The sequence below is a fragment of the Hypanus sabinus genome, chromosome 13 (assembly GCF_030144855.1).
Source record: "Hypanus sabinus isolate sHypSab1 chromosome 13, sHypSab1.hap1, whole genome shotgun sequence".
NCBI lineage: Eukaryota > Metazoa > Chordata > Chondrichthyes > Myliobatiformes > Dasyatidae > Hypanus > Hypanus sabinus.
This window is the reverse complement of record NC_082718.1, coordinates 74,352,285-74,640,642: the sequence shown is the minus strand read 5'-3', so window position 1 is coordinate 74,640,642 and position 288,358 is coordinate 74,352,285. Positions and strand designations below refer to the sequence as shown.

Here is a 288,358-nt window from a genome sequence, read left to right as displayed (position 1 = left end):
CATTCCATCAGCGGTAATTCTGCAGTAAGACCATTCCATCAGCGGTGATTCCGCAGTAAGACCATTCCATCAGCGGTGATTCCGCAGAAAGACCATTCCATCAGCGGTGATTCCGCAGAAAGACCATTCCATCAGCGGTGATTCCGCAGAAAGACCATTCCATCAGCAGCGATTCTAGAGAAAGACCATTCCATTAGTAGTATTCTAGTGAAAGACCATTCCATTAGTAGTATTCTAGAAAGACCATTCCATTAGCAGCGATTCTAGAAAGACCATTCCATTAGCAGCGATTCCGCAGAAAGACCATTCCATGAGCAGCGATTCCGCAGAACGACCATTCCATCAGCGGTGATTCCGCAGAAAGACCATTCCATCAGCGGTGACTCCGCAGAAAGACCATTCCATTAGCAGTGATTCTAGAGAAAGACCATTCCATCAGCAGTGATTCTAGAGAAAGACCATTCCATCAGCAGTGATTCCGCAAAAAGACCATTCCATCAGCAGTGATTCCGCATTAAGACAATTCCATCAGCAGTGATTCCGCAGAAAGACCATTCCATCAGCAGTGACTCCGCAGAAAGACCATTCCATCAGCGGTGATTCCGCATTAAGACCATTCCATCAGCGGTGATTCCGCAGAAAGACCATTCCATCAGCGGTGATTCCGCAGAAAGACCATTCCATCAGCGGTGATTCCGCAGAAAGACCATTCCATCAGCAGTGATTATAGAGAAAGACCATTCCATCAGCGGTGATTCCGCAGAAGGACCATTCCATCAGCAGTGACTCCCCAGAAAGACCATTCCATCAGCAGTGACTCCCCAGAAAGACCATTCCATCAGCAGTGATTCCACAGAAACACCATTCCATCAGCGGTGATTCCGCAGTAAGACCATTCCATCAGCGGTGATTCCGCAGTAAGACCATTCCATCAGCGGTGATTCCGCAGAAAGACCATTCCATCAGCGGTGATTCCGTAGAAAGACCTTTCCATCAGCAGCGATTCTAGAGAAAGACCATTCCATTAGTAGTATTCTAGAAAGACCATTCCATTAGTAGTATTCTAGAAAGACCATTCCATTAGCAGCGATTCTAGAAAGACCACTCCATTAGCAGCGATTCTAGAAAGACCATTCCATTAGCAGTGATTCTAGAGAAAGACCATTCCATCAGCAATGATTCCGCAAAAAGACCATTCCATCAGCAGTGATTCCACATTAAGACCATTCCATCAGCAGTGACTCCGCAGAAAGACCATTCCATCAGCGGTGATTCCGCATTAAGACCATTCCATCAGCGGTGATTCCGCAGAAAGACCATTCCATCAGCGGTGATTCCGCAGAAAGACCATTCCATCAGAGGTGATTCTAGAGAAAGACCATTCCATCAGCGGTGATTCCGCAGAAAGACCATTCCATCAGCAGTGACTTCCCAGAAAGACCATTCCATCAGCAGTGACTCCCCAGAAAGACCATTCCAACAGCAGTGATTCCGCAGAAAGACCATTCCATCAGCAGTGATTCCGCAGAAACACCATTCCATCAGTGGTGATTCCGCAGTAAGACCATTCCATCAGCGGTGATTCCGCAGTAAGACCATTCCATCAGCGGTGATTCCGCAGAAAGACCATTCCATCAGCAGTGATTCTAAAGAAAGACCATTCCATCAGCGGTGATTCCGCAGTAAGACCATTCCATCAGCGGTGATTCCGCAGAAAGACCATTCCATCAGCGGTGACACGCCAGAAAGACCATTCCATCAGCAGTGACACCCCAGAACGACCATTCCATCAGCAGCGATTCTAGAGAAAGACCATACCATCAGCAGCGATTCTAGAGAAAGACCATTTCATCAGCAGCGATTCTAGAGAAAGACCATTCCATTAGTAATGATTCCGCAGAAAGATCATTCCATCAGCAGTGATTCCACAGAAAGACCATTCCATAAGCAGTGATTCCGCAGCAAGACCATTCCATCAGCAGCCATTCTAGAGAAAGACCATTCCATTAGTAGTATTCTAGAGAAAGACCATTCCATTAGTAGTATTCTAGAAAGACCATTCCATCAGCAGTGATTCTAGAGAAAGACCATTCCATCAGCAGTGATTCCGCAAAAAGACCATTCCATCAGCAGTGATTCCGCATTAAGACCATTCCATCAGCAGTGATTCCGCAGAAAGACCATTCCATCAGCAGTGACTCCGCAGAAAGACTATTCCATCAGCGGTGATTCCGCAGAAAGACCATTCCATCAGCGGTGATTCCGCAGAAAGACCATTCCATCAGCAGTGATTCTAGAGAAAGACCATTCCATCAGCAGTGATTCCGCAGAAAGACCAGTCCATCAGCAGTGATTCTAGAGAAAGACCATTCCATCAGCGGTGATTCCGCAGAAAGACCATTCCATCAGCAGTGACTCCCCAGAAAGACCATTCCATCAGCAGTGACTCCCCAGAAAGACCATTCCATCAGCAGTGATTCCGCAGAAACACCATTCCACCAGCGGTGATTCCGCAATAAGACCATTCCATCAGCGGTGATTCCGCAGAAAGACCATTCCATCAGCGGTGATTCCGCAGAAAGACCATTCCATCAGCGGCGATTCTAGAGAAAGACCATTCCATTAGTAGTATTCTAGAAAGACCATTCCATTAGTAGTATTCTAGAAAGACCATTCCATTAGCAGCGATTCTAGAAAGACCATTCCATTAGCAGCGATTCTAGAAAGACCATTCCATTAGCAGCGATTCCGCAGAAAGACCATTCCATGAGCAGCGATTCCGCAGAACGACCATTCCATCAGCGGTGATTCCGCAGAAAGACCATTCCATCAGCGGTGACTCCGCAGAAAGACCATTACATCAGCAGTGATTCTAGAGAAAGACCATTCCATCAGCAGTGATTCTAGAGAAAGACCATTCCATCAGCAGTGATTCCGCAAAAAGACCATTCCATCAGCAGTGATTCCGCATTAAGACCATTCCATCAGCAGTGACTCCGCAGAAAGACCATTCCATCAGCGGTGATTCCGCATTAAGACCATTCCATCAGTGGTGATTCAGCAGAAAGACCATTCCATCAGCGGTGATTCCGCAGAAAGACCATTCCATCAGCAGTGACTTCCCAGAAAGACCATTCCATCAGCAGTGACTCCCCAGAAAGACCATTCCATCAGCAGTGATTCCGCAGAAACACCATTACATCAGCGGTGATTCCGCAGAAACACCATTCCATCAGCGGTGATTCCGCAGTAAGACCATTCCATCAGCGGTGATTCCGCAGAAAGACCATTCCATCAGCTGTGATTCCGCAGAAAGACCATTCCATCAGCGGCGATTCCGCAGAAAGACCATTCCATCAGCGGCGATTCCGCAGAAAGACCATTCCATCAGCAGCGATTCTAGAGAAAGACCATTCCATCAGCAGCGATTCTAGAGAAAGACCATTCCATTAGTAGTATTCTAGAAAGACCATTCCATTAGTAGTATTCTAGAAAGTCAATTCCATTAGCAGCGATTCTAGAAAGACCATTGCATTAGCAGCGATTCCGCAGAACGACCATTCCATGAGCAGCGATTCTGCAGAACGACCATTCCATCAGTGGTGACTCCGCAGAAAGACCATTCCATCAGCGGTGACTCCCCAGAAAGACCATTCCATCAGCAGTGATTCTGGAGAAAGACCATTCCATCAGCAGTGATTCTAGAGAAAGACCATTCCATCAGCAGTGATTCCGCAAAAAGAACATTCCATCAGCAGTGATTCCGCATTAAGACCATTCCATCAGCAGTGACTCCGCAGAAAGACCATTCCATCAGCGGTGATTCCGCATTAAGACCATTCCATCAGCGGTGATTCCGCAGAAAGACCATTCCATCAGCGGTGATTTCGCAGAAAGACCATTCTATCAGCAGTGATTCTAGAGAAAGACCATTCCATCAGCGGTGATTCCGCAGAAAGACCATTCCATCAGCAGTGACTTCCCAGAAAGACCATTCCATCAGCAGTGACTCCCCAGAAAGACCATTCCAACAGCAGTGATTCCGCAGAAAGACCATTCCATCAGCAGTGATTCCGCAGAAACACCATTCCATCAGTGGTGATTCCGCAGTAAGACCATTCCATCAGCGGTGATTCCGCAGTAAGACCATTCCATCAGCGGTAATTCCGCAGAAAGACCATTCCATCAGCAGTGATTCTAAAGAAAGACCATTCCATCAGCGGTGATTCCGCAGTAAGACCATTCCATCAGCGGTGATTCCGCAGAAAGACCATTCCATCAGCGGTGATTCCGCAGAAAGACCATTCCATCAGCGGTGACACGCCAGAAAGACCATTCCATCAGCAGTGACACCCCAGAAAGACCATTCCATCAGCAGCGATTCTAGAGAAAGACCATACCATCAGCAGCGATTCTAGAGAAAGACCATTCCATCAGCAGCGATTCTAGAGAAAGACCATTCCATTAGTAATGATTCCGCAGAAAGATCATTCCATCAGCAGTGATTCCACAGAAAGACCATTCCATAAGCAGTGATTCCGCAGCAAGACCATTCCATCAGCGGCGATTCTAGAGAAAGACCATTCCATTAGTAGTATTCTAGAGAAAGACCATTCCATTAGTAGTATTCTAGAAAGACCATTCCATCAGCAGTGATTCTAGAGAAAGACCATTCCATCAGCAGTGATTCCGCAAAAAGACCATTCCATCAGCAGTGATTCCGCATTAAGACCATTCCATCAGCAGTGATTCCGCAGAAAGACCATTCCATCAGCAGTGACTCCGCAGAAAGACCATTCCATCAGCGGTGATTCCGCAGAAAGACCATTCCATCAGCGGTGATTCTGCAGAAAGACCATTCCATCAGCAGTGATTCTAGAGAAAGACCATTCCATCAGCGGTGATTCCGCAGAAAGACCATTCCATCAGCAGTGATTCTAGAGAAAGACCATTCCATCAGCGGTGATTCCGCAGAAAGACCATTCCATCAGCAGTGACTCCCCAGAAAGACCATTCCATCAGCAGTGACTCCCCAGAAAGACCATTCCATCAGCAGTGATTCCGCAGAAACACCATTCCATCAGCGGTGATTCCGCAATAAGACCATTCCATCAGCGGTGATTCCGCAGAAAGACCATTCCATCAGCGGTGATTCCGCAGAAAGACCATTCCATCAGCGGCGATTCTAGAGAAAGACCATTCCATTAGTAGTATTCTAGAAAGACCATTCCATTAGTAGTATTCTAGAAAGACCATTCCATTAGCAGCGATTCTAGAAAGACCATTCCATTAGCAGCGATTCTAGAAAGACCATTCCATTAGCAGCGATTCCGCAGAAAGACCATTCCATGAGCAGCGATTCCGCAGAACGACCATTCCATCAGCGGTGATTCCGCAGAAAGACCATTCCATCAGCGGTGAGTCCGCAGAAAGACCATTCCATCAGCAGTGATTCTAGAGAAAGACCATTCCATCAGCAGTGATTCTAGAGAAAGACCATTCCATCAGCAGTGATTCCGCAAATAGACCATTCCATCAGCAGTGATTCCGCATTAAGACCATTCCATCAGCAGTGACTCCGCAGAAAGACCATTCCATCAGCGGTGATTTCGCATTAAGACCATTCCATCAGTGGTGATTCAGCAGAAAGACCATTCCATCAGCGGTGATTCCGCAGAAAGACCATTCCATCAGCAGTGACTTCCCAGAAAGACCATTCCATCAGCAGTGACTCCCCAGAAAGACCATTCCATCAGCAGTGATTCCGCATAAACACCATTCCATCAGCGGTGATTCAGCAGAAACACCATTCCATCAGCGGTGATTCCGCAGTAAGACCATTCCATCAGCGGTGATTCCGCAGAAAGACCATTCCATCAGCGGTGATTCTGCAGAAAGACCATTCCATCAGCGGCGATTCCGCAGAAAGACCATTCCATCAGCGGCGATTCCGCAGAAAGACCATTCCATCAGCAGCGATTCTAGAGAAAGACCATTCCATCAGCAGCGATTCTAGAGAAAGACCATTCCATTAGTAGTATTCTAGAAAGACCATTCCATTAGTAGTATTCTAGAAAGTCAATTCCATTAGCAGCGATTCTAGAAAGACCATTCCATTAGCAGCGATTCCGCAGAACGACCATTCCATGAGCAGCGATTCTGCAGAACGACCATTCCATCAGCGGTGACTCCGCAGAAAGACCATTCCATCAGCGGTGACTCCGCAGAAAGACCATTCCATCAGCAGTGATTCTGGAGAAAGACCATTCCATCAGCAGTGATTCTAGAGAAAGACCATTCCATCAGCAGTGATTCCGCAAAAAGAACATTCCATCAGCAGTGATTCCGCATTAAGACCATTCCATCAGCAGTGACTCCGCAGAAAGACCATTCCATCAGCGGTGATTCCGCATTAAGACCATTCCATCAGCGGTGATTCCGCATTAAGACCATTCCATCAGCGGTGATTCCGCAGAAAGACCATTCCATCAGCGGTGATTTCGCAGAAAGACCATTCTATCAGCAGTGATTCTAGAGAAAGACCATTCCATCAGCGGTGATTCCGCAGAAAGTCCATTCCATCAGCAGTGACTTCCCAGAAAGACCATTCGATCAGCAGTGACTTCCCAGAAAGACCATTCCATCAGCGGTGATTCCGCAGTAAGACCATTCCATCAGCGGTGATTCCGCAGTAAAACCATTCCATCAGCGGTGATTCCGCAGAAAGACCATTCCATCAGCGGTGATTCCGCAGAAAGACCATTCCATCAGCGGTCATTCCGCAGAAAGACCATTCCATCAGCAGCGATTCTAGAGAAAGACAATTCCATTAGTAGTATTCTAGAAAGACCATTCCATTAGTAGTATTCTAGAAAGACCATTCCATTAGCAGCGATTCTAGAAAGACCATTCCATTAGCAGCGATTCTAGAAAGACCATTCCATTAGCAGCGATTCTAGAAAGACCATTCCATTAGCAGCGATTCCGCAGAAAGACCATTCCATGAGCAGCGATTCCGCAGAACGACCATTCCATCAGCGGTGATTCCGCAGAAAGACCATTCCATCAGCGGTGACTCCGCAGAAAGACCATTCCATCAGCAGTGATTCTAGAGAAAGACCATTCCATCAGCAGTGATTCCGCAAAAAGACCATTCCATCAGCAGTGATTCCGCATTAAGACCATTCCATCAGCAGTGACTCCGCAGAAAGACCATTCCATCAGCGGTGATTCCGCATTAAGACCATTCCATCAGCGGTGATTCCGCAGAAAGACCATTCCATCAGCGGTGATTCCGCAGAAAGACCATTCCATCAGCAGTGATTCTAGAGAAAGACCATTCCATCAGCAGTGACTTCCCAGAAAGACCATTCCATCAGCAGTGACTCCCCAGAAAGACCATTCCATCAGCAGTGATTCCGCAGAAACTCCATTCCATCAGCGGTGATTCCGCAGTAAGACCATTCCATCAGCGGTGATTCCGCAGTAAGACCATTCCATCAGCGGTGATTCTGCAGAAAGACCATTCCATCAGCGGTGACTCCCCAGAAAGACCATTCCATCAGCGGTGACTCCCCAGAAAGACCATTCCATCAGCAGTGATTCTAGAGAAAGACCATTCCATCAGCAGTGATTCTAGAAAAAGACCATTCCATCAGCAGTGATTCTAGAGAAACACCATTCCATCAGCAGTGATTCCGCAGAAACACCATTCCATCAGCGGTGATTCCGCAGAAAGACCATTCCATCAGCGGTGATTCCGCAGAAAGACCATTCCATCAGCGGTGATTTCGCAGTAAGACCATTCCATCAGCGGTGATTCCGCAGAAACACCATTCCATCAGCGGAGATTCCGCAGTAAGACCATTCCATCAGCGGAGATTCCGCAGAAAGACCATTCCATCAGCGGTGATTCCGCAGAAAGACCATTCCATCAGCGGTGATTCCGCAGAAAGACCATTCCATCAGCGGTGATTCTAGAGAAAGACCATTCCATCAGCAGTGATTCCGCAGAAAGACCATTCCATCAGCAGTGATTCCGCAGAAAGACCATTCCATCAGCGGTGATTCCTCTGTAAGACCATTCCATCAGCGGGGATTCCGCAGAAACACCATTCCATCAGCAGTGATTCCGCGGAAACACCATTCCATCAGCGGTGATTCCGCAGAAAGACCATTCCATCAGCGGTGATTCCGCAGAAAGACCATTCCATCAGCGGTGATTCCGCAGTAAGACCATTCCATCAGCGGTGATTCCGCAGAAAGACCATTCCATCAGCGGTGATTCAACAGAAAGACCATTCCATCAGCAGTGTTTCTAGAGAAAGACCATTCCATCAGCAGTGATTCCGCAGAAAGACCATTCCATCAGCAGTGATTCCGCAGAAAGACCATTCCATCAGCAGCGATTCTAGAGAAAGACCATTCCATTAGTAGTGATTCTAGAAAGACCATTCCATTAGTAATGATTCCGCAGAAAGACCATTCCATCAGCAGTGTTTCTAGAGAAAGACCATTCCATCAGCAGTGATTCCGCAGAAAGACCATTCATCAGCAGTGATTCCGCAGAAAGACCATTCCATCAGCAGCGATTCTAGAGAAAGACCATTCCATTAGTAGTGATTCTAGAAAGACTATTCCATTAGTAATGATTCCGCAGAAAGACCATTCCATCAGCGGTGATTCCGCAGAAAGACCATTCCATCAGCGGTGATTCCGCAGAAAGACCATTCCATCAGCGGTGATTCCGCAGTAAGACCATTCCATCAGCGGTGATTCCGCAGTAAGACCATTCCATCAGCGGTGATTCCGCAGAATGACCATTCCATCCGCGGTGTTTCTAGAGAAAGACCATTCCATCAGCAGTGATTCCGCAGAAAGACCATTCCATCAGCAGTGATTCCGCAGAAACACCATTCCATTAGCAGTGATTCCGCAGAAAGACCATTCTATCAGCAGCGATTCTAGAGAAAGACCATTCCATTAGTAGTGATTCTAGAAAGACCATTCCATTAGCAGCGATTCCGCAGAACGACCATTCCATTAGCAGTGATTCCGCAGAAAGACCATTCCATCAGCAGTGATTCTGCAGAAAGTCCATTCCATCAGTAGCGATTCTAGAGAAGGACCATTCCATTAGTAGTGATTCCAGAAAGACCATTCCATTGGTAGTGATTCCACAGAAAGACCATTCCATTAGTAATGATTCTGCAGAACGACCATTCCATAAGCAGTGATTCCGCATAAAGACCATTCCATCAGCAGCGATTCTAGAGAAAGACCATTCCATTAGTAATGATTCCGCAGAAAGACCATTCCATCAGCAGTGATTCTGCAGAAAGACCATTCCTTAAGCAGTGATTCCGCAGAAAGACCATTCCATCAGCAGCGATTCTAGAGAAAGACCATTCCATTAGTTGTATTCTAGAAAGACCATTCCATTAGTAGTGATTCTAGAAAGACCATTCCATTAGCAGCGATTCCGCAGAAAGACCATTCCATTAGCAGTGATTCTGCAGAAAGACCATCCCATCAGTGGTGATTCCGCAGAAAGACCATTCCATCAGCAGTGATTCTAGAGAAAGACCATTCCATCAGCAGTGATTCCGCAGAAAGACCATTCCATCAGCAGTGACTCCGCAGAAAGACCATTCCATCAGCAGTGACTCCCCAGAAAGACCATTCCATCAGCAGTGATTCTAGAGATAGACCATTCCATCAGCGGTGATTCCGCAGAAACACCATTCCATCAGCGGTGATTCCGCAGTAAGACCATTCCATCAGCGGTGATACCGCAGAAAGACCATTCCATCAGCGGTGATTCCGCAGAAAGAGCATTCCATCAGCGGTGATTCCGCAGAAAGACCATTCCATCAGCAGTGACACCCCAGAAAGACCATTCCATCAGCAGTGATTCTGGAGAAAGACCATTCCATCAGCAGCGATTCTAGAGAAAGACCATTCCATTAGAAATGATTCCGCAGAAAGACCATTCCATCAGCAGTGATTCCGCAGAAAGACCATTCCATAAGCAGTGATTCCGCAGAAAGACCATTCCATCAGCAGCGATTCTAGAGAAAGACCATTCCATTAGTAGTATTCTAGAAAGACCATTCCATTAGTAGTATTCTAGAAAGACCATTCCATTAGCAGCGATTCTAGAAAGACCATTCCATTAGCAGCGATTCTAGAAAGACCATTCAATTAGCAGCGATTCCGCAGAACGACCATTCCATGAGCAGCGATTCCGCAGAACGACCATTCCATTAGCGGCGATTCCGCAGAATGACCATTCCATCAGCGGTGATTCCGCAGAAAGACCATTCCATCAGCAGTGACTCCGCAGAAAGACCATTCCATCAGCAGTGATTCTAGAGAAAGACCATTCCATCAGCAGTGATTCCGCAAAAAGACCATTCCATCAGCAGTGATTCCGCATTAAGACCATTCCATCAGCAGTGATTCCGCAGAAAGACCATTCCATCAGCGGTGACTCCCCAGAAAGATCATTCCATCAGCGGTGATTCCGCATTAAGACCATTCCATCAGCGGTGATTCCGCAGAAAGACCATTCCATCAGCAGTGATTCCGCAGAAAGACCATTCCATCAGCAGTGATTCTAGAGAAAGACCATTCCATCAGCAGTGATTCCGCAGAAAGACCATTCCATCAGCAGTGACTCCGCAGAAAGACCATTCCATCAGCAGTGATTCCACAGAAAGACCATTCCATCAGCAGTGATTCTAGAGAAAGACCATTCCATCAGCGGTGATTCCGCAGAAACACCATTCCATCAGCGGTGATTCCGCAGTAAGACCATTCCATCAGCGTTGATTCCGCAGAAAGACCATTCCATCAGCGGTAATTCCGCAGAAAGACCATTCCATCAGCAGTGATTCTGCAGAAAGACCATTCCATCAGCAGTGACACCCCAGAAAGACCATTCCATCAGCAGTGATTCTAGAGAAAGACCATTCCATCAGCAGTGATTCTAGAGAAAGACCATTCCATCAGCAGCGATTCCAGAGAAAGACCATTCCATTAGTAATGATTCCGCAGAAAGACCATTCCAACAGCAGTGATTCCGCAGAAAGACCATTCCATAAGCAGTGATTCCGCAGAAAGACCATTTCATCAGCAGTGATTCCGCAGAAAGACCATTTCATCAGCAGCGATTCTAGAGAAAGACCATTCCATTAGTAGTATTCTAGAACGACCATTCCATTAGTAGTATTCTAGAAAGACCATTCCATCAGCAGTGATTCCGCAGAAAGACCATTCAATCAGCGGTGACTCCCCAGAAAGACCATTCCATCAGCGGTGATTCCGCATTAAGACCATTCCATCAGCGGTGATTCCGCAGAAAGACCATTCCATCAGCAGTGATTCCGCAGAAAGACCATTCCATCAGCAGTGATTCTAGAGAAAGACCATTCTATCAGCAGTGACTCCGCAGAAAGACCATTCCATCAGCAGTGACTCCGCAGAAAGACCATTCCATCAGCAGTGATTCCGCAGAAAGACCATTCCATCAGCAGTGATTCTAGAGAAAGACCATTCCATCAGCGGTGATTCCGCAGAAACACCATTCCATCAGCGGTGATTCCGCAGTAAGACCATTCCATCAGCGGTGATTCCGCAGAAAGACCATTCCATCAACGATAATTCCGCAGAAAGACCATTCCATCAGCAGTGATTCCGCAGAAAGACCATTCCATCAGCAGTGACACCCCAGAAAGACCATTCCATCAGCAGTGATTCTAGAGAAAGACCATTCCATCAGCAGTGATTCTAGAGAAAGACCATTCCATCAGCAGCGATTCTAGAGAAAGACCATTCCATTAGTAATGATTCCGCAGAAAGACCATTCCAACAGCAGTGATTCCGCAGAAAGACCATTCCATAAGCAGTGATTCCGCAGAAAGACCATTTCATCAGCAGTGATTCCGCAGAAAGACCATTTCATCAGCGGCGATTCTAGAGAAACACCATTCCATTAGTAGTATTCTAGAAAGACCATTCCATTAGTAGTATTCTAGAAAGACCATTCCATTAGCAGCGATTCTAGAAAGACCATTCCATTAGCAGCGATTCTAGAAAGACCATTCCATTAGCAGCGACTCCGCAGAACGACCATTCCATGAGCAGCGATTCCGCAGAACGACCATTCCATCAGCGGCGATTCCGCAGAACGACCATTCCATCAGCGGCGATTACGCAGAAAGACCATTCCATCAGCAGTGACTCCGCAGAAAGACCATTCCATCAGCGGTGATTCCGCATTAAGACCATTCCATCAGCGGTGATTCCGCAGAAAGACCATTCCATCAGCAGTGACTCCGCAGAAAGACCATTCCATCAGCGGTGATTCCGCAGAAAGACCATTCCATCAGCAGTGATTCTACAGAAAGACCATTCCATCAGCAGTGATTCTAGAGAAAGACCATTCCATCAGCAGTGATTCCGCAGAAAGACCATTCCATCAGCAGTGACTCCCCAGAAAGACCATTCCAACAGCAGTGATTCTAGAGAAAGACCATTCCATCAGCGGTGATTCCGCAGTAAGACCATTCCATCAGCGGTGATTCCGCAGAAAGACCATTCCATCAGCGGTGATTCCGCAGAAAGACCATTCCATCAGCAGCGATTCTAGAGAAAGACCATTCCATTAGTAGTATTCTAGAGAAAGACCATTCCATTAGTAGTATTCTAAAAAGACCATTCCATTAGCAGCGATTCTAGAAAGACCATTCCATTAGCAGCGATTCTAGAAAGACCATTCCATTAGCAGCGATTCCGCAGAAAGACCATTCCATGAGCAGCGATTCCGCAGAACGACCATTCCATCAGCGGTGATTCCGCAGAAAAACCATTCCATCAGCGGTGACTCCGCAGAAAGACCATTCCATCAGCAGTGATTCTAGAGAAAGACCATTCCATCAGCAGTGATTCTAGAGAAAGACCATTCCATCAGCAGTGATTCCGCAAAAAGACCATTCCATCAGCAGTGATTCCGCATTAAGACCATTCCATCAGCAGTGATTCCGCAGAAAGACCATTCCATCAGCAGTGACTCCGCAGAAAGACCATTCCATCAGCGGTGATTCCGCATTAAGACCATTCCATCAGCGGTGATTCCGCAGAAAGACCATTCCATCAGCGGTGATTCCGCAGAAAGACCATTCCATCAGCAGTGACACCCCAGAAAGACCATTCCATCAGCAGTGATTCTAGAGAAAGACCATTCCATCAGCAGTGATTCTAGAGAAAGACCATTCCATCAGCAGCGATTCTAGAGAAAGACCATTCCATTAGTAATGATTCCGCAGAAAGACCATTCCATAAGCAGTGATTCCGCAGAAAGACCATTCCATCAGCAGCGATTCTAGAGAAAGACCATTCCATTAGTAGTATTCTAGAAAGACCATTCCATTAGTAGTATTCTAGAAAGACCATTCCATTAGTAGCGATTCTAGAAAGACCATTCCATCAGCGGTGATTCCGCAGAAAGACCATTCCATCAGCGGTGATTCCGCAGAAAGACCATTCCATCAGCAGCGATTCTAGAGAAAGACCATTCCATTAGTTGTATTCTAGAAAGACCATTCCATTAGTAGTGATTCTAGAAAGACCATTCCATTAGCAGCGATTCCGCAGAAAGACCATTCCATTAGCAGTGATTCTGCAGAAAGACCATCCCATCAGTGGTGATTCCGCAGAAAGACCATTCCATCAGCAGTGATTCTAGAGAAAGACCATTCCATCAGCAGTGATTCCGCAGAAAGACCATTCCATCAGCAGTGACTCCGCAGAAAGACCATTCCATCAGCAGTGACTCCCCAGAAAGACCATTCCATCAGCAGTGATTCTAGAGATAGACCATTCCATCAGCGGTGATTCCGCAGAAACACCATTCCATCAGCGGTGATTCCGCAGTAAGACCATTCCATCAGCGGTGATACCGCAGAAAGACCATTCCATCAGCGGTGATTCCGCAGAAAGAGCATTCCATCAGCGGTGATTCCGCAGAAAGACCATTCCATCAGCAGTGACACCCCAGAAAGACCATTCCATCAGCAGTGATTCTGGAGAAAGACCATTCCATCAGCAGCGATTCTAGAGAAAGACCATTCCATTAGAAATGATTCCGCAGAAAGACCATTCCATCAGCAGTGATTCCGCAGAAAGACCATTCCATAAGCAGTGATTCCGCAGAAAGACCATTCCATCAGCAGCGATTCTAGAGAAAGACCATTCCATTAGTAGTATTCTAGAAAGACCATTCCATTAGTAGTATTCTAGAAAGACCATTCCATTAGCAGCGATTCTAGAAAGACCATTCCATTAGCAGCGATTCTAGAAAGACCATTCAATTAGCAGCGATTCCGCAGAACGACCATTCCATGAGCAGCGATTCCGCAGAACGACCATTCCATTAGCGGCGATTCCGCAGAATGACCATTCCATCAGCGGTGATTCCGCAGAAAGACCATTCCATCAGCAGTGACTCCGCAGAAAGACCATTCCATCAGCAGTGATTCTAGAGAAAGACCATTCCATCAGCAGTGATTCCGCAAAAAGACCATTCCATCAGCAGTGATTCCGCATTAAGACCATTCCATCAGCAGTGATTCCGCAGAAAGACCATTCCATCAGCGGTGACTCCCCAGAAAGATCATTCCATCAGCGGTGATTCCGCATTAAGACCATTCCATCAGCGGTGATTCCGCAGAAAGACCATTCCATCAGCAGTGATTCCGCAGAAAGACCATTCCATCAGCAGTGATTCTAGAGAAAGACCATTCCATCAGCAGTGATTCCGCAGAAAGACCATTCCATCAGCAGTGACTCCGCAGAAAGACCATTCCATCAGCAGTGATTCCACAGAAAGACCATTCCATCAGCAGTGATTCTAGAGAAAGACCATTCCATCAGCGGTGATTCCGCAGAAACACCATTCCATCAGCGGTGATTCCGCAGTAAGACCATTCCATCAGCGTTGATTCCGCAGAAAGACCATTCCATCAGCGGTAATTCCGCAGAAAGACCATTCCATCAGCAGTGATTCTGCAGAAAGACCATTCCATCAGCAGTGACACCCCAGAAAGACCATTCCATCAGCAGTGATTCTAGAGAAAGACCATTCCATCAGCAGTGATTCTAGAGAAAGACCATTCCATCAGCAGCGATTCCAGAGAAAGACCATTCCATTAGTAATGATTCCGCAGAAAGACCATTCCAACAGCAGTGATTCCGCAGAAAGACCATTCCATAAGCAGTGATTCCGCAGAAAGACCATTTCATCAGCAGTGATTCCGCAGAAAGACCATTTCATCAGCAGCGATTCTAGAGAAAGACCATTCCATTAGTAGTATTCTAGAACGACCATTCCATTAGTAGTATTCTAGAAAGACCATTCCATCAGCAGTGATTCCGCAGAAAGACCATTCAATCAGCGGTGACTCCCCAGAAAGACCATTCCATCAGCGGTGATTCCGCATTAAGACCATTCCATCAGCGGTGATTCCGCAGAAAGACCATTCCATCAGCAGTGATTCCGCAGAAAGACCATTCCATCAGCAGTGATTCTAGAGAAAGACCATTCTATCAGCAGTGACTCCGCAGAAAGACCATTCCATCAGCAGTGACTCCGCAGAAAGACCATTCCATCAGCAGTGATTCCGCAGAAAGACCATTCCATCAGCAGTGATTCTAGAGAAAGACCATTCCATCAGCGGTGATTCCGCAGAAACACCATTCCATCAGCGGTGATTCCGCAGTAAGACCATTCCATCAGCGGTGATTCCGCAGAAAGACCATTCCATCAACGATAATTCCGCAGAAAGACCATTCCATCAGCAGTGATTCCGCAGAAAGACCATTCCATCAGCAGTGACACCCCAGAAAGACCATTCCATCAGCAGTGATTCTAGAGAAAGACCATTCCATCAGCAGTGATTCTAGAGAAAGACCATTCCATCAGCAGCGATTCTAGAGAAAGACCATTCCATTAGTAATGATTCCGCAGAAAGACCATTCCAACAGCAGTGATTCCGCAGAAAGACCATTCCATAAGCAGTGATTCCGCAGAAAGACCATTTCATCAGCAGTGATTCCGCAGAAAGACCATTTCATCAGCGGCGATTCTAGAGAAACACCATTCCATTAGTAGTATTCTAGAAAGACCATTCCATTAGTAGTATTCTAGAAAGACCATTCCATTAGCAGCGATTCTAGAAAGACCATTCCATTAGCAGCGATTCTAGAAAGACCATTCCATTAGCAGCGACTCCGCAGAACGACCATTCCATGAGCAGCGATTCCGCAGAACGACCATTCCATCAGCGGCGATTCCGCAGAACGACCATTCCATCAGCGGCGATTACGCAGAAAGACCATTCCATCAGCAGTGACTCCGCAGAAAGACCATTCCATCAGCGGTGATTCCGCATTAAGACCATTCCATCAGCGGTGATTCCGCAGAAAGACCATTCCATCAGCAGTGACTCCGCAGAAAGACCATTCCATCAGCGGTGATTCCGCAGAAAGACCATTCCATCAGCAGTGATTCTACAGAAAGACCATTCCATCAGCAGTGATTCTAGAGAAAGACCATTCCATCAGCAGTGATTCCGCAGAAAGACCATTCCATCAGCAGTGACTCCCCAGAAAGACCATTCCAACAGCAGTGATTCTAGAGAAAGACCATTCCATCAGCGGTGATTCCGCAGTAAGACCATTCCATCAGCGGTGATTCCGCAGAAAGACCATTCCATCAGCGGTGATTCCGCAGAAAGACCATTCCATCAGCAGCGATTCTAGAGAAAGACCATTCCATTAGTAGTATTCTAGAGAAAGACCATTCCATTAGTAGTATTCTAAAAAGACCATTCCATTAGCAGCGATTCTAGAAAGACCATTCCATTAGCAGCGATTCTAGAAAGACCATTCCATTAGCAGCGATTCCGCAGAAAGACCATTCCATGAGCAGCGATTCCGCAGAACGACCATTCCATCAGCGGTGATTCCGCAGAAAAACCATTCCATCAGCGGTGACTCCGCAGAAAGACCATTCCATCAGCAGTGATTCTAGAGAAAGACCATTCCATCAGCAGTGATTCTAGAGAAAGACCATTCCATCAGCAGTGATTCCGCAAAAAGACCATTCCATCAGCAGTGATTCCGCATTAAGACCATTCCATCAGCAGTGATTCCGCAGAAAGACCATTCCATCAGCAGTGACTCCGCAGAAAGACCATTCCATCAGCGGTGATTCCGCATTAAGACCATTCCATCAGCGGTGATTCCGCAGAAAGACCATTCCATCAGCGGTGATTCCGCAGAAAGACCATTCCATCAGCAGTGACACCCCAGAAAGACCATTCCATCAGCAGTGATTCTAGAGAAAGACCATTCCATCAGCAGTGATTCTAGAGAAAGACCATTCCATCAGCAGCGATTCTAGAGAAAGACCATTCCATTAGTAATGATTCCGCAGAAAGACCATTCCATAAGCAGTGATTCCGCAGAAAGACCATTCCATCAGCAGCGATTCTAGAGAAAGACCATTCCATTAGTAGTATTCTAGAAAGACCATTCCATTAGTAGTATTCTAGAAAGACCATTCCATTAGTAGCGATTCTAGAAAGACCATTCCATTAGCAGCGATTCTAGAAAGACCATTCCATTAGCAGCGATTCTAGAACGACCATTCCATGAGCAGCGATTCCGCAGAACGACCATTCCATCAGCGGCGATTCCGCAGAACGACCATTCCATCAGCGGCGATTCCGCAGAAAGACCATTCCATCAGCAGTGACTCCGCAGAAAGACCATTCCATCAGCGGTGATTCCGCATTAAGACCATTCCATCAGCGGTGATTCCGCAGAAAGACCATTCCATCAGCAGTGACTCCGCAGAAAGACCATTCCATCAGCGGTGATTCCGCAGAAAGACCATTCCATCAGCAGTGATTCTACAGAAAGACCATTCCATCAGCAGTGATTCTACAGAAAGACCATTCCATCAGCAGTGATTCTAGAGAAAGACCATTCCATCAGCAGTGATTCCGCAGAAAGACCATTCCATCAGCAGTGACTCCCCAGAAAGACCATTCCATCAGCAGTGATTCTAGAGAAAGACCATTCCATCAGCGGTGATTCCGCAGTAAGACCATTCCATCAGCGGTGATTCCGCAGAAAGACCATTCCATCAGCGGTGATTCCGCAGAAAGACCATTCCATCAGCAGCGATTCTAGAGAAAGACCATTCCATTAGTAGTATTCTAGAGAAAGACCATTCCATTAGTAGTATTCTAGAAAGACCATTCCATTAGCAGCGATTCTAGAAAGACCATTCCATTAGCAGCGATTCTAGAAAGACCATTCCATTAGCAGCGATTCCGCAGAAAGACCATTCCATGAGCAGCGATTCCGCAGAACGACCATTCCATCAGCGGTGATTTCGCAGAAAGACCATTCCATCAGCGGTGACTCCGCAGAAAGACCATTCCATCAGCAGTGATTCTAGAGAAAGACCATTCCATCAGCAGTGATTCTAGAGAAAGACCATTCCATCAGCAGTGATTCCGCAAAAAGACCATTCCATCAGCAGTGATTCCGCATTAAGACCATTCCATCAGCAGTGATTCCGCAGAAAGACCATTCCATCAGCAGTGACTCCGCAGAAAGACCATTCCATCAGCGGTGATTCCGCATTAAGACCATTCCATCAGCGGTGATTCCGCAGAAAGACCATTCCATCAGCGGTGATTCCGCAGAAAGACCATTCCATCAGCGGTGATTCCGCAGAAAGTCCATTCCATCAGCGGTGATTCCGCAGAAAGACCATTCCATCAGCAGTGATTCTAGAGAAAGACCATTCCATCAGCGTTGATTCCGCAGAAAGACCATTCCATCAGCAGTGACTCCCCAGAAAGACCATTCCATCAGCAGTGATTCCGCATTAAGACCATTCCATCAGCAGTGATTCCGCAGAAAGACCATTCCATCAGCAGTGACTCCGCAGAAAGACCATTCCATCAGCGGTGATTCCGCATTAAGACCATTCCATCAGAGGTGATTCCGCAGAAAGACCATTCCATCAGCGGTGATTCCGCAGAAAGACCATTCCATCAGCGGTGATTCCGCAGAAAGTCCATTCCATCAGCGGTGATTCCGCAGAAAGACCATTCCATCAGCAGTGATTCTAGAGAAAGACCATTCCATCAGCGTTGATTCCGCAGAAAGACCATTCCATCAGCAGTGACTCCGCAGAAAGACCATTCCATCAGCAGTGACTCCGCAGAAAGACCATTCCATCAGCAGTGATTCCGCAGAAAGACCATTCCATCAGCAGTGATTCTAGAGAAAGACCATTCCATCAGCGGTGATTCCGCAGAAACACCATTCCATCAGCGGTGATTCCGCAGTAAGACCATTCCATCAGCGGTGATTCCGCAGAAAGACCATTCCATCAACGATAATTCCGCAGAAAGACCATTCCATCAGCAGTGATTCCGCAGAAAGACCATTCCATCAGCAGTGACACCCCAGAAAGACCATTCCATCAGCAGTGATTCTAGAGAAAGACCATTCCATCAGCAGTGATTCTAGAGAAAGACCATTCCATCAGCAGCGATTCTAGAGAAAGACCATTCCATTAGTAATGATTCCGCAGAAAGACCATTCCAACAGCAGTGATTCCGCAGAAAGACCATTCCATAAGCAGTGATTCCGCAGAAAGACCATTTCATCAGCAGTGATTCCGCAGAAAGACCATTTCATCAGCGGCGATTCTAGAGAAAGACCATTCCATTAGTAGTATTCTAGAAAGACCATTCCATTAGTAGTATTCTAGAAAGACCATTCCATTAGCAGCGATTCTAGAAAGACCATTCCATTAGCAGCGATTCTAGAAAGACCATTCCATTAGCAGTGATTCTAGAGAAAGACCATTCCATCAGCAATGATTCCGCAAAAAGACCATTCCATCAGCAGTGATTCCGCATTAAGACCATTCCATCAGCAGTGACTCTGCAGAAAGACCATTCCATCAGCGGTGATTCCGCATTAAGACCATTCCATCAGCGGTGATTCCGCAGAAAGACCATTCCATCAGCAGTGATTCTAGAGAAAGACCATTCCATCAGCAGTGATTCTAGAGAAAGACCATTCCATCAGCAGTGATTCCGCAAACAGACCATTCCATCAGCAGTGATTCCGCATTAAGACCATTCCATCAGCAGTGATTCCGCAGAAAGACCATTCCATCAGCAGTGACTCCGCAGAAAGACCATTCCATCAGCGGTGATTACGCATTAAGACCATTCCATCAGCGGTGATTCCGCAGAAAGACCATTCCATCAGCGGTGATTCCGCAGAAAGACCATTCCATCAGCGGTGATTCCGCAGAAAGACCATTCCATCAGTGGTGATTCCGCAGAAAGACCATTCCATCAGCAGTGATTCTAGAGAAAGACCATTCCATCAGCGGTGATTCCGCAGAAAGACCATTCCATCAGCAGTGACTCCCCAGAAAGACCATTCCATCAGCAGTGACTCCCCAGACAGACCATTCCATCAGCAGTGATTCCGCAGAAACACCATTCCATCAGCGGTAATTCCGCAGTAAGACCATTCCATCTGCGGTGATTCCGCAGTAAGACCATTCCATCAGCGGTGATTCCGCAGAAAGACCATTCCATCAGCGGTGATTCCGCAGAAAGACCATTCCATCAGCAGCGATTCTAGAGAAAGACCATTCCATTAGTAGTATTCTAGAGAAAGACCATTCCATTAGTAGTATTCTAGAAAGGCCATTCCATTAGCAGCGATTCTAGAAAGACCATTCCATTAGCAGCGATTCTAGAAAGACCATTCCATTAGCAGCGATTCCGCAGAAAGACCATTCCATGAGCAGCGATTCCGCAGAACGACCATTCCATCAGCGGTGATTCCGCAGAAAGACCATTCCATCAGCGGTGACTCCGCAGAAAGACCATTCCATCAGCAGTGATTCTAGAGAAAGACCATTCCATCAGCAGTGATTCTAGAGAAAGACCATTCCATCAGCAGTGATTCCGCAAAAAGACCATTCCATCAGCAGTGATTCTGCATTAAGACAATTCCATCAGCAGTGATTCCGCAGAAAGACCATTCCATCAGCAGTGACTCCGCAGAAAGACCATTCCATCAGTGGTGATTCCGCATTAAGACCATTCCATCAGCGGTGATTCCGCAGAAAGACCATTCCATCAGCGGTGATTCCGCAGAAAGACCATTCCATCAGCGGTGATTCCGCAGAAAGACCATTCCATCAGCAGTGATTCTAGAGAAAGACCATTCCATCAGCGGTGATTCCGCAGAAAGACCATTCCATCAGCAGTGACTCCCCAGAAAGACCATTCCATCAGCAGTGACTCCCCAGAAAGACCATTCCATCAGCAGTGATTCCGCAGAAACACCATTCCATCAGCGGTGATTCCGCAGTAAGACCATTCCATCAGCGGTGATTCCGCAGTAAGACCATTCCATCAGCGGTGATTCCGCAGAAAGACCATTCCATCAGCGGTGATTCCGCAGAAAGACCATTCCATCAGCGGTGATTCCGCAGAAAGACCTTTCCATCAGCAGCGATTCTAGAGAAAGACCATTCCATTAGTAGTATTCTAGAAAGACCATTCCATTAGTAGTATTCTAGAAAGACCATTCCATTAGCAGCGATTCTAGAAAGACCATTCCATTAGCAGCGATTCTAGAGAGACCATTCCATTAGCAGTGATTCCGCATTAAGACCATTCCATCAGCAATGATTCCGCAGAAAGACCATTCCATCAGCGGTGATTCCGCAATAAGACCATTCCATGAGCAGCGATTCCGCAGAACGACCATTCCATGAGCAGCGATTCCGCAGAACGACCATTCCATCAGCGGTGATTCAGCAGAAAGACCATTCCATCAGCGGTGATTCCGCAGAAAGACCATTCCATCAGCAGTGACTCCCCAGAAAGACCATTCCATCAGCAGTGATTCCGCAGAAACACCATTCCATCAGCGGTGACTCCGCAGAAACACCATTCCATCAGCGGTGATTCCGCAGAAAGACCATTCCATCAGCGGCGATTCCGCAGAAAGACCATTCCATCAGCGGCGATTCCGCAGGAAGACCATTCCATCAGCAGCGATTCTAGAGAAAGACCATTCCCTCAGCAGCGATTCTAGAGAAAGACCATTCCATTAGTAGTATTCTAGAAAGACCATTCCATTAGTAGTATTCTAGAAAGTCAATTCCATTAGCAGCGATTCTAGAAAGACCATTCCATTAGCAGCGATTCCGCAGAACGACCATTCCATGAGCAGCGATTCTGCAGAACGACCATTCCATCAGCGGTGACTCCGCAGAAAGACCATTCCATCAGCGGTGACTCCGCAGAAAGACCATTCCATCAGCAGTGATTCTAGAGAAAGACCATTCCATCTGCAGTGATTCTAGAGAAAGACCATTCCATCAGCAGTGATTCCGCAAAAAGAACATTCCATCAGCAGTGATTCCGCATTAAGGCCATTCCATCAGCAGTGACTCCGCAGAAAGACCATTCCATCAGCGGTGATTCCGCATTAAGACCATTCCATCAGCGGTGATTCCGCAGAAAGACCATTCCATCAGCGGTGATTCCGCAGAAAGACCATTCCATCAGCAGTGACACCCCAGAAAGACCATTCCATCAGCAGTGATTCTAGAGAAAGACCATTCCATCAGCAGTGATTCTAGAGAAAGACCATTCCATCAGCAGCAATTCTAGAGAAAGACTATTCCATTAGTAATGATTCCGCAGAAAGACCATTCCATCAGCAGTGATTCCGCAGAAAGACCATTCCATAAGCAGTGATTCCGCAGAAAGACCATTCCATCAGCAGCGATTCTAGAGAAAGACCATTCCATTAGTAGTATTCTAGAAAGACCATTCCATTAGTAGTATTCTAGAAAGACCATTCCATTAGTAGCGATTCTAGAAAGACCATTCCATTAGCAGCGATTCTAGAAAGACCATTCCATTAGCAGCGATTCTAGAAAGACCATTCCATTAGCAGCGATTCTAGAAAGACCATTCCATTAGCAGCGATTCTAGAAAGACCATTCCATTAGCAGCGATTCCGCAGAACGACCATTCCATGAGCAGCGATTCCGCAGAACGACCATTCCATCAGCGGCGATTCCGCAGAACGACCATTCCATCAGCGGCGATTCCGCAGAAAGACCATTCCATCAGCAGTGACTCCGCAGAAAGACCATTCCATCAGCGGTGATTCCGCATTAAGACCATTCCATCAGCGGTGATTCCGCAGAAAGACCATTCCATCAGCAGTGACTCCGCAGAAAGACCATTCCATCAGCGGTGATTCCGCAGAAAGACCATTCCATCAGCAGTGATTCTACAGAAAGACCATTCCATCAGCAGTGATTCTAGAGAAAGACCATTCCATCAGCAGTGATTCTAGAGAAAGACCATTCCATCAGCAGTGATTCCGCAGAAAGACCATTCCATCAGCAGTGACTCCCCAGAAAGACCATTCCATCAGCAGTGATTCTAGAGAAAGACCATTCCATCAGCGGTGATTCCGCAGTAAGACCATTCCATCAGCGGTGATTCCGCAGAAAGACCATTCCATCAGCGGTGATTCCGCAGAAAGACCATTCCATCAGCAGCGATTCTAGAGAAAGACCATTCCATTAGTAGTATTCTAGAGAAAGACCATTCCATTAGTAGTATTCTAGAAAGACCATTCCATTAGCAGCGATTCTAGAAAGACCATTCCATTAGCAGCGATTCTGGAAAGACCATTCCATTAGCAGCGATTCCGCAGAAAGACCATTCCATGAGCAGCGATTCCGCAGAACGACCATTCCATCAGCGGTGATTCCGCAGAAAGACCATTCCATCAGCGGTGACTCCGCAGAAAGACCATTCCATCAGCAGTGATTCTAGAGAAAGACCATTCCATCAGCAGTGATTCTAGAGAAAGACCATTCCATCAGCAGTGATTCCGCAAAAAGACCATTCCATCAGCAGTGATTCCGCATTAAGACCATTCCATCAGCAGTGATTCCGCAGAAAGACCATTCCATCAGCAGTGACTCCGCAGAAAGACCATTCCATCAGCGGTGATTCCGCATTAAGACCATTCCATCAGCGGTGATTCCGCAGAAAGACCATTCCATCAGCGGTGATTCCGCAGAAAGACCATTCCATCAGCGGTGATTCCGCAGAAAGACCATTCCATCAGCAGTGATTCTAGAGAAAGACCATTCCATCAGCGTTGATTCCGCAGAAAGACCATTCCATCAGCAGTGACTCCCCAGAAAGACCATTCCATCAGCAGTGACTCCCCAGAAAGACCATTCCATCAGCAGTGATTCCGCAGAAACACCATTCCATCAGCGGTGATTCCGCAGTAAGACCATTCCATCAGCGGTGATTATGCAGTAAGACCATTCCATCAGCGGTGATTCCGCAGAAAGACCATTCCATCAGCGGTGATTCCGCAGAAAGACCATTCCATCAGCAGCAATTCTAGAGAAAGACCATTCCATTAGTAGTATTCTAGAAAGACCATTCCATTAGTAGTATTCTAGAAAGACCATTCCATTAGCAGCGATTCTAGAAAGACCATTCCATTAGCAGCGATTCTAGAAAGACCATTCCATTAGCAGTGATTCTAGAGAAAGACAATTCCATCAGCAATGATTCCGCAAAAAGACCATTCCATCAGCAGTGAATCTGCATTAAGACCATTCCATCAGCAGTGACTCTGCAGAAAGACCATTCCATCAGCGGTGATTCCGCATTAATACCATTCCATCAGCGGTGATTCCGCAGAAAGACCATTCCATCAGCAGTGATTCTAGAGAAAGACCATTCCATCAGCAGTGATTCTAGAGAAAGACCATTCCATCAGCAGTGATTCCGCAAAAAGACCATTCCATCAGCAGTGATTCCGCATTAAGACCATTCCATCAGCAGTGATTCCGCAGAAAGACCATTCCATCAGCAGTGACTCCGCAGAAAGACCATTCCATCAGCGGTGATTCCGCATTAAGACCATTCCATCAGCGGTGATTCCGCAGAAAGACCATTCCATCAGCGGTGATTCCGCAGAAAGACCATTCCATCAGTGGTGATTCCGCAGAAAGACCATTCCATCAGCAGTGATTCTAGAGAAAGACCATTCCATCAGCGGTGATTCCGCAGAAAGACCATTCCATCAGCAGTGACTCCCCAGAAAGACCATTCCATCAGCAGTGACTCCCCAGAAAGACCATTCCATCAGCAGTGATTCCGCAGAAACACCATTCCATCAGCGGTAATTCCGCAGTAAGACCATTCCATCAGCGGTGATTCCGCAGTAAGACCATTCCATCAGCGGTGATTCCGCAGAAAGACCATTCCATCAGCGGTGATTCCGCAGAAAGACCATTCCATCAGCAGCGATTCTGGAGAAAGACCATTCCATTAGTAGTATTCTAGAGAAAGACCATTCCATTAGTAGTATTCTAGAAAGACTATTCCATTAGCAGCGATTCTAGAAAGACCATTCCATTAGCAGCGATTCTAGAAAGACCATTCCATTAGCAGCGATTCCGCAGAAAGACCATTCCATGAGCAGCGATTCCGCAGAACGACCATTCCATCAGCGGTGATTCCGCAGAAAGACCATTCCATCAGCGGTGACTCTGCAGAAAGACCATACCATCAGCAGTGATTCTAGAGAAAGACCATTCCATCAGCAGTGATTCTAGAGAAAGACCATTCCATCAGCGGTGATTCCGCAGTAAGACCATTCCATCAGCGGTGATTCCGCAGAAAGACCATTCCATCAGCGGTGATTCCGCAGAAAGACCATTCCATCAGCGGTGACACGCCAGAAAGACCATTCCATCAGCAGTGACACCCCAGAAAGACCATTCCATCAGCAGCGATTCTAGAGAAAGACCATACCATCAGCAGCGATTCTAGAGAAAGACCATTCCATCAGCAGCGATTCTAGAGAAAGATCATTCCATCAGCAGTGATTCCACAGAAAGACCATTCCATAAGCAATAATTCCGCAGCAAGACCATTCCATCAGCAGCGATTCTAGAGAAAGACCATTCCATTAGTAGTATTCTAGAGAAAGACCATTCCATTAGTAGTATTCTAGAAAGACCATTCCATTAGCAGCGATTCTAGAAAGACCATTCCATTAGCAGCGATTCCGCAGAAAGACCAGTCCATGAGCAGCGATTCCGGAGAACGACCATTCCATCAGCGGTGATTCCGCAGAAAGACCATTCCATCAGCGGTGACTCCGCAGTAAGACCATTCCATCAGCAGTGATTCTAGAGAAAGACCATTCCATCAGCAGTGATTCTAGAGAAAGACCATTCCATCAGCAGTGATTCCGCAAAAAGACCATTCCATCAGCAGTGATTCCGCATTAAGACCATTCCATCAGCAGTGATTCCGCAGAAAGACCATTCCATCAGCATTGACTCCGCAGAAAGACCATTCCATCAGCGGTGATTCCGCATTAAGACCATTCCATCAGCGGTGATTCCGCAGAAAGACCATTCCATCAGCGGTGATTCCGCAGAAAGACCATTCCATCAGCGGTGATTCCGCAGAAAGACCATTCCATCAGCAGTGATTCTAGAGAAAGACCATTCCATCAGCGGTGATTCCGCAGAAAGACCATTCCATCAGCAGTGACTCCCCAGAAAGACCATTCCATCAGCAGTGACTCCCCAGAAAGACCATTCCATCAGCAGTGATTCCGCAGAAACACCATTCCATCAGCGGTGATTCCGCAGTAAGACCATTCCATCAGCGGTGATTCCGCAGAAAGACCATTCCATCAGCGGTGATTCCGCAGAAAGACCATTCCATCAGCGGCGATTCTAGAGGAAGACCATTCCATTAGTAGTATTCTAGAAAGACCATTCCATTAGTAGTATTCTAGAAAGACCATTCCATTAGCAGCGATTCTAGAAAGACCATTCCATTAGCAGCGATTCTAGAAAGACCATTCCATTAGCAGCGATTCCGCAGAAAGACCATTCCATGAGCAGCGATTCCGCAGAACGACCATTCCATCAGCGGTGATTCCGCAGAAAGACCATTCCATCAGCGGTGACTCCGCAGAAAGACCATTCCATCAGCTGTGATTCTAGAGAAAGACCATTCCATCAGCAGTGATTCTAGAGAAAGACCATTCCATCAGCAGTGATTCCGCATTAAGACCATTCCATCAGCAGTGACTCCGCAGAAAGACCATTCCATTAGCGGTGATTCCGCATTAAGACCATTCCATCAGCGGTGATTCAGCAGAAAGACCATTCCATCAGCGGTGATTCCGCAGAAAGACCATTCCATCAGCAGTGACTTCCCAGAAAGACCATTCCATCAGCAGTGACTCCCCAGAAAGACCATTCCATCAGCAGTGATTCCGCAGAAACACCATTCCATCAGTGGTGATTCCGCAGAAACACCATTCCATCAGCGGTGATTCCGCAGAAAGACCATTCCATCAGCGGCGATTCCGCAGAAAGACCATTCCATCAGCGGCGATTCCGCAGGAAGACCATTCCATCAGCAGCGATTCTAGAGAAAGACCATTCCATCAGCAGCGATTCTAGAGAAAGACCATTCCATTAGTAGTATTCTAGAAAGACCATTCCATTAGTAGTATTCTAGAAAGTCAATTCCATTAGCAGCGATTCTAGAAAGACCATTCCATTAGCAGCGATTCCGCAGAACGACCATTCCATGAGCAGCGATTCTGCAGAACGACCATTCCATCAGCGGTGACTCCGCAGAAAGACCATTCCATCAGCGGTGACTCCGCAGAAAGACCATTCCATCAGCAGTGATTCTAGAGAAAGACCATTCCATCTGCAGTGATTCTAGAGAAAGACCATTCCATCAGCAGTGATTCCGCAAAAAGAACATTCCATCAGCAGTGATTCCGCATTAAGACCATTCCATCAGCAGTGACTCCGCAGAAAGACCATTCCATCAGCGGTGATTCCGCATTAAGACCATTCCATCAGCGGTGATTCCGCAGAAAGACCATTCCATCAGCGGTGATTCCGCAGAAAGACCATTCCATCAGCGGTGATTCCGCAGATAGACCATTCCATCAGCAGTGACACCCCAGAAAGACCATTCCATCAGCAGTGATTCTAGAGAAAGACCATTCCATCAGCAGCGATTCTAGAGAAAGACTATTCCATTAGTAATGATTCCGCAGAAAGGCCATTCCATCAGCAGTGATTCCGCAGAAAGACCATTCCATAAGCAGTGATTCCGCAGAAAGACCATTCCATCAGCAGCGATTCTAGAGAAAGACCATTCCATTAGTAGTATTCTAGAAAGACCATTCCATTAGTAGTATTCTAGAAAGACCATTCCATTAGTAGCGATTCTAGAAAGACCATTCCATTAGCAGCGATTCTAGAAAGACCATTCCATTAGCAGCGATTCTAGAAAGACCATTCCATTAGCAGCGATTCCGCAGAACGACCATTCCATGAGCAGCGATTCCGCAGAACGACCATTCCATCAGCGGCGATTCCGCAGAACGACCATTCCATCAGCGGCGATTCCGCAGAAAGACCATTCCATCAGCAGTGACTCCGCAGAAAGACCATTCCATCAGCGGTGATTCCGCATTAAGACCATTCCATCAGCGGTGATTCCGCAGAAAGACCATTCCATCAGCAGTGACTCCGCAGAAAGACCATTCCATCAGCGGTGATTCCGCAGAAAGACCATTCCATCAGCAGTGATTCTACAGAAAGACCATTCCATCAGCAGTGATTCTAGAGAAAGACCATTCCATCAGCAGTGATTCTAGAGAAAGACCATTCCATCAGCAGTGATTCCGCAGAAAGACCATTCCATCAGCAGTGACTCCCCAGAAAGACCATTCCATCAGCAGTGATTCCGCAGAAAGACCATTCCATCAGCAGTGACTCCGCAGAAAGACCATTCCATCAGCGGTGATTCCGCATTAAGACCATTCCATCAGCGGTGATTCCGCAGAAAGACCATTCCATCAGCGGTGATTCCGCAGAAAGACCATTCCATCAGCGGTGATTCCGCAGAAAGACCATTCCATCAGCAGTGATTCTAGAGAAAGACCATTCCATCAGCGGTGATTCCGCAGAAAGACCATTCCATCAGCAGTGACTTCCCAGATAGACCATTCCATCAGCAGTGACTCCCCAGAAAGACCATTCCATCAGCAGTGATTCTAGAGAAAGACCATTCCATCAGCGGTGATTCCGCAGAAACACCATTCCATCAGCGGTGATTCCGCAGTAAGACCATTCCATCAGCGGTGATTCCGCAGAAAGACCATTCCATCAGCAGTGATTCCGTAGAAAGACCATTCCATCAGCAGTGACACCCCAGAAAGACCATTCCATCAGCAGTGATTCTAGAGAAAGACCATTCCATCAGCAGTGATTCTAGAGAAAGACCATTCCATCAGCAGCGATTCTAGAGAAAGACCATTCCATTAGTAATGATTCCGCAGAAAGACCATTCCATCAGCAGTGATTCCGCAGAAAGACCATTCCATAAGCAGTGATTCCGCAGAAAGACCATTCCATCAGCAGCGATTCTAGAGAAAGACCATTCCATTAGTAGTATTCTAGAAAGACCATTCCATTAGTAGTATTCTAGAAAGACCATTCCATTAGCAGCGATCCTAGAAAGACCATTCCATTAGCAGCGATTCTAGAAAGACCATTCCATTAGCAGCGATTCCGCAGAACGACCATTCCATGAGCAGCGATTCCGCAGAACGACCATTCCATCAGCGGTGATTCCGCAGAAAGACCATTCCATCAGCAGTGACTCCGCAGAAAGACCATTCCATCAGCAGTGATTCTAGAGAAAGACCATTCCATCAGCGGTGATTCCGCAGTAAGACCATTCCATCAGCGGTGATTCCGCAGAAAGACCATTCCATCAGCGGTGATTCCGCAGAAAGACCATTCCATCAGCAGTGATTCCGTAGAAAGACCATTCCATCAGCAGTGACACCCCAGAAAGACCATTCCATCAGCAGTGATTCTAGAGAAAGACCATTCCATCAGCAGTGATTCTAGAGAAAGACCATTCCATCAGCAGCGATTCTAGAGAAAGACCATTCCATTAGTAATGATTCCGCAGAAAGACCATTCCATCAGCAGTGATTCCGCAGAAAGACCATTCCATAAGCAGTGATTCCGCAGAAAGACCATTCCATCAACAGCGATTCTAGAGAAAGACCATTCCATTAGTAGTATTCTAGAAAGACCATTCCATTAGTAGTATTCTAGAAAGACCATTCCATTAGCAGCGATCCTAGAAAGACCATTCCATTAGCAGCGAATCTAGAAAGACCATTCCATTAGCAGCGATTCCGCAGAACGACCATTCCATGAGCAGCGATTCCGCAGAACGACCATTCCATCAGCGGTGATTCCGCAGAAAGACCATTCCATCAGCAGTGACTCCGCAGAAAGACCATTCCATCAGCAGTGATTCTAGAGAAAGACCATTCCATCAGCGGTGATTCCGCAGTAAGACCATTCCATCAGCGGTGATTCCGCAGAAAGACCATTCCATCAGCGGTGATTCCGCAGAAAGACCATTCCATCAGCAGTGATTCCGTAGAAAGACCATTCCATCAGCAGTGACACCCCAGAAAGACCATTCCATCAGCAGTGATTCTAGAGAAAGACCATTCCATCAGCAGTGATTCTAGAGAAAGACCATTCCATCAGCAGCGATTCTAGAGAAAGACCATTCCATTAGTAATGATTCCGCAGAAAGACCATTCCATCAGCAGTGATTCCGCAGAAAGACCATTCCATAAGCAGTGATTCCGCAGAAAGACCATTCCATCAGCAGCGATTCTAGAGAAAGACCATTCCATTAGTAGTATTCTAGAAAGACCATTCCATTAGTAGTATTCTAGAAAGACCATTCCATTAGCAGCGATCCTAGAAAGACCATTCCATTAGCAGCGATTCTAGAAAGACCATTCCATTAGCAGCGATTCCGCAGAACGACCATTCCATGAGCAGCGATTCCGCAGAACGACCATTCCATCAGCGGTGATTCCGCAGAAAGACCATTCCATCAGCAGTGACTCCGCAGAAAGACCATTCCATCAGCAGTGATTCTAGAGAAAGACCATTCCATCAGCAGTGATTCCGCAAAAAGACCATTCCATCAGCAGTGATTCCGCATTAAGACCATTCCATCAGCAGTGATTCCGCAGAAAGACCATTCCATCAGCAGTGACTCCGCAGAAAGACCATTCCATCAGCAGTGATTCCGCATTAAGACCATTCCATCAGCGGTGATTCCGCAGAAAGACCATTCCGTCAGCAGTGACTCCGCAGAAAGACCATTCCATCAGCGGTGATTCCGCAGAAAGACCATTCCATCAGCAGTGATTCCGCAGAAAGACCATTCCATCAGCAGTGATTCTAGAGAAAGACCATTCCAGCAGCAGTGATTCCGCAGAAAGACCATTCCATCAGCAGTGACTCCGCAGAATGACCATTCCATCAGCAGTGACTCCCCAGAAAGACCATTCCATCAGCAGTGATTCTAGAGAAAGACCATTCCATCAGCGGTGATTCCGCAGAAACACCATTCCATCAGCGGTGATTCCGCAGTAAGACCATTCCATCAGCGGTGATTCCGCAGAAAGACCATTCCATCAGCAGTGATTCCACAGAAAGACCATTCCATCAGCAGTGACACCCCAGAAAGACCATTCCATCAGCAGTGATTCTAGAGAAAGACCATTCCATCAGCAGTGATTCTAGAGAAAGACCATTCCATCAGCAGCGATTCTAGAGATAGACCATTCTATTAGTAATGATTCCGCAGAAAGACAATTCCATCAGCAGTGATTCCGCAGAAAGACCATTCCATAAGCTGTGATTCCGCAGAAAGACCATTCCATCAGCAGCGATTCTAGAGAAAGACCATTCCATTAGTAGTATTCTAGAAAGACCATTCCATTAGTAGTATTCTAGAAAGACCATTCCATTAGCAGCGATTCTAGAAAGACCATTCCATTAGCAGCGATTCTAGAAAGACCATTCCATTAGCAGCGATTCCGCAGAAAGACCATTCCATGAGCAGCGATTCCGCAGAACGACCATTCCATCAGCGGTGATTCCGCAGAAAGACCATTCCATCAGCGGTGACTCCGCAGAAAGACCATTCCATCAGCGGTGATTCCGCAGAAAGACCATTCCAGCAGCGGTGATTCCGCAGAAAGACCATTCCATCAGCGGTGATTCCTCAGAAAGACCATTCCATCAGCGGTGATTCCGCAGTAAGACCATTCCATCAGCGGTGATTCCGCAGAAAGACCATTCCATCAGCGGTGATTCCGCAGAAAGACCATTCCATCAGCGGTGATTCCGCAGAAAGACCATTCCATCAGCAGTGATTCCGCAGAAAGACCATTCCATCAGCACTGATTCTGCAGAAAGACCATTCCATCAGCAGTGATTCCGCAGAAAGACCATTCCATCAGCAGTGACTCCGCAGAAAGACCATTCCATCAGCGGTGATTCCGCATTAAGACCATTCCATCAGCGGTGATTCCGCAGAAAGACCATTCCATCAGCGGTGATTCCGCAGAAAGACCATTCCATCAGCGGTGATTCCGCAGAAAGTCCATTCCATCAGCAGTGATTCTAGAGAAAGACCATTCCATCAGCAGTGATTCCGCAGAAAGACCATTCCATCAGCAGTGACTTCCCAGATAGACCATTCCATCAGCAGTGACTCCCCAGAATGACCATTCCATCAGCAGTGATTCTAGAGAAAGACCATTGCATCAGCGGTGATTCCGCAGAAACACCCTTCCATCAGCGGTGATTCCGCAGTAAGACCATTCCATCAGCGGTGATTCCGCAGAAAGACCATTCCATCAGCGGTGATTCCGCAGAAAGACCATTCCATCAGCAGTGATTCCGCAGAAAGACCATTCCATCAGCAGTGACACCCCAGAAAGACCATTCCATCAGCAGTGATTCTAGAGAAAGACCATTCCATCAGCAGTGATTCTAGAGAAAGACCATTCCATCAGCAGCGATTCTAGAGAAAGACCATTCCATTAGTAATGATTCCGCAGAAAGACCATTCCATCAGCAGTGATTCCGCAGAAGGACCATTCCATAAGCAGTGATTCCGCAGAAAGACCATTCCATCAGCAGCGATTCTAGAGAAAGACCATTCCATTAGTAGTATTCTAGAAAGACCATTTCATTAGTAGTATTCTAGAAAGACCATTCCATTAGCAGCGATTCTAGAAAGACCATTCCATTAGCAGCGATTCCGCAGAAAGACCATTCCATGAGCAGCGATTCCTCAGAACGACCATTCCATCAGCGGTGATTCCGCAGAAAGACCATTCCAAGAGCGGCGATTCCGCAGAACGACCATTCCATCAGCGGTGATTCCGCAGAAAGACCATTCCATCAGCGGTGACTCCGCAGAAAGACCATTCCATCAGCAGTGATTCTAGAGAAAGACCATTCCATCAGCAGTGATTCTAGAGAAAGAGCATTCCATCAGCAGTGATTCCGCAAAAAGACCATTCCATCAGCAGTGATTCCGCAGAAAGACCATTCCATCAGCAGTGACTCCGCAGAAAGACCATTCCATCAGCGGTGATTCCGCATTAAGACCATTCCATCAGCGGTGATTCCGCAGAAAGACCATTCCATCAGCGGTGATTCCGCAGAAAGACCATTCCATCAGCGGTGATTCCGCAGAAAGACCATTCCATCAGCAGTGATTCTAGAGAAAGACCATTCCATCAGCGGTGATTCCGCAGAAAGACCATTCCATCAGCAGTGACTTCCCAGATAGACCATTCCATCAGCAGTGACTCCCCAGAAAGACCATTCCATCAGCAGTGATTCTAGAGAAAGACCATTCCATCAGCGGTGATTCCGCAGAAACACCATTCCATCACCGGTGATTCCGCAGTAAGACCATTCCATCAGCGGTGATTCCGCAGAAAGACCATTCCATCAGCAGTGATTCCGTAGAAAGACCATTCCATCAGCAGTGACACCCCAGAAAGACCATTCCATCAGCAGTGATTCTAGAGAAAGACCATTCCATCAGCAGTGATTCTAGAGAAAGACCATTCCATCAGCAGCGATTCTAGAGAAAGACCATTCCATTAGTAGTATTCTAGAAAGACCATTCCATTAGTAGTATTCTAGAAAGACCATTCCATTAGCAGCGATCCTAGAAAGACCATTCCATTAGCAGCGATTCTAGAAAGACCATTCCATTAGCAGCGATTCCGCAGAACGACCATTCCATGAGCAGCGATTCCGCAGAACGACCATTCCATCAGCGGTGATTCCGCAGAAAGACCATTCCATCAGCAGTGACTCCGCAGAAAGACCATTCCATCAGCAGTGATTCTAGAGAAAGACCATTCCATCAGCGGTGATTCCGCAGTAAGACCATTCCATCAGCGGTGATTCCGCAGAAAGACCATTCCATCAGCGGTGATTCCGCAGAAAGACCATTCCATCAGCAGTGATTCCGTAGAAAGACCATTCCATCAGCAGTGACACCCCAGAAAGACCATTCCATCAGCAGTGATTCTAGAGAAAGACCATTCCATCAGCAGCGATTCTAGAGAAAGACCATTCCATTAGTAATGATTCCGCAGAAAGACCATTCCATCAGCAGTGATTCCGCAGAAAGACCATTCCATAAGCAGTGATTCCGCAGAAAGACCATTCCATCAACAGCGATTCTAGAGAAAGACCATTCCATTAGTAGTATTCTAGAAAGACCATTCCATTAGTAGTATTCTAGAAAGACCATTCCATTAGCAGCGATCCTAGAAAGACCATTCCATTAGCAGCGATTCTAGAAAGACCATTCCATTAGCAGCGATTCCGCAGAACGACCATTCCATGAGCAGCGATTCCGCAGAACGACCATTCCATCAGCGGTGATTCCGCAGAAAGACCATTCCATCAGCAGTGACTCCGCAGAAAGACCATTCCATCAGCAGTGATTCTAGAGAAAGACCATTCCATCAGCGGTGATTCCGCAGTAAGACCATTCCATCAGCGGTGATTCCGCAGAAAGACCATTCCATCAGCGGTGATTCCGCAGAAAGACCATTCCATCAGCAGTGATTCCGTAGAAAGATCATTCCATCAGCAGTGACACCCCAGAAAGACCATTCCATCAGCAGTGATTCTAGAGAAAGACCATTCCATCAGCAGTGATTCTAGAGAAAGACCATTCCATCAGCAGCGATTCTAGAGAAAGACCATTCCATTAGTAATGATTCCGCAGAAAGACCATTCCATCAGCAGTGATTCCGCAGAAAGACCATTCCATAAGCAGTGATTCCGCAGAAAGACCATTCCATCAGCAGCGATTCTAGAGAAAGACCATTCCATTAGTAGTATTCTAGAAAGACCATTTCATTAGCAGCGATCCTAGAAAGACCATTCCATTAGCAGCGATTCTAGAAAGACCATTCCATTAGCAGCGATTCCGCAGAACGACCATTCCATGAGCAGCGATTCCGCAGAACGACCATTCCATCAGCGGTGATTCCGCAGAAAGACCATTCCATCAGCAGTGACTCCGCAGAAAGACCATTCCATCAGCAGTGATTCTAGAGAAAGACCATTCCATCAGCAGTGATTCCGCATTAAGACCATTCCATCAGCAGTGATTCCGCAGAAAGACCATTCCATCAGCAGTGACTCCGCAGAAAGACCATTCCATCAGCGGTGATTCCGCATTAAGACCATTCCATCAGCGGTGATTCCGCAGAAAGACCATTCCGTCAGCAGTGACTCCGCAGAAAGACCATTCCATCAGCGGTGATTCCGCAGAAAGACCATTCCATCAGCAGTGATTCCGCAGAAAGACCATTCCATCAGCAGTGACTCCGCAGAATGACCATTCCATCAGCAGTGACTCCCCAGAAAGACCATTCCATCAGCAGTGATTCTAGAGAAAGACCATTCCATCAGCGGTGATTCCGCAGAAACACCATTCCATCAGCGGTGATTCCGCAGTAAGACCATTCCATTAGCGGTGATTCCGCAGAAAGACCATTCCATCAGCAGTGATTCCACAGAAAGACCATTCCATCAGCAGTGACACCCCAGAAAGACCATTCCATCAGCAGTGATTCTAGAGAAAGACCATTCCATCAGCAGTGATTCTAGAGAAAGACCATTCCATCAGCAGCGATTCTAGAGAAAGACCATTCTATTAGTAATGATTCCGCAGAAAGACCATTCCATCAGCAGTGATTCCGCAGAAAGACCATTCCATAAGCTGTGATTCCGCAGAAAGACCATTCCATCAGCAGCGATTCTAGAGAAAGACCATTCCATTAGTAGTATTCTAGAAAGACCATTCCATTAGCAGCGATTCTAGAAAGACCATTCCATTAGCAGCGATTCTAGAAAGACCATTCCATTAGCAGCGATTCCGCAGAAAGACCATTCCATGAGCAGCGATTCCGCAGAACGACCATTCCATCAGCGGTGATTCCGCAGAAAGACCATTCCATCAGCGGTGACTCCGCGAAAGACCATTCCATCAGCGGCGATTCCGCAGAAAGACCATTCCAGCAGCGGTGATTCCGCAGAAAGACCATTCCATCAGCGGTGATTCCTCAGAAAGACCATTCCATCAGCGGTGATTCCGCAGTAAGACCATTCCATCAGCGGTGATTCCGCAGAAAGACCATTCCATCAGCGGTGATTCCGCAGAAAGACCATTCCATCAGCGGTGATTCCGCAGAAAGACCATTCCATCAGCAGTGATTCCGCAGAAAGACCATTCCATCAGCACTGATTCTGCAGAAAGACCATTCCATCAGCACTTTCCGCAGAAAGACCATTCCATCAGCAGTGATTCCGTAGAAAGACCATTCCATCAGCACTGATTCCGCAGAAAGACCATTCCATCAGCAGTGATTCTAGAGAAAGACCATTCCATTAGCAGTGATTCTGCAGAAAGACCATTCCATTAGCAGTGAAACCTTTCCCAGGGTGTTACAGATGTGATCCTGAGGTTTTATAAGACAGTGGTCGGATCGCACTTGGAGTATTGTGAGCAGTTATCAGAATCAGATCTAATATCACAGGCATATGTTGTGAAATTTGTTAACTTAATGGCAGCTGTACAATGAAATACATGATAAATAAATATAGATAAAAAGCTGAGTTACATTAAGCGCATAGATGTCTATTATATAGTTCAGTTAAAATAAGTAGTGCAAAGTAACAGAATGCCCACAAAGCTGTGTCAAACATGTCCCTACCTTTGAAATCACCTGGGGTTACCCATGGCCCTCTATTTTTCTGAGCTCCATGTACCTTTCCAGGAGTCTCTTAAAAGACCCTATTGTATCTGCCTCCACCACCATCGCCATTCAGAAACAGAGTGGCAAAGGGGAAAAAAGCTGTTCCTGAATCACTGTGTGTGCCTTCAAACTTCTGTACCTCCATCCTGATGATAACAATGAGAAGAGGACATGTCCTGGGTGTTGGGGATCTTTGATGATGGAAGCCACTTTTCTGAGGCACCACTCCTTGAAAATGTCTTGGCTGCTACCCATGATGGAGCTGAGTAATTTTAAAAATCTCTGCAGCTTACTTCGATCCTGTACAGTAACACCACCCGCAGATGGTGTTAGAATACCAGATATAACATCACCATACCAGACAGTGATGCAGCCAGTCAGAATGCATAGAACATCTGTAGAAGTTTGAATGTTTAGGTGATGTATTGTGCTGTAGGTTTTCTATGTTTGTATAAATTAGAAAGTAGTGATGTAGTGTTGATGGGTTCACTGTCCATCTAGAAATCAGATGACAGAGTGGAAGAAACTGTTCCTGATTCGCTGAGTGTATGTCTTCAGGCTTCTGTACCTTCTTCCTGATGGTAACAATGAGAAGAGGGTATGTCCTGGGTGATGGGAATCCTTAATGATAGACACTGCCTTCCTAAGGCACTGCTCCATGAAGATGGCTTGAATATTATGGAGGCTGTTTCCCATGATGGAGTTGCCAAATTTTACAAGTTTCTGCAACTTATTTCGATCTTGGGCAGTAGCCCCCTTCCTCATACCAGACAGTGATGCAGCCAGTCAGAATGCTCTCCACAGTACATTTGTAGAAGAAGTTGGACTCCTTATCTAAGAAAGGGTGTGCTGGCATTGGTGAGGATCCAAAGGAGGTTCATGAGAATAATTCTGGGAATGAAAGGGTTAATATATGAGGAGTGTTTTATGGCTATGGGCCTGCATATACTGGAATTGAACAAAATGAAGGTGATCTCATTGAAACCTATGGAATATTGAAATGCCTAAGATAGAGTGGGTGTCTAAGACCAGAGAGAACAGTCTTAGCATAGAGGGACCTTCCTTTGGAACAGATGAGAAGTTCCTTTAGCCAGAGGGTGGTGAATCTGTGGAATCCATTGCCACAGATGTCTGTGGAGGCCAATCCACTGGGTATATTTAAAATGGAGTCTGATAGTTTCCTAGTTAGTCAGGTTATTAAAGGTTATGTGGAGAAGGCAGGAGAATGGAGTTGAGAGGGAAAACAGATCGGCCATGATTAAATGGCAGAGTGGACTCAATGGGCTGAAAGGTTTAATTCTGCTTCTTTGTCTTCTAGTTCTATATCTGAGTGGTGAGAACAGGGGTAATGGGCACAGGTTAGGTTCCAAAGCTTTGGAAACCTCAGTTTCACAGTGGATTGGAGGAAAGTCAAGTGTTTGTTTAGGAAGTTGGCAGAGTTGCAATCTTGGAGGTGGCTTGGTACAGATGGGAATTTCCAAGTCAGTAAACTGACGCAGGATGGAACAATGTTTTGGAGATGGAGAAAGGCAGATTTGTGCTGACATGTGACCAGAGGTTGATCCTGGAGTGAAATGTTACTGTGAACAGTTTTTTACATTGGGGTATAAGGCTATTGTCACTAACATAAAGAAGGTCCTGGCAAAGTGCATTGGGAGCATCTCCTTAGAGGTGGATCTATATCTGCAGAGTGGGAAACTTTGAAAGGTGAAATAGCAGGAGTTCAAGGCCAATGTGTTACTGTAAGGATAATGAGTATATGGAATCCTGAATGTTGAGGGATATTGAGAGTTGGTTAAAAAGGGAAAATGCTTATGACAGGTATAGGGATCTAATGATGGGAGGATGGGAGGGGTGTGGTTGGCAAAGGTGTAAGTGTAGGGAGGTGCTTAAAAAGGAAGGTAAAGGCAGCTAGGGTTAAGGTATATCCCAAGACCTTACAGCATTATATTAAGACAAAAGAATAATTAGTAAAAAGTAGGGGTCATTCGAGACAAAGTTCAAAGTAAAGTTATTTATAAAGTACATATATGTCACCATATACAACCCTGAGATTCATTTTCTTGCAGGCCTACTTAATAAATCTATATAATAATGACCATAATAGAATCAACGAAAGTGAGTCCATAGATTGTGGGAACATTTCAGTGATGGGGCAAGTGAAGTTGAGTGAAGTTATCCCCTTTGGTTCAAGAGCCTGATGGTTAAGGGGTAATAATTGTTCCTGAATCTGATGGTGTGAGTGCTGAGGCTCCTGTACCTTCTTCCCGGTGGCATCAGTGAAAAGAGAGCATGACCTGGGTGATGGAGGTCCCTGACGATGAATGCTGCTTTCCTACAACAGCATTTCATGCTCAGTGGTAGGGAGGGCTTTATCTGTGATGGACTGGGCTGTGTCCACTATTTTTTGTAGGAATTTCCATTCAAGGGCATTGATGTTTCTATACCGGGCCATGATGCAACCAGTCAATACACTCTCCACTACACATCTATAGGAGTTTGTCAAAGTTTTAGATGTTATGCCAAATCTCCACAATCTGGTAAGGAAGCTGAGGCACTGCCGCACTTTCTTCGTAATTGCACTTATGCGCTGGGCCCAGGACAGGTCCTTCAAAATAATAACACTGAGGAATTGAAAGTTGGTGACCATCTCCACCCCTGATCCTCCAATGAGGACCGGCTCATGGACCTTCATTTTCCTCCCCCTGAAGTCAGTAATAGGGGCAATCTGTACATAGAATAAGGTCCCAAGTGAATACATTAATGAACTGACTTGAAGTGTATCATTGCGGGTTGACATAGATATGATTTATATGGCCTTAAGTAAATCATTTGAAGAGGCCTCACATGGACTGATTCAAACACTTGGGCCCCTCTGAATGAGGGGCAAGTTGACAAAATGGATTTAAAATAGGCTTTGAAATAAGAGAGGGCTGGTTTAGTGATTGGATGCCTGTAAATGGGTCCTGCGGGCATCCATGCTGGAAGCCTTGTTGTTTGGATGTGGTTGTTGGAGGCGTAATCAGTAAGTCTGCAGAGGACACAAAGACTGACAGAGTGATGGCAGTGTGGAGAATGGTCTTAGGCTGTGCAGGGATCACGATCAGAATCCAGAATCAGAATCCACTAACATATGTTGTCAAATTTGTTGCTTGGCAGCTGGAATACAGTGAAATACATAAAATTACTGCAAATAAAAGTGTAAAAAGAGCAAGATAGTGAGGTCGTGTACTTGGTTCCATGGACTGTTCAGAAATCTGATGGCAGGAGGGAAGAAGCTGTTCCTAAAACATTGAGTGGGTACCTTCAGGCTCTGATCATAGAATGAGAAGAGGTCAGGATCCTAAATGATGGATGCCACTTTCTTCAGGCACCATGTTTTGAAGATGTCCTTGATGGTGTAGAGATTAATGCCCATGATGGGGCTACTGAGGCTGACCCTCTGCAACTTTTTCCAATCCTTTGCACTGGTACCCCATACCAGGCAGAAAGCTCTCCATGGTACATCTTTGCATCAATGTTTGGTGAAATGAGCTGAAAAATGGCAGATTGCGTTTGATCTAGACAGATGAGAGGAGGAGTAATGAGGCTAGGATATACACCATGAATGGTTGAGTCTAGGTAATATCGAAGAAACATCAAAGAAGGACATTTGAGTGCAACTCCATAGACGATGACAGTGCTGGTAAACAACATGCTTAGGAAGACGGACAGGATGCTGGACTTCATTAATCAGGGCACTGAATACAGAAGCAGCGAGAGTATGCTCAACCTTTATAAAACCTTGCTCACACCTCAGATGGAGAAATGAAACTTCTGACCAAGTTATAGAAAGGATATGATAACGCTGGAGAGGGTGCAGAGGAGATTCACCAAGATGGAGCAGTTCAGCTATGAGGAGAAACTGGAAAGTCTAGGTCAGCTGTAGAGTAGAGGAGGTTGTAGGAGCTATCTGTCTGTTTTCCATCTGCATTGTATTCTGTGTTGTGTGTTTATTAGGGTAGTTAGTCACGTGGTTGGGGGCGAGATAAAAATGAAGAGTTTAGTTACGTATTCATGCTTGGTCTAGGGCAGTTACAGCTAGAGACTGCCAGGTGTGATATCTTTTTCTTGACCGTGTAGCTTCGCTGAGTACGTTTAATATAGCTAGTTTTAGTTTAATTTGTTTTATTGCTTCAAGATTGTTTTGCTGGTTACTAATAAATGATTGAATACATTTCTTCGACTCTGAGCATTATTATTTTGGATTGGATCTGAGGGCGCACCATACCAGATAATTCACCGTGCTTGTTCTCTAACAGTGGTGTTGGTCTCTTGAGTAGCTGGTACAGAGGTTAAGAAGGGATATTATTGAGATTATGAGGGGTACAGATAGGTAGACCAGGAAATATTTCTGTATCAGAGAAAGCTTAAGCTAGAGTGCACATGAGGTTTAGGGTAAAGGGGTAGTGATTCAGAGGAAAACTGAGGAGAACCATCTTCATCCAGAGAGTGGTGGAAGTTGGTGGTGTTGACAGTATTTAAAAAGTGTCTTGGGTCTTGGTGAACACTTGAATTGCTGAGGCACAGTGGGCTCTGGACCAAGTACTGGCCATTGTAGTTAGTATGGAAGGGTGCCCACTGGTTGCTGTGACCCGGGTGGGCCAGACAGCCTGTTTACCTGCTGTATAATCCTGTGGCACAATGATTTTTTGAGTTAGCAGGTCTGGGGATAGAGTTAGAAAATAGGGCTTAACAGCACAGTACGGGCCTACTGTCTATGATATGGTGCCAACTTTTTAACCTACTTTAAGATCAATCTAATCCTTCTGCCCAACATAGCCCTCCCTCTTTCTTTCATCCATGTGCCTATCTAAGAGTTTCATAAATTCCCCTAATGTACCTGCTTCCACCACCCCAGCAGGGCATTCCTCACACCCAGCACTCTCTGTTGGGTGCCTAGTGAAAAGAATTTTGGCCAGGATTGAAGTTAATGGCACCAGCCTTCCCAATCTTTAGTAGGACAATGTTTCTGCTGATCCTATATCAAATATCTGACAGAGAGACTGGCAATTTTGACAGAATGGAAGAACCAGTGGAGGTGGGGTAAGATAAAGCTGAGTATCCACGAGGTACATGTGGAAGACGTGCCTCTTTGGAGAGATGTCAGCAAAGCAACGCAAAGATGTGAGCTCATTGTGGGCCAGTCACCAGTTCGGGGGGCAGTGGGACACAACAGTTAGCAGTGCAGGACTGGGTAACTATTGCACATAATCCTTGAGTCGTGACTGGACAAGTGGAAATTAAACAGGCAAGTACAGTCCCAGTGGGAGAATGTTCTGGAGGCATTAAAGAGGCATAGTGTGGTTATCCACAATAAGGGCTATAGAGGGATGAAGGGTAAAACGGGATCAATCCCCGTTCTTACTCTCATGTAAGATTCCATTTCATGTAGAGTCGATCTGTGTACTGTGGCAAGATGGTAAAGTTTCAAACCAGGAGGAAAAAGCGTGTTTCAAATGGGGCGACGTGGTTAATGTAACGTTATTACAGTGCTTGTGACGGGTTTAATTCCCGCTGTCACTACGGAGTTTGTACGTTCTCCTGTGACCACGTGGGCTTCCTCTGAGTGCTCCGGTTTCCTCCCACTCTCCAAAGTATGGATTAGTAGGTTAGTTGGTCACGTGGGTGTGATTGGGCAGTGGGGGCTCATTGGGCCGGAAGGGCCTGTTACCATGCTGTATCTCTAAACCTAAATCCCCTCATAGCCTCAGCCCTCCACTACTCTGTGATCTCACAGTCATCCATGATAAAATTTTAATTTGTACATGTAATGAGAAGCGGGGGGTGGGGGGGTCCTGCTACTTCTTGCTAAATATGTCTTTATTCCCATTTGTTTTAAAGGGCTTTAAGATAGTACTGTATAAAGATTTGATGAAGACATGTTTATATTCTAAGTGTCAGTATTTTAACAAAGTGATCAGGGTAGACCTTACTCTCTGCACTGCAGGGCGGGAGCACCGGCGCCAATTGCAATCAAGATCCCACAGAGGGAGACATTTAAGGATGGCACAGGGGTTGCACAGACTTTCCTAAGAAGCTCCCCATTGTGGCCAGAGGTCTGAATGTTGTATTTCTCCACAAGTTCCTTGCTGAGGGGGAGATTTGTCCTCAGGTGGCCAGTAACTAGATACTTAATCCAGGGCAAAAATAGCCCAAAACTGTGCCAGTGAGATGTTGCTAACTGGAAAAAGAGCTTGCAGAGGACAACCTGGTGAACATCCAGGAGGATTAAAGCCTTCACTTCTGGAGGCTCTGGCAGAAGTCCAGGTGGAGGCAGTGACATCAATGGTAGGTTACTATGGTAACTGCTGTGATATTTTACTCGCCAACTGATGTTTCTGCCTTGTGCATAAGTGCCCCCTACACACAGAGAGCTGCACTGCAGCTTACAGATACTCGCCAAGTGAACAATTGGTTTTCGATAAAATCCGATAAGACGGGGGATTGATTAGAATGCTACACCAAATGACAAAACTCCTACGCTATTGTGTTTAAAATAGAAAGTGTAGCTCTTAAAATAAATAGGCAATTTGCTTTTAATTCAAAGTCAGCAGCTACTCGGAACAAGATTTTCAAAGTTTATGATCCTGATAGTCTGTTTACTTTGGATTACCGAGGAAAGGCAAGGTATTCTCATCTTTCTGGGTGTCAATATAAGCAAAAGTAATCTGCCATTCATTGTTCCAGCTTTCACAGGATTACTTACTGCCTATATGCCACTGGCGTTTAGGGCAGCAATGAAGGTCCTCCATCTCTGTCAGTATTCAGGGCTTCCTCTCAGTTTTCACTACCATCAATCCTGCAAGTCCCAGGTGGAGACTCAGGAATACCAACACAGTCAGATGTAGAAGGATTCTTCATTGCTGTTTCCATACAGGGTTGTTGGCTCTGGGCTGAGCCCCTGAACCTGGAGAACCGGTGGACCACTCTTATTCTGGCCTCCACACTTTGACCTGTTTGGCATGGGTGACCCTACCAAGAGCCAAAGCACAAGGCTCTGACTCCAGCTGACATAGCTCTTCAGGTCATTGAGGCACAACAAGGATGTGGCACTCTTGGAGGTTTCACAGGCTCTGTGAGTTTTTTTTAAATTTAATCATAAAAATATTTACAAGAATAAATAGCTTGTAGGCTCTGTCACTTGTTGCAAGATCTTAAACAGGATTCTTTCCCTTGTAACAAGGGACAATGAATATCTCTTCATGAAATAAGTGAAGCGCCAGCACATATGAAACTCGGGATCAGTTGCTTTCTTAAGGACATTTCTTGTCTCAAAAATGTACCTTACTCAACTTTTCTTAATGACATATATTCATTCCATACTGTATGACATAGGTGATCGTGGTCTTTCCATGACCATGATTGCTCTTGGGAAATTTTTCTACAGAAGTGGTTTGCCATTGTCTTCTTCTGGACTCATAATGATGTTCAATACTTATCTGTACAGATATACACAAGACAAGTTTTTCACTGGATCTCAGTACATGTGACAATAAAAAAATCAATTTACAATTCAAATGTCAGAAAGGTATTTATAATCTCTCACAGGAATCTACAGTTCAGAAGTGCAAGTGGAGTTAATATTCTACAGATCACACAGGTTATAATTTCCTCCGTCTTATTTTAGAATCCATTTCTTTATCAGTGCCAGTCTATTGGCCTTTGCAATACATGACATTACAGAGTTTAACGTTTAATCCTTGCTGGTCTCCGGTTAGAAGGTTCTGTACTATGTCCTTTCACCAAAAAACATGCTCTAAGCTTTTCTACCGCCTCGGTGCATGGACATGGAACTGTGACAATGGTGAAGAGAAAACAAACACAGCTGGAACTTTAAGTTTCAATTACAAGTTACTGTATGTAGCAGCAAAATTAATCCAAAATCAAAACAAAATTGCTGCTAGCCACGACCAAGCACGGGGTTGTTATATTTGCATGATCCACCCTCAGCTCCAGTGAAATGACTGTTCCAAAGAGTTAAATCCTTTATTAGCAATTAGCAAACATACAATTTCTAAGTGATGAACTTAAGCGAACCCAAATTTAAGCTATTCAAATTCAGCAATATTAAGTGGTCAACAAAGATACGACCTTCACCGGTCCCAAGCTACAAACTGCAACAAAGTAAGCAAGAATACATAATTTATTCCCTTCACTTTTACCATGCCCCCAGTAATGTGACTAGTTACTACAATAAACGTAACAAGCTCACAACACAGAATACAATGCAGATAGAGAACAGACACATGGCTCCTACGTCGTATGTCACCATGTACTACCCTGAGGTGCTTGCAGGCACTTACAGGAAAAACATAGAACACAATAGAATTTACAAAAATCTGTCTAGAAACAAAGACTGACAAATAACTAATGTGCAAAAGAGGACAAACTGTGCAGATAAAAAAAATTAAAAACATGACTTGTAATGGGTCTTTGAAAGTGAGGTTGTAGTCAGTTCAGAGTAGTGATGAGTGAATAAGAGAAAATCTGTAGGTGCTGGAAACCCAAGCAACATACACAAAATGCTGGAGAAATTCAGCAGTCCAGGCAGCATCTATGGAAAAGAGTAAACAGTCGATGTTTCGGGCCAAGACCCTTCATCTGGACTGTTGTGAGTGGTGAGTGAAGTTATCCCCTCTGGTCCAGGAGACTGATGGTTAAAGAGTAATATCTATTCCTGAACCTGGTGGTGAGGGACCTAAAGTTCATTGTGGTGAGTGAAGTTATCCACACTGGTTCAGGAGCCAGATAGAAACATAGAAAAAACCTACAGCACAATACAGGCCCTTTGGCCCACAAAGCTGTGCAGAACATGTCCTTACTTTAGAAATTACCTAGGGTTACCTATAACCTATTTTTCTGAGTTCCAGGTACCTATCCAGGAGTCTCTTAAAAGACCCCAACGTATCCGCCTCCACCACTGTCACTGGCAGCCCATTTCACGCACTCACCACTCCCTGAGGAAAAAATGTGCCCCTGTCTGTACCTACTTCCAAGCACCTTAAACCTGTGCCCTCTCGTGCTAGCCTAGTGAATTCAGCCCTGGGGAAAAGCCTCTGACTATCCACATGATCAATGCTTCTCATCATCTTATACACCTCTGTCAGGTCACCTCTCATCCTCCGTCGCTCCAAGGAAAAAAGGCCAAGTTCATAAGACATGCTGCCCAATCCAGGCAACATCCTTGTAAATTTCCTCTGCACCCGTTCTGTGCTTTCCACATCCTTCCTGTAGTGAGGCGACCAGAACTGAGTACAGTACTCCAAGTGGGGTCTGACCAGGGTCTTGTATAGCTGCAACATTACATCTCAAAACTCAATCCCATGATTGATGAAGGCCAATGCACCAATGTACTATCTTAACCACAGAGTCAACCTGCGCAGCTTCTTTGAACGTCCTATGGATTCGGACCCCAACATCCCTCTGATCCTCCACACTGCCAAGAGTCTTACCATTAATACTATATTCTGCTATCAAATCTGACCTACCAAAATGAACCACCTCACACTTACCTGGGTTGAACTCCATCTGCCACTTCTCAGCCCAGTTTTCCATCCTATCAATGACCCGTTGTAACCTCTGACAGCCCTCCACACTGTCCACAACACTCCCAACTTTTGTGTCATCAGCAAATTTACTAACCTATCCCTCCACTTACTCATCCAGGTCGCTATAAAAATCACAAACAGTAGGGGTACCAGAACAGATCCCTGAGGCACACCACTGGTCACCAACCTCCATGCAGAATATCACCTGTCTACAGCCATTCTTTGCCTTCTGTGGGCAAGCCAGTTCTGGATCCACAAAGCAAGGTCACCGTGGATCCTATGCCTCTTTCTCAATAAGCCTGGCATGGGGTACCTTATCAAATGCCTTGCTGAAATCCATATACACTACATCTACTGTTCTTGCTTCATCAATAAGTTTAGTCAAATCCTGAAAAAATGGTTATAGGCTGAATGTGATGGTGAGGGGCCTACGAAGCAGTGAGAAGAGAGCATGGCCTGAGGGCATTTGATGAAGGAGGCTGCTTCCATGTAAATGTGTACTTGTGGCGCTCTGTTTGACCCTGTTGTGAATCTAAAGGCATTTCCCAAATCTGCTTTAAGATCACTACTCTGCTAAGATGTTGACTTGGAGAGGCGTAAGTGAACTGTTTGCGGAGAAGAATGTGGGATTTACTAGTGTACAGAAATAAAATGAGATCCTCCAAGGAGCAGCAAGATGAAGAGTTTGCTGATAAAGAGGAAGTGAAATCGAACAAGGAGGGACTGGTGTGAACCATAAACACAGGTACAGGAGTGATGAACTGATCGCCCGTAACCATGATGAAAATTGTGTTATTCTTGGGAAATGCCTTCAGTAGCAGAAATCAAACCCATGTATCAAAATGCAAATAAAAATTATGACAAGTCTGTGCCCTCAAAGAAATTCTTACTTTAAGGAAAAAATAGCTTGCGTCCCAGTAAGGGCATCTCACCCACGCACTCGTTTTGTGCTGTTTCAGTAATACAGCTCTCTGTCAGAATTAAATCATGACCACACTCGCATATTTAAATGGCAGGCAAGTTGTGATGGGTTCACTTGAAGCTTTCTTTCTCCTAAGAGGGACAGATGGTATTTTCTGTCAATGTCAGCAAAGGGCTCTTTCTGCTCTGTTGAGCAGAGCCTAAAGAGCCAGTGACACTATTCCAGATAACAGAGGGGACATGAAAAGGGGTCAAGCAGAGAAAGAAAATGTCAGGTCTTGCATCAATTGTCTGTGTGATACAGCTCACAGTAGTCCAGTCCTTTGGAGACAAGCACTTTCGAAGGAATCTGAAATTATAACGGCTGAAGTTAAAACGAAAGGAATAGGTTGACTGGCCAAGGCTGAGATGGAAGTGATTTAGCCACAGTAACAAAATCAACTCTTTAATCCAACATGGCTCGATTCAAATTTCCCTTCAGGATTTAACTGAAAGTTCCTTTCAATGAAATGTTTTAGTTCTAGTTTTGATCCTTCTAATCCACTCTGTGCATCTTTGCTTTTGTTTACTTATAACATCACAAAAGGAGGCCAGTCAGCCCACTGGATTCATGCTAGCTCCTGGGAACAGTTCTATTCCCACTCTCTTGATCTCCCTGTACCCCTGTGACCTATTATTTCATACATGCCCATCGATTCTCCAAGTTTTCTACACACAAACTTGGCTATCTAATACTCCTTTGGTCTCTCTCATTTTTCCCGTAATCTTCTGCTGCATGCCTGTCTCCATCCTTGGACTGCTCGTTCCCATAAGGCTCTCAATCTACCAAAAAGATTTCTGTAGTTTCATATGTAGCACAAAACCTTGTTTTTTTGTCCTTTTCTCTCTCTCCCTCCCTCTCCTTCTCCCTCTCTCTCTTCCTCTGCCTTTCCCTCTCCCCTTCTCCCTCTCTCTCACCCTCTCTTTCTTTCTCTCTCTCTCCCGCTCTCTCTCCTTGTGAACATATCCAGGGTTACAGCCCCATGAGCACACCTGCAGTGCCTTTTGTACAACCCCAATCTCTTCACCATCAGGTACCAGAGGACCACTCTGCCATTTTAATATCATCATGGCTGACTTGAGATTTAACTCCATACCTCAATGAATCTTTGTCCGATGTCATTACTGTCCTTAAGCATAGACTAAAATCGATAGGTGGATTGGCACAATGAAATTTCCCAAAACTCAGCCAGTGTCTAGTGGGTAAATGTCTGAACTTCATTCATGAAAAGATTGGCTCTAGTTTGTCCAGTTGAATTCTTTCATCAACTGGAAATAAGTTGCACGAAAGAAACCTAATATCTCCTCTTAACACCATTGAAAGCTAAACTATTCAAGGTCAAGTTCGTTTATTTTTCATTCAGTGTTTGGTATTCAAGCAAACAAATCAATGTTCCCCAGTGCAAGGTAAATAACAAAATACATATAACTCACACACAACACATAAAGTAATATTACCAGAAATAAATTCACAAATTTAAAAAGTAAACAGTATAGCTCTACTGAAGCTTCATGAGTGTTGATACCTGGGTGGTGGCAGGGAGTTCTGCAGTCTCACAGCTGTTCCCCCTCCGCACAGTCCTTGATCTAATGCTATGGTACCTCCTGCCTGATGGTGGGGATGGGGGTGTGGGGTGATTGTTCAACAGTTGACAATGCCAAAGGTCCTGCAAGATCCCAGATGGGTGAAAAGGAGACACGGATGATCCTCTCAGCAGTCCTTGCAATCCTTTGTAGGGATTTATGGTCAAGTGCCTTGTAATTCCTGTACCAGACAGTGATGTAGCTGGTCAGGACACTCTTAATCGTGCTCCTAGAAAAATCAGTTGTAATGTGGGGGGGTGGTGGCAGGGAGGGAGGAAGCCTCGCTCACCTCAATCTTCTAGGGAATTTGAGATGCTGCTGTGCTTTCTTGATGAAACAGTTGGATTGAGGGAGCAGGTGAGACAGTCCATTGTATGCACTCCCAGAAACCCAGTGATCCTAACTCTCTCCACAAAGGAGCTGTGTCAGCAGTGTGGTCGTGTGTCAGTGGGGTCGTGTCAGTAGTGCGGTCGTGTCAGCAGTGCGGTCGTGTGTCAGTGCGGTCGTGTGTCAGTGCGGTCATGTGTCAGTGCAGTCATGTGTCAGTAGTGCAGTCGTGTGTCAGTGCGGTCGTGTGTCAGTGCGGTCGTGTGTCAGTGCGGTCATGTGTCAGTGCAGTCATGTGTCAGTAGTGCAGTCGTGTGTCAGTGCGGTCGTGTGTCAGTGCGGTCATGTGTCAGTGCAGTCATGTGTCAGTAGTGCTGTCGTGTGTCAGTGCGGTCGTGTGTCAGTGCGGTCGTGTGTCAGTGCAGTCATGTGTCAGTAGTGCAGTCGTGTGTCAGTGCAGTCGTGTCAGCAGTGCAGTGGTGTCAGCATTGTGGTCGCGTGTCAGCAGTGCAGTCATGTCAGCATTGCAGTCGTGTGTCAGTGCGGTCATGTGTCAGTGCAGTCATGTGTCAGTAGTGCAGTCGTGTCAGCAGTACAGTCATGTGTCAGTGCAGTCGTGTGTCAGCAGTACAGTCATGTGTCAGTACAGTCGTGTGTCAGTGCGGTCGTGTCAGCATTGTGGTCGCGTGTCAGCAGTGCAGTCATGTCAGCATTGCAGTCGTGTGTCAGTGCGGTCGTGTGTCGTCAGTACGGTCGTGTGTCAGTGCGGTCGTGTGTCAGCAGTGCGGTCATGTGTCAGTGTGGTCGTGTGTCAGTGCGGTCGTGTCAGCATTGCAGTCGTGTGTTAGCAGTGCAGTAGTGTGTCAGCAGTGCGGTCGTGTGTCAGCATTGCAGTCGTGTGTCAGTGCGGTCGTGTCAGCATTGCGGTCGTGTGTCAGCATTGCAGTCGTGTGTTAGCAGTGCAGTAGTGTGTCAGCAGTGCGGTCGTGTGTCAGCATTGCAGTCGTGTGTCAGTGCGGTCGTGTCAGCATTGCAGTCGTGTGTCAGCATTGCAGTCGTGTATCAGTGCGGTCGTGTCAGCATTGCAGTCGTGTGTTAGCAGTGCAGTAGTGTGTCAGCAGTGCGGTCGTGTGTCAGCATTGCAGTCGTGTGTCAGTGCGGTCGTGTCAGCATTGCAGTCGTGTGTTAGCAGTGCAGTAGTGTGTCAGCAGTGCGGTCGTGTGTCAGCAGTACAGTCATGTGTCAGTACAGTCGTGTGTCAGTGCGGTCGTGTCAGCATTGCGGTCGCGTGTCAGCAGTGCAGTCATGTCAGCATTGCAGTTTTTTTTTATTACAAAATCCTTTATTACAAATTTCGGTGCTATACAATATATACAAAACAGTGGCAAACACAATTACTGCACTACAAATAGACAATAGACATTACACCAGAATGTTGCCATCCCTATCCACGATGGCATTTACACCCCGCGGAGCCCAACGGTCTCGAAACTCCTCCAAGGCCGCTGTGGACTGCGCGTGTTCCTTTTCAATAGTTACCCGAGCACGAACATACCCCCTAAACATTGCCAGGCAGTCTGCCCGGAGAGATCCTCCCGCCACCCGTTTCCAAGACCCTCGGATGGCGGATTTCGCCAGCCCCAGGAGCAAGTTGACTAGGACATCCTCATCCCTCCGTGCCCCCTTCCTTACTGGATGACCATATATAAACAGGGTGGGACTAAAATGCAGCCAGAAGGCGAGAAGCAGCCCACGCAAATATGCAAAAAGAGGTTGCAGCCTCACACATTGCAGTTGGGTGTCAGTGCGGTCGTGTGTCGTCAGTACGGTCGTGTGTCAGTGCGGTCGTGTGTCAGCAGTGCGGTCGTGTGTCAGCAGTGTGGTCGTGTGTCAGTGCGGTCGTGTCAGCAGTGCGGTCGTGTGTCAGCATTGCAGTCGTGTGTCAGCATTGCGGTCGTGTCAGCATTGCGGTCGTGTCAGCATTGCGGTCGTGTGTCAGCAGTGCAGTCATGTCAGCATTGCGGTCGTGTGTCAGTGCGGTCGTGTGTCAGTGCGGTCATGTGTCAGCAGTGCGGTCGTGTGTCAGAGCGGTCGTGTGTCAGCGCGGTCGTGTGTCAGCGCGGTCGTGTGTCAGCGCGGTCGTGTGTCAGCAGTGCGGTCATGTGTCAGTGCGGTCGTGTGTCAACGCGGTCGTGTCAGCATTGCGGTCGTGTGTCAGCAGTGCAGTCATGTCAGCAGTGCGGTCGTGTGTCAGTGCGGTCGTATGTCAGAGCGGTCGTGTGTCAGTGCGGTCGTGTGTCAGCGCGGTCGTGTGTCAGCGCGGTCGTGTGTCAGCGCGGTCGTGTCAGCATTGCGGTCGCGTGTCGTCAGTACGGTCGTGTGTCAGTGCGGTCATGTGTCAGTGCGGTCATGTGTCAGTGCGGTCGTGTCAGCATTGCAGTCGTGTGTTAGCAGTGCAGTAGTGTGTCAGCAGTGCGGTCGTGTGTCAGCATTGCAGTCGTGTGTCAGTGCGGTCGTGTCAGCATTGCAGTCGTGTGTCAGCAGTGCAGTAGTGTGTCAGCAGTGCGGTCGTGTGTCAGCAGTACAGTCATGTGTCAGTACAGTCGTGTGTCAGTGCGGTCGTGTCAGCATTGCGGTCGCGTGTCAGCAGTGCAGTCATGTCAGCATTGCAGTTGGGTGTCAGTGCGGTTGTGTGTCGTCAGTACGGTCGTGTGTCAGTGCGGTCGTGTGTCAGCAGTGCGGTCGTGTGTCAGCAGTGCGGTCATGTGTCAGTGTGGTCGTGTGTCAGTGCGGTCGTGTCAGCAGTGCGGTCGTGTGTCAGTGCGGTCATGTGTCAGCAGTGCGGTCGTGTGTCAGCATTGCAGTCGTGTGTCAGCATTGCAGTCGTGTGTCAGCATTGCGGTCGTGTCAGCATTGCGGTCGCGTGTCAGTGCGGTCGTGTGTCAGCAGTGCGGTCGTGTGTCAGTGCGGTCATGTGTCAGCGCGGTCGTGTGTCAGCAGTGCGGTCATGTGTCAGTGCGGTCGTGTGTCAGAGCGGTCGTGTGTCAGCGCGGTCGTGTGTCAGCAGTGCGGTCGTGTCAGCATTGCGGTCGCGTGTCAGCAGTGCAGTCATGTCAGCAGTACGGTCGTGTGTCAGTGTGGTCATGTGTCAGCAGTGCGGTCGTGTGTCAGAGCGGTCGTGTGTCAGCGCGGTCGTGTGTCAGCAGTGCGGTCGTGTCAGCATTGCGGTCGCGTGTCGTCAGTACGGTCGTGTGTCAGTGCGGTCGTGTGTCAGTGCGGTCATGTGTCAGTGCGGTCGTGTGTCAGCAGTGCGGTCGTGTCAGCATTGCGGTCGCGTGTCGTCAGTACGGTCGTGTGTCAGAGCGGTCGTGTGTCAGTACGGTCGTGTGTCTGTGCGGTCGTGTCAGCAGTGCGGTCGTGTCAGCAGTGCAGTCATGTCAGCATTGTGGTTGCGTGTCAGCAGTGCAGTCAGGTCAGCATTGCGGTCGTGTGTCAATGCGGTCGTGTGTCAGTGCGGTCGTGTGTCAGCAGTGCGGTCGTGTGTCAGTGCGGTCATGTGTCAGCAGTGCGGTCGTGTCAGCATTGCGGTCGCGTGTCGTCAGTACGGTCGTGTGTCATTGCGGTCATGTGTCAGTGCGGTCGTGTCAGCAGTGCGGTCGTGTCAGCAGTGCAGTCAGGTCAGCATTGCGGTCGTGTGTCAATGCGGTCGTGTGTCAATGCGGTCGTGTGTCGGTGCGGTCGTGTGTCAGCAGTGCGGTCGTGTGTCAGTGCGGTCATGTGTCAATGCGGTCGTGTGTCAGTGCGGTCGTGTGTCAGAGCGGTCGTGTGTCAGAGCGGTCGTGTGTCAGCGCGGTCGTGTGTCAGCAGTGCGGTCGTGTCAGCATTGCGGTCGCGTGTCGTCAGTACGGTCGTGTGTCAGTGCGGTCGTGTGTCAGTGCGGTCGTGTGTCAGCAGTGCGGTCGTGTCAGCATTGCGGTCGCGTGTCGTCAGTACGGTCGTGTGTCAGTGCGGTCGTGTGTCAGTGCGGTCATGTGTCTGTGCGGTCGTGTCAGCAGTGCGGTCGTGTCAGCAGTGCAGTCATGTCAGCATTGTGGTTGCGTGTCAGTAGTGCAGTCAGGTCAGCATTGCGGTCGTGTGTCAATGCGGTCGTGTGTCAATGCGGTCGTGTGTCAGTGCGGTCGTGTGTCAGCAGTGCGGTCGTGTGTCAGCATTGCGGTCGTGTGTCAGCATTGCGGTCGTGTGTCAGTGCAGTCGTGCCAGCAGTGCGGTCGTGTGTCGTCAGTATGGTCGTGTGTCGTCAGTACGGTCATGTGTCAGTGCGGTCATGTGTCAGTGCGTTCATGTGTCATCATTGCAGTCGTGTGTCAGCAGTGCGGTCGTGTCAGCATTGCGGTCGTGTGTCAGCAGTGCAGTCATGTCAGCAGTACGGTCGTGTGTCAGTGCGGTCATGTGTCTGTGCGGTCGTGTCAGCAGTGCAGTCATGTCAGCATTGTGGTTGCGTGTCAGCAGTGCAGTCAGGTCAGCATTGCGGTCGTGTGTCAATGCGGTCGTGTGTCAATGCGGTCGTGTGTCAATGCGGTCGTGTGTCAGCAGTGCGGTCGTGTGTCAGCATTGCAGTCGTGTGTCAGTGCAATCGTGCCAGCAGTGCGGTCATGTGTCGTCAGTACGGTCGTGTGTCAGTGCAGTCATGTGTCAGTAGTGCGGTCGTGTGTCAGTGCAGTCGTGTCAGCATTGCGGTCGTGTGTCAGCAGTGCGGTCGTGTGTCAGTGCGGTCATGTGTCAATGCGGTCGTGTGTCAGTGCGGTCGTGTGTCAGAGCGGTCGTGTGTCAGCGCGGTCGTGTGTCAGCAGTGCGGTCGTGTCAGCATTGCGGTCGCGTGTCGTCAGTACGGTCGTGTGTCAGTGCAGTCATGTGTCTGTGCGGTCGTGTCAGCAATGCGGTCGTGTCAGCAGTGCAGTCATGTCAGCATTGTGGTTGCGTGTCAATGCGGTCGTGTGTCAATGCGGTCGTGTGTCAGTGCGGTCGTGTGTCAGCAGTGCGGTTGTGTGTCAGCATTGCGGTCGTGTGTTAGCATTGCAGTCGTGTGTCAGTGCAGTCGTGCCAGCAGTGCGGTCATGTGTCGTCAGTACGGTCGTGTGTCAGTGCAGTCATGTGTCAGTAGTGCGGTCGTGTGTCAGTGCAGTCGTGTCAGCAGTGCGGTCGTGTGTCGTCAGTACGGTCGTGTGTCGTCAGTACGGTCATGTGTCAGTGCGGTCATGTGTCAGTGCGTTCATGTGTCATCATTGCAGTCGTGTGTCAGCAGTGCGGTCGTGTCAGCATTGCGGTCATGTGTCAGCAGTGCAGTCATGTCAGCAGTACGGTCGTGTGTCAGTGCGGTCGTGTGTCAGCAGTGCGGTCGTGTGTCAGCATTGCAGTCGTGTGTCAGTGCAGTCGTGCCAGCAGTGCGGTCATGTGTCGTCAGTACGGTCGTGTGTCAGTGCAGTCATGTGTCAGTAGTGCGGTCGTGTGTCAGTGCAGTCGTGTCAGCAGTGCGGTCATGTGTCGTCAGTACGGTCGTGTGTCGTCAGTACGGTCATGTGTCAGTGCGGTCATGTGTCAGTGCGTTCATGTGTCATCATTGCAGTCGTGTGTCAGCAGTGCAGTCATGTCAGCATTGCAGTCGTGTGTCAGCAGTGCAGTCGTGTCAGCATTGCAGTTGTAATAAAGGATTTTGTAATAAAAAAAAAGGATCAGAAAAAAAAAGCAGTGCAGTCGTGTCAGCATTGCGGTCGCGTGTCAGCTATGCCGTCATGTCAGTATTGCAGTCGCGTGTCAGCAGTGCGGTCATATCCTCATTGCGGTCGTGTCACCATTGCGATTGCTTGTCAGCAGTGCGGTCATGTGTCAGCAGTGCGGTCGTGTGTCAGTGCGATTGTGTGTCAGCCGTGTGGTCGTGTGTCAATGCGGTCGTGTGTCAGCAGTGCAGTCGTGTGTCAGTGCGGAGATGTCAGCAGTGCGGTCGTGTGTCAGCAGTGCGGTCGTGTGTCAGTGCAGTCGTCTGTCAGTGCGGTCGCATGTCAGCAGTGCAGTCGTGTGTCAGCAGTGCGGTCGTGTGTCGTCAGTACAGTCGTGTGTCAGTGCGGTCGTGTGTCAGCAGTGCGGTCATGTGTCAGTGTGGTCGTGTGTCAGTGCGGTCGTGTCAGCAGTACGGTCGTGTGTCAGTGCAGTCATGTGTCAGCATTGCAGTCGTGTGTCAGCAGTGCAGTAGTGTGTCAGCAGTGCGGTCGTGTGTCAGCATTGCAGTCGTGTGTCAGTGCAGTCGTGTCAGCATTGCGGTCGTGTCAGCATTGCGGTCGCGTGTCAGCAGTGCAGTCATGTCAGCAGTGCGGTCGTGTGTCGTCAGTGCGGTCGTGTGTCGTCAGTACGGTCATGTGTCAGTGCGTTCATGTGTCATCATTGCAGTCGTGTGTCAGCAGTGCAGTCGTGTGTCAGTATTGCAGTCGCGTGTCAGCAGTGCGGTCATGTCCTCATTGCGGTCGTGTCACCATTGCGGTTGCTTGTCAGCAGTGCAGTCATGTCAGCATTGCGGTCGTGTGTCATCAGTACGGTCGTGTGCCACTGCGGTCGTCGGTCAGCAGTGCAGTCATGTCAACAGTGCGGTCGTGTGTCAGTGCGATTGTGTGTCAGCCGTGCGGTCGTGTGTCAGTGCGGAGATGTCAGCAGTGCGGTCGTGTGTCAATGTGGTCGTGTGTCAGCAGTGCGGTCATGTGTCAGTGCGGAGATGTCAGCAGTGCGGTCGTGTGTCAATGTGGTCGTGTGTCAACAGTGCGGTCGTGTGTCAGTGCGGTCGTGTGTCAGTGCGGTCGTGTGTCAGCAGTGCGGTCGTGTGTCAGTGCGGTCGTGTGTCAGCAGTGCGGTCGTGTGTCAGTGCGGAGATGTCAGCAGTGCGGTCGTGTGTCAATGCGGTCGTGTGTCAGCAGTGCGGTCGTGTCAGCATTGCGGTCGTCTGTCAGCAGTGCGGTCGTGTGTCATTGCGGTCGTGTGAGCAGTGCGGTCGTGTCAGCATTGCGGTCGTGTGTCAGCTGTGCGGTCGTGTGTCAGCATTGCAGTTGTGTCAGTGCAGTCGTGTCAGCCGTGCGGTCGTGTGTCAGCAGTGCGGTCGTGTGTCAGTGCGATTGTGTGTCAGCCGTGCGGTCGTGTGTCAGTGCGGTCGTGTGTCAGCCGTGCGGTCGTGTGTCAGTGCGGTCGTGTGTCAGTGCGGTCGTGTGTCAGTGCGGTCGTGTGTCAGTGCGGAGATGTCAGCAGTGCGGTCGTGTGTCAGTGCGGAGATGTCAGCAGTGCGGTCGTGTGTCAGTGCGGTCGTCTGTCAACAGTGCAGTCGTGTGTCAGTGCGGTCGTGTGTCAGCAGTGCGGTCGTGTGTCAGTGCGGAGATGTCAGCAGTGCGGTCGTGTGTCAGTGCGGAGATGTCAGCAGTGCGGTCGTGTGTCAGTGCGGAGATGTCAGCAGTGCGGTCGTGTGTCAGTGCGGAGATGTCAGCAGTGCGGTCGTGTGTCAGTGCGGAGATGTCAGCAGTGCGGTCGTGTGTCAGTGCGGAGATGTCGTCAGTGCGGTCGTGTGTCAGTGCGGTCGTGTGTCAACAGTGCGGTCGTGTGTCAGTGCGGTCGTGTGTCAGCAGTGTGGTCGTGTGTCAGTGCGGAGATGTCAGCAGTGCGGTCGTGTGTCAGTGCGGTCGTGTGTCAACAGTGCGGTCGTGTGTCAGCCGTGCGGTCGTCTGTCAGTGCGGTCGTGTGTCAGCAGTGCGGTCGTGTGTCAGCATTGCAGTTGTGTCAGTGCAGTCGTGTCAGCCGTGCGGTCGTGTGTCAGCAGTGCGGTCGTGTGTCAGTGCGATTGTGTGTCAGCCGTGCGGTCGTGTGTCAGTGCGGAGATGTCAGCAGTGCGGTTGTGTGTCAACAGTGCGGTCGTCTGTCAGTGTGGTCGTGTGTCAGCAGTGCGGTCGTGTGTCAGCATTGCAGTTCTGTCAGTGCAGTCATGTCAGCCGTGCGGTCGTGTGTCAGCAGTACGGTTGTGTGTCAGTGCGGTCGTGTGTCAGCAGTGCGGTCGTGTGTCAGTGCGATTGTGTGTCAGCCGTGCGGTCGTGTGTCAGCAGTGCAGTCGTGTGTCAGTGCAGTCGTGTGTCAGTGCGGTCGTGTGTCAGTGTGGTCGTGTGTCCGTGCAGTCGTGTGTCAGTGCAGTCGTGTCAGCAGTGCGGTCGTGTGTCGTCAGTACGGTCATGTGTCAGTGCGTTCATGTGTCATCATTGCAGTCGTGTGTCAGCAGTGCAGTCGTGTCAGCATTGCAGTCGTGTGTCAGCAGTGCAGTCATGTCAGCATTGCAGTCGCATGTCAGCAGTGCAGTCGTGTCAGCATTGCGGTCGCGTGTCAGCAGTGCCGTCATGTCAGTATTGCAGTCGTGTGTCAGCAGTGCGGTCATGTCCTCATTGCGGTCGTGTCACTATTGCGATTGCTTGTCAGCAGTGCAGTCATGTCAGCATTGCGGTCGTGTGTCAGTGCGGTCGTCTGTCAGCATTGCAGTCATGTGTCAGTGCGGTCGTGTGTCGTCAGTACGGTCCTGTGCCACTGCGGTCGTGTGTCAGCAGTGCGGTCGTGTTTCAGTGCGGTCGTGTGTCAGTGCGGTCATGTGTCTGTGCGGTCGTGTCAGCAGTGCGGTCGTGTCAGCATTGTGGTCGCGTGTCAGCAGTGCAGTCATGTCAGCATTGCGGTCGTGTGTCAGCAGTGCGGTCGTGTGTCAGTGCGGTCATGTGTCAGCATTGCAGTCGTGTGTCAGCAGTGCAGTAGTGTGTCAGCAGTGCGGTCGTGTGTCAGCATTGCAGTCGTGTGTCAGTGCAGTCGTGTCAGCATTGCGGTCGTGTCAGCATTGCGGTCGCGTGTCAGCAGTGCGGTCGTGTGTCAGTGCAGTCGTCTGTCAGTGCGGTCGCATGTCAGCAGTGCGGTCGTGTGTCGTCAGTGCGGTCGTGTGTCGTCAGTACGGTCATGTGTCAGTGCGTTCATGTGTCATCATTGCAGTCGTGTGTCAGCAGTGCAGTCGTGTGTCAGCAGTGCAGTCGTGTCAGCATTGCAGTCGTGTGTCAGCAGTGCAGTCGTGTCAGCATTGCAGTCGCGTGTCAGCAGTGCAGTCGTGTCAGCATTGCAGTCGCGTGTCAGCAGTGCAGTCGTGTCAGCATTGCGGTCGCGTGTCAGCAGTGCTGTCATGTCAGTATTGCAGTCGCGTGTCAGCAGTGCGGTCATGTCCTCATTGCGGTCGTGTCACCATTGCGGTTGCTTGTCAGCAGTGCAGTCATGTCAGCATTGCGGTCGTGTGTCATCAGTACGGTCGTGTGCCACTGCGGTCGTCGGTCAGCAGTGCAGTCATGTCAACAGTGCGGTCGTGTGTCAGTGCGATTGTGTGTCAGCCGTACGGTCGTGTGTCAGTGCGGTCATGTGTCAGCAGTGCGGTCATGTGTCAATGCGGTCGTGTGTCAGCAGTGCGGTCGTGTGTCAGTGCGTAGATGTCAGCAGTGCGGTCGTGTGTCAATGCGGTCGTGTGTCAGTGCGGAGATGTCAGCAGTGCAGTCGTGTGTCAGTGCGGTCGCATGTCAGCAGTGCAGTCGTGTGTCAGTGCAGTCGTGTGTCAGCAGTGCAGTCGTGTGTCAGTGCAGTCGTGTGTCAGCAGTGCAGTCGTGTGTCAGTGCAGTCGTGTGTCAGCAGTGCGGTCGTGTGTCAGTGTGGTCGTGTGTCAGCAGTGCGGTCTTGTGTCAGAGCGGTTGTGTGTCAGCGCGGTCGTGTGTCAGCAGGGTGGTCGTGTGTCAGCAGGGCGGTCGTGTGTCAGCAGTGCGGTCGTGTCAGCATTGCGGTCGTGTGTCAACAGTGCGGTCGTGTGTCATTGCGGTCGTGTGTCATTGCGGTCGTGTCAGCATTGCGGTCGTGTGTCAGTGCGGAGATGTCGTCAGTGCGGTCGTGTGTCAGTGCGGTCGTGTGTCAACAGTGCGGTCGTGTGTCAGTGCGGTCGTGTGTCAGCAGTGTGGTCGTGTGTCAGTGCGGAGATGTCAGCAGTGCGGTCGTGTGTCAGTGCGGTCGTGTGTCAACAGTGCGGTCGTGTGTCAGCCGTGCGGTCGTCTGTCAGTGCGGTCGTGTGTCAGCAGTGCGGTCGTGTGTCAGTGCGATTGTGTGTCAGCCGTGCGGTCGTGTGTCAGTGCGGAGATGTCAGCAGTGCGGTTGTGTGTCAACAGTGCGGTCGTCTGTCAGTGTGGTCGTGTGTCAGCAGTGCGGTCGTGTGTCAGCATTGCAGTTCTGTCAGTGCAGTCATGTCAGCCGTGCGGTCGTGTGTCAGCAGTACGGTTGTGTGTCAGTGCGGTCGTGTGTCAGCAGTGCGGTCGTGTGTCAGTGCGATTGTGTGTCAGCCGTGCGGTCGTGTGTCAGCAGTGCAGTCATGTGTCAGTGCAGTCGTGTGTCAGTGCGGTCGTGTGTCAGTGTGGTCGTGTGTCCGTGCAGTCGTGTGTCAGTGCAGTCGTGTCAGCAGTGCGGTCGTGTGTCGTCAGTACGGTCATGTGTCAGTGCGTTCATGTGTCATCATTGCAGTCGTGTGTCAGCAGTGCAGTCGTGTCAGCATTGCAGTCGTGTGTCAGCAGTGCAGTCATGTCAGCATTGCAGTCGCATGTCAGCAGTGCAGTCGTGTCAGCATTGCGGTCGCGTGTCAGCAGTGCCGTCATGTCAGTATTGCAGTCGTGTGTCAGCAGTGCGGTCATGTCCTCATTGCGGTCGTGTCACTATTGCGATTGCTTGTCAGCAGTGCAGTCATGTCAGCATTGCGGTCGTGTGTCAGTGCGGTCGTCTGTCAGCATTGCAGTCATGTGTCAGTGCTGTCGTGTGTCGTCAGTACGGTCCTGTGCCACTGCGGTCGTGTGTCAGCAGTGCGGTCGTGTTTCAGTGCGGTCGTGTGTCAGTGCGGTCATGTGTCTGTGCGGTCGTGTCAGCAGTGCGGTCGTGTCAGCATTGTGGTCGCGTGTCAGCAGTGCAGTCATGTCAGCATTGCGGTCGTGTGTCAGCAGTGCGGTCGTGTGTCAGTGCGGTCATGTGTCAGCATTGCAGTCGTGTGTCAGCAGTGCAGTAGTGTGTCAGCAGTGCGGTCGTGTGTCAGCATTGCAGTCGTGTGTCAGTGCAGTCGTGTCAGCATTGCTGTCGTGTCAGCATTGCGGTCGCGTGTCAGCAGTGCGGTCGCGTGTCAGCAGTGCGGTCGTGTGTCAGTGCGGTCGCATGTCAGCAGTGCGGTCGTGTGTTGTCAGTGCGGTCGTGTATCGTCAGTACGGTCATGTGTCAGTGCGTTCATGTGTCATCATTGCAGTCGTGTGTCAGCAGTGCAGTCGTGTCAGCATTGCAGTCGTGTGTCAGCAGTGCAGTCGTGTCAGCATTGCAGTCGCGTGTCAGCAGTGCAGTCGTGTCAGCATTGCAGTCGCGTGTCAGCAGTGCAGTCGTGTCAGCATTGCGGTCGCGTGTCAGCAGTGCTGTCATGTCAGTATTGCAGTCGCGTGTCAGCAGTGCGGTCATGTCCTCATTGCGGTCGTGTCACCATTGCGGTTGCTTGTCAGCAGTGCAGTCATGTCAGCATTGCGGTCGTGTGTCGTCAGTACGGTCGTGTGCCACTGCGGTCGTCGGTCAGCAGTGCGGTCATGTGTCAGTGCGATTGTGTGTCAGCCGTGCGGTCGTGTGTCAGTGCGGTCATGTGTCAGCAGTGCGGTCGTGTGTCAATGCGGTCGTGTGTCAGCAGTGCGGTCGTGTGTCAGTGCGTAGATGTCAGCAGTGCGGTCGTGTGTCAATGCGGTCGTGTGTCAGTGCGGAGATGTCAGCAGTGCAGTCGTGTGTCAGTGCGGTTGCATGTCAGCAGTGCAGTCGTGTGTCAGTGCAGTCGTGTGTCAGCAGTGCAGTCGTGTGTCAGTGCAGTCGTGTGTCAGCAGTGCAGTCATGTGTCAGTGCAGTCGTGTGTCAGCAGTGCGGTCGTGTGTCAGTGTGGTCGTGTGTCAGCAGTGCGGTCTTGTGTCAGAGCGGTTGTGTGTCAGCGCGGTCGTGTGTCAGCCGGGCGGTCGTGTGTCAGCAGTGCGGTCGTGTCAGCATTGCGGTCGTGTGTCAACAGTGCGGTCGTGTGTCATTGCGGTCGTGTGAGCAGTGCGGTCGTGTCAGCATTGCGGTCGTGTGTCAGCTGTGCGGTCGTGTGTCAGCATTGCAGTTGTGTCAGTGCAGTCGTGTCAGCCGTGCGGTCGTGTGTCAGCAGTGCGGTCGTGTGTCAGTGCGATTGTGTGTCAGCCGTGCGGTCGTGTGTCAGTGCGGTCGTGTGTCAGCAGTGCGGTCGTGTGTCAGTGCGGAGATGTCAGCAGTGCGGTCGTGTGTCAGTGCGGTTGTGTGTCAACAGTGCGGTGTGTGTCAGTGCGGTCGTGTGTCAGCAGTGCGGTCGTGTGTCAGCATTGCAGTTGTGTCAGTGCAGTCATGTCAGCCGTGCTGTCGTGTGTTAGCAGTACGGTTGTGTGTCAGTGCGGTCGTGTGTCAGCAGTGTGGTCGTGTGTCAGTGCGATTGTGTGTCAGCCGTGCGGTCGTGTGTCAACAGTGCAGTCGTGTGTCAGTGCGGTCGTGTGTCAGTGTGGTCGTGTGTCAGTGCGGTCGTGTGTCAGTGCAGTCGTGTCAGCCGTGCGGTCGTGTGTCAGCAGTGCGGTCGTGTGTCAGTGTGGTCGTGTGTCCGTGCAGTCGTGTGTCAGTGCAGTCGTGTCAGCAGTGCGGTCGTGTGTCGTCAGTACGGTCATGTGTCAGTGCGTTCATGTGTCATCATTGCAGTCGTGTGTCAGCAGTGCAGTCGTGTCAGCATTGCAGTCGTGTCAGCATTGCAGTCGCATGTCAGCAGTGCAGTAGTGTGTCAGCAGTGCAGTCGTGTCAGCATTGCAGTCGTGTGTCAGCAGTGCAGTCGTGTCAGCATTGCGGTCGCGTGTCAGCAGTGCCGTCATGTCAGTATTGCAGTCGCGTGTCAGCAGTGCGGTCATGTCCTCATTGCGGTCGTGTCACTATTGCGATTGCTTGTCAGCAGTGCAGTCATGTCAGCATTGCGGTCGTGTGTCAATGCGGTCGTCTGTCAGCATTGCAGTCATGTGTCAGTGCGGTCGTGTGTCGTCAGTACGGTCCTGTGCCACTGCGGTCGTGTGTCAGCAGTGCGGTCGTGTTTCAGTGCGGTCGTGTGTCAGTGCGGTCATGTGTCTGTGCGGTCGTGTCAGCAGTGCGGTCGTGTCAGCATTGTGGTCGCGTGTCAGCAGTGCAGTCATGTCAGCATTGCGGTCGTGTGTCAGCAGTGCGGTCGTGTGTCAGTGCGGTCATGTGTCAGCATTGCAGTCGTGTGTCAGCAGTGCAGTAGTGTGTCAGCAGTGTGGTCGTGTGTCAGCATTGCAGTCGTGTGTCAGTGCAGTCGTGTCAGCATTGCGGTCGTGTCAGCATTGCGGTCGCGTGTCAGCAGTGCAGTCATGTCAGCAGTGCGGTCGTGTGTCAGTGCAGTCGTCTGTCAGTGCGGTCGCATGTCAGCAGTGCGGTCGTGTGTCGTCAGTGCGGTCGTGTGTCGTCAGTACGGTCATGTGTCAGTGCGTTCATGTGTCATCATTGCAGTCGTGTGTCAGCAGTGCAGTCGTGTGTCAGCAGTGCAGTCGTGTCAGCATTGCAGTCGCGTGTCAGCAGTGCAGTCGTGTCAGCATTGCAGTCGCGTGTCAGCAGTGCAGTCGTGTCAGCATTGCAGTCGCGTGTCAGCAGTGCAGTCGTGTCAGCATTGCAGTCGCGTGTCAGCAGTGCAGTCGTGTCAGCATTGCGGTCGCGTGTCAGCAGTGCTGTCATGTCAGTATTGCAGTCGCGTGTCAGCAGTGCGGTCATGTCCTCATTGCGGTCGTGTCACCATTGCGGTTGCTTGTCAGCAGTGCAGTCATGTCAGCATTGCGGTCGTGTGTCGTCAGTACGGTCGTGTGCCACTGCGGTCGTCGGTCAGCAGTGCAGTCATGTCAGCAGTGCGGTCGTGTGTCAGTGCGATTGTGTGTCAGCCGTGCGGTCGTGTGTCAGTGCGGTCATGTGTCAGCAGTGCGGTCGTGTGTCAATGCGGTCGTGTGTCAGCAGTGCGGTCGTGTGTCAGTGCGTAGATGTCAGCAGTGCGGTCGTGTGTCAATGCGGTCGTGTGTCAGTGCGGAGATGTCAGCAGTGCAGTCGTGTGTCAGTGCGGTCGCATGTCAGCAGTGCAGTCGTGTGTCAGTGCAGTCGTGTGTCAGCAGTGCAGTCGTGTGTCAGTGCAGTCGTGTGTCAGCAGTGCAGTCATGTGTCAGTGCAGTCGTGTGTCAGCAGTGCGGTCGTGTGTCAGTGTGGTCGTGTGTCAGCAGTGCGGTCTTGTGTCAGAGCGGTTGTGTGTCAGCGCGGTCGTGTGTCAGCAGGGTGGTCGTGTGTCAGCAGTGCGGTCGTGTCAGCATTGCGGTCGTGTGTCAACAGTGCGGTCATGTGTCATTGCGGTCGTGTGAGCAGTGCGGTCGTGTCAGCATTGCGGTCGTGTGTCAGCTGTGCGGTCGTGTGTCAGCATTGCAGTTGTGTCAGTGCAGTCGTGTCAGCCGTGCGGTCGTGTGTCAGTGCGATTGTGTGTCAGCCGTGCGGTCGTGTGTCAGTGCGGTCGTGTGTCAGCAGTGCGGTCGTGTGTCAGTGCGGAGATGTCAGCAGTGCGGTCGTGTGTCAGTGCGGTTGTGTGTCAACAGTGCGGTCGTGTGTCAGTGCGATTGTGTGTCAGCCGTGCGGTCGTCTGTCAGTGCGGTCGTGTGTCAGCAGTGCGGTCGTGTGTCAGCATTGCAGTTGTGTCAGTGCAGTCATGTCAGCCGTGCGGTCGTGTGTCAGCAGTACGGTTGTGTGTCAGTGCGGTCGTGTGTCAGCAGTGTGGTCGTGTGTCAGTGCGATTGTGTGTCAGCCGTGCGGTCGTGTGTCAGCAGTGCAGTCGTGTGTCAGTGCAGTCGTGTGTCAGTGTGGTCGTGTGTCAGTGCGGTCGTGTCAGCCGTGCGGTCGTGTGTCAGCAGTGCGGTCGTGTGTCAGTGTGGTCGTGTGTCCGTGCAGTCGTGTGTCAGTGCAGTCGTGTCAGCAGTGCGGTCGTGTGTCGTCAGTACGGTCATGTGTCAGTGCGTTCATGTGTCATCATTGCAGTTGTGTGTCAGTGCAGTCGTGTCAGCCGTGCGGTCGTGTGTCAGCAGTGCGGTCGTGTGTCAGTGTGGTCGTGTGTCCGTGCAGTCGTGTGTCAGTGCAGTCGTGTCAGCAGTGCGGTCGTGTGTCGTCAGTACGGTCATGTGTCAGTGCGTTCATGTGTCATCATTGCAGTCGTGTGTCAGCAGTGCAGTCGTGTCAGCATTGCAGTCGTGTGTCAGCAGTGCAGTCGTGTCAGCAGTGCAGTAGTGTGTCAGCAGTGCAGTCGTGTCAGCATTGCAGTCGTGTGTCAGCAGTGCAGTCGTGTCAGCAGTGCCGTCATGTCAGTATTGCAGTCGCGTGTCAGCAGTGCGGTCATGTCCTCATTGCGGTCGTGTCACTATTGCGATTGCTTGTCAGCAGTGCAGTCATGTCAGCATTGCGGTCGTGTGTCAGTGCGGTCGTCTGTCAGCATTGCAGTCATGTGTCAGTGCGGTCGTGTGTCGTCAGTACGGTCCTGTGCCACTGCGGTCGTGTGTCAGCAGTGCGGTCGTGTGTCAGTGCGGTCATGTGTCTGTGCGGTCGTGTCAGCAGTGCGGTCGTGTCAGCATTGTGGTCGCGTGTCAGCAGTGCTGTCGTGTCAGCAGTGCAGTCATGTCAGCATTGCGGTCGTGTGTCAGCAGTGCGGTCGTGTGTCAGTGCGGTCATGTGTCAGTGCAGTCATGTGTCTGTGCGGTCGTGTCAGCAGTGCTGTCGTGTCAGCAGTGCAGTCATGTCAGCATTGCGGTCGTGTGTCAGCTGTGCGGTCGTGTGTCAGTGCGGTCGTGTGTCAGCTGTGTGGTCGTGTGTCAGCATTGCAGTTGTGTCAGTGCAGTCGTGTCAGCCATGCGGTCGTGTGTCAGCAGTGCGGTCATGTGTCGGTGCGGTCGTGTGTCAGCGGTGCGGTCGTGTGTCAGTGCGGTTTTGTGTCAGCATTGCGGTCGCGTGTCAGCATTGCGGTCGTGTGTCAGCATTGCGGTCGCGTGTCAGTGCGGTCGTGTCAGCATTGCAGTCGTGTGTCAGCAGTGCAGTAGTGTGTCAGCAGTGCGGTCGTGTGTCAGCAGTACAGTCATGTGTCAGTACAGTCGTGTGTCAGTGCGGTCGTGTCAGCATTGCGGTCGCGTGTCAGCAGTGCAGTCATGTCAGCATTGCAGTTGGGTGTCAGTGCGGTTGTGTGTCGTCAGTACGGTCGTGTGTCAGTGCGGTCGTGTGTCAGCAGTGCGGTCGTGTGTCAGCAGTGCGGTCATGTGTCAGTGTGGTCGTGTGTCAGTGCGGTCGTGTCAGCAGTGCGGTCGTGTGTCAGTGCGGTCATGTGTCAGCAGTGCGGTCGTGTGTCAGCATTGCAGTCGTGTGTCAGCATTGCAGTCGTGTGTCAGCATTGCGGTCGTGTCAGCATTGCGGTCGCGTGTCAGCAGTGCAGTCATGTCAGCATTGCGGTCGTGTGTCAGTGCGGTCGTGTGTCAGCAGTGCGGTCGTGTGTCAGTGCGGTCATGTGTCAGCGCGGTCGTGTGTCAGCAGTGCGGTCATGTGTCAGTGCGGTCGTGTGTCAGAGCGGTCGTGTGTCAGCGCGGTCGTGTGTCAGCAGTGCGGTCGTGTCAGCATTGCGGTCGCGTGTCAGCAGTGCAGTCATGTCAGCAGTACGGTCGTGTGTCAGTGTGGTCATGTGTCAGCAGTGCGGTCGTGTGTCAGAGCGGTCGTGTGTCAGCGCGGTCGTGTGTCAGCAGTGCGGTCGTGTCAGCATTGCGGTCGCGTGTCGTCAGTACGGTCGTGTGTCAGTGCGGTCGTGTGTCAGTGCGGTCATGTGTCTGTGCGGTCGTGTCAGCAGTGCGGTCGTGTCAGCAGTGCAGTCATGTCAGCATTGTGGTTGCGTGTCAGCAGTGCAGTCAGGTCAGCATTGCGGTCGTGTGTCAATGCGGTCGTGTGTCAGTGCGGTCGTGTGTCAGCAGTGCGGTCGTGTGTCAGTGCGGTCATGTGTCAGCAGTGCGGTCGTGTCAGCATTGCGGTCGCGTGTCGTCAGTACGGTCGTGTGTCATTGCGGTCATGTGTCAGTGCGGTCGTGTCAGCAGTGCGGTCGTGTCAGCAGTGCAGTCAGGTCAGCATTGCGGTCGTGTGTCAATGCGGTCGTGTGTCAATGCGGTCGTGTGTCGGTGCGGTCGTGTGTCAGCAGTGCGGTCGTGTGTCAGTGCGGTCATGTGTCAATGCGGTCGTGTGTCAGTGCGGTCGTGTGTCAGAGCGGTCGTGTGTCAGAGCGGTCGTGTGTCAGCGCGGTCGTGTGTCAGCAGTGCGGTCGTGTCAGCATTGCGGTCGCGTGTCGTCAGTACGGTCGTGTGTCAGTGCGGTCGTGTGTCAGTGCGGTCGTGTGTCAGCAGTGCGGTCGTGTCAGCATTGCGGTCGCGTGTCGTCAGTACGGTCGTGTGTCAGTGCGGTCGTGTGTCAGTGCGGTCATGTGTCTGTGCGGTCGTGTCAGCAGTGCGGTCGTGTCAGCAGTGCAGTCATGTCAGCATTGTGGTTGCGTGTCAGCAGTGCAGTCAGGTCAGCATTGCGGTCGTGTGTCAATGCGGTCGTGTGTCAATGCGGTCGTGTGTCAGTGCGGTCGTGTGTCAGCAGTGCGGTCGTGTGTCAGCATTGCGGTCGTGTGTCAGCATTGCGGTCGTGTGTCAGTGCAGTCGTGCCAGCAGTGCGGTCGTGTGTCGTCAGTATGGTCGTGTGTCGTCAGTACGGTCATGTGTCAGTGCGGTCATGTGTCAGTGCGTTCATGTGTCATCATTGCAGTCGTGTGTCAGCAGTGCGGTCGTGTCAGCATTGCGGTCGTGTGTCAGCAGTGCAGTCATGTCAGCAGTACGGTCGTGTGTCAGTGCGGTCATGTGTCTGTGCGGTCGTGTCAGCAGTGCAGTCATGTCAGCATTGTGGTTGCGTGTCAGCAGTGCAGTCAGGTCAGCATTGCGGTCGTGTGTCAATGCGGTCGTGTGTCAATGCGGTCGTGTGTCAATGCGGTCGTGTGTCAGCAGTGCGGTCGTGTGTCAGCATTGCAGTCGTGTGTCAGTGCAATCGTGCCAGCAGTGCGGTCATGTGTCGTCAGTACGGTCGTGTGTCAGTGCAGTCATGTGTCAGTAGTGCGGTCGTGTGTCAGTGCAGTCGTGTCAGCATTGCGGTCGTGTGTCAGCAGTGCGGTCGTGTGTCAGTGCGGTCATGTGTCAATGCGGTCGTGTGTCAGTGCGGTCGTGTGTCAGAGCGGTCGTGTGTCAGCGCGGTCGTGTGTCAGCAGTGCGGTCGTGTCAGCATTGCGGTCGCGTGTCGTCAGTACGGTCGTGTGTCAGTGCAGTCATGTGTCTGTGCGGTCGTGTCAGCAGTGCGGTCGTGTCAGCAGTGCAGTCATGTCAGCATTGTGGTTGCGTGTCAATGCGGTCGTGTGTCAATGCGGTCGTGTGTCAGTGCGGTCGTGTGTCAGCAGTGCGGTTGTGTGTCAGCATTGCGGTCGTGTGTTAGCATTGCAGTCGTGTGTCAGTGCAGTCGTGCCAGCAGTGCGGTCATGTGTCGTCAGTACGGTCGTGTGTCAGTGCAGTCATGTGTCAGTAGTGCGGTCGTGTGTCAGTGCAGTCGTGTCAGCAGTGCGGTCGTGTGTCGTCAGTACGGTCGTGTGTCGTCAGTACGGTCATGTGTCAGTGCGGTCATGTGTCAGTGCGTTCATGTGTCATCATTGCAGTCGTGTGTCAGCAGTGCGGTCGTGTCAGCATTGCGGTCATGTGTCAGCAGTGCGGTCGTGTCAGCATTGCGGTCATGTGTCAGCAGTGCGGTCGTGTCAGCATTGCGGTCATGTGTCAGCAGTGCAGTCATGTCAGCAGTACGGTCGTGTGTCAGTGCGGTCATGTGTCTGTGCGGTCGTGTCAGCAGTGCGGTCGTGTCAGCATTGCGGTCGTGTGTCAGCAGTGCAGTCATGTCAGCAGTACGGTCGTGTGTCAGTGCGGTCATGTGTCTGTGCGGTCGTGTCAGCAGTGCAGTCATGTCAGCATTGTGGTTGCGTGTCAGCAGTGCAGTCAGGTCAGCATTGCGGTCGTGTGTCAATGCGGTCGTGTGTCAGCAGTGCGGTCGTGTGTCAGCATTGCAGTCGTGTGTCAGTGCAGTCGTGCCAGCAGTGCGGTCATGTGTCGTCAGTACGGTCGTGTGTCAGTGCGGTCATGTGTCTGTGCGGTCGTGTCAGCAGTGCGGTCGTGTCAGCAGTGCAGTCATGTCAGCATTGTGGTTGCGTGTCAGCAGTGCAGTCAGGTCAGCATTGCGGTCGTGTGTCAATGCGGTCGTGTGTCAGTGCGGTCGTGTGTCAGCAGTGCGGTCGTGTGTCAGTGCGGTCATGTGTCAGCAGTGCGGTCGTGTCAGCATTGCGGTCGCGTGTCGTCAGTACGGTCGTGTGTCATTGCGGTCATGTGTCAGTGCGGTCGTGTCAGCAGTGCGGTCGTGTCAGCAGTGCAGTCAGGTCAGCATTGCGGTCGTGTGTCAATGCGGTCGTGTGTCAATGCGGTCGTGTGTCGGTGCGGTCGTGTGTCAGCAGTGCGGTCGTGTGTCAGTGCGGTCATGTGTCAATGCGGTCGTGTGTCAGTGCGGTCGTGTGTCAGAGCGGTCGTGTGTCAGAGCGGTCGTGTGTCAGCGCGGTCGTGTGTCAGCAGTGCGGTCGTGTCAGCATTGCGGTCGCGTGTCGTCAGTACGGTCGTGTGTCAGTGCGGTCGTGTGTCAGTGCGGTCGTGTGTCAGCAGTGCGGTCGTGTCAGCATTGCGGTCGCGTGTCGTCAGTACGGTCGTGTGTCAGTGCGGTCGTGTGTCAGTGCGGTCATGTGTCTGTGCGGTCGTGTCAGCAGTGCGGTCGTGTCAGCAGTGCAGTCATGTCAGCATTGTGGTTGCGTGTCAGCAGTGCAGTCAGGTCAGCATTGCGGTCGTGTGTCAATGCGGTCGTGTGTCAATGCGGTCGTGTGTCAGTGCGGTCGTGTGTCAGCAGTGCGGTCGTGTGTCAGCATTGCGGTCGTGTGTCAGCATTGCGGTCGTGTGTCAGTGCAGTCGTGCCAGCAGTGCGGTCGTGTGTCGTCAGTATGGTCGTGTGTCGTCAGTACGGTCATGTGTCAGTGCGGTCATGTGTCAGTGCGTTCATGTGTCATCATTGCAGTCGTGTGTCAGCAGTGCGGTCGTGTCAGCATTGCGGTCGTGTGTCAGCAGTGCAGTCATGTCAGCAGTACGGTCGTGTGTCAGTGCGGTCATGTGTCTGTGCGGTCGTGTCAGCAGTGCAGTCATGTCAGCATTGTGGTTGCGTGTCAGCAGTGCAGTCAGGTCAGCATTGCGGTCGTGTGTCAATGCGGTCGTGTGTCAATGCGGTCGTGTGTCAATGCGGTCGTGTGTCAGCAGTGCGGTCGTGTGTCAGCATTGCAGTCGTGTGTCAGTGCAATCGTGCCAGCAGTGCGGTCATGTGTCGTCAGTACGGTCGTGTGTCAGTGCAGTCATGTGTCAGTAGTGCGGTCGTGTGTCAGTGCAGTCGTGTCAGCATTGCGGTCGTGTGTCAGCAGTGCGGTCGTGTGTCAGTGCGGTCATGTGTCAATGCGGTCGTGTGTCAGTGCGGTCGTGTTTCAGAGCGGTCGTGTGTCAGCGCGGTCGTGTGTCAATGCGGTCGTGTGTCAGCAGTGCGGTCGTGTGTCAGCGCGGTCGTGTGTCAGCAGTGCGGTCGTGTCAGCATTGCGGTCGCGTGTCGTCAGTACGGTCGTGTGTCAGTGCAGTCATGTGTCTGTGCGGTCGTGTCAGCAGTGCGGTCGTGTCAGCAGTGCAGTCATGTCAGCATTGTGGTTGCGTGTCAATGCGGTCGTGTGTCAATGCGGTCGTGTGTCAGTGCGGTCGTGTGTCAGCAGTGCGGTTGTGTGTCAGCATTGCGGTCGTGTGTTAGCATTGCAGTCGTGTGTCAGTGCAGTCGTGCCAGCAGTGCGGTCATGTGTCGTCAGTACGGTCGTGTGTCAGTGCAGTCATGTGTCAGTAGTGCGGTCGTGTGTCAGTGCAGTCGTGTCAGCAGTGCGGTCGTGTGTCGTCAGTACGGTCGTGTGTCGTCAGTACGGTCATGTGTCAGTGCGGTCATGTGTCAGTGCGTTCATGTGTCATCATTGCAGTCGTGTGTCAGCAGTGCGGTCGTGTCAGCATTGCGGTCATGTGTCAGCAGTGTGGTCGTGTCAGCATTGCGGTCATGTGTCAGCAGTGCAGTCATGTCAGCAGTACGGTCGTGTGTCAGTGCGGTCATGTGTCTGTGCGGTCGTGTCAGCAGTGCAGTCATGTCAGCATTGTGGTTGCGTGTCAGCAGTGCAGTCAGGTCAGCATTGCGGTCGTGTGTCAATGCGGTCGTGTGTCAGCAGTGCGGTCGTGTGTCAGCATTGCAGTCGTGTGTCAGTGCAGTCGTGCCAGCAGTGCGGTCATGTGTCGTCAGTACGGTCGTGTGTCAGTGCAGTCATGTGTCAGTAGTGCGGTCGTGTGTCAGTGCAGTCGTGTCAGCAGTGCGGTCATGTGTCGTCAGTACGGTCGTGTGTCGTCAGTACGGTCATGTGTCAGTGCGGTCATGTGTCAGTGCGTTCATGTGTCATCATTGCAGTCGTGTGTCAGCAGTGCAGTCATGTCAGCATTGCAGTCGTGTGTCAGCAGTGCAGTCGTGTCAGCATTGCAGTTGTAATAAAGGATTTTGTAATAAAAAAAAAGGATCAGAAAAAAAAAGCAGTGCAGTCGTGTCAGCATTGCGGTCGCGTGTCAGCTATGCCGTCATGTCAGTATTGCAGTCGCGTGTCAGCAGTGCGGTCATATCCTCATTGCGGTCGTGTCACCATTGCGATTGCTTGTCAGCAGTGCGGTCATGTGTCAGCAGTGCGGTCGTGTGTCAGTGCGATTGTGTGTCAGCCGTGTGGTCGTGTGTCAATGCGGTCGTGTGTCAGCAGTGCAGTCGTGTGTCAGTGCGGAGATGTCAGCAGTGCGGTCGTGTGTCAGCAGTGCGGTCGTGTGTCAGTGCAGTCGTCTGTCAGTGCGGTCGCATGTCAGCAGTGCAGTCGTGTGTCAGCAGTGCGGTCGTGTGTCGTCAGTACAGTCGTGTGTCAGTGCGGTCGTGTGTCAGCAGTGCGGTCATGTGTCAGTGTGGTCGTGTGTCAGTGCGGTCGTGTCAGCAGTACGGTCGTGTGTCAGTGCAGTCATGTGTCAGCATTGCAGTCGTGTGTCAGCAGTGCAGTAGTGTGTCAGCAGTGCGGTCGTGTGTCAGCATTGCAGTCGTGTGTCAGTGCAGTCGTGTCAGCATTGCGGTCGTGTCAGCATTGCGGTCGCGTGTCAGCAGTGCAGTCATGTCAGCAGTGCGGTCGTGTGTCGTCAGTGCGGTCGTGTGTCGTCAGTACGGTCATGTGTCAGTGCGTTCATGTGTCATCATTGCAGTCGTGTGTCAGCAGTGCAGTCGTGTGTCAGTATTGCAGTCGCGTGTCAGCAGTGCGGTCATGTCCTCATTGCGGTCGTGTCACCATTGCGGTTGCTTGTCAGCAGTGCAGTCATGTCAGCATTGCGGTCGTGTGTCGTCAGTACGGTCGTGTGCCACTGCGGTCGTCGGTCAGCAGTGCAGTCATGTCAACAGTGCGGTCGTGTGTCAGTGCGATTGTGTGTCAGCCGTGCGGTCGTGTGTCAGTGCGGAGATGTCAGCAGTGCGGTCGTGTGTCAATGTGGTCGTGTGTCAGCAGTGCGGTCATGTGTCAGTGCGGAGATGTCAGCAGTGCGGTCGTGTGTCAATGTGGTCGTGTGTCAACAGTGCGGTCGTGTGTCAGTGCGGTCGTGTGTCAGTGCGGTCGTGTGTCAGCAGTGCGGTCGTGTGTCAGTGCGGTCGTGTGTCAGCAGTGCGGTCGTGTGTCAGTGCGGAGATGTCAGCAGTGCGGTCGTGTGTCAATGCGGTCGTGTGTCAGCAGTGCGGTCGTGTCAGCATTGCGGTCGTCTGTCAGCAGTGCGGTCGTGTGTCATTGCGGTCGTGTGAGCAGTGCGGTCGTGTCAGCATTGCGGTCGTGTGTCAGCTGTGCGGTCGTGTGTCAGCATTGCAGTTGTGTCAGTGCAGTCGTGTCAGCCGTGCGGTCGTGTGTCAGCAGTGCGGTCGTGTGTCAGTGCGATTGTGTGTCAGCCGTGCGGTCGTGTGTCAGTGCGGTCGTGTGTCAGCCGTGCGGTCGTGTGTCAGTGCGGTCGTGTGTCAGTGCGGTCGTGTGTCAGTGCGGTCGTGTGTCAGTGCGGAGATGTCAGCAGTGCGGTCGTGTGTCAGTGCGGAGATGTCAGCAGTGCGGTCGTGTGTCAGTGCGGAGATGTCAGCAGTGCGGTCGTGTGTCAGTGCGGAGATGTCAGCAGTGCGGTCGTGTGTCAGTGCGGAGATGTCGTCAGTGCGGTCGTGTGTCAGTGCGGTCGTGTGTCAACAGTGCGGTCGTGTGTCAGTGCGGTCGTGTGTCAGCAGTGTGGTCGTGTGTCAGTGCGGAGATGTCAGCAGTGCGGTCGTGTGTCAGTGCGGTCGTGTGTCAACAGTGCGGTCGTGTGTCAGCCGTGCGGTCGTCTGTCAGTGCGGTCGTGTGTCAGCAGTGCGGTCGTGTGTCAGCATTGCAGTTGTGTCAGTGCAGTCGTGTCAGCCGTGCGGTCGTGTGTCAGCAGTGCGGTCGTGTGTCAGTGCGATTGTGTGTCAGCCGTGCGGTCGTGTGTCAGTGCGGAGATGTCAGCAGTGCGGTTGTGTGTCAACAGTGCGGTCGTCTGTCAGTGTGGTCGTGTGTCAGCAGTGCGGTCGTGTGTCAGCATTGCAGTTCTGTCAGTGCAGTCATGTCAGCCGTGCGGTCGTGTGTCAGCAGTACGGTTGTGTGTCAGTGCGGTCGTGTGTCAGCAGTGCGGTCGTGTGTCAGTGCGATTGTGTGTCAGCCGTGCGGTCGTGTGTCAGCAGTGCAGTCGTGTGTCAGTGCAGTCGTGTGTCAGTGCGGTCGTGTGTCAGTGTGGTCGTGTGTCCGTGCAGTCGTGTGTCAGTGCAGTCGTGTCAGCAGTGCGGTCGTGTGTCGTCAGTACGGTCATGTGTCAGTGCGTTCATGTGTCATCATTGCAGTCGTGTGTCAGCAGTGCAGTCGTGTCAGCATTGCAGTCGTGTGTCAGCAGTGCAGTCATGTCAGCATTGCAGTCGCATGTCAGCAGTGCAGTCGTGTCAGCATTGCGGTCGCGTGTCAGCAGTGCCGTCATGTCAGTATTGCAGTCGTGTGTCAGCAGTGCGGTCATGTCCTCATTGCGGTCGTGTCACTATTGCGATTGCTTGTCAGCAGTGCAGTCATGTCAGCATTGCGGTCGTGTGTCAGTGCGGTCGTCTGTCAGCATTGCAGTCATGTGTCAGTGCGGTCGTGTGTCGTCAGTACGGTCCTGTGCCACTGCGGTCGTGTGTCAGCAGTGCGGTCGTGTTTCAGTGCGGTCGTGTGTCAGTGCGGTCATGTGTCTGTGCGGTCGTGTCAGCAGTGCGGTCGTGTCAGCATTGTGGTCGCGTGTCAGCAGTGCAGTCATGTCAGCATTGCGGTCGTGTGTCAGCAGTGCGGTCGTGTGTCAGTGCGGTCATGTGTCAGCATTGCAGTCGTGTGTCAGCAGTGCAGTAGTGTGTCAGCAGTGCGGTCGTGTGTCAGCATTGCAGTCGTGTGTCAGTGCAGTCGTGTCAGCATTGCGGTCGTGTCAGCATTGCGGTCGCGTGTCAGCAGTGCGGTCGTGTGTCAGTGCAGTCGTCTGTCAGTGCGGTCGCATGTCAGCAGTGCGGTCGTGTGTCGTCAGTGCGGTCGTGTGTCGTCAGTACGGTCATGTGTCAGTGCGTTCATGTGTCATCATTGCAGTCGTGTGTCAGCAGTGCAGTCGTGTGTCAGCAGTGCAGTCGTGTCAGCATTGCAGTCGTGTGTCAGCAGTGCAGTCGTGTGTCAGCAGTGCAGTCGTGTCAGCATTGCAGTCGCGTGTCAGCAGTGCAGTCGTGTCAGCATTGCAGTCGCGTGTCAGCAGTGCAGTCGTGTCAGCATTGCGGTCGCGTGTCAGCAGTGCTGTCATGTCAGTATTGCAGTCGCGTGTCAGCAGTGCGGTCATGTCCTCATTGCGGTCGTGTCACCATTGCGGTTGCTTGTCAGCAGTGCAGTCATGTCAGCATTGCGGTCGTGTGTCATCAGTACGGTCGTGTGCCACTGCGGTCGTCGGTCAGCAGTGCAGTCATGTCAGCAGTGCGGTCGTGTGTCAGTGCGATTGTGTGTCAGCCGTACGGTCGTGTGTCAGTGCGGTCATGTGTCAGCAGTGCGGTCGTGTGTCAATGCGGTCGTGTGTCAGCAGTGCGGTCGTGTGTCAGTGCGTAGATGTCAGCAGTGCGGTCGTGTGTCAATGCGGTCGTGTGTCAGTGCGGAGATGTCAGCAGTGCAGTCGTGTGTCAGTGCGGTCGCATGTCAGCAGTGCAGTCGTGTGTCAGTGCAGTCGTGTGTCAGCAGTGCAGTCGTGTGTCAGTGCAGTCGTGTGTCAGCAGTGCAGTCGTGTGTCAGTGCAGTCGTGTGTCAGCAGTGCGGTCGTGTGTCAGTGTGGTCGTGTGTCAGCAGTGCGGTCTTGTGTCAGAGCGGTTGTGTGTCAGCGCGGTCGTGTGTCAGCAGGGTGGTCGTGTGTCAGCAGGGCGGTCGTGTGTCAGCAGTGCGGTCGTGTCAGCATTGCGGTCGTGTGTCAACAGTGCGGTCGTGTGTCATTGCGGTCGTGTGAGCAGTGCGGTCATGTGTCAGTGCGGAGATGTCGTCAGTGCGGTCGTGTGTCAGTGCGGTCGTGTGTCAACAGTACGGTCGTGTGTCAGTGCGGTCGTGTGTCAGCAGTGTGGTCGTGTGTCAGTGCGGAGATGTCAGCAGTGCGGTCGTGTGTCAGTGCGGTCGTGTGTCAACAGTGCGGTCGTGTGTCAGCCGTGCGGTCGTCTGTCAGTGCGGTCGTGTGTCAGCAGTGCGGTCGTGTGTCAGTGCGATTGTGTGTCAGCCGTGCGGTCGTGTGTCAGTGCGGAGATGTCAGCAGTGCGGTTGTGTGTCAACAGTGCGGTCGTCTGTCAGTGTGGTCGTGTGTCAGCAGTGCGGTCGTGTGTCAGCATTGCAGTTCTGTCAGTGCAGTCATGTCAGCCGTGCGGTCGTGTGTCAGCAGTACGGTTGTGTGTCAGTGCGGTCGTGTGTCAGCAGTGCGGTCGTGTGTCAGTGCGATTGTGTGTCAGCCGTGCGGTCGTGTGTCAGCAGTGCAGTCATGTGTCAGTGCAGTCGTGTGTCAGTGCGGTCGTGTGTCAGTGTGGTCGTGTGTCCGTGCAGTCGTGTGTCAGTGCAGTCGTGTCAGCAGTGCGGTCGTGTGTCGTCAGTACGGTCATGTGTCAGTGCGTTCATGTGTCATCATTGCAGTCGTGTGTCAGCAGTGCAGTCGTGTCAGCATTGCAGTCGTGTGTCAGCAGTGCAGTCATGTCAGCATTGCAGTCGCATGTCAGCAGTGCAGTCGTGTCAGCATTGCGGTCGCGTGTCAGCAGTGCCGTCATGTCAGTATTGCAGTCGTGTGTCAGCAGTGCGGTCATGTCCTCATTGCGGTCGTGTCACTATTGCGATTGCTTGTCAGCAGTGCAGTCATGTCAGCATTGCGGTCGTGTGTCAGTGCGGTCGTCTGTCAGCATTGCAGTCATGTGTCAGTGCGGTCGTGTGTCGTCAGTACGGTCCTGTGCCACTGCGGTCGTGTGTCAGCAGTGCGGTCGTGTTTCAGTGCGGTCGTGTGTCAGTGCGGTCATGTGTCTGTGCGGTCGTGTCAGCAGTGCGGTCGTGTCAGCATTGTGGTCGCGTGTCAGCAGTGCAGTCATGTCAGCATTGCGGTCGTGTGTCAGCAGTGCGGTCGTGTGTCAGTGCGGTCATGTGTCAGCATTGCAGTCGTGTGTCAGTGCAGTAGTGTGTCAGCAGTGCGGTCGTGTCAGCATTGCGGTCGCGTGTCAGCAGTGCGGTCGCGTGTCAGCAGTGCGGTCGTGTGTCAGTGCGGTCGCATGTCAGCAGTGCGGTCGTGTGTTGTCAGTGCGGTCGTGTATCGTCAGTACGGTCATGTGTCAGTGCGTTCATGTGTCATCATTGCAGTCGTGTGTCAGCAGTGCAGTCGTGTCAGCATTGCAGTCGTGTGTCAGCAGTGCAGTCGTGTCAGCATTGCAGTCGCGTGTCAGCAGTGCAGTCGTGTCAGCATTGCAGTCGCGTGTCAGCAGTGCAGTCGTGTCAGCATTGCGGTCGCGTGTCAGCAGTGCTGTCATGTCAGTATTGCAGTCGCGTGTCAGCAGTGCGGTCATGTCCTCATTGCGGTCGTGTCACCATTGCGGTTGCTTGTCAGCAGTGCAGTCATGTCAGCATTGCGGTCGTGTGTCGTCAGTACGGTCGTGTGCCACTGCGGTCGTCGGTCAGCAGTGCGGTCATGTGTCAGTGCGATTGTGTGTCAGCCATGCGGTCGTGTGTCAGTGCGGTCATGTGTCAGCAGTGCGGTCGTGTGTCAATGCGGTCGTGTGTCAGCAGTGCGGTCGTGTGTCAGTGCGTAGATGTCAGCAGTGCGGTCGTGTGTCAATGCGGTCGTGTGTCAGTGCGGAGATGTCAGCAGTGCAGTCGTGTGTCAGTGCGGTCGCATGTCAGCAGTGCAGTCGTGTGTCAGTGCAGTCGTGTGTCAGCAGTGCAGTCGTGTGTCAGTGCAGTCGTGTGTCAGCAGTGCAGTCATGTGTCAGTGCAGTCGTGTGTCAGCAGTGCGGTCGTGTGTCAGTGTGGTCGTGTGTCAGCAGTGCGGTCTTGTGTCAGAGCGGTTGTGTGTCAGCGCGGTCGTGTGTCAGCCGGGCGGTCGTGTGTCAGCAGTGCGGTCGTGTCAGCATTGCGGTCGTGTGTCAACAGTGCGGTCGTGTGTCATTGCGGTCGTGTGAGCAGTGCGGTCGTGTCAGCATTGCGGTCGTGTGTCAGCTGTGCGGTCGTGTGTCAGCATTGCAGTTGTGTCAGTGCAGTCGTGTCAGCCGTGCGGTCGTGTGTCAGCAGTGCGGTCGTGTGTCAGTGCGATTGTGTGTCAGCCGTGCGGTCGTGTGTCAGTGCGGTCGTGTGTCAGCAGTGCGGTCGTGTGTCAGTGCGGAGATGTCAGCAGTGCGGTCGTGTGTCAGTGCGGTTGTGTGTCAACAGTGCGGTGTGTGTCAGTGCGGTCGTGTGTCAGCAGTGCGGTCGTGTGTCAGCATTGCAGTTGTGTCAGTGCAGTCATGTCAGCCGTGCTGTCGTGTGTTAGCAGTACGGTTGTGTGTCAGTGCGGTCGTGTGTCAGCAGTGTGGTCGTGTGTCAGTGCGATTGTGTGTCAGCCGTGCGGTCGTGTGTCAACAGTGCAGTCGTGTGTCAGTGCGGTCGTGTGTCAGTGTGGTCGTGTGTCAGTGCGGTCGTGTGTCAGTGCAGTCGTGTCAGCCGTGCGGTCGTGTGTCAGCAGTGCGGTCGTGTGTCAGTGTGGTCGTGTGTCCGTGCAGTCGTGTGTCAGTGCAGTCGTGTCAGCAGTGCGGTCGTGTGTCGTCAGTACGGTCATGTGTCAGTGCGTTCATGTGTCATCATTGCAGTCGTGTGTCAGCAGTGCAGTCGTGTCAGCATTGCAGTCGTGTCAGCATTGCAGTCGCATGTCAGCAGTGCAGTAGTGTGTCAGCAGTGCAGTCGTGTCAGCATTGCAGTCGTGTGTCAGCAGTGCAGTCGTGTCAGCATTGCGGTCGCGTGTCAGCAGTGCCGTCATGTCAGTATTGCAGTCGCGTGTCAGCAGTGCGGTCATGTCCTCATTGCGGTCGTGTCACTATTGCGATTGCTTGTCAGCAGTGCAGACATGTCAGCATTGCGGTCGTGTGTCAATGCGGTCGTCTGTCAGCATTGCAGTCATGTGTCAGTGCGGTCGTGTGTCGTCAGTACGGTCCTGTGCCACTGCGGTCGTGTGTCAGCAGTGCGGTCGTGTTTCAGTGCGGTCGTGTGTCAGTGCGGTCATGTGTCTGTGCGGTCGTGTCAGCAGTGCGGTCGTGTCAGCATTGTGGTCGCGTGTCAGCAGTGCAGTCATGTCAGCATTGCGGTCGTGTGTCAGCAGTGCGGTCGTGTGTCAGTGCGGTCATGTGTCAGCATTGCAGTCGTGTGTCAGCAGTGCAGTAGTGTGTCAGCAGTGCGGTCGTGTGTCAGCATTGCAGTCGTGTGTCAGTGCAGTCGTGTCAGCATTGCGGTCGTGTCAGCATTGCGGTCGCGTGTCAGCAGTGCAGTCATGTCAGCAGTGCGGTCGTGTGTCAGTGCAGTCGTCTGTCAGTGCGGTCGCATGTCAGCAGTGCGGTCGTGTGTCGTCAGTGCGGTCGTGTGTCGTCAGTACGGTCATGTGTCAGTGCGTTCATGTGTCATCATTGCAGTCGTGTGTCAGCAGTGCAGTCGTGTGTCAGCAGTGCAGTCGTGTCAGCATTGCAGTCGCGTGTCAGCAGTGCAGTCGTGTCAGCATTGCAGTCGCGTGTCAGCAGTGCAGTCGTGTCAGCATTGCAGTCGCGTGTCAGCAGTGCAGTCGTGTCAGCATTGCAGTCGCGTGTCAGCAGTGCAGTCGTGTCAGCATTGCGGTCGCGTGTCAGCAGTGCTGTCATGTCAGTATTGCAGTCGCGTGTCAGCAGTGCGGTCATGTCCTCATTGCGGTCGTGTCACCATTGCGGTTGCTTGTCAGCAGTGCAGTCATGTCAGCATTGCGGTCGTGTGTCGTCAGTACGGTCGTGTGCCACTGCGGTCGTCGGTCAGCAGTGCAGTCATGTCAGCAGTGCGGTCGTGTGTCAGTGCGATTGTGTGTCAGCCGTGCGGTCGTGTGTCAGTGCGGTCATGTGTCAGCAGTGCGGTCGTGTGTCAATGCGGTCGTGTGTCAGCAGTGCGGTCGTGTGTCAGTGCGTAGATGTCAGCAGTGCGGTCGTGTGTCAATGCGGTCGTGTGTCAGTGCGGAGATGTCAGCAGTGCAGTCGTGTGTCAGTGCGGTCGCATGTCAGCAGTGCAGTCGTGTGTCAGTGCAGTCGTGTGTCAGCAGTGCAGTCGTGTGTCAGTGCAGTCGTGTGTCAGCAGTGCAGTCATGTGTCAGTGCAGTCGTGTGTCAGCAGTGCGGTCGTGTGTCAGTGTGGTCGTGTGTCAGCAGTGCGGTCTTGTGTCAGAGCGGTTGTGTGTCAGCGCGGTCGTGTGTCAGCAGGGTGGTCGTGTGTCAGCAGTGCGGTCGTGTCAGCATTGCGGTCGTGTGTCAACAGTGCGGTCATGTGTCATTGCGGTCGTGTGAGCAGTGCGGTCGTGTCAGCATTGCGGTCGTGTGTCAGCTGTGCGGTCGTGTGTCAGCATTGCAGTTGTGTCAGTGCAGTCGTGTCAGCCGTGCGGTCGTGTGTCAGTGCGATTGTGTGTCAGCCGTGCGGTCGTGTGTCAGTGCGGTCGTGTGTCAGCAGTGCGGTCGTGTGTCAGTGCGGAGATGTCAGCAGTGCGGTCGTGTGTCAGTGCGGTTGTGTGTCAACAGTGCGGTCGTGTGTCAGTGCGATTGTGTGTCAGCCGTGCGGTCGTCTGTCAGTGCGGTCGTGTGTCAGCAGTGCGGTCGTGTGTCAGCATTGCAGTTGTGTCAGTGCAGTCATGTCAGCCGTGCGGTCGTGTGTCAGCAGTACGGTTGTGTGTCAGTGCGGTCGTGTGTCAGCAGTGTGGTCGTGTGTCAGTGCGATTGTGTGTCAGCCGTGCGGTCGTGTGTCAGCAGTGCAGTCGTGTGTCAGTGCAGTCGTGTGTCAGTGTGGTCGTGTGTCAGTGCGGTCGTGTCAGCCGTGCGGTCGTGTGTCAGCAGTGCGGTCGTGTGTCAGTGTGGTCGTGTGTCCGTGCAGTCGTGTGTCAGTGCAGTCGTGTCAGCAGTGCGGTCGTGTGTCGTCAGTACGGTCATGTGTCAGTGCGTTCATGTGTCATCATTGCAGTTGTGTGTCAGTGCAGTCGTGTCAGCCGTGCGGTCGTGTGTCAGCAGTGCGGTCGTGTGTCAGTGTGGTCGTGTGTCCGTGCAGTCGTGTGTCAGTGCAGTCGTGTCAGCAGTGCGGTCGTGTGTCGTCAGTACGGTCATGTGTCAGTGCGTTCATGTGTCATCATTGCAGTCGTGTGTCAGCAGTGCAGTCGTGTCAGCATTGCAGTCGTGTGTCAGCAGTGCAGTCGTGTCAGCAGTGCAGTAGTGTGTCAGCAGTGCAGTCGTGTCAGCATTGCAGTCGTGTGTCAGCAGTGCAGTCGTGTCAGCAGTGCCGTCATGTCAGTATTGCAGTCGCGTGTCAGCAGTGCGGTCATGTCCTCATTGCGGTCGTGTCACTATTGCGATTGCTTGTCAGCAGTGCAGTCATGTCAGCATTGCGGTCGTGTGTCAGTGCGGTCGTCTGTCAGCATTGCAGTCATGTGTCAGTGCGGTCGTGTGTCGTCAGTACGGTCCTGTGCCACTGCGGTCGTGTGTCAGCAGTGCGGTCGTGTGTCAGTGCGGTCATGTGTCTGTGCGGTCGTGTCAGCAGTGCGGTCGTGTCAGCATTGTGGTCGCGTGTCAGCAGTGCTGTCGTGTCAGCAGTGCAGTCATGTCAGCATTGCGGTCGTGTGTCAGCAGTGCGGTCGTGTGTCAGTGCGGTCATGTGTCAGTGCAGTCATGTGTCTGTGCGGTCGTGTCAGCAGTGCTGTCGTGTCAGCAGTGCAGTCATGTCAGCATTGCGGTCGTGTGTCAGCTGTGCGGTCGTGTGTCAGTGCGGTCGTGTGTCAGCTGTGTGGTCGTGTGTCAGCATTGCAGTTGTGTCAGTGCAGTCGTGTCAGCCATGCGGTCGTGTGTCAGCAGTGCGGTCATGTGTCGGTGCGGTCGTGTGTCAGCGGTGCGGTCGTGTGTCAGTGCGGTTTTGTGTCAGCATTGCGGTCGCGTGTCAGCATTGCGGTCGTGTGTCAGCATTGCGGTCGCGTGTCAGCAGTGCGGTCATGTCAGCCTTGCAGTCGCGTGTCAGTGCAGTCATGTCAGCATTGCGGTCGTGTGTCAGTGCAGTCCTGTCAACATTGCGGTCGTGTGTCGTCAGTGCGGTCGTGTGTCAGCGCGGTCGTGTGTCGTCAGTGCGGTCGTGTGTCAGCGCGGTCGTGTGTCGTCAGTGCGGTCGTGTGTCAGCGCGGTCGTGTGTGCGCGGTCGTGTGTCTGCACGGTCGTGTGTCAGCGCGGTCGTGTGTCAGCGCGGTCGTGTGTCAGCGCGGTCGTGGTCAGCGCAGTCGTGTGTCAGCGCGGTCGTGTGTCTGCGCGGTCGTGTGTCAGTGCGGTTGTGTGTCAGCGCTGTCGTGTGTCCGTGCGGTCGTGTGTCAGTGCTGTCGTGTGTCCGCGCGGTCGTGTGTCAGCGCGGTCGTGTGTTTGTGGGGTCGTGTGTCAGCGCGGTCGTGTGTCAGTGTGGTCGTGTGTCGTCAGTGCGGTCGTGTGTCAGTGCTGTCGTGTGTCCGCGCGGTCGTGTGTCAGTGCTGTCGTGTGTCAGCGCGGTCGTGTGTCAGTGCGGTCATGTGTCAGCGCGGTCGTGTGTTTGTGCGGTCGTGTGTCACCAGTGGGTTGAGCTTGCAGCCAAGGGGGGGACACTAGTGCCCATCATGATGGAGCTAGAGATGTTGCTGCCAACATGGGCTGACTGTGATTTTTGTGTCAGGAAATCCAGGGTCCATTTACCGAGTGAGCTGTTGAGACCCAATGAAGACAATTCAATCTTTAAACCTATAAACCTTTAAGATTGTAGCCATAGTTTATGTACTTCTTCCTCCAAGATTGATCCTTGAATTTAAGGGAGCATCCTGTTAAAATCTGAACAGTACACCCTCCAAGCTCAGTACATCCTCACAAAGAAGCTGCACAGGTTGACTCTGTGTTTAAGAAGGTGTATGATGTATTGGCCTTCATCAATTGTGGAGTTGAATTTAGGAGCTGAGAGGTAATTTTGCAGCTATATAGGATCTTGGTCAGACCCCACTTGGAGTACCGTGCTCAGTTCTGGTTGCCTCACTACAGGAAGGATATGGAAACCATACAAAGGTTGTAGAGGAGATTTACAAGGATGTTGTCTGGATTGGGGAGCATGACTTATGAGAACAGGTTGACTGAACTTGACCTTGGAGCGATGGAAGATGAGAGGTGACCTGATAGAGGTGTATAAGATGATGAGAGGCATTGATCGTGTGGATGGTCAGAGGATTTTTCCCAGGGCTGAAATGGTTGCCACAAGAGGGCACAGGTTTAAGGTGCTGGGGAATAGGTACAGAGGAGATGTCGGGTAAGTTTTTTGCACAAAGGGTGGTGAAGTGCATGGAATGGGCTGCCGGCAACGGTGCTGGAGGTGGATATGATAAGGTCTTTTAAGAGACTTTTGGATAGGTATATGGAGCTTAGAAAAATAGAAGGCTATGGGTAAGCCTATTAATTTCTAAGGTAGGGACATGTTCAGCACAACTTTGTGGGCCAAAGGGCCTGTATTGCACTGTACGTTTTCTATGTTTCTATGGAAGCTATGGTGCTGGAACTGTTCAATGAGTCACAGATCTATCCAGACCTCTGAACAGAAAAAATGTAAGAATACAGGAAAAAAAGGAGTAGGATATGCCACACAGCCCCACTAGCGGTACTGTCATTCAATATGATTACAGCTGATCTTCCTCTCAGCTCACCTCAGCGTCAAAGCCCCCAGCCCTCAATCCCCCAATCTTTCAGCAATCTGTCTAACCCCACTTTACATACTTCTCATGAACCAACCTCCAGTACTCTTTCAGGGAGAGTATTTCAGATATTCACCACTCCACGAGAGAAGAAATATCTATAGACTTTGGTTTTAAGCAATGGGCCCTTTGGAATTATGTGTCATTGTTTGTGATTGCACACTAGATAAAACAGCTCCATATCTACCCTGGCATGTCCCCTACAGATCACTCCTCACTCCTTTTAAACTCTGGAAGGCTGGAGCACACCTCCACACCTTTGTCCTCCTGTCCCCTAAGAATAGAAATCAGAATTCCTTTATATTTTCAGTATATATCCATGACAGTTTTCAAAATCTAAACACTTGGATTTCAAAGGCTCTTCTGATTTATTTGGATTTTAAATATTGAAAATCAAATGTATTCCATTCTGTCCTTTATTTAATTTCATTACATTCTGATTGTTATACATTTGCCTGATCCTTTAGTCGTTTAATATCTATGTGTAATTTTATGCTTCCATCATCACTATTGCTCATTGCTCCCTATCTTGATGTCATCTTCAATATGTGACTTTAGACCATAAGATATAGGAGTAGAAGTAGGCCATTCAGCCCATCAAGCCTGCTCCACCATTCAGTCATGGGCTGATCCAATTTTTCAGTCATCACTGCCTGGTTCGGAAATTGCGCCATCTCGCATCGCAAGACCCTGCAGCGTATAGTGAGGTCAGCTGAGAAGATCATCGGGGTCCCTTTTTTCGATATTACAGACATTTACTCTACATGATGCATCCGAAAAGCAAACAGCATTATGAAGGACTCCACGCACCCCTCATACAAACTCTTCTCCCTCCTGCCATCTGGGAAAAGGCACCGAAGCATTCGGGCTCTCACGACCAGACTATGTAACAGTTTTTTCCCCCAAGCCATCAGACTCCTCAATGCCCAGTCTGGACTGACACCAACTTACTGCCCTACTGTCTTGTTTATTACTTATTGTAATGCCTGCACTGTTTTGGGCACCTTATGCAGTCCTGGGCAGGTATAGTCCAGTGTTTTTTTCTCTGTTGTTTTTACATAGTTCAGTGTAGTTTTTGTACTGTTTCATATAGCACCATGGTCCTGAAGAAAGATGTCTCGTTTTTACTGTGTACTGTACCAGCAGTTATGGTTGAAATGACAATAAAAAGTGACTTGACTTGACTTGATCCCCACTCCCCTGCCTTCTCCCCATGTACCTCGATGCCCTGGCTAATCAAGAACCTATCTATCTCTGCCTTAAATGCACATAACGATTGGCCTTCACAGCTGCTCGTGGCAACAAATTCCATGGATTTACCACCCTCGGACTAAAGTAATTTCTCTGCAGTTCTGTTCTAAATGGACATCCTTCAATCTTGAAGTCATGCCCTCTTGTCCTAGACTCCCCTATCATGGGAAGTAACTTCGCCATATCTAATTTGTTCAGGCCTTTTAACATTTGGAATATTTCTTTGAGGTCCCCCCTCTTTCTCCTGAACTTCAGGGAATACAGCCCAAGAGCAGTAACCCTTTCATTCCTGGAATCTTTCTCGTGAATCTTCTCTGAATCCTCTCCAATGTCAGTATATCCTTTCTAAGATAAGGAGCCCAAAACTGCACACAATACTCTTAAGTGTGGTCTCATGAGTGTCGTATAGAGCCTGAACATCACATCCCTGCTCTTATATTCTATACTTCCAGAAATGAATGCCAAAATTGCATTCACCTTCTGCACCATCAGCTCAACCTGGAGATTAACAGGGTACCCTACACAAGGACTCTCAAGTCCCCTTGCATCTCTGCATTTTGAATTCTCTTCCCATCTAAATAATAGTCTGCCCATTTATTTCTTCCACCAAAGTGCATGACCATACACTTTCCAACATTGTATTTCATTTACCACTTCTTTGCCCATTGCCCTAAACTAAATCTCTCTGCAGGCTCTCTACACTACCCACTCCTCCACCTATCTTTGTATCATTGCAAATTTAGCCACAAATCCATTAATCCCATAGTCCAAATCATTGACGGTTCCAACATTGACCCTAGTGGAACTCCACTGGTAACTGGCAGCCAGCCAGCCAGAGTAGGATCCCTTTATTCCCATTCTTTGTTTTCTGCCGAACAGCCAATGCTCCACTGTGCTAATAACTTCCCCGTAATTCCAGGAGCTCTTACCTTGCTAAGCAGCCTCATGTATGGCACCTTGTCAAAGGCCTTCTGAAAATTCAAGTACATCACATCTACTGCATCCCTGTTGTCTACCCTGCTTGTAATTTCCTCAAAAAATTGCAGTATGTTAGTCAGGCAGGATTTTCTTTTCAGGAAACCATGCTGGCTTTGGCCTGTCTTGTCATATGCCTCCAGGTACTCCATAATCTCATCGTTAGCAATTGATTCCAACAACTTTCCAACCATTGACATCGGGCTAATAGGCCTATAGTTTCCTTTCTGTTGCCTCCCACCCTTCTTAAATAGTGGAGTAACATTTGCAATTTTCCAGTCATCCGATACAATGCCAGTATCAATTCTTGAAAGATCATTGTTAATACCTCTGCAATACCTCTCCAGCTACTTACTTCAGAACCCGAGGGTGCATTCCATCAGGTCCATGAGATTTATCCACCCTCAGACCATTAAGCTTCCTGAGCACCTTCTCAGTCATAATTTTCACTGCACATACTTCACTTCCCAGACATTCTTGCATGTCCGGTATCCTGCAGGTATCTTCCACTGTCAAGTCTGATGCAAAATACTCATTCAGTTCCTCTGCCGACTCTGCATCTCTCATTACAATATCTCCAGCGTCATTTTGTATTGGTCCTATATCTACCCCCAACTCTCTTTTACCCTTTATATACTTTTATTATCTTCTTTGATATTAGTCATCAGCTTCCTTTCATAATTCATCCTTTCTTTCTTAATGACCTTCTTGGTTTCTTTCTGCAAGTTTCTAAAAGCTTCCCAATCCTCTATCTTCCCACTAGCTTTGGCTTCCTTGTATGCCCTCTCTTTTGCTTCTACTTTGGCTCTGATTTCACTTATCAGCCATGGTGGTGTCCTTCTTCCATTCGAAAATTTCTTCTTATTTGAAATGTATCTGTCTTGCACTTACCTCATTTTTCACAGAAACCCCAGTTATTGCTGCTCTGCTGTCCTTCTTGCTAGTGTCTTTTTCCAGTCAACTTTGGCCAGTTCCCCTCTCATGCCATTGTAGTTTACTTTATTCCACTGAAATACAGACTCATTGGAATTTAGCTTCTCCTTCTCAAATTTCAAAGTGAACTCGATCATATTGTGATCACTGTTCCCTAAGAGTTCCTTAACCTTCAGTTCTCTTATCACCTCCGGATCATTGCACAACACCTAATCCAGCACAGCTGATCCTTTATGAGCTTAACAACAAGCTGTTCTAAAAAGCCATCCCTAGACATTCTACAAATTCTCTCTCTTGAAAACATAAGAGAGAGGCTTTCTAACACAAAATGCAATCTGTTAATGAGAACAGTGAATAACGGAGGCCTCAAGCAAGATCTGTATGTGAATCTGTAAGGCCAGTTAGAAGTCCATTTCAATGACATCCAAGAATATTCTACTGTCAACTATTTGGGTGGCAGGATGGAGATACGTCTCTACCAAACAAGGTGTAACACACTCCTTCCCTCTGCTGGCCTGCAGGTCACCCTTGGGCAAGGTGTAGCACCTGCTTAGCCCCACGATTAAGAACATGTGAAGCCATGGGTGCAGGTGGTGGATGGTTGTATGAGCAGCTGGTGCATATCACAAGTCTTGGTTATGTGACCACTGACGCCAGGCAGACAATCTCTGAACCATGAGAAAATCTGCAAATGCTGGAAATCCAAGGCAAAACACACAAAATGCTGGCTGACCTGCTGAGTTCCTCCAGCATTTTGTGTGTTTTGCCCTCAATCTCTGGAGAGTGTTGATAATGGCCGGGGTCACCCATCTTGTAAAGACACTGCCCGAAAGAAGGCAATGGCAAAACACTTCCATAAAAAAAAATTGCCAAGAACAATCATGGTCAAAGACCATGGTCGCCCACATCATTTGACGTGGCACATAACAAATGAACTATTATTTCAGCCACTTAGTAAAAATCTTCGGGGGAAAGGAATTCTCAATGTTTCAGGTTGAGCCCCTGCATCATTGATGGCTGTTGGTCCAAAACATTGTCCCTCCTTTACCCCACAAAAGCTGCTCATTTCACTGAGTTCCTCCAGCAGATTGTTCATTGCTTCAGATTCCAGCTTCTGCAAATAAAATCTGTAAGACATCTCTAAATGCAGATACAAGATTGTAAATTCATTGTAAGAATACAATCATGTCACTGTACTGTCTGAATTTTCACTTCTGTTTCTTTTCCTAACTACAGCATTTATGAGTATTTATATACTAGAGAACTATGTGGTCAGTAAGATGTTTCAGTTGGAATGAGTTGGAAGGCCTGTTGAGATGAAGCAGAAACACTGGTGTTTATTTGTAGTGAAACAATTGAACCAACCCCGTACTTTTCCACTGATGGTTTCTTTGTGACCCGCTGTGAAAATGTTCAGTTTTCGACTTTCATTCGACACTCACCGAGTTCTGAAATGAACACACACTGAAAATGGCTTCAGCTCACATGGAAAATGCAAAAACAGCTACAAGTTCCCAATAAAACAGAGAAAAAAGTAGGTGAGAAAAACACAGGATTCAAAGTGTAAATCACCAACGCTGCAAAGTGGGATTAGACAGAGAAGTACATTGGGGTTGGGAGCAAAATAACTTATATGCAGACTGCAGTCAACTGCCTACCTCACATCCAACTGTCTCTTCTTTGCAATTCATTAGTAGATCACCCCATGCTATTTATAATTCTCTTCTGTATATATTTACCCCCCCCCCCTTCTCTTATCCTGCAGACAATTTACTGGCAATTGTCTGTAATTACATACATTGAATGCCCGCCTGGCTCAACAGTAGATGAGACCAGATGTAACTCATTAATGGTTTCTCTTCTTCTTAGGCAAACCCTTGGGGTCAAGGATGACTTGCTTCCATTCCAATTTTGTGGGATCCGAGGTGGCTGAAGAGGGCAATGTGAGATCAATAGACATTTCCATGGGAGGATTCGAAATGCTTTACTGGGCAAGTGGGTAGACAGTATAGGAGATGATTTTGTTGGGTTGTTCAATTAGCCCACACCTTGTCTGCTGAAATGGACGTCTCCTGCCTTTCACAGTAATATAGCAGTTCACTTAACACTGTTAGAGTGCCAGGGACCTGGGTTCAATTGTGGGCAGTGTCGTTAGCATGATAACCATATATAACCATATAACAATCACAGCACGGAAACAGGCCATCTCGGCCCTCCTAGTCTGTGCCGAACTCTTAATCTCACCTAGTCCCACCTACCCACACTCAGCCCATAACCCTCCACTCCTTTCCTATCCATATACCTATCCAATTTTACCTTAAATGACACAACTGAACTGGCCTCTACTACTTCTACAAGAAGCTCATTCCACACAGCTATCACTCTCTGAGTAAAGAAATACCCCCTCGTGTTTCCCATAAACTTCTGCCCCCTAACTCTCAAATCATGTCCTCTCGTTTGAATCTCCCCTACTCTCAATGGAAACAGCCTATTCACGTCAACTCTATCTATCCCTCTCAAAATTTTAAATACCTCGATCAAATCCCCCCTCAACCTTCTACGCTCCAATGAATAGAGACCTAACTTGTTCAACCTTTCTCTGTAACTTAAGTGCTGAAACCCAGGTAATATCCTAGCAAATCGTCTCTGCACTCTCTCTAATTTATTGATATCTTTCCTATAATTCGGTGACCAGAACTGCACACAATATTCCAAATTTGGCCTTACCAATGCCTTGTACAATTTTAACATTGCATCCCAACTTCTGTACTCAATGCTTTGATTTATAAAAGCCAGCATTCCAAAAGCCTTCTTCACCACCCTATCTACATGAGACTCCACCTTCAGGGAACTATGCACTGTTATTCCTAGATCTCTCTGTTCCTCTGCATTCCTCAGTGCCCTACCATTTACCCTGTATGTTCTATTTGGATTATTCCTGCCAAAATGTAGAACCTCACACTTCTCAGCATTAAACTCCATCTGCCAACGTTCAGCCCATTCTTCTAACCGGCATAAATCTCCCTGCAAGCTTTGAAAATCCACCTCATTATCCACAACACCTCCTACCTTAGTATCATCGGCATACTTACTAATCCAATTTACCACCCCATCATCCAGATCATTTATGTATATTACAAACAACATTGGGCCCAAAACAGATCCCTGAGGCACCCCGCTAGTCACTGGCCTCCATCCCGATAAACAATTATCCACCACTACTCTCTGGCATCTCCCATCTAGCCACTGTTGAATCCATTTTATTACTCCAGCATTAATACCTAACGACTGAACCTTCTTAACTAACCTTCCATGTGGAACTTTGTCAAAGGCTTTGCTGAAGTCCATATAGACTACATCCACTGCCTTACCCTCGTCAACATTCCTCATAACTTCTTCAAAAAATTCAATAAGGGTTGTCAAACATGACCTTCCATGCACAAATCCATGCTGGCTACTCCTAATCAGATCCTGTCTATCCAGATAATTATTAATACTATCTCTAAGAATACATTCCATTAATTTACCCACCACTGATGTCAGACTGACAGGTCTATAATTGCTAGGCTTACTTCTAGAACCCTTTTTAAACAATGGAACCACATGAGCAATACGCCAATCCTCCGGCACAATCCCCGTTTCTAATGACGTCTTAAAGATCTCCGTCAGAGCTCCTGCTATTTCTACACAAACTTCCCTCAAGGTCCTGGGGAATATCCTGTCAGGACCTGGAGATTTATCCACTTTTAAATTTCTTAAAAGCGCCAGTACTTCCACCTCTTTAATTGTCATAGTTGTTAATTGTTAATGATGCTATTACAGTTCCAGTGATCCGGGTTCAATTCCCACCACTGTCTGTAAGGAGTTTCTATGTTCACTCTACAATGATGTGGGTTTCCTCCGGATGCTCTGGTTTTCTCCCATGTTCCAAAGGGGTACAGGTTAGAAGGTTAGTTGGTCACATGGGTGCAATTAGGTGTTGTGGGCTTGTTGGGTATGAAGGACGTCCCACTGTGCTGTATCTCTAAATAAATAAATTAGTGGAATCAAGTTCAGGTCTATTGCTGTTAGTGTTGTCCATGAGGGCCTGATACTCAGAGTCAAAGTGGAGTTTACATGTATTCACGGGTGCAATGAGAACCTGACTTGTAGCAGCATCACCATCCCGTAAAAACCCAGTGATACAGAAGCTCAAAGACCTCCTTCCTAGGAGAGCAAGGAGCACTAAGGAGGTGGGTAACACCCGGCAACAATGTGAAAGACTGGCCCAGGATAGGGGACTCTGGCGAGCTGCTATCAGCAGTCTGTGCGCCAGTAGGGGTTCTGGGATTAAGTAAGTAAGCAGCATCATGGGCACAGAGCATCAGATAAGCAGCATTCACAAGAAAAATGTAAATTAACCATAAATTATATAAAAATTCCAAGAGAAAAAACATGCCCAGTTGGAACCAAAATAAAACAAAATCTGTTTTATTGGATCATGATCAGAACGGTCATGGTGTTGTTAAAGTATAGTGATTAGGGTTAGAGTTAATCCTGTCCTGAAGTCTTAATCCAATAATAAATGGTTCTTGATGACTAGAGACCAAGGCTTTGGTGCAGGTTGACATTCACAGTTATGCATCACACGCACATCAAAGCAGAGTGAAATGCATCGTTTGTTAAGACCCAACACAGCCAAGGCTGAGCTGGGGACAGCCCGCACTTTCCAGCGCCAAACTCCGTGTGTGTCAGCAGTTTCTGACACCGTTGCTCGAGACATAACAGGAGATAAACACTCTGTAGTTCTACATCAGCGCGCGGAATGACCGTTCATTTAGAAGGACAATTTTAGCTGTCAGCCAAGTCAAAGGTTTATTGCTGAATTGCAGCAGTTGGAAAAGGAATTAACCAGGAATTCCACTTCCAGATTCGGAGAGTCATCTGAATGAGGGCGGAGAAGTAGGGGTAGTGTGGCACCCGTCACACTTGTAAGGAGGGAGATCAGTGGGGAGGGACGAGTGGACAAGGAAGTCAGGTAGAGAGCAATCCCTGCAGGAAGCAAAGGGTGGGTGGGGATGAACAACTTCCCAGTCCTGATGAAGGGTCTTGGCCTGAAATGTCAGCTGTTTATTCCCTCCACAGATGCTGCCTGACTTGCTGAGTTCCTCCAGTATTGCGTGTGTGTGTGTGTTGAGCAACCAATGTACACAAAGTGCTGCCAAAGGGTTAACCGACATCAACCTCGCAGAAAACATACTTCTAAAATGCAGTTACTGAACAAATTCAGTTTGATTGCTACAATGTAATCTTTTCTCAGAAGCTCATGAATAAAGATAACGGCTGATTTAAGTGTCACTGCTGTCATTTCCTTTGAGAAAATTTACTTGAGATGACATAAGCAGCCTGACAAAGCTGGGAATAAGTTGAGAGAACAAGCTGTATGTTTGCACGTTGATGAGTTTAATATCCAGCTCTTGCAGGCCAACATCAACCTTGAAAGGGAAAAGAAATGAATCTTGAATTAAACATTTTCATCACAATATTTACTTGCTAGTAATCTCTTTTTCTTGTAAACTTTATACTATCAGGAAAGTTGTAATTTCATTTCTTGAAGCAAAGGTGTTTGTAAAAGAAATGGTCCCTCTTGCCCAGAAGGTACAATCTGAAATCAAATCTCATTACTGCCTAGAATTATGTTATCAGGAGGACTTAGACTTCTATGCTCAAAGAATAATGACTATGTCATCAGTGCAAGATCTGACCCAGCCCTCTTTTTCAGAAAAAGCTAACAATTCCCCATCTGCTGCTTAGTTCCCTCATTTACACAAGCTTTATAATTACCTGAACTCAATTTGTATAACTGAAGCAACACACACAAAATGCTGGTGGAATGCAGCAGGCCAGGCAGCATCTATAGGAAGAAGTACAGTCGACGTTTTGGGCCGAGACCTTTCGTCAGGACTAACTTCCAGCAGTTTGTGTGTGTTGCTTGAATTTCCAGTATCTGCAGATTTCCTCGTGTTTGCGTTGTATAACTGAAGACACATTGAACTTCAGTGTCAAAGATCACCCCCCAGTATTGTTATTTCTTGGAATGGTTTTACAGGAAGGGTAGAGTTTTCTTATGAAAGAATAGTTTGATCCTTTTCATGTAAAATCCCTATATTCTCATATACAGATCTGAGTGCCTTCATTAAACCTCATTCAAGTCAGAGTAACTTCTGGTATTTTCTCACCCTTTCCCTTCTCTTTCTTTTCCATTCCCCACTCTCTCTCTCCTCTTACCCTTTCTCTTCTCTCTTCCTGCCTATCACCTCCCTCAGATGACCCTTCTCCTTCCTTTTCACCCATGTTCCACTCTCCTATCAGATTACTTCATCCCTTTTCCATCTATCACCTCCCAGCATCTCACTTCATTCCTCCTCCCAAACATACCCACCTTCTTCCTGACTTGGCTTCACCTATCACCTGCCAGCTTGTACTCCTTCCTCACATCCCCTCCCCACCTATTCTGGCTTTTCCCCCCTTCCTTTCCAGTCCTAATGAGGAGTCTTGGCCTGAGGTATTGACTGTTTAATCTACTCAACAGATGTTGCTTGACCTGCTCAGCTCCCCCAGCATTTTGTGTGTTACTCTGCACTTCCCGCATCTGCAGAATCTTTTGTGTTTATCATAGAACATTGCAGTACAGTGCAGACTCTTCAGCTCACGATGTTGTGCAGACCTTTTAACCTGCTCTAACCTTCCCTCCTACATAGCCCTGCATGTGCCTATCTCAAAGTTCAAAATAAATTAATGAACAAAGTACACATATGTCACCATATACAACCTCGAGATTCATTATCGTACAGGCATATTTAGTAAATCCAATAACCAGTGAGAGACTGCACCAACAGGGCAGATAACCAGTATGCAAAAGATAACAATTTGTGCAAATGCAATTGGAAAGAAATAATAATAATAAGCAAACAAACAAATAAATAAATAAATAAATAATATTGAGAGTATGAAATGAGGAAGCTTTGAAATGAATCTCTTGGTTGAGAGAACATTTCAGTGATGGGGCAAGTGAAGCTGGATGAAGTTATCCCCTTTGGTTCAAGAGCCTGGTGGTTGAGGGGTAATAACTGTTCCTGAACCTAGTGAGGCTCCTGTACCTTCTCTCTGGTGGCAGTGATGAGAAGAGAGCATGACCTGGGTGATAGGGGTCCCTGATGATGGATGCTGCTTTCCTGTAATAACGCTTTGTGTAGATGTGCTCAATGGCAGGGAGGGTTTGACCGTGATCGACTGGGCTGTATCCACTACTTTTTTGTGGGTTTTCCATTCAAGGGGATTGGTGTTTCCATACCAGGCTGTGATACAGCCAGTTAATATGCTCTCCACCACACATCTGTAGAGTTCGTCAAAGTTTTAGATGTCATGCTGAATCTTCGCAAACTCCTAAGGAAATAGAGGGGCTGCCATGCTTTCTTCATAATTGCACTTACTTGCTGGGCCAAGGACAGTTTCTCCAAAATAATAACACTGAAGAATTTGAAGTTGCTGATCCCTGATGAGGACTGGGTCATAGACCTTTGGTTTCCTTCTCCTGAAGTCAATACTCAGCTCCTCAGTCTCGCTGACTTTGAGTGAGAGGTGGTTGTTGTGGCTTTATTTATTGTTTAGGTGTATAATGACTTCTATTCATGCTACGTAAATACACTCATCCAGTTGAGATGCTTCTCATCTTCCCTCTGACGTACATGGGTGTAGCGGTTAGAGCAGTGCTTTACAACACGAGTTGTAGGATCAGGATTTGATTCCCACAGTAAGGAGTTTGTATGTTCTCTCTGCATGGGTTTCCTCCCACATTCCAAAGATGAACAGGCAGTGAGTTGTGGCCATACTATGTTGACAGTGAAGCATAAACATTGCTCATTTGATTTGATGCAAGCGACATATTTACTCTATGTTTCAATGTAAATGTGACAAATATAACTAATCTTTATCTTTCCCTTTTCAGTGTTGCTGCCAGTGTAGTGGAAGGGAAGAGCCCCCTTGACCTCCTTTAAGAACAATGCCTACAGCTTTGAGTGCCTGGACGATACTGGGGTGACAGTCAGCTGTACACACACCTGAGTGCCCAAGATGGAATTGCACCAACTCCAGTGCTGGAAACTGTCCAGTGAGCAAATCTTCAGAGGTTGGTCACCAGAAATCTCATCCTACATCTACTGACCTCAGCATTGGAAACCTGGATCTAACAAGCAACCATTGATGAGTTGCTTACTTAACCCATTCATTGCTGAACACCTGAACAACACAAACAGTAGAAAAACACTCCAGTCATTATTCTTCTCATTTACAGAGGAGCTCAATACCATCAGGACTTCGTGCAAGACTCCCAAAAGGTTAACTTACAGCTTGAGTCTGGTAAAGAAGGCAAATGTAATGTTGGCATTTATTTCAAGAGGAATAGAATATAAAGCCAAGGAGACAATGCTGAGGTTTTAGAAGACACCAGTCAGGCCACACTTGAAGTATTATCAACAGTTTTGGGTCCCATGTCTCAGAAGAGATGTGCTGTCATTGGAGAGAGTCTGGAGGAGGCTCACGAGGATGATTCTGAGAATGAAGGGGTTAACATATGAGAAGCGTTTGGCAGCTTTGGACCTGTACTCACTGGAAATTAGGGGAATGTGGGAGGGATCTCATTGAAATCTACCAAATGTTGAAAGGACTAGATAGGGTGGATGTGGAGAGAATGTTTCCTCTGGTGGGGGTATCCAGAACTAAAGGGCACAGCCTCAAATTTGAGGGTTGACCATTTAGAACAGAGGTAAAGAGGAATTTTTTTAGCCAGAGAGTAGTGAATCTGTGGAATGCTCTGCCACAGACTGCAGTGGAGGCAAAGTCCATGGGTATTTTTAAGGCAGAGCTTTCCTGATCGGTCAGGGCGAAGTGAGAAGACAGGTGTATGGGGTTGACTGGGATCCGGGATCAGCCATGATGCAAAGGCGGAGCAGACTCGATGGGCAAATTCTTCTCCTATGTCTATGGTCTTACAGACCACTCCAGAATAATAAAATACACCAATCTTTTGTCAGACCACAGATTCAGAGGTCTTCGGCTATGTGTATTTTTTGTGTGACTGTATTTTACTGATATCTTGTACAGTTTGTGCCCTGTGCTGTGTATGACTGTTGCTACCATGTCTTGCACCTGGTCCCAGAGTCACATCATTTAGTTTGGCTGTAGTCATGTATGGTCGAATGACAATTAAACTTGAGCTAATTGAACTAGTAGCAACAAAACAAAGCATAGCCCAGGAAGTGCACAATCTCCAGCCATGCAAACTGAACTAGGCAGATTTTTAAATTCACTTATTCATTTTCAGGATACGATTACCACCAGCAAGGCAACCATTTATTGTTCATCTTGATTCCCTTGAGAAGGTGATGGTAATGAGCTACCTTCTTGAATTGATGCCTCTGGAGGAGGTATTTTCAAGTGCGGCGTAGTAGTGTAGTGGTTAGCTTACTGCCTTTCAGCACCAGTTGTAGGTCAGGGTTTAATTCCTGCTGCCACTGTCTGTACATTCTCCCTGTGACCACATGGGTTCCTCCCACAGTCCAAAGACATATGGGTTAGTGAATGCCAAATGCTATTTGCTAACTTTTATTGTTTGCATGATTTGTTTTTTTTCTCTCTGCCCATTTTCTTTTGTTTTTAATGAGTCCTATTGTGTTTCTTTGTTTTGTGGCTGTTCGTAATGAGACAAATCTCAAGTTTGTATAAAGTATACGTATTTTGATAATAAATGTACTTGGAACTTTGAGATGGTAAAAATGGAGATTTAGTCATCGCTGCCCACAATGGCCAAAATCTTCAGTGATTCAAGATACAAGATTGTTTAGTGTCATTTCCTGTACGCAAGAATAATGGAGAACAAAATAATTGTTACTCAGGATCCAACACAGCACAAAAAAGAACACGAAAGGGAAAGAACATAATAATAATAAAAAATTATAATGCAAAAGATAACATATACATCAACTGTATATTTCCGTAAAGTGATGCTAGGCTGCACATACAGTGCTTGACAGGAAATAATGAAGTAGTGGTGGAGTTAGTGGGTGGAGCTGTTCTTCAGAGTAACTGCTTGGGGAATGTAGCTGTTTTTGAGTCTAGTGAACTACCGTCCTAAATTTCTCTTATTTGTTCGAATGTTATAATTAGATTTGGAACCTTTCTAAAGATCAGCCTTGTCCACTCTTTTATAATTGCTTTCCCAGAGCACCCAGAACTAAATATATTGTTAGGAAAGGATATAATTGTGTTGCACTGTGGAGTCTTTTCACTTCTTGTTACAAGAACGCTAGACTGGCAATAAATGCAGTATACAACCCTCAACTTTTCTCAGTTTTCAATTTCCCTTGCAGATTATTTAACAGCCAAATGCTAAGACTCACTAGACAAGGAACATTTAGCGAACAACCAGGAGAGATTAGTTCTGAAGAAGTCTCAGATGTTTACCTGTTCACCCTTTTTCTTTTTCTCTGTCACTGACTGATTTGAATGTTTCCAGTATTTTCTGTTTTTATTTCAGATACCCACCTCCACTGTCTTTCTTCTCTTTTCACCGAATGGGAATGGAGGTAAGACTGAATGAAAAATAAAACTGAATTTGATTGCACTTTACTAGATGATCATGGATGCTATAAGCCAGGGGTTTGCAACCTTTTTTATGCCATGGAGCCTTACTATTAACTGAGGGGGCCATGGACCCCAGGTTGGGAACTGCTGCTATAAACAATTTCAGGAGAGAGAAAGAGGAAATATTTGTTTTCTGTTTAAAGCTGCACAGTAAATTCAAAACTCAGGAAAGTTGAGAGCTGCAGACTGCATTTACTAAAACTACAGCATTCTTGTAATTGACTCCAATAAATGTCAAAGTAACAGGCGGACTGAGTTACATTATATGCACCCAGCTGTGTAATGATGCAAAAAGTGCATTTGATTGGATTTAATTATATGTTGTCATGTATGCTGTAGAATCTAATAATTATTTCTTTTTCTATAATAAATTGAAAGATTCGCTGTAAAAGGTCAAAATGAGGCCAGGAGAAAATGATTACTTTCTGATAATTTTCTGACATAAAAAACGCTGATGAAGGATGGTGTTTTATTTTGATGAGGGCTTTGGTATCACAAAGTCTAATCATTCTAAAGCTGCTGCGTCATGTATAATCAAATGTCAGAAAATATAGTGCAGTTGAATAAACTGGACCAGAGCCAGACGTTCAATCAGTCTGTTTGTCCTTGTCTTCCTATTCTTTTATTGCATTCTCTTTTCCACCCCTCTGTTTCTCCCCTACACTTCTCCCTGGCTTATGGAAACAGGAAAGGTCACAGGCCCAGGGGCAGAACTCCATTTCATCAGGTCTGGGGTGATTTTCATTTTAGCTCCATTAATCTCAAAATTAAAAGTAAATTTATTATCAAAGTACATATATGTCATCATATACAACCCTAAGATTTTATTTTCTTGTGGGCATACTCAAGAAATCCATAATAGAATAATGATCATAATGCAATAAGTTAAAGATTGCTCCAACTCAGGTGTTAAACAGGTGTGCGAAAGACAACAGAAAGAATGATAGATAGATAGATAAATAAATAAATAAATAAATAAGTTTGAAAATGTGAGATGAGGAGTCCATTTATTGTGAGAATATTTCAACAATGGGGCTGAACAAAGTTATTCCCTTTGCTTCAAGAGCCTGATAGCTGAGGGGTAATAATCATTCCTGAACCTGGTGGTGTGAGTCCTGAGGCTCCTGTACCTCCTTCCAGATGTACAAAAAAGCTGGATGAACTCAGCAGGTCAGGCAGCATCCGTTGAAAGAAGCATTCAATGTTGCGGGTCGAGACCTTTTGTGAGTCCTGATGAAGGGTCTTGACCCGCAACGTTGACTGCTTCTTTCAATGGATGCTGCCAGACCTGCTGAGTTCATCCAGTTTTTTGTACGTCTTGATTTGACCACAGCAGTGTACTTTGTGTGTACCTCCTTCCTAATGGCAGCAATGAAAAGAGAGCATGGCCTGAGTGAAGGTGGTCTCTGATGATGGATGCTGCTTTCCTGCAACAATGCTTCATGGAGATGTGCTCAATGGTGGAGAGGGCTTTACCTGTGATGGACTGAACCATATTCACTAATTTCTGTGGGATTTTCTGTTCAAGGGCATTGGTGTTTCTATACTAGTCCATGATGCAACCAGTCAATATACTTCCCACTACACATCTATAGAAGCTTGTTAATGTTTTAGACCAATTGAAGACTGTACTTTGGCCTTGATATTTTGAAGTGACTTTCTATAAGGAGGGACTTAAGGATCTCTGCTGGCTTCCAATATCATTTAGCCTAATGAGCTTCTGATCTTTTTCATAGATGTCATCTCTCTGCATTTTCACCACAAATACGATCTTATTTATTGTAATTTGAAGTTGAGTACATCATCTTCTGTCTGCCAATTTCTTTATTTAGACCAGAAGACATAGAAGCTCCTCCATTTTATCACAGCTGATCCTCTCAGACCCAATCTCCTGCCTTCCCCTCATATCCCTTCGAACCCTGACCAATCAAGAATCTATCAACCTCTGCCTTAAATATATACAAAGAGTGGCCTCCTCAGCTTCTTGTGGTAACAAATCCCACAGATTCACCACTCTCTGGCCAAAGAAATTCCTCCTCATCATTCTAAAAGGATGCCCCTCTATTTGAGGCTGTGTCCTCTTGTCATAGACACTTCCACCATAGGAACTATCCTCTCTATGCCCAGTCTATCAAGGCCTTTCGCCATTCAATAGGTTTCAAATAGGTCAACCCTCATTATTCTGAATTCCAGCTAATACAGGCCCAGAGCTATCAAACATTCTTCATATGACAAACTGTTTAATCCTAGAATAGTTTTTGTGAACCTCCTTTGAACTCTCTCTGGTTTCAGCACATCCTTTCTAAGATAAGGGGCCCAAAACTCCACACAATACTCCAAGTGAGGCCTCACCAGTGCTTTATAAAGTCACAACATTACATCCTTGCTTTTATATTCTGGTCCTCATGAAATGAATGCTAACATTACATTTGCCTTCCTCACCACAGACTCAACCTGCAAATTAACCTTTAGGGAATCCTGCACAAGGACTCCCTTTGTGTCCCAGTTTTTTTAATTTTCTCTCCATTTAGAAAATAGTCAACCCTTTCATTTCTTCTATCAAATTGCATGACCATACACTTCCTGACACTGTATTCCAAAGACCATTTCTTTGCCAATTCTCCTAATCTGTCTAAGTACTTTTGAAGTCTCTCTACTTCCTCTAAACTACCTACCCCTCCACCTATCTTTGTATTGTTTGCAAAATTTCCAACAAAGCCATCAATTCCATCATCCAAATCATTAACATTTAATGTAAAAAGAATTGGACTCAACACAGACCCCTGTGGAACACCAGTAGTCATGGACAGCCAGCCAGAAGAGGCTCCCTTTATTCTCACTCTTTGCCTCCTGTCAATCAGCCACTGCTTTATCCATGCTGGAATCTTTCCTGTAATACCATGGGCTTGTAGCTCATTAAGCAGCCTCATGTGTGGCACCTTGTCAAAGGCCTCTAAATCTAAGTACACAACATTAACTGGTTCGCGTTTGTGTATGCTGATTGTTGTTTCTTCAAAGAATCTAAAACATTCCACCTTCTTTCCTATCTTAAATTTGGTGAACTTCATTTTATAGTCCACAGCAAAAAGAGGGTTGGGAACCTGTGATCTATTGGAGAATCAGTCATGGATCATTTGCCTTGAATTATCAAGCAAGTGATGCCAGCTCAAGGTGCTAGGGTGGGCTAAAGTTATATATGATCATGCCAATGTGCAGGAAAAGGGGTCATCAACTAGGTGTGGCTGGGCCTGTCATTGAACAATCGGTGCTTTGACTTCTTGTCCATAACTATGCAGGTTCCTATGGCTCAAACTTCTCTCCAGCTCCTTTCAAAATTAATTATGCACCGTGAGCTCCATTAAGAGGTTCAACAAATCAGATACACGAGAGATTCAGCAGATGCTTGAAATCTGGAGAAAAACGCTGGAGTATTTCAGCAGGCCAGGCAGCATCTATGGAGAGGAATACAGAGTTGATGTTTTGGGCTGAGACCCTTCATCAGGACTAGATAGTGTGAAGGAACCAGAATAAAAAGTTGGGGGGAGTGGAATGAACACAAGCTAGTTGGTGATAGGTAAGAGCAGGTGAGGGGGAAGGTGGGTGGGTGGAGAACAGGGGAATGAAGTGAGAAGCTGGGAGGGGATAGGTGAAAAAGTTAAAAGGACTGAAGAGGAAATCCATTAAGCGGTTGTTTACATCAGCTTTTATAAAGTAACCTTGTACAATCTAACAAGGATTTTTTTGATTTGGAACAAGAAGGCGGCGGGAGAACACCTAAGGATTTCCAGCGGGAAGACATTTTGAGTTCTTGGGGGAAGAGAGAGGCCAGACCGCGCAGGCGTGTGACGTCAGCCAGTTGAGTGCGAACAGTTTAATAAGAAGGCAGCCATATCCAGCGGGCAGCAGAGTGAAAGGGCTTTGGCTCAACGGGCTTCGGCGGTAACGGGAAGAGGTGAGGCAAAAGGAAGTAGTGTGTGTGTGAGGCCGGTTTTCTGTGGTCGGTGTCAGATGTGGGAGGTCCTGGAGTCTCCCGGCATCCCGGACAGCCACATCTGCACCCAGTGCATTGAGATGCAACTCCTAAGGGACTATGTTAGGGAACTGGAGATGCAGCTCGATGATCAGGGAGAGTGAGGAGGTGACAGAGAGCAGTTACAGGCAGGTGGTCACTCCAGGACCATGGGGGACAGAGAAATGGGTCACAGTCAGGAGAGGGAAGGGGAAGAGTCAGGTAGTAGAGAGTACCCCTGTGGCTGTACCCCTTGACAATAAGTACTGTTTGAGTACAGTTGGGGGTGGGGGGGGGGAACAGCCTACCTGGAGGAAGCGACAGTGGTCGCGCCTCTGGCACAGAATCCGGCCCTGTGGCTCAGAAGGGTAGGGAAAGGAAGAGGAAGGTAGTAGTGATAGGGGACTCTATAGTCAGGGGTTCAGACAAGCGATTCTGTGGACGCAGGAAAGAAACTCGGATGGTAGTTTCCCTCCCAGGTGCCAGGGTCAGGGATGTTTCTGATCACATCCAAGATATCCTGCAGTGGGAGGGAGAACAGCCAGAGGCCATGGTACATATTGGTACCAATGACATAGGTAGGAAAAGGGAAGAGGTCCTGAAAGAAGACTGCAGGGAATTAGGAAGGAAGTTGAAAAGCAGGACCTCAAAGGTAGTAATCTCAGGATTACTGCCTGTGCCATGAGACAATGAGAATAGGAATAAAATGAGGTATCTGAATAAAATAAAATTCAGATTTCTGGATCATTGGGACCTCTTTTGGGGCGGGTGTGACCTGTACAAAAAGGACGGGTTGCACTTGAATCCCAGGGGGACCAATATCCTGGCGGGCAGGTTTGATAGAGCTGTTGGGGAGGGTTTAAACTAGTTGGGCAGGGGGTGGGAATCAGAATGTGAGTGCAAGGATTAATGTAGAAGGACAAGAGCATGATGCTAAGAGTTCTGAGTTGATGAGGAAGGACAGGCAGGGGACAAAACATAATTGTAGCCAGTTAAAGGGGTTGAAATGTGTCTATTTCAATGCTAGGAGTATTAGGAACAAGGAGGATGAACTTAGAGCATGGATTAGTACGTGGAACTACGATGTTGTGGCTGTTACTAAAACTTGGTTGGAGGAAGGGCAGGATTGGATGATGCAGGTCCTGGGGTTCAGGTGTTTTAAAAGGAATAAGATGGGAGGTAGTAAAGGGGGGGGGGAGTGGCATTGCTGGTCAGGGATAGTATCATGGCTACAGAAAGGGAGGACGCTGCAGAGGGAGTGTCCACTGAGTCAGTCTGGGTGGAAGTCAGAAATAGGAAGGGATCAATCACTTTGCTGGGAGTAGTCTGTAGGCCCCCAAATAGCCCTCAGGACACCGAGGAGCAGATAAACAGGCAGATTTTAGAATGGTGCACAAAATACAGGGTAGTAGTTATGGGTGATTTCAACTTCCCTCATATTGACTGGCACCTCCTGGATCTAGTTCTGGGTAATGAACCTGGTCAGGTGACAGACCTCTTGGTGGGGGAGCATTTGATGAGAGTGACCACAACTCCCTTAGCTTCAGCATGGCTATGGAAAGGGATAAAATCAGATGAAATGGTAAAGTGCTTAACTGGGGAAGGGCTAACTTTGAAGGGATGAGGCAGGAACTAGTGAGAGTAAATTGGAAACAGATGTTCAAAAGGGAAAGCACTGAAGTAATTTGGGAGAAGTTTAGGGACCACTTGAGCTGGGTTCAGGATAGGTTTGTCCCACTGAGGCAAAGAAAAAATGGTAGGAAAAGGGAACCGTGGCTGACGAAACACATGAGGCAACTCGTCAAGAGGAAAAAGGAAGCATATGTTAGATATAAGAAGCAGGAAGTAGGAGGGGCTCATGAGAAATATAGGGTAGCCAGGAAGGAGCTAAAGAAAGGACTTAGGAGAGCTCGAAGGAGGCATGAGAAGGCTTTGGCATGTAGGATTAAGGAGAACCCCAAGGCATTTCTATGCATATGTGAAGAGTAGGAGAACGAAGAGAACAAAGGTGGGACCACTAAAAGATAAACAGGGCAACGTGTGCCTGGAGGCGGAGGAGGTTGGGGAGGTCCTAAATGCTTCAGTATTCACAATTGATCTTGATCAGGGTGAGGTTGATATAGAGCAGTCCTGTGTGCTGGACAATGTGGAGATTACGGAAAAAGTAGTCCTGGATCTTCTTAAAAACATCAAGATTGATAAATCCCCAGGGCCGGATATGATACACCCCAGGTTGTTGTGGGAATTGAGAGAAGAGATCGCTGGAGCATTAGCTATGATCTTTGAATCCTCTTTGGCTACAGGGGAAGTGCCGGAAGACTGGAGAATGGCAAATGTATTTCCCTTGTTTAAAAAAGGTAATAGGGAGAAACCTGGGAACTATAGACCAGTGAGTCTTAGGTTGGTGGTCTGCAAACTACTGGAAAGGGTTCTTAAGGATAGGATCTACGAGGATTTGGAAAAGTACAGTCTACTTGTGGATAGTCAACATGGCTTTGTGAAGGGAAGATCATGCCTCACGAGCCTGATTGAGTTTTTTGAAGAGGTAACAAAAGAAATTGATGAGGGTAGGGCAGTGGATGTGGTCTACATGGACATTAGCAAGGCATTCGACAAGGTCCCTCACGAGAAACTCATCCAGAAAGTCATGAGGCATGGGATAAGTGGAACCTTGGCTGTTTGGATAAAAAATTGGCTTAAAGGAAGAAAGCAGAGGGTAGTTGTGGAAGGAAAGTATTCTGCCTGGAGGTTGGTGACTATTGGAGTGCCGCAGGGATCTATCCTGGGACACCTGCCATTTGTGATTTTTATAAATGACCTGGATGTAGAGGCAGAAGGATGGGTGAGTAAGTTTGTGGATGACATGAAGATTGGAGGAGCTGTGGATAGAGCTGCAGGTTGTCGAAGGTTACAAGAGAATATAGACAGGTTGCAGAGTTGGGCAGAAAACTGGCAGATGGAGTTCAATCCGGTAAGTATGAAGGAAAAATCAGAAGACTGAGTACAGGATTAATGGTCAGTTATTTAAGAGTGTGGATGAACAAAGGGACCTTGGGGTTCAAATCCATACATCCCTGAAGGTCGCTGCGCAGGTTGATAGGGTAGTTAAGAAGGCCTATGGGATGCTAGGCTTCATTAACAGGGGGATTGAGATCAAGAGTACAGAGGTCATGTTGCAACTCTACAAATCTCTGGTGAGACCGCACTTAAGAGTATTGTTTTCAATTCTGGCCACCTCATTATAGGAAGGATGTGGAAGCTATGGAGATTTACCAGGATGTTGCCTGGTTTGGAGAACAAGTCATATGAAGCAAGGTTAGCAGAGCTGGGACTTTTCTCTTTGGAGCGTAGAAGAATGAGAGGGGACTTGATATAGGTCAACAAGATTATGAGAGGTATAGATAGGGTGTATAGTCAGTACCTGTTTCCCAGGACACCAAAAGCAAACACCAGAGGGCATCTGTACAAAATTAAGGGAGGGAAGTTTAGGTGAGACATCAGGGGTAAGTTTTTTTTTACACAGAGGGTTGTGAATGCCTGGAATGACTTGCCAGGGATGGTGGTGGAGGCTAAAACATTAGGGGTATTTAAGAGCCTCTTGGACAGGCACACAGATGAAAGAAAAATGGAGGGTTATGGGGTAGTGTGGGTTTAGTACTTTTTTTTTAAGGATTATATGGGTCGGCACAACATGGAGGGCTGAAGGGCCTGTACTGTGCTGTAATGTTCTATGGTTCTAAGGCAATTTACCGGGAGCTTAAGAGGAGAATAATTTCTGCACCCAGCATGGATGAGCTGAGTGAACCCCTGCTGTGCTCTAAAGTTCAACAATTTATGTCTTGCTGCAAAAAAACAAAGGTTAAGGAGTTCTGACCTCTGATGTACATTAAATTCCTTGATTGTTGTTGAGCACATTCTTAATGAACTCCATTTTTCTTGTGGGTTTTGCAAACTATGAATTTTATTGAAGTTTAAAAATCTTCATAATTATATATTCTCCATACAAAATGCTGTAATGAAGTACTTCCCACACACCCAGGCCCAACACTGCCAATTCCAACTGTAGGAATGTTTAATATTACAGAATCAGGATCATTATCACTGTTTATTGCCACTGACATATGTCATGGTATTTGTTGTTTTATGGCAGCAGTATAGTGCAACTCATAAAATGTTACAAAGACATATAATAAGAAATAAATTCAAAATATTAAACAAATAAATAAGCAGTGCAAAAAGAGCACAAATAGTGAGGCGGTGTTCATGGATTAGTGCAGCTGGTCTCAGCACCTCAGAGCTGTTTGAGGAAAGAAATAACATCTTTACTAAGAATCAGGTTTATTATCTCTGACATAAGTCATAAAATTTGTTGTTTTGCAGCAGCAGTACAAATCAAATCAAGTTTAATTATCTTTCAAACAATACATAGAAACAGCTGAACGAGACAGTGTTCCTCTGGGACCAAGGTGCAAAACGTCCAAAATAGCAAGCAAACTTTCAAAAATAGCAAGTAACATACGAGGGGTGATTGATAAGTTTGTGGCCTCAGGTAGAAGGAATCAATTTTAGAAAACCTAGCATATTTGTTTTTCAACATAGTTCCTTCCTACATTTACATACTTAGTCCAGCGATCGTGGAGCGTACAGATCTTGGACCTCCAGAAAGTGTCCACAGCAGGGGTGATTGATAAGTTCATGGCCTAAGGTAGAAGGCAATGAGTTATTAACTTCCTTCATAATCACTCAGAGTTGACCTGTTGAATTCACTCCTTCTACCCAAGGCCACGAACTTATCAATCACCCATCTATGGTCACTTTCTGGAGGTCCAAGATCCGTATGCTCCACAACCGCTGGACTAAGTGTGTAAATGTAGGAGGGAACAATGTTGAAAAAATAAATGTGCTAGGTTTTCTAAAATTGACTCTTTCTACCTTAGGCCACAAACTTATCAATCATCCCTCATAATTCAATGTATCAAGAAGCATATTCACTCAAAAAAATCATATAGTCCAAGACCCTGAATGACCATGTCCAGCAATCAATGGTACAGTCTCCCAGCAGTGTACAAATGCACGCACTCCAGCCTGTCATTCCAATGTTTGAACACAGGAGGACAGCACTGACAGGCAAGGCCAGCAGCCAGCTGAGATTCAACCCTGCTGCAGCATTTCTGCTTCACCTGGTCTGCAGCAGCAGGCGAGCCCAAGGCTTGAGGCCTAATTCTTGCTACAATTGTCCACTGTTGACAGTCCCTCCACCAGGTAAAGGTAACAGGCATGCAGCAACTTACATTGTCAATGTCCAAGAGAGTCTTGGTGTTCCCAAGTGGAAGTCCAAGACAATTTCCCACGGTTATACTACACTAAGTCCAATGCTTCCATTCCAGGCAGCAACATGATCTGCAGCCAGGTTGGCGCCTCCATACCCAAACAGGTCTCTTTGACACATTGGTGGGCTCCTCTGATATCACAACCAGCTCCTCTGATATTGTGACCAGTTCCTTCAACATCTTGGCTGACCCCCTTCGACACCTCAGCTGACTCTACCGCTACTCCAATCAACGAGCAGCTCACTGATGGAGTACAGTGAAAGACAAAAATTACTATGTTACAAAAAAATTGCAAAAGAAGAATAAGGAGATAATGTTCATGGACTCTTCAGAAATCTGCTGGCTGAGGGGAAGAAGCTGTTCCTATAACACTGATTGTGCATCTTTTGCCTTTTAAGAGTTCTGCAGAAAAAAAAAGCCTCTGGTACCCCCTGGTGGCCACCTATTAATCTTTCATTTCCTCAAACAGTTTCAAAACTCAAGGTAAATTTATTATCAAAGTACATATATGTCACCATATACAACCCTGGGATTCATTTTCTTGTAAGCATATTCAATAAATCCATTATAAAATACTAACCATAACAAAATCAATGAAAGACCGCACCAACTTGGGCATTCAGTCAGTGTGCAAAAGACAACATACTGGTGTGCAAATACAAAAAGAAATAATAATAAATAATCAATAAATATCGAGAATGTGAGATGAAGAGTCCTTGAAAGTGAGTCCATTGGTTGTGGGAATATTTCAATGATGGGGCAAGTGGAGTGAAGTTATACTCTTTGGTTCAGGAGCCTGATGGCTGAGAGGTAATAACTGTTTCTGAACCTGGTGGTGTGAGTCCTGAAGCTCATGTACCTTCTTTTTGATGGCAGCAGCAAGAAGAGAGCATGTCCTGGGTAGTGGAGGTCCCTGATGATAGATGCTGCTTTCCTGCAGCAATGCTTCTTGCAGGTGCACTCAATGGTGGAGTGGGCTTTACCCCTGATAACTGGGCAGCATCCACTACTTTTTGTAGGATTTTCCATTCAAGGGCAGGCTGTGATGAAATCAGTCAACATTGTCTCCACCACACATCTATTGAGGTTTGTCAGTTTTAGATGTCATGGCTCATGAATGTCTGGTTTCCTTTCAAAGTCAGTAATAAGCTCCTTGGTTTTGCTGACATTGAGTAAGAGGTTGTTGTTGCACCACTTAGCACAATTTTCAATCTCTCTCCCATTTGCTGACTTTGATTTAGCCTACAACAGTGGTGTCGTTGGAAAATTTGAAAATGGCGTTGGAGATGAGCTTAGCCACATAAGTGTGAAGCAAGTAGAGCAGGAGGGAAAGCACGCAGCCTTGTGATGCACCTGTGCTGATGGAGATCATGGAGGAGATGTTGCCAGTCAGAAATGATAGGTCTGTAAGTGAGGAAATCAAGGATCCAATTGCACAAAGAAGTATTGAGACCAAGGTCTTGGAGCGTATTAAATAGTTTTGAGGGGATGATGGCATTGAATACTGAGCTGTAACTGTAGCCTGATGCATTCATCTTCACTGTCCAGCTGTTCCAGGGTTGAGCGAAGAGCCAATGAGATGGCATCTGCTGTGGACCAGTTTCTCCGGTAGGCAAATTGGAGCAGTTCCAAGTTGCTTCTCAGAAGGAGTTGATAATGTTTCATCACCAACCTCTCAAAACATTTCATCACTGTGGGTGTAAGTGCAGTTCATGTCCTTTATTTTATCAGATTCAGTGAACAATATTCAAATAAGGAAGACTCCGCTTTCAGTTCCCGATCAGAGCCAGGTTGAGTGTAATAGGCTGCTGCACAAATTTTGTGCCCCCATGGGTTTCTGTTCTTGTGGACAAAAATAAGACTTAACAATGCCTTACTAACTATTCCAATGGTTAGCACGGATTCCTGGAGTTGGAAGTTTGTGCACTCAAGTCTTGTTCCAACATCATGGAAAAAAAATAACTAGGAACTTGATATATTGAGATCACCACCTCCATCTGCTGCCCCACCCCTTCCCTTTCTGCCATGGTCCACTCTCCTTTCCTATTACATACTCTTTCTTCAGCCCCTTACCAATTCCACCAATTATCTCCCAGCTTTTCACCTCATCCCCTCCCCCACTCACACACCTTCCCCCTCACCTATCACCTCCCAGCTTCTCACTTCATCTCCCCTCCCCCACTCACATACCTTCTCCCTCACCTGGTCTCACCTATCACCTCCCAGCTTCTCAGTTCATCTCCCCTCCCCCACTCACATACCTTCTCCCTCACCTGGTCTCACCTATCACCTGCCAGCTTGGACTCCAACCCCTTTCCTCCTACCTTCCTCTAGCTTCTGCCCCCTTCCTTTCCAGTTTTGATGAAGGATCTCAGCCCAAAATGTCAACTGTTTCTTCTCCTCCATCGATGCAGCCTGACCTCCAGCGCTTCGTGTGTGTCATCTTGAGGTTATGTTATAATTTCAGTTGAAACTTTAGAACACGATTCTCTGGTTTCTGAGGTAGATCCACATTTTCCACTGAGCCACACTCAGTGGCCCCTTCTAATAGGTACACCTGGACACCTGCTCATTAATGCAAATACCTAATCAGCCAATCATGTGGTAGCAACTCAATGCATAAAAGCATGTAGACGTGATCAAGAGGTTCAGTTGCTTTTCAGCATGGGAAAGAAATTTGATCCAAGTGGCTTTGACAATTGAATAATTGTTAGTGCCCCTTTTCTTCAGCAGTTTGATCAAGGCACGACTGCGCAAGCATGTGGATGCCAGCCAGTGAGAACAGCGAGAAGAGTTTAAAAGGAGACGGTTATTTCTTCAGCGGTTTGATTGGGGCACAACTATGCAAGCGCATGGATGTCAGCCAGTTAGAACAGTGAGAAGAGTTTAAAAGGAGACAGTTATTCAGTGGTTTGATCGAGGCACAACTGTGCAAGCACGTGGACGTCAAGAAGAGTTTAAAAGAAGACAGCTTTCTAGAGTGGGCATCAGTGTAGAGGGAGACAGAGTAGGAGGGCTTCAGCGACAACGGGTTGAGGTGAAGTAGATTGCCTGTGTAGAATACAGACAGGAAGTGTGTATGTGAGGCCAGTGTTCTTTGCTTGGTGTCAGATGTGAAAAATAGAGGGCTATGGGTAACCCTAGGTGATTTCTAAGGTAAGGACATGTTTGGCACAGCTTTGTGAGCTTAAGGTTTTCTATGTTTCTCTCTGAGCTAGACTGTGCCATCTGCTGACAGAAGTGGGGTGGAGCGTGGCTTGTTAGGTTTATAGGGTGCTTTGATGGCACTGAAGAGCATGTTAAAGTTTTTGGTGTCAGTGTAGCACTGGATTTCCTCTGCCTTCCTCAGCCAGTATTCATTTTGCATTCTGCACTTTGCAGTCTGTGCTTGCCTCTGAAGATGCTTCAAATGATTGCATTTCAGGATGGAAAGAAACTTTGCTCTGCCATACAAGAAATGCCTTCTGCTTCTGTTCCAGTATCCTGTCAAACCAACTCCGATGAGCTCTCTTCTTTGGACTGAGGACTGACTTTGCTGGTGTCTTGTATTGAGCCCCCTTCTGTGTTATGCTTCCATCCAGGGGCCCAGGGGACACCAATTCTTCACTGAGATTGTTTGCAAATTGCTCTCGATGTTTATAACACAACTTGTTGGTATCAAGAGCATTAATGAGAGCAATTCTGCAACTTGTTCTACAGACCCTCTATTGCAGACCAGGCTACAATCATTCAGATCCCCCAGAAACTCACTGCCGATAGCCTTAACCTCCCTCCTCCAAAGGTTGTTAAACAAGCCAATGCTCGCTTAAATTCTGGAAGAGCTCTGGGAAGGATGGAATCCTTGCCGAGATCTTCAAGTCAATCAGTCCAGTTGCCATGACATTTTGACGAGCATGCAAGAAGATGAGGACATGACAAATAAATTCAGAGGCGCTTTGACCATACCTCTTTTTCAGAACAAAGGCAGCATCACTGACTGTGGTAATTACCGCAGCATCCTACTGCTATCAATCGATGATAAGATCCGAGCCCACATTATTTTGAATGGTCTAATCACCATCATATCAACAAAGAACCATTCATCAGAAGAGGAAACCAGCAGCAACAGCCTTGCCTACGGAGTTCCCCACTGTGAACATCTGTGCTGTTCAAGGATTGGCCTCGACACTCACCTCCAAACACACATCTGTAAGATGCACAAACACAATCGTCATTGTCAAAATCCATGGACAACCAACAGTTGTTGATGTCAGGTTTGAGTATCTCAGAAACTGCTGATCTCCTGTGATTTTCATGCACAGAAGTCTCTAAAGTTTACAGAGAATGGTGTGAAAAGCAAATACACCCAGTGAGTGGCAGTTCTTTGGGCAAAAATTCCTTTTTAATGAGAGAGGTAAGAGGAGAAAGGTCAGACTGGTTCAAGCTGACAGAAAGGTGACAATAACTCAAATAACCACATGTTACAACAGTGATGTGCAGAAGAGCTTCTCTCAATGCACAGCACATCAAACCTTGAAGTGGATGGGCTACAGCAGTAGAAGACCATGAACATGCACTCAGTGGCTACTTTAGTAGGTATAGGAGACACCTAATAAAGTGGCCACTGAGTGTATTTCAAACAGCAGGACCAATACGAATTCCATCATCTGCAATTTCTGGTTGTCTGCACAATGCCATTTAATAATGCGTGGACAAATCTGCTGCTATTCTTCATGGGAATAGTGACTGTATCCATAGGTTGTTTGACGCTTCAGGACATCCCAAAAAGGACGTGAAAGGCTCTATATAAATGCAAGCTTCTGGTCACTTTTCCATGTCTTTCAGTGAGCAAGTACATACATAAAAAGCCCATGAAAACAAGATCCAGAGTGATTCCTGTCTTCTGTAGTTATTTTGGTCAGTGCTCATTCATATAACCATATAACAATCACAGCACGGAAACAGGCCATCTCGGCCCTCCTAGTCTGTGCCGAACTCTTAATCTCACCTAGTCCCACCTACCCGCACTCAGCCCATAACCCTCCACTCCTTTCCTGTCCATATACCTATCCAATTTTACCTTAAATGACACAACTGAACTGGCCTCTACTACTTCTACAGGAAGCTCATTCCACACAGCGATCACTCTCTGAGTAAAGAAATACCCCCTCGAGTTTTCCTTAAACTTCTGCCCCCAACTCTCAAATCATGTCCTCTCGTTTGAATCTCCCCTACTCTCAATGGAAACAGCCTATTCATGTCAACTCTATCTATCCCTCTCAAAATTTTAAATACCTCGATCAAATCCCCCCTCAACTTTCTACGCTCCAATGAATAGAGACCTAACTTGTTCAACATTTCTCTGTAACTTAAGTGCTGAAACCCAGGTAACATCCTAGTAAATCATCTCTGCACTCTAATTTATTGATATCTTTCCTATAATTCAGTGATCAGAACTGCACACAATATTCTAAATTTGGCCTTACCAATGCCTTGTACAATTTTAACAATGCATCCCAAATTCTGTACTCAATGCTTTGATTTATAAAGGCCAGCGTTCCAAAAGCCTTCTTCACCACCCTATCTACATGAGACTCCACTTTCAGGGAACTATGCACAGTTATTCCTAGATCTCTCTGTTCCTCTGCATTCCTCAATGCCCTACCATTTACCCTGTATGTTCTATTTGGATTATTCCTGCCAAAATGTAGAACCTCACATTTCTCAGCATTAAACTCCATCTGCCAACGTTCAGCCCATTCTTCTAACCGGCATAAATCTCCCTGCAAGCTTTGAAAACCCACCTCATTATCCACAACACCTCCTACCTTAGTATCATCGGCATACTTACTAATCCAATTTACCACCCCATCATCCAGATCATTTATGTATATTACAAACAACATTGGGCCCAAAACAGATCCCTGAGGCACCCGGCTAGTCACCGGCCTCCATCCCGATAAACAATTATCCACCACTACTCTCTGGCATCTCCCATCTAGCCACTGTTGAATCCATTTTATTACTCCAGCATTAATACCTAACGACTGAACCTTCTTAACTAACCTTCCATGTGGAACTTTGTCAAAGGCTTTGCTGAAGTCCATATAGACTACATCCACTGCCTTACCCTCGTCAACATTCCGCGTAACTTCTTCAAAAAATTCAATAAGGGTTGTCAAACATGACCTTCCATGCACAAATCCATGCTGGCTACTCCTAATCAGATCCTGTCTGTCCAGGTAACTATTAATACTATCTCTAAGAATACTTTCCATTAATTTACCCACCACTGATGTCAAACTGACAGGTCTATAATTGCTAGGCTTACTTCTAGAACCCTTTTTAAACAATGGAACCACATGAGCAATATGCCAATCTTCTGGCACAATCCCCGTTTCTAATGACATCTTAAAGATCTCCGTCAGAGCTCCTGCTATCTCTACACAAACTTCCCTCAAGGTCCTGGGGAATATCCTGTCAGGACCTGGAGATTTATCCACTCTTAAATTTCTTAAAAGCGCCAGTACTTCCACCTCTTTAATTGTCATAGGTTCCATAACTTCCTTACCTGTTTCCCACACCTTACACAATCCAATATCCTTCTCCTTAGTGAATACCGAAGAGAAGAAATCGTTCAAAATCTCTCCCATCTCCCTTGGCTCCACACATAGCTGACCACTCTGATTCTCTAAGGGGCCAATTTTATCCCTCACTATCCTCTTGCTTTTAATATAACTGTAGAAACCTTTGGGATTTACTTTCACCTTATTTGCCAAACCAACCTTGTATCTTCTTTTAGCTTTTCTAATCTCTTTCTTAAGATTCCTTTTACATTCTTTATATTCCTCGAGCAATTCCTTTACTCCACGCTGCCTATATCTATTGTAGACATCCCTCTTTTTCCGAATCAAATTTCTAATATCCCTTGAAAACCATGGTGCTTTCAAACCTTTAACCTTTCCTTTCAACCTAACAGGAACATGAAAGATTCTGTACCCTCATAATTTCACCCTTAAATGACCTCCATTTCTCTATTACATCCTTCCCATAAAACAACTTGACCCAATCCACTCTCTCTAAATCCCTTCACATCTCCTCAAAGTTAGCCTTTCTCCAATCAAAAATCTCAACTCTAGGTCCAGTCCTGTCCTTCTTCATAATTATATTGAAGCTAATGCTATTGTGATCACTGTACCCGAAGTGCTCCCCAACACATACATCTGTCAGCTGACCTATCGCATTCCCTAACAGGAGATCCAACACTGCCCCATCTCTAGTCGGTACTTCTATGTATTGTTGCAAAAAACTATCCTGCACACATTTCACAAACTCTAAACCATCCAGCCCTTTTACAGAATGAGCTTCCCAGTCTACGTGTGGAAAATTAAAATCTCCCACAATCACCACCTTGTGTTTACTACAATTATCTGCTATCTCCTTACACATTTGCTCTTCCAACTCACACTCCCCATTAGGTGGCCTATAATACACTCCTATCAGTGTTACTACACCTTTCCCATTCCTCAATTCCACCCAAATAGCCTCCCTAGAGGAGCTCTCTAATCTATCCTTCCAAAGCACCACCATAAGATTTTCTCAGACAAGCAATGCAACACCTCCTCCTCTGGCCCCTCCTACTCTATCACACCTGAAGCAACTAAATCCAGGAATATTTAGTTGCCAATCACACCCTTCCTGCAACCATGTTTCACTAATAGCTACAACATCATAATTCAAGACACATTCACCGCACAGAAGTACGTCCACAGGTTATATAGCAGTCAGTGTTCAGCATTCTTGGGAAACACACTTCAGCCAGGGAGCCTATATCTTCAAAAGGGAGAAACCAGGTAGCAGAAAGAGGGAGAAAAACACTGACATGCCTAAAGTTCTTTCAACCCTGCCAAAAAACAAGCCAATGTAATAATTAGATATCTGTATTGGTCTGCTGGAGATGTTGGTGGGATCAGACACAATTACTATATTTCAGAGGCATTTAGACAGACACTTCAATAGTGAGGCATTGAAGAATACCGTCCCCATGATGCAAACTGGGATTAGTGTAGTTGGGCAAGAAGGCCAACAGGACCTATAACCAGGCAGGAACATTTAAATCCTATGGCAGCATGGTTAGCACTATTACAGCACCAGCAACCAGGATTCAATTCCACCGCTGGCCTCTCCCAGTGATTGTGTGAGTTTCCTCTGGGTGCTCTGGTTTCCTCCCACATTCCAAAGTTGTACAGGTTAGTTGGTTAATTGGTCACATGGAACTGGGGACTGTGGGCTTGTTGGGCTGGAAGGGCCTGTAACTGCTGTATCTCTAAATAAAAATAAAAAGGATGAAAAACCGGCTTACATGCTGTGTGATTCTAAAAACTTCATTGGGATCAATGTTCCTAGCATGCTTCTGCATCGTATAAAACCTGGTTAGTGTGTGAGCAAAATCAGCATGTATATTACAGAAAGTGAAGGCCATTTCCAGACACATCAAATCAGTATGAGTGACATGGAAAGGCAATCTCCGATTTAACATTATCCTGCAAAGAACTAAACTGTTATCAGGCTAAGTATGGGCATTGCTGGTCAAAGGACACATGGTGGCTTCAGAAGTGAACAAAAATTGGCAACATTGGGATTTGTCTGCCGCATCAAGGTTTGGATGATCAACCTATGAGAACTGAAAGGAAATCACAGTGATTTTCCTTGGGACATTAAGTGGATAGACAGCAATTACTTTAAAACATTTATTTCAAATTGCAAGTAATTTGGAACAAATGGATCATTTGAATTAAACAGTTATGTACATCTTGTCAAATACTCAGATGTCCCTAAGGTATCTCAATACTTTTCTGGAGATATACACTCTCCAATTACCATGTGTAGATGACATTATTTAAAACTTGAAGGAAAATTACTTTGCAGTGAAAACACTGATGTGCAAACATTTGTGCTATTTACTCTAATTCCATCTTGTTAACATACAATTCTAAAATTAATTTTTATTATTTTCTTTTAAGCAGAGCACATCATAGCCTGTCGAGTTTGTAAGAATCAAACATTATAGGATGATTTCTGTAATGTTTTGTAAATCCAAAGCATAAAACTAATTGAAAGAAAAACCAGGCAGGCTAAGAGATACATGAAAACTTCATTTTTACTCTTAGAGAGGGATGCACCTATGATGTGGTAGTGTGATAACATACACCATTTACGGGCTTTTACATATAACCCATAATGAATTATGTAAACAACAAAGAATGTTTAATCAAGCAATATATTTACAATATTACTGAAATATTAAATATACAACACGCCTCCCAGCTTAGCTATAAACTTCAACTCAATATAGAACGCAGCTCAACTCAAACAGGTAACATATTACTTTCAAATCATCTATATGTACATACACAATATAGCATATAATACAACTATATAAACATCCACAACATAGTAAATTTTCAATTGTCCTATTCAAACCTGAAGATTTAATCACTATGGTGTATTTCTTACTCTTGTGGGATAATGTCTCTCCTGAACTTGTTGTTGTTGTGTGGGGGGTGGTGCACCCTGTTTGGCAGGGGAGACTTGTGGCTGTGAAACAGTGTCATATTCCGGGGCCTTTTCCTTGGTAGTTGTACAAGTTGACTCTGGGACTACAGCAAGTGGTTCTGACAGCTCTGGACAGCCTTTCTTATGGAACACTCTGCTCTCCTTAACCGATCAATGCATCATCTCCAGATGACATCAGATGTAGTCTCCACTGCATAGGAGAGTGCTACATTTCTGTCACTAATCTTGCCAAGTACCCATTTTTGATCACCTTTGTAGTCCCTTGTCCAGAAGTAAAACATCGATCTCCCTTGCTTGAGGAGATCTCAGCGGCTTGTCCTGCATACTCCTGAGATGGGGTTTGAGGAGATCAAAGCATGGGGCAAGGGACAATCCAGGAACAGAGTGATGGTGAGTTGCATTGAAGTATGCAAAGAGGAATTTGGCAAACTTCTTGATGGTGTCAGTGTAGTGTGTTCTTCTGATATTGTTTGCAATGCATTCTTTGGTCTCTGGACAAACCTTTCCACCAAGTCATTTGTAGCTGGGTGGTATAATGCAGATGTAATCAAGGTGTATCTCAATGCGCAGAGTATAAGAAATAAAGTGGATGATCTTGTTGCACTATTACAGATTGCCAGATATGATCGTGGCTGAAGGATGGTTACAGTTGGGAGCTGAATGTCCAAGGTTACGCGTAGGCAGAAGGGGAGGCGTGGCTCTGCTGGTAAAGAATGGCATCAAATCATTAGAAACATGTGACATAGGATCAGAAGATGTTGAGGAAGAGCTTAGGAGAGACAATGGCACCTAACAGCGACTCCTTTACTTGCATCTTCAGAAACAGCTCTATTTCTATCTTTAATATCTCTATTTTTATCTCTGTTCTTCTTAAGACCGACTGGAGTTCTTTGCAGGAATGGGACCTGCTCTCAGGATCTTACAACTGGCCATTATTCGATATGCCAAGAATGCAACCTAGAAGATTATCTCGCCTTCAGGGTTTTGGGATTTCATGCACAGAGTTCTTTGGGCACAGAGCTCAGAAAAAGCAACTCAACAGACTTTTAACATCGTAAATCAGCAAGTTGTTTGTTATGTCTTCCCTCTCTCTGTGAAATGGAGTCACCTCTTTTTCCCTTATTAAGGAGAGAGAGAGCCCGAGGTATATCAAATATTGGGTGAACGAGTAGTCTTGAGATACCGCAAGTCTGTGTCTTTTCTGATGCTTTGCTGCACATTTGAGTGCTCGGTGGGGGTGGGGGGGGGTGGTGCCGATGCTTCTTTTGCTGGTGGGGGAGGGGGGATTGTTGCTTTGCTGCTGCTTATGCATGGGAGGGGGAGCTGGGGGCTTTGGGGTACTAACATCTAACTGTCACTCATTCTTTGGGGCACTCCTCTGTTTTTGTGGATGGTTGTGAAAGAAAGGTATTTCAGGATGTATATTGTATGCATTGCTCTGACATTAAATGTACCTTTAAAACCTTTGATTCCTTGTCGGTTGAGTTAAGAAACTGCAAGGGTAAAAGGACCCTGATGGCAGTTGTATACAGGCCTCCAAACAGTGGCTGGAGGTGGACCACAGATTACAACAGGACATAGAAAAGGCTGATCAAAAGGACAATGTTATGAGATTTGGGAGATGGGAGATTTTAACATGCAGGCTGATTGGGAAAATCACATTGGTAATGGATCTAAAGATAGGTTTGTTAAAAGATGTCTAAAAGATGGCTTTTAGAGCAGTTTGTCACTAGGGGATCAGCTATACTGGATTGAGTGTTATGTAATGAACCTGAGGCAATTAGGGAGTTTAAGGTAAAATAACCCTTAGGAACCAGTGATTACAATATGGTTGAGTTCAACTTGAAATTTAATAGGGAGAAAGTAAAGTTTCACGTGGCAGTATTTAAGTGGAGTAAGGGAAATTACACTGGTATGAGAGAAGAGTTGGCCAGAGTAAATTGGGTAGCAAACTCAAATGTACAACTGTGGCTGAGAAGGGAAGTCAATGCTATTGTATACAACAAAGCAAAAATTAGTGAGCAGATAGAGGAATGGGAAGTTTATAAAAACCTACAGAGAGCAACTAAAAGAATCATTAGAAGGGAAAAGATGAAATATGAAAGCAAGCTGGTAAATAATATCGAAGTGGATAGTAAAAGCTTTTTCCAAGTATGTAAAAAATAAAAGAGAGATGAGAGAAGATATGGGACTGCCAGAAAATGAGACAGGAGAAATAATTATAGGTGACAAGGAGTTGGCAGATGAACTAACTGAGTATTTTGCATCAGTCTTCACTGTGCAAGACACAAGCAGTGTGCCAGATGTTGGTGTGTGAAGTAAGAGAAGTGAGTACAGTTACTATTACAAGGGAGAAGGTGCTCAAAAGCTGAAAGACCTAAAGGTACACGAGTCACCCGGACCAGATGAACTGCACCCTAGGGTTCTGAAAGAGGTAGAGTTAGAGATTGTGGTGGCATTAGAAATGATCTTTCAAAAATCATCGGACTCTGACATGGTGCCAGAGGATTGGAAAATTGCAAATGTCACTCCACTCTTTAAGAAAGGAGGAAGACAGCAGAAAGAAAATTATAGACCAGTTAGCCTGACCTCATGGGTTGGGAAGATGGTGGAGTCAATTGTTAAGGATGAGGTTATGGAGTACTTGGTGACACAGGACAAGATAGGACACAGTCAGCATGGTTTCCTTAAGGGATAATCTTGCCTGATGAACCTTTTGGAATTCTTTGAGGAGATTACAAGTAATAAAGGGGATGCAGTGGATGTTGCATATTTTAGTATTTTCTGAAGGCACTTGACAAGGTGCCACACATGAGGCTGTTTACCAAATTAAGAGCCCATGGTATTACAGGCAAGTTACTAACACAGTTAGAGCATTGGCTGATTGGTAGGAGGCATCAAGTAGGAATAAAAGGGTCCTTGTCTGGTTGGCTGCCAGTGACTAGTGGTGTTCTGCAGGGGTCGGTGTTGGGACTACTTCTTTTTATGCTGTATATAAATGATTTAGATGATGAAATAGATAGCTTTGTTGCCAAGTTTGCAAAGAATACAAAGATTGGTGGAGTGGCGGATAATGGTTGAGGAAACAAAGGATGCAGAAAGATTTAGACAGACTAGGAGAATGGGCAAGAAAGTGGCAAATGAAATATAATGTTGGAAGATCCATGGTCATGCACTTTGGTAGCAGAAATACGTGTATGGATGGGGAGAAAATCCAAAAACTGAGACGCATAGGGACTTGTGCAGAACACCCTAAAAGTTAACTTGCAGGTTGAGTCGATGATGAGGAAGGCAAATGTAATTCATTTCAAGAGGTCTAGAATACAAGAGCAGAGATTTGATGCTGAGGCTTTATAAGGCACTGGTGAGGCCACACCTTGAGTATTGTATACTGTTAGAAGAGATATGCTGGCATTGGAGGGGGTCCAGAGGAGGTTCACAAGGATAATTCCAGGAATGAAAGAGCTATATGAGGAATTTTTGATAGCTCTGGATTTGCACCTGCTGGAACTTAGAAGGATGAGGGAGGATCTCATTGAAACCTTTCGAATGTTGAAAGGCCTAGACAGAGTAGATGTGGAAAGGATGATTCTCATGGTGGGAGAGTCTAGGACAAGAGGGCACAGACTCAGGATAGAAGGGTGTCCATTCAAAATAGAGACGTGGAGAAATTTCTTTAACCATAGTGTGGTGAATTTGTTGCCACGTGCAGCTGTGGAGGCCAGGTCATTGAGTGTATTTAAGGCAGAGATTTATAGGTTCTTGATCAGACATGGCATCAAAGGTTACAGGGAGAAGGTCAGGAAATGGGGTTGAGGAGGAGAAAAAAAAAAGGATCAGCCATGATAGAGTGGCGGAGCAGACTCGATGGGCCAAATGGCCTAATTCTGCTCTTGTGTTTTCTGGTCTTATGGTAATATGTTTTATTCCATTCATTTTTAGGAATGATCGAAACTGTTCTTCAACAAACTATAGCCTATTGTCACTGACTAAGTGTTCTGGAACACCAGTCCTTGAGAAAAGGATCTTAACACATCAACATTGCGTGAGGCTATAGTGGAGGCTATTGGGAACACTTCTGGCCACTTCGTAGCTGCATCTACTACTTTCCTGAAATTTGTGCCCATGAATGATCCAGTGAGATCCACAGGAATCCTCCGCCAAGGCAACGCAAGCTATTCCCAGGGACTGAGAGAAACTGATCTTGACATCTTCTGGACATGTTGGCATCCCAAACAGGGCATGGCAAGCTCTTCAAGCTGCCACCAAAGCTTCAAGCCAACGCTTTAATTTTGAACAATGTCTAGATGACCAGCATGTAGCTCCTCCAATACTTTTTCTCCTTGCTTCTTAGCTTGGATGGTACAACAACTCTCAATCCCCACATAAGGCAACCTCTGTCAAGGGTCAGTTCATCCCAAAGAGGGGAGCAGCACTTTGGGTGACTACAGTAAGTGATGCTTGGTTTAAAGAATTCACACTTTTTGTGTTGTGTTCTGAGCCTATAATCTTCTAATGAATTTTGAAGATGTTCTTTATCACCCTTGCAGGTTTGCTAAGGTTATTGGGGGAGAGTTTAAACTAGGATTGCTGGGGGGTGGGAACCGAACTGAAGAGATGGAGGAAGAGGTAGTAGGATCACAAAGAGATAAAGCTTGTAGACAGTGCGAGAGGGACGATAGGCAGGTGACAGAGAAGGGTTTGAGATGTGTCTATTTTAATGCAAGGAGTATTATGAACAAAGTGGATGAGCTTAGTGGATCACTACTTGGAGCTATGATGTTGTGGCCATTACAGAGACTTGGATGGCTCAGAGGCAGGAATGGCTATTTCAAGTGCCAGGCTTTAGATGTTTCAGAAAGGACAGGGAGTAAGGCAAAAGAGGTGGAGGCATGGCACTGTTGATCAGAGATAGTGTCACGACTGCAGAAAAGGAGGAAGACATGGAGAGATTGTCTACAGAGTCTCTGTGGCTGGAAGTTAGGAACAGGAAAGGATCAATATATCTACTAGGTTTTTTTTTATATATAGACCACCCAATAGTAACAGGGACATCAAGGAGCAGATAGGGAGACAGATTCTGGAAAGGTTTAATAATTACAGGGTTGTTGTGGTGAGAGATTTTAATTTCCCAAATATCGATTGGCATCTCCCTAGAGCAAGGAGTTTAGATGGTGTGGAGTTTCTTAGGTGTGTTCAGGGAGGTTTCTTGACACAATATGTAGAGGAGAGGCTGTACTTGATCTGGTATTGGGAAAATGAACCTGGTCAGGTGTCAGATCTCTCAGTGGGAGAGCTTTTTGGAGATAGTGATCACAATTCTATCTCCTTTACTGTAGCATTGGAGAGGGATAGGAAGAAACAAGTTAGGGAAACATTTAATTGGAGTAAGAGGAAATCTGAGGTGATGAGGCAGGAATTTGGAAGCATAAATTGGGAACAGATGTTCTCAGGAAAATGTATGGAAGATATGTGGCAAATGTTCAGGGGATATTTGTGTGGAGTTCTGCATAGGTATGTTCCAATAAGATAGGGAAAGGATGGTAGGGTAGAGGAACCATGGTGTATATCTAGTACAATCTAGTCAAGAAGAAAAGCTTACGAAGGGTTCAAAAAACTAAGTAATGATAGAGAACTAGAAGATAATAAGGCTAGCAGGAACGAGCTGAAATTAGGAGACCCAGAAGGGGCCATGAGAAGGCCTTGGCCCCAAGACAATCCACAAGTATGTGAAGAGCAAGAGGATAAGATGTGAGAGAATAGGACCTATCAAGTGTGACAGTGGAAAAGTGTGTATGGAACCGGAGGAGACAGCAGAGGTACTTAATGAATACTTAGGTATTCACTATGGAAAAGGATCTTGGTGATTGTAGGGATGACTTGCAGTGAATTGAAAAGCTTGAGCATATAGATATTAAGAAAGAGGATGTGCTGGAGCTTTTGGAAAGCATCAAGTTGGATAAGTCACTGGGACCAGAGTAGATGTACCCCAGGCTACTGTGGGAGGTGAGTGAGGAGATTGCTGAGCCTCTGGTGATGATCTTTGCATCATCAATGGGGACGGGAGAGGTTCCAGAGGATTGGAGGGCTGCAGATGTTGTTCCCTTATTCAAGAAAGGGAGCAGAGATAGCCCTGGAAATTATATAGACCAGTGAGTCTTACTTCAGTGGTTGCTAAGTTGATGGAGAAGATCCTGAGAAGCAGGATTTATGAACATTTGGAGAGGCATAAAATGATTAGGAGTAGTCAGCGTGGCTTTGTCAAAGGCAGGTTGTACCTTACAAGCCTAATTGAATTTTTTTGAGGATGTGACTAAACACATTCATGAAGGAAGAGCAGTAGATGTAGTGTATATGGATTTCAGCAAGGCATTTGATAAGGTACCCCATGCAAGGTTTATTGAGAAAGTGAGGCGGCATGGGATCCCAGAGGACCTTGCTTTGTGGATCCAGAACTGGCTTGCTCACAGAAGGCAAAGAGTGGTTGTAGACGGGTCATATTCTGCATGGAGGTCGGTGACCAGTGGTGTGCCTCAGGGATCTGTTCTGGGATAACCTACTCTTCGTGATTTTTTTTAAATGATCTGGATGAGGAAATGGAGGGATGGGTTAGTAAATTTACTGATGACACAAATGTTGGTGGTGTTGTGAATAGTGTGGAGGGCTGTCAGCGGTTACAGCAGGACATTGATAGGATGCAAAACTGGGCTGAGAAGTGGCAGATGGAGTTCAACCCAGATAAGTGTGAAGTGGTTCATTTTGGTAGGTCAAATATGATGGCAGAATATAGTATTCATGCAAGACTCTTGGCAGTGTGAATGATCAGAGGGATCTTGGGTTCCGAGTCCATAGGACACTCAAAGCTGCTGCTCAGGTGGATTCTGTGGTTAAGAAGGCATATGGTGCATTGGCCTTCATCGATTGTGGTACTGAGTTTAGGAGCCAAGAGGTAATGTTGCATCTATATAGGACCCTGGTCAGACCCCACTTGGAGTACTGTGCTCAGTTCTGGTCACCTCACTACGGGAAGAATGTGGCTACCATAGAAAGGATGTGAAGGAGTTTTACAAGGATGTTGCCTGGATTGGGGATCATGCCTTATGAGAATAGGTTGAGTGAACTCAGCCTTTTCTCCTTTGAGTGACAGAGGATGAGAGGTGACCAATAGAGGTGTAAAAGATGATGAGAGGCATTGATCATGTGGATAGTCAGAGGCTTTTCCCCAGGGCTAAAATGGCTATCACGAGAGGGCACAGTTTTAAGGTGCTTGGAAGTAGGTACAGAGGAGATGTCAGGAGTAATGTTTTACACAGAGTGGTGAGTGCATGGAATGGGCTTCCAGCAACAGTGGTGGAGACAGATACGATTAAGAGACTCCTGGATAAGTACATGGAGCTTAGAAAAGTAGAGGGGTATGGTTAACCCCAGGTAATTTCTAAGGTAAGGACATGTTCAGCAAAGCTTTGTGGCCAAAGGGGCTGTATTGTGCTGTAGGTTTTCTGTGTTTCTATGTAACAATGATGTCATCCAGGTAACACTGACTGTCTGGGCAGCCTTGAAGCATCTGGCCTATAGCTTTCTGCCAGAGTGCAGATGCAGATAGTATTCCAAAAAGAAACCTTTAATAGCGATACAGCCGTTTGTGAGTGTTTATAGTGAGAAATAATTTGGACTCTTCTTCCATCTCCATCTGTAGGTAGGCTTCAGCTGTCAGCTTTGCTGAAGCGCTTCCCTACAGAATGGGCACAGACACATTCTTCTTGGCTACTGGGACCCCTGGCAATGCCCATGGGCTGCACTCAATTCTTTCAGCCTCCCTGTGATCTGGCTCACTAGCTACTTTATCAACAATGGGATAAGGAACTGGGTGGCATTTCATTTAACATTATTTTACCCTTGATATGTTCGTGTTTTCCATTGTCATCCTTGAACACATCTATAGAATCATCCAATACCTTTCTTAATTCACTGTCAGTTGACTCCATTGCAAAGGATGTGATATGCAAATGATGGATCTATCTTCAATCAAGTTGCAGTTATTTCAGCCAATCATGTCACCACAATTCTGTTTTAGCGCATGCAAGCCCCATGTGGCTTATTTGTTGTTGTATTTCGCTGTCGCAAATGTCATTCGTGCAGAAGTTACCTTTTCTCCAGTGTAAGTTCTTAGTGGGATATCTGTAAGCTTCAGTTCAGTGTCTTTGAAATGCTATTCAAATACATTGTGGAATGACAAACAGCTGAGCCAGTGTCCAATTCCATTTGAATTAATTTGCCATTCATTTCTGATCTAAGCCCTAGTGCTTGTCTCCTGTTAGCTTTCACGTTATAAATCTCAAGGATACTCTGTCCTCATCATTATCAAAATTTTCTACAGCATGAAGATTAGTGCTCATTTTAAAACTGCAACTTGACATTTATGTTTTTCTCTTTCCTGTGCAGTCTGTTTACATTTGTCCGCCCAACATGCTCTATGAATTTGTCTCACTTTGTTAGAAACATAGAAAACCTACAGCACAATACAGGCCCTTCGGCCCACAAAGCTGTACCGAACATGTCCTTACCTAGGCTTACCTATCCAGGAGCCTCTCAAAAGACCCTATCGTTTCCGCCTCCACCACCACCACTGGCAGCCCATTCCACATACTCACCACTCTCTGCGTAAAAATCTTACCCCTGACATTTCCAAATGTTCATAAATCCTGCCTTTCAGGATCTTCTCCATTAACTTACCAACCACTGAAGACTCACTGGCCTATAATTTCCTGGGCTATCTCTACTCCCTTTCTTGAATAAGGGAACAATATCCACAACCTTCCAATCCTCCGGAACCTCTCCCATCCTCATTGATGATGCAAAGATCATCACCAGAGGCTCAGCAATCACCTCCCTTGCTTCCCACAGTAGCCTGGGGTTCATCCCATCCGGTTTTATCCAATTTGATGCTTTCCAAAAGCTCAAGGAGATCCTCTTCCTCAATATCAACATAGAACATAGAATAGTACAGCACAATACAGGCCTTTCAGCCCACAATGTTGTGCTGACCCTTAAACCCTGCCTCCCATATAAATCCTCCACCTTAAATTCCTCCATATACCTGTCTAGTAGTCTCTTAAATTTCACTAGTGTATCTGCCTCCACCACTGACTCAGGCAGTGTATTCCACACACCAACCACCCTCTGAGTAAAAAAACCTTCTTCTAATATCCCCCTCGAACTTTCCACTCCTTACCTTAAAGCCATGTCCTCTTGTATTGAGCAGCGGTGCCTTGGGGAAGAGGCGCTGGCTATCCACTCTATCTATTCCTCTTAATATCTTGTATGCCTCTATCATGTCTCCTCTCATCCTCCTTCTCTCCAGAGAGTAAAGCCCTAGCTCCCTTAATCTCTAATCATAATCCATACTCTCTAAACCAGGCAGCATCCTGGTAAATCTCCTCTGTACCCTTTCCAATGCTTCCACATCCTTCGTATAGTGAGGTGACCAGAACTGGTCACAGTACTCCAAGTGTGGCCTAACCAGAGTTTTATAGAGCTGCCTCATTACCTCACGACTCTTAAACTCTATCCCTCAGCTTATAAACTTTCTCAACTACCTTATCTACCTGTGAGGTAAGTTTCAGGGATCTGTGGACATGTATCCCCAGATCCCTCTGCACCTCCACACTACTAAGTATCCTGCCATTTACTTTGTACTCTGCCTTGGAGTTTGTCCTTCCAAAGTGTACCTACCTCTCTACATGCTCAAACTTTTCAGTCCACTGCAAGTCATCCCTACAATTGCCAAGATCCTTTTCCATAGTCACCACTGAAGCAAAGTGTTCATTAAGTACCTCTGCTATCTCCTCTGGTTCCATACACACTTTTCCACTGTCACACTTGATTGATCCTATTCTCTCACATCTTATCCTCTTGCTCTTCACATACTTGTAGAATGCATTGGGGTTGTCCTTAATCCTGTCTGCCAAGGCCTTCTTGTGGCCCCTTCTGGGTCTCCTAATTTCATTCTTAAGGTCCTTCATGCTAGCCTTGTAATCTTCTAGATCTCTATCATTCCCTAGATTTTTGAACCTTTCGTAAGCTCTTCTTTTCTTCTTGACTAGATTTACAATAGCCTTTGTACACCACAGTTCCTGTACCTTACCATCCTTTCCCTGGCTCATTGGAACATACCTATGCAGAAACCCATGCAAATATCCTCTGAAAATTTGCCATATTTCTTCTGTACATTTCTCTGAGAACATCTGTTTCCAATTTATGCTTCCAAGTTCCTGTGTGAGAGCCTCATATTTCCCCTTACTCCAATTAAATATTTCCCTAACTTGTCTGTTCCTATTCCTCTCCAATGCTATGGTAAAGGAGATAGAATTGTGATCACTATCTCCAAAATGCTCTCCTACTGAGAGACCTGACACCTGACCAGGTTCATTTCCCAATACCAGATCAAGTACAGCCTGTCCTCTTGTAGGCTTATCTACATATTGTGTCAAGAAACCTTCCTGAACACACCTAATAAACTCCACACTATAAAAGCCCCTCACTCTAGGGGCTCCATCCACAACAACCCTGTTATTATTACATCATTGCAGAATCTGTCTCCCTATCTGCTCTTCAACATCCCTGTTACTGTTGGGTGGTCTATAAAAAACACCTAGAATAGTTATTGACCCCTTCCTATTTGTAACTTCTACCCACAGACTCCACAAGCAACCCCTCCACTACTTCCTCCTTTTCTGCGGTCGTGACACTATCCCTGATCAACAGTGCCATGCCCCACCTCTTTTGCCTCCCTCCCTGTCCTTTCTGAAACATCTAAAGCCTGGCATTTGAAATAGCCATTCCTGCCCCTGCACCATCCAAGTCTCTGTAATGGCCACAACATCATAGTTCCAAGTGCTGATCCACGCTCTAAGCTCATTTGCTTTGTTCATAATACTCGTCACATTCAGATAGACACATCTCAAACCATTGGTCTGAGTGTGTCTCTTCTCCATCACCTGCCTATCCTTGCTTTTGCACTATCCTCTCCTCCAAGCTCACTCTATTTGTGAGCCAACCTCCCCTTCCTCCGTTGCATCAGTTCGGTTCCCACACCCCAGCAATTCCAGTTTAAACTCTCCCCAACAGCCTTAACAAACCTCCCCGTTGGGATATTGGTCTCCCTGGGATTCAAGAGCAACCCATCATTTTTGTACAGGTCACACCTGTCCCAAAATAAGTCCCAAAGTTCCAGAAATCTGAATTCCTGCCCCCTGCTCCAATCCCTCAGCCACGCATTTATCCACTGTTATGAAGGATGAACAACTCTGATGGGCAGAAGGGTACAGAGTTACCCATGTTCCCCCCCCCCCCCCCGGGAGAATCACAAACTGTTACTGTTACCACACTGCTAATGAGAGAGAAAGAGAGACAAACAGAAACCATGCTGGGACTGGAACATCTGCTTCAGACAAGTGAGAGATAACACCGGGGGAGAGAGACTTGTTGACCCACTATATTATGACTCCTGAAAGACTTATGGCTCCGGAGAGGGTTGTTTACTTGGTACCATTCTGTTCATTAAAATTCCTCAGTGGACAGCCGGAGTGGGCTGGTTTGATGGGCTAAGCCATTCAAAACTGATTGACACCTGAGACTCTGTGAGTGGGGATAAAAGTGAGGTCTGGGGAGACACCCCTCAGATACACCAGGAGACACACTAGTGAGCACTGCTTGAGTGTTGGAACCCACGTGAAGGTGTGGGGCATCGGAGACCGAACAAAGGTCAGTTTAACTCACAGTGTTTATAGCAGGGCCGGTGGGGGCTTGTGTGTGTGTCCGCCCTTGCCTGGGTGACGAGTCCACCATAGAAGAACGGTCTAGCTGAAGGACAGAGGGGTCATACCTGAATGGCCACAACACATCGATGGATCAAGAACGTGTAAAGGAAGGTTTGACTGACTGTAGCTGTCACTGTTTGCTCGCGCTCTCTCTCTCTCCCAACAATTACAACAAAACCACCAACAACTACCTCATCACGTATGAACTGAACTGAACTATATATTCACATATGACAATTCATTATGCCCTAGACATCGATAGAGTTTGTTTATTATTGATTATTATTATACCCACATTTTTAGGTTTAGTATTGCTAACATGTATTATCTATATATTTGCATTGTTGATATTGATTTGTATATTTTACTAATAAACACTGTTTGAAAATAGTACCACCAGACCCCAACGGATTCTTCTATCTTTGCTGGTCAGACACCTAGTTACGGGGTATGTAACAAATTGGGGGATCATCCGGGATTTGATTACCAAATTGGGGGGCCAGTGAATCGGGTTAAGTCCATTATTTGATCTGGTTGCATGGGTAACCAGATGGGAAACCAGAAAAGATGGATATAGACAATGTTTTAGGACTTGGTGAATATTTCAAAACGATTAAATCTCACAGAGGTGAAGTCGTCAATGAAAAAGTGGGAGATACAGAGGGCCATATCCCAGTATTATATAGACAAGGATGTGTTTTCGGCTGTGGTATTGGATCTGTTCCCTGAAAAGAAACCAGTTGTTGGGGTGGTTCAGTTAGAGTTGGAAAAATTAAGGTTGGACGCGGAACAGGAGTATGAGCTCCAGCTAAAGGAGTTGGGGGTGTAAAGGGAGTGGGAAAGAGCTGCCTGGGAGGCACAAAGGGAGAAGGAGAAAGCCGAAAGGGAGTTGGAGGAACGGGAAAGGGAGAGAGATAGGCAGCATGTGCTGGACATGGAGAGGTTAAAGCAACAGGGAAAAGACCGGGTGGAAGGCTCAGTTGAGAAGTTTAATGTTAGTAGGGAGTTTAGGTTAGTACTTCCGTTCGAGGAGACAGATGTTGATAGTTAATTCTTGCATTTTGAAAAGGTGACAGTGAATCAGAAGTGGCCCAGAGATCAGTGGGTGGCATTGTTACAAAGTGTATTAAAACGGAAGGCTCAACGGGCATATGCGGCGTTGTCCGAGGGGGAGTCTGAGGATTATGAGGAAGTAAAGCAGGCTATCCTTCGGGCCTACAAGTTCGTACCTGAGGCATATAGAAACTGTGGAAACAGATGTAAGCAGAGTTTGCCTATGAGAAGGGTGTGCTCTTGGATCGTTGGTGTACTGCAGAAAGGGTGGAGGAGGATTTCCATCATTTCAGAGAGTTAATTCTGATTGAGGAATTTAAAGGTTGTGTTTCGGATAATATCCGGATGTATCTGAATGAGAAGACGAATAAGTCTATATCAGAATTTGCCAGGTTAGCAGATGAATATGCCCTAACCCACAAGATAAAGTTTTCCTCAAATAAGAGTTACCAGAAAGGCAGTAGGGATGGTAGAGAAAGTCCACCGGCTAAGGTGGAGAATAAGCTGGGAGCTAGTGGAAAAGGTGAGGAGGAGGAAAAGCAGGCTGGCAGGAAGGTTCCTGGCTTGACCTGTTATAATTATGGAAAGGTGGGTCATATTGCAGCTAAGTGCTTTGCTCCGAAGAAGGAGACAGGAAAAAGGGAAAACAGCAATCCCTACAGGTTGCATTAGCAGATCGATGAGGGAGGCAAAGGAAGATAGAGTATGAGAGGGCCATGAGAAATTTATTTTGGAGGGGACAGTGTCTGTGAAAGAAGGAGAAACCCCAGTTCCAGTGAGAATCTGGAGAGATACTGGGGCTGACCAGTCATTGATCCTAAGTAAGGTGCTAGATTTTGGTCCTGAAACTGGAGAGGTGGTATTAAGAGGCATAGGAAAAGGGACAAGCTGTACCCTTGCACAGGATCATTTTGAAATGTGACCTGGTAGCTGGACCAGTTGAAATAGGGGTGAGGTCAGAATTACCGAGAGACAGCATGGACGTCCTTCTTGGTAATGATTTAGCAGGTGGTGACGTGTGTTCAGCAGTGAAGCTGACAAGCAAGCCTGTGAGTGCTGAGGATCCACCCCTGGATTCAAAGATCTATCCCACATGCGCAATCACTCGCAGCATGTCGAGAAAGGCGGCTGAGAAAGAAGACAGTTTAAATGAGTCCAGTGTTGTGTTACAAACCCCGTAACTGGGTCACTTACCAGCAAAGATAGAGAGGTCCATTGAAGTCTGATGGTACTATTTTTAAACAGTATTTATTAGTAAAAATACACAAAAATAATATCAATGCAAACATACAGATAATATACGTCGTCAATACTAAATCTAAAAGTGCGGGTATAATAATAATCAATAAGAAATAAGCTCTATCGTTGTCTAGGGGATAATGTATTGCTGGATGGAAATATAAAAGTCACTCAGTTCATGCAGGCTGCAGCCTTTGGGGTCCGCTGTGTGGCAATGGTTGGAGAGAGAGAGATTTTGAGAAACTTGCCGGCTTTCCTTTTTATGATTTCGATCCGTCGGGAGTCCCGTTGGTGTGGCCGTTCACTCGTGGCCTCTCCTTTAGCTAAAGCCATTCTTGCGTGGTGAGGCCGCCAATCCCAGGCAAGAGAAGGGCGCACACGAGCCCCCCAACCGGCTGTCGCTATTAAACGCTGTCACGGGATTTCTAGCGTTTCTCCTGGTGCGTCTAAAGGGGTTGTTCCCCAGACTCTCTTTTATCCTTACTCATGGGGTCTCAGATGTCAATCAGGTTGGGATGATGCAATCCCTCAACCAGCCCACTCTGGTCATCCCCTGAGGGGTTTCAATGAATAGTACAGTACTCAATACGCAATTCCATCTCCAAGAGACAATGGCCGTTATCAGGGGTTTTGGTTTTGCTGAGGCCAGGACACATTCCAACCCTTGTGGATTCTGCGTGTCTTTCTCTCATTTCCTGGGTCCCAGACCCAAATTAATAGCGATCTTGCGATTCTCAAAAAGGAGGGGGTGACTTTGTACCCTTCGGCCCCTCAGAGATGTGGCACATTCGTAACACCTCCTTCCTTCAAAGATTTTTACCATTGGTAAAAATGAATTAATACAGAGTCTTACAGGATTTTAGAATCTAACACAATACAAAAGAGTTTTTTTTCCACTACAGCGTAATACAGTTATACATTCAATTCAGCATCTAAACAGTTAGCGATTACATTGTCACTTCCTTTAATATCTTAATATCTTGTACCTTAATAAATTCTTGTAGCATCAGACTCCAATTTAATAACCACCTATTTCTATTCCTTTCCTTCAGCAAACAAAAACTAAAGAGTTGTGATCTTAGCTTACGTGTATACTACAAAAGTTCATGCAAATACTAATCTTTATTTTACTTTCAAACTTAACAGTCAATCTTCCATGGGGGTTGTCTTTATTATTCACATGCTTTGTCGAAATCCCTTAAAACCGGATCCTGTTATTTAAAATGGCATCCCGTCAACCCTCACCCCGTTTCCAGTTAACTCCCACGTGGTTAACTTGTGCACCAGTGTGGAATAGGCTTTCGCATGCTCCTTTCATAGGAGTTATTTTATCCACAATGCGTTCCAAACTTAGACCATTTTCCGAATTTCCACACAATTCTTTAATTTTAAGCAAGTTGCTAGTTTTCTCTTCAGGACCCTTCATGCTATTAGTTTTCAGTTTAAACTCACGGTCCAAACAGCATTTCAAATTCTGCCTCTTTACAGCACACTCTTGAATAACAATAGCGTGTGGGGCACCTTTACATTCCAAATCAACCTGTAATTGATTCACAGGCACCGTGTTACCAAGCCATTGTCCCTGCAGCCTGATTGCTGCTTCTGACATCAATCCAGACTTTAAATTTTCCTCATTCAATTCAGGAACTACACTTTTCCCTTTTCTTTCAATAATAACATTCACCTCACCACCCTTTATCTCCTCACTAACTTTTAACACACCTTCGAACACAAACAACTGGGAATTCTCACTTCCCACTATTACCAAGGTTAACCCTTTCTTCACTGAACCAAGTCCATCTGACCCACAAGGTCTGCATTCCTTTTCAACTGAATCAAATACCTCAGACTTTTTCTGAGTTTCATTACTAGGTTCAGTACCACATGCGTCCACATCTTGAACACACTCAAACGGGACATCTGCCTCTTCCAGGCTTTCAATACCCCTGGCTTTTCAAATTCGAAATTCCCCTGATCCTCCCAGTTACTCTCTGGTCAACTCCCTTCCAGAGTAAACTCAACCCCACGGGCTGAAACAACCTCATCTGCCAACCCAGCAGACTTCTTCAAGGTAATGGCATCCTTTTCATCTAGGACTGCCCTTATTTTATTATCAGGAACACCTTTAGAATTTTCAACTTCTTCAAACAATTCTGCCAAACCAGACAGATCATCCATGTCCAAACCCTGGACCTTTTAACAGCCTTATCTGTTTCTCATCTTTACTTCGTGCCTCTATAAATTTCCGCCTGGCTAAGGGCAGGTCTACCTCCTCTCCCTTACTCTCTTTCACTTTCCTATTCTCCGTTTTACCACCCTCTAAACCCTCTTGGTACAGGGTCGGTAAAAACATCTCGGCCAAATCAATACTGGCCTGATTAAAACTGGTCTCGTTCTCAGCTGACTTTCTTGACATGCTGCGAGTGATCGCGCATGCGGGATAGATCTTGGAATCTAGGGGCAGGACCTCAACACTTACAGGCTGGCTCAGCAGCTGCATGGCCGATCAAACATCACCACCAGCTAAATCGTTACCCAGAAGGATGTCTACGTCAGTTCTCAGAAATTCTAATCGCAGCCCTATTTCAACTGGTCCAGATACCAGCTTACAATTTATAATGATCCTATGCAAGGGCACCGCTTCTGTCCCTTTTCCTATGACTCTCAAAGCCACCTCTCCAGTCTTGCAACCAAAATCCAGTACCTTACTGCTAATCAATGACAGCTCAGCTCCAGTGTCTCTCCAGATCTGCACTGGAACTGGTGTGTCTCCCTCTCTCACAGACATGGTTCCTTCTGAAATACATTTCTCAGACCCTGCTCGTACTCTGTCTACCTGGGGCTCTCTTGTCAATTTACTGATCACCACAACACATCCTGTAGGGACTGCTGCTTTCCATTTTCCTGTCTCCTTCCTCGGAGCAAGGCACTTAGATGCAATATGACCCACCTTTCCACAATTAAAACAGGTCAAGCCAGGACCTCTCCTGCCGTCTTGCCTTTCCTCCTCCTTAATTTTACCCCAAGCTCCCTCAGCAGTGGGCTTTCACTACCGTTCCCACAGTTTCTCTGGTAACTTTTATTCGAGGAAAACTTTGTCTTGTGGGTTAGGGCATATTTATCTGCGAACCTAGCAAATTCAGAGATGGACTTATTCGGCTTCTCATTCAAATACATCCGGATATCATCCGAAATACAACCTTTAAATTCCTCAATCAGAATTAACTCCCTGAGATGCCAAAGATCTTCTTCCACCATTTCTGCTGCACACCAACGATCCAAGAGCACACCCTTCTCATAGGCAAACTCTGTATACGTCTGATTCCACCCTTTCTTTAAATTTCTGAACTTTTGTCTATAGGCCTCATGTACCAATTCGTAGGTTCGAAGAATGGCCTCCTTTACTTTCTCATAATTCTCCAACTCTTCCTCCTCCATGGACAATGCCGCATATGCCCGGTGTGCCTTCCCTTTTAACATACTTTGTAACAACGTCACCCATTGGTCTTTGGGCCACTTCTGACTCACTGCCAACTTTTCAAAATGCAAGAAATAACTATCAACATCCATCTCCTCGAACGGAGGTACTAACCTAAACTCCCGACTAACATTAAACCGCTCCCCTCAGTCTGACCCTCGAGCTCTTCGCTCTTGCCTTAACTTCTCCATGTCCAAGTCATGTTGCCTCTGTTTCTCTTTCTCCCTTTGGTTCTCAGTTCTCTCCCTCTCCTTTTCAGCTCTCTCCTCTTTTTCGGCCCTTTCCTTCTCCTTTTTGGCCCTTTCTTTCTCCTTTTCAGCTGCTTCCAGCTGTTTTAACTGAATTTCATGCTCCCTTTGTTTCCCAGCTCTTTCCTGCTCCCTCTTCACCTCTAACTCCTTTAGCTGGAGCTCATACTTCCTTTGCTTGTCGGCTCTTTCTTTTTCCTTTTCAGCTGCTTCCAGCTGCTTTAACTTAATTTCATGTTCCAACCTTAATTTCTCCAACTCTAACTGAGCTGTCCCACTAGCTGGTACCTTTTCAGGGATATTTTCCAGTACCTCAGCAGAAAACACATTCTTCACAATATAATACTGAGTTATGGCCCTCCGCACCTCCCGCTTTTTCATTGACAAACTCACCTCTGCGAGGTTTAGTCCTTTCGCAATATTTATCAAGTCGGACTTTGTGGCAGCCTCTAGCGCCTCCAGAGTTGGGTTTTCTATAAATTCATCCACATCCATCTTTGCTGGTTTCCCGTCTGGTTACCCGCACAACCAGACCCACATTTGGACTTAAAAGCCTGATTCACTGGCCCTCCAATTTGGTATCAAATCCTGAGACGAGGCCCCCACTTTGTTACGAACCCCATAACTGGGTCACTTACCAGCAAAGATAGAGAGGTCAGTTGAAGTCTGATGGTACTATTTTTAAACAGTATTTATTAGTAAAAATACACAAAAATAATATCAATGCAAACATATAGATAATATACGTCGTCAATACTAAATCTAAAAGTGCGGGTATAATAATAATCAATAAGAAATAAGCTCTATCGTTGTCTAGGGGATAATGTATTGCTGGATGGAAATATAAAAGTCACTCAGTTCATGCAGGCTGCAGCCTTTGGGGTCCGCTGTGTGGCAATGGTTGGAGAGAGAGAGATTTTGAGAAACTTGCCGGCTTTCCTTTTTATGATTTCGATCCGTCGGGAGTCCCGTTGGTGTGGCCGTTCACTCGTGGCCTCTCCTTTAGCTAAAGCCGTTCTTTCATGGTGAGGCCGCCAATCCTAGGCAAGAGAAGGGCGCACACGAGCCCCCCATCGGCTGTCGCTATTAAATGCTGTCATGGGATCTCTAGCATTTCTCCTGGTGCGTCTTAAGGGGTTGTTCCCCAGACCCTCTTTTATCCTTACTCACGGGGTCTCAGATGTCAATCAGGTTGGGATGATGCAATCCCTCAACCAGCCCACTCTGGTCATCCCCTGAGGGGTTTCAATGAATAGTACAGTACTCAATACGCAATTCCATCTCCAAGAGACAATAGCCGTTATCAGGGGTTTTTGTTTTGCTGAGGCCAGGACACATTCCAACCCTTGTGGATTCTGCGTGTCTTTCTCTCATTTCCTGGGTCCCAGACCTGAATTAATAACAATCTTGCGATTCTCGAAGGGGGGCAACTTTGTACCAGTCGGCCCCTCAGAGTTGTGGCACATTCGTAACAGTTGATTTGGCTGAGACGTTTTTACCGACCCTGTACCAAGAGGGGTTAGGGGATGGTAAAGCGGAGAATAGGGAGGTGAAAGAGAGTAAAGGAGAGGAGCTAGACCTACCCTTAGCCAAGAGAGAATGTATAGAGGCACAGAGTAAAGATGAGAAACAGATGAGGCAGTTAGAAGGTCCAGGGTTGGACATGGATGAACTGTCTGGCTTGACAGAACTGTTTGAAGAAGTTGAAAAATTTAAATGTGTTCCCGATAATGATATAAGGGCAGTCCTAGACAAAAAGGATGCCATTACCTTAAAGGACTCTGCTGGGTTAGCAGATGAAGTTCTTTTAACCTGCAGGGTTGAGTTTACTCCGGATGGGAGTTGCCCAGAGAGTAACTGGGAGGATCAGGGGAACTTAGAATTTGAAAAAGAGACTGGTATGGAAAGCCTGGAAAAGGTAGATGTCCCGTTTGCTTCAGATTGTTGAAGTACCTGTGGAGTCACAGGATACTGAACCTAGTGTTGAAGCTCAGGAAAAGTCTGTATCTGATTTAGTTGAAAAGGAATGCAGTCCTTTTGGGTCAGATGGACTTGGTTCACTTTCCAGTGGAAAGTGAGAATTCTCGGTTGTTTGTGTTAGGAGGTTTGTTAAAAGTTAGTGTGGAGATGAAAGCTGGTGATGTGAATATTATTGAAGGAGAAGGGAAAGGTGTTGTTCCTAAATTGAATAAAGAAAATTTAAAGTCTGGATTGGTTTTAGAAGCAGTAACCATGCTGAAGGAACAAGGGCTTGTTAACAAGGTGCCTGTGAATCAATTACAGTTTGTTTTGGAATTTAAAGGTAAACAACTTGCCGCTGTTAAACTGAAAACAAATAGAATGAAAGATCCTGAAGATAAAATTACTGACTTGCTTAAAATTAAATTGTGTGGAAGTTCAGAAAATGGGCTTAGTTTGGTAAACATTGGTGATAAGATAACTCCTATGAACGGAGTCTGTGAAGGCCTATTCCACACTGGTGAGCAAGCTAACCATGTGAGAGTTAAGTTGAAAAGGGGCAAAGGTTGATCAAATGCCACTTTAAATAACAGGAGGGAATTTGACAAAGTATGTGATGAAAGATAAAAACACCATGGAAGATTGAATGTTAAGTTTAAAAGTAAAATAGAGATTAGTATTTGCACAAACTTCTGTAATGTACCACAGTATAATTACACATGTATTATTACAAAATGTGAACTATACACTTAAGCTAAGATCACAACCTTTGGTATTTTTGGCTAATATATTAAATTGGAGTCTGATGCTACAAGAATTTGATATTCAGATACAACATATTAAAGGAAGTGACAATGTAATCGCTGACTGTTTATCTAGATGCCAAGTTGAATGTATATCTATATTGCTTTGTAGTTAAAAACACGTCTGTATTTTTTTAGATTCTGTAATTCTGTAAGACGCTGTATTAGTTAATTTTCCCCTTTGGTGTAAATTCCTAGAAGGATGGGGGTGTTATGAAGGATCAACAACTCTGATGGGCAGAAGGGTACAGAGTTACCCATGTTCCCCCCCCCCCCAGGAGAATCACAAACTGTTACTGTTACCACGCTGCTAATGAGAGAGAAAGAGAGACAAAGGGAAAACATACTGGGACTGGAACATCTGTTTCAGACAAGGGAGAGATAACACCGGGGGCGAGAGACTTGTTGACCCACCATATTATAACTCCTGAAAGACTTATAACTCCGGAGAGGGTTGTTTACTTGGTACCATTCTGTTCATTAAAATTCCTCAGTGGACAGCTGGAGTGGGCTGGTTTGATGGGCTAAGCCATTCAAAACTGATTGACACCTGAGACCCCGTGAGTGGGGATAAAAGTGAGGTCTGGGGAGACACCCCTCAGACGCACCAGGTGTTACAAACCCCGTAACTGGGTCACTTACCAGCAAAGATGGAGACGTCCGTTGAAGTCTGATGATACTATTTTTAACAGTATTTATTAGTAAAAATACACAAAAATAATATCAATGCAAATATACAGATTGGCTTCTGAAACTAATCCAGTCTTTAAATTTTCTTCATTCAATTTAGGAACTACACTTTTCCCTTTCCCTTCAGTAATAGTATTCACCTCACCACCTTTTATCTCCTCACTAACTTTTAGCACACCTTCGAACACAAACAACTGGGAATTCTCACTTCCCACTAGTACCATGGTTAACCCTTTCTTCACTGAACCAAGTCCATCAGACCCACAAGGACTGCATTCCTTTTCAACAATCAAATACCTCAGACTTTTTCTGAGTTCCATTACCATGTGCATCCACATCTTGAACACACTCAAATGGGACATCTGCCTCTTCCAGGCTTTCAATACCCGTACCCTTTTCAAATTCTAAGTTCCTCTGATCCTCCCAGTTACTTTCTGGGCAACTCCCTTCCGGAGTAAACTCAACCCTGCAGGCTGAAACAACCTCATCTGCCAACCCAGCAGACTTCGTCAAGGTAATGGCATCCTTTTCATCTAGGACTGCCCTTATTTCATTATTGGGAACACCTTTAGAATTTTCAACTTCTTCAAACAGTTCTGCCAAACCAGACAGGTCATCCATGTCCAACCCTGGACCTTCGAACAGCCTTATCTGTTTCTCATTTTTACTCCGTGCCTCTATAAATTTCCTCCTGGCTAAGGGTAGGTCTACCTCCTTTCCCTTACTCTCTTTCACCACCCTATTCTCCGTTTTACCACCCTCTAACCCCTCTTGGTACAGGGTCGGTAAAAACGTCTTGGCCAAATTGATACTGGCCTGATTTAAACTGGTCTCTTTCTCAGCTGACTTTTCTGACATGCCGCGAGTGATCGCGCATGCGGGATAGATCTTGGAATCTAGGGGCAGGACCTCAACACTTACAGGCTGGCTCGCCAGCTCCATGGCTGACCAGACTTCACCACCAGCTAAATCGTTACCCAGAAGGATGTTTACGTCAGTTCTCAGAAATTCTAATCGCACCCCTATTTCAACTGGTCCAGATACCAGCTCACAATTTATAATGATCCCATGCAAAGGCACCACATCTGTCCCTTTCCCTATGACTCTCAAAGCTACCTCTCCAGTCCTGAGACCAAAATCTAGCACCGTACTGCGAATCAATGACAGCTCAGCTCCAGTGTCTCTCCAGATCTGCACTGGAACTGGTTTGTCTCCCTCTTTCACAGACACGGTTCCTTCTGAAATACATTTCTCAGACCCTGCTCGTACTCTGTCTACCTGGGGCTCTCTTGTCAATTTACTGATCACCACAACACATCCTGTAGGGACTGCTGCTTTCCATTTTCCTGTCTCCTTCCTCGGAGCAAGGCACTTAGATGCAATATGACCCACCTTTCCACAATTAAAACAGGTCAAGCCAGGACCTCTCCTGCCGTCTTGCCTTTCCTCCTCCTTAATTTTACCACTAGCTCCCGGCTGGATCTCTGCCTCAGCTGGTGTGCTTTCTCTACCATTCCACTGTCTCTCTGGTAACTTTTATTCGAGGAAAACTTTGTCTTGTGGGTTAGGGCATATTCATCTGCGAACCTAGCAAATTCGGATATGGACTTATTCGGCTTCTCATTCAAATACATCCGGATATCATCTGAAACACAACCTTTAAATTCCTCAATCAGAATTAACTCCCTGAGATGCCAAAAATCTTCTTCCACCATTTCTGCTGCACACCAACGATCCAAGAGCACACCCTTCTCATAGGCAAACTCTGTATACGTCTGATTCCACCCTTTCTTTAAATTTCTGAACTTTTGTCTATAGGCCTCATGTACCAATTCGTAGGTCCGAAGATTGTCCCCCTTTACTTTCTTATCATTCTCAGACTCCTCCTCCTCCATGGACAACGCCGCATATACCCATTGTGCCTTCCCTTTTAACACACTTTGTAACAATGCCACCCACTGATCTTTGGGCTACTTCTGACTCACTGCCACCTTTTCAAAATGCAAGAAATAACTATCAACATCCGTCTCCTCGAACGGAGGTACTAACCTAAACTCCCGACTAACATTAAATCTCTCCTCTCGGTCTGGCCCTCGAGCTCTTCACTCTTGCCTTAACTTCTCCAGGTCCATCTCATGTTGCCTCGGTTTCTCCTTCACCCTTTGGTTCTCAGCTCTTTCCCTCTCCTTTTCAGCTCTCTCCTTCTCTTTTTCGGCTGCTTCCAGCTGTTTTAACTGAATGTCATGCTCCCTCTTCTGCTCTAACTCCTTTAGCTGGAGCTCATGCTCCCTTTGCTTTTCGGCTCTTTCTTTTTCCTTTTCGGCTGCTTCCAGCTGTTTTAACTTAATTACATGTTCGAACCTTAATTTCTCCAACTCTAACTGAGCCGTCCCACTAGCTGGTACCTTTTCAGGGATATTTTCCAATACCTCAGCCGAAAACACATTCTTCACAATATAATACTGAGTTATGGCCCTCCGCACCTCCCGCTTTTTCATTGACAACCTCACCTCTGCGAGGTTTAGTCCTTTTGCAATATTTATCAAGTCCGACTTTGTGGCAGCCTCTAGCGCCTCCAGAGTTGGGTTTTCTATAAATTCGTCTACGTCCATCTTTGCTGGTTTCTCGTCTGGTTACCCGTGCAACCAGACCCACGTTTGGACTTAAAAGCCCGATTCACTGGCCCTCCAATTTGGTATCAAATCTCAAGACGAGGCCCCACGTTGTTACGAACCCCGCAACTGGGTCACTTACCAGCAAAGATGGAGACGTCCGTTGAAGTCTGATGGTACTATTTTTAACAGTATTTATTAGTAAAAATATACAAAAATAATATCAATGCAAATATACAGATAATATACGTCATCAATACTAAATATAAAAGTGTGGGTATAATAATAATCATTAAAAATAAGCTCTATCGTTGTCTAGGGGATAAAGTATTGTCCGATGGAAATATAAAGTTTACTCAGTTCATGCAGGCTGCAGCCTTTGGGGACCACTGGGTTGCAATGGTTGGAAAGAGAGAGAGATTTGGGAGAAAAACTTGCCGATTTTCCTTTTATGATTTCAATCCGTCAGGAGTCTCGTTGTCGTGGCCTTTCACTTACTTGTGGACTCTCCTTTAGCTAAACCGTTTTTCCATGACGAGCCCACCAACCCAGGCAAGGGAGGACGCACATGAGCCCCCCACCGGCAGTCGCTATTAAATGCTGTCATGGGATCTCTAGCATTTCTCCTGGTGCGTCTTAAGGGGTTGTTCCCCAGACCCTCTTTTATCCTTACTCACGGGGTCTCAGATGTCAATCAGTTTGGGATGATGCAATCCCTCAACCAGCCCACTCTGGTTGTCCCCTGAGGGGTTTCAATGAATAGTACAGTACTCAATACGCAATTCCGTCTCCAAGAGACAATAGCCGTTATCAGTGGTTCCGTTTCGCTGAGGCCAGGACACATTCCAAATGCTGTGTATTCTGGATGTCTCTCTCTCATTTCCTGGGTCCCAGACCCGAATTAATAGTGATCTTGAGATTCTCAAAAAGGAGGGGGTGACTTTGTACCCTTCGGCCCCTCAGAGTTGCGTCACATTCGTAACACAGTAAACACACTAGTGAGCACTGCTTGAGTGTTGTAACCCACGTGAAGGTGTCGGGCATTGGAGACCGAATAAAGGATCAGTCAGTTTAACTCACAGTGTTTATAACAGGGCCAGTGGGAGCTCGTGTGTGTGTCCGCCCTTGCCTGGGTGATGAGTCCACCACAGAAGAATGGTCTAGCTGAAGGATAGAGGGGTCATACCTGAATGGCCACAACACATCAACGGATCAAGAACGTGTAAAGGAAGGTCTGACTGACTGTAGCTGTCACTGTTTGCTTGCTCTCTCTCTCTCTCCAACAATTACAACAAAACCACCAACTACCTCAGCATGTATGAACTGAACTGAACTTTATATTCACATATGACAATTCATTATCCCCTAGACATTGATAGAGCTTGTTTATTATTGATTATTATTATACCCACACTTTTAGGTTTAGTATTGCTAACGTGTATTATCTATATATTTGCATTGTTGATATTGATTTGTATATTTTACTAATAAACACTGTTTGAAAATAGTACCACCAGACTCCAATGGATTCTTCTATCTTTGCTGGTCAGACACCCAGTTATGGGGTACGTAACACCACCACCTCATTCTATTCCTATTCTCATTGTCACGTGGCACAGGCAGCAATCCCGAGATTACTACCTTTGAGGTCCTGTTTCTCAACTTCCTCCATAACTCCCTGTAGTCTGATTTCAGGACCTTCACTCTTTTCCTGCCTATGTCATTGGTACCAAAATGTACCACAACCTCTGGCTGTTCACCTTTCCACTTCAGGATATCGTGGACATGATCAGAAACATCCCAGACCCTGGCACCTGGGAGGCAAACTACCATCCGAGTTTCTTTCCTGCGTCCACAGAATTGCCTGTCTGACCCCCTAACTATAGTGTCCCCTATCACTACTGCCTTCCTCTTCCTTTCCCTACCCGTCTGAGCCACAGGGCCAGATTCTGTGCCAGAGGCGCGACCACTGTTGCTTCCCCCAGGTGGATCATCTCCATTTTCTGCGTTTAGTCTTTACATCTGCATTAGTCTGGTGTATGTGAGCCCCTGTCACAACTATAACATAGTTTTTTTCAGCCAGGCCAGTTCATATTTGGATGTTACAATTTTTTCACGCTCACTTTCATTCCTGACTGCAACTCAGTTGCATCTCTGTTTCCATTGAGCAATTTCCAAGAGCAATTTCAACTGTTCTTTAAAATGTGAGCTGTGCTTCAGCTACAAGTCATTTTTGAATGTTGTTCTGGTAAGCTAGATGATCTCACTGAATCATCACTCAATTGATAATGCCCAGTCTCTTCTATTCAGCCATGCAAGCTGAAATGGACTCCCTTCCTTTTGATACTGCTGATGAAACCAAAAACATTCTGCAATCAACAATGGTTCTAAATGTTCCTGCATTATGCTCCTGATATCAGCAGTGCTCATTTTGGCTGGTTTGTTTGGAACAGCTAAATTTCTAACTAAACCATTTGCTTTTCCAACCAATGCACTTCGTAAAACTGGCACTTGCTTTTCATCGGCTATTTCATTTGCTTCTAAATACTGCTCAATTTGCTCAGTATCCAACATCTAGTTATCTTTTGTGGAATCAAACACATGTAACATAGCCACCATTTCTGTTATTTTTAAACTTATCATCACTGCATTGTTTATGATCTTCTAAGCTTCATCTGCTTTCTGCCTTTTTTTTAAACCCAATCGTTATTCCCTTTCATAAAAAAAAACTATGTGCTGCACTTTAAAAATAAACTTGAATGTCTTTTTCTCCCTTTGCAAAGACAGCAGGTGCTGTGCTTCAACAAGTAGGTAGTCATCTCGGGTTCATCTTAAATCATACTCTCCACCACGGTTACGTTTTGTAACTTCAAAGGATAAAACTAATGGAAAGAAAAACATGGAAGCCTGAGAAATGGATGTAAACTTCATTTTAACTTTTACCGAGGCACACACATATGATGTGATGGCATGATGATATGTGCCATTCACACATTTTTACATAACCGGCACACCAATCGTGAGTTGTTGAGATACAAGAGAAGAGGCAGTGCACAGGTCTGGGAGCAATGTTTAAAAGGGGAAAACTTTGTGGGAACTCAGTTATAACTGGAGCACCAATTGAGAGTTGGAGAGCAGAGAAGGTTCAGGTATAAAAGGGAGACACTGTCTAGCGGAGCGGTCATCACTGTCTAACGGAGCGGTCTGAGGCAGAGTGGTAGGGCTTTAGCTTGTTCGGGCTTCAGTGAGTTAAGTGGACTTTGTTTTTCTTTCCTTGTATTTTTTTTGAGGAATAGAGCATGTCTGTCGGACTAGTACTTTGCTCTGGGTGTCAGATGTGGGAATCCTGGGATTCTTCCAGTCTTCCAGATGGCCACATCTGCGCCAGGTGCACAGAGATGCAGCTCCTGAGAGACTGTGTTAGGGATCTGGAGCTGCGGCTTGATGACCTACAGCTTATTAGGGAGAGTGAGCAGGGGACAGATAGGAGCTACAGGAAGTTAGTCACCCCAATGCTGCAGGAGTTAGATAAGTAAGTGTGTGACTCAAGGAAAGGAAGAGCTCAGACAGCAGAGAGCACCCTTGTGGCCACCCTCCTCACTAATCGTTATCTGGTTTTGGATGCTGTTGAGGGGAGTGATCTGACAGAAGATCAGGTCTCTGGCACTGAGCCTGGATCTGTAGTGCAGAAGGGAGAGAAGATGAGGAATGTGGTAGTCATGGGAGTTTCCATAGTGAGGGGAACCGACAGTAGGTTCTGTCAGCCTGATAGAGATACCCACATGGTGTGTTGCCTCCCGGGTGCCAGGGTCTGGGATGTCTCGGATCGGGTGCAGAGTATTCTGAAGGGAGAGGGTGAACAGCCAGAAGTCTTGGTACACGTTGGTACCAATGACATAGGTAGAAAAAGGGAGGAGGTCCTGAAGAGAGAATTCAGGGAGTTGGGTAGGAAACTGAAAAGCAGAACCACCAGGGTAGTAATCTCAAGATTGCTGCCTGTGCCACATGCTAGTGAAAACAAGAATAGCATGATCAGGCATATTAATGAATGACTGAGAGACTGGTGTAGAGGGCAGGGCTTCGGATTCCTGGATCATTGGGTCCTCTTCTGGGGGAGGTATGACCTGTACAAAAAGGGCGGGTTACACCTAAACCCAAAGGGGTCCAATATCCGAACAGGCAAGTTTAATAGAGCTGTTAGGGAGGGTTTAAACTAATTTGGCAGGGAGATGGGAACTGGGGCTGAGGAAAGGGAAAACAGAAATAAATCAAAGATAGTGTGCAACAGAGATGATAGAAAAAACAGTTAGGAAATGAGGCATAATTACAGCCAGTGGCATGAGTTACAGGGTAATAGATGAATAGTGCAGTTAAAACGGAAAGCAATAAGGACTGAGAGTGTTATATTTGAATGCACGCAACATAAGAAATAAAATGGACGATCTTGAAATTCAGCTACAGACTGGCAAGTATGACATTGTGGCCATCTCTGAAACTTGGCTAAAGGATGGCTGCTATTGGGAGCTGAACGTTGAAGAATATATGGTGTATCAGAAAGATGGGTCAGTAGACAGAGGGGGTGATGTGGCCCTGTGTATAAGAAATAAGATTTAATCATTAGAAAGGATGACATAGGATTGGAAGGTGTAGATTTAAGAAATGGTGGTAAGGGTAAAAGGACTATAATGGCAGTTGTATACAGGCCTCCAAATAGCAGCTGGGATGTGGATTACAAATTACTGCAGGAGATAGAAAAGGCATTTCAGAAGGGCAATGTCATGACAATTGTTGTGGATTTTAACAGGAAAGTGGATTTGGAAAACCAGGCCAATAGTTGACCTCAAGAGAGACAATTTGTAGAATGTCTGAAGGTTGGCTTTTCAGGATGGCTTGTCATCAAGCCCACTTGGGGACCGGCTGTCCTGATTGCATGTTGTTTTGAGGTGATAAGAGAGCTTAAACTCAAGGAACCCTGAGGGAGAAGTGATCACAATATGATTGAGTTCACTTTGAAATTTGAGAAGGAGAAACTAAATTCCAGTCTGTCAGTATTTCAGTGGAATAGAGGAAATTACAATGGCATGAGAGGGGAACTGGCCAAGGTTGACTGGAAAAGGACACTAGCAGGAAGGACAGCAGAGCAGCGATGTATGGAGTTTCTGCAAAAAAATGAGGGAAGTACAAAATATATTCCAAACAAGAAGAAATTTTTGAATGGAAGGATACTACCATGGCTGACAAGTGAAGTCAGAGCCAAAGTAAAAGCAAAAGAGAGGGCATACAAGGAAGCCAAAGCTAGTGGGAAGATAGAGGATTGGGAAGCTTTTATAAAATTGCAGAAGGAAACAAAGCTCATTAGGAAGGAAAAGATGAATTATGAAAGGAAGCTGGCGACTAATATCAAAAAAGATACTAAAAGCTTTTAAGTACATAAAGGGTAAAAGAGAGTCAAGGGTAGATATAGGACCAATAGAAAATGATGATATTGTAATGAAAGATGCAGAGATGGAAGAGGAACTGAATGCATATTCTGCATCAGTCTTCACAGTGGAAGACATCTGCAGTATACTGGATATTCAAGAGTGCCAGTGAAGTTAAATATATGTGTAGTGAAAATTTTGACTGAGAAGGTGCTCATGAAGCTTAATGGTCTGAGGGTGGATAAATCTCCTGGACCTGATGGAATGCACCCTTGGGTTCTGAAGGAAGTAGCTGGAAAGATTGTGGAGGTACTAACAATGATCTTTCAAGAATCGATAGATTCTGGCATTGTACCAGATGACTGGAAAATTACAAATGTTACTCCGCTATTTAAGAAGGCTGGGAGGCAACAGAAAGGAAACTATATACCTGTTAGCCTGACATTAGTGGTTGGGAAGTTGTTGGAATCAATTGTTAGGGATGAGATTATGGAGCACCTGGAGGCACATGACAAGACAGGCCAAAGCCAGCATGGTTTCCTGAAAGGAAAGTCCTGCCTAACTAACCTACTGCAATTTTTTGAGGACATTACCAGCAAGGTAGACAAAGGAGATGCAGAAGATGTGGTGTACTTGGATTTTCATAAGGCCTTTGATAAGATGCCATATGAGGTTGCTTAGCAATGTAAGAGCCCATGGAATTACAGGAAAGTTACTAGCATGGGTGGAGCATTGGTTGATTGGCAGAAAACAGAGTGGGAATAAAGGAATCCTATTCTGGCTGGCTGCCGGTTACCAGTGGAGTTCCACAGGGGTTGGTGTTGGGACTGCTGCTTTTTACAATGTCTGTCAATGAGTTGGACTATGGGATTAATGGATTTGTGGCTAAAAATTTGCAACGATACAAAGATAGGTGGAAGAATGGGTAATGTTGAGGAAACAGAGCATGCAGAGAGGCCGAGATAGTTTAGGGGAATGGGTAAAGAAGTGGCCGAGTGAGAGGGCTTTGGCGAAGAAGGGTCAAGGTGAGGAAATGATTTGCAGAGACTCCCAGATAACAGCCTTCAACTTCCCCAGCGGGCTCTTCCCTTCTCCCATGGTCCTTTTCCGCTAACATCCGTTACTCTGACATGGCAGGTGAGCTCAGACCTGTGCCATGTTTCTCCTGTGACATGTGGGAACTCAGGAAGGCTACGTGTGCAGGAAGTGTCCAGCTGCATTGCAGCACTGGAGCTGTGCACAGATTCACCTTGGAGCATCCGAGATGTGGAGAATGTTATGGATAGCACATGTAGGGAGCTGGTCACACCACAGTTTAAGGAAAGATAAGGAATGGGTGACCAACAGGAAGAGTAGGAAGAAGAAGGTAGTACAGGGGCCTCCTGCAGTCATCTCCCTTAAACTTTGGAGTCTGTTGGAGATGGCTGATCAGGTGAAGGCAGCAGTAGCCAGGATCGTGGCACTGTGGGTGGCTCTGCTACGCAGGAGGGCAAGAAAAAGAGTGGCAGGGCTGTGGTGGTAGGGGATTCCATGGTAAGGGGAATAGAGAGGAGCTTCTTTGGCTACAAACTGGACTCCCATATGATGTGTTGCCTCGCGGGTGCAAGGGTCAAAGGGGCTGCAGGGCATTCTGAAAGGGCAGGGTGAGCAGCCAACTGTCGTGGTGCATGTAGGTACTAATGATATAGGAAGAAAGTGGGATGAGGTCCTACAAGCTGAATTTAGGGAGCTAGGAGATAAATTGAAGAGTAGGACCTCAAAGGCGGTAATCTCAGGATTATTACCGGTGCCATGTGCTAGCCAGAGTTGGAAGAGCAGGATAGCTAGTATGAATATGTGGTGTGCAGGAATGAATATGGTGGTGCAGGAGGGAGGGTTTCAGATTCTTGGGGCATTGGAACTGCTTCTGCGGGAGGCAGGACCAGTACCGTCCGGACGGTCTCCATCTGGGCAGGGCCGGGATCAATGTCCTAGGGAGAGTGTTTGCTAGTGCTGTTGGGGAGGCTTTAAGCTAATATGGCAGGGGGATGGGAACCCACACAGAAAAGAAGTGGAAAGTGATGCAGAGACCAAAGCTAGAGTTAGTGAAGAAAAAAAGTAAGAGTAGAGTGCATAAAAGTAAAAAGCAAAAATTGCATTGATCACTTGATTCTAAAAGGACAATGAGTATAAGGGCACTTTATCTAAATGCCTGTAGTATTAGAAAATGGGTTAGTGAACTTGTGGCACAGATCAGTACCAAGATGTATGATTTTGTGGTCATTACAGAAACCTGGTTGCAAGATGGCGATGACTGGGAATTAAATATCCAAGGGTATCAGGTAATATGGAAAGATAGGCAGGAAGGCAGAGGAGGTGGAGTGGCACTCTTGATTAGGGATGAGATCTGGATGATTGTGAGAGATGATACAAGATCTATGGAGCAGAATGTTGAGTCCATCTGGGTAGAAATTAAGAATAGTAAAGGGGGGAAAAAAATCACTGGTGGGTGTTGTCTATAGGCCACCTAATAAAAATATTGCAGTGGCAGAGGCGATTAACCAAGAAATAACTCAGGCTTGTAAAAACGGAATGGCAGTTGTAATGGGGAATTTTAACTTCCACATAGATTGGGTGAATCAGGTTGGTGAAGGAAGTCTTGAGGAGGACTTCATAGAAACACGCACAACATGCTGGAGGAACTCAGCCGGTTGGGCAGCATCCGTGAAAACCAACAGTCAACGTTTCGGGCCGAGACCTTTTGTCAAGACTGAAGAGGGAGGGGGCAGAGGCCCTATAAGGAAGGTGGCGGGGGGGGGGGGGGAGAGGGTGGGAAGGAGAAGGCTAGTAGGTGCCGGGTGAAAAACCAGTAAGGGGAAAGATCAAGGGGTGGGGGAGGGGGAGCAGGGAGGGGATAGGCAGGAAAGGTGGAATGTAAGGGGAAAGAATGTAAAAGGAGGTGGAACCATGAGGGAGGTGATAGACAGCTGGAGGAGGAGGCAAAGTGAAACGGAGAAGGTAGGGGGAGGGTATTACTGCGTTGGAGAATTCAATGTTCATGCCAAGGGGCTAGAGACTACCCAGATGGTAGATGAGGTGTTACTCCTCCAACTTGAGTTTGGCCTCATCGTGACAGTAGAGGAGGCCATGGATGTACATATCCGAATGGGAATGTGAAGCAGAGTTGAAGTGGGTGGCAACCAGGAGATCCTGTCAGTTGTGGCGGATGGAGTGGAGGTGCTCGACGAAGCGGTCCCCCAATCTGCGTCGGGTCTTGCTGATGTAGAGGAGGCTGCACCGGGAGCACCGGATGCAATAGATGATCCCAACAGACTCACAAGTGAAGTGTTGTCTCACCTGGAAGGACTGTTTGGGGCCCTGAATAGTGTTAAGAGAGGAGGTGTAGGGACAGGTGTAGCACTTACACTTGTAGGGCTAGGTGACAGGTGGGAGATCTGTGGGGAGGGACGTGTGGACCAGGCAGTCACAGAGGGAATGATCCCTGCGGAAAGTGGAGAGGGGTAGAGAGGGAAAGATGTCCTTAGTGGTGGGGTCCTGTTGAAGGTGGCGGAAGTTATGGAGGATAATGTGCTGGATCCGGGGGCTGGTGGGGTGGAATGTGAGAACAAGGGGAACTCTGTCCCTGTTGTGGTGACGAGGATGGGATGAGGGCCGAAGTGCAGGAAATGGAGGAGATGCGGGTGAGGGCATCATTGATGATGGTAGAATGGGAACAACAATCCTTAAAGAAAGAGGACATTTGTGATGTCCTGGAATGGAAAGCCTCATCCTGGGAGCAGATGCGGTGGAGACAGAGGAACTGGGAATGGGGAATAGCATTCATAGGATTAGGATGCATCCATGATGGCTTTCTTGAGCAGCAGGTTAGTGAACCTACAAGGGAAAATACTATCTTGGATCTAGTCCTGTGCAATGAGACAGGTCAGATTAATGATCTTGTCAGGGACCCTCTTGGAAAGAGTGATCATAGTATGATTGAATTTCACATTCAGATGGAGGATGAAATAATACTAGTGTATAATGCTTGAACAAGGGCGACTACAATAGGATGAGGGAGGAGTTGGCTAATGTGGATTGGGAACACAGGCTATATGGTGGGATAGTTGAGGAACAGTGGAAGACTTTCAAAGAGATTTTTCACAGTGCTCAACAAAAGTATATTCCAGTTAAAAGTAAGGACAGTAAGTGTGGAGAGAGCCAGCCTTGGATAACTAAGGAAATAAAAGATAGTATCAAACTAAAAGCTCATGTGTACAAAGTCACAAAGAGTAGTGGGAGGACTGGGGAAACTTTAAAAAGCAACAGAGAACAACTAAACAAGAAATAAGGAAAGGGAAGATCGAGTATGAAACTAAAGTAGCACAAATAGCAAAAGTTTTTATAAATATATAAAGCGGAAAAGGGTGGCTAAAGTCAACACAGGCCCCTTGGAAGACGAGAAGGGGACATTGATATTGGGTGATAAGGAAATGGCTGAGGCATTGAACGACTATTTTGTGTCAGTCTTCTCGGTGGAGGACATGACTAATATGCCAAAGAAGGATGTTATGGATGAAATGGGAGGTGAGGACCTCGATAAAATCACTGTCACTAAAGAGATAGTGATGAGCAAATTAGAGGGCCTGAAGGTAGATAAGTCCCCTGGTCTTGATGGAATGCATCCCAGGGTGCTGAAAGAATTGGCAGAGGTTATAGTAGACGATTTGGTAATCATTTCTCAAAACTCTCTGGACTCTGGCAGGTCCCGGCGGATTGGAAGACAGCAAATGTCACCCCACTTTTTAAAGAAGGATGTAGGCAAAAGATGGGCAACTATAGGCCAGTTAGCTTAACATCTGTAGTTGGGAAAATGCTTGAAGCTGTTACCAAGGAAGAAATAGCAAAACATTTAGAAAGGAGTGGTTCCATTAGACAGACACAGCATGGATTCAGAAAGGGCAGGTCCTGTTTGACAAACTTACTGGAGTTCTTTGAGGACATAATGAGTGCAGTGGGTAGAGGGGCACAGGTGGATGTCATATTCTTTGATTTCCAAGAAGGTGTTTGATACGGTGCCGCACAAGAGATTTATAAATAAGATACGGATGCATGGAGTTGAAGGAAGTGTATTTGCATGGATAGTGGATTGGTTAACCAATAGAAGGCAGAGTTGATATAAATGGGTGTTTCTCCGGTTGGCAGTCAGTGGTGAGTGGGGTGCCACAGGGGTCGGTGCTGGGCCCGCAGCTGTTTACCATCTACATTGAGTTGCCTGGGAGTATACACTCTGGAGTTCAGAAGAATGAGAGGGGATCTTATAGAAACATACACAATTTTGAAAGGGATAGATAAGATAGAAGTAGAAAAGTGGTTTCCATTGGTAGGTGAGACTAGAATTAGGGGACATTACCTCAAGATTCAGGGGAGAAGATTTAAGACAGATGAGGAGAAACTGTTTTTCCCCCAGAGTGGTGAATCTGTGGAATTCTCTGCCCGGGGAAGCAGTTGAGGCTTCTTCACTGAATATATTTAAGAAACAATTAGGTTTTTACATAGTAAGGGAATTAAGGGTTATGGGGAAAAGGCAGGTAGATGGAGATGAGTTTACAGATAGATCAGCCATGATCTTATTGAATGGCAGGGCAGACTTGATGGGCCGGATGGCCTACTCCTCCTCCTGTTTCTTATGTTCATATGTTCAAATGAAATACAATGTTGGAAAGTGTATGGTTATGCACTTTGGTGGAAAAAATAAACAGGCAGACTATTATTTAGATGGGGAGAGAATTCAAAATACAGAGATGCAAAGGGACTTGAGGTTCTTGTGCAGGATACTCTAAAGGTCAAGTCAATGGTGAAGAAGGTGATTGCAATGGTGGCATTCATTTCTAGAGGTATAGAACACAAGAACAGGGATGTGATGTTGAGGCTCAATCAGGCACTTGTGAGACCAGACGGGAGTATTGTGTGCAGTTTTGGGCTCCTAATTTTAGGAAGGATATACTGACATTGGAGAGGGTTCAGAGAAGATTCACGAGAATTATTCCAGGAATGAATGGGTTACCATATGTAGAATGTATGGCAGTTCTTGGGCTGTATTCCCTGGGGTTCAGGTAAACTGGGGGGGGGGGGGGCAGGGGCAGAATCTCATAGAAACATTCCCAATGTTAAAAGGGTGAACAGATTAGTTATAGCAAAGTTATTTCCCGTGGTAGGGAGGAGGGCACAACTTCAGGATTGAAGGATGTCCATTTAGAACAGAGGTGCAGAGAGATTACTTCATTCAGAGGGTGGTAAATCTGTGGAATTTATTGCCACCAGTGGCTGTGGAGGCCAAATTATTTGGTGCATTTAAGGTAGAGATAGATAGGTTCTTGATTAGCCAGGGTGTCAAAGGAGATGGGGAGAAAGCAGGGGAGTGGGAATGACGGAAAGAATTGGGTCAGCCATGATTGAATGGCGGAGCAGACTCGATGGGTCGAATGGCCTACTTCTGCTGCTGCATCTTATGGTCTTGCATATAATCCATAATGAATTATGTAAACAAAGAATGCTTAATCAAACAATTTATAATATTACTCAAATAGTATCAAAACCTTAAATCTACAACAATTTCTTTAGCAAGTAGACTGTAGTAATGAACTCTAATGTTCAATTTCTACATAGGACTACAAAGTGAGTGTTTTACAAATGTTCTTAGATCAGATTTGACATTGTTCTAGGGTAGTGCATGGTACACTATTGTACTGGACAGCTGTTGAGTCGGTCTTTAACTATAAAGTCCATTCTCCCAAAGCTGTATTTCCCCACAGAGGGTGAAGGATCCATCACATAATTCAATACAGTTTTGACTATGATTGCTTTAGCTTAATGTCCATGGAGAGAGTTAGGAGTACCAAGTTACTGAGAGTGCATGTAACTTATGATCTCACCTGGTCCTTCAACACCATCTCTTCAGCTAAGAAAGCACCTGAGCACCATCTGGTATGGAATTTCAAGGCATTTTGGCATCTTGGATCTTAATCAATTAGGATTGATTTTAGACAATAGGTGCAGAAGTAGACCATTTGGCCCTTCAAGCCTGCACCGCCATTCTGATATCATGGCTGATCATCTACTATCAATAACTGGTTCCTGCCTTGTCCCCATATCCCTTAATTCCCCTATCCATAAGATACCTATCTAGCTCCTTCTTGAAAGCATCCAGAGAATTGGCCTCCACTACCTTCCGAGGCAGTGCATTCCAGACCCCTACAACTCTCTGGGAGAAGAAGTTTTTCCTTAACTCTGTCCTAAATGACCTACCCCTTATTCTCAAACCATGCCCTCTGGTACTGGACTCTCTCAGCATCTGGAACATATTTCCTGCCTCTATCTTGTCCAATCCCTTAATAATCTTATATGTTGCAATCAGATCCCCTCTCAATCTCCTTAATTCCAGCCCATTCTCTCTAACCTCTCTGCGTAAGACAGTCCAGACATCCCAGGAATTAACCTCGTGAATCTATGCTGCACCTCCTCTACAGCCAGGATGTCCTTCCTTAACCCTGGAGACCAAAACTGTACACAATACTCCAGGTGTGGTCTCATCAGGGCCCTGTACAAATGCAAAAGGATTTCCTTGCTCTTGTACTCAATTCCCTTTGTAATAAACGCCAACATTCCATTGGCCTTCTTCACTGCCTGCTGCACTTGCTCATTCACCTTCAGTGACTGATGAACAAGGACTCCTAGATCTCTTTGTATTTCTCCCTTACCTAACTCTACACCGTTCAGATAATAATCTGCCTTCCTGTTCTTACTCCCAAAGTGGATAACCTCACACTTATTCACATTAAACATCATCTGCCAAGTATCTGCCCACTCACCAAGCCTATCCAAGTCACCCTGAATTCTCCTAACATCCACATCACACGTCACACTGCCACCCAGCTTAGTATCATCAGCAAATTTGCTGATGTTATTCTCAATGCCTTCATCTAAATCATTGATGTAAATTGTAAACAGCTGTGGTCCCAATACCGAGCCCTGTGGCACCCCACTAGTCACCACCTGCCATTCCGAGAAACACTCATTCACTGCTACCCTTTGCTTTCTATCTGCCAGCCGGTTTTCTATCCATGTCAATGTCTCTCCATCCCCCCCCCCCCCCCACCACCGATGCCCTGAGCTTTGAATTTACCCACCAATCTCCTATGTGGGACCTTATCAAATGCCTTCTGAAAATTGAGGTACACTACATCCACTGGATCTCCCCCGTCTAACTTCCTGGTTACATCCTCGAAAAACTCCAACAGATTAGTCAAGCATGATTTACTCTTGGTAAATCCATGCTGGCTCGGCCCAATCCTATCACTGCTAACTAGATATGCCACTATTTCATCCTTAATAATGGACTCTAGCATCTTCCCCACCACCGATGTCAGGCTGACAGGCCAATAGTTCTCTGTTTTCTCCCTCCCTCCTTTCTTAAAAAGTGGGATAACATTAGCCATTCTCCAATCCTCAGGAACTGATCCTGAATCTAAGGAACATTGGAAAATGATTACCAATACATCCGCAATTTTCAGGGCCACCTCCTTTAGTACCCTAGGATGCAGACCATCTGGACCCAGGGATTTGTCAGCCTTCAGTCCCATCAGTCTACTCATCACCGTTTCCTTCCTAATGTCAATCTGTTTCATTTCCTCTGTTACCCTATGTCCTTGGCCCATCCATACATCTGGGAGATTGCTTGTGTCTTCCTTAGTGAAAACAGATCTAAAGCACTCATTAAATTCTTCTGCCATTTCTCTGTTTCCCATAACAATTTCACCCAATTCATTCTTCAAGGGCCCAACATTGTTCTTAACTATCTTCTTTCTCTTCACATACCTAAAAAAGGGTTTTGCTATCTTCCTTTATATTCCTGGCTAGTTGCATTCATACCTCATTTTTTTCTCCCCATTTAGACAACACCCACTTGGGTCCTTTTGCCCTTGCTGTTCCTCAGTTCTATCCACACAGACTCTACTTCTCCTGACCCTATGTCCCCCCTTACAAAGGACTGAATCTCATTCCTCACCAACAGGGCCACCCACCCCCTCTGCCCACATTTCTGTCCCTACGATAGCACATATACCCTTGTACATTAATTTCCCAGGTCTGATCTCCCTGCAGCCATGTCTCCGTTATCCCAACAACATCATAGTTACCCATTCGCACCTGGGCTTCAAGCTCATCCGCCTTATTCCTGACACTTAGTGCATTCAGATATAGAATTTTTAGCCCATTTCTCCTCTCTCCGTTTGAATCGCTGCCTATTGTGCTTAACCCAGCTCCCCGAACTCCCATCGGGCTATATGCCCCTAGAATTTTGTTGTCCTTCCTAAATTTACTTATTCTTTCAACGCATTTAACTCCATGTTCCGTCAGACATGTGTACATGTACATGTGTCCTCCTTATCACTTGTTCCACCTCACCTTTCTCTACTACACACTTAATATTCCGGAACCATGTAGTCCCCACCTGTCCTTTATTCTTCCTCTCGCTATCCTCTCTCACATTCTGGATCCCCGCCCCCTGCAAATTTAGTTTAACACCCCCCCCCCCCCCAAGAAGCACTAGCAAACTTCCCTGCAAGAATGTTAGTACTGCTCCAGTTTAGGTGTAAACCGTCCCTTCGGAACAGATCCCACCTTCCCTGGAACAAAGCCCAATTATCTACAAACCTGAAGCCCTCCCTCCTGCACCATCCTCTCAGCCACGTATTAATTTGTATAATCTTTCTGTTCCTTGCCTCACTCGCACGTGGCACAGGTAGCAATCCTGAGATTATTACCCTGGAGGTCCTGCTCTTCAGTTTTGCACCTAATTCCCTACGCAGGACCCCCTCACTCATCCTACCCACGTCATTGGTCCCTACATGGACCACAACATCTGGATTCTTGCCCTCCCTCTCGAGAATAACCTGCACCCGATCTGAGATGTCTCAGACCCCAGCACCAGGGAAGCAACATACCATCCGAGACTCCTGATCTTCCCCACAAAATCTCCTATCCGCCCCCCCTGACTATAGAATCCCCTATCAATACTGCTCTCTTCTCTTCCTTCCTCCCCTTCCTAGTCGAGGGTCCAACCTCAGTGCCAGAGACAGGACCACTGCAGCTTGTTCCTGGTAGGTCATCCCCACCAACAGTATCCAAAACAGTATACTTATTTTTGATGGGAACGGCCACAGGGGTGCTCTTCTCTCTCTGTCGGTTCCCCACCTCGCTTGACTGTCGCCCATTTGCCTACCTCCTGTCTTTTTGGTGTGACTACCTCCCGGTAACTCTTATCTATCTCTGCCTCTGCCTCCTGAATGATCTGTAGTTCATCCAGCTCCTGCTCCAGTTCCCTGACTTGGTCTGATAGGAGCTGCAGCTGGATGCACCTTTTGCAGGTGTGGTCATCAGGGACAACTGTGTTGACCCTGACCTCCCACATACTGCATATGGAGCACACCACTGCTCTAACTGTCTCCCCCATTACCTGATCCCAGATTAGTCAGAATAAATGAAAAGCACGTACTCAGGCTCACTGATTTCTTCTTGCCGAAGTCCTCTTGCACCAAAGCCCGCTGAGCCAAAGCCCAGCACTCTGCTCCTGTGCACTCCGCTGCCCACACCTGAAAGTGGGCCGCTTTTTAAAGCCCACGCTCACTGCTGACATCACCTGTGCTTGCGCAGTTTTACCTTCCTCCTCAGGTACTCTCCAGGTAGGTCCGAGGTTCTCTTCCTTGTTTTTACAGCTCCTAATGGTCTGGGACCATTATAATTCTACTTGAGCTCTCAGGTCTTCTTCTGCTGTTCTAAATTTAAACAATCTCCCTCAAAAGATAATTAGCAGGTCAGCTTTTTTTGAACGATGCTCCTAAACTGTGGAATTTTAAAACCTAAAACTATGAAGGATGCAGACTCGGTTGACCCTTTTTAAACACCTGATCAAATCTTACTCATTTAACCTTGCTTTTAACTAACATATTTATATCTTTAATTTTCATGCTTATTTTAATTTTTATGTTTGCACTTTTATCCCATTGTACAGCTCTTTGATCTAAATTATCTGTATGAAAACTGCTTTATAAATAAAGTTATTATTATCTGACCCCAAGTCCCTACAAAAGATTGCAAGGACTGCTGAGAGGATCATCTGGGTCTCCCTCTCACCCATCTGGGATTTTTATCATGAGTGCTGCTTTCGCAGGACCCTTGGCATTATCAATGATTCCTCCCACCTGTCCAACATTCTCTCTGACCCCCTGACATCAGGCAGGAGATACCGCAGCATCAGGCCAAGGACTGATATATTGGGAAACACTTCTTCCCCCATTCTGTAGGGCTACTAAACTCTTTGCCAGCTCCTGGGTCTCATCAAATGTGAAGTGCCAGTAGCATATTACTGTTTACTTTTGGACTGGTGTCATAAATGCAACTTATTATTTGTGGTAATATTACTCTGTGTACTGTGAGAGTTTTATGTACAGTGTTGTGTAACTTAGTATGGAGGAACATTGTTTCGTTTGGTGGTATACATTTATACCGTTAAATAAATAATAAACCTGAACCTGAAATATGTGCTAGATCTGCATATTTATTCCTCCAAAGCAATCTTAAATAAAACTTTTGTCCATATAGCTGAATTCCATGTTATTTTGAAAACAGAAAACCAAAATAGCCCTCTTTTATCCATTTTTGTCTGTAAAATATCTTCAAATGCTCAATGAGGCAATGTTCCACAAGATCACAGCTGCTATTTAGTTAGTCCATTAAAGTTTGTATTTTCACATCACAGGTATCAGGGTTAAAATGAAGAGTGTATCATTTAGTAAATACACATTACACATCCATCATGTAACTCTTTTTAATTTTAATTTGTGATTTGCACAAAGCTAGTTACCTGCATTTGAACAAACATTCTTGAAATCTTGTGTTAATGCTGATACACTTTGGACAGCAGTCCTATATCATAGCAACATGAAAGTAAACAAAAAATGGAAATTTTCAATTATAAATACTGTTCAGGATTCTAACTGGAAAAATGTATTGGCATAGACAGAAACCAGATTTCAAATTCTGAAACCTGTTTACAATTATCTGAGCTCCTCTTCCAACAATGTCAGCCCATACCAACCCTAACTGATAATGTTAACAATTAATGTGAACAGTGTGAGGCAGCATCTTTCAGAGAAGAGGAATAAAGCTGAGTGGTGATTCAACGGTGATACACCACAAACAAAACCACACACTGCACATTTCTTGTCCCTGTGAGGCAAACAAGACCACAAAGACAGAATTAGATTTCAATAAGTCTTCATTTCATGGATGCCGGCTACTCCAACATCCTGATTAATGTCTTTTCTCTCAAAACCAAAGAAAAGTACATGAAAACTATCCTAAGAGATCTGAGAGTCATACATTTGTACAACACAGAATAAGGCCCTTCAGCCCATCACATTCATGCAAACCTCCCTGCCCATCTAGAACTTACTTGTATATACACGGTCTAAATCCTTCCAACTCTTGTTTCTATCTTTGCCCGAGGATGAGGTGGAGTCAGCTACAATCACTATACATTTAATGAGACATTTAGATAGTCAGTTCAAGATATTAACCATTCACTACAGAGATGAATAAGAATCCCCTCAAATATCTTTTAAATCTCCTTTCTCTCACCTTAAACCTATACCTTTTTGTTTTGATACCCCTACCATGGGAAAGGATTCTGACATCTACACCTTTTATATATGGTACCTGTGTCAGGTCCCCTTCAGTCTCCTATGCTCCAAAGGAAAATAAATACAGCCTCTCCAATTTCTCTCCATAACTAAAATTCATCAATGCAGGTAACATATTAATGAATTTCATGTAGTGTTTTTTTTTCCCCACTAAATACTCATTATGCTCCTTCAGAAAATTTATATTCAGTGTATTGTTTATAACAGTACAAGACATTACCACCAATAACAAGTAATTTGCTTGAATTAAAAGGTTTCAAAACGTGACTGGTGAACCTTCTTCCAGCTATACTCTGCAAGAATAGTTTCTCCTACCTGGATGGATGAATGCCTTCACTTTTCAAGCATTTATTTATATAAGAACTAATCTTCAATTAGGAACCAAACTGAAAATAAGCAGCACTTTCCAATGAAAATACTTTTGGATTATCACATTTAAAAGGTGAAAATGAAAAACCAAAGAAGTTTTTTTTTAATGCAGGTGTTCTTAACCTTAGGTCCACGAACCCATTGGTTAACGGTAGGGGTCCATGGCATAAGAAAAGGTTGGGAATCCCTGCTTTGTGGGAGAAGAGGAGGGGGGTATAGAGAGAAAGAAAAGAACGGAAATTAAATTAAAAATGAGATGATTGAAAATGAGGTGATCAAGTCCAATGTACACAGACAGAATCTAATAAACAAACATGGTATGTGCAAATGATCAGCATAATTACAATATGCTTCCAAAGTTCCTTATTGGTAACTCCTCATGTCACATAAAATCTGAAATACGTCCTTCCGCAGGGAGGATGGCAACTGCAAAGACACACCGAATCCACCAATATTTGTCTCCCAGCAATCAAACCCAAAGTCTTTTAAAGCCTGTTTAGAAGCTTCTACCACAGAAGGACTTGTATCTGAAAGACATATTTAACAGAACACATTTAGAGTTGAACTACAGTAGACTCCAAAGTACTTTTTCTCATGACAGGATTTTTGCAAGGGAAATTTTCAAGTACCTTTTTATAATCAGGATATACCAAACAAATATGCAAGTATAAGCTGGGGTTGAGTGGGCTAATAAAATACAAGTATTTCCATATACCAAATAGGTGGTGAGATAACGTGGTGCTGAAAAAGCCAACTAAGTCTGCAAGTTCACTTGTTCATTATGTGCCATGTCACATGATGCAAGCAATCATGGTCTTTCCATGACCATGATTGCTCTCAGTAAAGTTTTCTACAGAAGTGGTTTGCCACTGTTTTCTCTTGGACTGTGTCTTTACAAGATGTCTGACCCCAGACATTGTCAATACTCTTCAGAGATCGTCTGGCATCACCCCATCCTCTCCTCCACTAATCACCTAGCCAGCTACCCAAGGTACAATACAGCAAAGGTAATTAGAGAAAAATGCCAGACAATCCAACCGCATCAGGACTCTGGTGCTGCTGGACTGGCAGCCTTTCCAGACAATTTGATATTATTCCCACTTGAACACCAATACTCTTGTAACAGAGTTTTTTTTTTAAAGATGTTACACAGTAATGTAATAACATTTTTAAGTTAATCACATGAGTTTAAGTAAAGCATGGAAAATGGGGCTCAAAAGATTTTGAAAGAAACTCAAGAAATGGGGCCCCAATGAAAATAGAGGGCATGTGGACAATGGGGCCCAAATTATTTAACAAGGAGCACAAGAAACAACCAAATGAGCCAAACATACAAATTCAAAGATAACTTGAGAAGAAAAATTGGTGTCTGAAATAATTCAATACATTATTGGTTCTCAGTGGTAGATGAGTTTATACAGCCAAATGCCAAAGCATCAAGATTTCATAAAAATCTGATTAGTGGAATTTTGATGCAATTACAGAAAGGGACAGAGAGAAGTCACACACAGAAAATGCCGGAGAAATTCAACAAATCAGGTAGCATCTATAGAGACATTTTGGGATGAGACCCTGATCTCAGATTCATAAAGTATAGAATTCACTAGAAAGAGTAAAGACCTTCATCAACACTGCATGAATCCAATAGCCTCCTCTGTATTATCATAAATAAGCATACATAGTTAAGAACAGAACAAATAAATGTTGTACTATGTTTGAAAAATGTACACTCACTAAAGATCACACACCAAAATAGTCACTGTACCTGGTCTAAGCAGTGTTAAGCCACATCCGCCACCTCCCGCTCCAGTCAATTTGCTGTGCAGACCATATGCTGCTGTTGCCTGACATAACTTGTCCAATGAGGAATGACCCACTCCAATGACATTCAGGTGATGCTGGTTAATGTCAATAAGTTCCTGAAATCATGGAGCAATCACAATTGTAATTGACAATTTGAAATGTTTGTTCTGCTCATCTTGCATGCAATCTTAAGTTTGTATAAGACTGTAGTCCACTAATATTGCCAACAACCATATATTTATTTATATATTTAGAGACAGAGCATGGAACAGACCATGGTACTGTCCAGCAACCACCTATTTAACCTTAGCCCAATCACAGGACAATTTACAATGACCAATGCACTCAGTGTTGCTTAAAACAAATTTTGAGTGCTTTATTGCATCTCTCAAAATGCATGACATAATCCTGCTACATACACTGCATTTCCTCACTTTGCCACTATTTTCTTACTTTTATTCTCACTTTATTTATATCAACTGCACATCTAAGCTCTGTACAACAAATAAAATATTTATTATTTGATTAGTATCTTGATAGTCATTTAATTTATTTATTGAGACCCAGCACTGAATATGGCCTTCTGGTCCTTCGAGACACACTGCCTAGCAATCCTAGCTTAATTATGTGACAATGACCAATTAACTGACCAACTGATACATCTTTGGATTGTGGGAGGAAACTGGAACACCTGGAGGAAACACACACAGTGGAACAGGTAGAATGTACGAACACCTCACAGACAGTGGTGGGAATTGAGCCCAGGTCATTGGTACTGCAAAGTGTTGTGCTACTGTGTCTCCAGTAACCAGAGTTCCAAGGTATTAGCAGGATTTTTTATTCAACAGACAACTTCACATAGCTATTATTTTCATCACAGAACCATGTTCTCAGAACTCACTCTCAAAGCCTGAGTGTACAGTAATTAGTTTGGAGATAATCAATCATCCTTAGCATGTACAGGTGCTGTCATCAAACTCATTTAGAAAATCTGGGCCTGGCATGAAATAGTAATTATTTCTACCTGAACAAGTACAAGTTAAAAAAAACCCACAGAAGTTGTGGTTTCTTCCTCAAAAATCTAGCAACCATCAACTATATCATTATAATGTGCCCAGATTTTTACTAATAGATTAATTTATAATGGAAGCTTACCTCCAGGATTGTGTAGTGTTCATTTGTATCACCACCAGATGCAATAGCAGCCAGAATACGTTCACACTCGCAGGAAATAGCATCTATTGAGTCCAGCACAGGTTTTATTATGCTTGGTAGCTAAGACAAGAAAATAACTTTATTCACTATTGTCCTTTATGTAATTATGACAAGGGGTGACAGAGAAGACAGCCAAGCCATAATTTTTCCAGATTTTTTCCACTGGAGTTCTCCTTCAACACAGAGTCACAGACAAAATATAGCACAGAAACAGGCCTTTCAACCCATCTAGTCTATGCCATACCATTTAAACTGCCAAGTCCCATTGACCTGCACCAGGACCATAGCACTCCATATCTCTACCAATCATGTACCTATCCAAACTTCTCTTAAATGATGAAATCGAACTTGCATGCACCACTTGTGCTGGCAGCTCGTTCCAGTCTCAACCCCTCTGAGTGAAGAAGTTTCCCCTTGTGTTCCCCTTAAACTCTTTACCTTTCACTCTTAACCCATGACCTCTAGTTGTAGTCCCACCCAACCTCAGTGGAAAAAGTACACTTGCACTTACCCTGTCTATACCTCTCACAATGTTGCACTCCTCTATCAAATCCCCCCTCAATCAGCTTCCTACTAAGGAATAATATCCTAAACTATTCAATCTTTCCTGCTAACTCAGATCCTCCAGACCTGACAGCATCCTTGTACACATCGTTGTGTTTGTAAACACAAAGTACTTTGTGCTCCTCAAGATATGTTAAATTAGCATTAGTAAAATATCAATACCGTTGAAGATAATCGCAGTGAAAGGTGATCAATCCTTGTGATTTGATATCCTGCATCTTAAGGTTCAGGAGGAGGAAGCTAAAAAGATATGGATGTACTGGCAAACATCTTTCAAAAGTACCCACTGAGTGGAAAGCAGCTAGCCTGACATTAGTAGTAGGGGCAGGGGTGAAATTTAGTGTTAAATAATTGTTACCTCAACAATTTTGGTCTGCACTCTGCTCTCTCTCCCTGCCACACAATACCACACTTGCTTTGTCACTTTTACAGCTACAAAGAAAGGAGATTGACCTGAAATATTAATTCCATTTCTCCTCTACAAATGCTGCCTGGTTTATTGAATCCTTCCAATGTTTTTTGCTTTTGTTTTGGGATTTCCAGCATCTGCTCCTTTTTGATTCAGTGGTTACAAGGACGCAGATCAGAGCTGTAAAGAAATACAGCACAGGAACAGGTCCATGCTGATCAAGATGTCCATTTAAGCCAATTCCACTTGCCTGTTTTTAGCCTGTATCCCTTTAAACCAGGGGTTCCCAACCCTTTTTTATGTCATGGACTAATACCATTAAGCAAGGGATCTGTGAACTCCAGTTTGGGACCCCCTGCTCTAAACCATTCCTGTACATGTATTTGTCCAAGTAACTTCTAGGTGTTTTTACTGTATTTTCCTCAACTACTTCCTCTGGCAGCATGTTCCACTTTCTGTGTGAAGTTACCATTTAGATCCCTTTCAAATCTTTCTTCTCTCACCTTAAATCCATGCCCCTTAGTTTTATTTTCATTCCTATTCCAGGGAAAAAAAGACATACAGGGTGCATTCACCAGATCTATCAATACCCATCATGATTTTATACATCATCCCTCAGCCTCCTTTACTCAAATGAATAGGCTCTTAGCTTGCCCAACTTCTCTCTATAACTCCATCTCTACAGTCCTGGCAATGTTTAGGTGATACCAAACCTAGGTTTTCATTAGGGACAGCACTATGTGTCCTTAATGTGAAACTGAAGGAAGAAAATCACCTCACCCATCACGAAATGTGTTGGTTCGCAATGATTTAAATAGAAGATATAGTTGTGACACTTGCTTGTATCACTGGACGGGACTTCTAAGATCAAGGAAGTGGAATGGCCCCAGTGCAATGGCCTTTTCACTTTAAAAGCTCAACAGCCCAGGTTTCCTGTCATCATCAGCACACAAAGAACAACCACCACATAGTAGATTATAAAGGGAAATAGAAGAGCAAAAGGATATGGAGAGTGGTCTGTCAGATCAAAATCCAAAACCTTTGTTTCTGCTGTCAGGAGGCATTAAAAGAAACAGAAATAACAAACCTTATTAAGTTTGTCCTTTACTCCAGTTACTAATACTTTAGTGCTTCTTGAGACCTTTGTATTAGTAAGCAGTATCCGGAGAGTGGGGACTCTGAAAGAAAGCAAGACAGTTCAAACATTAATATCACAACAAAAAAAAACAAGAACCACTGCAAACATCTGAAAGGAATTTTACCATTTTATTTTCAACTCCTCTTCACAGCTGCCTCTGAGGTACAATAATATAAGTCCCATTTGCAGACCTGACATCTTTGAATGTTAGAAGCAGGGTTATAACTTGTGGCTTTGTGAACCATCCCAGCCTTTTTGTTATACACTCCAATCCTATTATTTATCCACCTTAACCTCCAATGTGCTCATAAATGGAGAATCCACTGCACTCTGTGGAAAAAATATGAAGATTTACAACCACCTGGTTGAGAAAAATTGACTTCATCTCCATCCCAAATGGAGAATATTTGGGGCACTTGGTGGGGGGGGGGGGGGGTCCCAACTTTTTTTATACCATGGACCCCTACAGTTAACTGAGTGCTCTATGAACCACAGGTTGGAAATAGCCTCAAATTCTGAATGTCTTGTAGAGAAAAAGCACTCAACACTTAATAAAAAGTTGAAAAACAAGTTAAAATGCTGGAAAGCCTGAAATAAAAAAATATAAGAAATATAGCAAATCATCTGGATCTATAGAAAAATGTCAGTGTTGTCTTGGGTGTAAATAAATTCACATCTCTTTCTTCTAAACTCTTGAGAGTCCAGGTCAATCTCAATTGCTCTCTTTTTAAAGGACAATGCCTACATTGCATAAACTACTGAATCAATGCTACAATGAATCCATGGCAAATATACAACTGCAAAACTGCACACAGAACTCCTACGAAAATCTCATAAAGCTTGTACAATATTAAAGTAACTTTAATACTCAAATCATGAAATGCAGACCATAGAAGCTGCTGAAAATCTGAAATTAAGGAGAATGCTGGAAGCAGTCATACCAGGCTCACTGTGGTCCAGGTGAATGAATGATCTTATGACAGAACTAACCAGGTTGGCTGGCTATCTGAAATTCTTGGATTGAAGATATAGTCCACAGCACAGCAATATAAATAGCCAGAAGATATGGGTCCGTTCCGCGAGCCAGACAGATCAGTGTGTAAGGGAAATGAAGAATTCTAGTGGAAGTTGTGTGTACTTAAAACACATTCTTGGCACAACTGTTACCCAATTAGTATAAAGGAGACTAGGTCATGGGCACCAAACATACTAAATTGTAAGAATGCAAGTGAATTATATATACTTCATCTGGAAGAACAGCTTGGGTCTCTGGACAGTGGGAAAGGAAGATGCAAAGCAAAGTTTTGCATCCCCAGTGGTTCCTGTGCAAAATGGTAAAGTACTGCATCTCCGGTGGTTATGTACACAAAAAAGGCCACTCATTTCAGTTCTCTACACCATCCCCGCAGTGTCTGGATAAAGTACATAACATTTAACAAACTTTAAGATGTAGATGTTGACTACAACCTTTCTCATATCAGGACAAGGATACATATCAGTCAGTATTGGCAAAAAAAATGCCAAGAGGCTCACTTCGTTCAGTCTTAAAGTAGAGGCTGGAAATTCAAGATAAAAAGTCACCAATTTGGGATGGAGGCCAGGAGAAAACTATTTAACAGGTGGGCAAATCTTTGAAACTCTCTACCTCAGAGGAGTGTGGATTCTCAGCTGATGATGATATTAAAAGTCAACAATGGTACATTTTTAGAAACTTATGGGGATGTGGAGATAGCTTATTAGAGTAGAGGCTCAGGATCAGTTACCTTTCAGAATAATGTATAGGCTATTGTGGCCTGCTCTTTTGTCTATTTATTATTATGCTTATTATTTTACATACATTTATTAATAAAATGTTATCTATTTATTATTATGCCCTTTCAACTTCATGCCTACATCCAACTGTCTTAAACTTCCTTGTGGCAGCCAGGAAGAGAGAAAGGAAATAACAACACTTGTCAAACTGCTACAATTTTTAAGCGAAACAAAATGAATGTAAAATACACAGGATAAGGAGGATTATATTATTGGAGTTACAGTATGGAACTAGAACATCAAATAAAATTAAATCATGCTAAGAACAGAAAACAAAATCAATAATTTTAAGTAAATCAATACATTACTGAATTAGTTAAATTACCAAATAAACCCTTCATTATCATTCAAGATATTAACTTAATAATGTTGTCAATGATACATTAAACATATTCTTTTTATTGTTGTATACTTTCAAAATAGAATAGTGTTCTTAAAATTAATACTACATTCTGTTGAGAACAATTTTTAAAAGTTATTATTAATGAATATAAAAAAATAGGTACCTGGATAAAGGGATAATTTTACCTGCATGATATCTCAACACTCCTCCTAAATTACAAAAAAACACACATTCTTAAGATTGGAAGCAGCGTACTATCATGAAAAAGTACATTTAATAACTTGGATTCTGAGATCATTTATTGAATCTGTGGGATAAACTTTTAATTAAATGTCAATTAAACAGCAGATAGTTTCAGTGGATAAGCTAGTTTGATCCCAAGTTTGTGTCCAGCAACCAATTTCACCTGACAACGTGTGACTGACTACCAGTTCACTACTGACTCTGTGTTACAAAAGGTAAATTTGTTGGAATTTTTGATCACTACCTAGCAACTCTTACTAAAACGCACCTTTTTGGATTGGTGTGATAATTCCCACAGAGCGTACTCACCTATGAAGATTGATGAATGAAGAAAAGGCATTGTTGGATGATTTTGACATTACAACTTGGCAAAGAAATCACTAATTTTGAAGATACACAATCTCGTAAGTAAAAATGCAACTGGTAATAATAGTGAAATCTGCATCACTTGAAGTGAGCAGCTTCAAGTTCCTGTGTGTCAAGATCTCCGAGGATCTAATCTGGTCCCAACACATTGATGTAGTTCTAAAGAAGGCAACACAGCGGCTATACTTTATTAGCAGTTTGAAACGATTTGGCATGTCAACAAATACACTCAAAAACTTCTATAGTTGTACTGTGGAGAGCATTCTGACAGGTTGCATCACTGTCTGGTATGGAGGGGCTACTGCACAGGACCGAAAGAAGCTGCAGAGGTTGTAAATCTAGTCAGTTCTATCTTGGGCACTAGCCTACAAAGAACCCAGAACATCTTTAGGGAGCGGTGTCTCAGAAAAGCAGCGTCCATTATTAAGGACCTTCAGCACCCAGGACATGCCCTTTTCTCACTGTTACCATCAGGTAGGAGATACAGAAGCCTGAAGACACACACTCAGTGATTCAGGAACAGCTTCTTCCCCTCTGCCATCCGATTCCTGAATGGACTTTGAAGCTTTGGACACTACCTCACCTTTTTTAATATACAGTATTTCAGTTTTTTGCACATTTTTAAATAATCTATTCAATATAGGTAATTGATTTACTTATTTATTTATAATTATGCTTTATTTTATTTATTATTATTTTTCTCTCTCTCTGCTAGATTATGTATTACATTGAGCTGCGGTCGCTAAATTAACAAATTTCACATCACATGAATCATAAACCTGATTCTGATCATTAGACTGAAGGTGCATATTGGTTTAATTGATGAATACCCTTGTAGCATTAGAATTTTGCAAAATTTCAGGCTCCCACATTATCCTTGTGCTACAATGCTGACACAAACCCCATCATTACACTAGGACATAATTGAAAATAAAACTTAATTGTTCTAAACTTAGTCATAGGATACTACTCAAAGGACCATTCCTATATGGGATGCAGCATTTCATGGCACCTACCACCAACATTAACAATGAAAACTGGGCAATATATGTTGGTCTTGCCAGGGACACCCACATTATGAATAAATAAAATAATATTTATTTGTTCACATGACAAGAAAATTGGCAGTAACACCATGTCTAATTGTTCTTCAACTGTTGGGTCAGTAAAGAATGTTTTACTGAAAAGAATGTTAGATTTCCTTCCTGATGGAATTCAGGACGCAGGTGAGTTTTTAATGACAATTCACTATTACTGTTACTGGGATTAACTTTTTCTTTCTTTCTTTCTCTACAAAATAAAGATTAATACAGTGCAAAATAAACATACAATAATATAGTTCAAAATAATGATGAAAAAGCACCCAAAATAAAGTCATGTAAAGTTAGTATCCTCCCCCACTCCTGCAGAAAAAAAAAACTCCAGTCCAACCACTGCAAGCTGTTGGAAATATTAGTCGGAGCATTCAAACCCCCAAAACGGTAAATGAAAATAAGAATAAAAAATAATAATAATAAGCCTACTACCAAAGAAAGAAGAAAAAAGCTGAAAGGGACTGAAAAAAAAAGACTTAATCTAAAGAGGAGTTATAAAAATATTCAAGAAAAGGTCCCCATACCTCATGAAACTTTATGTCCAAATTAAGAAGTGAATAGTGAATTTTTTCAAGATCTAAACAGGACATAATATCATTAAGCCATTGAGCTTGAGTGGGTGGGGCAACGTCTCTCCACCTAAGAAGAATTAAACATCTAGCCAAAAAAGAAACAAAAGATAATGTTCGACGTTTGACTTTTTTTATTAAGATAATTATGTTAATTATTTAGTTCCTGTTTAGCTGACCGATATATGAATGAACCAACTGATGAATTAGAAGAGCGCACAGTACATATTCTAAGTGAATAACATTATTTTCCTGAGCTAATATTTTAATGAGTGGCTAGGTAATATAGAATTGAAAACCGACTTGTATCAATGACTACAGAAAAGAGTACAGTTGATGTTTCAGGCCGAGACCCTTCAGCAGGACCAGAAATGTCTCAGCCTGAAAAGTCAACTGTACTCTTTTCCATAGGTGCTGCCTGGCATTTCCGCGAGCAATTTGTGTGTTGGTTGGATTTCCAGCATCTACAGATTTTCTCTTGTTTTCAATGACTATTGTCAGATGTTAGTTAATTTCAAGTAAGTAGGAAGAAACTCTCCAAAACACTTGTACCACTTTCATCTAATAAACAGCATATCCACTCTAAGAAAGACCGTTAATCAATTCTTTAAACTACAAATACTGCTTGTTCCAAGGATTTATAACTTCGCCTGTTGCAAGTAATCTCAATTACAACATATCTGGACTATTGCAAATAAAGTGTATAACCTTTCCTTCCTTTTCTGTGAGATTATAGCACACATTCTTCTTTCCTTGGTCCTTCCTAATATTGTTTAACTCAAGAGTGTTCACTATATCTTGATCTGATTAAAAAGTTCAGAGCAAAAATTCCTTCACCATCCAATGTTATCATCCAACTATTATTATAAGACGCAGCTCTTTCCTACTTTGGTGAAACATGCATACTCCCTTATTCTGATCATTCAAATTCTTGAAAAATAATCATTTTCTTGGTACATTGTTTGGTTTTCTGCCTGCAGCACCAGGTTTTTCCACATCCTGCCCTTTCCATATTCAAATTGCTGGATGCCCCTCACAACCTTCATGACAAATTACAAGATTTTTCTAATGTATTCTTTAACTACTCACCTCCAATTACAAGCTTCTAGCAAGAAGTTCCAGATCTTCAGGGAAGTAGTTAAATAATATGCAAGTGATAAATCCAAGTGCTGCAGTGAGCATCCTATCCAATGTCACAATTTAATGAAAGTGTTTCACAGGAACACAATCAGAACAAATACAGAGTGGAATCATTACGGTTGTTAGTCAATCCCCAATGGAAAGGTTCTGTAGCTTGTTATACTTTCTTAAATACCAATGAAATTTACAGTACAGACTATCTGATCCAAGAGATCTAGCCTGTGATTGGACTGCCTGAACCTTCTCCCAATTAATTTAATTTAATCCTATTAGTATAACTTTCTATTTCTTTCTCCTTTGTGTATCACTTCATATGAAATAGTTAAGCCAAACAGCATCTCTTCATATGGAAATAAATCCCATGTTCAATAAATGACAGCAAAGAGCCACAAAGAATTAGAGAGAAACAGCATTGTACAGGTAGAGGATAAGGTAGTATTTTATACTTGAAGGACAGAGCGACTTAAGTGCAGTCAATGAAGGAATTGACCATTGATTACAGTAACTGCTGAGCTTAATAAATCACACACACACACCTCCCCCACCAAAACATTAGAGTACTGGGGGCAATTAACCCTTATATCTTTGTGGACACTGATATAGAGATATTGTCAGAAGTTCCTTCAATATAATTGCCCTAAAAGTGATCAGCAGCAGGTAGTTAATTTATTTAATGATGTTTACTTTTTAATGGAGGATTGCAAATCCTCAGTTTCCCTCCAGTTAGTATTGCTTATAGAGGAAGATGGTCATCTGTGTAAATTCTTTCTGCCTGTTGACCAGGTTACTCTGAACATATATGCAGTCTTCCCTCCAACCCTGTACACATGTTCCAATACTACAAGTCAGAATGGATGTGAATAAAATACAGGATTAAATTTATACTCTGCATTCTATATGCAAGACTTCTGACACGTGCTGCTTTCCCTAATAGTTTCATTATTAAATCAGGTCTCAACTGCAATTATGAAAATTTCTCACTAAACAAAGTTTGATTTCTTTGTGGTTCTTTTTGATGAAGAGTGAATCATAATATGGATAAAGGGTTTATAGGTTTCATGTTGATTCAAAATTGCTGACCAAGCAGTTTGACAGAAGAAGAAAAAGCGAATAAAGATAGCAGAGATTTAAATTACTGCATTTCATGTATCTTCTTCAGCTGCAGGTGAACCCAGCATACATAAAACAGTAGCTTTTCATTATATGTAATCAGACAGGCACTCTTTCCCTCTGCTGGCCTGCAGGTCACCCTTGAGCAAGGTGTAGCACTTGCATAGTCCACCGATCAGGGCCACATGAAGCTATGGGAGCAGGTGGTGGATGGTCGTATGAGCAGTTGGTACATATCACAAATCCTGGTTATGTGACCTCTGATGCCAGGCAATTTCTGAGGAGTATTGATAATGGCTGGGGTCACCCCTCTTGTGAAGACATGGCCCAGAGAAGAAGGCAATGTTAAACCACTTTTGTAGAAATATTTGCCAAGATTAACCATGGTGGAAGGACCGTGATCACCCATGTCAAACGACACAGCACTTAGCTACGATGAAGATTAGATAGATCCTCACCAAGTTAGGTCAGAGGCATTTAGAAAAACAAAATTTGTATCATCTACCTCATTAAGAGCCATATTTAGTAAAAAAAAATTGCTCAGTTCTAATTAGTGCAAAATGTTCAAACTTGAAGATAGAAATAAAAGTTACCCCATGTTCCTACGGCATTATCCACACCAGATGGGTTCCCATGTATCAACTTTTCTCCCTGAAAAGCCCATTTGTTGATCAGTTCCAGTTCATCATCATTCCATCTGATTGTGTGTAAAAGATTGAGAAAGGATATACATGTCAATAAAAATAATTTCTCATAAAAATAAACACCAGATATGATTTTGTTAGGCCAATTGTAATCAGCATTTTCTACTTCCCATTCCATGTATTAATTCTAGGTGAAACAATAAGATTACATTTTCAACATTAGAAGAGCAATTGAATAGATTCTAAATTATACCTCCTGTCATACTACCAAAGGAACACACAAGATGCTGGAGGAAACCGGGCAGTGCCTATGGAAATGAATAAACAGTCCACGTTTAGGGCTGAGACCTTCTTCAGGACTGGAAAGGCAGGGGGAAAACTGCAGAATAAAAAGGCAGGGGGAGGGGAAGAAGGGTAGATAGAAGGTGAAAGGTGAAGCCAGGTGGGTTGCAAAGATAAAAGGCTGGAGAGGAGTGAATCTGATAAGAGAGTGAACCATAGGAGAAAGGGAAGGAAGGGATCCAGGAGGAGGTGATAGGCAGATGAGAAGAGGTAAGAGACCTGTGTGGGGAATAGAAGAAGAGGGGAGGGAAAGGGATTTTTTTTTAAACTGGAAGGAGAAATTGATATTCATGCCATCATGTTGGAGGCTACCTAGACGGAATATAAGGTGTTGTTCCTCCACCCTGAGGGTGGCCTCATCATGGCACAAGAGGCCGTGGACTGAAATGTTGCAGATACTACCAAGGGCTTTTTTTAAAATTCCTAGCAATACACATGAAATGCTGGAGGAACTCAGCAGGCTAGGTAGCATCTATGGAAAAGAAGACAGTTGATGCTTCAGGCCGAGACCCTTCACCAATCCTGTTTCTATCCTTTCCATTAAGTGTAAAGTGTTCTTTTCCATCACTAAACTGTTAATATGTTTAGAATCAAGATATTCACGTGGCTATTGATTATTTCTTCTCGGAAAAAAAGAACAAATTTAATAATTTGAATAATATTTTCAAAACAGAGTGTTGCTTACCTAGCGATGTCTTTCTCTTGCAGGTCTGGACAAGTTATGGCCCCACTGGCAGTCAGAAGAGCAGCTGCAAGACACACACAATATGCAGCACTGGATCCCAGGCCAGCTCCTATTGGAAGCTCAGACCAAACTACAATGTCTACACTTGGCAACTGACTGGAATTAGAAATATATGATATTAGTACAATAGTACAGTAAATACTTTAATATTGACACACAGTAGTGTACAGGTGGTGTAACATTTTACAGTGCCAGCGATCTGGATTCTATTACTATCACAGTCTGTAAGGAGTTTGTACATTCTCCCTGTAACTGCATGGGTTTCCTTCCACAGTCCAAAGACATATGGGTTAGGGTTAGTAGGTTGTGTGAGTGCCATGTTGGCACTGGAAATGTGACAATACTTGTGGGCTGTCCCTAGCACATCCTTAGACTGTGTTGGTTATTGGCAAAAATGAAAAATTTCACAGTATGTTTTGATGTATCTGTGACAGAATAAGCTAACTTTTTTTAAAGAAGCATGAACAGGATATATTACTCACTTCTGTCTACTCTGGCATTCATTGGCCAGGCTGATCTTCTATCTAGGCCAGGGGCTCCCAACCTTTTTTTATGCCATGGACAAATATTCAACAGGGGTCCGTGGACCCCCAGGTTGGGAACCCCTAATTCAGGTATTAGTTTATGGCACCCGATTCCCTTATGTTCAGAATAAATACAACAGCTAAGTCTCCACAGCCCAGCAGGGTAGAAGATGCCAAAGGCTCACCACGCTGAAGAAATTTCTTCTCATCTCAATTTAAGTTGCCTACCGCAGACCCTGAAACCATGTATCCTACTCCTTGTTTCCTCAGTAAAAGGAAACAACTTCCCTGCAGGTAACCTGGCAAGCTCCTTAAAACAAACACAAGAAATTCTAGGATGCTGGAAATCTAAAGCTGGAGGAACTCAGCAGGCCAGGTAGCACTACGGAAAAGAGTAAGCAGTTGAGGTAAACAGGACTGATGAAGGGTCTCAGGCCGAAATGTTGACTGTTTACTCTTTTCCATAGATGCTGCCTGAGTTCCTCCAGCATTTAATGGGTGAAGCTCTTTAATAATTGTGTATGTATGTTGAAATTTCCTCTCAGTACCACTCTGGTCATTCTCTCCTAATTAGGCAAACCCACCTCACCCGGAACTAGTCTGTGGAATCTTCCTTGTACTCCATCTATGGTAGTAATACCCTTTCTGAAGATAGGGGATCAGAAGCATACAGGATCGTTCAGACTTGGTCTGATGTATTTTCAGTGAAACATCTTTCATAATAAAGTTTAAGGGTCAATTTATCCTGTTACTCACTGCAGCACCTGTGTGTTGGTCTTCAGTGACTTGTGTAGAAACACAATTAAGTCCCTTTGAACAGCAACACTATTCAATCTCTCACTATTGAATAAACATTCCACTCTCTGAGTGAACAGTAAGGTGACTAATTTCAGATTATATTACATCTAGCATACACCTAGCTTGTTCAAAACCCCTGATCTCTTTTTAGACCTTCCTCCATACTCATAAACCACATTGTTTAGTTATTTGCACATTTGGAAATATGAGATTAGGTCCTTTTGGTTACATTAGAATCAGAATCAAGTGTAATATCACTGGTATGGGTCATGAAATTTGCTGTTATGCAGCAGCAGTACATTGCAAAACATAAAACTGTAACTTACAGTAAGCATATATGTTAAAAAAGTTAAATAAGTAGTGCAAAATGAGGGGTTCAATACCCACTCAGAAATCTGATGGCAGAGGGAAGAAGCTGTTTCTGAATTGTTGAGTGTGTCTTCAGACTCCTGTATCTCCTCCCTGATGGTAACGAGAAGTGGGCAAATCCTAGGTGATGGGGGTCCTTAGTGATGGGACATCGCCTTTTAGAGGCATTGTCTTTTGAAGATGTCCTGGATGCTGGGGAAACTAAGGCCCATGATGTAGCTGACTGAGTTCACAACTTTCTGCAGCTTATCTCGATCCTGTGCAGTGCCCCCATATCAGATGGTGATGCATTATTTGAAGTGATTGTAAAATCAAATGTCCAAGTACAGTTTTCTGTAATGCTGCATTACTCACAGCCTGCCAAGCTGAGAATAAACTGTATATTTCCACTCCTTGCTTTCTGTCCAATAACTATTCTCAATCCTTGTGCAGAAGCCTTATTAATCAATTTTCTGTGTAAAACCTTAATGACTGCATTCCAAAAATCCAGATACACTGGTTTTCCCATCCCCCACCCCATTTACACAATTTATTCTACTAGTCATCCTCAAAGAATGGCAAGAAATTAGTCAATCATAATTTTCACCTAACCAATTAATACTGGCTCTGCTCAGTCTTGAGTTCATCAAGTTGTTCTGTTACTACATCCAGCTTTCAAGAAGACTGATGCAAAATAACTTTTCCTGAGCCATGGATGAATTTCCTTTTCTGTTGGTTGGAGCGCTTAGAAGAGTATCTGTTTTTGCACTGTTTCTTTAAAAACCAGGATTGTCTGTCAACTATTCTGCCTTTCAATACATTCTCCTCTTAAACCTTTGCTTAAAGTCCTCCCATGCTTTCATTCATTTAAATGTAAGAGCCTTCTTTAATATTGAACTACATCACTTTCAAATCCAGTATGAAATTCTCTCCTATTATGACTACTCTTTTCCAAAGCTCTCTTAACCACAAGATTACTAAATAACCCTTTCTAATAGTAATAAAGAAATCCAAAATTGGCCTTTACCTGGTTGGTTCTGCAACATTTCATTCTAGTAAAGCACCCTGTTTACATTTAATTACTCTGTTTTTCACCTCATTGCAGTAAATTGATTAATCCAGTTCAAATGTAGAATGAATGTTACCAACATTACTGTATTACCCCCATTAAACACACTTGTAATTAAACTACTTATGTATGTATGCACGTTTGTGGATTGGACTCTGTAGCGCACGTTATGATGTGTTTCTGGCTGCTTTTTTTTTGCTATTTTGGGTGTTTTTTGATCAGGGTGACTGCAGATAACGAACTGAGCTGAACTGAATATCCCTAGACTCTTTCGATTTTGTGTTTTTCACTTTTTTTGTTGCCGTTTATGCAATTTGTTTTTTCTCCGTGCTTGGGAGGTAGGGTAGTGATGTTTTTCATTGAACTGGTCCCATGATTTTCTTTGGTTTCTTCGATTCATGGCTGTCTGTGGGGAAGACGAAACTCAGGGCTGTATACTGCATACAAACTTTGATAATAAATGTACTTTGAATCTTTGACTAATAGTCTAATAAATAGATCTTATCAATACTTTCTCACTTTTGTCAATTCTTAGTTTGATCCAAACTGATTCAAGTTCTACATTATGAATGATAATATCCAAATTTCACACCATTATTCTAATCTCTCCCCTCATTAATAACGCTATAACACCCTTTCTTTCTGTTTCTTTGTCTTTGCTAAACATTATTGGAATACTTAGCTCCATGCTTCAGTCACCCTGCAGCCCCATTTCATGATGGCAATGAGAACATACCCCTGGACTGCTACTCATGCCATTAATTCACTTACCTCTTTGCAAATATCCAGGTACAGCACTTTCATATTAGCTTTTTAACATTTTATAATATATTTTATTGGTTACTATTTTGGAGGGTACGATTCATCGTTTCTTTCTCCTCCTGCCTGTTATGCTGCTGGCGTTTAGAACAGGTATGAAAGTCCTCCATTTCCGGTGGAGTTTGTGTCAATAGCTTATCATTTCTTTCTATAAGTTTTATAAGTGGCTCTGATGCCTCCTAATTGGATATGGGGGAGGGGGGGTCAGCAGAGATAACATATATACCAAAGAAGGTGTAAAGTGTTCCTTCCCTCCACTAGTCTGCAGGTCATCCTAAGGAAGGTGTAGCTCCTGCTTAGTATTCCCCCCCCCCCACCACCATTTGGGTCACATGAAGCCATGGGAGCAGGTGGTGGATGGTCGTATGAGGAGCTGGTGCATATCACAAGTCCTAATTATGTGACCACTGACACCAGACAATCTCTGAAGAGTATTGATAATGGCTGGGGTCAACTGTCTTGTAAAGACATTGCCCAGAAGAAGGCAATGGCAAACCACTTTTGTAGAAGAATTTGCCAAGAACAATCATAGTCACGGAAAAACCATGATCTCCAATGTCATATGACATGCCACATAACGAACAAACAAACTTCCTAGATCTAAACTAAAAAGAAAATAAATCTGTTCCTATTCATCTGATGGTTACACCTTTTCCTGCTACAATGTCTACATAATTTCTGTTTGCAGTATTTAACTGACATTCGGAAGCCATTTTGTTCATTTATCCCTGTCATTGTTCAATTATTCCAACTTATTTTTCTGAGATATTTTATTCTAGTTAGAATATTTGTGTCATTTTTATTTCTATTATGTTGCAATTGTTTTTAAAGAAAATAGTTAGGTTATATTTACGTTCACCAAAACTTCACCTACAACAGGGGCTCCCAATCTGGAGTCATGGATCCCTTGCTTAATGGTATAGGTCCATGGCATAAAAATGGTTAGGGGCCCCTGTACCACAATGCATGCATTTACTACGGCCTCCCTATGAGAAGCAGCTAACAGTTGAAGGACTGACCATTAATATGTTCCCTTCCTGACAGCAATCAAAATTGGTAACAATTGTTAAGTGTTCCTGCCAGGTTGCAGTATTTTATTATGACAGAAAGTAATCAATACCTTTTGCTGCTGGAGATAGCACCATATAAATAAAGGAAACAGAGGACACTGAGGCTCATCATGTCTGTATAGCCTTCTGGTATTTCTGCTTTCTGTCTCAGTTGCTCCACTAGCTCCTGGCTCGCAGCCTTTGGACTCTGGACATCAGCTACAAAGAAAAATGATTTACACATTTAATAGCTCATGGAAAAAACTCTGAATGGAAACATGAGCGCCAGAATTAATAGACGTTGTGCTGCTCCTAATCCTTAGCTTACAAAAAGTATATAAATTGTCAAGCAAAAAATATACTAACAGAAATTTGAGAAACTACAATTCAGTAAGTTTTATATATTGTATATTCTTTATTCAAAGAAGTTACAAAGTGGTTACAGAGAGAACCTGGTTTACTAAAGGAAGAGTTATATCAAAAACATTCATTTCAGCTACCTAAATACAAAGTTCTGTACAGGTGACTAGTCTTATATTGGCAGGATGTAGGGCATCAGTTAATGCAAGGCGAAACACACAATGTTGATATTTTGGGCTGAGCCCCTTCTTCAGGATGAGGGTCTTGAATCAAACGTCGGCTATTTATCTATTTCCATAGATGCTTTCTGATCTGCTGAGTTCCTCCAGTATTTTGTGTATGTTACTCTGGATTTCCAGCATCTGCAAAATTTCTCATGTTTATTAGTTAATACAAATTATGATTATGAATTGGGTGGCGAGGTGGAGGTTATGAATTGGATATGTCTCCACCAAAGGACTGTAAGGTGCTCCTTTCCTCCAGTAGCCTGCAGGTCACCGTTGGGCAAGGTATAACACCTGCTTAGCCCTGCGATCAGGGTCACTTGAAGCCATGGAAGCAAGTGGTGGATGGTCTAGATCAAGAGCTCTGTCTTTTAAAGTTTTAGGACAGGTGAGGCAGTTTTTTGTTCTTCCAAAGGGTGAATATCTTTGTAAGTCTCTTCTTCAGAGAACAATGGAAGCAGATCTCTTAAATATTTTTAAGGAGAGGGTAAATGATACTTAGCACAGGAGTTGCTAAGTTATCACACCTGGACAGAAATGCTGAAGTTACAATTAGATCAGTAATGACGTTATTAAAGGATGAAGCAGGTTTCAGGGACAGAGTGACACAATCCCAATCAATTTATTTGCAAACAACAGTTTCTAAACCCCATTAACAAATCTGCATGAATAAAATTGTCTCTTCTGTTCCACTAGGGAAAAACCAATAAATATGCAGTCTATTCCACACAAGCCAAGCATAAGTGGTGCATCTAAAATTAGAACTTAATCAGCTAAGGAGCAGAAAGTACTTCAAAACTTTCCACTATACATCTGACCATAATATTCCATTCCATCAGGGCACTGAAGCAGAGAAGGGCGAAGAATATAATTAGCTTGAAATTAAATTATGCTGTCATCATTGTTTTAACTAATGAACAGTGCACATCAATGAATAATATTTATATCACTGAACCACTTTTAGACAATAGACAATAGATAATAGGTGCAGAAGTAGACCATTCGGCCCTTCGACGCTGCACTGCCATTTTGAGATCATGGCTGATCAACTACTATCAATACCCGGTTCCTGCCTTGTCCCCATATCCCTTGATTCCCCTATCCATAAGATACCTACCTAGCTCCTTCTTGAAAGCATCCAGAGAATTGGCCTCCACTACCTTCCGAGGCAGTGCTTTCCAGACCCCCACAACTCTCTGGGAGAAGAAGTTTTTCCTGAACTCTGTCCTAAATGACCTACCCCTTATTCTCAAACCATGCCCTCTGGTACTGGACTCTCCCAGCATCTGGAACATATTTCCCGCCTCTATCTTGTCCAATCCCTTAATAATCTTATATGTTTCAATCAGATCCCCTCTCAATCTCAATTCCAGCGTGTACAAGCCCAGTCTCTCTAACCTCTCTGCGTGAGACAGTCCAGACATCCCAGGAATTAACCTCGTGAATCTACGCTGCACTTCCTCTACAGCCAGAATGTCCTTCCTTAACCCTGGAGACCAAAACTGTACACAATACTCCAGGTGTGGTCTCACCAGGGCTCTATACAAATGCAAGTGGATTTCCTTGCTCTTGTACTCAATTCCCTTTGTAATAAAGGCCAACATTCCATTAGCCTTCTTCACTGCCTGCTGCACTTGCTCATTCACCTTCAGTGACTGATGAACAAGGACTCCTAGAGCTCTTTGTATTTCTCCCTTACCTAACTCTACACCGTTCAGATAATAATCTGCCTTCCTGTTCTTACTCCCAAAGTGGATAACCTCACACTTATTCACATTAAACGCCATCTGCCAAGTATCTGCCCACTCACCAAGCCTATCCAAGTCACCCTGAATTCTCCTAACATCCTTATCACATGTCACACTGCCACCCAGTTTAGTATCATCAGCAAACTTGCTGATGTTATTTTCAATGCCTTCATCCAAATCGTTGACGTAAATTGTAAACAGCTGTGGTCCCAATACCGAGCCCTGTGGCACCCCACTAGTCACCACCTGCCATTCCAAGCAACACCCATTAACCGCTTTTGGCAACAAATCTTCAATACATGAGCATTTGATGTCATTTGAGGCATCCTTTTAACAACTATTTCTAATAAGTTTCCATAATCATTCAGAACTTATATCTGACAATATGAATTAACTGGACTTTTATTCTAGGCCAGGCATTTTCATTATCAGTTGTTTTTTCATCAAGATAGTGGTTGTGTTCCCAACTTGGACCCTTGCTTAACAGTATTGCTCCTTGACATAAGGAAGGTTGGGAAACCCTGTATAGACCCACCTTATAGCAGTGATAAGTTGTATCGTTTTGAACTGATATTCATCTGTCCCTTCAAAGTAATCATTATGAGTGATACAAGGTCTTTTATTCTTTTATATTTTCTTCATTTGGTTTCTTCTTACCATCAATTGCTGTCAGCAGGAACTGAAGGTTCGTGGTTTTCCAACTCAGATGGGTGCCAATATTTGGCAAATATAATTGTACTTGTTGATCAGCACGTGGTTGCATCCGGAGATATGTTTTTAAGTTTAGGCTGACTGCGAGAGCCACCTACAATCACAAAAGGAAATGGTGTGAACATCTAGGAATTCCGAAGTACAAGTATCCTTCACTTGATGCTCAAGACCTGACAGCCAATATGTTGTATTAATTATACCAAGAAAGCACTCCGGTTTTAAACTTCTGGCAATATCATTTACAATGTGGAGGCAAGAAATAGAAAATAATAAAATTCCACTCGTTCAGATGAATAAAGTAGGGAAAAGTTTACTGTACCATATTTTATTACTCAATCATATAATCACCCAATAAATGATTAGATATCACCAAAAATAAAGTTAACTACTCAGATTAAGATGCAGATAATACAGTGCTTTAATCAGAAAACATTTTCAAGAGAAGCCAAACCAGAAAAGTGAAGTCAACAGGGTTACAATAACTAGTTACACAGATACTCATTTACTTTAATGATGTCTTTGACTATCACAGGATGCTCCAAAACGTTTTACAGTCAAATGAAATATATTTTAAAGTCTAATTATATGGATTGCTTATTCGCAAGTTTTAAATAAGAATTCACCTTTCCATGGACCACAGCATGCTCTCCATGTAAAATAACCTTGCCAGGAGCAGATATAATGAGTGCCTTGTTTGTCATTGTTGAGGATTATCCTATAACAAATAATTGTTAACTGTATTAATAATAAGTCCTTGAATTACTCATTGATTAAAAAGATTAGTATGCATTACCCACTTTCAGGACTTTTGGCATTCAAAAATGCTATCATCAATGAAGCACTTGATGGAGTTTAATTATTGTAGAATATGGAGCAGCTAATCTGCACACAAAAATATAACCATAATGAGGTTCTGTTTTAGTGATATTGTTTGAAGACACTGGGATTAACCCTTTACAACTATACATCCTCAAAATAAGTTTTAAATCCATCAGGGAGCAGTTTAATATCTTACTCAGATAGCACTATTTAATATCAATAGTCTTAATATCATACACATCACTCAACAGTCTGCAGCAGAATATCGAACACAGAACAGTACAGCACAGGAATGTTGAGCCGATCCAGCTAAAAAGCAAATCAAAAACACCTTAACACTACTCCCTCCTACCAACACAATGTCCATATCTCTCCATCTTTCTCACATTCATGTGTCCATCCCAATGTCTCTTAGAATCCCAGATCCTCTGTGCTGAAAAACTTACAGCAATCTCACACTTTCTTAGAGGCTAAACCTTCACCCATCAAGTCATAGGACTACATATTTAAAGCATCAACATTCAGAATGTTGGCAATAAAAATCCTACAGAAGCCTTCAGTGAGGCTACACACTATTTCAATCCAATGTTTCTACATCAGAAAATGTGCAGACTAAACTGTGAAGAAAATACCAATAAAGCTCCCAATCTTGCTTTGAACATCTCCTGAATCAAGTCAACTTTCTGCTAATGGGACTCCCACAATGAAGTTGGGTAGGGCACAACAGATAATTTACAAGCTCTAAAAAAGCAGTTGATCTTTCACGTCTTTGTCAACATTAGAATGGACAGAGACACAAGAGTTCTGAACTTGCTTATCATGTTAAGGAGCACCGCACGTAAGGCAGCATCTATGAAGGGAAATATATAGTCAAGATTTCCATCAGATATAGGTGCAGAATCAGTCCGTTTGGCCCATTGGCCTGTTTCGGGCCGAGACTCTGATGAGGACCTGACGAAGAACTATCAGCATGTGCTGCAGATTTCCAAAAAGCTGAAAAAGTTGTGCGCTTGGTTTTCAAATGTAGTTACTACATTGCTGTTTTTACACAACTGACAGAAAGCATGATGACCACGTCTCCATTTCAAAACGTGCGAAGTTTTGTTCCACATTAATCCACGGAAACAGGATTCGCATCTAGACCATTGCTGGGTAGCTGTGTCCTGCACAGAGTACGCTTAACGCTCAGTACCGGAAATCCCGGGGAAAGATCGCAGGGGGAGAGCAGAATGGGATCTGACCCTTCGGTCCATCGGCTCCGTGCTCGTCTAGATGTCCTAACAGGTGCGCAGCCGTGCAGTTCCCACACCCTCCCTCGCCCAGCTTTGCTGACAGAAGGCACTTGGGGCTCGTGTGGCTCAGCTACTAAACCCAACGGAACCGTTTCCACTGAGATAAAGACCAGTGACAGGTACTTCGGGCCGATGGGGCTCGTCAGCCCTGGTTGGCAGCTCATCTAGGAGAAAGAAAGCTCCGATCTCAAACCTCCGCTGCTTTGCGGCTACACCCACTCACGGGAGAGGTTTTGGGAGTTAAACCCCGAGGAAAATCCCGGCGCTGGAGTCCTACGTTGAGTTCAATACCGACTCCTGTCACGTCGGTCTCTGCCGTTCCCGCTCTCCACATTGTAGAACGCAACATCCGTGGTTCGAGCCCGATCACCCGGCATAGTGTTCCCCCACAAGGATAAAACACTTCTTACTTGCGACCGCCCGACCCTCAATCGTCCCACCACGCGACTTCCGCCGCTCCGCCTCCCGCGACGAGCCGCGTGAGGGGCGGGACACAATCTATACAGCCAATGAAACAAGAGATCCTCTTCCACTCTGCCAGTAGACCGATAGATTCCCGTGTCAATCAAATCATCTCGCACCCGAGCAGAAGGCGAAGAAACCAATGAGAGGGTCTGGTGAGCCGGTCCGATCGGACGCTGACCAATGAGGTTGCGGGCCCCGCCCTGCGTCGCGGGGTCGTGCAGTGACCTGAGTGCGCGTGCTCGAGAGAGGACGGGATGTATTTGGGGTGTGTGCGGTGGGCCGCCTGTGGAAGGGCGGCTTGGACGTGCGCCAGGGTTAGGCGCAACTACTGCAGCATGGACGTGGATAGGTGAGGCCGGGCTCAGTCCAAGGAAGGAGGAGTCTGTTCGCGTCGTACGGTTGGGGGAGTGAGTTCCCTTCCCACTGGACATTAGGGAACCTTCCTGAGGTGTCCGAGGCCATCCCCTGCACATTACAGCTAGTGAAGTAACTTAGTGATACGACCCAGTGGTAGAAACCTCAGCATGTTCCATGCATAGCTGTTTGGTCAACGTTGGCTAGGACGCCACGGTTTGGAAACCCGAAATAAAGACAATTAATGATGTTCATTCTAATACCGAGCTGTAGACGTGAATGGTGTTGTCCCTGGTGTTGTCTGACGAATTGGAGTACCAACATTTTAGTTGTGTCAAATGTACACTCCATGGTTCAAATGTCTTTGACATAGAAGCCATGAGACTGTGTACGTATGGGTAGTCATACCATTGATTAAATGCCTTAACTTTGAAAGTGCACTTTCTCATTCTCTTGATTATTCTAGGTTTTTAAATTTCTGAAATGATCCTGGAATCTGGAGCCTAAATGAAATGTAGCACAACTGAATACAGTCTCTTGCCACAGTTGATATGGATGGATAAAGACTATTTGTAGCATAACTCTGAATAAGCACATAGAGCTCCATCTAGATTGGACCACTTTTGTTTTTGGATGAATATAGCCAATATTTTTTGTTTACTGTAAATTTAAGTGTTTTATTACAAATGTAATTATCATTAAAAAGCAATATGCATGTTACAATCTAAATCAACTGGTCCAAATAAGAATTATGTGCTGAGTTTGTGCTTTATTTACAATTGGACTGTGCTGAATTAATACATATTTGTTATTTTATGCAATATTTCTCAATCTTGTATACTGTAGTATGTTAGGTCCTGTTAGTGTTTTGAAAACATCCAGTTGATATTTATGAATGAATACAGGTTGTAATTACGGTATTTAATTGTCAAAGTATTGCATCGATCTTGTGACTAGTCAGTCTCTTTCCCAGGGCTGAAATGGCTAGCACGAGAGGGCACAGTTTTAAGGTGCTTGGAAGTAGGTACAGAGGAGATGTCGGGTAAGTTTTTTACGCAGAGAGTGGTAAGTGCATGGAATGGGCCGCCAGCGACTATGGTGGAGCTGGATACAATAGGGTCTTTTAAGAGACTCCTGGACAGGTACATGGAGCTCAGAAAAAAACAGAGGGCTATGGGTAAACCTAGGTAATTTCTAAGGTAAGGATATGTTCGGCACAGCTTTGTGGGCTGAAGGGCTTGTATTGTCCTTTAAATTTAAATTGGTCACTTTGGTTACTTCTAAACCAAGGTGATGGGAGTGTAAAATTTGTGGGATGTAACAAAGAAACCCTTGGAGAATTAATAAGGAGAGAGTGTTGGGCAGAATTGTGGAATATTCTTATATAAGATATGGCTAATGGTTTGGTAGAGATGGGACTTGCTCTTGGAGTGTGATTATAATTGAGATGATGCATTTCTGGAAATTGCTGAAAATATTTAAGAAGGTAAGTGGATGGATGTCATTGAAAGGTAAGAGAATGGAATGTGGTTTTGAGATGGAGCATTGGAGCAGATTCAAAAGTCATATTAGCATACTCCAATTTTTTGTACTATGGGGGAACATTGGTGGAAATGTGGCAGTGTTTCGGCAGTGGACAAAAGGTGATAACTGATTGGTAATTTGAGGTGTCACATTTCAGATACTTAGTAATGGTTACAGTAAATGTTGGCAGTAGTCTCATAACCATTGAGCTCGTGGGCACTAAAAAAAATTGAGATTTAAATTCAGTTTTCCCAGAATTATTTTTAATTGGATATAACCAGTTCTTGAATCTGGTTTGTACGTGATGGATGGAGCTTTCCTTCTGGATAAGGTGTGGGAAGAATTTCTAAAATATTGAGTGAAACTGACATTTTGCTGAAGTTTCCTCTTTAGGAAAATGAGAACTGATCTGGCTTCTGTGCTAGGTTTAGTTGGGTGGAGTGAAGGATGGGAATTATATGGGTGAAAAGGAGGGATCATAGATCCAATTTAGTGTTCCTGAGACCACTTTTTTTTGTAATTCATATCAATTGGAGACCCTAGTTGGTGTCATAAGCTAACTGTAAAGCAGCCAAAATAGAATGAATATGAGAGACGAGCTGGTTCGGCTCGCTGCTCTGTGCAGTTTGCTCGACTCTGTGCTGGACTGAGGCCTTCTGTGGATTTCTAAATCAGCTGCAGTGATGCCTAGTGTTGTGAACTTCAGTTCTGAATGCTCTTTGATTTATTGTTTGCTTGATTTGTTTGTTTTTCCTCTCTTGACACATTGGGTGTTCAACAGTCTTTTGTTTTTGATGAGTTCTATTGGGGTTCTTTATTTCATGGCTGCCTGTAAGGAAATGAATCTCACGGTTCTATAATGTATCTGTAGTTTGAAGTTCTAGATGTTGTGATAGAACCTTTCGGTTGATGCACTTCTAACTAAACTTTTGAAATTGCAAATATTTACTGTTTAGGGGCTAATGTTAATGAATTGCTTCACCTATCCTTTGGTTTATTTTGTAGTTCGAACTGTAAAGCAGAGAAACCAAAGATTTACACCAAAACAGGAGACAAAGGTATGTGATGACATATAATCCAAGTGAAGAAGGAATAAAATTACTTCTAGAGAATCCTTTAAATTTGTTCCTTATCCAGCCTTCCCGTACATGGGACAGAAGAATATTCATTAATAATTTTGGTTAAGATTTAGTACTCGTGTTGTACTTGTGCCCCAACTTCCCCACTTGCTGTTGTCAGTGCTACTCAATGCAGGCCAGCAGGGTAGCAAATGAGAGCAATTGAGTCATGGACTTGAGAGACAACTTGTTTAGAAGCTGGTCTTCCTGCTTTGCTGTTGCCGAGATTGGTAATATTAGTATGCACTAGTAGACTTGGAAACTCAGTCAGCTCCACCATGGATATTAAGCTCCATAGTATTTAGGAGCTCTTCAAGGAGTGATGCTTTAAAGGGGCGGCATCCATCAATCAATCACTGAGGATCCTCTTCACTCAGGACGTGCCCTGTACTCATTGCTACCATCAGGGGGGGAGGTACAGGAGCCTGAAGATCCACACTCAGCAACTCAGGAACAGCTTCTTTCCCTCTGGCATCCGATTTTTGAATGGATATTGAACCTATGAACACTACATCACTACATTTTTATTTTTGCACTAATTAGATTTAACTATTTATAAAAAAATGCAAAAAACAGTAAATATTCTGATTCACGTTTTTTGTTATTATACTGTTGTTGCAAAGACGACAAATTTCATGACATACCCTGGTGATATTAAACCTGATTCTGATTCAATGCTTATTGTTTTCAGTTTTCTTCTGCATACAAGTTTTGAATTTTCCTCACATTTAGATAATAGATTCCTCACTATTGGTCCTTTTAGCAAAATGCATTATCGTACATTTCCCAACACTATTCCATCTGCCACATTTTGTGCCCATTCTTCCAATTTGTCTAAGTCCTGCTGCAATTGCATTGTTTCCTCAGCACTACCTACCATTCCACCTGTCTTCGTATCACGTGCAAACTGTGCCACAGAACCATCAATTTATTGACAAATAATGTGAAAAGCAGTGGTCCCAATACTGATCCAAGGAACACCACTAGCCACTGGCAGCCAACCAGAAAAGGTCACCTTTATTACCACTCACTGCCTCCTGCTCGTCAGCTATTCCGCTATCCATTGCCAGTATCTTTCCTGTAATGCCATAGGATTTTATATTAAGCAGCCTTGTGAAGCATCTTATCAATTGCCTTCTGAAAATCATAAGTAAATGATATCCACTGCCTCTCCTTAAGTAGTGGCAGTTATTGCTTGAAAGCTTATTATACTTATTTCCTTCTATCATTAGTTTTAGTTTCATTAGATTTTTTATTCCTACAATACTGTTCATCTTTGCTTGTTTCTTAATAAAGGATCTTCATTTTTAATAAAGTTTGTTATTCAGAGCATGCCATACAGTGAATCCTATGCTTAGTCTCTGAGTGGTTTTGATTTGTTTTCAAGTAACACGATGGCGTAGCGTTTAGCACAACGCTTTACAGTACCAGTGACTCACTGCATGTAAGGAGTTTGCACCTTCTCCCTGTGAACCTGTGTGTTTTCTCGGGATGCTCCGGTTTCCTCCCACAGTCCAAAGACATGAGTAGTGTAAATTGTCCCATGCTTGGGCTACGATTAAGTCAGGATTGCTGGGCAGTGTGGCTCGAAGGGACAGAAGAATCTATTCCACGCTGCATCTCAATAAAAATTTTTAAAAAGATTTAAATTTGTCTTGTACAGCTGTGAAATAAAACAATTGTGAATCCTATTTGCCCTTTGCACAACTTTTTAACATAGTCAATAGCCATGAAGTCAAGTTCTAATGTACCTTAGTAAGTCTGGTGTAGTGGCAGTTATTGGGAACTTATAATTTCTATGTTTTGGAAGGGTTTTCCAGTACATTCACTGGAGAGCGCAGGAGGAAGGATGATGATGTATTTGAAGCTTTGGGCAGTACGGATGAATTGACATCTTCAATCGGGTACGTAATGTTGTATGTTGCCTTTTGTATATTAAAGGTCTGCAAGCATTGCACATTGAAATTACAGAGCAGAACGGCTTGGTCACTGGATTAACATAATGTAAAACAGTGTAACTGTAGCCGCTAAGCAGTGAGAAGGTGTTGGATGGTGGTTGTGAGGAGTACAATCACACTGGATTTACCTCTGCTTGTGTGGGAAATTCTTAATTAAGAAGATATTGGATAAACCAATTGCTCTCCAACCTCCATAGTTAAATCATGTACTGCTTAAACATTAGCTGGTTGAGTTATGTTCTCACCCTTGGATCAAAACTCAAGCAGGAGCTATGAAAGAAAAGGGGAGAAAATGTGGAAGTGCTGTGGAGAAAGTTAAATGTATAAAAGGGGTGAATATTCACTATACTGCATCACCTAAATAGCTTGTTCTGCCACTTTTTGTGTATTGGACAATACTGTAGTCTTGTGCATTGTGGAGAATTCATTGCTGGGGCGTGTTTAGTTACTCTGTTACCAGTTTAAATTGTTTAAAGTGAAAAGTACTGCTTGTTGCATTCAATATAAACACTATAAAACTGGGTCAGCAAACTGATAGTGACTCCATTTTCAGTACTGATTTTATTTATTCCAACTTCAGTTTTTTCTGGCTCTGTCAGTATAACATTTTTTACTTCACTAATAACATTTGGTGTGTGTGCACACCACATTACCACACTGTCAGCTTGGAAACTGGATGAAGACTATCAAGCTTTAACCTCCATTTCAGGGGCAGATGTTGTATGGAAAAGGAACTTGGCTGCTAATATTTACAGTTGTTGTGAAATGTCAGTGTTCATCAGTTTTTGTTTTTCTTTCAGGCTAGCAATGGAGTTCTGCTTGGACCAAGGCCATGAGTTTGTAGAGGAACTTTATAAGGTATAATGAATCAAATAGCAGAGGATGTCTTTTATTTCATTATGCATGTTTATGCTCTTTGAAAAACCTGTCTAATCTTATTGTACTGTGCACAATTTTAGAAAACCACACTTTTTTTAAGGAAGGGGTATATTGGTTTTTCAAATGGACAGAATAATTAGTCTGTAATCGAATTCTTGATTTGCATTACCAGTCTTGTATTTTCTAGATTGCAGAATAAGAGTATTGAACATGTTGAAAGGAATAGATGGGTGAGATGGAGTGATTCTCAAAACTTTGGGCAAATCTAATATGCAAACTTAAAATCGGAATCATTTCATCTGAAATTGGGAAACACGTGAGGTTTGAAGATGTAATGCACACTCACATGAAAATGCAAGGCCCTGGGTTAATTTTTAAATACCATTTTTGAACGATAAATGAAAAAGGATCTAGTGCTTTCCTGGGATGCATGACAAATAAACTTTTCTTGGGCTACCAGCCAGCTATGGGTATTGATTTTAACCAATGTTTCAATGACAAACTTTGCCATCTTCATCAGGGATGATGCCTGGGCATGTCTAGTCTGGTGGTGTTTTTTCTCTCATCATCCATCCTTCTTGATTGGTTAGTCCTCATTCAATCAGGTTTCTGCTGATCCATCTTGTTTACAATTGAATTCCAGTTCTTACTTGAAAGTGAGACCTTCGTCTTTGTTAAAGTTCTTTTCCCCTAGTTTTATTTCAATGGCTTCCTTTACCAAGTGGTTCCAAAAGCTGCTGGCATGACACAGTAGTTTTGTGCCATAGAAATCAATCCTATGGCCATTGGGAATGCAATGTTCTGCTGCCATTGATTTCTCCAGGTAACCCAAGTGAATGCACCTGTGCTTCTTGATGCAGTTTCCACCATGCATCCTGCCTGCATGATATACGCTGCTCCGCATTCACATTCGTCTTGCCAGCTGTCTTGAGTCCTAGTTCCTCTTTAACCCACATGAACAGTGATTTGAGCTTCCTTGTGGGCTTGTGGATGGTATTAATCCAGTATTTCCTCTAGATCCTGGCAATCCTTCCAGAAACTGGAAATGTAGGGAAGGCAGGTGGTAGCAATGGGTTTCTCCTTTTTAGGTTTCCTAATTCTTCTGTCAGCCCTTTTAAGGGCCTGACTGATTTTCTTCACCTTGTAGCCATTCTGTAGGAATGTCATGCGTAACTGTTATATTTCCTCCAGGACTGTCCATGTCCAGAATAGCTTTTGCATGGTTCATCAAAGTGGAAAGAACTGCTCTATATTAAGTGGCGTGATGGTGGCAGTTATTGAGTTATAAGTCTGTGTGAGTGGGTTTCCAATAGCAGCCATGTCCGAGGCTACTGTCTTGTTTCTGTCACAGTGGAATGTCCAGGAATGGGAGGGAACCATTAGAAATGAGCTCCATGAGTGAGTAGAATCAAGTTTCAGATCAAAAAGACTGATTAATAGATGTTAAGGGTTAAATACTAGATGTAAAGTGTTCAATGGCCAATCTTTCCATTGGGAATGGAATCTATCAGTGGAAATCATGTTTTCTAATTTGCTGTGTTAGAGCTCTTTATAAGTTTAATCACAACTTTGCATACTGCAAAACTTAGGTTATATATATTCACTGATGTGCATCAGCTGTATGGATCAAAGTTACAGGTTTGACTTGGCAATGAAGAACTTGAATGACTGATTTCCTTATTGCTATTCATTGGGCAATGGCTGAAAAATGCATACACAAGACTTGGATGAGGACTGAATGAAGCTGTTTACCACAATAGCAAAAGGTTCAAGATGGTCATCCTTTTTGATCTGAGATCCATTATTGTTTTCTGAACTGCTCTGCAATGTCATGTGAATTTACACATGCTTAAAATGTTACTTTCGTACAGTAAAATTCCAGTCCAGTTGTGTGAAAATCTTGATAGTTTAGCTTCCGGTTTGCTCATTGCTTTAAAGTGCAAGCTGGGGGTGGGGTCTGGAGTTTGATTTGGGGTGGGGGAATGGTATGGGGAGGAGATGTGTGGGTTAGGAGCGGGGTTTAAAGCATGGGTTTACAGGCAGAACTTGGGTCCAGAGTACTTGTATGTTCTGGTTTGCTTTGATAGTGAAACTTAACAGCTTGTATTTCCTTCTCCATTTACAAGGGTTGGTTTCCTACTTCCTAAACTTGCTGTATTCACTGTAAAATCCATTAGTGTTCATTACATAAATAAAAGTGAGATGCCAGTACATTGAATATTACTTCAATTAATACCCCAGTAATCTGGAAAACTGCCAGTCTGGTGCCATCAGCCAGATTGGAGTCTTGCAGTAATTAGCTTTGGAAATGTCAGTGAGCTATGTGTTAGAAACATAGAAAACCTACAGAACAATACAGGCCCTTCGGCCCACAAAGTTGTGCCGAACAGATCCCTACCTTAGAAATTACTAGACTTCCCCATAGCCCTCTATTTTTCTAAGCTCCATGTACCTATCCAAAAGTCTCTTAAAAGACCCTATCATATCCGCCTCCACCACCATTGCCTGCAGCCCATTCCACGCACTCACCACTCTGAGTAAATAAACTTACCCTGACATCTCCTCTGTACCTACTCCCCAGCACCTTAAACCTGTGTCCTCTTGTGGCAACTATTTCAGCCCTGGGAAAAGCCTCTGACTATCCACATGATCAATGCCTCTCATCATCTTATACACCTCTATTAGGTCACCTCTCATCTTCTGTCGCTCCAAGGAGAAAAGGCTGAGTTCACTCAACCTGTTTTCATAAGGTATGCTCCCCAATCCAGGCAACATTCTTGTACATCTCCTCTGCACCCTTTCTATGGCTTCCACATCCTTCCTGTAGTGAGGTGACCAGAACTGAGCACAGTACTCCCAAGTGGGGTCTGACCAGGGTCCTATATAGCTGCAACATTACCTCTCGGCTCCTAATTTCAATTCCATGATTAATGAAGGCCAATACGCCATATGCCTTCTTAACCAGAGTCAACCTGTGCAGCTGCTTTGCGTGTCCTATGGACTCGGACCCCAAGATCCCTCTGATCCTCCACACTGCCAGGAGTCTTGCCATTAAGACTATAATCTGCCATCATATTTGACCTACCAAAATGAACTACTTCACACTTACCTCGGTTGAACTCTATCTACCACTTCTCAGCCCAAATTTGCATCCTATCAATGTCCTGCTGTAACCTCTGACAGCCCTCCACACCGTCCACAACACTTCCAACCTCTGTCATCAGCAAACTTACTAACCCATCCCTTCACTTCCTCATCCAGGTCATTTACAAAAAATCAGAAAGAGTAAGGGTCCCAGAACAGATCCCTGAAGCACACCACTGATCACCAACCTCCATGCAGAATATGACCCATCTACAACCACTCTTTGCCTTCTGTGGGCAGCCAGTTCTGGATCCATAAAGTAATGTCCTCTTGGATCCCATGCCGCCTCACTTTCTCAATAAGCCTTGCTTGGGGTACCTTATCAAATGCCTTGCTGAAATTCATATACACTAAATCTACTGCTCTTCCTTCATCAATATGTTTAGTCACATCCTCAAAAAAATTCAATCAGGGTCATAAGGTAAAACCTGCCTTTGACAAAGCCATACTGACTATTCCTAATCATATTATACCTCTCCAAATGTTCATAAATCCTGCCTCTCGGGATCTTCTCCATCAACTTACCAACCGCTGAAGTAAGACTCACGGGCCTATAATTTCCTGGGCTATCTCTAGTCCCTTTCTTGAATAAAGGAACAACATCCGCAACCCTCCAATCCTCTGGAACCTCTCCCGTCCCCGTTGATGATTCAAAGATCATTGCTAGAGGCTCAGCAATCTCCTTCCTCATCTCGCACAGTAGCCTGGGGTACATCTCATCTGGTCCCGGCGACTTATCCAATTTGATGCTTTCCAAAAGCTCCAGCACATCCTCTTTCTTAATATCTACATGCTCAAGCTTTTCAGTCTGTTGCAAGTCAGCACTACAGTCACCAAGATCCTTTTCCATCATGAATACTGAGGTTAAATATTCATTAAGTATCCCTGCTACTTCCTCTGGTTCCATACACACTTTCCCACAGTCACACCTGATAGGTCCTATTCTTTCACATCTTATTCTCTTGCTCCTCACATATTGGATTAGATTCTTCAAACACTATGCATGGCTATAAACCAAAATTTAATTCTTGTCACATGAAGGCATTCCTTAAAATTCCTCTTCAGGTGAGGAAATGATTGGTTTAGGTAGCAGACTCACTGAAAGGTACAGTGCAAAAGTTTGGGGCACCCCTGGTCAAAATTCCTGTAACTGTGAATAGTTAAGTGAGTAGAAGATGAACTGATTTCCAAAAGTCACAAAGTTAAAGATGAAACATTCTTTTCAACATTTTAAGCAAGATTAGTATTTTTGTTTTGTACAATTTCAGAGTGGGGGGGGGGAAAAGGAAAGGAGCACCATGCAAAAGTTTGGGCACCCCAAGAGATTTGAGCTCTCAGATAACTTTTACCAAGGTCTCAGACCTTAATTAGCTTGTTAGGGCTATGGCTTGTTCACAGTCATCGTCAGGAAAGGCCAGGTGATGCAGATTTCAAAGCTTTATAAATACCCTGACTCCTCAATGGGCTCCTTGAAGCAGCTGCCTAGCACTCTGAAAGTTAAATGATCCTCACAAAGCAGGAGAAGGCTATAAGAAGATAGTAAAGCATTTTTAGGTAGCCATTTCCTCAGTTCGTAATGTCATTAAGAAACGGCAGTTAACAGGAACTGTGGAGGTCAAGTCGTAGGATTGCTGGAAAGGCAAATCAAACCCCCGTTTGAATGCAAAAGACCTTCAGGAAGATTTAGCAGACTCTGGAGTGGTGGTGAACTGTTCTACTGTGCAGTGACTCCTGCACAAATATGACCTTCATGGAAGAGTCATCAGAAGAAAACCTTTCCTGTGTTCTCACCACAAAATTCAGCATCAGAAGTTTGTGAAGGAACATCTAAACAAGCCTGATACATTTTGGAAACAAGTCCTGTGGACTGATGAATTTACAATAGAACTTTTTGGCTGCAATGAGCAAAGATATGTTTGGAGAAAAAAGGGTGCAGAATTTCATGAAAAGAACACCTCTCTAACTGTTGAGCACAGGGGGGGGATCGATCATGCTTTGGGCTTGTGTTGCAGCCAGTGGCACTAGGAACATTTCACCTGTAGGGAAAGAATGAATTCAATTAAATACTAGCAAATTCTGGAAGCAAACATCATACCATCCATTTATTTAAAAAAAAATGCTGAAGATGAAAAGAGGATGGCTTCTACAACAGGATAATGATCCTAAACACCTCAAAATCCACAATGGACTACCTCGAGGCACAAGCTGTAGGTTTTGCCATGGCCCACATGGTCGCCTGACCTAAGCATCATCAAAATCTGTGGATAGATCTCAAAAGAGCTATGCATGCAAGCGGGCCCAAGAATCTCACAGAACTAGAAGCCTTTTGCAAGTAAGAATGTGCAAAAATCCCCAAAACAAGAATTGGAAGACTCTTAGCTGGCTACAGAAAGCTTTTACAAGCTCTGATACTTGCCAAAGGGGGTATTACTAAGTACTGACCATGCAGGGTGCCCAAACTTATACTTCAGGCCCTTTTCCTTTTTTATTATTTTGAAACTGTAAAAGATGGAAATAAAGTAATCTTGCTTAAAATATTAAAGAAATGTCATCTTTAACTTTATGCCTTTTGGAAATCAGGTCATCTTTTACTTGCTTAGCTATTCACAGTAACAGAAATTTTGACCAGGGGTGCCCAAACTTTTGCATGCCACTCTACCTGGAATTTAGGGAGTCAGACAGAACTTGCAAGTGGATGAAAGAAAAGTAAGATGCCTCAACTCGTTTGTCAGTTTTAATTAATCTGCAGATGAGACGATTTGAAATGGAATTTGAGAGTGTTTTGAAAAAAATGCCAAAAACGTGTTCAGCTCTTGAATGTAATGAAGTGTGGCATTTTAAATCTTATTTATACTGAATGAAATTGATGTATCTGTAACTAGTATTATTTGCTGGGTGGTGGGGTGGAGATGTATCGCTACCAAAGAAGGTGTAAGGAGCTCCTTCTCTCCACTAACCCATTGGCAGGCCACCCTTAGGCAAGGTGTAGCACATGCTTAGCCCTTAAGGGTTACATGAAGCCATGGGAGAGGTCAATAGACAATAGGTGCAGAAGTAGACCATTCGGCCCCTCGAGTCTGCACCGCCATTCTGAGATCATGGCTGATCATTCACTATCAATACCCAGTCCCTGCCTTGTCCCCATATCCCTTGATTCCCCTATCCATCAGATATCTATCTAGCTCCTTCTTGAAAACATCCAGAGAATTGGCCTCCACCGTCTTTCGAGGCAGTGCATTCCACACCTCCACAACTCTCTGGGAGAAGAAGTTTTTCCTCAACTCTGTTTTAAATAACTGACCTCTTATTCTCAATCCATGCCTTCTGGTACTGGACTCTCCCAACATCTGGAACATATTTCCTGCTTCAATCCTATCAAATCCTTTAATTATCTTAAATGTTTCAATCAGATCCCCTCTCAATCTCCTGAATTCCAGTGTGTACAAGCCCAATCTCTCTGTGTAAGACAGCCTTGCCATCCCAGGAATCAACCTACTGAATCTACGCTGCACTTCCTCAATTGCCAGAATGTCCTTCCTTAAACCTGGACACCAAAACTGTACACAATATTCCAGGTGTGGTCTCACCAGGGCCCTGTACAAATGCAAAAGGACATCCTTGCTCTTGTACTCAAAGATCATGATGGCTGTATGAGTGGCTGGTGCATATCCTGATTATGGAACCACTGACATCAAGCAGACCATAGACATGGCTCGGGTCACCCACCTTGTAAAGACACTGCCCTGATGAAGGCAATGGCAAACCACTTCTGTAGGAAATATTTGCCAAGAACGATCATAGTAATGGAAAGATAATATTTGCCTATGCATTGATGATGATGATTTGCCAATTGCATAAAAATGTGGTTTGCCAAAGATTGTTGTGGATTTTCTGTCAACCTATTGAAAGATGAAAGCAAAAAAATATAATTCCTGGTTCATCTAAGCATTGGATTCAAGATATACGGACAGTTTGAGAATATCAAAGACAAATCTAACCTGTATTGAGCATAAAAGTATAATCAGTTGACATGAATGACTATGATGTAACGGTAGTAGATGTTATTCCTGAACTGTGGCTGGTAAATGTTTTTTTTCCCTTTACAGATCCAGTGTGTGTTGCAAGACGTGGGATCCAATGTGGCAACTCCCATTTCTTCTGCACGAGAGAGCCACCTCAGTAAGACACATTTAAAGGAAATTGATTAGGACTGGTTCTAAACTTTTCTTTCAGATTTGTTGTTTTTCTGCTCATATATGCCTAAGGACACTCTTCAAATATTCATCTTTAACACTTATAACTCTCTTGAACTCTTTGTGTTTTAGAATAGTACTTATTTACTGCACATGTAGTTACTTCCAACACTAATTTCAAAGTTATGTGAGTTGGCTAAGTTATTGAAGTAGGGAGTAGTATTTTTGATAATGTAGCCTCATCACTTTTCAGCCAGCCAGGTACAGTGTGCCACAAGATGGAGCTGCAGTTAATGAAACAAACCTCTCCATTATATCTTTGGAATAAGGCAGAATCAGAATTGATCAAACTCAAGTATTGCTATTTCAATAGCTACTTTGGTTTACTTTGTAAGTAGGAATATGTATATATTTAGGGAAAATCAAACAAGTCTGTAAATGTTGAAAATCTGAAATAAAATGCTGGAAATGCTGTAAATATTAGCAGATCGTATGGCTTCTGCGGAAAGATGTAGTTGATGCTTCAGTTCTCACGAAGGGCTCTCAGTTTGAAATGCAATTTTTTTTCTCATTCCATTCAACCTGTATGATCTAAGTGTTTTCTAAATTTTCTATTTTTAAGTTTATTTTCTTTTTTCAAGGTACATTGGACTGATTAGGAATAATTAGTTAGCTTTGCTTATAGAATTTTATCCATGCATCCTTTGCTTTCAGTGAAAATGTTGACTATCATTTGTATTTCCTAGAAAGGACAACATTTAGTGAAAAGCCAGTAACTGAGCTGGAACAATGGATTGATCGATATACAGAGCAACTTCCACCACTAACAAACTTCATCTTGCCGGTATGTTCGGGCTTCTTCAGTGTGTTGTGTTCTAAATGATTGTTGCATGATACACTACCTTCACTGTTGAAATAGCTTGATAAAATTGCTAAATCAACCATAACATGCTGGGAAAAAGGTACAGTGCGAGTAGACTAGTCATAATATGTTCAATTGATACTTGAATTATTTTCAAGCAAAAGAAAAACCTTGGACTGGTCTGTGGTGCAGGACAATTCCAGAGCTGAGCCTGAAATCTTGGGAATGGAGCTCTTTTTGGTTCCCCAAATGTTGCAGTGAGTTGTTTGGAATGTGTCAGAGGCCAAATCTATCAAAGTGCTCTTCCATGCATTTTTTTCATTCATTATATTTATTGGGAGAAGTAAGCAGATGTAAGATATTGTTCATTATCCTTAGATGTAGGTTTTGGAGTAATAGTAGAAAATTCTCCCTTCACATGTAGGAGGTGGTAGAAATTTCAAAGGTGGCATGCTGAATCAACTTCATCCCTCATGACCGTAATGTCTTCTGCTCTTTGCTCTTCTGATATCATAGCTAGCTAGCACTGTCTGTTGCTTATCCAGTATGAGTCAAAGGCTGCCTTTAGCACAAATGGATACAAGGTCATGATAAAGAGACACCGTTTCCTCCTCAGAGGACACTGACACAAGGCAGTCTTCAAAACAGAAGCAATGCAAAACCTTATCCACTGTCTCCAACTGAACTGTTCTTCATTGTTTTCTGCACATTTTGTAAAAACAAAGTTGGCCCAACTCTGTATGAAGTTACTCCAAGAGATGTACCACCATTTTAAAGCCCATCATATCTTGACTCAGATCAACATCAGGCACTAGAGAAACCTTGGCAGATCTGCATCTTTTACTGGTAAGATGGCAGTGTATTTGAACCAACAAAAGGTGTGTTTTTTTTTCCTTTGTTAAATCTGTTTTTTTATGACTACAACACAATGCTGGGCTCCAAGAACTCTGGGTACTGCAAGATTACCCCATCAGTGAACTGCTCATTGGCAGAGGTGCTGGACTGGGTGCAGACAGCGTTGCTGCCTGCTACAGGAAGGAATCAGAGTTGGTGCGCAAAGGTGGCATGCAGTGTAACTGTGGGTGATTACATTGGATGTTTTACTTATGATTTTGAGATCATGTTGTACATTGACAACGTAAGATGCCTGTCTAGTGCTGCGAGAGACGGCTGGGGAGCTGCCTGGCCTCAGTTGTAGCGAGGACTAGGCCTCAAGCCACAGGCTTGCCTGCTGCTGCATTCTAGGAGAGGAGACAGAGGCAGTGTAGCTTGGCATCTGTGCTCGATTGGGGGCTGGCCTGTCCCTTTGGTGTTGCCGTCCAGTGTTCAGACGGTTGAATGACAGGCAAGATTGCATGTATATGTTTGTGCGCTGCACCATCAGTTTGCGGGACATGTTGCTCAGGGACTTGATCTATAAATTTTTTTTAGTGACTTTTTTTATTCTTGCTGATTTGAATGTAATGTGTATGTTCTGCACCTTGGGCCCAGAGGAATGCTGTTTCATTCAGCTGTATTCATGTATGGTTGAATAATAATTAAATGAATTTGATTTGAAACATTGGTTCAATATCTGTCATGATTACACTGGTTCATTTCTGAATTTGGTATAATAGCAGCAGAAGATCCTGAGATTTAATATTGATTGAAACTCCTGCACTGGGAGTGAAATTCTGTCTACAAACTACTATATTGAACTTGCTGAACATAAGCCTTTGTTTTTGCAGTCAGGAGGAAAAAGCAGTGCAGCTCTGCACCTGGCTCGATCAATCTGTCGCAGGGCAGAGAGAAGGTATGTTAATCCCTTGTACTGCCCCTGATAATTTGACATCAGTTACTCTCAGTGCTTTGGACTTGGGTGAAGGTGCCCAGATGTTGAATATAAATGCAAGGGGGGGGGGATTGTGGTATGGAAATGTTGATTTTAAAAATGTATATAATACATAATCATTTTTTTAAACTTCATTCAATGGACATTATGTTCTAATTTCACTTGTAGTCTTGCTTTGGAGAAGTCAAGCGAATAATTTGGCTAAAGTGATGTTGAAACTGCCTGGAAAATCTTAATTATTTGCCATACACATTTTACTAACCTCAAATTTGTATGCTGGTGAACACTTGGAAATATCCCTAGCACCTCAACTCTACCCCTTCATTATTAGGGATTTACCTGTAGAGTTGTAAATTGCAATGGGGCTGGGAAGTGGGAGTAAAGTAAATAACATAGTTTATGGCTGGATTATATCATGATGACCAGGGGACTCCTATACTGTGTACATCTGATTATATGACAAAATTGGCTTAAAAGGGGAGAAAATCCCCCAGTTTCTGGATAAACACTGTCTACATTTATAGATGAAGAATTGTCGTTTGGAATGGCTAGGAATGAGCTGATAAAATTATATCCCAATTCAAATCAGTCTTCTGAAATGCTTGGGACAACTTAAAAGGAGAATATTCTTTCTAATTTGGAGCTAGCAATATAATACTGGGACACCAGTTATTTGGTGTATTTAAACATGTAAATATGATTGGTACATAACCAAAGCGGAGTTTGTATTCCAAAAGGTCAGGCCAAAAAAAGCACTTGGATTTTAGTGGTTAATCATTTTCTTTTTCCGTTGTGTCCATGCACAAATAAGAACGGAATAGCTGTCTTGATTTCTCTCAGTTCTTCCAGCAGCCTTCCCTGTAACCTCTGCATGTCCTTTTATGATTGTGGTCACGAGGCACAAAAAGAATCACAGGGCAAGGGGGGTCATCAATCCATGATGCCATTATGAACACTGGAATTTTAGTCTTAAATCATCTAAATATGGAATTTTTTTGCATAAATCTGCATTAAAGCTGTTTTCTCTATCAGCATGATCTCTATTGTACGAGCAGGGGAAGCAGATCGTAACGCTGCAAGATATCTCAACAGGTAAACTAATTATTGTGTATCTAAACAAAAATGCAAGACTATCCATTTCACATTTGAAATGAAGTGTACTGCAGTGTTTGGTTTTGTTATTGGGAAAGACAGGGTAAATGAGTAAAAGTAGTGTGTTTTGTATTTAATATTTCAGTAATATTTGAGAAATCCTGTGTATATATTTGAAGCATTCTTCATTTAAATAATTCATTGTGTTATATGTGAAAATACATGAAATGTATACAGTGGCATGCAAAAGTTTGGGCACCCCTGGTCAAAATTTCTGTTACTGTGAATAGCTAAGTGAGTAAAATATGACCTGATTTCCAAAAGACGTAAAGATGACACATTTCTTTAATATTTTAAGCAAGATTACTTTATTTCCGTCATCTACAGTTTCAAAATAACAGAAAAGGAAAAGGGCCTGAAGCACAAGTTTGGGCACCCTGCATGGTCAGTACTTAGTAATACCCCCTTTGACAAGTATCACAGCTTGTAAACGCTTTCTGTAGCAAGCTAAGAGTCTTTCAATTCTTGTTTGGGGGATTTTCGGCTATTCTTCCTTGCAAAAGGCTTCTAGTTCTGTGAGATTCTTGAGATTCCAGAATTTGCTGGTATTTAATTGAATTCATTTTCCCTCTACCAGTGAAATGTTCCCTGTGCCACGGCTACAACACAAGCCCAAAGCATGATCAATCCACCCTGTGCTTAACAGTTGTAGAGTTTCATGAAATTTTGCACCCTTTTTTCTTCCAAACATACCTTTGCTCATTGCGGCCAAAAAGTTTATTTTAACTTGCATCAGTCCACAAGACTTGTTTCCAAAATGTATCAGGCTTGTTTAGATGTTCCTTTGCAAACTTCTGATGCTGAATTTTGTGGTGAGGACACAGGAAAGGTTTTCTTCTGATGACTCTTCCATGAAGGTCATATTTGTGCAGGTGTCGCTGCACAGTAGAACAGTGCACCACCACTCCAGAGTCTGCTAAATCTTCCTGAAGGTCTTTTGCATTCAAACAGGGGTTTTGATTTGCCTTTCTAGCAATCCTACGAGCAGTTCTCTCGAAAGTTTTCTTGGTCTTCCAGACCTCGACCTCCACTGTTCCTGTTAACTGCCATTTCTTAATGACATTACGAACTGAGGAAACGGCTACTGAAAATGCTTTGTTATCTTCTTATAGCCTTCTGCTTTGTGGGCATCATTTAACTTTCAGAGTGCTAGGCAGCTGCTTCGAGGAGCCCATTGAGGAGTCAGGGTATTTATAAAGCTTTGAAATTTGCATCACCTGGCCTTTCCTAAAGATGACTGTGAACAAGCCATAGCCTAACAAGCTAATTAAGGCCTGAGACCTTGGTAAAAGTTATCTGAGAGCTCAAATCTCTTGGGGTGCCCAAACTTTTGCATGGTGCTCCTTTCCTTTTTTTAAACTCTAAAATTATATGAAACAAAAATAATACACAAATCTTGCTTAAAATGTTGAAAAGAATATTTCATCTTTAACTTTATGACTTTTGGAGATCAGTTTATCTTCTCAACTATTCACAGTAACAGAAATCTTTTGCACACCACTACGTCATCAGACTCTCACATCTCAGCTCCCATTTTCTTGGAATTTGTGAAATGTTTTGAAGTTACAAACCATAACATGATAGCTGCTTCCCATCTGGTGGGGAGCAGAGTGCAATTATGCATAGAATTGTTTTTCTTTTAGCTTTTATACTTGAAATGGAGTAATTTTGTGACTTTTAACATTAGCCTTTGAAAATTGTACACAGCATTTGTTGAGCATCTGATAGCTTTACACCACAATCACATCTAATCACTCACAGCACAGTCATAGAGCTCTATAGCTTGAAAACCTAACCTTCAGCTGTTGTCGAACTTGGCTGGTTCCATTTTTCTACACTTGGTCCACATTCCTCTAAAACCCCTATTCATTATTTGGCTATACCCCTTCCCACCCTATCTCCTGTATTAAAATAAATGCTAACCCTTTGCCTCTGCCATATCTGTTCCCAGGACATCAGATTTTTTCCTCTTACAAAGAATGGTGTTTCCCTCCCCCCACCACTATTGATGCTACCCTCAACAACATCTCCATTTCCGAACATCATTGCTCACCCCATTGTCCTGCTGCCTTAACGTGATAGGGTTTCTCTTTTGTCTATGAAGGTTCTTAGTCATCTAGGTCATTGTGTATCAAGCAGTGGTAAATGGAGGTAACTGGACATGCTGTGTATCTAGAAGACCTTTCACCACTTATCCAAGAGCCACTTGATCCATGGTGGGTAGTTTTCTGGCTTATAAACTGAGTTGTTTAATGGTATAGCAATCAAATGAGTTATTAAGTGTCATGGAGTTTCTGTCTTTACCTACCACCCCTTCAGCCTCCAAATCTGAAACATCATCCTCCGCAACTTTTGCCATCTTCAGAAGTATTGCAGGGATCACTCCCTCAGCGATTCCCTCCTCATTAATCTCCCTTCCGGCGCTTATCCCTGCAAGCAGTCTAAGTGCTACACCTACATTCAGGACACAAAACAATCTTTCCAGGTGAGGCAACAGTTCACCAGCAAACCTGGTGGGGTCGTCTGTTGTGTCCAGTGCTCCCAATGCTGCCTCCTCTACATTCGAGAAACCCGTTGTAAATTGGGAAAACCACTTCACCTAACCTGTCTGCTCCAACTGACACAAGCGAAGCCTCCTGGTAGCCAAACAGTTTAATTCTGATTCCAGTTCTGGCACGTCGGCCCACGTCTCCCTGTGGTGCCAAGATGAGGCCACACTCAATGTTGAGCAGCGACACCTTCTATTCTGCCTGGGTAGCCTCCAACCTGCTGGTATAAATATTGATTCCTCTCTCTTCCCCCCCCCCGCATCCCCTATTCTGATCTTTTACCTCTTTATCTATCACTTCCCCTTGGGTTCCCACCCACTTCCCTTTATCCCATGGTCCACTCTTCTTTCCTTTCAGATTCCTTCTAGCTAGCCGCCGCCTCCTCTCCCTGCCTTTCTATTTTGGCATCTTTTCCCTTCCTTCAGTAATGAAGAAGGGTCTCGGGCCAAAATGTTGACTGTTTCCATTGATGCTGCCTGACCTGCTGAGTGCATTTTGTGTATGTTGCTCTTCATTACAAGTTCACAGTACCATACCACTTCCTCTGGTAGCTTATACCATATAGGTGCCGTTGCTTGTATGGAAAAACATTGTCCCTTTTGAATGTTTAAAGCATTGTTCTTGAGTTTTAGACTCCTACTCTGCAGGAGACTGGCTACTCACACAAAATGCTGGAGGAACTCAGCAGATCAGACAACATATCGGGGAAAATAAGCTATCAAGGCTGAGATCTTTCATGAGGGTGACCTCTGCTCTTTAGTGCTGATGGCCCAAAATGTCAGCTATTAATTTCTGTCCTTAGATTTGTGAGCTGCTGAGTTCCTCCATAGTTCATCCTATGTTGTTCAAAATTATAACATCTACAAAATCTCTTGTCTCCATGTGGCTAGCCATCTTATTTATGGTCCCTTGTGAGTTTATAAACTTGTAAGGTCACACCTCAGCCTCCGGTGTTCCATGGGAAGTCCCAATCTCTCAAAGTTAAACCATCCACTCCCAGGATATCCCAATAAATCATCTTAGCACTTTCTAATTTAATGACATCCATCCCATAGCAGAACTGCATCCAATACTCCAAATGTGGCCTTGTTAATATCCTATAATATCCAGTATTCTGACTAAAGGCAAGTGTGGAAATGCCCTCACTACCTAATTGTTATCACATTTGAGGAACTACATACCTGCATCCCAGGTCTCCAAATTATACAAATTGCTTGGATAATTTTTATAGATTTCTCTTCAGTAGTATGATCCATTTGGAGTTCTCCTGTAGCTTTATCAACTAGAAATTGGGCTTGAATGCATCCTGTTCCTTTCCTTTAAGCATCTTGCATCACATCATCATCATGTGTTCTATGATATAGGTGATCATGATCTTGTCAATGACCATGATTGCTCTTGGCAAATTTTTCTACAGAAGTGATTTGCCATTGCCTTCTGGACAGTGTCTTTACCCCAGCCATTATCAATACTCTTCAGAGGTTGTCTGCCTGGCATCAGTGGTTGCATAACCAGGACTTGTGATATGCACCAGCTGCTCATACAGCCATCATAACTTAATGCCATGGCTTCATGTGACCTTGATAGGGGTGGTGGGGTTAATGGACAGAAAGAGCACCTTACACCATCTTTGGTAGAGACCTTGGACTTAACAGCTCTTCAAGCAGTGAAAGAGTTTATAATTTGACTGGAGACATGAGACTGCAGTTGCTGGAATGTAGATACAGTCAGCCCTCCTTATCCGTGGGGGATTGGTTTCGAGACCCCCCGCGGATACCAAAAAATGCGGATGCTAAGTCCCTTGTTTAACCTGGTTCAGTGCAGTGGTCTTTAGGACCCAGCGGAACCCCGGACTTTATTTAATATGTTCAGTGTGTTGGACGTTAGGACCTGGCGTAGCTCTGAATCCATGGTGTTTCTGTTCACGAAAATAATCACAATCATGATTGAAAATAAGGTGGAAGTAATAAAGCGATCGGAAAGAGGTGAAACACCATCGGTCATTGGAAAAGCGTTAGGCTACAGTCAGTCAACGGTCGGAATAATTTTAATGGAGCATGTGAAAGGCCCTGCTCCGATGAAAGCTACAATTATTACTAAGCAACGCAGTGGTTTAATTATTGAAATACGTATGTTTCTTAAGTGTTTTATATGCATACAAAGGTAAAATATGTACTGTATACTAAGAAAAACACTTGACTGACGCTAAACAATACTGGATGTACCTGTTTCGACTTCAAATTCGACTTAAAGACGGACTCAGGAATGGAACTCATTCATAACATGGGGACTGCCTGTACTTCATTTCTAGATTACTTAATACCTAATACAATGTAAATGCTATGTAAATAGTTGTTTGTTTAGGGAATAATGACAAGAAAAAATAGTCTGTACATGCTCAAACTTTGAGTGCTGGAGAGAGAACTTCCACATTTACCTGATCCGCGGTTGGTTGAATCCGTACATGCGGAATCTGCGGATAAAGAGGGCTGACTGTATCAAAGAAAGAAACTACTGGAGAAGTTATCAGACAAGCTGTGTATGTGTAAATTGGAAAAAGAATTGTTTACACTCTGGTTTTACACCTTATCGCGACTGACTGAAAATTGAAGATGTCTAGTACAACGAAAAGGGGAGGAGTGAGAAACTGGTAAGTGATAGGTAAAAACCTAGGGGGATTGAACCATATTTCCTCCGCAGACCACCTATCACCTGCAAGCCCCTATCTCAGTCCCTCCTCTTATCATCCCAGCTATCTTATCTGACCTAATGCAGGGTTTTGAAACAATGGCATCAATTCTTCTCTCTTTACATGTACACATACACCACATGGTGTATGAAATGTGTGGCAGGTGCATTTTCCTACATCATACAATTCAGTCCACTTCTGCAATGAAGGCTGTTTTATGTTAAATTAAAATATTTAATGTTACTGCAGTGGTGACACCATCCTCAGGATTGACCTGTTTCTCCACAGACTGAGTGACTACCTGTTCACATTGGCACGATACGCTGCCATGAAAGAAGGCAGGAAGGAACATATTTACAGGAGGAGAAATGAAGATTAGCAGAGTTACTGACTCTTCTACATAAGAGAAGGTGGGGAGACCTTCATCTGCTGATTGGAACATAACTATTTTTATTAAATTATAAATACATTCTGTTTTGCATAAGTGGCAAAGGTATTTGGAGTTTTTAAAAATAGTGTCTTGCTTTGTATTTTGGATGCCTGGAGATTGGTGTTATTTGGACTCTGATATTTTGTATATCCATGTTTGTGGAAGGATGGGTTTCAGTCACTTGTTACTTAGTGCAGCTGATGGCAAAAGTGATGTGCCTTTAAATAAAAGCACTAATCCTGGGATTTTGGATGGAAAGACACTTTTTAATAGAAAGCTAGGCCAAATCGATCATTATGCATAAAATGAATCCATACTGGATTAAACTTGTTTTCACTGGGTGCATTGTATAAGTTTGTATCTAAACAGTTGTTTCCCCTTTTCTCTTCTGAAAGGTTTGCAATTTAAAACTGATTAAAAGTAGCTGTTTACTATCAGTATGGGGTCAGAACAGTAAGTTGATCTCAGACTAAAGGAGGGGGAGAAGAATATCTTGTGCTCAGAAGTGAATGATTTTTCATATTACATTAGAACTTACTGATATTGTTAGCTTTCATCATTTGTCAATGGCCTTTGAGTATTGACACTTTGGTACTCTGACTCCAGTCTCCACATTCAGAGTACTTTTATTGCAATGTGACAATTTTCAATTTCCCTAACCAGTTTTGTGACCTGAGACACTGTATTCAGTGCTTCAGTACTGTTCCAAAGTGGGAGTTATTTTAAAATGAGATGTGACTCTTGAATACTGAGTTGTGTTAATTCTAATCCGTAACTGTTAGGAGAAATGGCTTTCTATTAACAATGTTTACAGATCTTCCTTTTGATAACGTAGGCTCAATTTTGGAGCCTTTTATCCATTGACCTTTCTTTCCTTGTTCTTAACATGTAACAATGGCGAGGACACGGTGACCTATTCCAGATTTTTTTTGGCAAATAAGGATTAGGTAGTAATGCAGGACTGAAGAACTTAATTTCATAACTTGAGATGCTATATTAACAATTAATTTTAAAATATGGATGCATTACAATGATCTAACTTAGCACAACCTGATTAGAAATGGATAAACATTGGATGCATCAACTGAATGTGGATGGTGTGAGCAGAGCCTAGTTAACATTTAAATGAAAGCTCCAATTTTGAGAAAATCCTTCATTTTGGGACATTCAGATCTTTATTTTTACCTTTAATTTTGGTTATTTGTTTCAGCCCATTAAATTGCAATCAGTGTTTGCTGGCTAAGCAACTCTTTTAGTCAGTTCATTATGAGAGTCTCCCTGCAAGGCTTTCATTTTCTGATTTGTGATGTATTTGAAAGTGAATGAATTAAAATCAAGGGTTCTAAATAAAAATGCTATTAAATTTGTTGGAAAAGTGAATTCTTTAGAACCAATGTAACTATTTTAAACTACTATTATTGGAAAAATGTTTTCACCTGGCTGTACTGAAACTATTTTCTAGTGATTGCCCTTAAACTTCTGTAGAGTCTCTTAACATTAACCATCCTAAATTTCCTATGCAAATATCTGGTAGTGAATGCTACTTAAGTCATTGAAACCTAAACTATTGGAGCGTGAGTAATTGTAGTAATCATGGCATACCTGATCCTGTTTGTGGGAGCTGCTGTTTGTTGAATTAGACCTTAAAGTGTATGTTTATAGCTCTAGACTGATGTACTCTTTTCTTCTTCCACCACCCTTTCTCACAAAGCTTGTGTGGTCTTATCCAAAAATAAGTGTAATAGGATTTCAGGTATGATCATATCTGTTGATCACAGAGACCGAAGTACTGAATTCAAGAGATGTGGAAAGTAAGTGTCTTTGCTATTGGTGGTGCTTGACTGAATGCAGCATCAAATCAGCCTGGTAATTGAAAGAACTTTTATCAATTATCAAAGCCTTAAGAGCTTACTGCAACGGTTCCCATGCCCAGACAGCTTTCACTGTTTCACCAGTTACCTTGCATGAAGTCAATGTAGAATTTTAATTTGCTTAATTTTCAGTTGTATTGGGAACTAAAGTTTTCCATGATCTACATGTAAAAGACCTTGAAGATATTTGGGTATGGGTTGATGTGTAATAGCATTTGTGTCCATGCTTGGCTCCAATAAAAGTCAAAGTACCTACTTTAGTAATCCACTGATGTTTACCAGGACTAAAATCCCCATTATTAATCTTGGGGTTCACCATTGATTTGGACTCAACTTGACCAGCCACAAATAATTACCATTATGTGTCAGCACAGTAGCATAGTGGTTAACACATTTTACAGTACAGGAGACCCGGGTTCAATTCCTCCACTGCCTGTGAGGAGTTTGTACGCTCTCCCTGTAACTGAATGAGTTTCCTCCCACAGTCCAAAGACCTACTGGTTAGTAGGTTAATTGTTCATTGTAAATTTTCCCATGATTAGGTTAGGATTCAATTGGGGGATCACTGGGCCTCGCCGCTGAAAGGGCCTATTCCATACTATATCTCAAATACTGTCCACAACTATTTGTTCAACAACCCTGTGTCCTTTTATATTTAAAATTAACCCCCCTGAAGCAGAACATCAATGATTAAATTATCTTCAGTGCAAAAGCACAGCTTTCAACTGCTGTGTGGGGGGGGGGGGGGGGTGGTGGAGGGAATCTTTTTGTGAAAGATTCACGGTGCTGTTTGTAAAAGTTTTGTTTAGCAGACAGCAGTGATATCCTTGCCACACACACAATTAAGGATGCCTTCAACACTATCTAGAAAAATAGAAGATATTTGTCACGTGTGTGTGTATATATATATATACACACACGTTCATATACATGACCTCTATGTGTATATACACACACGTTCATATACATGACCTGTGTGTGTGTATGTGACCTCTATCTCTAAGTTATATGGAGATGTTAGATGGATGTATCTATGTTTCTATCTCAATCAGAACAGGCAAGTCCTTGGATCATATGGGTAAGAGTAGCTCCATTTTGCTTAGTGTAGAGAACTGGATCCATTAGCCCTATCTGCATGGCAGATGCTTGAGGCGGACTAGAGTATGCTCATCCCTATGTTAAAGGCATGTTACTTGTACTTAGTAGCTGAGTAAAGGCTAAGAAGAAACTAAATTTGGATACTGTCTTGTATTGCCTGATTTTATATAATTGTCTGCTTACTAGCTTCATCTGCATGTTACCAATCAGTGATTTTATCCGGATTAGCTGCTCTGCATTTATGGTCTGTCAGAACTTGTATGATACCCAAAACTTCAAACAGATTCTGAATTAAAAATACATGGGGAACTTTTAATGGAGAAACCAGTTTAAAATAGACATGCTATGCCTGATGTTCACAGGCTAGTCATAAATTCTTCAGCGTATCATACAGTAAACTTTTCTAACTTTCTATTCAAAATAGTAAATATTACACAAATCTTATTTCCTGAAATAAGCTAGACCATGCAGTTGTCAAATTAGCTGCATCAAAGTCCAATAATTTTTTTTACTTTAAATAGACTAATTACTATACAGTACAGGGTAAATTTTTTTAAAAAGATGCTGCCTTGTTAAAGTAATGGTAAGACTAGAGCTCATCCAATATCCCTCCTGAAATATTTGTGATATAGTGGTTGAGAACATTCAGAAAGTTCCACATTATTTAGGTTTCACTTCATAAAATAAAAAAAATAAACATTTATAATCTGCTGTTCATACTTTGCCAAAATCTAATGCCAAAATAGGAATCAGTGTTAGAACTTGCTGCATCTTTTATCAGTGACATTTTTTTTAGATTAGGCAAAGCTTTAAGGAATGTAGGAACAGAATTTAAAACATTTTTGTGCATTGATTCTACATGTTTGCTAATTCAGACTGAATTCAGTGATTGTCTCAAATGCTAATGAAAAGAAGAAGATAGAAATAATTTTGCTGGACCTTCATGACTGATTCTGCACTATTTTCTCAGCTTCGAAATGTTCTCTTCTAGCCTTCAAGGAATATCTGGAAGTTTTTACCATATTTGGCAATATACACAATATACAGAAACTTTCCAATCTTGGATACATACTGTTTTAAATATTAATATTAATTACTAGTGTATATATAAAGTTGGCTCAGAAACCCTGCATCCTTTTGGCAGTAGATTAAAATCTATGGCCCTTCCAAGGAAGTAAGTTGAACAGTGAAGAGAGCTTGGTATTCAGTGTTGCCCTGAACCACTTCATGATTTTAAAAAGCAAAGATCCATTGCAAAGAATGGTGTATAAGCACCTGGTCCTTTTTACAGAGTTAGGAGAGTTCAAATCCAGTGTTCATACTGATTGCATAGCGGAGTTTCTCTCTCAAGATGCTCTTCTTGCTGTAGTTGGGAAGTTTCAGGAGGTTAAAGCAGGTTGATGAAGTTGGCAGCCGACCACCTGGTTCCTTTTTGCGGATGGTGAAGAAACCCCGCAGCACGCTCCCCAGTGTATCTCCCGTGTCCTGAAATGTTTGCACATGTCTTATAATCTCGAGCATAATTCATAGAAAGGATGCTTTCAAGAACCGCACCAATCTGTAAATGCATTCCCCCTAATATAAACTCTTGCTGCTGTGTATGTTCCAAATTTATTCCTTGCTTTCGCTGAATTGACTGATCAAGGTTAGAGTGACAGGAGAGAATTTAAACAGGCAGGAGTATCATCTTGCTTGGCTCCCATTACTAACTATCTAAACTTGTGTAGTTGAGTAATCCTGTTGATATTTACTGTCTGAACTCTTGATGGATGATCATTCATCTAAGGCATTGAAAGGCCTAAAGCTACTTAGGGAATTAGACACTAGAACCTGCCAGCATTATCAATAAACATTGTGAGAATGGAACTTCAACTTGCCTGATCATCTGAAACTTCAACACAACGAATGGAGAAGGGAGGTTTAAGGTAAGCAAAGCCCAGGAGTGGTGGCCGAGAGCAGCTTGTGACAAACTAGAAAAGGAAACTATAGTTAATTTGTTGTAATCCTTGAAAAGAAAAGATCTGTCAGAGCACTTAGTGGGAAGGCAGCAGCAGAACTTAATCTCTAATTTTCTAATCATGGTAGTCAGTTTCCCCATGTATCTGCTTAATTCCAGATAGACTTCTTCCATCTGATTTTCGTCCATCTCAAGATTCTCACTTCTATTTTTGAGGCATGGGTGTGGACAATAGCAGACATTATTATAGGGAAGTGACACTGCTGTTCTGCAACATTGGATTTGATGTTAGTTTAAGCATAATTTGATGGCTGACTTCCTATTGTATCCTCCCTCAAATCTCCAAATTGTTTAATTATATAGCTACATATACATAGGAGTTTCATCTAATTATTATTTATTGCCAAAAGCTCTCATCCCTTGAAACAAACTCTTCCTCACCCTAGTAACAAAAGCTTTTTAAAAAAAGAACTGTTTACAACCTGGTTCAAAATCAATTACCAGTGTCATATAGAACAGGGCCTTTATCCCATGATGTCTGCAATAAACACAATGTCACCTAGTTATACTGTCTCTGCACATGATCTAGAAGTGTGCTTGCCCAAAAAGCCAGTTCAGTGCAACAACATATCTGTTTCCACTGCCAACCCTTGCAGCCTGAGGCACCCGTCATTGTGTGAGTGTGTATAATGTGTACATATACACAGTACAGGCAACGAAGGTTCAATACCCCACACTGCCTGTGAGGAGTTTGTATGTTCCCCTTGTGGGTTTCCTCCAGGTGCTGCAGTTTCCTTCCAAAGATGTACCAGTTGGTAGATTAATTAGTCATTGTAAATTGTCCCATGATTAGTCTAGGATTAAATCTGAGGATTGCTAGGCGGTGTGGTTTGAAGGGTCTATTCTGTACTATACCTCAAAATAAATAAAAATTGATGAATGGAGCTCCAGCAATCTGTAAACTTCCTAACCCATATGTGTACTATGACTTTGCCATGACCTTAACATTTTCTTGATCACCTGATACCCAGAATCTACAGTGGATATCAAAAAAATCAGTATACTGATTTTAAAAAATCCTAATCTGCACTGTCAACTCCCTCTATAATCTACTTCCTCTGAACTTTTGTAACCTCCTTCAGACCATTACTGCAGCCTCCGTGTTCCTGAAATCATGACCGGAGCATTCCCCATTTTAAACATCATTCTACCGATGGAAGTCATTCATACCTTCTGGTGCCGTGCTCTGAATTACCTTCCCTGATAATCTATGACTGAAATTTGGTACCTTAGTTTTTTAAGTAACTTGTTATGTGCTGTGTCATGTGGGTGATCATGGTCTATGACCATAATTGTTTTTGGCAAATTTTTCTACAGAACCGGTTTGCTATTGCCTTCGACTGGGCAGTGTCTTTGACAAGATGGATGATCAGTCATTATCAATACTCTTCAGAGATTTTCTGTCTGTTACATAACCAGAAATTGTGATACCATGACTTCATATGACCCTGATTTTGGGGGTGGCGGGTTGGAGAATGCCACAATTTGCCCAAGGGTGCCCTGACGGTTAGAGGAGGGAAGGAGCAACCTTCCACCAAACAGTCGAGCAATACTAAGTCCAAAATAAAATGAGTCAGATATTAGTTGTAAATGCATTGAGAGGGAAGATGTATAAATGGGCTTTTCAATAAATGGAATATCAAACCCATGGTACATTATTTTCTTAGCCAATTGTCTCAATGTTAGTGTAACCTTTCACCTATTTACTTTAAACATTCTCATTACTTTCAGTACAAGTGTGTCTTCACTGGATGGAAATCACTGTGTTAGCATCAAGATAACCTGAAACTAAACCTGTCCAAAGAACAGGTGGTCTTTAAGACTAGCAAACATACACTAACCTTGAGAAACATGGCTCGTTCTTCTGCTGTGAAGTCATGAGCTAAGATGTCCCAGAGCCAGGCAATGACACGATGACTGCCATGGAAACCACCATAATACACTGTGTGCTTTCTGTACAATAGAAAAGTGATCACCGTTCATGACATAGGGACAATTATAAACTTCAGCTACATTAGTGTTTCTCCCAGAGTTTTAATCATAAGAACTCCCTGACAATAAACTGCTTTAAGCATCCATTAGATACACATGTGCACTGGCATGATTAGACCTGTAGGTCCACTACTTAAATAAGAAATTCATTACACTATACAGATGCCTAGGCAGCAAAAAGCAAATGGGGAATTAGACAGACTCCAAAACAAAAGCTATCTGAGAGATGTAGAAAGTACTACTTAGACACTAGGGATCTGAGTTGCTGGAATCTGGAGCTAAAAGGAACTGCTGTAGAAACCCAGTGGGTTGAGTAGCATCTACGGAGGGAAATAGACAGTCGGTGGTTTAGGCTGAGACCCTTCATCTGGTCCCTGGAGTAATACACACGTTGCTGCTATTTCTGTGTTATAATCCAGTGCATTCATTTACATGATTCTGGCCCTGGAGTTATGTGTAGCCTCTACTTGGTGCTTAGTGTTGACAGAATTGAGGTCAATTAGAGCTCAAGCCCACATTCCCATAACAGCAATGGAAGTCAAAGCATTGAAGAATGATACTTTGGTCCATTTAGTTCCATCAACACTAACATCCCTTTCTTGCAATGACATTAAAAAAAGACTCAGCTGTTTGCAGAATATCCTCAGTGACTTACTTGAGGTCCTCCAAGTCGATCTCTGCATTGTCTCCAGCAATTAAACGCTGAACTTCTGGAGTTGAAAACATACGGAGCCACTCTGGATTAATGATGGACCGGAATCCTCGGATGAAAGCAACTGTCTGATCTTTAATTTGAGTGTGCATTCGAAAGTGAGCCATGAGGTGTATGTAACTGATTCTGTTGATGAATGGTAAGAATTATCATCCATTCTGAGTAATAGACAACAACCATGCATTTTCTGTACTGCAAACTAGATGGTTAGGAGAAATTAAGTAGGATTGGCAGCAGATGCAAAATTATAACTGACAGAAATGAAAAATAAAATATTTGAAAAACCATGGATGTCAGCAATTAAGAAAAATGCACAGTATTTTGTGTTTAACAGTTCAAGTGCTTTATATATCGCCTATATTTTTTATTCTGCCATTGGATCCTGGATGATGTTGATTTGGTAAGAGAATCGGATCCTAGACTCTCACACTATCCAAAGTCAAATCAGGCTTATTTTCAACTATGATTTAACCATTTTGCATCAGATAAATTTATGAAGAATATTGACATAATCTCCCAACTTGATCCCACTTGCTGAAGAACAGCACGAGTTGGTCAGATTTCTCATTCCTTAAATATAGTCTAGTTACCTTTCGTTAGAGAAAACTTTGAGACAGGAGGCACTTATTAACCAGAATAGTGTCCAGATTAGTCCTAAGGCTAAAATCAATACAATTTTAAACCATTCTCCAGATAAATAAAAAATAAATAAATAAAAATCTAAACACTCTGTGATTGAGATACAGGGCAGAGGAGACCCTTCCAGCCCTTCAAACCACAATGTGCCGCACTCCCCTGGCTCAACCTTGGGACAAATTACAATGACTACCAACCAATACATACTTAGACTGGGAGGAAACTGGTGCAACCAGCAGAAACCCATGTGATCATGGGGAGAATGTATGTACAAACCCCTTGCTGGCAGCAGCAGGAATTGAACCCGAGTTGCTGGTACTGTAAAACCGTTGTGCTACTCCTTCACATTTAGCTAGATGTTCTAAGTGACTGGATTGAGATTCTCTTCTGGAAATGGGTATCACAGCAAGAAGAATTGTCCCTCTGTCATTTCAGAATACTACTGAGATGACAGATGGACAATTCTGCAATACCACTTCCTTTTGCTGATAAACAATATAGTTCTTAGAGGAAAAATTGCTTTTAAAAGATGAAACAGCATGGATGAACAATCCAACGCAATGTCAGAACACATAACAGTACTATCAACTGCATCCTCAGCATCATCTAGTCCAAGGATTCCTGACCTCAGGGCCCACAGACCCCTTGCTTAATGGTACTGGTCATGACATAAAGAAGGTTGAGAAGCCCTGATCTAAAACACCAAAGATGTATATATACTGTGGAGAATGGTGTGTTTCTTAATCCTGCGAGAATGGAAAATATAAAATTGATAACATGGAAAGTTATTTGTAAATGGAAGTGACATTTTAATTTAAAACACTACACTATTAATATAGAAACAGCTGAAGACTCACTTATTTTCATTGTTTACCCCAATCGTTTTCCCTCCTGGTACCAACTCATGGCAAACAAGCTGTTGAGTTGAAAAGCAAGTTGTTAACACTCCATACCCATTAATTTTATTAAACCAAAGTCAAAAGATAGTTAAGGAAATATTCATTTGAATTTGCTAACATTGCAGGACTAAGATTAGAGCTCTGTAGTACCAACAAATATGAGAACATACAGACTCTGACATACATATACTAAACGGAGCCGTCCAACAGCATAGTACGAGAGCGTCACTTAAGAACTTTGGGCTCAAGTCCCAGGAATTGCTCTTGAAACCACAACCTATTGACTGAGGAGCAACAGTACTACAAACTGAGCCACATTTACACGCCCATGGAAAAAAAGCATTCCAATAGAAAAATTCTCTCAATGTAAGTGATTTAAACAACATGTTCCAAATCTGTGTGAGCAGATGCCACAATCAAGTATTATGGATAACCCAATATCACAGGTTAAAACAAACCTGATAAAACCAGGTATTAAATCCAGGGATGAGATTTTTCAAGGGAATCTGATTTAAACTACCCTAGCATTTACACCATATTACTTAGACCACAGCACACATGTCCTCAAGACCCATGACTGCTGTTGACTACATGGGAGTTTGACTCTTGAAAAAGGGATCCATTTATCTTGCGCCAGATCCATAAGAACACATACATCAAATATTCCAGGAGTTAAAAGTCTGTGCTCAGTTTACACAGTTAGTTGTCCATCATAACTTGCAGATATTACCTGACCCATAACGTCCTCATCATAGGATAATGTCAAACCAAGGTCAGCAATGTCACCATCGTAACGCTGTAAAGCAACAATGAAATACAATAACTAGAATAATCCATTCTTTTAAAGTTTATATCCCACACAAGATGCCCTTAAAGCATATGTAATAACATCATTTTTAATTTTGCGTAGTTGACTATACGATAAATCATCGGGCAGTCTTAACTGGCAATGTAAGTGTTGAAGAAGAGATCAGCTGTTGGTTAAATTATAACCAATAGCATTTTAATGAGGTGAAATGCCCCAACAACCTTAAGTTATTCCAATGGATGCTGTGTAGTAAAATATACAGTCTTCTGCATCAGGCTTGTAACTACTGAGCAAAAATGAGTGAAAAAAAACACTGGAGGAAGGAGTATTATAGCATCAATGGCACAAGCAATTCAGTTAATTTTAGCTTGGGTTTGATGATGTTTTGATTTCCCTCAATACCAAATACACTGACTGATTTGCTAAGGTGTTACAATCCACAGAATGATTCATATGACATGGGTGTGTTCTTGGCAAACTTTTCTACAGAAGTTCTTGATTTCTTCTGGCAGCATCTTATCAAGATGGGTAACCCCAGCCATTATCAATTCACTTCAGAGATTGTCTGGTGTCAGTGGATGCCTAACCAAGACCTGTGATATACACCAACTGCTCATACAACCATCCACCACCTGCTCCCATGGCTCACGTGACCCTGATTTGGGAAGGAGGAGGGCTAAGCAGTTGCTACACCTTGCCCAAGGGTAACCTGCTGGCTAGCAGAGGGAAGGAGTACTTACACCTCCTTCGGTAGAGATTTACAGTATCTCCACCCCATTGCAAAAAAAATTACAGTTGTATTATTAGATCAAGTTGAGCTGACTCTCCTTATATTTCAAGTCAAATTATTATGTCACAGTATGTGCAATAGGGAAATGTAGTGTCATTAACACAGTAATGCTTTCAACTGCTAATGCCATACATTCTGGAACTGGCTCTTCAAAGCCTACCTCTGCTCTCTGTCCTTCTCACTACTGCCATCAGGCAGGAGGTACAGACGCCTTAGATCCCACACCATCAGGTTCAGGAACAGTCATTAACTACAACCATCAGGCTTCTTAACTGCTGTGGGTAACTTTAATTGCCACTACTCTAACTGATTGATTCCACAACCAATCGACTAACTTTCCAGCACTCTACATCTCATGGTATCAGTATTATGTATGTATTTATTTATTTGCAGTCTGTCTTCTTTTGCACAAAGGTTGTTTGTCAGTCTTTGCGTGCAGCTTTTCATTGATTTTATGTATTTCTTTGTTCCATGTGAATACCTGCAAGAAAATGAATCTCAAGGTGACATATACATATTTTGATAATAAATTTACTTTGAACTTTTCCTCTAGGGCTGGTTTTACCAACTTTTTCTTATGCTATAGACCAATACAATTAACCAAGGGGTCCGTGTACCCCAGGTTGGAAACCCTGTTCTGAAGGGCTCTGTGATGGATTTGATAGTTCAGTGAGGAAAATTGGTACATTTAACACATTAAAAGGTCCTATACAAGCACAAGACAGTGCTATTCAGTACACGATGAGTAACTTTTAAATGGTACCTTTGAGCAGTGCTGGACAAAGAAATTACCATTTGACTGAGTCCAATTACAAAGCATGCGAAGTCAAAGGAGACAATTTAAAAATGTTCTTTTTGCTTTACTTTTGAGTAACAACATTCCAGTATTACAATTATTTCTCATTATTACCTTTATGGAGGTAAGATTTTTGTAGAACTCAGAGTCCAGGGATGGAAGTTCATCAATGGAACTGTACAATGCACTGTGATGATGTCCGAGAACCTGACTGAGGAAGAAGGAAGCAAAAGGAACATCCACTACTATTCCCTGTAGAAAGGAAACAGAGAATGCTTTTCATTGCACTCACAATTTTCACTCATTTTTTAACTACTGCAATTCACACTTGCCTTCAGCTTTAAGATTAACTTTATTTGTCACATGTACATCAAAATATCAAATTAAATGCATGGTTTGTGTGAAATCAAATCAGCAAGGATTTTGCTGAAGAAGAGTTGCCATGCTTCTGGTACCAACACTGCATGCTCACAACTCACTAACCCTGACCCATAAATCTTGGGAAAAATGGGGAGAAACTGGAGGATATGGAGGAAACTCACATGGTCAGAGGAGACCATACTAACTTCTTACAGACAGCGATGGGAATTCAACCCCGATTGGTGACGCTAGCATTGTACTAACCACTATGCTACACTAAGTTATGCTTAAAGGCTCATATCTCCCATCTTCAATCCCCTGAAACTGAGCTCCTAGCACTAATAGAAGAAGAGCTGATCTGGCTTCACTGCCTCTCCTCATATTCTTCCTGCACTGGTAGTTCCTTTTTCTCCCCCTTTAAAATATCCTGCAGTTACATCCTTTAATTTTAGGTTTCAGTCAACAACTGCACTTTTTGTATTGCTCAACATCCTATTCTCCTGCCCTTTGGAATACTAACTTTACCCCCCCAGTAGGATCCAAGAAATGAGGTGAACTTATCAAGGGTAGATTTGCAGTTACAGACACTGGAAGGAATACTTTGATAGCCTCCTCAGTCCTGACTGCCCTTGATATGGACATTATGGTGGTCTATCCTGTCCAGTCTCGCTGCCTGCCCTGATTACTACAAGTCATAAATGTCAACCAAAGAAACAAGGTCAGACTGTGTTCTGACGGTGGTCCTAAAACTCCACAGTATGGAATTGCAGTGAAAAATCCACAGTCTTATTGCCCACATTTGGAAAGAGGAGGATGAGCCAAGAATCTCAGATAGTCACAATTGCACTATCTTCAAGAAAGGAGACAAATTTCAATGTGGTAACTACAGAGGGGTATAACCATTGTCTACCACTTAGAAATTCACTGCCAGGCTGCTCATTGTGTTTTCCCAGTGGCTGAAGATTTGCTTCCCAAATCACAGCATGATGAAATATGGGGGAGCAAGACCCTGGAAAACATGGAACTTTCCCATCTCTCAGAAGCTACCTCCTAAAGGCATGCCTCAAAGAGGAAATTCATCATCACTTTCAGTGCACCAGCACAGCAGTTGGCTGACGAGGGAAAAGGGTGTTTGAAGATCAAGCCCTCAAACCTGACACAAAACTCTTCGTCCTCTGGCAGCAGCGATCCCTGCCTTACTGAATGCTTGAGATTTGAAGTGCTGCTGTAAGGAACACTTCGGTGGCAATGGAAATAAACCACCAGTGCTGTCTGCCTTTGCAAAATCCTCCACATTCACTGGAGGCAGATGCAAAGCAATGTCGGTGTCCAACATCCCCAGTACTGAAGCCCCAGCTACACTCAGTTTGTTCTGTTGAACTGTCCACAGCATTTGCATGTGCACAAACAGACAGAGACATGGCCTACTATGCTCTGGTATGTGAAAAAAATTACCAGCGAAAAATTGAAAGACGATCTCAAATCCTCCTTGAGAAAAATGTAACTAACCACTGACCCCTGGGAATCTGCTCATGACAGTTTAAAATGGAGAGGGATAGCGTTGTAGTCATCAGGAGTACATGGAAATCTGGCATAAATGGCAGAGGAACATCACCTCACAGACTATCTGTCTGTCAGGCACCTACTACCACATCAATGAGAGTCTGAAGCTTTTATTGCCCTATCACCCTAGGAACCAGGTTGGAAGAATGTCTTCCAAGCCCTAACGATTGCCTATGAAAAATAACTCACTAAGGCAGTCTACAAAAGCTATTGAGAGTGTCACAGTAGTGTAGTGGCTAGCGTAACGCTTACAACACCTACTTTTGTCTGAAAGGAGTTTGTATGTTTTCCCCATGACCTCAAATCCTGGTGCTCCGATTTCACATCACATTCCAAAAATGTACAGAGTAGAGTTAGTAAGTTGTGGTGCCAGAAGCATGTGCCCCCAGCGTATCTTCAGACTGTGTTAGTCGTTGATGCAAACAACGCATTTCACTATGTTTCAGTGTACATGAGGCAAATAAAGCACTTTGTTCACTTTGGTATTTAAAAGTTTTGCTGTCATTCTATATTCACAAAGTTATGAGTTTTGGAAGCTCTCTTGATCTACTCCCCAATTAAATATCACAAACCTTGCAACTTTGACCCTTAGTTTTCTTGTGGGTATTGATTTGGAAAACACCATAGAACACCACAATATGGAAACAGGCCATTCAGCCTAACTCATCCATGGCGCCCAGCAAATTAGTTTCATTTGCCCATGTTTGGACCATATCCCTCTAAACCCCGTCTATCCATGTGTAATTTATTCTTACCCAAGTCTTCTGCATGTGGAACTGACCCAATGCTTGGTAGAAAGGAGTGGGTTAGGGGGCTGCAGAAAGCAGGGAATGCAGTGACAGTCCAAAGACGTACTGGTTAGTAGAGCAATTGGCCATTGTAAAATTGTTCTGTGATTAGGCAAGGGTTAAATAAGTGGGCGGCATGGCCCGGTGGGCCAGTCTTCTGTGCTGTATCTCTAAATAAAATAAAACAGGATGTGTTATTGTGCCAACACTCAGTCAATGTGACTGTTGAAGTGAGTGAATTAGAGTCATTAAATATACAAAACTATTTGTATTCCAGAGATTACTGTGATAGATTTAGTAGTAACTGCAGTAGACGAAAGAAATTTAAAATCAAATGGGAGGATGTAAATTTATGGGATGTTTCAGAGCCAAGAAATAAGACCAACAAGGCTGTTCATTTAGTTTATGTCAATCTTAAGATTTTCACCATCTTTCAATATAATTAATGATAAACCAAGCTGTTTCATACAAGTTTTGAAGAGGGTCTCGGCCTGAAATGTCAACTGTTTATTCGTTTCCATAGATTCTGCCTAACCTACTGAGTTCCCCTAGCATTTTGTGTGTGTTTAACACAAAGTTTGGAAGTTATATTTTTACCTCATAGACAGCTTTTCCCAGCATCTTTCCAACAAATTCAAAGAGCTGCAGATGATTTTCATGGATGTATGAGGTGGGGGATGGGTACAGTCGTTCATCTCCGCTTGTTGTCTGCAAAAAACAAAATCATTGGTCCAAACTAAGAACAGAGCTAGGAAGAATTAGAGGACATTGCATCTCTGGGAATAAGATAATAATATTCTGTTTAGAAAGTGAGAGAGAGAGAAAGATAATAAGCTGCATAAGGCAATGTACTAGTAAATCCAATTCAGTCAGTCAGTGAAAAAAAGAGACATATATCTGTGTATCATATTTGCTCCACTTTTGATTCAAACACTGGTTACCTTGAAGAGATTCAGAGCAGGGTCAAAGACCTTTTTGATGATTTCTTCTAAAAATTCCTTGAAAACACCATCCTGATCAATCCCAGCCTCATCTACTCCAAGATCATTCACAAATTTCACTCTAATGACTCCTTTCATTGTGTTCACAGGTAATCGCCTCAACTGTTCATATCCATCCTAGAGATACAAAAAGCACATCACACCTGTCAGCTCATTACTAGAGAGACAATGAAAAGTTACTTTATTTCATCAATTTGTATTTGTAGTCCTTCAGAATCAGCATCAAGTTTAATATCACCAGCATATGTCGTGAACACTGTAACAGTACAATACATGATAAAAAAAAACTTAAGTGTCAGAGGCTTCTTGCTTAAGTGTCCAACAATAATCAGGCAGCATTGATAGATTCCAGATGCCCTGGTGCTGTTTCTCCATGACCACAATGTCCTGGTGAAAACCTTCACCATGCTTGTCAGTGACAGCACCAAGATTTGCAGGGAAGAAGCCTAAATGTGAATGCAGAAAATGAATCTTAGTGACATGTTGCACTTCATGGTTTTTTATGCTTGAAGTATGTTGTCACCCAGCTGCACATAGCTTGGTGCTCCATAGTTGCCAAGAAAATCTTCAACATCATCCTTGAATGCTTTCCATGTGATTTTCTCCAGTCCCACTAGAAGTTCTTTGAATTGCCAGCCACTGATGACCTGTTCGATTTGTAGACCAACAAAAGTGCCTTCCTTAACCTTGGCATCAGTATTTCTGACATGAATTATGAATTAAAACAACAGATAAAAGCAATTTTTTAAAAATGGTGCATGGTCAGCAGTCCAAAATCCATTAAATATACCCAAAAGTATTCAAGAAGCAAGATATTTGTTGTCCAGTGTTATTAAGAAATCCTAATGGTTTGGTATCTTACTCACTAGGTGGTGTTGCTGTCCATGTTACCTGGGCTCACAGGAAATTTCTTTACAATGCTATGTAACATGCACAAAAGTGCATTCGAAGAGTGTTGAGGTTATTAATAGGGACAACAACCAACGGTCTGGAAAATCTGCCATTCTGGCACCGAAATCTGAAGTGTGCTGGACTAACCAAGTCTTTGCTCTTGGACTCCCAGATTTTGGACAGGGTGTCGGCCATTATCCAGGAGCCATCCATCCCCCATTACTGCTTCAGTTGTGGCTTTTTGCAGTTATATCTATTCACTGGGAGATTGCCAGAACTGAACTTTAGGGTGGTGGTGAATATTGGTAGCTTGGGTTGAGGTGTTTGATGTTGCAGTGTTTGCCAAGCTTGGCAATCAGCTTGCAGACATGTCATTATCATTTGAAGTGACATCCTCAGTGTGCATTTGTTAGAACAAAGTTCAAAGTAAAATTTATTATCAGAGTACATACATGTCACCACATACAACACTGAAGATTCTTTTTCTGCACACATACTTAGCCAGTCCATAAAACAGTAACTGTAAACAGGGTTAATGAACAACAAACTGTGCAAATGCTAATATAAATAAATAGCAATAAATGACGAGAACGTGAAATAACAAGAGTCCTTGAAGTCCTGAAACAGAATGAATGTAGTTATCCCCTTTTGTTCAAGAGCCTAATGGTTGAGGGGTAAGAACTATTCTTGAACCTGGTGGCACGAGTCCTGAAGCTGTTGTACCTTCTACCTGATGGCAGCAGTGAGGAAAAAGCATGGCCTGGGTGGTGAGGATCTTTGATGATGTATGTTGCTTTTCTATGGCAACATTTCATGTAGATGTGCTCAATGTTTGGGAGAGTTTTACTGTGATGTACTAGGCCGAATCCATTACCTTCTGTAAGGATTTTCTGCTCAAAGGCATTGGTGTTCTCATGATGTAATGCAGCCAGTCAGCACACTTTACACCACATATCTGTAGAAGTTTGCCAAGGTTTTTGGTGACATGCCGAATCTTCGCAGACTCCTGAGGAAGTAGAGGTGTTGTCATGCATTCTTTGCAATCATATTTATATGATGGGTCCAGGACAGGTCCTCTGAGATACTCAGAAATTTATAGTTACTGACCCTCTCCACCTCTGATCCTCCAATGAGTACTGGCTCATGGACCTCTGCTTTCCCTCTCCTGAAGTCTGCAATTAGTTTCCTGCTGTTATTGACAGTGAGTGAGAGGTTGTTATTACACCACTCTGCCAAATTTTCTATCTCCCTCCTCTATGCTGATTCATCAACACCTTTGACATTTTTGATCAACACCTTTGGTGTTTCTCTGTGGGAGTGCTCGTGTTTATATAACACCCCCCCCCCCCCCCGGGTCACTTGCCTCTAAGACATTATGATTCCCTAAGAGCCAAAGAAATGTGAGTCAATAGAATTCAAAGGTCAACTGAAAGGATAGCCAATCAGGACCAAGGCAAACAAACAACTGGGGGAGGGGGGAAAGATATGTAAAGAGGGTTTCTTCTTTTTTGTTAACTAGCAGGAATGCTAATTTACTGATAACGAGAATGGTATTCCTTTGTAAACCAAATGGGGATTAATGTTCTTTCTTCTGAGTCTGTAAGCTTTTGTTGACGGGCTTTTGGGGAGATCGGCGCGAGGGGGTCGAGAGAGAGGACGCAATGCTCTAAGCTGGGCGAGGATTGGACCCCAAAGGGGGGTCCGAGGCCGGGAGATTCTCCGAGGGGGGGGGGGATGAAGCTAGATGTGCTTGGTTGACCACTCGGAGGGTCCTGAGCTGTTTGGAGAGTCCGAGGAGTTCGGAGGGGATCGAATGGTGGCCAGAAGACTTCAGAAATTGAGCTCCAACGGCTGTGCACGAAGTGGTTTGGACTTTGATAAGTTTGGTGCCTTTTCTTTAATTTTCTCTTCATATATACTGTATCGTTATTAATCACTTAGTTATAGTAACCTTTATAAATTGTACTCATTTAATCGCATATCGTGTACTGTCTGTTTTTGGGCGAGGCGGGGACATCACACAGCATCCACACCAGCTGATTACCCAGTTTGGCGGGGCCGAAGGCTACTCCCCCTAGACGAGAACGAGCTGAGCGAGCCTGAGGCGACCCAGGGGGTTACATTGTGGGGTGCTCGCCCGGGATTGATTTCTGTGGAAGCTGTGTGATCACCCTCTTTAAATTGTGTCTGCGGCGAAGAGCTGGTGTGCCTTTGTGGGTGTGTGATTGCTGGTTATCGCTGCGTGTGTGTTGGGTGGGGTGGCTGCTGTTGTTAGCCTCGAGGTCGTTGTTCGAGTTCCAACTAGTGCTGACGAAATGGTGGTGGGACCATGGGTTGTCCGTACTGTTTGGAGAGTGAGGAGTGACAGGTTGGGATGTTTCAGCAGTGGTGAGCTCCGCCCGGTTATTGGAATAATGTCCAGCCCTAAAGGGGCGGAAGTGTGGGCAGAGCGGACCTCTCAGTTGTTGGGTGAGTGGCAGTGCTTGGCTGAGGGAAAGCGACAGGGACGGGTTGAAAGTTTGAGTAGACGGGCTGGTGACTTTGTTAGAACTGTCGGGCGCAATTACCTCGAAGTGACCGCTGCCAGTTCTGGGAAAGTGTGGGAAAATGCGCGTGGTTTGACTGGAAGTCAAATGCCGCAGCTGGGGGGCTTATCATATCCGTGGCAGGAGATTGGTGGGAAGTTTTTAGGGTATCCCTTTTTGCCTAGGGGGGCAGATAAATTGCTTGTGGTGCCAAGGGGATCAGTTGTTCCGTTGATTCGAGAGGTGTCGGGAAACTTAGAGGAGGCCCAGTGGGGGAACGGCTTGGGGTCTCTGGGGGAGCACGTTCCCAGCAATGTACCAAGGAACTCCCGAAAGGAACAGACCCTATTCCTGAAGGCTTAGAGGGGCCATGTGCACAGGTGTTGTTACGGATGGATGGAAGTCAAGTTAAAGCCATCCTCGGCACCGGGGCGCCGGTGAAGTTGCTGTACAGTTTGTTTCATAACCGTTATTGGAAGCATTTACCCTTGACAACATTGAGGACACTGGAGATTCGGGGTACCAGTGCCGGTGATTATCCAGACAACGGTTGTTGGTCAGTGAAAATGGAGTTCTTAGAGGCAAATGTGGAGGAGACTGAGGTTCATGAATCGTTAATGCTGATGTGTCCGGACCCTGTTGAGACGGGCAGCGTTTCTGTTCTAGAGAGAACCAAAATCCTGCTGGTGCGCTTGGGAGCCTGCCCGGAGGAGGCGGGTGAGCGCTGTTTGGAGGCATTGTCGATGCACCCAGAGTTTCGAGCTGCTTGTGCGGACGTGTGTAGCAGCATTGGGCCGATACCGAATTCAAACAAGAGCCATTGGCGGTACGGCCTGGGGGAAGTATCTGAGGGTGAGACCCTCTTCGTGGACGCTGCGTAATACCACAAGGGAGGGGAGTTGACTGCTGAAGACACCTCGGAGAGAGAGGTTGCGGCGACTGGCCCCTACAGCCGTGGAAGATGTAGGCAGCGTGTGTATGGATTATATTGCGTTGAAGAGGCGCACTGTCAGTGACCAGAATATGGCCCTGAGGGCCAGAGAGGCGATGGCCTGTCTGAGTGGTGTGAAGTGGTTTAAGGTGCTGGATCTGAGGAGTGGATGTTGCCAGATCCCGATGAGTGGGGCTAACAAGGAGAAGACGGCCGTTATAAATTCCCTAGGAGTCTTCGGGTCCGAAAAGATGCCACAGGGCATATCTGGAGCCCTTGCAACCTTCCTGCGGGGCAGGTGGAAGACTATAGGGGATGTGGAGGCGTTTGGAGTTTTGGTGCATGTGGATGATCTCTTGGTGTTTGGATTTGCCTCAGGAGAATATGAAGTGAGGTCGTTGCAGGAGCAGCTGAGAACTACCGAGTTAAAGTGTTTTCAGACACGTGCCAGGGCTGGCGAAGGTCGCAGCTCATGAGTGACTGTCTCTACAGAATCAAGTTTGATATGAAGATGGAGAGACTGGAGAAAGTGATCTGGAACCATTCGGAAGACTTACAAGTTGGAGAGAATGAAGAAAGTTGTCTGACTGAGGGTAATAGCAAACTGAGAACCCGGAGAGGGGAGTTTGCGGAGATGAAGAAATTACAGACGAATCTCAGCAGAGAGAAGCGGAAGCTTGAAGGGAACCTGAAGATGACCATCGACAGTTCAAATGAAGTGCAAAACCTGAAAGTTGATCTGGAAGAAGTCATGAGGAAGAAAAAGCTGGAGAGAAGTGCAGTGAATACTGAACAGGAGGCTGAAGAGACTGCGGGAGCCACGTGTTTCCGTTTGGAGAAGATCAAACAGCAGCTACCGATCACAGGAATGAGGAAGAATACAGATTCGATGGATGATGTGCTGGATGTGTGGTACATGCTGCCTTTTGCTGACTTTCCCTCGATTGAGGAAGAGACCTTTGGCCCTTCTCCCATTGAGTCAGGTGTAGCGGGGAGGGTTAGCTGTGTGCAGTGTGGGGCATGAGTGAGAGGTTGAGAGAGGAGTTGGTAGTGGGCCCAAGGTATCCCCAGTTGTGTCCGAGCCTGAAGGGTTTAGGTGAGGGGGTACGGAGGCCTCAGAAGGGTTAGGGAACTCCCAGATAGTTGGCCTAAGTAGCGCCTGAGGAACAGGGCGTGAGGGTTACTGTGTGGGGAGGAGATGTCACTGTTTGTGCTTGGGTTACGGTGTGTTGGCAGGAAAGGTGGCGAGTTATTTAGTAGTCATGAGGACATGACTTTTATTTGGTGGAGGGAGAGTGTAAAGAGGGTTTCTTCTTTTTTGTTAACTAGCAGGAATGCTAATTTACTGATAACGAGAATGGTATTCCTTTGTAAACCAAATGGGGATTAATGTTCTTTCTTCTGAGTCTGTAAGCTTTTGTTGACGGGCTTTTGGGGAGATCGGCGCGAGGGGGTCGAGAGAGAGGACGCAATGCTCTAAGCTGGGCGAGGATCGGAACCCAAAGGGGGGTCCGAGGCCGGGAGATTCTCCGAGGAGGGGGGGGGGATGAAACTAGATGTGCTTGGTTGACCACTCGGAGGGTCCTGAGCTGTTTGGAGAGTCCGAGGAGTTCGGAGGGTCCTGAGCTGCGAGTCGAGGAGTTCGGAGGGGATCGAATGGTGGCCAGAAGACTTCAGAAATTGAGCTCCAACGGCTGTGCACGAAGTGGTTTGGACTTTGATAAGTTTGGCGCCTTTTCTTTAATTTTCTCTTCATATATACTGTATCGTTATTAATCACTTAGTTATAGTAACCTTTATAAATTGTACTCATTTAATCGCATATCGTGTACTGTCTGTTTTTGGGCGAGGCGGGGACATCACACAGCATCCACACCAGCTGATTACCCAGTTTGGCGGGGCCGAAGGCTACTCCCCCTAGACGAGAACGAGCTGAGCGAGCCTGAGGTGACCCAGGGGGTTACAGATATATAAACGCAAATACTCCCAAAGAGAAACACCAACAACTGTGCACTGAGGATGTCACCTCGACTGGTGATGAAACGTCTGCAAACACTGCAACATCAAGAACTGAACTTCATAAAGACTAACGCTGGAGACTAGCAAAGGCCTTGGATTGACACTATCGTAAACAAAAACCCATGAAAAGAAAAAATAAACCTGTGCAGCTTATGCCAGAGCCAGTTTATAATAAATGAAGAAATCTACATGAAATTGGGATATATGCAGAGTAGAAAAATTCAGGAATTTCTGAGAGAATTTGAGGAATGCGTCTTCATCTCCATTACATTTGCAAACCGGGGGGTGGGGGGGGGGGGGGGATACCAGGCCTGGGAATGGAACAATCAAACTTCCTATGCATTAAAGCACTGATCTCAACCAAAACCTGGTTACCTCGAGCATTCGAGATCTGCGGATCGTAACGTGGATGACGTGAGGGGAAGCAGAACTTGTCTCCACCAATCCCAGTGATTCCTTCTCCTTTGTTACCATATTCCGAAAAAGCAGTACTCTCTATTTAAAACGAAATCAGCACGAATAAGTTATGGACAGATTATGTATTGCTTTAAATTTGTTCACAGAGTTCAGTTTTTTGGCAAATTGGGATAAATTATAATGAAAGTTTAAAGAGTTCTATATTTTAAATAACTTTTAATCAAATCTACAATTTTGACCATTTTTGACATTAAAAATATGAGTTAGAAACAGAAGGAGGCCAGAGGAAGTGATTTTTGTAAAATTAAAGCTACTTTTTAGGATGGAGCCCATCAGGACCCAAGAACCTGCCAGTCTGCAACTTCTATAAGTTGCTCAGAGCTCCTTGTAATTTTCCCAAGTTCCTCTCTCCTATAGAGGTGTATAAAATCACAAGGGACAGAGATAAAAGGTGATGATGCAAGGCTGGGAAAGTCAATAATTCAGGTACATAGATTTAAGGTGACAGTGGAAAGATTGAATCGGAACCTGTCAGGTGATATTTTGCAGAGTGTTATGTATAGAGTGAGATGCCAGAGGAAGTGATTGAGGTGGGTATAATGATAACAATTAAATGACATTTGGACAGGTACATATATAGCAAAGGTTTGGAGGGATTGGGCCAAATGGAAGCAAATGGGACTAACTAATAGACAAGTCACGCTAAAGGGCCTGTTATATTGCTGTAAAGCTCCGTGACTCCCAATTTCCATTTTTCAGATACTTTTGGATGTTCTTTGTATCCTCTAATTAAGAGTTCCCAACTTTTCTTATGGCATGGACCAACACCATTAAGCGGGGTCTGTGGACCCCAGGTTTGGAAACGCTACTCTACAGTTAAAGGCCTTTTAAATTCAGTGGCCAATTCCTTATTTTCTATAATTAATATTCTGTACTCATTATCTATAGGACAATTTCTCAATTTATTAACTCATTTCAGAATCAGAATCGGAATCAGATTTATTATCACCGGCATGTGACGTGAAGTTTCTTAACTTAGCAGGAGCAGTTCAATGCAATACATAATCTAGCAGAGAGAGAAAAAAAAATACTAATAATAAATAAAATAAAACATAATCGAAGCAAGAGGTTGAGAGTGAAGGACTAAAGACATCTCGGAGAGAAGCCATTTTCTTTTACTGATCGGGGAAAAGAGGCTAGACTGCGCAGGCGCGTGACATAGCGCACCAAAAGGTTTAAAAAAAGACCGCCATATACAGCAGCCATTGTCGGAGTGGACTGAGTAAGAGTGGAATGGCTTTGGTTCAACAGACTTCAGCGTGAACAGGCAAAAGCGAGGGTAGGTTCTGGTAAGTTTTGTTTTGTTTGTTTAGAGTAGAGAGAATGCCAGGCAGGATGTTGGAATGTTCCTCTTCCAGGATGTGGGAAGTCAGGGAGATCCTGCAAGAAGTGTATCCCAGCTGCAACTCCTAACAAACCACGTTAGGGAACTGGAGCAGGAGCTGGATGTCCTCCAGATCATTCAGGAGAATGAGGAGTTTATAGATAGTAGTTTCAGGGAGGTAGTTATGCCAAAGGAGCAGCACACAGGTAATTGGATTACCGTCAGGTGAGGGAAGGGGAAAGGGCAGGCAGAGCAGGGATCCCCTGTGGCCATTCCCCTCAACAACAAGTAGTACTAGTAGGCCTCCGTTAGATAATGGATTTGCACCTTGGAAAGTTTCCAGGGCGCAAGCCTGGGCAAGGTTTTTTTTAATGGAAGACCGGCAGTTGCCCAAGCTGCAAGTCTCCCTTCTCCACGCCACCAATGTTGTCCAAGGGAAGGGCATTAGACAACAACAAATATACTGACTTGGATACTGTAGGGGGGATGACTTACCTGGGACAAGCTGCAGCAGCCGGATCTCTGGCACTGAGTCTGGTTCTGCAGTGCAGAAGGGAGGGGGGAAGAAGAGGAGAGTGGTAGTGATAGGGGACTCGATAGTTAGAGGTACAGACAGGAGGTTCTGTGGTCGCGACAGAGACTCTCAGATGGTTTGTTGCCTCCTGGGTGCCAAGATCAGGGATGTCTCTGATCACATGCACAGCATTCTGAAATGGGAGGGTGAGCAGCCAGATGTCATGATATATATCTGTACCAATGAAGCAGGAAGAAAGAGTGAGGAGGTCCTGAAGAGTGAGTATAGAGAGCTTGGTAGGAAGTTAAAAAGGACCTTGAGTGTGGTAATCTCAGGATTGCTACCTGTGCCACGTGCCAGTGAGGGTAAGAATAGGATGCTCTGGAGGATGAACATGTGGCTGAGCAACTGGTGTAAGGGGCAGGGTTTCAGACTTCAGAATCAGTGGGACCCTCTTCTGGGGCAGGCGGGACCTGTACAAGAGAGACGGGTTACACCTGAACTATTGGGGGGACCAATATTCTTGCAGGGAGGTTTTTTAGTGCTTTTGGGGGGGGTGGGAGGGTTTAAACTAGATTTGCAGGGGGATGGGAACCAGAGTAAATAGTGGAGCAGGGGTGAAAATAAATGATGTTAAAGGTTCATGCAAAGTCAAAAATAGAAGTGTAGTGTATGGTGGTAATAATCTTCTGAGGTGTGTCTATTTCAATGCGAGGAGTATTGTGGGGAAGGCTGACGAGCTGAGAGCAGGACAAATTAGAGTGCTTGTCTACTGAGGCCATAATGGCAAAGCTGAGAAACAGTAAAGGTATGACCACATTAATGGGGTTGTATTATAGACCACCCAATAGTCAGTGAGAACTGGAGGAGCAAATCTGCAGAGAGATATGTTATGTACCCCTAGGGTTCATATTTTCTGTGGACAATCACTTTAAAATGTCGGGAGAATGAGACTGGCTTTTGGACACTGTTTGAGCTGTTACAAAGGAAGAGAGGGAGGTGTCCAGCGCAATGAGACAGAGAGAGGCAGAAACTGCTCGAAAGATTGATGTTATGGTTTCTCTGAAAGTTGTTTACCTTTCTGCAAGGACACTTGCCTGCTTGTTAAAGTTTTTGCAGAAAGAGGACGGCGGAGCAGGTTGATGGAAAGCTGGTGTCCAACGTGTGGAGATAAAAGCCAGGTCCGCCGGGACACACCATGAGACATGCAGTTTCGGACACTGAATGAGCTTTGTTGCACCCACAGGAAGGTGGGGCTTTGGAGGATCGATTCGGGGAAATCGAACAGTGGCTCACAGTGTGAAAAGGTGCGGCCAGTGGGGAATTATTTGTGTGTCCACCCTCGCCTGGATGATAATTCCACCACTGAAGAATGGTCGTACGTGTTATGGTCATAGTCGGTGACTACAACAGGATTTCGGAAGACAACGGGAAGATCAATGGCATCAGCACACCTCTCACCACTCTCTCTCCAACGTTACACAACTAACTACCTCGAACTAAACTGAACTCTCTTCATCATCATAAGACTGTACCCGTCTACCCTTAGGTTTGAAAGAGCCTAGTTTTGTTCCTATTTCCACATTTATGTATGTGTGTGTATATATATATATATATATCATTGCTAACCTGTCTGATATATTTGCATTTATAGTACTGTATTGCGTAGTTTACTAATAAACACTATTAGTTTACAATGTGTTTTTCATTTCTGCTGGTTCTTTAACCCGGTCACGGGGTATGTGACAGATAGCAGACAACTGCAGGAAACATAAAATTGTGATAGTAGGGGATGTTAATTTTCCACGTATTGATTGGGACTCCCATGCTGTTAAAGGTCTAGACGGGCTAGAGTTTGTAAAATGTGTTCAGGAAAGTTTTCTAAATCAATATATAGAGGTACCAACTAGAGAGGATGCAATATTAGTTCTATGTTAGGACAGGTGACAAAAGTGTGTATAGGGGAACACATCTGGTTCCAGTGATCATAACACCATTAGTTTCAACTTGATCATGGATAAAGATAGATCTGGTCCTTGGGTTGAGGTTCTAAACTGGAAAAAAGCCAAATTTGAAGAAATGAGAAAGGATCTAAAAAGTGTAGATTGGGATAGGTTGTTCTCTGGCAAGGATGCCGTTGGCAAGTGGGAGGCCTTCAAAGGAGAAATTTTGAGAGTGCAGAGTTTGTATGTTCCTGTCAGGATTAAAGGCAAAGTGAATAAGAATAAGGAACTTTGGTTCTCTAGGGATATTGGAACTCTGATAAAGAAGAAGAGAGATGTATGACATGTATAGGAAACAGGGAGCAAATAAGGTACTTAAGGAGTTTAAAAAGTGCAAAAAAATACTTAAGAAAGAAATCAGGAGGGCTAAAAGAAGACATGAGGTAGCTTTGGCAGTCAAGGTGAAGGATAATCCAAAGAGCTTCTACAGGTATATTAAAAGCAAAAGGATAGTAAGGGATAAAATTGGTCCTTTTGAAGATCAGAGTGGTCAGGTATGTATTGAACCTAAAGAAATGGGGGAAATCTTAAATGGGTTTTTTTGCATCTGAATTTACTAAGGAAACTGGCATGGAGTCAATGGAAATAAGGCAGACAAGTAGTGAGGTCATGGAACCTATACAGATTGAAGAAGAGGAGGTGCTTGCTATCTTGAGGCAAATCAGAGTAGACAAATCCCCAGGACCTGACAGGGTATTCCCACAGACCTTGAAGGAGACTAGTGTTGAAATTGCAGGGGCCCTGGCAGATATACTTAAAATGTCGGTATCTACGGGTGAGGTGCTGGAGGATTGGAGAATAACTCATGTTGTTCTGTTGTTTCAAAAAGGCTCTAAAAGAAATCCGGGAAATTATAGGCCAATAAGTGTGACGTTAGTGGTAGGTAAATTATTGTACTAAGAGATAGGATCTACAAGTATTTAGATAGACAGAGACTTATAAGGGACAGTCAACATGGCTTTGTGCATAGTAGGTCATGTTTAACAAATCTATTAGAGTTTTTTGAGGAGGTTACAAGGAAAGTGAATGAAGAGAAAGCAGTGGATGTTGTCTACATGGACTTCAGTAAGGCCTTTGACAAGGTCCCACATGGGAGGTTAGTTAGGAAAATTCAGTCGCTAGGTATACACAGTGAGGTAGTAAATTGGATTAGATATTGGCTCAATGGGAGAGGTCAGAGAACGGTAGTGGAGGATTGCTTCTCTGAATGGAGGCCTGTGACTAGTGGTGAGCCACAGGGATCAGTGCTGGGTCCATTGTTATTTGTCATCTATATCAATGATCTGGATGATAATGTGGTAAATTGGATCAGCAAATTTGCTGATGATACAAAGATTGGAGGTGTAGTGGACAGCGAGGAAGGTTTTCAAAGCTTGCAGAGGGATCTGGACCAGCTGGAAAAATGGGCTGAAAAATGGCAGATGGAGTTTAATGCAGACAAGTGTGAGGTATTGCATTTTGGAAGGACAAACCAAGGTAGAACATACAAGGTAAATGGTAGGACACTAAGGAGTGCAGTAGAACAGAGGGATCTGGGAATACAGATACATAATTCCCTAAAAGCGGTGTCACAGGTAGATAGGGTCATAAAGAGAGCTTTTGATACATTGACCTGAGTATAAGAGTAAGAATGTTATGGTGAGGTTGTATAAGGCATTGGTGAGGCTGAATTTGGAGTATTGTGTGCAGTTTTGGACACCAAATTACAGGAAGGATATTAATAAGGTTGAAAGAGTGCAGAGAAGGTTTACAAGGATGTTGCCGGGACTTGAGAAACTGAGTTACAGAGAAAGGTTGAATAAATTAGGAATTTATTCCCTGGAGTGTAGAAGAATGAGGGGAGATTTGGTAGAGGTATATAAAATTATGATGGGTATAGATAGAGTGAATGCAAACAGACTTTCTCCACTGAGGCTAGGGGAGAACTGCACATATTCATGAGTCAATTAATGTATAGCTCAGCTCATTTAATGACTTAAAATTAGCTATATATTTACTCACTAATGTTCATTGCTTCGATTAGGTGACTAATTTAAGTGAACCACGATACCAAATGGATTATCTCTGTAGTCCACGTTATGACGTGTTTCTGATCACTTTTCTTGTTGCTATTTTGGGTGATTTTGAATTGCAACAGCCTGCAGATAATGAACACTGAGCTGAAATGAATATGTCTGGATTCTTTTGCTTTGTGTTCTATATTCTGTGATTTTCACTTTTTTTTGGTTGCCATTTGCATGTTTTGCTTTTTTTGCACGGGGAGTATGTTTTTCTTTGAATAATTCTGCAGTTTTTCTTTGTTTTATGGTTGTCTGTGGGGAAGACACATCTCAGGGCCGTATACTGCATACATACTTTGATAACAAATGTAGTTTGAATCTTTGAATCTGCCAGATCAAATAAGTTGTTTCATGAGCAATACAGTTAAACAGGATTCAATGTACAGACATTATTCATGATGATACTTACATTTTTATGTGGAATAGTATGAGGAATGTACAGCAATAGTAACTGGGCTCTCTTCCTGCCTTTATCCAAGTCCTGGAATATCAAGCTGGGTTTCATGTCCCTTTAAGGATAAAAGGTACAGCTCAATGTACAAGTGTTCAAAAGCTCGAGAATCTAGTAGTATTAGGAGAAATTCTCAGCACAGAAAATCAATTGGTAATGATATCAACCAACTCAAGGAAAAAATTGTTTATTCGGGCATCAGCAATTTAAGTCAGTAAATGGGTCATGACAAAAGCAAATATATTCTCATTCATAATAATTGAATGCTCTTGGGATGGCAAGTGTTCTGTATCCAAAAACAACTGGCATGCTGATTTTTTAGTACTGAAAATTGTGGTCTTGAAGGCCCCTTTAAATACTTTGGACGATAATTCCATATTTTTGGGCACCACGATGGTGTTGTGGTTAGCATAATGCTATTTCAGGTTGGGGTATCAGAGTTTACAATTCAACTTTGACACCACTTGTAAGGAGTTTGTACTCCTTACAGGCAACATCAAAGCGCGTAGGTTTATTCCGGATGCTCAGGTTTCCTCCCACATTTTAAAGACATACCAGTTAGTAGGTTAATTGGTCATTGTAAATTGTCCTGTGATTAGACTAGGTTAACTAGGTAGGTTACTGGGCAGTGTGGCTCGTTGGGCTGGCAGAGCCTGTTCTGTGTTGTTATCTCTAAATAAATAAATGTGTTTTTTAAATAAATTAGAGCCAGTATTCTTCATATCTCACTGAAAATTATTTCAAACCTCTTCAAGCTGATTATCATAAAAAACAATCTCCCATCAGCATCCCACTACCAACAAAGTGAATGATCAAACCATATTTTATTTTTTAAAAGATGTCCATTTTGTAATCCAAAAGAAAAATATTGTTAAAAAAAATCACCTACATGCTTCACTGACAATGACGACATTAATTTGCAAGCCTAAAATCTTCTTGAGAAGGTGACACAAACCATCTTCTTGAACTTTTACAATCTGCCTGATAATGGTCTTTCTACAGTGCTCTAGGGAAGGGAGCTCTGTCTATAGGACCTACAGATTACAAAGGAACTGCACTATTTTCTTAAGTCAAGGGAGTGTGCAACTTGGAGACAAATTTATAGATGTTGTTCCTGCTTGACTGCTCTCTTCGTTAATCTAAGAAATAGGAGCAGTAGCCATTTAGTCCTTTGAGAGAGCTTGCCATTAATCAGGACTACAGATGATCTTCTACCTCAGTGCCATTCTTCAACACTATTTCTAAATGCCTTAACATCCTGAAATCTAATAAATAATCTGTTAAATGTAAAGAACTGAGCTTCCACTGCAAGAATGGTAGAGAATTTCAAGGGTTCACTGCTGCCTGAGTGAAGACATTTCTCTTATTTCAGTCTTAAAGAGCTCACTCCTCTTCCTTTGATTTAATAACACATTTAATTTATCCCATAATTGTGTCTAAATGACATTTACATTTGGATTATTCTAGATCAGGGGTTTCCAACCTGGAGTCAACAAACTCCTCAGTTAATGGTTGGTGTCCATGGCAAAAAAAAATAGGTTGGGAACCACCGTTTTAGATGGTTAAGGTCATAGTCTAGGGAAGCATTAAGAAAGCAGTTTCAACAAGATCATCCACATTGCAGCACTGGTGCACCAGTGATTGGTAGAGAGAATCTTTATAGTGGTGAATGCAGAAAGAGATGGATACAGTCTAGTCCGTGACAGACAAAGGGCCTCCCCACCATTGAGCATATTTACATGGAGCTCTACTGCAAGCAATCAGCACCCATCATCAAACACCCCCATCATCCAGGCCATGCCCTCTTCTCACTACCACTGAGTAGGAAGTACAGAATCCTTAGGTCCCATACCATCAGGTTCAGGTAGTCATTAGGTTCTTGAATCAGTGTGGATGTCTTCACTCACCACGATTCTGAACTGATTCTACAACCTACAGATTCACTTTCAAGGACTCTTTACAACTCATGTTCTCAATATTTTTTGTCTTTTCTTACATTTCGTCTTTTTTTAAACATTGATTATATGTCTTTGTCTGTTTATGTAGTTTTTGGTAAAGTTCTATTGGATTTCTTTTTTCCTTGTAAATGGGAATCTCAAGGTATGATATGGTAATGTACACGTATGTACGTTTATAATAAATTTACTTTGAACTGTGAACCCATTCTGACTACTTTGTACTGGTTTGTGTCGAGCATCAATTGTCGCTGAAGTTGCACTCGTGCAGGGAATACAAAGTATTTAATTTCACTGAACTTTGCTTAGGAGATTTGGAAAAGCTTTGAGAGTTAGGGAGCCAAGTCACTCATCACACTCATCCTCCGATTTCTTCGTGTATTTTCAGTACATGGGCTAAGACAGTTGAGTTTTCATTAATGGCAACCTCAAGGATGTTGATGGTGAGGTACAAACCCTACAAGAGTCTGGTTGAAGCCCATGTCATTTTTGATTAAGGGTACAAACAAGGGTATTACTTTTAGTGACTGTGACCACATTAAACATATTTAATATACAGTTTTCAAACAGCAGTGTAATTAAAGGTTATGGGGAAAAGGCAGGCAGGCAGAACGGAGTCCAGAGCCAACTCAGTCATGGCCTTACTGAATGGCAAAGCAAGCTCGACGGCCCAGACAGATTACTCCACTCCTTTTTCTTATGTTCTTACATTACAGATCTATTATTCACTCACTTGCGCAGCCAGTGATCCTCAGGAGCAAAGCGACGTCGGCAGTCTCGTTCATACAAGGTCATTAACCATCCATGAACAGAATGGAACAGCTCCAGTTGCTCTCCATTCGCATTTTCTACAAATACAAGACCAATCTCTTCATCTAGATCTCTCACAATAACTCTTAGCTTCTCCCCTCCCCAACACATTGAAGCTGAGAAACAATGTCAAATGCATCACACAAAATAATCATTCTGTTTACTTTACACATTTATACATTGAGGAATGTCAGACAATGACATTTATGTCTAAGAAGATTTGCTGAGGTAATTTTCAGTGAATCAATTCTGCATGTGTTTACATTGTTCAAGAAGCAGTTCATCTTTAGTTTTTTATGACTGGCTGGAACAATGCATATTTTTAAAATTGGGAAGCAACAACTTTTTACAGTTCTCTTCTGTTCATCTGGGTGATCTGGCAGCATAAGTAGTACAGTGTCATAAAATAACACCCTTGTCCCTTACTTTCCATTACATCTATACTTAATCAGCAGTCAGTATTAATTAAAAGTTTGCTTTTGCCCAAACTAATAATCCTTGGATAACAAAGCAACCATAATTGGCACTGCAAAGATAAACTACTAGGATAATCAAGCTACCAGGAGATATTGACAAACATTGTCAAGCACAACAGTTACAGACCCCTGAAAGTCAAATTGAAGTCATCAAAGCCCTCCTATTTATATACACTTTATTAGGAACACCTGTACACCTTTTAATGCAAATATCTAATCAGCCAATTAGCTGGCAGCAACTCAATGCATAAAAACACGCAGACAAGATCAAGAGGTTCAGTTGTTGTTCAGAGCAATGAACAGACAATGGTGCAAATAACAAAAAAAAATCCAGTGAGCGGCTGTTCTGTGGGTGAAAAGGTGAGAGGTGAGAGGTCAGAGGAGAATGGCCAAACTGGTTTAAGCTAACAGCAAGGTGACTGTAACTCAGATAACCAGGTGTTACAACAGTGGTGTGCAGAAAAGCATCTCTGAATGCACAACACGTGGAACCTTGAAGTGGATGGGCTACAGCAGCAGAAGACCACAAACATACACTCAGTGGTCACTTTATTGGGTACAGGAGATAGCTAATAATGTGGCCAAAAGACATATTTGAATAGCAGGTATATACGCTCCTCACATTTTGATGCTCAAATCTCCAGTGTTTTCACTAACTTGGTTTGCCACGAGGATAGATCAGTGACTATTACTGATACTATGCAAGCCAACTTACCCAGAATACCATCCCAGATCATTTTAAATACAAAACTATTTAGGAAAGAGGAGATGGTGACCAGCTCTTCCAATTTAAATGATACTTGCTCATCATACACCTCAATTTCATCCAAAATCCTGTAATAAAGATAATAAGAATTTATTATTTAAAACAAATGAGAAAGAAAACAGAAGAACTGTCATAGTCAACTAATTATATTTAATTTCCCATTACTTCCATAGCAAACAGAAATTTAATTAAATTACAGCATTTCTCAAGGATATTACTATTCCCAATGCTGAGGAATAAAAATTGAATTATTATGGTCATTCCATGAAGCTTCAGCTAATTAGGCCAAAATATACTGGTCCCAATGTATTATAAAATCTCAGAATAATGGAGCAAAAAATCCTGAGCTTTAACCTTTTTAAAGGACGTTAAGGGCCCACATTACAAACTGCAACAAGTCAAACCCAGGTTAACTTACGTGATAAGGTGCCGTGAGCAGTCACAAAACAACATCAGCATTGCAAGAAGCCGTTTGGATTCCTCAGTGTCATTGTTTAGGCACTCAAGGAATAGCTTCAAGCCCCCTTGGGGCCCCAGTTCACAAATGAATGCCCACAATTTGGGCAACAAGTCATCTAAATAGGTTAATCCTGAAACAAAGAAATGCAATCACTCAAACTAAAAAACTCATCCCTGAGTACAATAAGAGGATGCTCATTCAACTCTCCTCCTCAGAGTCATATATGATTAAAAATAAGTGCATACTTATCTTTAGTATATCCTTTTCCCCATTTATGAACAATGTACTTTTATCTACAAATAAAATTAATCATCAACTGGGTGTGAGAGGGAGGGATGGGAGAAGGGCTTAATTTTGCTGTAGCTGTTGTTGTTGCTTGTGTTGTGCTGCTGAACATTGTGAGCATGCTACACTGGCAACACATGTGACACACACAAAATGCTGGAGGAACTCAGCGGGTCAGGCAGGAAGGGGGAAGGAAAGAAGGGATATTCTGGCATCTTCCTCTTCCCTCTCAATCCCAAAGAAGGGTCTCAGCCTGAAACGTTGACTCTTTATTCCTTTCCATAGGTGCCACCTGACCTGCTGAGTTCCTCTAGTATTTTGTGTGTGTGGCTGTGGATTTCCAGCATTAGCAGACTTTCTCATGTTTATGACATGCTACTTAGGTGCCAGAATGTGTGGCAACACTTGCAAGCTGTCTCCGGCGCATCCTTCTGTGTGCTGGTTGTTAATGCAATATTGCATTTAACTGTATGTTTCAATGCAAATGTAATAGATAAATCTGAATCTAAATCTAAATCCAATCTGGAAGTAAATATGCCTGGTGTTAACCTTAAAAGTGAACGGAGGTAAGATGACAAAACAATAAGCTATATTGTAAACCAGCTTTTATAGAAAATAAAAATAAATCTAAACTTTCAGGAACTAATAGTTAGGTAATGCTAATTTTCTTTAATCATGATGCCAAGGTGATGGAAGTGGGCTGCAATGATAACAGTGAGTAGAGAAGATAGATTTAGTGACCAGTGGTGTGCCTCAGGGATCTGTACCGGGACCAATGTTGTCATATACATTAATGATCTGGATGATGGGGTGGTAAATTGAATTAGTAAGTATGCAGATGATACTAAGATAGGTGGCGTTGTGGACAATGAAGTAGGTTTTCAAAGCTTGGAGAGAGATTTAAGCCAGTTAGAAGAGTGGGCTGAAAGATGGCAGATGGAGTTTAATGCTGATAAGTGTGAGGTGCTACATTTTAGTAGGACTAATCCAAATAGGACATACATGGTAAATGGTAGGGCATTGAAGAATGCAGCAGAACAGAGTGATCTAGGAATAATGGTGCATAGTTCCCTGAAGGTGGAATCTCATGTGGATAGGGTGGTGAAGAAAGCTTTTGGTATGCTGGCCTTTATAAATCAGAGCATTGAGTATAGGAGTTGGGATGTAATGTTAAAATTGTACAAGGCATTGGTGAGTCCAAATTTGGAGTATTGTGTACAGTTCTGGTCACTGAATTATAGGAAAGATGTCAACAAAATAGAGTACAGAGGAGATTTACTAGAATGTTACCTGGGTTTCAGCACCTAAGTTACAGAGAAAGGTTGAACAAGTTAGGTCTTTATTCTTTGGAGTGTAGAAGGTTAAGGAGGGACTTGATAGAGGTATTTAAAATTATGAGGGGGATAGATAGAGTTGACGTGAATAGGCTGTTTCCATTGAGAGTAGGGGAGATTCAAACAAGAGGACATGAGTTGAGAGTTAAGGAGCAAAAGTTTAGGGGTAACACAAGGGGGAACTTCTTTACTCAGAGAGCGGTAGCTGCGTGGAATGAGCTTCCAGTAGAAGTAGTAGAGGCAGGTTCAATATTGTCATTTAAAAAAAAAATTGGATAGATATATGGACAGGAAAGGAATGGAGGGTTATTGGCTGAGTGCAGGTTGGTGGGACAAGGTGAGAGTAAGTGTTCAGCACGGACTAGAAGGACCAAGATCGCCTGTTCCCATGCTGTAATTGTTATATGGTTGAATGGATTTTGTTTACTTAACCAACTAAATGTTAGTTGTTGGAAACTATGCATTATAGACAGAAAGGTAAATAGAGAAAACTATATTTGGTAAATGGAGGACATTAATTCAAGATGATCACCAAAGGATGAAAACAAAGGTTTGGAGAAAATATTCAAAAAGATGTTAATTTAATATTAAGAGAAAACGAGGAAACACGTTTGAAACGAGAGCATGAGATAGGATAAACTGTCCAGAACCATGGAGGTCAGTACTTCCTTGCTGACAGCTGAGATGGGGTAAACTGTCCAGGACTACACAGGTCAGTACTTCCTTGCTGACAGCTGAGATGGGGTAAACTGTCCAGGACTACACAGGTCAGTACTTCCTTGCTGACAGCTGAGATGGGGTAAACTATCCAGGACTACACAGGTCAGTACTTCCTTGCTGACAGCTGAGATGGGGTAAACTGTCCAGGGCTACACAGGTCAGTACTTCCTTGCTGACAGCTGAGATGGGGTAAACTGTCCAGGGCTACACAGGTCAGTACTTCCTTGCTGACAGCTGAAATTCCATCACTTTTTTTCTGGTTTTGAGTGATGAGAAAAATATCTTAACTGTACACCTCCAAAGAGCTTATTTTACAGATTCACTACATACACAGATCATGACCTACCAGTGAGAATCTGGAGTCGGATCTGGGTGAGAGTGGTCAATGCCGTCTGATACAACACACAGATACTGCAGACTTTTTGCACCTCAGGAGAGTCCACACGCTTCCCACCAATTGGTTTCAAAATGTTCCGCATGGATGCTGACTTTTGAAAAGCTCGTTTGAAGAGATCTACAATAAAATTTAAACCTTTTAACTTCCTTTTATGCTAACCTATGCATGAACACTGGTTCAGAGAAATGCAAAGATTTCACTACTTAAACACAATGGAACAATTGTTACACATAATTCTGAATCCTTCCATGGCCATTAATACCTCTAGAAATGGGCTGAGCAGAATTATATTTTTGGACAAATTGTTCTGAACATCTACATTTTGCGAGAAAAATCTTAAAATTTCTGCACCACAAGTCTGCATTTAACCATTGTCCTCCCATTGTCCATCAACCGTTAGGTTATGGATAGCAGGTGCTTTTTCAATTTTTTATAATCTGTTGAAGTTTCTACTTACACCAGATTTTCTGGCAGCAAATTTTACAGATGTACCATGAAATAACTACTTGTTCAGCCTCTGTCTAATCTTTGATCTCAGAATTTATGGCTTCTATAGTTACAAGCTTCTCTATAATAAGAAACAAGACCCTTGGGTATGTCATGGAATCAGTCAACACACTTCTCTGCTTTTTCTAGTTCCACATTCCAGCAAATGCCTTGCCTAGACCTTAAGAAGCATGTTCCAAAGGGCAGGGACTGCATTTCCTGGAAGGATTTAGGGTATAGAGAATGAATATTCACTGTATATGATACTCATGGACATACCTGAGGCACCAGCACAAGCCGGAGATTGGTTATTGAGTAACAAGGTCCAGAAATGTACAATACTACTGATGACTCTGAAAGATGTACAACCCATGCATGTGTGCAGCTGGCATGCAATGGGTCACATGACACAACAGAGCCCAGCAGTAATTGCAGAGATATAGATGAATGAAGTATACAGTGGACCATCTCATCAACATGAAGGGACTTGCCCCTGCTGTCAGCTGTCCAGCAATGAGAAGCAGACATGAAGTGGCAGCCTAGATAGTGCCTTTCTTCCTGGGATGTTGATGAACAACATAGCGGAAATAGCATTGAATGCAACCCCAAAAGCTTGCCTTACACCATCCTTGTCTTACTCTCATACTCATCTAATCTGCACTTGTCTACCATGCAAACATATACACTACTAATAACATGCATTCCACACCAAACAATTGGGTGAAATCTTACTACATATAAAAAGGTTAACAAACTAGCTTGTGCATTCCCTCCACTCCTTTCCAAGTGCTTCTGGTGGCAGGGTATAGGGAGGGGAGGAAAGTATTTTTCCCCAAATTCATTGGTTATGGAACTTCACTGCTATAGAACAGGGCAGACTAGGCTGCACTCAAACTCACATCCTAGATATGAAAGCACTGAGCTGTAACCTGCTGTATCTACTAAATTGTGAGTAAATAAAAGCCCAGCTAATATTTAGATACAGTATTATTAATCAATTATACTTTCTCACTTACACCAAAAATTCATTTCTTTACCAACACACACACGCGCGCACACACACACACACACACACACACACACACACACACACACACACACTGCTACAGGAACTCAGCAAGTCAGGCAGCACCTATGGAGAGGAATAAGCAAGTCAATGTTTCAGGTTCACTGGACATGGCCAGTGCCTACACCACCATTTGTGGCCCAAAGAGAATTACTTGCTAGGCTACATCAGGGGATAATTAATAATCAATCACAATTGTTGTATCACTAGAGATTATCAGTCACTTTAACATAGACCAGACAGGATACTAAAAAGTAAGTCTTCTTCTCTAAACAACATTATTTGACTAGTTAAGGACAATCTAGTAACTTCAAAGCCAGCTTTATTATTCTTGTTTTTAAATCATTGATCTTTATTTAATTCTTCATTTAATACTCAATTATTATCACTGGATTTAAATACTCATCGCAAGACCTGATGTCCAGGCCTCTGGAAACCAGCTGAGAAATCTGACTACAATGCGCTGAACCAGTACCTACAGTGAAAGAATGTACAGGCCAATTGTAGGGCTTAAAGTTAAATCAAATGGGCCCAAGATCACAATGAACAATTCAGACAGGCACTGGGCCCTCATAGCGATGAAGCTGGAGAATTAGAAGGCAACAGTCATTCAGTCCTATGTGCCAATATTTCAATTTCTCTTTCCACGATTTATACCTGACTTACTGAGTGTTTCCAGCATTTTCTGTTTGACCACAGATTTTCAGCACCAATTTTTTTTTATTTACAACAACCCTTCAGAATTATGCTTCTCAGACACAAGACTAAAACATACTTACTTTTGACCTGAATGTTATTTGAAGTGCTAGAGAACTGAGCAGGTGAGTGCATCATGTCTTGAGTCTCAGTTAATTTCTTGCTCAGCACATCGTGAAACAACATGCGAATGACCCGGACACTCCACAAGTACTGCAACTGCTTGGTCACTAATGGCATCGCTTCATTCATCCTAAGAGAGGGCACAATCAAACAGTCACTAAGTTATCTTCAATACTCATTAAAACAGTATAAATGGTGTTTTAAAATGAAACCAAACTGGAAATTATTTAAAATCTGAAGTTCTAACTGTGATGTTCATTCATGTTAACTCCAAAGTTAAAAAGTAAAACTTTATTATCAAAGTAGATCTATTTCACCATCTACAACCCTGAGAATCATTTTCCTGTGGGCATACTCAGCAAATCTACAGAATAGTAACTGTATCAGAATGACAGATCGACTAGGGTGCAGAAGGCGACAAACTGTGCAAATACAAATAAACGTAAATAGCAAAAATAACGAGAACATGAGAACAATGAGGTGAATCTTTAAAATGAGATCTTTGGTTGTGAGCCATCTCAATGATGGGGCAAGTGAGTGTAGTTATCCTATTTTATTCAAGAGCCTGATGGTTGAGGGGTACAAACTGTTCCTAAACTAAAAGAGCATTTTGCATTTTTTATATTCAAAGCCAACAGCAGGTTGTACATCTGAAACTGTACCAGTGGTCAACAGATAAGCACTACTAACAAGGCTTAGTTAACTTCCTGTATAGATACAACATGCCCCACTTTATTAGAACATTTTCAACTGCACAACTGGGAGATTTTCTGTTTTATTATATCATTTATCTGATGTCTCTTGGATTGGAAGTGTCAGTTTGAGAAAGTTGTGCACCAGCTTTTCCCATATTAGCTGCTCTTTTGGCATCACTAGTTGAAATGGCAGAATTTAGTAACGAATTATGTTGTGATAATTTGGACTCAATCCAACAACATGTATGAAGGTTGTCAGAAAATGTTTCATTTACACAACTCTTATATTCAACAAAGAAGGAACTGCTCCATTTAAATACCAACGAGGACATCTTCGGGAGGCAGTGCCTCGAGCGGGTGGTATCCATCAGTAAGGACCCTTTCCATGTTACTAAATTTGGAGGTGGTACAGGCCCCATTTTGCTTCATACTCAGTGATTCAATAGCTTCCTTCTCTCTGCCATCATATTTCTGAATGGTCTATGAACCCATGAAACCTACCTTGTTATTCTTATTTTTCTACACTATTTCTTTTTGCAATTTAGAGTAACATACAGTCAGCCCTCCTTATCTGCGAGGGATTGATTCTGGGACCCCTCGCAGATACCAAAATTCGCAGATGCTCAAGTCCCTTATTCAATCTGTATCAATGCGGTGGACCTTGGGACCCAGCGGCAAAGATCTGAACCTGCAGTGTTTCTGTTCACGAAAATAATCACAATAACGATTGAACATAAAGTGGAAATAATAAAACGATCGGAGAGAAGTGAAACGCCATCAGTCATTGGAAAAGTGTTAGGCTATGTCAGTCAATGATCAGAACAATTTTAAAGGATAAAGTGAGAAAGACCCTGCCCCGATGAAAGCTACAATTATTACTAAGCAACGCAGTGGTTTAATTATTGGGTTTTGGGGTTTTGGATTTTTGATCCTCCACATCAACCTGGCACGGTGGAGAGCGCACTCGATAGCGATCGCTCACTAGATCAAACGTGGGAACTTACCAAGCCCGGTGCTGAAACATACATTCTTAAGTGTTTTATATGCATAGAAAGGTAAAATATATACTATATACGAATGCAAACGTTTGACTGACGCTAAATAATACCAGATGTACCTGTTCCGACTTACTTGGTAAGAGAACTTCCCATTTTTTTCGATCCTGATCCATGATCCACACGCATCCTCCCGTATACTTTAAATCATCTCTATATTACTTATAATACCTAATACAATGCATATGCTATGTAAAATAGTTGTTATACTGCATTGTTTAGGGAATAATGACAAGAAAAAAAGTCTGTACATGCTCGAACAACAAGTGCTGGAAGAGCACTTCCAAGTTTTAGCGATTCGTGGTTGGTTGAATTCGCGGATAAGGAGGGCCGACTGTATTGTCTTTTCACTGTGTTGCTGTTGCAAAACAACACATTTCATGTTATGAGTCAGTGATAATAAATCTGGTTCTGATCATTTCCAGAATGCTATCGTAGGCAAGCACCATCCATCATCAGAGATCTGCTCCACCCAGGCCATGCTCTCCTCTCACTACTGCCATCTGGTAGAAGGCCCAAAAGCCTCAGGACTCACATCACCAGTTCATGAACAGTTACTAACCCTCATCCATCAGGCTCTTGAATAAAAGGTGATAACTACATACATTTGCCCATCCATCGAGATGTTCCCTAAACCAATTATCTCACGTTAAGGGCCGAAGACAGTCCTTCCAGGTGAGACGACATTTCACCTGTGAGTCGGCTGGTGTGGTATACTGCGTCCGGTGCTCCCGGTGTGGCCTTTTATATATTGGTAAGACCCGACGCAGACTGCAAGACCATTTCGCTGTACATCTACGCTCAGTCCACCAGAGAAAGCAGGATCTCCCAGTGGCCACACATTTTAATTCCACGTCCCATTCCCATTCTGATAAGTCTATCCATGGCCTCCTCTACTGTCAAGATGAAGCCACATTCAGGTTGGAAACTCAGTTTCAGTATCACAAACTGCTAGGTCATCATGGGAGTGGTCTGAGTCAGACTTTCGCTCAACACGCTTTGCTGAGAACAGATGGAGGCAAGATAAGTAGGTAAGTTTATTTCTTATTCTTGTTTAACTCTTGAAAGAATAGGGGGTATGTCTGTAGGGCCAGTTTTCAGTTTTGGGTGTCAAATGTAGGATTTCCAGCCTCCCCAATGGCCACAACTGCACCAGATGCATCGAGATACAGGTCCTTAAAGACCATGTTAGGGACCTAGAGCTGCAACTCAATGACCTTCAGCTTGTTAGGGAAAGTGAAGAGGTGATAGAGAGGAGCTACAGGGAGGTAGTCACCCCAAGGCTACTACAGACTTCAGCACCTTAAGGCTGCAGATAAATGAGTGACTGTCAGCAGAAGGAAGGGGGAATAACAGATACTGGAGAGCACCACTATGGCTGTCCTCCTCAACAAAAGGCACTCCATTTTGAGTACTGTTGGGGGAGATGACCTACCTTGGGGAAGGAATAGCAGCCGTGCCTCTGGCGCTGAGCCGGGCCCTGTGGCTCAGAAGGAGGGGTTACTGAAGAGGATGGCAACAGTAAAGGGTCTCAATAGTTAGGGGGATAGATAAGTGATTCTATGGATGCAAGAAAGAAACACGGATGATTGTTTGTCTCCCAGGTGCTAGGGTCCGTGATGTTTCTGAACACGTCCACAATATCCTGAAAAGGGAGGGTGAGCAGCCAGAAGTTGTGATACATATTGGTACAAACAACATAATTAGAAAAAGGGAGAAGGTCCTGATAAAGGGATACAGAGAGCTAGGAAGGAAGTTGAGACCAAGACCTCAAGGACAGTCATCTCAGGATTGCTGCTTGTGCCATACAACAGTGAGGATAGAAATAGAATGAGGTGGCAGATAAATGCGTGGCTTAAGAATTGGAGCAGGGGTCAGGGTTTCAGGTTTCTGGATCATTGGGACCTCTTCTGGTGAAACCCATACAAAGGGGACGGGTTACACTTTAATCCAAGGGGGACCAATATTCTTGTGGGCAGGTTTACTAGAGCTGTTAAGAGTGGTTTAAACTAATATGGCAGGGGGATGGGAACCAGTATGATAGAGCTGAGGATGAGCCAGCAGATTTACAAGTAGATGATGGGTGTAATATGAATGTAAAGAAGGACAAACCAATGACTGAGTACAAATGCAGACAGTGCAAAGTGTTAAGATTGTACCACAGAGGCAAAATTCAAAAGGGAGAAGAATGCAGGACCAAGTATTGTATTTAAATGCACTTAGCATTCAGAATTAGGTGGATGAACTTCTGGAGATTGGTCAGTATGACGTGAGTCGTGGTTGAAAGGTGGTCAAAGTTGGGAGCTTAATATCAAAGGATAAACTTTGAAATTGAAAGCATAGGCAGAATGGTATAGGCAGTGATGTGGCTCTGTTGGTAAGAGATGGAATTACAGGCAGTACCCGGGTTACGTACAAGTTCCATTCCTGAGTCCGTATTTAAGTCAGATTTGTAGGTCAGTCGGAACAAGTACATCTGGCATCAATTAATCAAACACTTGTCTTAGTATATATTATATATTTTACCTTTCTATGCATATAAAACACTTAAGAGACGTATGTATTCCAATAATTAAACCACTGCGTTGCTTAGTAATAATTGTAGCTTTCATTGGGGCAGGGCTTTTCACATGCTCCATTATTCTCACTTTATCCATTATCCTTTAAAATTTTTCCGATCGTTGACCGACTGTAGCCTAACGTTTTTCCAATGACCGATGGCGTTTCATCTCTTTCCAAGTGCTTTATTATTTCCACTTTATTTTCAATCGCGATCACTTCCTGTCAATGAAACAGAAACACTGTGGGCATCGGGTCCTGAACTCCATCAGCTCCCAAGGTCCACTGGGTCTTAAGGACCACCACACTGAGACAGGCTGAATGGGACAAGTGGGGGCTGTGCTGGGTTTGGGTATTTGATCCTCCACAATATTCCGTGTGGGAATTTAAACTGGAGGTCGCAGTGTTTTTTTTTACGAGGTTGAGTTGCGAGCTCGATATCAACCCAGCACGGATGCAGTCTGTCACAGGATCGAACTCGGAAACCACCGTTCTCCAGCCCAGCGCTGATCTCACAGCGCCACCAGCCGACCGGAACAGGGGTGGGGGGGGGGGGGGGGGGTCAGGGTGAATCTTACTAATAAAATTTTAAGCCAAATGCAAAGTTAAACATGCAATACAGTGTCAACGGCAACGACTTAAAATGGTGGACGACGTTGAGATCTGACTTAAAATGGCAGACAGCGTTCTCCTTCCTTGGTTCGTAAGTACGAGTTGGCCGTAAGTCAGATGTTTGTAACTCGGGGACTACCTGTTCATCTTTAGGAAGAGGTGACATAGGGTCAGAAAACATCAAATCTTTGTGGGTGGAATTAAGAAACTGCAAGGGTAAAACAAGATTATGAGAATCATATATAGGCCTCCAAATAGTAAGATGTTGGGTTGAGATTGCAGATGGAGCTGGAATGGGCATTTAATAAGGGTACTGTCACAATTGTAATGGGGGACTTCAATATGCAAGGGGATTGGGAAAATCAGGTTGGTGTCCAATCACAAGAGAGGGAATTTGTTAAATGCCTAAGAGATGGCTTTTTAGAGCAGCTTGTGCTTCAGCCTGCTTGAGGAAAGGCTTAGATTGGGTATTGGGTAATAATCCAGATTTTATTAGGGAGCTTAAAGTAAAGTAACTCTTAGGAGGCAGTGATCATAATATGATTGAATTCATACTGCAGTTTGAGAGAGAGGGAAGCATAAGTCACACGTATCAGTATCACAATGGAATAAAGGAAATTACGGAGGCATGAGAGAGGAGCTTGCCCAGGTGGACTGGAGGAGGATACTTGGGGGGGGGGGGGGGGGGGATGGTGGCTGGTGGCAGAGTAGAGGTGGCTGAAGTTTCTGGGAGTAGTTCACAAGGTGCAGGATAGATATGTCCAACAGAAGATATTGTCAAATGGCAGGAATAGGCAACCTTGGCTGAAAAGGGAAGCTAAGCATTACATAAAAGCCAAGGAAAAGACATACAAGGTAGCAAAAGTGAGAGGGAAGTTTTAAAATCCAACAAAAGGCAATAAGAAGGGAAATGATGAAATCGGAGGGCAAACCAACCAATAACATAAAGCAGGGTACCAACAGTTTTTTCAGTTATATAAAGAGTAAAATGGAGCTCAGAGACACAAAAACCATAAAACTGAATAGCACACTAGTTTGACACAGTTAATTGAACAGTGCAGACAATGAATGCTAGTACATACCCATAGTCAACAGTCTGTGAGAACCAGCCCAGTACTGGGTGCCAGTGTGTCAGGTTTGACTTCTTCTGAGATACATATTGCTGGCAATATGTCAGCATTGCAGTCAGCCCACTGATAAAATGATTCGTCTCCTCCTCCAAAACCTTCTCCGATACATAAGCCAGATAAATTAGATTCCCTGTATCAGATGGGCAGATTTAATTAAAAATCAAGGTTAAAAATTAAAAATTATTTGAATCAATATTCAACTCTGTAACCCAAAGCAAAGCTTAGTTCACCTCTCCTCTGTTTCCTTCGTGTTTTCTCTAAATACACTGGCCTCTGGTTTTGAAAAAGAAACTGCAGCAAGAACCAGCCAGTCGTTCAACACAAAAAAACAGAATTTAGAACCAGTTTTCCAGCAAAAATCAACAATGTGTCCAGCCCCAACAATGTAGCTGACAGGATATTGAGAGCCTGTGCCATTCACCTGTTTAGAATGTTCAATGAGATCTTCAGCCTCTCACTGCTACATCGGAGGTCGCCACCTCCTCAATCATGCAGGCCAACAGAGCAGGTTGAACTGCCTCGATGACTATTGTCCAGTAGCACTTACATCTACTGTGATGAAGTGCTTTTAGAGTTTGTTCATGGTTAGAATTGACTTCCTACATGAGAAAAAATTTGGACCCACTATTTGCCTACTACCACAACAGATCTACTGGCTCACCTTCGGAACACCTATACAACAGCAAAATATACATCAGACTGCTGTTAACCGATTACAGCTCGGTGTTCAAAACTATCATCCTCTCAGTACTAATCACCAAGCTTCAAAACCTGGACTCTATACCTCCCTCTGTAACTGGATCATCAGCTTCCTTATCAGGCAATGGCAGTCAGTGTGCAGCAGTAATTATATTGTCCTGACTGACAATCAACACAGATACACCTCAAAGATGCATGCTTCACCCACTGCTCTACTCTGTCTAGTCTCAGTGAATGTGTGGCTAGACACACCCCAAATGCCTTCTGCAAATGCTCTGATGACGAGGGGGTAAGATAGAACGGCTGGTTCAGTAGCATCACAATAACATCCTCACACTCAACATCAGCAAGCCAAAGAAATTAATTGTGGAAGGGGACCTCCAAGAGGACCACAACCTTGTCGTGGTTTGAAGGCTTGCTGCCTCAATGACCCAAGAGCTATGTTGGCTGGAGTTAGGGCTTTACGCTTTGGCTCTTGGTAGCATCACCTATGCCAATTAGGTCAAAAGGTGGTCCTCCAGGTTTGGGGGTTCAGCCCAGAGCTAACAACCCTGACTGGTAAAATAAAATTGTTACAAAAACAGCAGTGAAGAATCCTTCTACATCTGAGTGCCATGACATTCATGAGTCTCTACCCAGGACTTGCATGACTGACAGTAGTGAAAACCAAGAGGAAGCTACTGGCATGATGAATGAAGCCCAGGGCACCACCAGTGACTGAGGACCTTCAGTGCTGCCTTAAATGCCAACGGTGTAACAGACAATTAGGCTAGGAAGGGGGAGTGGACAGGGGGTAACTAGTCCTCATTGAGAAGTGAGTGGTGGATTGGGTGAGCAGCTTCAAGTTCAGGGATGACAATAGTACAAAGGATCTAGTCCAACACTGATGTAATCATGAAGGCACACCAGCTGTTTTACTTCTTTAGAGTTTGAGGAGACGATCTATCACCAAAGACTCTTGTAAATTTCCACAGAAGAACATTCTGACTGGTTGCATCACCGGCTGTCATGGAGGCACCAATGTGTAGGATCATCAAGCTGCTGTAGACTCAGTCATCTCCATACCATCAAGGGCATCTTCAAGAGGTAATGCCTCTGGAAGGCAGCATCCACCATTAAATACCCTTACCATTCAAGAAATGCCCTCTTCTACTGTCAGGGAGGTAGATGCAGGAGCTTAGGAACAGCTTCTTCCCCTTCCACCATCAGATTTCTGAAGGGTCCGTGCACACTACCTTGTTATTCCTCTTTAGCACTCTTGTTTTGTAACTTATGTTAAGTTTTACATCTTGCAGTGTACTGCTGCCACATAAACAACAAACTTGATGACATAGGTCAATGATTCTGATTTTAAATAAAGGTTTTTTTCTTTTCCTGAGATGCTAAGACTATTCCAATCTTAATACAGACAGAGAATTTTAAACTTGGTTCTCTGTGAATTAGATTCTTGGTTTTAAGCTTCCTAATCTTTTAATGTCTTATATAAATTCACCAAAGTGAGTCTAGATATCCTCTCATTTCCAAACACGGACAACAGGAGCCTGTTCTGTAACCAGGAGCACTGGGGTGCCTGGTATACCCACCCAGTACTCTTTAAAGCATCTGCACATGTAATACTAAACAAAGACTGCTTTTGCAAAATTAAAGCAACATTTTAAGCATAGCCTTGAATAAAAAGATAACATTGGAACACTCACCCAGCAAACAAAGTGTATGGCTTCCCTCCAGGCACACACAGATATCGCTGCACTGTTCATCTCGACTTAAAAACAGGATAAATTTTCGCAGCAGCTCATGGGAATGGATAGTAGACATGCACTAAATGTACAGAAACAATTACAGGCCTGGTGAGAACTGAGAGGGTACTTGGAGCAAGGGAGTATGAGATGCAACAATGTTTCAAGGTATTTTCACACATTTTATACCTCATGCAGCTCAGTCATCACAAATTACTGACTTATGCAACACCAAAGTGAATCCCTTGAACTCTGCAAAACTTGTTTAAAACATATGCAAAGACCTACACGTCTCTCTTGAGATTTATTTATTTACTTACAGGTACAGCACAGAATAGGCCTTTCCAACTCTTTGAGTCACACCATTCGGGAACCCCAATAACCCCTGATTTAAGCCTAACCTAATCAAGGGACAATTTACAATGACCAATCAACCTGCTAACTGGTATGTGTTTTGACTCTGGGAGGAAACTGAAGCACCTGGAGAAATCCCATACATTCCGTGGGGAGAACGGACAGACTCCTCACGGAGGTCACCAGGATTGAACTCCGATGCCCCAAACTGTAATAATCACTCTGCTACTGCGGCACCCAATGAAATACAAAAATTGAGTGGGTCAGCAGAAAACAAGGCAAATGCTGAAGGAAAACTATTGTCAAGTGGAAAAGTTTGAACTTAATTGAAGCAAGTCACAGTTTTTGAAGACAAAAAGAGATATGCAGAAATAGAAAATAAGAGCAGAAGGTCAAGGCTCAGTATGCTTATCCACTTCAGTACTGTACTCTATTCCCACCTTTATCCTGTTTCACATATTTATACGACTGCTTGTTTTATTATAATAGTGTCAGTAACATTATATATAAACATACATTCACACTTTATGCCAACCTGTCAATCTTCAGGACATAGCACTCAGGGACTTGCGCTGATTTATTTCGTGACTCTATGTGTTGGATCATAATTTTACGTGCTCTGTGTGACTATGTACTGTGTCTTGCACCTTGATCCCAGAGGAATGATGCTTCATTTAGCTCTATGGCTGAATGACAATAAACTTGAACTTAAGTATCCCTCAGACAGCAAGAAATGCATTTGATGACTTGACCTGCACTGCCTTCCGAGGAAAAGCATTCCACAGATTCCCAGGCCATGGGTGAAGAACTTCTCCCAATCTCTATTCTAAATGGCACTTCATATATCCAAAGGCTGTGATCCCCGATGCAGGATTCCTCAGCCATCAGGAAGATCCTCTCTGTCTGCCCAGTCCTGTTAGAATGTCACGTTTCTTTCAGATTCTCCTCATTTTTCAAAATTCCAGTGAAAACAAGCCTAATTGACCCATTCTCTTCTCTTACATTAAATTCTCCATCCAGGAATCCCTATATTAAATCTTCATTTCATGACCTTCTTGGCAAGAACAACCTTGCTCAGATAATGACACTGCGACAGACTTAAAACTCCCAAAACGGTCATATCAAGATCCTGTACAAGTCCATTAAGATTACTCCTGTATTTAAATTTTCTTGCAAAGAAGACTAACATATTATTTGTTTCCTAATTGCTTGCTTTCATTGACTGGTGCAAAAGGACACCCAAATCTGGTTGGAACTCCCATTTTCCCCATTCTAATAACATTCAGCTGTTTACTACATAATTTCCCTGAACCACCTTGAAACCTCTTTGAATTCTCTTCTCAAGCCACGTTCTCCCCAAAATGCATCATGAGCTTTTAATATGCAAAACAATTCTACACTAAAAATGTTTTAGTAATCAATTCTCTTGATACACAAGTGGACTCTTTCCCAAACCTGGCAATGATATCGCTGCACCAGCATTCATGGAATGAGAAACAGAATTTCCGATTACAGAACCAAACCCTGATAAAGGGTTTTAAACTGAAATCTTAATGTTGCTTCCTTTTCCACAGTTTTTGCCCGATTAGCCCAGTATTTTGAGCATTTTATTGTTTTTTTTTAAGTTTTCACTTACTGATGATATTGTTTTCTAGGAATTCTGCAAAATGGATTTCAGCTTTCTTGAATAGCACCCAAAGAGCTACCATCTAGAAAAACAATACACACTATCTAGCCAGTGCAGGAAAATTGAACGTGGAGTACTGAATACAGTGTGGAAAATATAGAGATTTATCAAAATAACAAATTTAGAATTAAAATGTCGGAAATTGAATACCACAAGATAGGATCAGAACTTGGGGAAGTGAAATGATTCACCTTGAGATGCCAATTAATCGATTCAAGATATCTCTTTTAAAAAGCTGCACGCATGAGACAGCATTGGGTGAAATCATTTGTTAACTATCATCATCATTTGAAATTGACGGAGATTTAGTCATGAGTTGCCCTATTCAAAAACAGAGAAATGCTTTGGAAGATCTTGAAAACTGAAGGAAATTATCTTGCTAACTTAAGGAGGCCTTAGAAAGATATTTTATTATATACTGGTAATGCTCCCCAACTCTGCCTGCACTACATCAACTGCATTGGTGCTGCTTCGTGCACCCATGCTCAGTTTATTAACTTTGCCTGCAACTTCCATCCTGCCCTCAAACATACTTGGTCCATCTCTGACACCTTTCTCCCCTTTCTTGATCTCCAATGACGAAGACAGACTGTCTACTGATACCTTTTATAAACCTACAGATTCTCACAGCTATCTTGACGATACCTCTTCTGACCCTGTCTCTTGTAAAAAGAAATCTATTTCCTTTTCTCATTTCTTCCTTCTCCACCACATCTGGATAAGGCTTTCCAATACAGAATGTCTGAAGTATCCTCCTTCTTCAGGAGACCGGCTTTCAATTCCTCCACCGCTGATGCTACCCTCGCCCTCATCGTCTTCATTTTCTGGACATCCACCCTCACCCCCATAACACCATAACAGGGATAGGGTTCCTTTTGTCCTTAGCTACCATCTCACAAGCCTCCGGATCCAGTACATCATGCTCCGTAACGTCCACCAACTTCAAAGGGATCCTACCACTTTCCTTCCCCTCTACTCTCCAGTTCCTACAGTGATCTCTCTCTATCTGACTCCCTTGTCCACTCATGCCTCCCCACTGGATGTCCTGTGAGCCTGCTTTACCTCGGGTACTATGGTAGAGAGATGCATCACCAGCGCGGGGACTGACATAATATGTAGTAGAAAGGACCGGAGCAGGTTATCCGAGAAATGTGCAGCAATCACTGGTCTATTGAAAAAGAACATAATTAGTGGAAGAAATTAATTAGTAGTCGGTGCTTTTTCTCCAAACACATTCACAAGGAATCCAGAATTATAGTATCAAGCCTTTTTAAGCAGACAATTTGCGGTATTCAGCTGAGGTTTTGTCTGCATGCACTCACATGTTGGGTCTGCATCTAGTCAAGATAACATCCTAAATTATTGTCAAAAAACCAACAATTATTCTTTTAACTTATTTGTGTGATCATATTGTGCAGTGAATCTGCCAACTTCCCATTTTGGTAATATTTCCCTGCATGACAAGCTCTAAAATGTTTGAAAGACATAATAAGATTGGCAAAATTAATTTTTTGTACTTCCATAAAATCTGCCTGAAAGTCTATATTTGGAAGCAAACCAACAATCTACGTAACAAATACGTGGAATGTAGGTCTGATGGTGAAGGAAAAAGTAACATTCTAAAAAATCTTTTTTAAATTTTAGTATGGAACACTGGAACACTTAGCAATATCATCCCCCTTTACTGAAAAGCAAGAACAAGGGAAGATAAACATGTTCCGTTTTCATACAAAGATACTGGGCCAGGACTTGGATATGACCATGGGCAGCATTAAAGCACCAATGATTAAGCTAAAATATGTACCACATGGTGCTTGATTACCTTTATTGTTGTATGCTTCATGTAACTGTCGCTGAAGGCCCAGAGGCAGTCTGCTTTGGTGTTGGAGGACTGTCTCTGTGTGTCAGTGAGTGGACAGGAGGGTGGAAAGGGGCTTGGTTTACTGTTGCTGTTGCTCTGCTGAACATTGTGAGCCTGCTATAATGGCACTGGAATGTGTGGCAACACTTGTGGGCTGCCCCCAGTTCATCCTCAGGTTGTGTTGGGTGTTTCTGTACATGTGATAAATAAAGGAAATTGATCTGATCTGAACTCCTCAAGAGAGTAATTCTGTATCAGTGAAGTTTATTGACAAGCTGCATCTCCATCTGCTATGGGAGCAACCAAACATCGGACCGGAAGTCCCTACAAAGAACAGTGAGAACGGCCAAGAGGATCATCGGGGCTTCCCTACCATCCATCAGGGACATTTATCAGGAGCACTGCACACCCAGTACCCTTAGATCAAGGATCCCACCCATCCATTCAGCATCCTCTTTGACTTTCTACCATCAGACAGGAGTTTCTGATGCATAAAAACATAAAGTTTCTTCTATTGGGCCATTAGGCTTCCGAACTCTCTGCCACATCGCATTTAAAGCGTCACCAGTTAATCTGTTCTGTACCTGACAATATTTAATTTATGCACCTTACTTCGTTTACTTATGTGTAATTCATTTGAAGATTTCATTTTTATTTTCCTAAGTTATTGTGTGTTATGAGTACTACTGTATGAGTACACCCTGGTTGGAGAAACATGTTGATAGTAGACATATAAATAGTTAAATGACAATGAACTTGACTTGATTTATTTTTAAAGCTTTGCTGGCAATTTTTAGGTAACTTTGCAGCAAGAAATAACAGAAAATATGATGTTTGCTCAGCATGTTCTCTTACCTTAATGCAAGGGTGAAAATAGCTGTTAAAGTGGCTTTTGACAGAGATGGTTTGGATCTTGCTAGCCCATTTGTTAATAATATCTAGGGATAAAGAAAGTTAGATTTCACCTCCAACAAAAAACATGAATACTCATTATACCACATATGAATGTCACATACTATAAACATGAGCCTTAATTATTCAGACATTGAAACATCAGTCAACTTCAGTCTGAGCTCTTGTATTAAGATTAACTGCCCAAACATCATTCATAAATAATAGCAACATGTTTTGGGATACATGTTGGTCACTATACATTGCAACTTAACAAATGATATTGTCTTATATTCAGGTAATAGAATGCAACCGTTTGAGGGCATGGTCTATGTCTTGAAGCACAAAGTAATTTCACTTCTGTAGGTTGCCAAGGAATATTCTTTGGAATTTTTCAAGCTTAACAATGGTTTATTAATTAGACATACAGCTAACAAATGATAATCCCAACCCAAATGTTAACAACACACCGTTTGCTGAATTTTTGCACATACCACAAGGATTCAGCTCTCATACCACCAGGTTCATGAATAGTTATTACCCCTCAACCATTAGGCTCTTGAACCAAAGGGGATAACTTCACTCAAATTCATTTGCCCCATCACTGAAGTGTTCCCACAACCAATGCACTAATTTCCAAGGACTTTTTAATCTCACGTTCTCAATATTTATCAATGTTTTTTTTTGTATTTCTAAAGTTTGTTGTATTTTGCACAAGTTGGTGTGGTCTTTCATTGATCCTGTTCTGGTTATTATTCATTTATTGAGATACAGCACAGAATAGAACCCTTCCAACCCTTCAAGCCGTGCTGCCCAGCAATCCCCCGTTATTATCCCAGCCTAATCACAGGACAACTTACAATGACCAATTCACCTAGCAACCAGTGCGACCTTGGACTGTGGGAAGATATCAGAGCACCTAGTGGAAACTCATGTGGTCACAAGAAGAATGGACAAACTCCTTACAGCAGTGGTGGGAATTGAACCGGGGTCACCTGTACTGTAAAGTGTTGTGCTAAACATTATGCAACTGGTCCACTCTGAGATTTCTATAGATTTATTGAGTTTTCCGAAAAGAAAATGATGACATAGTAAATGTACTTTGATAATAAATTTACTTTGCACATACCTGCAGAACTGTGTAATAACCCTTTTGATTGAGATGTCCCATGATGTTAGCACAAATATGATTCATGGATGGTCTCAGGGCTTCTCCTGTCGTCAAGAGAAATCAATGGCATTGGCAACCTGGATCATTAAGTTCCAAATCTCTACTCTATTCCAAAAGAATTATATTTTAATGTTGTTAAAAATTGAAAATTAACTGGTTTACCAAAGCAGGGATACAAATGATCAACTCTATATTGAATACGCCAATTGTGGAAATTAGGTAAATTTTCTGTACTGGAGATACAACTATGTACATACTTGAATTAGGTAGTGATGATCAGGAGATCAAAGTGACCCAAATGCCCTTGGGAAAAAAGAACTTAAAACTGAATTTTCACTGCTCAATATATCCCCCTTATCTCTGCTGGAATTACTTGTGTGGGCACTAGGCAAAAAGACATACGGTGTCTGACATACACACACACACACACACACACACACACGGTAGGCTAGTCTGGAAAGTTAGATCAGGTGGGATCCAGGAACAATTAGCTAAACTAGATTCATTACTCGCTTGACAGTAGGAAGCAGAAAGCAATGAGGAAGACTGTTCCTCAGATTGTGATTAGCAATGTGTCACAAGGATCTGCGCTGGGATGCTTGTTGTTCATTAATGATTAAGATCATATGTATAAATAATGAAGGTACACAGCATAGTTATTAAGTTTGCAGATGATACTATAAAGTAAGTGATATTATAGCCAGTGCAGAAAGTTCTCAAAAATCACAAATTATCTTGATCAGTTACATAAGTGGGCCAAGGATTGGCAAATGGCACTCAATTTTGTTAAGTCCAAGGTTTTGTATTTTGGTAAATATTTTGTATCAGTTTTTACAGTAGAGGACACTCAAAATATCCCAACACTGGATAAACAGGGGGCTCTAGGGGGAGAGAAGCTAACTACGATTCAAACCACCAAGGAAATGGTACTTGATAAATTAATGGGAGTGAAGATGGATAAATCCCCTGGACCGGATGGCTTGCATCCTAGGGTCTTAAGGGAAGTGGCGGTCGGGATTGTGGATGCATTTGTGATAATTTTTCAAAACTCGCTGGACTCGGCAATGGTCCCGGCAGATTGGAAAAATGCTAATGTAACTCCTTTATTTAAAACGGGCAATAGACAGAAGGCTGGGAATTATAGGCCAGTTAGCCTAACATCTGTGGTTGGCAAAATGTTGGAATCGATAATTAAGGATACAGTAACAGGGCATTTGGATAAACATAGCTTAATAGGACAAAGTCAGTATGGCTTTACAAAAGGGAAGTCATGTTTGACAAATTTGTTGGGAGTTCTTTGAGGACATAACATATAGGGTAGATAAAGGGGAACCAGTGGATGTGGTGTATTTGGACTTCCAAAAGGCATTTGACAAGGTGCCACACCAAAGATTATTACTTAAAGTAAAAATCATGGGATTGGGGATAATATTCTGGCATGGGTGGAGGATTGGCTTTCTAACAGAAAACGGAGAGTTGGGTTAAATGGTTTATTCTCAGACTGGCAGTTGGTGACTAGTGGTGTTCCGCAGGGGTCGGTGTTGGGACCCCAACTCTTTACAATCTATATTAATGATTTGGAGAAAGGTACTAAGTGCAACGTATCAAAGTTTGCTGATGACACAAAGATGGGAGGGAGTATAATGAGTGTGGAGGACATTGAAACTCTGCAGGGGGACATAGATAGGCTGAGTGATTGGGCAGACATTTGGCAGATGAAATATAATACTGACAAGTGTGAGGTCTTGCACTGTGGCAGGAAAAATAATAGAGCAAGTTATTATCTAAATGGAGAGAAACTGGAAAGTGCTTCTGTGCAAAAGGATCTGGGGGTCCTGGTGCAGGAAACACAAAAAGTTAGTATGCAAGTGCAGCAGGTGGTCAAGAAGGCCAATGGAATGCTGGCTTTTATTGCTAGGGGGATGGAGTATAAGAACAGGGAGGTCTTACTGCAGTTGTACTGGGTATTGGTGAGACCACACCTGGAGTACTGCGTGCAGTTCTGGTGTCCATATTTAAGAAAGGACATACTGGCTCTCGAGGCAGTACAGAGAAGGTTCACTAGGTTAATTCTGGGGATGGGTGGGTTGATGTATGATGAGAGGTTGAGTAGATTGGGACTCTACTCATTGGAGTTCCGAAGAATGAGAGGCGCTTATTGAAACATATAAGATTGTGAAGGGTCTTGATCGGGTGGATGCGGGGAGAATGTTCCCAATGATGGGTGAAACTAGGACTAGGGGGCATAATCTTAAAATAAGGGGATGCCGTTCCAGGACTGAGATGAGGAGAAATTTCTTCACTCAGAGGGTAGTGGGGCTGTGGAATTTACTGCCCCAGAGAGCTGTGGAAGCTACTACACTCAATAAATTCAAAACGGAGATAGAAATTTTCCTGGATAAAAATGGCATTAGGGGATACGGTGAGCGAGCAGGTAAGTGGACATGAGGCTAGGTTTAGATCAGCCATGTGATCTCCTGGACCAGTTTTCGATAGCCTGGATGGGTCGGAGAGGAATTTTCCAGATTTTTTCTCCTTAATTGGCAAATCGTTTTTTTTCCCCCGGGTGATCACATGGGTTTGGGCAGGATGAATAATAAAATAAATGGGCGGCATGGTGCCCTGTTGGCTGGCACCGTTGCCTTGTGGGATTCGGTGAAAACTAGAGTTAAGATTGGATCAGCCATGATCTTGTTGAATGGCGGAGCAGGCTTGAGGGGCCGATTGGCCTACTCTTGCTCTTATCTCTTATGTAATCTTATGTTATGTTAAGACAGATCAGGGTAGGACTTATATAGCAAATGGTAGAGCCCCAAGGAGTGCTGCACAGAGGGTCCTAGATGTACAAGTACATAATTTTCTGAAAGTGGTGTCACAGATAGGGTGATGAAGAAAACAATTGGTATTTTGGCTTTCATCAGTCAGAGCTCTGAGTAGAAGAGTTGGAATGTTATGTTGCAGTTGTACAAGACTGTGCTGTTTTGATCACTTCATTGTTATGGGAAAGATATCATTAAGCTGAAATGAGTGAAAGGTTCATGAGAATGTTGCCAAGACATGAGGCCTGAGTTAATGGGGATAAGTTAAGCAGACTAGGACATTATTCCTTGGTAGTGTAGCAAATAGCAATAACACTTTGCAGCACTAGTGATCTGAGTTCAATTCCCATGATGTCTGTAAGGAAGTCGCACATTCTCCTCATGACCTTGTGGGTTTCTGCCAGGTACTCATACAGGCTAAGCTTTGAATGAGGCATGATCTTATAGATGAGTATAAAATCATGAGGGACATAAATAAAGTGAATGCATGCTGTTGTTTTCACAGGGAAAGAGAACCAAACACCAGAGAACATAGCAATCTTAAATCTGTACATTTTAAAACCATGGGACTTGTGTCAGTCCCTCATTGTACCTCAAGGAAAATTGGACAGGTGTTGGGGTTTGCTGTTGATTTTCTTTTGCCCTTTGACATTTCTGAGGAATTGCTTATTTTACACAAAGTGCTCTCCTATCATTGAAATTGAAAACAAGAACTTGCTCTATGGCAACAGTTGATTGTTACCATTATCTTCTATTCCTTGTTAACAAAGTAATAAAGAACGTGACATTTTTTGGAATAAAAAGTATGATTTTGCTCATACAAGATTTTTTAATGTAATATATTTCATTTTCCTGAATTGTTTTAATATGAAACTATTGATTTCTGTTAGATGACATTTTCACACACATTATGCAGCTTGTGCTTATCCAAATGCTCATTATTAATTTGGTAAAATACAGCTAATGCTGAAAAAGAGCAACTGAAACAGCACATTAGAAATACTCAGTGGGAGAGCAGCATCTGTGGAGACAGAACAGAGCAAGCACTTCACATCAACTGAAATGCTAACTCCTTCCTTTTTCAGATGCTCCCTGACCTGCTGGGTACTGAAAACATTTTCCATTTATATTGTTAGCTTTCTTCTAGTTTGAACCCAGATGGGTATTGTCAGCAACATTTGCAATATCAAAACTGAGTCTAACACACATAGAGTCAAAGAACAATACAGTACAGAAACAGGCCTTTCGGCCCAACTTGTTCATGCCGACTAACATGCCCACCACAGCCAGTCCCACTTGCTCATATTTGGTCCATATCCCTCTAAACCTTTCCTATCCAAATGTCTTTTGCTAAATGAACTTAGCCACTGACCTTTTCCCCTTAGTATTTTCCAGTTCGAGGCATCTGTGAATGTGATCAGCATGGTGAGATACAATGTGATGAACTTGGAGTCCTGCAGAACATCTGGCTGTAAAAAGTAGAAATATTTCCAGCCTGTTATACAGATCCACAGGTTACCTCATCATAAAAAGAAACAGGATTTCAAGCCACTCCAAACTCTGGAGCGTAACTCTTCTACTGTCATGGTGAAAAAACCCCCGGCCCAATGAACACTGGTGCTTCTACCACCAGCGGTGGGGCGCAGAAGCCCGCCTTTGTCGCCCGCCCTGCAAGTTCCCGGGAAACGCCAGGGCCAGCTGCCGCTGATGGCTACGGCGGCTGGCCATTGGGATAGCCTCCTGTATGTGTGGGATAGAAGGTCAGGACGCCGGCTTTTGGTCGATACTGGTGCCGAGATCAGCGTTTTACCTCCGACGAGTTACGACACCCGCAGCAGGGCACCGGGTCCCCCCCTGAGGGCCGTGAACGGCAGCACAGTAAGGACCTATGGCACCTGTCAGGTGCAGCTACAGTTCGGCTCCAGCCATTTCACGTGGGACTTTACACTGGCCGCCGTAGCCCAACCGCTTCTGGGTGCGGATTTTTTGCGGGCTCACAGCCTACTGGTCGACCTGCCCAGGAAGAGACTGGTACACGCCGAGACCTTTCAGACATTCTCCCTGGGTGCAGCCCAGTTGCCAGCCCCTCACCTCGGCTCCATCACGCTGTCCGACAACGACTTCACCAGGGTCCTGGCAGATTTCCCATCGGTTCTGGCACCGCAGTTCACAGCAGCCATGCCCCGACACGGCATACAGCACCACATCCCGACCCAGGGACCACCCGTCCACGCCCGCGCTCGGCGGCTTCCCCCGGACAAGCTCCGACTGGCGAAGGAGGAGTTCCAGAGAATGGAGGAATTGGGGATCATCCGGCGGTCCGACAGCCCATGGGCCTCCCCCCTGCACATGGTGCCCAAAGCGACGGGAGGCTGGAGACCGTGCGGCGACTACCGCAGGCTGAACGAGGCTAACACACTGGACCGCTACCCTGTGCCGCACATTCAGGACTTTGCAGCAAACCTGCACGGCGCACGGATCTTCTCCAAGGTAGACCTCGTCCGAGGGTACCATCAAATCCCGACGCATCCTGACGACGTCCCCAAAACGGCTCTCATCACCCCGTTTGGCCTTTTCGAGTTCCTCCGCATGCCGTTCGGCCTGAAGAATGCTGCACAGACGTTCCAGCGGTTAATGGACGCGGTGGGATGGGACCTGGACTTCGCGTTCATCTATTTGGACGACATCCTCATAGCCAGTAGCAGTCGTCAGGAGCATCTGTCCCACCTCCGTCAACTCTGCGCCCGACTGAGTGAGTACGGTCTTACAATCAACCCTGCCAAATGCTAGTTCGGACTCGATACCATTGACTTCCAGGGCCACAGGATTACTAAAGACCCCTCTGCCCGCTAAGGTAGATGCGGTCCGTCACTTCCCCCGACCCACCACGATCAAAGGCCTTCAGGAATTCGTAGGTATGGTCAATTTCTACCACCGCTTCCTCCCTTCAGCTGCCCGGATCATGCGCCCCCTGTTTGCCCTGATGTCGGGTCCGAGCAAGGACATTACCTGGGACGAGGAGTCCGCCGCCGCTTTCGTTCAAACGAAGGAAGCTTTGGCGAACGCCGCAATGCTAGTACATCCCAGAATGGACGCCCCTACCGCCCTCACAGTGGACGCATCTAACATGGCAGTCGGTGGGGTGCTGGAGCAACTCATCGCAGGTCGCTGGCAACCCCTGGCGTTTTTCAGCAAACACCTGCGGCCACCCAAGCTCAAGTACAGTGCTTTCGACCGGGAACTGTTGGCGCTCTACCTGGCAATCCGGCATTTCAGGTACTTCCTAGAAGGTCGGCCATTCATCGCGTTCACGGACCACAAACCACTTACCTTTGCGTTTACGAAAGCGTCCAACCCCTGGTCATCCTGCCAGCAACGCCACCTGTCCTACATCTCTGAATACACGATGGATGTCCGGCACGTCTCGGGTAAGGACAATGTCGTGGCGGATGCGCTCTCTCACCCTACCGTTCATGCCCTTTCCCAAGGGGTAGACTTTGAGGCACTGGCAGAGGCACAGCAGGCAGATGAGGAGATTCCGAGTTACAGAACCGCAGTCTCCGGTTTGCAGCTCCAGGACCTCCCCGTAGGCCCGGGTGAGAGGACCCTACTCTGTGACGTCGCCAGCGGCCAGCCCCGTCCCGTCGTCTCGACAGCCTGGCGGCGCCGTGTTTTCGACTCCATTCATAACTTGGCGCATCGCTCCATCCGGACAACTGTCCGGATGATTTCCAGCAGGTTCGTTTGGCATGGACTCCGCAAACAGGTCAGTGAATGGGCCAAAACGTGCATGCACTGCCAGACGGCCAAGGTGCAGCGGCAGACCAAAGCCCCACCGCAGCAGTTCCATCCCGCCCACCGGCGTTTCGACCACATTCACGTGGATATCGTGGGCCCCCTGCCAGTGTCGCGCGGAGCGCGGCACCTCCTGACTATCGTGGACCGGTTCACAAGATGGCCAGAGGTGGTCCCGCTCACCGAAACCACCTCCGAATCTTGCGCCCGAGCCCTGATCACCACCTGGATATCTTGCTTTGGTGTACCGGCCCACATTACCTCCGACAGAGGTGCCCAGTTCACCTCCAGCCTGTGGTCAGCTATGGCCAGCCTTTTGGGGACTCAGCTGCACCACACAACTGCCTACCACCCACAGTCGAACAGGATAGTGGAGCGTTTCCACCGTCACCTGAAGTCGGCCCTCATGGCCCGCCAGCGAGGAGCCAACTGGGCGGACGAGCTTCCCTGGGTTCTACTCGGCATCCGCACAGCGCCCAAGGACGACCTGCACGCCTCGTCGGCCGAGTTGGTATACGGCGCGCCCCTGGTCGTCCCCGGGGAGTTCCTACCAGCCCCACGGGGGCAAGAGGAAGATCCCGCAGCAGTCCTGGGCAGACTACGCGAGAAGCTCGGTAACCTGGCCCCCATACCCACTTCACAGCACGGGCGGAACCCGACCTGAGTACCCAAAGACCTGCAGAACTGTAAATTTGTGTTTGTACGAAGGGGCGGGCATCGGCCACCGCTGCAGCGGCCATACAAGGGGCCGTTTATGGTGCTCCGGAACAACGGGTCCATGTTCGTGCTGGACGTTGGGGGGAAAGAGGTGGTTTTCACGGTGGACCGCCTCAAACCGGCCCACGTGGACCTGGCACAACAGGCCGAGTTTCCGGCACCTCGGCGCAGAGGCCGACCTCCCAAACAGGTTCTGGCCCAGACTGTGGACATCGGGGGGTGTATCGCTGGTTCTGGGGGGGGGGGGGGGGGGGGGTTATGTGGCGACCCATTTCCTGATTTCCTGGCACATCCGAACCGGCTCACAATTAGATAGCCTACGGGGGTTTGCGAGCACAGAGCTTTGGAGCCTCTGCGCCACGGGGGGCAGGTTGAGGGAGGCTTAAAAGTGAGGCTGAGGTTTTCGAATAAAGTTTTTTCCTTCGACTGCAGTTACCTACTCCATGTCGTAATTTTAGCGCTGCGTGCAGCACACCGCTACAAAATTACATATATGTCACCATATACAACCCTGAGCTTAATTTTCCAGCAAATCTATAGAATAACTATATCAGGGTCAACTCTGGTTTCCCTCTCCTGAAGTTCATCTGATGAAATCCAATTGGTTACACTTAGTCATTTAAGAACAAACATTTAATTTACTGCTTTCTATTCACACACACTTCTCTCCATACAGTCAGAGATTCAAAATGAAAGGATTCAATTTACCTTTAGCTGCTTTAGAAATTCACAACAGAGCCAGAGTAGGTCTTTCACTTGTTTGATCCACAGCAGGGTGAGATCTTTGGTGAGTGCTATTGAGACGTACCATACCTGAGAATAAATGAAGAATCATGAAACTTAATATTAAATGGCAGTAATGATCTGGCCAATCACAATAGACCCGTTTCGTAAGCCCCAGTGAAAATAAAATCATCAGTAAATTTCATAAATTATCTGCACAATTCACCATTCTTGTCAATAGGATTTCAATAATGTGCAAAAGGTAATTAAAAGTTGTCATATTAGAGCCATAGAAAAGAAACACATCCTTCAGCCCATCTAGACTATATCAAACTGCTTTTCTGCCTAATCCCATTAACCCACACCCAGGACATTGCCCTCCATACCCCTCCCATCCATGCATTTATCCAAATATTATAGACAATAGACAATAGGTGCAGAAGTAGACCATTCGGCCCTTCGAGCCTGCACCGCCATTTTGAGATCATGGCTGATCATCTACTATCAATACACGGTTCCTGCCTTGTCTCCATATCCCTTGATTCCCCTATCCATAAGATACCTATCTAGCTCCTTCTTGAAAGCATCCAGAAAACTGGCCTCCACTGCCTTCCGAGGTAGTGCATTCCAGACCCTCATAACTCTCTGGGAGAAGAAGTTTTCCCTTAACTCTGTCCTAAATGACCTACCCCTTATTCTCAAACCATGCCCTCTGGTACTGGACTCTCCCAGCATATTGAAATCAACTCGTTCCACACTCTCATCCACCTCTGAGTGAAGTAGTTCCCTCTCAGCTTCTCCTTAAACATTTCACCTTTCACCTCTAGTTCTCATCTTACCCAATCTCAGTGGAAAAAGCCTGCTTGCATTAACTGTATTTATACCCATCCTAACTTTGTATACGTCCGTCATATCTCCCTTCATTTTCCTACGCTCTAGGGAATAAAGTCCAAACATATTCAACCTTTCCCTATAACTCAGGCCTTCAAATCCTGGCAATATACGTTTTCTCTGCACTATACTATATTTGCTTGAACTCAGACAAATATCTAACAACCATTACATATTTTTCATTCACAAATCAAAATAGCAAAACAAAAAGGAATGTTATAGACAGTCACCAGTACTTAAGACAGTACATATAAATGTTTTGCACAATTTTAAATATATTGGTTTAATATTTCTCCTAGTTTCAGTAGAATAAATGAGATAAGTTTGATTACCAAATCTGCTTAGTTCTCAGTTTTTATGGCCAATTGGCAGCTACAACCTGCAGCTTGATACCACCTACAGTTCAGATCACCACATTATAGAAGAGACATGACTGCACTGGAGAAGTGCAGAGGAGATCTTGTTCAAATTTGTTCAAAGAGGTGCAAAGTTGCCAGAATTTGCAAGTTAAAAATTCAAAGTACATTTATTTTCGAAGAATGTATACATTATACAACTTTACATTATTTGTCTCCTTACAAGTAGACATGAAACAAAGAAACCCATAAACAAACCTTATATATATGAAAAAAGACTGTCTAACACCCAATGTGCAGAGAATAAAAATACGCACCATACCCATAAGAAAATAAAAGAAAACAATAACCCATAAAAAAGACCATCAGATTCAGATTCAGATTCAGTTTATTGTCATTTAGAAACCACAAATGCAATGCAGTTAAAAAATGAGACAACGTTCCCCCAGAATGATATCACAAAAGTATATGACAAAACAGACTACACCAGAAAATCCACATAACATTTGGCAATCCCCAATCCAGAGTCCGGAGAGGCTGCTGTGTATTAATATCGCGCTACCGTCTAGCACGTTTCCCGGAAAGGAGCTCCAAATCCACCAGACAAAAACAAAACCAAAAACTAAAGCTACAAGACCTGCACAAAACCACATAATTACAACATATAGTTACAACAGTACAAACAAAAGCATAATTGATAAAAAGCAGACTATAGGCACAGTAAAAATAGTCCAAGATGTTAAAGGACTGTAAGTTCAAAAGAAATCACTACAGTTTCCACAAGTCCTCAGGGTCCCGACAGACTCGCCATCCCACGCCAGCGGCAGAAGGGAGTACCCCCGCTATGGGCTTCCAAGGCGCCGCCCAACTCAGCCTTGCAGGCACAGCACACAATGGAAGCTCCATCGAAACCAGCCTCGCAGACACAGCACACACTGAAAGCGACCCGAGTCCATCGCAAGGACTCCAAGTCCGTCGAACCTCCAAGCCGACGACCATCCCCTCCAGCACAGCTTCTCTGAGCACCACCCTCTGCTGAGCGTATTAAGACGGCCCCGCCAACGGCCATCAGCAACACAACCCCGAGGACTGGGGGCCTGTTCTTCCCAGCAGAGTCCCGGACCTCACAGCAACAGCAGCAACGAAGAAGGTCTTCCTGGAATTTCCCAATGTTTCTCCGTGCTTCCACGTCCATTTTCAATCAATTATGATTGCGCACGGCACCCCACTTCACAAATAAAAGATAATCAGTTCCGGAGTGGCCGCTGCAAGCTGCGTCGCGCCGCCATCTTGGATGTCAAACACCCAATCTGTAATGAAAAAAAGCATCATGCAAACAGTGACTGTAAGCAAATTGTGTTTCAGAACAGAACTCTGCAAAGAGAGTCCAAGATCCTTGGTTCAGTGCAGAGCTGAGTAAGCATCATGGAGCAGCAATCTTAATCAGCCTGTACCTCGCCTTGGGCCTGACACCTTGACCTTTTTAATCTGGCCCAGCACTTAACACTCCGTCCGAACATTGGGCATATGCCAGGTTTTGCCGCCTCCATTCAGCCTATAAATCTCTGTCTGAACATCAAGTTCAGTCGCATCAATACGCTGTGGGACGTGGCTTCGATTTGGCCTGTGTCTGCCCTCTCACGCTCTTCCACACTCCCGTGACAGGCTTTGGTTCTGCCCCATTGAATCGCATCCATGTCCAAAGGAAAGTTACAGGCTATTACTTGTGAATATCATTTGCCAGAAAAAGTGTGGTTAACGAAGTATTTAGTTGCTTTCCTTGCTTCGTTAGTCACCAGCTAGAAGTCGCTGAGGTTCACCAGGTTAACCTGGACTATAATATCTGCAACTGGTAACATGAAGAAAAACTCAATCAGATAGAATTGATTTATTTACATGAGGGCTGAGAGAAGACTTAATTAAGCTGTATGAAAATGCAAAATGTGCAAACAGAACAAATAGAAAGCATCGATTTTCCTTGGAAAGGTGTCAAAAACAAGAGTCCATGGTGTAAAACAGAAGATTATAGGAGATTGTTATGTCTGCACAAAGCAAGAACTGCAACAGGGTAGTATGATTAACCGTTTCCACTGAGTCACGTTGATAACGATACATTCTGGACAAGCTGTGTGGGAGTTACAAGCTGAGTCCACTGACACAAAAGCACGCGCACTCAAAACCCCACACAAAAAGAGAGAGCCGACCTCACAAAGGAGGCCCAATCAATTCACTGCGTGATCAATTGAGCCACATGCTCACTCGCTACATTCTCACAATCGATCTGATATGGTTCAGACAGAAGGAGACACTTTTCCAACCAAACAACATGGAAGTCCGGTACTGACTGCATGAAAAACACTGGCAGAGACAGAAATGCTAAACACATTGAAAGGCTACCTGGGTGTGACCTAGGACCAACAGAACATATACTGGGAGATAAGATTAGGCTGGAGATCACTTGCATGACCAGCAGCATGGGCACAATGGAAATATCTGGAATCTTATATGATTGGGAAATTAAGTGGTTTTGAGTGTCTGTACAACTGTTTCCCCAAGCTTTTGGAAATGCAGAGAATGGGTAATACATAATGGAACAGAAAAGCTTACTGACCTTTGATTCACTCTCTACATCCATGCTATGAAGGATACAGCGACACAGTTTCTGAAGTCTCTGGAACAGAGTAACAAGTCATTACTGAAATAACCAACACAGTTTTAAAGAAGAAATATGCCAATGATACAATAACTAAAGAAATTCCCAATTTGCACAAACTGATGAAGGAAGATCAATCACAAAAACTATCAACTTTGGAATTACTAAATCACAGCTTGCAAGTTTAATAAACAAACAGCAATCCAAACCAGCCTATTGCCCTATTTATTTCTAATTTGACAACAAAAAATATCTTATTTAGCCATTGTAGAGAACAATTCAGAAAACTATACTGCAGTCACAAATGGGGCAGATGGGTAAGCAAGGTAGAAATACAGAAAAACTTTTTGAAAAAGATTTTGTTTTGAAAACTGCAATTAAGTGGTTAATGTTATTGACACTAATTATTAAATAAAAAGTAACCTAAAATAAAAATTCCATGTTATTTAATTAGCTGAAATCCAACTGCCTTGGTGAGATCTGGCCTCCACTTTCCATATTGTTTGTCCAGGCTGAATTATGGGAAACTGCTTCTTCCCCTAGACCATAAGATTACTGAATATCCTGTCACCAGCCAGGTTCCATCATGAATAGAGCACAGTTATGCTGCTTACTTTTTAGTTTGTGTCGTAAATACACCTTATTATTTGTTAAGTTATTTGTGGTAATATTACTTTATTAGTGTTAGTTATTACTTTATTAGTGTGTTAGTTACTTAACTATCGGGTGGCAGGATGGAGATGTATCTCTACCAAAGGAGGTGTAAGGCACTCTTTTCTTCTTCTAGCCAGCAGGTCACCCTTGGGCAAGGTGTAGCACCTGTATAGCTGCTGATCAAAGTCACATGGAAGCCATGGGTGCAGGTGGTGGATGGCTGTACGAGCAACAGATGCATATCACAAGTCCTGGTTATGTGACCACTGACACAAGACAGACAATCTCTAAACAGTATTGATAATGGCTGCAGTCACCCATCTTGTAGGACACTGTCCAGAAGGAGGCAATGACAAACCACTTCTGTAGGAAAGTTTGCTAAGAACAATCATGGTCAAAAGTCCATGATCGCCTACGTCATACAACAGAGCTCATAATGATGATGCCGATGATGGTGTTAGCGTATTGTAACATATGTACTCTATTGTGCACCTTGGTCCAGAGGAATATTGTTTTGTTTGGTGGTATACAGGCACATGAGTGGATGACAATAAACTTGAACTTAACTACTGCACCACCATTCATTACATTTGATGATAGTGATGAAGACCAAAATTTCGGCATAAGATCGAATTTGCAGACTGCTACTTAATGTGGCTCTGACAAAGCTAAACATAAGAAATTCAGTCTCGGTGGTGTCCAGGTGTTCTCTCATTATGTCTTAATTGCTAAAGATTTTTATTTTATTTAATAATTTTCCACATACAAGAAGAACAGTTTATCCTGGAAAAATTAAAATTCTCAGATTCTTTAAATTTTAAGAAGCCTCTTCAATATCTGTCCCAATAATCTGTCTTTTTTTCAAACACAAAATTGCACTTCCTAAGAGAACAGCATAATATTTTGCCATACCATCTATTCCTGAAGTTGGATGCAAACCTATGCCTAAAGTCCTTTGAGTCACAAACTAATTTATAAAATTAATTTTCAAACAAGAATGAATATTTTATATATGAAAATCCCAATCCCTAGATTAAACCTATCTTAAATGTACAAGTAATCCTTGGTCAATTATAATTTTCTGCAAGGAAGAGATCAAAACTAATCTGCAGTGTAACACATACTAGATGCAGGAGGAATTCAGTAGGTCAGGCAGCATCTATGGAAAGGAACAAAGGACTGAGTCTCAGTCCAAAACGTCAACTCTTTCTTCCTTTCTGTTACTGCCTGATCTGCTGAGTTCTTCCAGCATTTTGTGTGTGTTACTCTGGATTTCTCACATCTGCAGTATCTCTTGTGGTGAATCTGCCGTCCTCATTTATGGTAATAGATTTAGCCCCAGCCTGTAGAGTTACCTCATTATCTTCTTTAATATGAAACACAAAGAGCAATTTCCTTGTGATTTTAAAAATAGCGAGTGCATTTCTTTTCGATGAATTGCTTTCACTGATGTCAAAAAAATTATCGATTTCTTGTCTGTAAAGGCAACATTACTGAATTAATCAATGTTCATGTTATTAAAAAATAACCACAAAGTAACTCTGAGAAGGTCACAGTAGATATTTTCTAATATTTAAAAGCCTATATGAAAAGACAGGTTTATACAAATCAGAGAAATTAGATTATATCAAGCCAGTTATTAAAAAATAAAATAAAGAAATTGGGCTACAACATTGTAGTGGCATTACTATCCCAAGCACTATTGATGGAAAGGGGCAGCAGATAGCATTCCACATGTCCCCTGATCTACCAGTCAGGGCATCCAATCAAAGAGGCAATCACACTGTACTTCTAAATGTCAGCCTATTTGTCTGTTTACGTCCAATAATCCTCTACACATTTTCTTATTAGTTGAAGCATGCATGTAGACTGCACCCCACTGCCTTTATCCATCATCCATGCATAAACTCAAGCAATTATTGTGAGAGAAGCAGGCATATTAACCCCTTTTTTCCTGCCTCATTCCATTATGATCATCCTTATTGATATCAGTTCACTCGCAGATCAAAAAGGAGATTTGCTGGTGTACAGGACGATCAGTATCGGAAGTGGTTATGCACTGGTTATTGATATAGCTTATTATAATCATCCCTATTGATATCAGTTCACTCACAGATTAGAAAGGAGATTTACTGGTGTACAGGACGATCAGTATACGGAAGCGGTCATGCATGGTTATTGATATAGTTTATGCTGTAATTTTGTGACGGAGGGCAATCGGTAAACATACTCCTTACACGTGTATTTATACAGAGACAAACATTGCCTTGTCATTCTGCTGTCATTGCACTGAATGCTAGCACTTCAAATGTCCTCCCCAGTAAATTCTCACAATGGGTCCTAAGCCGAGCTGATGCACTCCAGTTGACTTTACGAGGCCTTTCCTGCCATTCATGGTCCATTTCTTTAGTGATGGGGATGTGTATATGTTGTTTATTTACTGGATTTAATAGATACTTCTGTTTATTGTGTAATATGATTGTAACTCCATTGTGGGGTGCATCATGTTGTAATTCATGTGTAGTCTTACATTAACCTTCTGGGTAATTAAAGATGGTAGGTCCTAGTGGCTAGAAAAAGGGGGGAGGGAGGGGGAGAGACTGGCTCTGCCAGGAGTTCTCACTAGACAAAGTACAGAGCTGTTATTGTGCTTTCTTTTTTCATAAATATCAACAGTTTTCATTATCTTTGTTAATTTTTGTAAGTTTGATTTTTGACACACCTAATAAACACCCTTGCACTATAGTGCTAAGCTATCATGATTGAAAAAGTACTGTTGAATGGCTAACAATTTCACAGCCAAATATTCTGAGAAGAATATACGGTATTTATTAGGCATCTCTGTTGCCAAAACTGTTGACATTTAATAACAGCCTTTAGAACTTCATTCCTTTCAACATTTTAACTCCTTGGTGAATTCTCCAGTTGAGCTATGACTAATTGGCTTATTTGGTGACTTTCTGTGGAGAAGGTCTAACCAACACAACACCGATTGTTAAGATTTGAAGTGTTCAAGCAAAACAATGTAGAAACTTAAAATCTCTGAAAACTGCATGTAGAGTGGGAGATTGTGACTTCATAAAAATTCCCCACTGATAAAGAAATGGTGTTCTTTGTTGAATTTTTTAGACTGTGCAGAAGAGTTACAGGAAATCTGTTGATCTGGTACACTTGGGACTTCAGTGGTGGTAGACCGGAGAGGTTCTGGTTTTCAGATGTTTATTTATTGACATTTCAATACATCTCTAATTCATTGGTCATATTAAAAAAAAGTTACACAGTAACTTTTCAATGAACCTGGCAAGTTTCAAGGGAAACAGAATCAACAAATTTGAATCAAGAACTGAAGCCTAGGGGCCCGTAAAATAATCATTGAGCCTGGGAACTGGGTGACAAGCCACATGCAAAACCACTGCGATTTCCAAAGCCTCTGGAGAATTATCAGAGTTTATAATTACCATCTTGTTATGACTTTTGCCATTTTAACTTACTTGTTATTTTTCCACTAGAGAATGATACAACTAATAATGCATGATATTTTAACTATGAAAGTTAATTTTTAAAACGGACCTGATTTCTCGAAGCAGCCGACATCTGCAGAGATACCTTCTGACCACAGCTTGAATCTGAATAGCTGCACGCTCACGTTCCTTCTGCCCTTTCCTTTCCTCCCGAGCAGCCCGGGCCTTATCCAGGAACTGTGTTTTCGAGGTTTGTGTCGTGCTAAACATTCTTGCTCCTGTGAACAAGGTAACAAGGAAAGCCACTGCTTCCTTTTTAAATTATTAATTTTCTTCCAGCTTTACACCCAAATGAAAATGCTGAACAGTGAAACATGAAATTCAAGACTGAGATTATAATTGAAGCAAGTCCACTGACAGCCTCACAAAAGCATGCACACACTGTTTTCTATCTAAAGCCTTGTGGGCCTCTTTATTCTTTAATATATTGGTACTAATATGCAATTGCAAAGATAAAGCCACAAACTTGTGCATTAAACTACACTGTTTCTCCCACCAAGAATAGATCAGAACCAGATATACAGACTGCTACACAATTCTAAATTTCCTTCTCTAGGCACTCAATGTCTCATTCAATGTCAGCAAAACCAAGTGGCTGGTTATTGACTTCAGGAGAAGGAAAGCCGAGGTCCATGACCCAGTCCCCATCAGGGGGACCAGAGGGGGAGAGATTCAGCACCTTTATATTCCTTAGTGCTATCATTTCAGAGGATCTGTCCTGGGTCTAGCTCATAAGGACTGTTACAAAGAAAGCAGGACAGCACTTCTACTTTCTTAGAAGTTTGTGAAGATTCAGCTTGACATTTAAAACTTTGACAAACTTCAAAAGATGTGTAGTGGAGATATATTGACTGGCTGCATCACAGTCTGGTATAGAAACACCAATGCCCTTGAATGGAAAAGACTACAAAAAGTAGTAAATATGATGCAGTCCATCCTGGGTAAAGTCCTCCCTACCACTGAGTACATCTACACGGAGTGCTGTCATAATTTAACAATCATGTAGAAAGAGAATTAAGATAATTAAGTAAAAGGTCAGTTTACCTGAGCTTTCCAGGACTGGATAGAAGTTCTTCAGGCCTTGTGCATGGTCACGAAGCATTCACTGAGGTACAAAGAGACCTGGACTGAGGTAATGCACACCAAAAACACAAATAGTCTGCATCACTTCAAACCCATCTTTTCAGGACTGTTATCCCTTCCAAAATTACTTGCTCAAGTTGGAATATTGACAGCTCTATAAAAGAACAAAGCATGTCAGAGTTAGAAAAATGCACATTTTAACTGACACACATTAAAGGAAGTGGTTAAAAATCTACTATTATTTTGGCTGCCAAGAATACCATTTAGCCACATACACAGAGAATGCTGAAGGCAGCATCTATGGAGGAGAAATTAAAAGTTGACATTTCAGACTGAGACCCTTCAACACCAAATACTATTTAGTTATGACATTTCAAGTAGGCACTTAATATAAGCTTAAACAACATAGCTATAATGAGCCCAAACAACTTCACACATTTCAACACATCATTTTGCTGATCCACTGATAACTTCACACCAATTCCATTTTCTTACAATTAAATACGATCTTTAAACTTCCTTTCAACAAGATGATTAATTAATTTCAACCATTAATTTAAGTGTGGTGGTTGTCCATGATGATAGGAAACCTGTGCAGGGAAGTTTTTAAAGGGGAAAAGCCATTGGACTGCGACACTTCCACTCTCTCAATCTCCTAAGTCCAGGTTCAGTGGTATGAACAGGCATCACAAACTGCTGTCTTCCTTGTTTGCTGTGATGACCATGACATCTTCTGTGCTTTGTCATGTCCTTCACTTCCATGGAGCACTGCAGAACCGCCTTCCTGGCACTTGGATCTCATCCACGAACTGACTTCGCATGTTAGGACCGGCATGACCCTAACTCATTATTGGGATAATATATTCCACACGATAACAACTCTTGCTCCTTTTATGATATTCTGATATTCATCTGATATACATCTGATATAGTACTGAGACAAAGGCACATCCCAGATGGTGATAGCCCTTAATGATGTATACTACCTTCTCGAGGCACCGCATTTTGAAAATATCCTCAATGGTGGGTACGCTTGTGTCCATGATGGATATGGGTGTATCTGCAACCCTCTGCAACTATTTCTGATCTTGTGTTTTGGAGCCTCCATACCAGTGACGTAACCAGTCAAAATGCTCCCCATGGTACAGCTGTAGAAATATGCTAGGGTTGTTAGTCTTTGGCGACATACCAAATCTCAAACTCCTAATGAAGTATAAATAAAGGCATGCCTTCCTTGTGACTGCATCAATAAGTTGGGTCCACAATAGATCCTCTGCGATGCCAACACCCAGGGACTAGAAACTGCTCACCTATTCTACTTCTCAGCCCATGTTGAAGACTGGTGTGAATCTCACATTTTCAGCTCTGGCCATCTGAAACTTCATCCAGTAATACAGTATTAACTGGATCCGAATATCTGTGGGATGAGTGGCCTTGGATGCTGAGAACAGTTTCCCAACTGCCCTGCAGCTGGGCTCCACTCAACTGGAAGCTCACTAGAGCAGAGTTTCAGCACTACAGTGGCACAGATGAAAAACTGGTGCCCCCTTGCTTGAAATCAGTCCCTACTAACATTACCTGTTACGGACTCAATGATTAAAATCACAGCTTGAATGATATCCTGTACTTCATGTCCAATGGAGACGAATTTCTGAAGTGCAAACATATTTGACGTTGGGATTCTCTACAGATCCTCTACAGTAGCATAGTGGTTAGCGCAATCATTTTTCAGCGCTACCGATCACCGACTGGGGTTCGATTCCCAATGCTGTCTGTAAGGAGCTTGAACATTCTAACAGTGACCGCGTGGGTCTCCTCCAGGTGCTCCGGTTTCCTCGCACATTCTAAAGACATACGGGTTAGGGTCAGTGAGCTTTGGGCATGCTACATTGATGCTGGAAGTGTAGCGATACTTGTAGACTGCCCTCAGCATGATCCTTGCTGACTTGATTTCATACAAGTGACACATTTCACAATATGCTTTGATGTACATGTGACAAAGAAAGAAATAAGCTAATCTTTAGTCCCTCACAACTGACACAGTCAAAATCATTTACAAGATCAAAGAAGGTCATTCATAGTGGTGATTTATGTTGCTCCTTCCATATTTCCCCCAGTTGTCACACAGCAGGTACCCTGTCTTGCCAAGCTGTCATACGGCGGGTATCCTGTCTCCCTGAGCTGTCGTACGGCGGGTTCCGTCTCCCCCAGCTGTCGTACAGAGGGTATCCCATCTCCCCGAGCTGTCGTACGGCGGGTTCCACGTCTCCCCCAGCTGTCGTACGGCGGGTTCCACTTCTCCCCCAGCTGTCGTACGGCAGGTATCCCATCTCCCTGAGCTGTCATACGGAGGGTATCCCATCTCCCTGAGCTGTCAAACGGAGGGTAACCCGTCTTGCCAAGCTGTCGTATGGAGGGTATCCCATCTCCCTGAGCTGTCGTACGGCAGGTATCCCATCTCCCCTAGCTGTCGTACGGCGGGTTCCCTGTCTCCCCCAGCTGTCGTACAGCAGGTATCCCATCTCCCTGAGCTGTCGTACGGAGGGTATCCCATCTCCCTGAGCTGTCGTACGGAGGGTATCCCATCTCCCCAAGCTGTCATACGGCGGGTATCCTGTCTCCCTGAACTGTCGTACGGCGGGTTCCCTGTCTCCCCCAGCTGTCATACGGAGGGTATCCCGTCTCCCTGAGCTGTCGTACGGAGGGTATCCCATCTCCACAAGCTGTCATATGGAGGGTATCCCGTCTCCCCCAGCTGTCGTACGGAGGGTATCCCGTCTCCCCCAGTTGTCGTACGGCGGGTATCCCGTCTCCCCCAGCTGTCGTACGGAGGGTATCCCATCTCCCCCAGCTGTCGTACGGCGGGTTCCCCATCTCCCCCAGCTGTCGTACGGAGGGTATCCCGTCTCCCCTAGTTGTCGTACAGCGGGTTCCCCGTCTCCCCCAGCTGTCGTACGGCGGGTTCCCCATCTCCCCCAGCTGTCGTACGGAGGGTATCCCGTCTCCCCTAGTTGTCGTACAGCGGGTTCCCCATCTCCCCCAGCTGTCGTACGGAGGGTATCCCGTCTCCCCTAGTTGTCGTACAGCGGGTTCCCCATCTCCCCCAGCTGTCGTATGGCGGGTATCCCATCTCCCCCAGCTGTCGTATGGCAGGTATTCTGACTCCCCCAGCTGTCATATGGCAGGTATTCTGACTCCCCCAGCTGTCGTACGGCAGGTATCCTGTCTCTCCGAGTTATTGTACAGCAGGTTTTGCCTAGTAGGGGAATTAAGGGTTATGGGGAAAAGGCAGGTAGCCAGATCAGCCATCATTTTATTGAATGGCAGAGTAGGCTCAATGGACCAGATGGCCTACCCTTCTCCTATTTCTGATATCCATTGTGTCTTTACTTGGACAGAATTCACACAGCATTTTAGTCACTAGGAGGTAATAACTGCAGCGGTCAGCAAAACTGATTTCACTTCTGGCAGGCAGCAGGGTATTGCAACATTTTATAATTGGATTTGACTCCTTTCTTTGAACCTGACTATGAACAAGGTCAGGCGGCAGGTGGAATTACATCTCTGCCATAGGAGGAGTAAGGCTCTCCCTCCATCCACTAGCTTGCAGGTTACCACTAGGCAAGGTGTAGTGCCTATATAACCACAACCCCTCCATCCCCACCGATCAGGGTCATGTGAAGCCATGGGAGCAGGTGGTAGATGGTCGTATGCACTGCTGATGTATATCATAAGTCCTGGTTAGGTGACCACTGACACCAGGCAGACGATCTCTGAAAAGTAATGATAAGGGTTCGGCCTGAGAGTCTGGCACGAATTTGAAAGCCTAAGATCTCGGGGCTCTGGAGATAGGTGGATCGAGAGTCAGTGTCACAGCAGGAGACCCGTGTGTCGCCGGGGAGGCCAGAAAATCTTTCACTGTGGGCCCGAAGACCCGAAGTCTTTGTAATCTTCAGGCACAGAGCTCGTAAAAAGAAATGAAATGGACTTTTTAACATTGTAAACCAGCGGGTTATTGTTATTGTAAATGGGGGACACCTCCCTCGCCCTTATTAGGGAGCGAGACCCTGTAGATTGTCGAATGCCAGATGAAATGTGATACTCTTTCGGGTAACTGCAAGGTCTGTATCTTTGCTTTTGCCTAGCTCATGCTTGTGCGCTTTTTTTTGATCGTTGCTTGCTGCCGCTTACACATGGGAGGGGGAGCTTTGGGGTTTTCACATTTAACTGTTGTCCATTCTTTCAGGCACTTCTCTGTTTTTGTGGATGTTTGTGAAGAGAAAACATTTCAGGATGCATTGTATACATTTCTCTGACATTAAATTGGACCTTTGAACCTCTGAACCTTTAATGGTTTGGGGTCACTCATCTTGTAAAGACACTGCCCCGAAGAAGGCAATGACAAACTACTTTCTTCAAAAAATTTTCCGAGAACAATCACAAAACCTTGTTCACTCACGTCAGACAACACAGCACATGACGATGATATGATGAAGGTATCACCAAGTCCCCTGGCATTATCTTCCTTCGATCAGATGTGGAAAAGGAAGTTGTGAATGTATCCAAAATTCATTTCTGTAGAATATTAGTATACAAGGGGAACAGCCTGCTTCCAAGCCTTGTTTTTAATTGACATGCAGAATATCAACTTCCTGTCAGTCTGGTATAGTAGCAAGACTAAGACAGAGCTTATGTTGTTGGATGGAATCAATGATGCTTTCATGGCTTAGTATTTCCAAAGTTCTCCTTCAAGCAGACAGTAACTTGATAAGCTCTACTTTTGTCTCTAAAGAAGACAGGATGTTTGGATGGTGGGTATCCTAGACAGTGACAAAGAATCTATACATATTGTGATTATCGGAAAGCTTCTATGCTTCCCATACTCTTTCCACCCGGCATTGTATTCTTTATGCTGCAGTTTTTTTATGTTCAATGTCCACCATCAGCTGCCAATAGAGCTATTCCTTTCTATTGAAGCACAGTGGATTTCCAGTTCTTCTCATCAAACCAGTTATGGAGTCTTTTGGCAGAGAAAGCGCGGCACTGCTGACAGTAGATCTCAAGGCTGTTCAAGCACTGTGGTTCCTGTTGGCTAGGAGTCATCAGATAGCATTCATGAGGGCCCTTGTTATTTGGCATTGGTTTTCCCTCCTGCGGCAGATTTTCTGACGCTGTGGTATTTTCTGGGCCAGGTGATAGAGGTAACTAAGCTGATTAGATAGTTAGTCCAAAGGTTGACCAGCAAAGGAGGTAAGACAACCTTTCAGTCGCTTACTTAAAAGCTGATTGGAGATGATACTGTGAAGACTTGTACCTGCCTTCTGATGAAATAAGGTGTTGGTTATGGCAAAAACCAGATCCCAAGCATTCTATCAGAATGACTACTCTGCTAAAGCTAATTTTCCCTATTCCTTACTCCCCTCATGCTAATAACACTTTTCCAAAAGTTAGCACCCTCTCTAGCCCAAGCAATGAGTCACTTAAAAAGACATACATCTAAAACAGATATTAATTGCTGGGAGAGTAAATTCAGAATATTACACTTGAATATAATTACAATAGAGCAATTTTAACTTCATATTGGTAAGACTACAGATGATAATTATTTGAATTCTTGTATATTACAATGCTTCCAAAATCTCAAACCAGTACTTTCATTAACATCAATGAAAAATGAATGGGAGGGTGGATTAAAAGAACACAAGTTAGACTGGACTAGATTCTGCTCACAATCACAACCCTGCAATAATACTAGTTTTAAATCAACATCGTTTTAGACATGAAATATAGAAAGCGTTCTGTCTGAATATATAACAGCTTGTTATGGCAAACACTCTGCGTGTGACTGCAAGAAACTGCAGAGTTGTGGACACAGCCCAGCACATCATGGAAACCAGCCTCCTTTTTATGGACCTTGTCTGTATTTCTTGCTGCCCCAATCAGCCAGCATAATCAAAGTCTCCACCAACCAGACATCTCTCTTTTCCCATCCTCCCATTGGACAGAAGATACAAAAGCCTGAAATCATGTACAATCAGGCTCAAGGAATGCTTTTATTCCACTGTTACCAGAATCTTGAATGGACATCCTGTATGATAAAATGGACCCTTGGGCTCACAATCTGCCTCATAATGATCTTGTATTTTATCATTTACTTGCTCTGCACTTATTTTTTACACTCTACTCTGCACTGTTATTGTTTTACCTTGTTCTAACTTAATGCACTGTGTACCGATTTGATCTGGAAAACAGTATGCAAGGCAAGCTCTTCACTGTATGTCAGTACACGTGACAATAATAAACCAGTTCCAATAATAAAGCAATACCAAAAATGATGCTCTCTTGACATATTTTCAATTACTTAATCAATTACTGCATAATTTATTTGGATAATAAGCACGGATTTAAGCTATTCTTTTTCATTTTCTTTTTCCAAAATGCTAGTAAAAACATAGTTAACAAAATAACAGTATTTGTTTTCAAGTATTATCCATACTACCACATGAAGTAATCCATTTAAAGTTTTACACGTTTATTTTGACAGTACCAGTTTCTATGCTCCTAATATCCAGCTGTATCATGTCATAGAAATTAGTATTATTAAGAGCACTATACGCAGCGCACAAGTACGATCATTTCACTCCGCCGGTAATATTTACGTAACGTATAATGCTCAGAAATCAGGTCAAACAAATCACAAAAACAAGAAATTAGGCCAAAACCTCCTCTTATGATTCTGGACTCTTCTTTCTGGTAAATATATATAACTCAGCATATTATTATCAATAATGATAAACTAATATTAGCTGTAGAAGTAAATACGCGCCTCTTTACCTTGTCTCTGTTTTTATCTTTATGTTTCACACAACACAACTCCACCAAGACCAGACCGATCCACCGCGACTGCTTCCGGGTTAGCGAGCGCCGGCGTCAACACAGTCTGCACCGCAAACCCGAGTACGCACGCATGGCTGACCGTCTCCATGGAGGCAGTGACGCCCCGCCATCTTGGTAAAGGAGTGTGTGCGTCTGCGATTGTCCAGCAGTGGAGCCCCGGGAGACACTGGTAGCAGACGTTGCCCACAGTCGGGAGTAATATATCTGAACACATTTAGAAACTTTGTATAAATATTGTCTTTCTTTATTGGATGGATGATCACCCAATAAGGAAGACTTTTCTCTTTTGAAGCTTTTCTCTTCAAATTCATGTTTTCTGTATTTTTTGGACAGTTTATCTTCTTTTGCCTATTGGTCCCTCCTCTGCGATGAATCAGTACTTTAGGTCATAGGTAGGAAGCAGGAAATGCTAGAAATATGTATGGAATCTGTGAGAGAGAAAAGAAGTAAGATTAACTTAGTGGTCCTTCGTCGGAACTGGGGGGAAAAAAAACTAGAAATGGTGAAGGGAACTGAGAGAATAATTATCAGCACAATGGAAACCAAAAGAGTTTAAGTGATGCAAGACATGAGATTCTGCAAGTGCTGGAAATCTTGTGCAACACACACACACAATGCAGGAGGTCAATTACGGAGTCAATATTTCAATACCCTTCATCAGTACTTGAAAGGGAAGGGGACAGAAGTCAGAATAAGAAGATAGAGAAAAGGGGTCAACCTATCACCTCCCGGCTTCTCACATCATCATCCCCTCCCCCAACAACTTTCCCCTCACCTGTTTTCACTTATCACCTTTCAGCTTGTACTCTTCCCCCTCTCCCTTGCCTCTTATCCTATATGGGAAGCTGGAGAGAACAGGGGACACAAGAGACTGCGGATACTGGAATCTGGAGCAACACACGAGGCAACAGGAATTCAGCGGGTCAGGCCGCATCCATAGAGGGAAATGCAGACATCCCACCCTGTAAAAACTAATGACAGGGAGGTAGCACCACCACCCCTGCCCTTGCACCCCACGCCCCACCCCGGTCGACCTCCAAGGGTGTATGTATACAGGACATTTAATTATGAAATAACACAACAATTTATTTGATAACATATTGAAACTAACCACACACACACACACACACCCTTATATATATATTCCTTGTTGAGTATTTTGTTGGCAGTCTCAATGCTAATAGCTAAATGTTAATGCAAATAGCTTTTCTATTTCTTTTGCAAACTTTCCTTGTACCGTGATGTGGCTTGCTTGGCAGATTTGAGCACTTTGCCAGAAGTCTCAACCTCATAGCAGTCAGTGTCAATTAATTTGTTAATTTTGCAAGACATTGAATTCACAGGTGTTTTGTGAGACAGCTGACTTCTGAATTCTGTCTTAATGTGACTCACCATGCTGAATGCCCTTTCTACATCATAATTAGAATTTGGCAGCACAGCTGTTTGAATCTCAACTGGCCTGTGCTCACAGATTTTACTTTGGACAGCTACCCCCAGAACTCATCAATTAGCAAACTTTTGTAGTTTGGCACCAGTCCTTCAAGGTTAGTTGAGACATAATCCAGGACTTCCAAGTGGAGCTGTTCTCTCGCATCTGCCTTGATCATATTTGGAAATCTGTCTGCAAAAGTCAAAATCTGCTCTGGATTCACCTCATCTTGGCTCTCTGTATTGACCGCTGACCAATTTTTTAAGATTTGGTCTCTCATTGGGAGCTTCTCCAAGATTTTTTGAAAGCGCCTGACATAGAATGTTCTGGCATCTTTGAAGAACTGCTTTGTCTTGTAAGGGGGGGAATCTCTTGTGCTTCCTTGCCTAGCAACTGCCTCCTTGCCAGGTACCCAATAAAAAGCTCTTCATCTGGGCGGTGAATTTCAGGGTTGCTCACATCTATCTCCTGAATGTTCTGTTATCTCAATACCTTTGGCTCAATAAATCTGCTTGCTATGTCATGCTGGAGCTCTTCTACACTCTGATCCAACTTGAAGAGGATAGGAGCCTTGTTTTGAAAAATCAAACTGAATTTGTCAAAACATTGTGTGACATTATGGAGAAAGCATGTGTATATTTTCATTGGGGGGTCTTTCAGCCTCTTCTGAATATGAGATGACTTCTGATTCTCACTCTTTGACTCAAAACATGAAATAAAGGCTGGCCATTGGTGGAGCAGATGGTCCAAACCTTTTCCTAAAGAAAGCCAGTGTGTAGGACAATGCTTTCATACTCCCTGCTGGGCAACATTGCAAAACTCTTGAAGCTGGTTTAGGTCTTCTCTTCGTTTGGAACTTTTTTCAGAGTAGTAGTAGATGTCAATGAGCAGTTCTTCAGGTGACATTGAGAGCTCCTTAGCAGCAGTTTTGGCACGAATGTTGACCAGGTGACTTGGACAGCCAACACTATAAATATGAGGGGCCTGTGCCTTCACTCTTGATGAGTCAGAGTTGTTTTTGCCAACCATCACTATGCAGCTGGTTGATCAGCAGGCATAGTTTTTTGCTATTTCTGAATCAAGAAACATTTTCCTGAGTAGCTTGCCTGTGTGCTTACAAACCTGGAATGGCAGGTTATGCTCAACGATGAAACATGTATGTTGTATTGTGAGTATTATTAAAAGTAAGTTAATACTAATCAGGAAGCTGTTTTTTAAAAGAGGCTGGTTTCAGGCTCTATTCTCCTGAGTGTGTGTGGGGCAAAGACTTACAAGTTGATAAGGAACTTAGCCACACTGCGGAAACCGGGAGAAACTCCATATGACGAGCTGGTCAAGCTTGTGGGGAACCACCACAATCCAAAACCTTGTGTGATAGTGCAACGGTGTAAGTTTCACAGCCATTTCAGGAAGCCAGGTCAGTCTGTGGCCAATCTTGCGGCCAAGCTTTGGCAGCTGTCGGAGCATTGCAATTTCAGAGTCGTGTTGGATGACATGCTCCGTGATAGATTAGTATGTGGCTTTAATAATGACACTGAACAACGCTGCTTGTTGGGGGAAACCCCACCGTTGACTTTCAAGACAGCCCTAGAGATTGCCCAAGGCATGGAGGTGGCTGCTAATAATGCCAAGGATATCCAGAAAGGACATGGTGGGTGGGGGGGGGGGGGGGGGGGGTGGTGGTCGCAGTCAGCGGCAGTGCACCAAGTCAGGAGGGAGTCTGGTAAACAGGCAAGGCAGGTGGAATGTTTTTAGTGCTGAGGGACGCACTGTGCAAATATTTACAAATTCAAAGACACTGTCTGCCATCCTTGTAGCGAAAAGGGACATTCAGCTAAAAAGTGCAGGAGATTAAAGGGTAAGGTTAAGCCTGGGCAGGGGATAGCTCAACAGGCTTAAGCAGCCACACACCATCTAACAGAAGCAGATGAGGAGGCAGCATGTGCCTACAACATGTTTAGAGTGGAAACGGATGAGGAACCACCTGAACCATATTATGCCACAGTTACTGTCGGGGGAAAGGACATTACATTCGAGATTGATTCAGGGGCTACTGCATCGGTCATTAGTAAGGAGAACTACAGGAGGACATGGGGATCCAACCTGCCTCCCATCAGACCATCTAAACTCCAACTCAGGACCTATATGGGGCAGCCCATACCTCATTTGTGGATATTTCAGCCAGGGGTCAGAAGGCTGAAGCCAGGCTGGTGATAGCTATGGGCAGTGGGCCCAGTCTTTTGGGCCGTGATTGGCTTTGCAAAACCTGGCTCAACTGGCATGGAATTAAGTATGAACACACGACGGAGGACATTCTGCAGCGGTATAAAGTAGTGACGTTTTCAAGGATGAGCTGGGCACACTGAAGGGCGTGACCGTGAAACTCCATGTCGACCCTGACCATTTTTTTAAGCCCAGGTCGGTGCTCTATGCCATGAAAGGCAAAGTCGAGGCGGAGCTGGAACATTTACAGGGGCTGGATATCATTGAGCCTGTCCAGTTTTCAGGGTGGGCGGCTCCCATTGTTCCAGTTTTGAAGGCAGATAAAACGGTGAGGATATGTGGGTACTACAAGCTTATGGTGAATCGGGTCTCCAAGCTGGAGGAGTACCCATCGCCACGGGTGGATGACCTGCCAGGGGTAAGCTGTTCACAAAGCTGGGCATGAGCCACGCCTACCAACAGCTGCTGCTCGACAAGGATTCAAAGTATGTCACAATCAATACTCACAAGGGATTATTCAAATACAATGGCCTGGTGTTTGGAGTGGCGTCTAGCCCCGCCATTTTCCAAAGGACAATGGATCCTTTGCTGTAGGGGATTCCACACGTAGCAGTGTATCTTGATGATATTTTGATCATGGGAGCCACAGAGGGGAGCATCTAGCTAACTTAGAACAGTTGCTGAAGAGACTCTCAGACGCAGGGCTGCGACTGAAACGTGGAAAATGTGTGTTCCTGGCTCCGAGTGTGACCTACCTGGGACACAGGATTACAGCTGAGGGGCTTTGCCCAGTGGAGGACAAAGTGAGAACTATCAAGGAGGCCCCAAGCCCCAAGAGCGTCACTGAACTCAGATCATTTTTGGGCATGGTGAATTATTATGGCAAATTTCTTCCGGACCTCGCAAAGGTTTTGGCCCCACTGTATAAGCTGCTTCACAATGACACCAAGAAAGAACTCCTGCACTCAGCGAAGCTGCTTGTTCACTATGACCCAGACAAGGAGATCACCCTTTCATGCGATCCTTTGCCCTATAGAGTTGGGGCAGTTCTCTCACACATAATGGAGGACTGTTCAGAGAAGCCTATTGGTTTTGCTTCATGTACCCTGACGGCTGCTGAGAAGGGATATTCACAGACAAAGAAGGTCTGGCCATTGTTTTTGTGGTCAAACGCTTTCATCTGTAACTCTATGGACGTGTATTCACAATTTATACTGACCATAAACCATTGATGACCCTTTTTAATGAGACCAGATGCATCCCACTGCTAGCCTCAGCCAGGATATAGCATTGGGCTCTCACGTTGTCAGCCTACCAGTATACTATAGTGTGCAGAGCATAATGCGAACGCCAATGCGCTGAGTCGACTACCTTTACCTGAGACACCTGTTACTACATATGTGCCTCCAGAGACTGTTTTCATTGGAGAGGCTGTCAGAAACAGCTGTAAAGCAATGGACAGAGAGAGACCCAGTCCTGTCTCAAGTCAAGACTTTCCTTTTACAAGGCTGGCCCAAAGTCGTGGAAGGAGAGGAACTGAGACCTTATGCCAAATGCAAGATGGAACTGAGTCTGCAGGATGGTTGCATTTTCTGGGGGGTGGGGGTCATTGTGCCTCCCCCTGGCCGTTCACAGATTGTGGAGGAAATTCATGAGACTCATCCAGGAGTGTCTCGAATGAAAAGCCTTGCAAGATCCTACGTCTGGTGCCAAGAATGGATCAGGATCTGGAGAACAAGGCAAAATCTTGCACACAATGTCAGACCAATCAGAACATGCCACCACCAGCTCCTTTGCACCCATGGGAGTGGCCAGTCTACCCCTGGTCTAGGCTACATTTGGACTTTGCTGGCCCCTTTATGGGGCAGACATTTCTTGTAATGGTAGATGCGCATTCCAAATGGATCGAAGCTCACATCATGAGCAACATCACAACCCCCTCAACCATAGACAAACTCAGGCAAGTGTTTGCAGTCTACGAGTTGTCTGACACTCTGGTCACCGATAATGACCCGACGTTCACCAGTGAGCTGTTCAGTGAGTTTATTAGGCAGAATGGCATTCATCACATTTGGACAGCCCCTTTCCACCAATCAATGTCAAATGGTTTGGCTGAGTGGGCTGTTCAGACAGTGAAGGAAGGCCTGAAGCGGATGACAGGGGACACTCTTAGTCCCCGGCTTTCACATTTCCTGTTTAAGTATCACCTCACGCCGCAGTCTACAACTGCACGCACTCCAGCAGGGATACTGATGGGCCCAAGTTAAGATTGGACCTACTGCACCCGGACATGAAGGCAAAAGTGGAGAGAAAGCAGGAAAAGCAGAAGGAGGGACACGATCAACATGCGTGAGAAAGACATTTAAAACCGGATGACAACGTCTATGTGAGAAACTTCAGCAGTAACAATTATAAGCAATGGCTACCTGGGGTTATTCTTGAGCAGAGTGGTCCAGTCTCCTATGTTGTTAAGCTGACCAATGGGCGTGTTTTCTACAGACATCAGGACCATGTGCGCCTGCCTCATGATTCCGGCTCAGAGGTAGACAGCTCCATGGAGTTTCCCATGGTGAGACAGACTACTGGGGAAGCACGTCCACCAG

The 288,358-nt window shown here is 44.5% G+C and overlaps 3 protein-coding genes across 10 annotated transcripts; 1 reads left to right on the top strand and 2 right to left on the bottom strand.

Moving 5' to 3' along the window:
- Positions 1-157,741: 157,741 nt before the first annotated feature.
- mvk (mevalonate kinase) lies at positions 157,742-182,769 on the bottom strand. Of its 3 annotated transcripts, none has more exons than XM_059987892.1 (11): positions 182,707-182,769; positions 180,809-180,900; positions 180,132-180,279; positions 177,214-177,361; positions 172,476-172,631; positions 171,398-171,501; positions 166,446-166,491; positions 164,077-164,167; positions 161,957-162,076; positions 160,764-160,917; positions 157,742-159,525 (listed from the first exon to the last, which is right to left on the bottom strand). In XM_059987892.1, the coding sequence occupies exons 2-11, from the start codon at positions 180,884-180,886 to the stop codon at positions 159,362-159,364; spliced, it is 1,209 nt and encodes a 402-aa protein (XP_059843875.1). In that variant the 5' UTR covers positions 180,887-180,900; positions 182,707-182,769; the 3' UTR covers positions 157,742-159,361. The 3 variants fall into 3 exon arrangements, with proteins under 3 accessions (XP_059843875.1, XP_059843876.1, XP_059843874.1); XM_059987893.1 differs by having other exon boundaries at positions 182,574-182,711; XM_059987891.1 differs by lacking the exon at positions 182,707-182,769 and adding an exon at positions 182,520-182,700.
- A 166-nt stretch (positions 182,770-182,935) lies between these two features.
- mmab (metabolism of cobalamin associated B) lies at positions 182,936-231,086 on the top strand. Of its 3 annotated transcripts, none has more exons than XM_059987895.1 (10): positions 182,936-183,110; positions 185,645-185,697; positions 187,568-187,661; positions 188,516-188,573; positions 195,845-195,917; positions 196,678-196,775; positions 198,521-198,585; positions 199,657-199,716; positions 205,303-205,424; positions 230,703-231,086. In XM_059987895.1, the coding sequence occupies exons 1-9, from the start codon at positions 183,016-183,018 to the stop codon at positions 205,391-205,393; spliced, it is 687 nt and encodes a 228-aa protein (XP_059843878.1). In that variant the 5' UTR covers positions 182,936-183,015; the 3' UTR covers positions 205,394-205,424; positions 230,703-231,086. The 3 variants fall into 3 exon arrangements, with proteins under 3 accessions (XP_059843878.1, XP_059843879.1, XP_059843877.1); XM_059987896.1 differs by lacking the exon at positions 230,703-231,086 and adding an exon at positions 211,748-212,092; XM_059987894.1 differs by lacking the exon at positions 230,703-231,086 and having other exon boundaries at positions 182,941-183,110; positions 205,303-206,811.
- ube3b (ubiquitin protein ligase E3B) lies at positions 208,072-282,138 on the bottom strand. 4 transcript variants are annotated; one of them, XM_059987890.1, is made up of 28 exons: positions 282,041-282,138; positions 275,168-275,360; positions 274,173-274,375; positions 271,958-272,078; positions 269,907-269,966; positions 266,034-266,138; positions 262,186-262,282; positions 257,953-258,038; positions 256,788-256,870; positions 255,134-255,239; positions 251,992-252,112; positions 249,548-249,725; positions 243,505-243,674; positions 241,123-241,290; positions 238,396-238,567; positions 237,927-238,045; positions 236,659-236,773; positions 233,929-234,028; positions 227,517-227,636; positions 220,716-220,892; positions 220,372-220,482; positions 217,178-217,315; positions 215,400-215,465; positions 214,628-214,686; positions 213,078-213,260; positions 212,272-212,383; positions 210,291-210,383; positions 208,072-209,898 (listed from the first exon to the last, which is right to left on the bottom strand). In XM_059987890.1, the coding sequence occupies exons 3-28, from the start codon at positions 274,331-274,333 to the stop codon at positions 209,707-209,709; spliced, it is 3,213 nt and encodes a 1,070-aa protein (XP_059843873.1). In that variant the 5' UTR covers positions 274,334-274,375; positions 275,168-275,360; positions 282,041-282,138; the 3' UTR covers positions 208,072-209,706. The 4 variants fall into 4 exon arrangements, with proteins under 4 accessions (XP_059843873.1, XP_059843870.1, XP_059843871.1 ...); XM_059987887.1 differs by having other exon boundaries at positions 274,173-274,371; XM_059987888.1 differs by having other exon boundaries at positions 274,173-274,368.
- Positions 282,139-288,358: the final 6,220 nt, after the last annotated feature.

Bases quoted from the DNA above. Each gene is read 5' to 3' on its own strand.
- mvk (XM_059987892.1), bottom strand. From the start codon at position 180,886: ATGACAAACAAGGCACTCATTATATCTGCTCCTGGCAAGGTTATTTTA. The intron at 171,502-172,475 runs GTAAGCAACACT...ACACACAATCAG, and splicing joins CAAGAGAAAGACATCGCTAG to ATGGAATGATGATGAACTGG. The intron at 164,168-166,445 runs GTACCTATTTTT...GCTTTCTTTCAG, and splicing joins AAAATTATCCCTTTATCCAG to AGTCCCCACTCTCCGGATAC.
- mmab (XM_059987895.1), top strand. From the start codon at position 183,016: ATGTATTTGGGGTGTGTGCGGTGGGCCGCCTGTGGAAGGGCGGCTTGG. The intron at 185,698-187,567 runs GTATGTGATGAC...ATGTTTTGGAAG, and splicing joins CACCAAAACAGGAGACAAAG to GGTTTTCCAGTACATTCACT. The intron at 188,574-195,844 runs GTATAATGAATC...TTCCCTTTACAG, and splicing joins TTGTAGAGGAACTTTATAAG to ATCCAGTGTGTGTTGCAAGA.
- ube3b (XM_059987887.1), bottom strand. From the start codon at position 275,225: ATGCTTCGTGACCATGCACAAGGCCTGAAGAACTTCTATCCAGTCCTG. The intron at 214,687-215,399 runs GTAATATCTGCA...TCAACTCAACAG, and splicing joins ATGAGGACGTTATGGGTCAG to CTTGTTTGCCATGAGTTGGT. The intron at 209,899-210,290 runs GCAAGTTGAAGT...CAAACATTTCAG, and splicing joins TTGAAGTTTCAGATGATCAG to GACACGGGAGATACACTGGG.